Source organism: Copadichromis virginalis, linkage group LG1 (assembly GCF_057382275.1).
Source record: "Copadichromis virginalis isolate Kocher_CV1m ecotype Utaka linkage group LG1, C_Virginalis_male_GT1.1, whole genome shotgun sequence".
In the NCBI taxonomy this organism is placed as follows: domain Eukaryota; kingdom Metazoa; phylum Chordata; class Actinopteri; order Cichliformes; family Cichlidae; genus Copadichromis; species Copadichromis virginalis.
Window position 1 is genome coordinate 23,868,807 of NC_140618.1, and position 288,358 is coordinate 24,157,164.

Sequence of the window (288,358 nt, forward strand, 5' to 3'; positions counted from 1 at the left end):
CAATGTCAGATTCTGATATTGAAACACTGTTGAGCTATGGTGTTGATTTTCCGCCTCTTTCGCACAGTTGCTTTTTATTAAAACAGTTAAATCATGACTGGAAATCTACCTTTCTTTATAGGTATTTTAACCAATACTAAACTACTGCATGTTTCCATCAATACTTCAACCACCTAAACACATAATTGTACTTATTCCTTAAATTGGACACCCTTTATAAAAAAACCCCAAATGTCTCACAATGTATCATGTCAATATTAATATCCTAAAATAAGAAAGCATTGCATGTGATGTAACAGAGAAAAAAAATAAACAAAAAAAGGGTCAATAGGCATGTTTCGTTTGCTAAATACTTTATTAAAAGACAGTTTCTGATTTACGTTTATATGATTCACAGAAGTTTGTAATTTTTTGCATGATGTGCGTCCTGCACCACCCAAACGATCTGGGGCGTATCGGAGCCATTTCTGCACTGCTTGTGCAAAGACTAACTCGGACATAGAGTTTGCCCCTAACTGCTGCGTCAGGCTCCAATCAAGGCAAAGCGTCTCACCTATAGACACATTTTAAGAGATGGAATTAGCGTGTCTCATGTCTTAAATGTGTATGCAAGTGCTTGTGTGTTTAATCAACAGGCCGTTGTTATGTATTTAAATCACATCTGACAGCTATTACACTTTATAGTTACAAAGTGTACATAACCTTTATATACTTACCTTTGCCTTATTTGCCTCTTGTGATTGAAGAGCTGGCTCTGCATTGTTTAGCTCCTCAATGTTGTGCAAGGGCAAATCCAGAGGCAGTACCCCAGCATCTACCGATTCATTGCAGCCGGTATTGCGGATGGCTCTGACCTCCTCACGGAGTTCGTTAACAGCTCTCGTCAGGTCTGACAGAAAAAGAATTTTTTTTTTAAGTATTTAAGAATACAGACAACTTGTCAAACGTTTCCTTGTGTCACACACAGACATGTACAAAGACACTAGACAGTATTTTATTACCTGGTATTTTCACTCGAGGGGCCTGGGGAAACCATTTTTTTTGTGGGCTGCTCATCCTCTGAGTCACTATATGTGTACAGGGGATTTGGTCTAAAGAAAAAAAGTTGAAAACGGTCATAAGTAATTACAAATGTGCTTTTGGAATATTTTTTCCTAAAGTTACAGTTTGATTTATAACAACACACACAGGAAACGGAGATGTGCAAGAAGGTACAGTATACAAGGAATTTTTGAATTGCACAAGTGTACACGGCTTTGCATTTATAAAAAGTTTACAAGCTTCCACTTTTTGGACTATATTATGTGGTGATATTGCAGTATGCAAGCACCACAGATATGTATAAAAGACAAGATCATAAATTCTTAGCAATCAAAGATATGTTTGTGAAATAAAAAAAGTTTTACTTGTGCTTTCTTTTATGACTGGTCTGAGTTTCAGCTTCGGACTGAAGGTCAGACGTATCACAGTGTTCACTTAGATATTTCTGAAGACTGCGTTCTGCTTCGTGAAATGTGTCTGGAAGTACAAACACAATGTATGGCCAGACATAAATTAGGACACGAAAAACTTGTTATTGTTACATTTATACAATACCAATCCAGATGATACCCACCATGGCTTATTAGAAGTCGGACTGGTGCATAGGTGAGCCATGTTGCACCAGGATGAACTCTCCTCTTTACTGCGTCGTGGATCCTGAATGTGTCTCACGGAGGATATGGAGGCCATGACAATTTCTCCCCATTTATCCATGATCTAGGGACTATTTCTGTACCACCAGTGCTAAACTGCACAATGCACCAGTCTTTCATTTTTATCTTTTTTTAAATTTGGAGTCCTTTTTTGCCCTGTCTAGGATAAACAGGAAACAGATAATTACAATATATTTCATAGTCACTACAAAACTTGATCTATTGATTGAACTAAATAATAAATAATAGCTTAAAATGTATATAGGCAACAATTACAAGCAAACCCGTATATGTAAGCATTTAAACACTGAAGATAATAAAATTAACAGTATTTTGTCTAAGTCTGCCATTGTAGGAATTCATGGCACCGAGACAAAAACTTGGCGCACAGTGTGGCGTCAAAATAGGCGCACACCTTTGACGCTGCGTTTTCTCCGTCTTCCTCGTCCACACGTAAATGCTAAACGCAGTTTACGTGCGGACAAAAGGTGCAAACGCAAGTTAGGTGAGCGTGCAGCGTAAAGTTTGAATTGAGTGCGAATCGAAGCGGGTGCTCTCCAATCATTAAAAGTAACAAAGTCATTGAACACATTTATACAGTTACCTTTACGTTTATCAATCACAGATTTACAATTTTTTGTAGTACTATGCTAAAAAGCAACTACAGAGCGAAAGTCTGGGTCAAGCGCCGAGGCGACGGCAAGAACAAAGGAACCCTTGAAGCGTTAAAGCTAGCTTTATAAGGGAATATAACGGAAAAGTATGAAACGAAATGTTTTCTTTGTTGATAGACTTTGTTTGCAGTGCAATTTATTTGTTGCCAGATTGTAAGATGAAAGTAGACACAATTTCGGGCTCCCACATTTTATCCGAAACTTTACATTAACAAGTTTTTTTTTTTTTTTTTTACTGTTATTCAAATGCAACCGTGGAAATAACGAATAGAACAAAAGTCATTCATTCTTACCTTATACTAATCGTGGTGCAGGCCAGTGCAGTGCATGAACTGATGCCTTCTCCGGTCAATTCCGCTGAGAGTAAATCTAATGTCCCGCTCTACTGTACAAGACAATGGTTACCTGGAGGGATGTACCACTGAGAGGGGTGCTGCGGAATAGTCCAAGTGGTAGCAGCTTTAATTTCCCGCTCAACCATAAATCGATGGTTTTTCAACGTGATTGGTTTTGTGTTGACATTTCAATCCTGACGATTCTGATGGTTCAGATGGAAAATCAACATCTGTTCAATGTCTCCTTGCTATCTGGGTAGAGGCCAACTCCAAGCCCATAGCACAAGTCACCATCAAGTGCGGGATCTACCAAGGAGATGCTCTGTCCCCACTGCTGTTCTGCATAGGCCTGAACCCCCTCAGTGAGATCATTAACAAGACTGGCTACGGATACCGACTACGGAACGGAGCAGTTGTCAGCCACCTCCTGTACATGGATGACATCAAGCTGTATGCCAAGAGTGAACGAGACATCAATTCACTGATCCACACTACCAGGCTATACAGCAATGACATTGGAATGTCGTTCGGACTGGAGAAGTGTAGCCGGATGGTAACAAAGAGAGGGAAGGTAGTCAGAACTGAGGGGATTGAACTACCAGAAGGCAACATTGCAGACATAGAGGACAGTTACAAGTACTTGGGGATCCCGCAGGCGAATGGGAACCATGAAGAGGCCGCTAGAAAAGCTGCAACCACCAAGTACCTGCAGAGGGTCAGGCAAGTCCTGAGGAGTCAGCTGAATGGTAAGAACAAGATCCGGGCCATCAACACGTACGCCCTGCCCGTGATCAGGTACCCTGCTGGGGTAATAGGCTGGCCAAAGGAGGAGATAGAAGCCACTGACATAAAGACAAGAAAGCTCCTTACCATGCATGGAGGGTTTCACCCCAAGTCCAGCACCCTGAGGCTGTACGCTAAGCGGAAGGAAGGGGGCCGGGGACTGGTGAGTGTCAGCACCACAGTCCAGGATGAGACAACAAACATCCAAGAATACATTGGGAAGATGGCCCCAACTGACCGAGTGCTCAGTGAATACCTCAGGCAGCAGAAACCCAAGAAAGAGGAGGGAGACGAGGAACCATCATGGAAGGACAGGCCCCTGCACGGTATGTACCACCGGCAGATAGAGGAGGTGGCTGATATCCAGAAATCCTACCAGTGGCTGGACAAAGCTGGACTGAAAGACAGCACAGAGGCACTAATCATGGCAGCACAAGAACAAGCTCTGAGCACAAGATCCATAGAGGCTGGGGTCTATCACACCAGGCAAGACCCCAGGTGCAGGCTGTGTAAAGATACCCCAGAGACAATCCAGCACATAACAGCAGGGTGCAAGATGCTAGCAGGCAAGGCATACATGGAACGCCATAACCAAGTGGCCGGCATAGTGTACAGGAACATCTGTGCCGAGTATAACCTGGAAGTCCTGAGGTCAAAATGGGAGATGCCCCCAAGGGTGGTGGAGAATGACCGAGCTAAGATCCTGTGGGACTTCCAGATACAGACGGACAAAATGGTGGTGGCTAACCAACCGGACATAGTGGTGGTAGACAAACAGAAGAAGACGGCCGTAGTGATCGATGTAGCGGTTCCGAATGACAGCAATATCAGGAAGAAGGAACACGAGAAGCTGGAGAAATACCAAGGGCTCAGAGAAGAGCTCGAGAGGATGTGGAGGGTGAAGGTAACGGTGGTCCCCGTGGTAATCGGAGCACTAGGTGCGGTGACTCCCAAGCTAGGCGAGTGGCTCCAGCAGATCCCGGGAACAACATCGGAAATCTCTGTCCAGAAGAGCGCAGTCCTGGGAACAGCTAAGATACTGCGCAGGACCCTCAAGCTCCCAGGCCTCTGGTAGAGGACCCGAGCTTGAAGGATAAACCGCCCGCAGGGGCGTGCTGGGTGTTTTTTTTTTTTTATATATATATATATATATATATGAATGAATGAATGAATGAATGAATGTCTTTTATTCGAGCAACCAAATAATAAGGTTATTGTAATGTACAATTACACAAAAAAAGAAAAAACAAGTTTAGCTCGAAAAGGAGTGGGATGAAGACAAGCTTTTTAACTCCCACCCCTATATATATATATATATATATATATATATATATATATATATATATATATATATATATATCTGACTTTCAGCTTGTTGTGTTTGTGGATATATGACTGACTTTAATTATTAAACATTCGCACATAAATAAGTGACGTCATATTCAGTACTTTTGACAGTTCACTCTTCGGCCGCTCCATCTTATTAATTCCACATACATAAATGTCAATTTCAAGACTCAACCCCATCATTTAATTTGGTTTTGATTGAAATTGAATATTACTTAAACTCTCTTAAATTAACTTCCAATATAAAAGGTTTATCATTGATTGAAATTCATTCAGAAATGTTTAACGAATGAGCTGTCACAACTTTCAAGTACAAAGTTGTTATGAAGTCTGTCACATCCTCCCCCCCCCTTTTTTTTCTTTTTTCTTTTTTTATCCTTTATTTATTTATCCTTCTTATTTCATTGTACTGTATATTGTTACTCTTATTTGCCTTGTATGTCTACTGTACAAACTGAACTGGAATTATTGACTGTTCGCTTTATAAGTTCAATAAAGTTTGGAGAAAAAAAAACCCTCTTCGGCTGCTCCCTTCTGCCGTATTTTGCGGCAAAATTATCCACACCCACCACCGCGCTATGAATTGTGGGATATATGGGACCACGAAGCGTGCACCGGACCACGCTTGATATTTGGGGAAATCGACGGCGCATTTGGAGTATGCATTTGAAGTATGCATTTGAAGTAGGGGAGACCGGGGATAGTTGTAACGTGGGTCAGTTGTAACACTTCCAATTTCTCCAATCAGGGCTAAGTTTCAAATGATGTGACTCATCCTGTGCATGCCCAACTCAGTTCTGCTATCACATGTGAAAAATCAGCACATTTTGTCAAACACAGACAATTTAACACGAAAAAAAGTAATTTGTATGGCAAAAAGTAAGTTTTTCTACTTTATTTCAATTTCTAATAGCATTATTTGCTTTTCAGTTAAACTCATCAAACTTAAATTGTGTTATTTGTATGTCTGTGGGGATATATTCTGTGTAGGTCTTTAGTGCTAATGTTTTAGCCGTTGCCTGTAATGTTAGCTAGTTCATGGCTATAGGAGTCTGGGTCAGTTGTAACAGCAACAGTATGGGTTAGTTGTAACAATAATGCAGATGTTACAACTTACCGCACTATTACTTTAACTTATATTAAACAAGTTGGGGCAACGACATCAGCAGAGAGAGGTTCACTGGTTTCATTTGTACATGCGGTTAATGCCATTGGCAACACAATTCCTCCACTGTTTGTGTTCCCACACATACATTATGCAGACCACTGTGTCAGAGATGGACCAGTAGGAAGTACTGGTAGTGGAAATAAATCAGGATGGGTGCAAGAAACAGATTTCCTCATCTTTCTGAAGCACTTTGCAAACCACGCCAAGGTAAGCCATGATAAAAAGTAATGGAATTGCGATGCTGGTGAACAACTACATTTTTCCAGCTTCATTGTTATGTTCAAAATTGGTGCAAGAGTTGTAGGTTATAATGCCCACTGAGCCAATGAGGCCAACCTCGAGGAAGACCAACCAAAATTAATGAAATATTCAGTTGCAGAAAATTCCATAACTTGTCTTTTTTGGGGGGTTGGAATATGTTCAAAAGCTAGATTTCTGCATTCTGTCACACACACAAATAGCTACATAAATGGCTCTAAGTGCATTCATGTGTTGAATAAACAAAGATTACATGTTAATGTTTTGTTAGTACCCTTATTTCATTGTGTTACATTTCACCCCAGGATATGTTACAACTAACCCAGACTATGGGGTTAATTGTAACATTTCACTCTTTGTGTTTGAGGCCATACCATGCAATGGGTAATTGTGCTGCAGAGAAAATAGCTGCACTATTTAATAGCCGAGACATGTAGATACTTTGCATTACACTTTGAATCCACTACCTTAAAAGAGCTTCAATTTACAGACAGAAATGTCAAAAATGTTACAACTATCCCCGGTCTCCCCTACACGACAGCCGTCGTCGCGTGGCGGTGACCGCACTTAAAATGCGTACTTCAAGCGTGCAGACCCTGAATTGGGACACAGCCTCAGTTTACCTGCATGCATCCTCCTCCTCCTCACCTGTCAGCTGTTTAACACCTGCTGCTAATTCAAGAAACACGCCCACGTTACCTGGTGATAGTAACAGTTTAACTGGGCAGCCGGTGCTCGATATAACGCAATGTCGGCGCATTTTTCTGCACAAGATAAGTAAATATAGTTTTGTTTTTTTTCCGAGAGCACTTTATAGGCGAACCCACTTTATCAGCAGCTGATGTCCAATCACCGGCACACATCTTTGAAACCTCACCTGAGTTTCAGCTCTCAGTGGTTAAACACTGGCCTTAATTCACTCAGGTTTTGTTTGTCGCTGTTTTATTTACAACTGAGCAAATCGGTTTGGCTGAGGTTAAAGCTACGTTTCATAACTGCATAGTTTTACTGAAGTTTAATAGTTCACTGGCACATGTGTTAGACTGAACCGTTCGCTTTTCTTTATCTGGTGTGTTTTGGATTTAACAGTGAATTTTGAGACTAAACTGACCTTTAAAATGTTTTATACAAAGAGGAAAGAGAAGGCGCATTTCCACCGAGAGGAGCAGAGTTTGCAACAGCGTGTTCATCATGGAGAGTGCTGCACATGTGTCAAGCCAGCCTCCAATTCGAGACTTGCAGTCAAGCCAGCCTCCAGTTTGTTTTACGTTCCCTGTGTATTCAAAGTATTACGGGAATGGATGTGGAAACCGGATTTCAAAATAAAAGCCAACTTCGAGTGAATTAACAGATATGTTAAGAACATAATAACATATAATTTAGGCTTTTTTGAAATATATTTTGAAATCACTGAAAGGTAGGTCAATTGTGGACAATTTGAAAAGGCTTTTACTTTGGAAGGCAAAATCAGAATGACTTGATATTAATATGGTATCACTGTGGGGCTGTATACTGTTGATCTGGAGTGGAATTACCCTGTGGAAACAGGAAATTTCCATTTTAGAGCATTTTGAAATCACTGAAAGTTAGGTCAATTATGGACAATTTGAAAAGTCTTTTATTTTGGAAGGCATAATCAGAATGACTTGATATTGATATGGTATCACTGTGGGGCTGTATACTGTTGATCTAAGGTGGAATTACCCTGTGGAAACAGGAATTTTCCATTTTAGAGCATTTTGAAATTGTTCCAGGAGCAACTCAGATATGGGCAGTTTGAAATTGCTTTTATTTTTTAAAGCAAAATCAGAATGTCTTGATATTGATATGGTATCACTGTGGGGCTGTATACTGTTGAGCTGGAGTGGAATTACCCTGTGGAAACAGGAAATTTCCATTTTAAAACATTTTGAAATCACTGAAAGTTAGGTCAATTATGGACAATTTAAAAAGTCTTTTATTTTGGAAGGCATAATCAGAATGACTTGATATTGATATCGTATCACTGTGAAAAAGACTGTGGTTGGAAAGTGTTGATATAAAGTTCAAATAGTATTTGGAAATACGACTTTGGCTTTTAAGAGCATTATTAAGTCATTGAAAGAGTAGTTCAAAAATGAAGATTCACAGGGCTTTTACTTTGAAATCTAAAATAAGATGGCCTTGATAGTGACAGGGCACAATTAGGGTACAAGGCTGTGTCATATAGATCTAACATTAGAGTTTGTAAAAAAAAATAATAATAAAAAAAAAAAGCCTAAATTATATGTTATTAACATATCTGTTAATTCACTCGAAGTTGGCTTTTATTTTGAAATCCGGTTTCCACATCCATTCCCGTAATACTTTGAATACACAGGGAACGTAAAACAAACTGGAGGCTGGCTTGACTGCAAGTCTCGAATTGGAGGCTGGCTTGACACCAGTGAGACTGCAACCTGGACAGAAATATTATATCATCCGTTTTTTAATAGTTATTCAACTGTATTCTGAGCACCAGCGATCTGTTAGAATTTTTAGAGTTTATTTAAGTAAAAATAAATGCGGTTAACAAATAATTTGTGTGATTTTTTTTTTGGGGGGGGGGGGTTGTTGGTGTTTCGGTCATGTTATGTTTAACTGTCAAAGGCTTGTTAGAAACTATGAAACACATCGTGCAGACTTCTGGATGTTTGAAGAAAACTAATACTGCTCATGAATGACACTAAAGGCAGGAAGGTGTCCTTTAAAACTAAACATGTTAATAGGACCTCCCTATTTATATCATAGTTTATGACAGCACGTGTATTTAAGTAATAGCCTACTGACTTCAGTGCAGTGGTGAACAGTCACACAGCTCACGTGGGTGTTAAGTGTGATACTCTTTAACTATAATTTATCCAAGTTAACGTCAGTTAACCTTCAGACAGTTCTTTTGCAATGACAACCATAAACACTCATGTCGCCGGTAGGTTTCTGCTGTGCCAGCTGTTTAGATTACAGCTGATTATGCAGTAACCATGGTAACCACGGACTCTGAGCGACTGGATCGATGCAGGTCAGACAACAATTTTACATGTATGATCTTAAAACAGGACACAGCCACTATACACCCTGAGCTCATATCAAATGTGAACACAGGCTGAGTCTATGTTTGACGTTGTTTTCTATCTAATCTTCCTCTCAAACATTTAAACAGCAGCGAGTCTGCAGCTGAGGGAACACAAACTCAAACTGTCAGAACAGATTTGCTCGTTTCTTGGATTCATTTGGTGATTTATTAAATGTATAACTGTTATTCTAATCTGCTGCTGAGTCTCTTACGCTGATGAAAACGCAGATGACACAGATCACGAACACCTGTTCAACCAATCACTTTCATTCCACTTTGATCTGCGACAAACGGATGCGTTCATCTCTGTTACAGTGTTGCGTTAGACTGCTATATTTTTTTTGTTCTTTATGCTGTAGATTTTCACGTCTCTGGAATAGTTGGCAGTAATAAGGATGATTTTCTGTAAAATCATTTTTGATATGACCCGTGAATTATACGTAGATGACAGTTAAATTACTCAGCCGGGAAACTGTGTTGACTCAGAGAGCTGAAGATATCGTGGACATGCTGACCTCGCTCCGTGGTGTACAGGTCCGTTTACCCTCATGATTAATATTCACAATTAAAATATTAGCCGAACATCATGAAGTCTGTATGTGTTTCATAGTGTCGAACAACCTTTGTACAGTTAAAGCCAGCAGTTACTACATGACGGAAACACCAACGTTATCTCTTTTCTGCGTTTATACGCAGGTCACGCTGATTACTGAACAAAAACCCAAAGATCAGCTGTTAATCGAATTTATTTGGCGACTGAAACACGTAGGACACATAAGAACATCAGGAAATAAAAAGCCGATAAATATAACGTCAGTAAAAGAAGTCAGTGTCAGCGGGGGTTATTACAGCTGTGTCCCGGGCCTGCGCTTTGTCGGTGGTAATTACAGCTCGATTGCTTGCGAGGCGAGGCGAGCGGGTCTATCGCTTCGCCGTGAGACTGGGCAGACATCTCCGAAATCATCGAAGCACTTTTGCAAAGAGGCTGTATCTTGACAAACCGACCAGACACATGAAGATTAAACCACTACATTCTAAAAAATATTAAAACGGTATTTGGTGACACACAAACAGGGTTTTTCAAAGTTCAGTTCTGTTAGTTTCCACATGCCGGTTGTTGTGTGCTAAAAACAATGGCCATCAGGCCAAAGCAATGGTTTTGACTCGATCAGCGGTAACCCCGCCCCCTGAGTTTGATGGGTGAGTTTGACAGATAAAATTATTTCATGGTGAGACCTGAAGGTGTCAACTGTGCCAAAATGAATTGATTAAATACACCATTAAATAATTATTTAAATGTGGCAATAATTAATTAATTAAATGTGTCAAAAACATTTTTTAATTATTTCCCATTTTAATTAATTATTTAATGGTGTATTTAATTAATTCATTATGGCAGTCCTGGCGTTTCATACCATACTAGAGGGACCGAATAGCTGAAGGCTCTCCCTCCCAATCTGCTTTTAGAAACTCTGCACACAAGCAGGCAGTCTGAGAGTAAAGTACTATTATGTCTTCAAGGTATAATAATGTGGAGAGATGGATTTTAAATTCCGTTCTGGATTCAGCGGTCAGCCAATGAAGAGAAGCTCACAAGGAAGCTCTTAATTTGTCTTAATTTGTTTGTTTTATTATTTATTTATTTATTTATAACTGAACTTTCAAATTCAATCAAGCCAATTTAGTAGTTCTTGTAACCTTTTATCCTTTTATTTATTCCGCATGCTGATGCAAAAAAGACTGCTGTCAAAAGGTTTTGTTGCTCAAAATGTGCACAATAACGATGGAGAATTTTCAATTCAGATTTACTTTTATAGCGGGGAATCACAATAGTAGTTGCCTCAATGCGCTTTAAGATAAAGACCAGACAATAATACAGAGAAAACCCCACCAATTATATGATATGCTCTCTCTTTCTAGCCCCTGTCAGTATACTTGCTGCACCATTTTGGATCATCAAGAATCTATCTGTATTGCTCAAATGCAAGAAAGCAGTCCTACATATTTGTGTAATGTGCACACTACTGGAATCCCAGATTTCTCACAGTGTTAAAGGAGATAATGGTATCTAGAGTAAGCATTTGGTTAGATACAATGTTTCAAAGAAAATTTAAGCCAAATGTAGTAACCTCAGTTTTGTCTAAATTTAGTCATTTTTGTCTTTAAAATAAGCTTTTAGTTTAACTAATTGAATTTTGTTAAATAAAGCCGGGTCCTCTCCAGTTCAAGGGGCTTATTATAGACTCATTGAACAGCATTCATTATAGCTGACACCGACCCAGCGTTCAGTACCAAAAGACAATCTTTATAGTTAATTTCTGAAAAGTCTAAACACACATACACAAAGGACACAAGGAGTTAGACTGGGGCCGTATATGTTACACAGAGGTGTTATTTGGGTTTGGACAGAGACGAATAACAAAAACAGCTGAAGACTAGAAAAATTTGCATTTCCTGCGAAAATGCTGTGTGGATGCCTTAAGGGCTGAAGATATCTGCTGAAAAAAGCTGAAAAAGTTGAAAAAAAAAAAAAAAAAGCAAAAAATGTTGCTCTGAGCAGGATTCAAACCTGGCCCTTCTGGTACTCAAGGCAGGTTCTCATCTCACTTCGCCAACGTCTTTCTGACAAAGAATAGGTGGAGAGACTGACAATTGTGCTGAAATGAGCAGAAGAAGCTGAGAATTGTGCTGATAAGAGGTGAATCAGAAGAATTTCTGCTGAAAAGAGTTTAATCAGCAGAATTTCTGCTGAAAAGAGTTGAATGAGCAGAATTCTGCTGAAAAGAGGTTTTTGCTGAAAGCAGCTGAAAAAGCTGGTATTTGTGCTGAAAACTGGTGAAAAAACTGAAAAATGTGCTGAAAAGGGGTGAAAAAGCTTAAATTTGTGTTGAAAAGAGTTAAAAAAGTTTAAGTGTTAACTGAAAGAAATGTTGCCATAAGCGGGATTTGAACCCGGGCCTCCCAGTCCGAGAACGGATGCTCATCTCACTGAGCTAAAACACAGCTCAACCCGGCAAGGAAAATCAGTGAGGCCACTGATAATATGCAAAAAAGGGCAAAAAATATTGAAAAGAAAAATCAATATCTCAAAAAGTATAGAAGTTATGAGCACCAAAAGTCATAGCCGGAAAGAGCAGAAAGAGCAGAATTTTTTAAGATTTGAACGGTGAAAATAGCACAAAAACTGTGGGAGTAGTTGAGTGCCAAAAAGTGTACGGAAGCAACTAGAATAAAGTATAAAGATTAAAGAGAAACAGGAACTCAATAGTGTGGATGCCTATTAAGGCATCCACACAATTAAGACACTCAAAGGGAAAAGTAAAACACCAATTGAAACCAGTTTTTTTTCTGCTGTCAAGCTTCAACAGTCGTGTGACCCCCTTATGACCAAACAACAAAAGTGGGAAGAAACTCCTTTTTTACCCAAACGAATCCTTCACCAGTTATAGGCTCAGGAAGGGGTGGCCATTTGTTGAGGGTCAGGGGAGGAAGACAGGACAAAGACACACTGCGGAAGAGAGCCAGAGATTAATAAGCTACTGAGCTGCATTTATTATAGCTGGCGCTGTAAACTTACTCAGCACATAGGAGGAGCAAAGAGTAGTCCTGCAATAAAAGGTACTTCGAGGCAGCCTTTGTAGTGATTTGGCACCATATAAACAACTGAAAACAGAAAGAATCTGGAGCGAAAATCTGTAAAGATCCCAACAGACAAAGGACTGAAGGACATTTAAGTAAGAAATCTGCTCAAGGACTAAGATTAAGGTCAAAGAGAGGCTCAGCCACTGCAATTTTTGATTTAGTTATCAGGATAAAACCAGACAAACAAAGAGTAAGACAGGAATCTATTTAGTGCGTTTAAACTTTAGGAAATGCTGCACAGGGTAAATTTGGCTTCATGCTTGGTGCTCTGGATCACTTCCTGCGCCATCACCTTGGCTGTGGATCCCAACGATTACATGGCCAGAGCCTTGCAGTTAATGTCAGAGACGCCACTCATTGATGGGTAAGTGAAATTTTATTTGTTTATTTATTTATTTGTGATTAGTGTGTAAATATCTGCGATTGAAGTCTAATGCTGACCCAATAAAACAAGTTCACTTCTTTCCTGATGTGATCTTTCTCCTGTGCTTTGTTCCAGTCATAATGACTTGCCTTGGCAGCTTCGGTCACAATTCAACAATCAGCTGAACAAAGTGGATCTTAACACACTGGCAAACACTCACACCAACATCCCTAAGATCAAGGATGGACGACTGGGTGCTCAGGTACACACGATGGAAGAATTATTAAAGAAAAAACATAATTTCAGTGTCAATGTGCTCCTTATTCATGGGCTCCCACAACTTATCTACAAACCTTCCTCACTGGAGACATCTCACAAAATAACATAACTGAATCAGACTGATCATTTTAAAAAGTCATGTTACACTCTCATTTTAAATATATTATTAGCAGAGAAGTCAGCCATTTCTTCAAGAGATTAAAAGCATCTCAAAAAATCTATATCTGTCAATACATTTTGTTTTTAATTGCAGTTGTACAGAGTTGTACAAGGAGTGCACAGGAGACGGAGTCCAAAACTAAAAGGCAAATATTGATAGTTAATTTCTAATCTCTAAAAAGTCTACACACAAAACACACACAGGACACCAGGAGGAAAACTGGGGCTGTACATGTTCACATTGATGGCTTTATTTGGGTTTGGACAGAGAAGGGTAACAAAAACAGCTGAACATAATTAAGATACTCACATGGAGAAATAAAACAAAACAATAAAATAATATAATAAAAATAAATCACTAATGGGAACCGTTTTTCGCAAAAGGAACAGAAGATGTTGAAACTACCATAACTGAAACAAATAGACACGAAATATGAAGCTAAAAACTAGTTATTACTTAAGTGATTAAGGAGGGAAACAAAAAACAGAAGGAAGGTGTTACACCATGTGGAGGGGAAGGAAACGGGGAAAACAAAGGGCACTTATATTGATACAGAGTGAAAGAGCTGGCACTCATTCCAAGAAAGCCCAGAAAATAAGAATCTAAATGAAAGATTCAATAATACTCCTTTCAGGCAACTATCACTAGAACGAAAATGAAATCAAGACAGGGATTCAGAAAAGCCAACAGAAGCCGAGCATTTGAAACACTCAAAAAATTAAAATCCCCCAAAACAATAAAAAAGAATTTTTTTGGGGGGGATTTGTTTTTTGTTTTATTTATTTTTTGTCATAGTTAATTTCTATTAAAGTTTCTTGAATGATGTCATGTGCATTGCGCAAGAGGTGTTGGCTACATGGGGCGTGATACAAACAGTCATTGCTAGGAAGACATGCATTCACTGACTGGGTGGTTGTGGTCTCGGGATGTTGCTGACTCAGAACGTACACAAGTCTGTCACTTCCATGCAAACTACAGAGGACCGCAGCAATATCATAGTGACCAAACCAATCACCAGGAAATTTTAACCTACTGGTTAGGATGTGCACACTTTTCCCTAGCAACAGGTGGTTACTGATCTGTAGGCTTGCGTGACTTGGGCTTTAGCAATCAATCACTTTCCCAGTGACAGTCATTAGCTTCCAGCAACCACTCACAATCAATGCCATGAAAAAGAAACACGCAGCCGCCTCCACCCACACCCACAAATTAAAATATGAATTAGCCACACCCTGCTGAATCAGAGAATCATGAGGGGGGCAAATACCTTTTTTACAGCATTGTGCATATGTGTTTGAGAGTATGATTGTATTTTATTCATCTTTGTTTAACTTTGAAAGTTAATTATACATAGTATAATCTTTGCTCTGGTCCTCAGTTCTGGGCAGCATACGTCCCCTGTGACACTCAGTACAAAGATGCTGTCAGACAAACGCTGGAGCAGATAGACGTGATTCACAGGATGTGTCAGAAATACCCTGAAATCTTCATGTTTGCCTCCAGTAGCCAAGGTGAGACACTGACTCCGACAGTTCATAGCTGTCCTTCTCCTGGTTGTATCACACATCAACTGTCATGTCTGCACAGACATCTTGAAGGCCTTTAATATGAATAAGACCGCCAGTCTGATTGGGGTTGAGGGTGGTCACTCACTCGACAGCAGTCTGGGGACCCTGCGCACCATGTACCAGCTGGGGGTGCGCTACCTCACACTCACCCACTCCTGCAACACACCTTGGTAAGAGCCACCACCACATTTTAAGGCATCGGTCAGACCTCAAAGATCAATTAATTTGCTGTTACTTATATAAAGAAATGTGTTTGAATTTTCAGAAGAATACAAACAATGAGTAGGTTATTTTCATGTTTCTATTGATTGACTATAATGCTGCGCAAAAGTCTTGATAAACACATTGTTTCGTTATATTTTGCTAAGAAAATTGAAAATAGCCGTAGTGATTTGCAAGGCATGGATCGAGCCTGGTCACAGACAAAAATCAATCGCAATGACAAATTCAATCAACATCTTCACTGAAAAGTGTTTTTGAGAACTAGTCTGGAAAACTGAGCCTCTATATTTATATGACATGTGTTTTCCAGGCAGAAAATATAGTAGCTATTAGTTCTAGTTCTGTATTTTCAGCTGAGTTAAATATGCTCAGTCACATGCCTTCACTTCCCCATTCAGATGAATGTTTATCCAAATTACAACTACACAACATTAAACAGAAAATGCAGAGTTAGGGGCTGTGTCACTGTGTGACAGTTTCAATAATAAATTCATGTGAAAAAGAATCAAGAGACGTCTTATGTGAAGAATAACTTCCTCTGGATCGTGTTTGCACTGTTTCCATTCATTAACTGAGCCGACAGTAAGGTTCAGATGTTGCATTGGAGCTGTGGAGAGCACGGGGGATTCCTGCAGGCCCACTCAGGCAGCAGTATCACATTCACTGGCAGGTGAATCTGTACTGATATGCTTTACCTCAACAGTGACCCAACCAGGTGCAACCAGCAGCTGGTTAAATTTAGGAAACAGAAAGAGAATAGAATGCCTTTTGTGTCACGATACATGTGTACAGAGAATTTAGAATAGCCTTTATTGTCATTGTACAGAGTACAACGAAATTGGAGTGCCACTCCCTTGGTGCAAGTTTCAATAATAAATATAAATGTAAAATATAAAAAGTACAAAAAAACAATCGTAAGTACTCAAACAATAGTATGTACAATATATACAGGATAGCAGCATTAATATAATGACAGTATGAATAACAGCATAATATAATGACAGTGACGGTATGGAATAGGTTCAATTGTTTTTGTGCTTATTTACTATGGTGATAGCTCTGGGAAAGAAGCTATCCCTGAATCTGTTTGTCCTGGTTTTATGTGACCTATAACCGTCAGCCTGACGGTAATAGTTCAAACAGTTGGTTGCTGGGGTGAGAGTGGTCCTTGATGATATTGCCAGCTCTGCTGAGGTACCGAGAGTTTGCAGAGCATCTCCTACTCAGTGCAGCTCAGGATCCAGGATCCCCATGCTAAACAAATCAAGCTCTGGAATGGCGCGGTTATGTCTGCAGCTCGGACACAAGGATTTCACTACATGTTGTACTCTGTATGATTGTGTATGTGACAAATAAAGTTTGTTTGTTTGTTTGTTTTTGTAAAGGTTTTGTGCAGACATGCATGAAAGAAAGGGAGGTCTGCACCTCACCATGTGAACATCGGCCTCCAGGAAGATGTTAAACTATATTACTAAATTCTTTTACCAATTCTTTTATTTTTGTTTTTGTTTTTAGAATTGGGAAAACGGTGAACTTTATATAATCTGCTACGTCTGAAATCATGGAGAAAGACCTTAAAATATCTCTGTACATCTTCGCCTCTGTCAGTGCGCCACAGGGTGGCTGTGGCCACAATGTAGCTTGCCATCACCAGTGTGTGAATGTGTGTGTGAATGGGTGGATGACTGGATGTGTAAAGCGCTTTGGGGTCCTTAGGGACTAGTAAAGCTATACAAATACAGGCCATTTACCATCTTTCTCAATGTTTCATTAAATGTTAATGAACACTTCAGTTTACTTTAAATGAGTTCCAGATTGTTCGTTGTCTTAAGTTTTGCATGTTTACTAACACTTGCTTTTTCATTCACAGGGTAGATAACTGGCTCGTGGACACTGGATCAGAGCCATCGGAGCATAACGGCCTCTCTTCTTTTGGCAAAGTGAGTGATGCAAACGTGGGAAATCATTATTTCTGGGAGTACTATGTTACACATTAACATCTTTTGTGTAGCTTTATTCCTATTCCTCTTTTTTCATTTAACCTCCTAGGACCCTGTGTCCATATGTAGACATCACATTTTGGGTTATTTAGACTAAAATACTCAATTTTGCTCTACATGGGCCTGATATCCACTTACGAGGACATTATACTGCTACTGTTCTATCAAACTTTTAAACAAATATCCTCATATGTGGCTCTTATTTTTCTTAAAAACAAAAATAAGGTTAAAAAAAATCTGGTAATTCTTTGTTTTTTCATTCATCAGGCCCCAATATGCCCAAATATCAAAGAGAAATTAAAAATGCATGTCGTGAAAGAGTTCAGGTCTTAGGAGGTTAAAGCTGACCTTCTTGTGTATATGGTAAATCACTACTTTTCAAATGTTTAAGAATCTCTTTATGTTAACTATTTAAGAGGCCTTTTACACAAGAACTGGACTGAAAATAAGTGACAGCAGGCCTGAAGGAGAGATTTGAAGTTAAAATTGTTGTTTTATATGCAAGTGATCAGGAGAGAGCTACAACTCAGACTGCTGACAGCCATTTGTAAAAACCATGACCTCATTAACTCGGAAAAGAAGCATCAGAAAACACTGACAGAGCATCAATAAAAAAGTATTCCGTTATTATGTTTTATAGCTTAACGACATTAGCCCAAAGTTTCTTCTGAGGCACTTCAAAGAAAATAACATTTATTGCCAGAGGTTATATTGGTGGAATTGGTGTAAAAAAACTCTGCTGTTGATAACACGCACATGAGCTTAGTGAGGTGAGGTGGAGGGAGTGTTGGAGCTGTTTGTGATGGAGTTAGATAACGGCAGACTAATAAAAAAAAATTGCTGATGCATGATTACATAAACAAATTAATGTGTTGTTGAATTTTTAAAAAAAAAAAGCCTGAGAAAAGCTTTACAGATTTTCTTAAATCTTACCTCTTAGCATGTGTGCTACATAAAATAATACTTAAAAAGATCAAAGCTGAAACACTGGGCACATCCTCCCAACCCTCACTGAAACTAACTGAAACTAATATATAAATAAGGAGCAATCAGAAAATATAAAAACAATAACAACCACAGTGGTAACCAAAGTGCATTCACATTACAGCAAGTAATTGCGGAAATGAACCGCCTGGGGATGCTGATCGACCTGGCTCATGTTTCTGAGGAGGTGATGAACCAGGTGCTGACCCTGTCTAAAGCTCCGGTCATCTTCAGCCACTCCTCCGCATACGCCGTCTGTCCACATAAGAGGAACGTCCCAGATGACGTCCTGAGACGAGTGGTGAGTTCACGAGACACAACCGAAAGAAACAGCAGGTCAACCTAAAGGCTGAGGACCTCGTGAAGATCAGCAGTATATGAATAGTTCACATGGTTATTGTTTGATTCTCTCTCTTATTGCATCATCTTTGGTGTTTGCTCCTCAAATAGTTGAAACCATCTGAAAAGTGGGAGTAAAAGCAAGGAGTCACAATGCAAATAGAGGGTTTAAATTATAACAATATATTGTACTTTAACAAGTTAGCATCCACAACCTTTTGCCTGAAACTTTCACATCAAATTAATGGAGTGGAATAGGAATAATATTTAGCTCTTTCCAGCTCTTAGAAATAACACAAAACTGGGCCCAAGTGCACCACAGATGTTGTAAGTGATCTGGATGTGGGGGAGCAAAATGCATCAACAGATCACCTGATCACAGTAAAACACGCAGCCAGCTGATATTGAACTGCTGCTTGGGGTCTTAGATAACGCATCCATAAAAACTCTTTATGCAACAGATGAGCTGCAAATGGCTGTAAATGGATCAAGTTAAATGATGCGTAATGACAACTTCCCTCCTAAAGTCAATAAAATAAGATAAAAGCAAGAAAGTTATTGTACAGCACTGTAAAATGATACACGTAAAGTTATAACCAGGAAACGTAGCAGAGGTCAGTGCACTCATGCGAATCATTGGGACGTGCATTTTGTGGCCCGGTTGATGCTTTTCTTGACTTTCTGTCATTCTCTGCAGTAGATCAGAGCCATTTAACACTAGTCTGTCTCTCCAGAATGAAACTAAAGGAATTGTGATGGTCAACTTCTACAATGACTATGTGACCTGCAGCAATACGGCTAAATTGTCTGATGTCGCAGGTAAATTACTGCTGTGACCATGACATCTGCTGTAAACCAGTCAAACATTAACATTTATCTTTTCATTCTCAAAGCTATCTTCTGTCCATTCACTTCATTCTCAAGTTTGTTGCTTTCATTATAGATCATTTCGACCATATAAAGAAAGTGGCCGGGGCAGACATCATCGGCTTTGGTGGAGATTATGATGGCGTTCCCAGGTGTGTTCCCACATAAACTCGCTGAAATGTGAAGACATTGGCACACCGTGGAGAGATGCACCAAAGTTTTTTTTTGCTAATAGCTCTTTGGGAATCACCTTGTTGGTGCAAAAACACTTTCTTCTCCTGTCAAACTATTATCTTGGGTATTTTTCAGAGATTCGTCTAAAGAAATTGGAACAAATGATGTGTTTTTGTGCTACTAACAAAGTCTTGTTTTTAAGTGTCTATACTGGTTCATCCTTTTACGTGCCTTTTATTCTTGAATGATTGAAAGGTCTGTGTTATACATGGCTTTTAAAAAAAAGCAAAGAATATTCATCTGAAAATGGTTAGGTACAAGGACTGGACTGAAGATGCATGGAAAAGCAGCCAGTGTCCAAAGAAACACTTTGAAAAACATTCACAAAGCCTGGAGAACTACTGGTCAAGACCACTTTAAAATATTGCAAGAAAGTGTGAGTTGTTGGAAGGAAAATATGATGAAATGAGGAGTGGTTCAGGATTTTTCCCACAGTACTGTAACTTTGCCCGTTGGGTAGTTAGACTCGTGTCATATTCAAAATTGTCTTGATGAAGAAAAAAAACCCACCAACACTTTTCTTTACATTTTGCTTCCAATGAGCTGGATTTTCTTGTAATTTTTCTTGATAAAAAAAAAATTGTGTTTGTTTGTTTTAAATATAGTACTGCTTTTTGGAAGTGCTGTATAAAAAAAAATCCACTCAATTTTACATCACATGTAACTCGCTGGTTGTAAATTTGTCCTTTTAGAGTACCTGAGGGTTTGGAGGATGTGTCCAAGGTCCCCAATTTGGTGGCTGAACTGCTCAGGAGAGGATGGACTGATGAGGAAGTCAAAGCTGCTCTTGGAAATAACCTGCTCCGTGTCATGAGTGAGGTTGAGAAGGTAAGGAATAAATGCATGCACACAAACACACACAAGTAACCTAAACCTCGATGCACTTCATGGGTTCATGTATCATTTGGAGAGCTGTGTGAAGAAGCTTGGTCAAGTTGGTTGCACACGTTTGATTGATTGGCTTGTTCAGTGGTAAACATATTTACCTTAGATGCAAAAGATCTTCAGTTTGAAAGTAGAGGACAAAGCTAGCGTACTCCCAGTGCTGATCCCAAGCCTGGATAAATGTGAGGAGGAAGGGCACCTGGCCAAATCAAACATGCAGATCTGTTTCCCCTTGGGAAATTAGAGAGAGCAACCAAAAGTACCTGTTAAGACGTTTCCTCACTCCATCCATTTAAACCAGCGTGACAGAGATATCAGCCTCCTTATCTGAGGATCTGCAACGATAAGAAAGAATTAGATACTCAGCACACCTTAAAGCAATAAAATCTGATATAGCAGTTGTTTCCGGATTGTAATTCTGAGCTGGTTGATGAAGTGACTCTAGTAGATCTGTTATTCCATTAAAAACCACCAAATGAGTGTTTCCCACCTAACCCCTCAAAGTCAGGTTTTTATTCTCCACCAACTGTGAAATCATGGACATTTTCTTTGTTACAGGACCAAAAGTGCACAAGGTTGGGCTGAAATTTGGGTCCTTTTAAGTCACAGATTTTTCCACTATTTTTGAGCACCACAGAGACCAGCTGCATGACATCGTCAAGGCTGAAGAGAAAAAATCATTTCAACTAAATCAATTTTATACCAGCTGCAAATGTCTTAAAAACCAAAATCCATGATATCAAACTCTGACCATCAATATCGTGGGATATATCATCAACTCAAGAGCAACACTCCTCCAAGTTAATGCCTGCAACAAAAGCTAGACTGGATGTTTATCTGTAACAACTTAAAACGGTGCATTACTGTGCACATTCAAGGGAAGTTGATCAGGAGTGAGTGAGTTCTTTGCATGTGTGAGGCCACTCAAAGACCTGCTGTGGGGATCCGAGTCATCATGTTGGTTTCCTCTAAAATGGCTCTGAATGCAAGGTGTTTAATAATAATTCCTCCAATCACATCCATCACAAAATGTTTTGCACTAGCTGGTTTCTGCAGGTTGTCTTGTGACAAATGTCCTTTGCGACAAGTAGCAATTCACAAAGTCATTACCTAACCGAAAACTTAGATGTTTACGGTTAGGTAATGACTTGTCGAATTATATCTGCATCTCAGCTGACTTTACAGCACCAGATAAGCATCTGCATAATGATGGGGGGGGGGGGGGGGTTTATAACATTTAACTATTGTGAGTCATTGCTCCTCATCCCCAGAAACCACACCTTCTACCAGTTTCTCTGCATTATTATCGTTTTTCTTTGATCAAGTAGACTTAAATTTAACAGCACTATAGATAAACAGATGAACCCTCACGTGGATCACTGGGACAAATGCGTGAATACAATCTCTAAGCTATCAATGATCATCTAAAGACCACTGAGCTTTTTTAAAATGTGTGTGTATAAGTAATGTTGGTGTTGACAGCTACTCCGTGGCTACATCAGGTTTTAAACAATGTCTTTGAATAGCAGATGGGCTCACAGTGAATACACCCCATTAGTGTTTTTGTCTCCTGCCTGACGATGTCATCTTTGTGTGTCAGGTCCGCGACAGCATGAGCAACGAGATCCCGGATGATGTTCCCATTCCAAACGAAGATGTGCAGAACCCGTGCAGAACAAGCTTCGGATACCCCAGCACTACCGGCTCCAACGGATCAGCCCAGTCGCTCAGTACACTGGCGCTTCTGATTACACTGGTTCTCCAGGCTTGGATTACATCAACTGTTTAATGGGTGACTGTAGAACCTACAGTATGTAAGTCCTGAGTTACATCCTGAACTGTAATGCTATACCGCTGAGAGAAACTACTGCACAACTTTCTCCCCTCATGCAGTTTTTAAAGCTTTAAGACTCAATTATATTAACTAAAATGGTATAAAAGATGGACAAACAAATTATGTTATTAAAGTTTATTTAAACCTGAGTCAGAGTTTCAATTCATCCATTTTATCTCATTTAAAACAAAAACAGTAGTAAAGGTGCCTTTTTATGGGCAGGACTGTAAACAGGGTTTTTTTTTCCCTAGTTGAATAATGAAGTCACACAACTATAATCTGAGTAACACACCTGAACATTTTCACTCCAAGCAGTACATTTCTTTGTTTTGTAAAGTGAACAGGGCCATCTAGTGTTCAGAGAGAGAAACACCATCACTGAACATTTTTAAAACAAGTTTTGTCGATTTGAGTTTGCTTTACAGAGAAGTAAAAAAAGATTTAGATTATTTTCCTTAAAAAGTTAACACTCAGCTTTTGCACATTTTACTTTACAAAGAAACAATAAAACATTAGGTTTTAAAAGCTTACATCACCAACTGTAGTTCCAACACAAGCACCTTTGTTTGCTCACTGAAGGTAAAGTTATGTATTCACAAACAGTAAACTATCACACAACGACACTGACGGCTGAAGACATGATCTCATCTCACAGTTCGAACTAAAGGCTTTAAACACGTAAAACATCCGCACTAGTAAACATAAAAGAACATTAAACAAACCATTTTTTTAAAAAGAATGTAAATATATATGTCTACTGGTTCCACAACGTTGTTGCGTTTTAGCTGAAGCATTCCAGACACAGACGCACTTTTCGCTCAGCAGCTGCTGTGGTTAGTGCATCTTGAAATTTAGCCACTTCCAGTTTTTAAGTAGAAAACAACAAGACAGTTTTTAATGCAATAGTTGGTAATAGATGTGGTTTATAGAAGGAGCATGAAGACAGAAAAACGTAATGGTAAAGAAATGGTTGTGTTTATCCACACTGATCACATCCTAACATCAGAAAAAGGACAAATGAAGCTTGTTAGTTGCACAGGAAACAAAAAGCCTTAAAAAAAAAAAAAAAAAAAAACTAATTGATCATTTTTAGTACATCATCAGCGCCCCCTGCTGTGCTTCACGAGTATAGTCTTGGGTGTTCTGGTGATCTGTAGCTCACTCAGCGCTGCTATCTGCTGGTGAGTCAGGCAGACAGACTTAATGAAGAACTGTGTTACTGAGAAACGCAATCAAAGAGCTTTACATGACAGAGCTCCTCTGGTAACACTGGAGTGTGCCAGTTTGCTTTGAATGCCTTCCACAGACATGAGCAGTGTGACCCCAGCTGCACTGGGAATGTACCAACATATTCCTACATCTCAGAAAAGGCTGACAAAACACAGCAATAGGAGGAGGCCATCGTCCCACAGCGGTGGACCGGATCCATGCGTGAAGACGCCACTGCATAGTAACAAAATGTAAAGAGACCAGATGGAAATATTGATGAAAACTGACAAAGTTGGAGCCATTGCTCTAAAGTGCATCCAGCTCTCCAGATGAGTTATGAAGAGCTAGTCACTGACCCTTGCACTGAAGGCTTATCATAGCCTGTCAGAGGTAACATTTCGGCTCCTCCCCTCAAGCTAGAGTGTAAAGAGGAGGAGAAGGGTTAAATTTAAGACACATCTCTCAGAGTTTCTGGTTCCTGTGTTTCATTGTTTGACAGCAGAGGGGGATGAGCAGGAACACCGATCCTGTAAGGCAAAGAATCTTTAGTCAACATCTTCCTGGTGGCAGACACCAGGAGGGAGTAGTTATCCGGGTTGTACTCCGACAAAGGGGCACGCGCATGCAGTAGAGGGAGGCTGTCTCTGGTGGGCTGCGACAGGAAGAGGGGTGGTCGCCTCTGGTTCTCGCCGTCCTTCATGGAATCTGGGAGCGGTTTCCGTTTGCTTTCAGGTAGGAGCATTATGCAGAGGACGGAGAGGACAGCGAAGGAAGCGAAGACAACATGATGGAGGAAATAGCCACCATTGTTCTGGAGCTCCATCAGGGAGGAGGCGGCCCTGCCAACACAACCCAATGCCAGCACCAGGCCAAGGCAGCCACCTCTGGACGAGAGAGAGGAAGCACAGGAAAAGGAGAATAAATCACCAAGGTGAAAAGATCGCACGGTACTTTGTTTCAACCCATTTTTTTTTCTTTGTACTTTAAAACTTCCTTTTGACTTTGCAGCAAATGGGATCAATACGTCCCATTTTCAGTTTAATCAAGAACAAAGAGACATTTACCGAACTACAGTTGGCATCACCTCACAGGTGAAGAATGCACTGAGCATGGCGAGAGCCTGAGAGAACAACAAACCCACAACGGAGAGCACCAGCACCAGGCCACCCTGCGGGTCTGTCAAACACAAACGTCAATAAAAGAGTCATTAAAACCAGAGAGTGAAAAACTTTCTGGGATGTGATCCAAAACTTTTTCAAGGAAACTCTGAAGGGAATTTACAGTAGATCTTATGGGCCTGTGTGGATGTTACATACATGGTGTAAGGGCCAGCAGCAGGAGTGAAGACAGTCCAGTGATGATGGCAGAGAGGAGAAGCATGCCACGTCGGCCAAAGTGATTGATGGACAAACACAGGAAGATGCAGGCGAGCGCTCCAGTTACCACCCGGAGGAAGTAGCTGAAGTAGAACTTATTGGAGAAAGTGTGCAGGTTTTTGGTGAAGCAGTACTGGATGCCTGTTCCAATGAATCTGGATGGCAAAGGAAAAAATAAAATAATCAGGTTGAAAGCGGGTACCTCAAATCCTAAAAATTACCCGTTAGGGAATATCTCAGTCTATCTAGCTCTGGACCTGTCGTGGCACTTGGTAATCAGTTTTGTGGTTTAAGCGCAGCAGATATTGAAAGCATGTTGTACATTTCCTGCCCTCATGGTTGATGCCATAGCAACACAAACAAAAACAAATGAATTGTTTCCCCTTTAATTTGACCTCTTCTGTAACAAAGTAACAAACCACTGATGTGTACAGCTGATGACAAAGTATTTCCCCCCTTCCTCATTTTTTACTTTGACATATTTCCAGGATTTCAAATTTTCAGGTCAAATTTTTTTTTATATTAGACGAAGACAACCCAACAAGGAGGAAAAAGCTAACAAAACATGCCTTTCCTGTGTGGAGAGTAGATGCCCTCCTTGCTAAATCATGAACTAACTCATACTTTGTTTTGGTTTAGAAAGCTTAGTTCAATTTCACCAGCCACACTCAGGTCTGATTACTGCCAGTTGGATCTCGACATCACTTAAACAGGAACTCGAGTCCTCATTTGAAGTTCAGAGTTCATGATTCAACAATAAGAAAGACTGGGCAAAACATGGCACCATGGGAGCGATCCAAGGAAAAAACCCACTACTGAACAAAAACACCACAAAAAGGTTTTTTCTCACTTCTCCTCAGTGTTAAGAAAAACTCAGTATCAGTTATCAAACACTCGCCTGCAGTTCTTGTTCGTTTTTGTTCAACCCACTGAATTAAAGCTGAACGTCTGCACTTCAACTCCATCTGAGTTGTTTCATTTAAAATGAATTCTGGTGATGCACAGAACCAAAACTGTCCAAATATTTATGGACTTCATTGTAGCGCCCCTGACTCGGGACCGCTGATTTCATGAAGAGAGGAAACTCACAAGGTGAAGCCGAGTATGAGGCAGTTCTTCCAGATGACGTGAGTCCGACGCAGCTCCAGAGCAGAGTGGTATCGTGGCTGACTGTCCTCGCCGTACACTGAATCAATCTCTGTAACCACAAACAGGGAAATCATTTAAACTGATGTCCCAACAAAGTTAAACCCCACTGAGTTTGATTTGGAAATACGTGTTGCTTCTACCAAGGAAATACCAGGGTTTAGAAATTGGTGAGGTCCAGATTTTTCTTCTCTTAATGCATCACGTTTAAGGTTTAGCGCCTGTGCTCCAACAACCAGGAGAAAACTGTACACGCCTACAGAGAAATCCTAGAGGTGTGTGTGTGTGTACCTGACAGCAGGGTTTCGCCAGGGTAGAGGTCGTCTTGTAGAAAAACACAATTTCTTTTAGAGAAATCCTGAAGGCTCCTCTTCGCTTGAGGAATCTGAACTGTGGCCAGCAGCCAGCGAGGAGACTCTGGAAATACCGATGCACAGCTGAAGAAAAAACAAACAAAAACAAACTGTTATTATCCATCACAAATATCAATAGCAAGTCAAAAGGCTTTGACATCTCAAACAGCAACATCATAAGTGCTTTAGTCACCATGTTATGGCCAAGTAAGTGAAAATCTGTATTAAAGTGTTTTTTTAAACTTGATCTTATGAGTGGGTAAAAATGAGAAATCATACGGTAGGCATACTCTGCTTTATAGACAAAATATAGACATTGGGGTCATTTTTCTTCCCCATTGACTTCTAAGCAGTGTACAAGGTAGGAGTTGCCCCCTGCTCGGCATTAGAGAAAAATGCATGTTTAAAGTTTTTTGCATTGGCTTCACTTTCCAGCCTGAAAGCTCCATCCATCTTTAAAATACAGTACACTGTTTACAGCTGGGAATTACAGACACGTTTATATACAGTTCCCCCCTCCACCTGAGGTTGGAGTGTAATTAGACAGATTTCAAGGACGTGTGCGGTCTACATCATGTGCTCAGAAATTCAATAAGACTTGAGATGATTCAATTATTGTATTTGTAGTTGGAAGCTGTTGCTGTGACAACAACATGGTGGAAGTGAAATAGTCTCCCTCTTCTGGGAGGAAATTTTTTTAAAATAATTAAAGAGCAGAAACAAGATCTAAACAATTTTGATGCCGTGTCTAAAATACTTTAATTTGCCTGCAGCATTTTGTATTGCTTGGAGTACTGACAGTTCCCCCCCCCCCCCCAAATCTAAGCTGGTAAATATGGCATTTCAGCCATCTAGCCACGATGACACAAATGCATGAACAATTTTTAGCCCAGAGCATACCATGTTAGTTTTGTAGATTCCCCATGCAAAATAAAAATGACACAGCCTCTCCTGAGGCCTTTAAGCTGTTACCTGGCAATTTTTCAGAGCATCTGAGTGAATGATAACACTTGTTGTTATAGGGTCTCATGTAAAGACCGTTTGAGTGAGGACTGGGTGTTATCTACTAAAATATCCCAGATAACAATTAAACAAACATGGAGATTCTTGTGAACTCGGGTGTGGCTTGCTTGAAGAGGCCTGAGACAGGAACGAAGATCGCATTATGTTATGGCGTGAGGACGGCACATAGAGAACCGCTGGGGAAAAACAAACAGCGTGTTTACCTGTGCGCCTCCAAAAACACTACCAGCTGACTCACCACCAATAGGACAGCAGAAGAACTAAAGGCAAAGTGGCCACCGCCTGGAGGACGGGCCAATCACGGGACAGAACCGCAATGCCTGGCAACAGCAGTTCTGCCAGCACGCCGAAGAAACCACTGACCATAGCAACCATCAGACGATGGGGAGGGTCGCAAAGCTCCAACCCTAAGGGGATAAGAAGAAGAAAAAAAGAAAGCATCAGAGCACAGCTGAAGGAAAGCAAACCTATTCATCCCGTTGCTATGGCAGCCACCTCGTGCCTAAAGCACACTGTAGCACATCCTCAAACTTCATGTCAGCACAGGTCATGTAGCATGTAAGGGTGAAAGCCCCGCCTACCTTCACCTCCTGTTTGGTTTAAGAGAAAAGGAAATGCCAAATGGAACAGCCAGGAAATTTAAAAGTCCCATTTTAGGTGATTTCAATAAGAATCAGTCTTGTTTTTCTAATTTAAAGTTAATTCCTCAACATCTGTCCTTTATTTAGTTTTTATTTACACTTATCACTTTCTAAATCTTTGATAGAGTCACCCACTCATCCAGGGTTCAATCGGTTTAACTTCTGTACCACCATTAAGACTGCTTTTAAACCCTCATAGGCAGAAAAGGAAGTGGCTTATCTCAAGTGACTCCTGCCATCAAAGACCTGACCTCCCAATAGGGGAGACCTGAAGTCCACCCTCGTGCAAAAACATGAAAACCAGCATTAAAACATAGAATCTGCTCTCAAATTGTCAAAATAAAATTTCAACATATTAAGTTTATAATTTTTTTTTTTTTTTTTTTTAAAGAAAGAAGGATGAAGTGGAACGGTTTTCAGTGTGGACGTGGTCGTTAGGGTAGTGAGGAGCTCACTTCCTGGTTGCCCTGCCTTCAGTCCTGTCCTGCTATTATATCCTCCTGCCTATAGCACCCCCCACAAAAAAAAAAAAACCCCCAAACAAAAACAAAACATTTTCCCCTCTCAGCCTAACCCCACACAGCAACATAATTGGACAGTCCAAGAAAAGAAAAACAAACAAACAAACAAACCCTGGAGTGAATTTCGACCTGACCTTGCAGGAATGTGGGAGTACGCCTCCCACATTCCTCCCATTTCTCATATGCATCTACAATCTCCACCTTCGCTCACTGCGAATCACTACCAAGCAGAGAGGTTTTGCTGAATCTCCTGCTGAAGACTGAAAGCTGAGGACTTTTCATAGTGGGGTGGCTCACTTGTGCCGTTTGCCCCACAGAGAGAGGACAGCTGAAGTATGACCGACCTTCACACCTCTTAGCTCAGCTCCAGTCACCTGCCTGCTGTCAGTCACAGCCTGGTTTCTTTAGTTACCAATATAATATCCATCTCCAGTGTGCCTGCTACAAACAACTGAAGCTATAATTCTAATAACAGAAAAAATTCCTGCTCCCCCCCAATAGTCTTGAATGGTAGCATATTTGTACACCTACCAGTCACTGGGTAAGCCTGTGACTGGTACTAGGGTTGCGCCCACTTTTGCCTTCAGGACTGTTTTAAGGCTTCATGACAGATTCAACAAGATGCTGGAAATATTTCTCAGAGACTTCGGTCCAGGCTGACATGATGGCATCACAGATACTGCAGATCCACCACATCCCAAAGGTACTCTGAGGCCATCCGAGTTCAGTGAACTCAGTCATGTTAAAGAACTGTAGTGACTGGACCAAGTGGACCACGGTCACTGCTCAGGTATTTATTACATATCGACATGTCTCTGTGCATTATCCCTTACACTGTCAACAAATCAACTTCGCTCATTCTGATTAATGACAGTCTCCTGCCACAGCCTGTGAGCAGGAGAAAGTCCACAACTAGCTGGTGAACACAGTAACATTTAACAACAAAAGAATCAACTAGATATGTAGGCAGGAGGAAAAGAGGAAGACCTCAAGAGGAGATTCATGAATGTAGTGAAGGAGGACATGCAGCAGCAGATCTGCTGTCGGCGACCTGAATGGAGCAGCCAAAAGAGGAAAAAAGAAAGGGAATTATGACCACAATACGTAATGTCTCTGCACGACTTGTATATTTTAGTCTCCTAATAAAATTATATGACCAGACAAATGTGGAAGTTTGTCTGACGGATGATGTGATTTCATGAAAGTTATTTAATTATTCCTCATGTTATCAGAGGCTTCATGATGGAAGCTGAACTGATTAGAGACACTTGGTGGTTATATTTATCTACAGCCTCTCTTTGCAAACTACACAGTTTAATGAATACGGATAATAGAAATGAGCAGTGATGCAAATGCTCCAAACAACTTTCACAATAAAATGCTGTCAAGTTTAGCATAGAGTTTGAAGCATGAACGCATCTTAACTAATTTGTCTGGAGAATCAAACATGAAGCACTGCAAACGGTGATCTATCAAAGATACTGCTTTAGACTGAAGGTGAGGAGATTTAGTTTAATGCAATGCTGCAGTATATCCTTTAATGCATGAATTTCAGACTTTACTATGAAGGTATCAAGTCTCATTTCAGGACTCTCCACAAATAAAGATAAGATGGGCAAGATTGACCTGCTTCTGTGGGGACAACAAGGGCTTCTATCTTTTCCACTGATAAGATTAGTTCAGCACAGCACGGTGTACAGATAATTAGCTGGGCAAATACATTAACATTATTTAACTTTTACACGACATCAGATTTTTCTCAATAGAAAGATATAGTATCAGGTATCATTGCAATCTCTTGTTCAATGATTTAAGAAGGAAAACAAAATAAAAGAGAGACAGCAAGCTGATGAGCACGCTTTAAAGTTGAAACCATAACCCCGGAGAGCATGTCAGGCTGAGGGATTTTCCCCTCAATGACACGGCACGCCATGACAGATGCACAGTAACGATCATGTGCCACTTGTTATTTACCCTCTGGCCTCTTATGTGTGTAAGTAAAATGTGAACATGTGACCAGTCCATAAAACCTTTTTCTACTTCAGTGAGAAAGCTCGACTGCCAGACATCAGCTTTAAAATGTGGATACAGATTACTTACGGGCGATGTAGGAGGACACAAACAGCCCAGCGAGTGAGGCGCCTTGAGACAGACGCAGCAGCAGAAACACCACCACACTCCTGGACAAACACAGAGCTACACCCGACAGACTGGACAGACCGACGGACAGGAGGAAACCTCGCCGACGACCCAACCTGAAGACACAGACGTAAAACATGCACGAGTGAAACTTCACAGCCTAAACAGTCAACACACACACAGAAATGATGATCTAATGCAACCGTTTTAAACACATTTATTCTGGTGTTTATGTTCTTCATATCTTATTTAGAGTTACATATCAACTGAGGTTATTACTCACCAGTCACACAGGGTGCCTAGAAATATGTATCCCAGAATCCATCCAGTCATGAAACAGATATGCTGCACGGGGATTTTCCAGTAGTCACTGCAGACCAGGTTCCACTGCAGGGGAGGAAAAAGCAGCACAAACACTGATGAATGTCATGAGTTTAAAAGGAAATGTGAGACAATAATTCAATATTTCAGTGCTCTAATGTCAGAGTTCTTGAACAACACTGTAGGTATACACGAAGACTTTTAGGTACACAAGTTTAACTGCTTGTTAGCACAAATATCTAAATCAGCCAATCACATGGCAGCAATCCATTGCATAGTCAAGTTCAGACTGAGCATCAGAATGAGAAAGGTAATTTAAGCAACTCTGAGCGTCCGATGGTCATTCCTGCCAGACAGGCTGGTCTGAGTGTTTTAGAAACGACTGATCTACTGGGATTGTTCCCACAATCATGTCTATGGTTTACAGAAAATAGTAAAAAAATAAAAATGTTCTGAGGCTGTGATGAGTCTTGATTTCTGTTGCAATATGATGGTAGGGTTTTTTTAAAGCATGAAAGCAAGGATCCGTCCAGCCCCTACGAGTTCAGACTGGTGATGGTGATGAAATGGTGTGGGGCACATTTGAGCTCTTATAATCAAGTGATCATGGTTTAAACGGCACAGCCTAAGTGAGTACTGTCGTTTACGTCCATCCGATAATGCACCATGCCACAAAAGTCAAATCGTCTCAAACTGGTTTCTTGTACATGACAGCGAGTTCACCGTGCTCAAAAGGCCTCCACAGTCACCAGATCTCAATCTGATGGAGGTTTTTGGGATGTGGTGGAACAGCAGATTCACATCATGGATGTGCAGCCATCACTTCACCTTGGACTAAAATCTCAAGGAGTGTTTCCACCACCTTGTCGAGGAGAGATCAAGGCTAAAGGGGCCCAACGTGGTACTATGCATGATTATAAAGGTGCTCATGGGTCCTGACAGCGAGCCATTTTCTGGCTAACCGGGTCCATCTACTGTTTGTAGTGTTGGTGCCTTTTGAAAAGTTTGGTAATGATATTTAATGTGTAGTTAATTCTAGCAGCAGTCCTTCCAACATGTTTATGCTCCAGTTCTGATGAGCATTTGCAAGCCAGTTTTCCAGAGGTACTCCACATCCAGCTCCAAAATGGTGAGATTTTAAAAAATAAAAAGTCAATTTCTTCATTTTAAATTGCAATTGGATGAAAAACAAGTGACCAACTAAAAAGGTAAGAAATCAAGCTAAACGCCTACACTGCAGAACCTCAGCACGAAAGGTTTCAGTCATACCAATGCAATTATACTTTATGTATAAAACATTCTATCAAAGACTTAAAAGGCACAAATTAGAGCTGCTCCCAACATGCTGCATACATCATAACCTGACTATGTAACATGCCGAGAATAGCAGTTGAGTCAAACGCACAGAGAGCCGTCTGTGGGGGAATCAGGAATGTAGATCATGTTGTTTGTAATCGAGTTAAGATGCCTGCTGACAGTGTTATTACATTAGAATAAAGTGCCAGCAGCTTTACGCCTGGTTAGTACCAGTCCCTGCCTGTAAGAAAGATTCTCATCTACTTTCCCTCCAGCCTCATCTCCTCTACTTTCCTACAGACACCAGTCATGTTTTCTGTATTTTACAGATTGATCCAGCCGCACAGTGTAAAGTCAAAGCATCAAAGGAAACAGTGAAGAAAGTGAGAAGAGCTCAGAAAGGAGCTAAATGAAAACGACTGACTACGTGAGGTCACTTTCCAATGTGCCGAGCACATTTTAGGGTTTGCCTAGGAGGTTCCTGGGGGGATCAAAATTGTAAATACGGCTGAGAGACTGGTAAGTGGCATCAAATTGCTAATACTTAAAGCTAATACAGATACGATGCCTTCTGTCCCATCTCCTGGGACAGACTTCAGACCCCCACCCACACTTAACAAGTAGTTAAGAAATCTGATCATCTTGAGTATTTTTTCACTTAAATCAACAAGCCAACAAATATTGGTTCTTCTGATCAGTGCGTTTGTTGTTATTTTGAAAATAATGCAGTTTAGAAGTGGTACAAAGATGCGCTCAGGTGTGACCGGATCGCTTGACCAGCATCATGTGGAGTGAATCACATTTAAAACAGAGGCCAGGAGGGTCATTCAACTGAAGGTGATGGGACATTTGATCATTAACAGCTGTTCATTTTTGTTAATCTGTCAGCTGAGTAAGTGATACGGTTTTGTTGTAAACCAGTTTAATCAGGTTCCATGATTCATGGTTCCAGTTCAACGTTTCTTGCTCTTTAACAATAAGATCTTTAGGTGTGATCAAGTTTTTTGTAAATATTTGGTAAGGATTTACAAATTTCATGCAATGTCAGTGGTGTCCAATTGCACCTGGCCTTAGACTCATATGAGTAATTCTATGCAGACCCGCGATAAAGTGCACCCGTACCCCTTCCATAGAAATGAAGAGTCTACATAGCAACCAGGTGCTGATAATCAAATGCACTTGATTAACTGATCATCAGTAAGTGAGAGTTGTAGCAGTTGCAGGTCTGAAGCGTCAAAGTGTGCGTTAATATGATGCAACAATCTTCCCAGGAATGGACGTCCCAGCAAATTCACCAGAAGGTCTGACCATTCAATATTCAGAGAGACTGAAAAACAAAACAGAAAAGCCCAAGAGCTACATCTGAGACTCTACAGGCCTCAGTTAACATGTTAATGTTAAATTTCATGACAGTACAGTTAGAAAAAGACTGAACAAGCGTGGTTTGTTTGGAAGTGTTACCAGAAGAAAGTCTCTTTCGTCTAAAACAATCAGCGCTGCACAGGTACCGCACAGGACGGGCACACGGCAGTCGACCATGAATTCCTCTGTGCACCAAAGTATTCTAGAGTCAAATGTGAGGCCATCAGTGCAAAAGCTAAAGCTTGAAGGAAACTGGGTCACGCAACAGGACAACTGAATGACTAAGACAAAAAAAAAAAAAAAAAAAAAAAAGAATCAAGATCCAGTCAGAGTACAGACGTCAACTGTAAGAGAGCTGTGCATAACTGAACACCTACAAACCTCAATGAGCCAAAGTAACTCTGTAAGGAAGAGTGGGCCAAAATTCCCCCACAGTGATACGAGAGGCTGATGAAGTAATGCCTTTTTTGTATTACTTTGAGTTAAAGGTGGTTCCTCAAGCTACTGAATTATGAGGCACACATAGTTTTTCCTCTTCTGTTCTTTTTCACATGACTGTGTGAAATAGTAGTAGTGAAAACAGTGTACCAAATAAGATAAGATAGAACTTTATTAATCCCTCGGGTGGGTTCCTCTGGGAAATTCGGTTTCCAAAAGCACAGCACTGACAGAAGTTACAGCATGTTGTTTGTTTGTGTTTTGTTTTTTTTTTATATATGTGTATATCTCTATATCCACACACACACACACACACACACATAAAATTTGCTTAGGCTTTACTTGATCTTACGATTTACTTTTTAGCAATTTTAGATGAGCTTTATCTTGCCAAGTTAAAAAGAGGACTCTTCTATTAAAAGTAAAGCCATTATGTCAATATATGTGCTGAAACTAAGGTAATCGCAGCGGCACAAGCATTTTTTTCCCCCCCCAAAGGAGGAATCCACAACACAGATAATTTCTATCAAGGTTTCAACCCTCTCCTGGAGTTTTTCAGTCAAAATAAAATTACATTTTGAGGGTATACGGGACACAATTGTCTCTCTTTGCTAATGTTTTTATTCCCACTGGGTCTTGTCGTTAGGATTTCCTACACAGACTTATTTTCCAATTGAACTTACCGTCACTTATTTCAAGCAATGACGACTGACGGCACATGAGAAGACAAAGAAGGAACAGTGATGTGAATTAGACATCTGATCCGATTTACTTAATCCAGGTTACTGGAGCAAACATGAACTGCTTGAACCTTTTGATCAGTCGGGTCTCCTCACCAACTTCCAGCTGCCTACAGAAGGTAAAAACTAAACTCCTCTCTGTGCATTATTTTATATAGGAATATCATCTGGTGCCATATTTGCTGCATGGTCATTTGAACAAACGCAAACTCAATTCAAAATATGCACTAAATAATCAGTGTGATTGCAAAAAAGTTGCATACAAATTAAGGGCCCTTTGGAAGCCTGGACCCTGCAGGGTAAGCTCCTCAAACATTAGTGGCCACAAACGTGAACATCCGTCTCTAAACTTGATAAAGTTGGTTTATAGAGGAGAGTGCTGGACAGCTATGGTTAGTGACTGTTATTCCACCCAGCGCCCGTGTTGTACTCTGCTCAGTTTTTCCGTTACTGGAGTGGTCCTTTGTCTTAGCGAATGACGACATGAGTGGAGGAAGCCGTTGTGTTCAGGGTCTCAGGAAGGAACTGGAGGGGGGGGGGGAGAGAACTTCTAATTTCCCCACTGCCACAGTTTGTCATAGAGGCCTCATGATAAGGCACGATACACAGATGATAATCTGAGAACAAGCTCAGGGGCAATTACCCATAATGACTGTGTCCTGCTCGTATTACCCCCCCACATCAGCTGCTAACAGCCACAACTGTCCACATTTTGATATTTGTTTTAAGATACTACAGCACAAAACAGATGTAGTGTGATTGTGTAGGGGTGTAGCACAGAACTCTGTGGGCCCCTTTTCCTTCCCAGATCCATATCTGTCACGCATATGAGTGTTTTTTAACAAATGATTGAGCTGTAAACAACAATCTGTTCATTAGGATGCTAATAGTGAACTGTCCATGAACCACAGTTAGCTAAAACATCTATGACGTGTCCATACGTCTGCGCAGTTTGAAATCTCCCATGTCAACCCAGATGTCTTAACATATGGAAATCTGCAATTAAAATGAGTTTTTCCTTGGAGTACCAAGCTCTAGAGTGTGTTGTTTTCTTATTTTTTTATTAAAGTATTTATAGTTCCCAGGACAAAAGAAAAAAAAATGCAGTCCTAGTTTTGTAACACTTTTCTAAAATGCTATGTCTTCCCATCACCCTCGGGGTAACCTTCATTATCCTCTCTCCCTTTACTTCCTCATCACATCCTCTTGCTCACACAGGACTGACGTGAGCCTCACACAGTTTTCAACCTGCCTGTTGATAAGGCACCTCAGAGGTCAAGCCAGATCACCAAGATCGTACAGTAATACATTCTGTCAGAGGTGTCCTAAAATACAAACCACGTGTGCTGGGAATTTACCCAGTGGGCTTCACGCTAACACAGAAACAAATTATAGGGCTTTGGCATCTCTCCGAGCTAGGAGAGCTAGGTGAATTGCACCATACTGGAAGGGCATGTTTGCTCATTCTATGAAGCAGTGGATAAAGGGACTTGGTGCTGGTCTGGAAAGACTAACGCACACAGCTAAAAGGAAAGAAGTTTGTGCACCTGCACTCATCTGTAAATTAATCAGTTTGTGCAATTCTATTTTGAAATAATGTATTTGATTGGTACGTCATTTGTTCAACGTTAATGAGTCTCTGTGCACCTGAATGATTTTTCGTTGATTTAGGACGCATTACTGTGGTCCAGGTGTTCATTTAAGTTGTTTTGCATTTGTTTTAATGAAATTGTGCCTGTATATTATCATCATATCATTATGTAACACGAGGTTTGTTGGTGTTCCTCTGGTGAAGTTATACAGCAGGACATACAGCAGACAAGTCTGGATGATTTACAACAGATGAAAACATTTGAGAGTCATGCCAAAACATGGGTGTTGGCAGCCTGCCTCACAGTGCTTCAGCAGAAGTAGCAAAAGCTAAATGAATGTGTCCATTGTCATCCACCTACCTGCAAGCTTACGTTTAATTATTTTATTTAAAGCAGTGTCACTGTGGGATTTTAAGATGCCACGTCATCAGCTTGAAACAACGTAGCTTCCTCAAAGTGTCCTGCTTACCTCGTGGCACCCTGGTTAAGAACCACTCGTCCAACATACAAAGCTTCAAGCTGCTTCACATTAGTGTTGCTGAGCTCTATGAGCCATATGAGCTCAGCTTGTATTACATGATTTGTAAAAAGCACCGCCTGCTGCTGATGTGCTCTCTCCAGCTGTTTCTGAAATTAAGTAGTGCACGTTTCATGCTGTTAAATTGTGCTAGGACTCAATGGTGGTAAAGGAAGAAACTGGGACTGCTGTGGAGATCCACAGCAACATGTTTATAAAGAGGTCAAATTAATAATGAGCAGAAGTGAGTTCAGCTTCTAGTCCTCCACAACAGTCCCAGTTTCTCATGCGTGGGTCGTTCTGATAGATTTAGGATCACATTTGACATTAAGCTCAACGCCTTTAACAGAGGCTTACGAATTCTCCTTGGAAAAAACAAAACACCTTGACAGATAACCTTCTGTGCTGAGAAGGCCAGTCCCACTGTGGGGTGGACTAAAACTGTTTTGCAGCATTTCTAAGGGGGCGACAGTGCCATCTATAATCAAAGTTCAGTCATCCAACTGTTGAAAAATATTTATGTCGGAAATTACCCAGAAGTTACAGAAAAGGTAGGAAACTAATGCAGATGTTTATTTCAGGCTTGCAAGGACCCTGGGTTTTCCCATGTAGAAGGCCCCTTGTTCATGGTTTAGGGGTTTGTGAGGTCATGATGGGATTTTTATTTTTTATCTTTTGGGATGACTCCAAAAGCAGGAGAAAAGCTTAACCTCCTAGGACCTGGTATCCACATGTGTGGACATCACATTTTGGGTTGTCTAGACCAAAATACTAAATTTTGCTCTACAAGGGCCGGATATCCACTTATGAGGACATTATACTGCCACTGTTCCATCGAAATTTAAAACCAATGTCCTCATGTGGATCTCATTTTTCTCAGAAACAAAAATCGGGTTAAAACAAAAAACAAAAAAATCTGGTAATTCTTTGTTTTTACATTAATCAGGTCCCAATCAGCCCAATTAGCAAAGAGAAACTAAAAATGCATGCCATGAAAAAGTTCGGGTGTTAGGAGGTCAAAGTCAGAGTTCACGCGCTGGGTTAAAAGACAGTTAAACCCTGCTTAAAAGCAAAAGTGCATGTAGGACTGCATATTTGAGTGCCAACCTGCTTTCTTGGAGGCAAATTATCATTATACACTTCTTATATGAACTATGAAGCATTTGTTCCCTGGCTGGCTGGCCTCTCATCTTCGTTCCCGAGAAGCCACGGCAGATAAACGACAGTCAGTAAGATTCAAGCCAACAAGAAAGTGTTAACTGCTCAACTTGAGTCAATATTGACTGAAAGCTGCCCAACAGTCGTGTTCGTGACACAGCGTGCCTTTAAGCAGACAGAGCAGCTCAACGAAACAAGGCCAGAAACGAGCACGTGAAAGGAAACTGCTTCACCGGGTAAGAAAATGTAACCCAAACCCACAACCTGTTGTATCTCTGCCTCCTAACTCCCCCACAGATCTGTATATTAACACCAGGGCTAAACGTGCGTCTTACCTCAGTGACAAAGTTGCTCTGGAGGCCCGCTACATGAGAGTACTCCCACCCTGTGGTGCAGGGCACCCTCTCTCTGGGCGCGTTCTCGGAGAGGTCCGAGGAGTTGGGGGGGTACTTATAAAGTTCACAGTGGCTCCGACCGGAGCCGTTCACCCAGGGGATGGTGAGGTTGAGGTACCCTTGTGTGGAGAAGTTGCTTAGGAGGAACGCGGAGGGCAGCAGCGTCGGGTCTGGCTTGCAGTGGTACGAGTCCGGGATGAGTGTGTAAAACACGTCGCTGAACAGATTCAGCGTGACGGCGAAACTGGGGAACCAGCTGAACACGACCACGATTCGGTTATAGCGCCCATAGCCCCCGGTGTGAGGGAAAACCTTAGTTTCATAATCCATTTGAAGTCGACAGCTCGTGGTAACAGACGGTCCGAAGACTTTTACGCAGTGAGAGCGCACAGCCGCACGACGCTGAAGCAGGCAGGCAGGGGGCGGATCTTAGGGTCACACAGCCCCGGGGATCGACTTTTATGACACACCTGCTACTTGGAGACTGAGTGACTAATTTCAGGGTAATCCCCAGACAGCGGGAGTCCAGGGAGCTGTCAGTAACAGTCGATGCTTTTGATGTCTCCATGTGACTCACAGCTGGACTTGACATGAAGACAGCTACCCTGGTGGAAAGCTCACATTAATTTTCAAATTTAAACCTCTGTAATTTCATCGAAACGCTTAACTCACAGCTATTTTCAGGAATTTACTGTTTAATTTTACAGAGGTACATTTTACTCCACTTTGAAAATCTTGTTAAAACACATCAATATTTGTGCTATTTATACAACTTTACACAATATGGCTCCTCAACCACTTAGTGTATTATTATTACAAGTTAGACAGGACTGCATTGGAAGCGGGCTTATTTTTTCAGCCTGAACTTGCTGTGCAACAGTAGAACAGAATATATGTAATACTTTCAAACCTCAGTTAAAAAGATTGATAATTAGTTTTGCCAGCATTGGCTTTATTCTGCTGTTGCCATGTTGTTTCCCTGTTGTACAGGTTTTCTGGTAGTTTTTGAATGTATTTTTTTTCTGTTTTTATTTATTTATTTTTAAATAATATTGATATTATATATATTGTTTTGTTTTTAAAATCAGTTCTGAGATTTAAATTGACATATGGCTAAGTCAACTGCATTTACAGCAGTGCTTATTAATGTACACTTTCCCTGTTAAAAAGATTTATTTTTTTAAATAAAGAATATTTTATCTCTTATACAACAAGCAGTGTTTGTGACATCAAAGGAAAATGATTTGTTCTTACACAAAAACATAAGATTATGCTGGGTTACACAATGAACTGATTTAAAGTTTGTACGATCTGAAATGTTAATATTTCTTTGAACCCATAAAACACAAAACTGCACTTTGATGCCTGCAGTGTGAGGCACATTTAGAAATGCCTTGCACTTCTTAGATGGGATAAATTAACACAAACGTCATTGATCCTATAGTTGGGAAATTCTTCTTTTGTTACTTCAGTTGTTTACTGTTATCTGAACAGCAGGAGTAACATGTGGGAGAAACATCTGTATTGCTTTAGTCTGGTGACTCATAAGACAAACAGGCTTCTTTTGCCTTGTGACTGTGCAGCTCACCTTATCAGCTGCAATGAAATCCATAAATAGGTGAGGCAGTGTTATGTAATCTGTTAGCAGACAGAAGTCCTCTGGGCATGAGTTAAAGGAGGGCTGGTAATTAAGGTAAAAAATCTGATTTACACAGAAATATTAAAGTTGACTCAGTGGACTCTTCCAGACTATGAGTTTAACTAAAGCACGAAATCCACCACTAGATAATTCAGACATTTAGATTGTGAAACGCTACAAAGATTGGACACCAAACACGTCATCCTGCTATCAATAGAAACACATCTTTGGAGTGAAGACGAGTGGCGTAACCAGGCCTTTTGGGTTGTTTGTGCAACTGCTCTGCCTTAAAGAAAACAGACATGCTTGTTACCTTAAACACTTTCCTGTTAAAATTTTTTTAATGGAAATTTAAAAACTGCCATTTTTTATATTTTTAAAAAACCTTTGTGATAATTTTAGTGTGCCATTATGCAAATATTATTCTGTACTTAGGAGGAGCTATTCAAATATGAAAGGATATTATTTCAGTATATTTCAATGTAAATGTTAAAAACTAGATGTGACAAACTATTTTAGTTAAATGAAAGCTAATAAGTAAAAACTAAAAATTTTGTGATCTTGGAAATGTCATTATAATAAAAATGATATTATAGATATTATTTGACTTTAGCATTTGTTAATTTAGTAAAGATGAGGCTGATAAAGATGCAATCTGCCTGATGAAGCTTTGATGGACATATTTGACATTTTGCATGTCTCCAAGTCTGTGAGTGAACCGCACAGATTTTCCAAAATCCTGCCTCTGACATCCTCCACAGAATAATTAAATATATGAATTCAAATAATAATTAAAAGAACAATCTAACACTGAAAAATACTAAACTGACACTCATTGTTTTCAAAAAATAAAAACATGAACTGAAATAGTCCAAAATGAAACAAAAATACAAAAACAACAACACAAAACTACAATATCTCTGGGCAACTCTATGAAAACACAAAAACCAAAATGCAGAGAACGGCTGGTAATATTTCAAAATTTTATTAACGAACATAATCTCTGAGGAACAACAGCAGTTCTCGCGCTCTCTGTACATGCAACTGTAGAAAATAACAATTTAGAATTTTTACTTTTCAGTTTTAGTCTCCCCCCCGTCCATACTCACTTTCAGTTTCTCTCTTTTTTGTTTTTGCTTTTTTATTAAATTTTTTGTGTCTTTTTTTTCCACGTTTAATTTTTTTTGTCACTTTTTTCTTTTTTGCAGGAAATCAACAACAGCTAGAGGTGAAAGTACTGGATTTCTGTTACAGCACTGACGATAGCATCAACAAACCCATCGTGAACCAACCCTCCCCCCTTTAGCTGCTCCATCAATATGTACACAAATAAACTACATTGTACAAATAAAAAAAAGAAAAAAGAAAAAGAAAAAAAAAAGTTACATTGTTACATCATAATCACCTGCAGCGAGCGCGACACGGCCCGTTGCTGTTAGAACCCCACATTCTACGCAATTTTTCAGACTAGTACAAAGAGGAGGGTGCAAAACGTCCTGGGAGGTTTTATTTACAGAGCTATGTACAGTATGTCTCTTTCACGCATTACAAGGAGGAAAATTTACACAGCGGAGACCAACTTCAACTCAAAACATACCACAGGTGCCAGAAAAAAAAAAAAAAACGAAAACAAAATAAATGATAATAAATAGGTTATTTCCCACCATTTAAAAGAGTAGTTCTCCATGCTTTTTATTAGTCATAATCCATTCTAAAAAATAAAATAAAAAGGAACAAAGAATTTAAAAAAACAAAAACAAAAAGGCTTGAAATCGTGATTCTACATAATGAAACTAAATCATGTATATTTTTATGTCCAGTAAGAAAACACAACAAGTCTAAAAACAAACATTATGAGCGAATGTGAGTAGAGTAGAGGTAATATGTTGCTGACTGAGGTGGTGTCAGGCTAGCATCTGTATCACCACGGCCAAGAGCTCTACTATGCATCTGCTGTGTGTCTCTGTATCTTAGCCAAATATTCACGCCGGATGATCAAAGTGAATGGATGTGTGTTTGGTCTATTGCTCTGGGGAACGGAAGGGGGGAGGGAGATCACCTGTCGGCTGTGTCGACCATCACCATTTCAAGCCTTTGTAGGTTGTTAAACATACGAACGATGGCAGAAGTACGAACAAAGGCAGGGCTATGAAACTGTTTTTATGTTTTGTTTTCAAAAAAAAAAAGAAAAAGAAAAAAAAAAAAAGAAAGGTGCCACTCAAAACGGAAACGCTCTCGATGTGTTGTAAACAATAGTGAGAGGGTGTCGGTCAGGGCATTGTAGCGGTATACATTCTGCTCAATAAGCAACGTGATTGACATGCCACTGGTTTTTATACAGAACAGAACCCCTCCCCCTCCCTCCCCCAAAGATAAAACACAACAACATTCAAAGCTACATACACTTTTTGCTAAAAAACACACAAGGATTCTTGAACAAAAGACACCCGCGACCCTCGTCCCCAAAACTGTAAGAAACCAACAGTAAAATAAAAACATGAGTTTTAAAAAACAATTTTTCCAGACTTTTTGTTTCCAAACATATACCAAACCAGGGTGTGTGTGTGTCTCAAAATTAAAAGAAAAAAAATAATACCCAGGACAATACATCTAGCCACCTTGTCTGCACAGTGTAATAGCAACAACCATTGCACTTGACTAGACATACCATACACAGCTATGCTGACTGACAGTGTGTAAATAACTTAAAAGTTTAGGATCAGAATATTGCCATCAGGATACGTGAGCAGCTTTCACACACAGGACCGTGTGCGTGGGGCAGGTCGGGAAAGCTTTTCAAAACCCACTAAAAACAGAGAACCAATACAAGTCATCACAAATCAACGGTTCAATGGGATCCTTTAGTTTTTAAAAGTCAGTCTATTCAGCATTAACCTATTTCTTCCCCCCTCCACTGCTTCTGTTGACGTCTGTTCACTTTTTGGTTTGTTCTGAGAAGATTTGAGTCTGGTAACCTGTCTCCTCGGGCCTGACACAAGACACCACACAACTGAATAATAACAGGAAGTAACCGAAACATTTAAAATCCCTGACCACACTAGCCCCAGCCCCTTGTAGGATAAAAAATAAAAAAGGAGGACAACGTGACTTGGTTGTTGAGCCTATTCCCGTGATTTTAAGTGGGTGTTGTACTGGAGTCCTAACATGGAAATTAACACCTTTAAAATCTACTTTAAAAACACCCGTCTAAGTGGAAGGCCTCAGGTCTGCTGAGCCATGAATAAGTGTTTTTCTTTCTGACACACTGGCACCACCTAGTGAGTAAAAGTTGTAACAGCACCATGAAAATAAGCTGCTCACCAGTACTGTGACATAAGGGGCTGACAGACTGACAGTGTTTTTAGGAGTCTGTGAGGAATGAAAATGTCTCTGTGCCTGTTACAACTCTTCAGTCAGTTCAATGTGAAGTCAGACACTGGGAGGACAGGACGAGTAGTGAAGCGCTGAAAGACCCGTGTCTTGTTGGTTTTAGACGGTGACGTTGTGCGATGATTCATAAAAAAAAAAGTCAAATTGTTTTCTTTAAATTAAAAACAAGCGAAATAATAATTTCAAACAGTTCTACACTCATATGGTTTTGCTTGTGAATGACATCTCTCTTCCATCCCACCCATATATATATATATATTTATTTATATACTTCTGTGTGACTTTGCCCAACAATGAGTACATTTTTTTTTTCACTGAAAAAGGCATTTTCTTGGTTCGAAAATTTTCAGATATAATTGTGTAGTAAAGCAATGAATAATAATCCTCTGTCTATTCTTTAAATAAATCCTCAACAACTATTCTGCTACATCTGAGGGGGCTGTATGGTTGTCGGCCCGTGAGAGGCCCATTTGAATGCAGAAGTGTTCTCTGTCAGCTGCTTGTGTTGCGGTGACTCGGGTCCAGGCGAGCCGCCTCACCTAACCCCGGATCGAGTCAAAAAATGGGATTATACAACTGTGCACTGGAGTCTTTCAATACTGACAGAATCGTGTACATGTTTTGGCCCATGGATATGAAGGGGGAAAGTGCTGCCCAAAAGTGAACTGTACATAAAAAGATAATTTTTATTTCTTTTATGTTTTTTTTTCTTTACACTTAACTGAGTGATATTACAGTACATAGGTTATTTACAACTGTGCAGTAATGTGTGGCAAAATAAATTATCTAGAAGGCAGCAAGAATACATTGGTTAACGAATATAAAAACTGTACATAATTTACGGAATACAACTTTTTTTCAGTTTTCTTTTGTTTGTTTTTTCCATTAAACTAATATTGGCTCTGTAGTGTTTCAAGTCACTTCCTCAGAAACAATGAAATGCCCAAGTAAAGAAATAGACAAAAACAATATTTCTCTCCTGCCAAAAACCACAATTTCTCAAATAGTCTCTTTGAATCTCAACATTCGTTGTGTTTGTTTCTTCTGGTTGTCCTGTCCTGTGTGTGTGTGGTTTCTTTTTTTTTTTTTTTTTTTTCCTTTTTTTGCAGTCCATGGCGGTCTGATGTGTTTTGTGGTGGAACGAGCGGGATCACTGAGGAACACTCCGGTCTGTCCTCAGAGATCCGTTCATGTCCTCTTTTGTTAAGCCAGGCTGAGAGGCTGCACGAACGGTCTCTTCCTCTCAGACACTGGGCCCTGACGTGCACACACATCGTGACCCCCACCCTCTCTTGCTTTGTTCCAACCTGCTGCAGCCTTTGTTTCACTACTGTTTAGCCAAGCTCGGTGCAGTGTGAACAGAGAGGGCGTCCTCTGGGTATCTGGGTCTCATAGCCCTGAAAGTGGCTGCTTCTGACCTCCTGGATCAATTTAAGGATCCACACAATTCACCACGGCTCCACTGACTGCATCTGGGTCAGCGCTGGACTCTGTCAAGATCTCCTGGCCCATGTGGAGACTCGTGTCAAAAAGAAGGAGGCGTCTCCTCAGTCCTCCCCCAGGACAGGCACCACTCTGTTGGGAGAGCTCTTCTCTGGTAGATCCCACAGTAGCAGCGGTGGTGGTGGGTACTGAAGCAGGAACCACAAACGAATGCAGAAAATAAATCTGTCCTCCGTCTCACCAAAACTAAGCGATGAGGAGGTGTGTCCCAGTGCCAGAGCCTCAAAGCAAAAACTGTTTCTGCTTCTCTCGCTCTGATCAAACAAACGCATAAAAACTTTGAGGATGAAAGTGCAAGTTGTGTATTTTCTTTTCCCCCATTAAAAACATTTTTTTCTTTCTTCACGGAAGGGAATCGAGAGCAAGTTTTTCAGCTTTATTCTTTTTCTAGAGAATAAATTTTTTCCCCCTCTATGGTCCTCTCTCAAACTTGCTAGCCCTTTCCATTCGTTCGGTTCAACGAAGTCTCCTTGATAAGAAGTGATTGAGACTAAGTTTTCTCTCTGTGGGAAGCGGTATGTCACGCGGGCAGCAGGACAAAGTCGTCGTTGACATCGACCATTGGCACGTAGAAGGACGGCACTTCGTTGACGCACAGGGATTTGTGCCCCGCTGGGTCCAGTTCTTGGACTTTCAGCTGCCACTCCATTCTTTGCACCGCATTGAGAGCTGCTGCCTCGTGCTGCTGTCGCATCAACAAACACGTCTGGGGAAGGAAAAGCATAGCATGAATATAGTGACTATGCACACAGGTCATGGTTCTCATATGTAGAGATGTACCATTAAATATGTAATATCGGCATCAAGATGGCATTTAGCAAAGTCAGTGGTTGTTACTTTGTGCTTCTATTATCAGTTATTTTGTGCAAAGTGCCAGTATTTACCTTCATGCGGTCGTATTTATCATCCACGTCCTGGATCCAGGAAATGAACTGCCGCGCATTGAAGCGATCTCTCACAGATTTGTTCTCATCACCCTAAGAATGCAGAAAAAGTAAGAATGTGGACTAAGTAATGGACATAGAAATACTTAACACTTGTTTTTTTGAGATACTGATACATTTCCCACCTGGCTCTCCGATGGCATATTGTACACTTCAGAGTCCAACAGCATGGTGCAGGCGCTGAACGGCACAGCCTGATTGGCTATTGTCCTGGCTGCCCTGCAGTGGACCCTTAAAACCTCCTGTTCACATGAAACAATCAGCTTCTCCTGTGAACAGCAAGCACAACACAGAAAGAAATAAACATTGATGATATGAAGAGGAACATCATTGCGTCAAACAAATGGCTGTCATTCAAGTAAGTGAGATATATGAAACAGATTTGTTCACTTTGGCTTCACCAAGGCGTGGGGACTATGCCGATTTCACTTGCATTTCCATTTAAAAAAGGCTTTGATCTTTTATCAAAGAAGTGCTCCCAGCGTTTGGTGCACATGTGTATTGTTGATTGTATAAAAAGCAGGGAAGGAGTGAGGAATGAGTGAATTTAGGACAGTGAATGATCCTGAAGTATAAATGACACTTTCTTACCCGTTCTATGCTGTGTTGCAACCTAAGCTTGCCCCTTACTGCCTCTTGTTGCCTAAAGAGCTCCTTCAGAGGTTCTGACAGTGATGGAGGTGGAGCAATCTGATAAGCAAAACACAGCACAGCATTAATACCATTACATTGCAGGATAAGATTATTTTGAAATGGTGCAAAGACACCAGAACTTACCACAGGGATGTGCAACTTGCTGAGAGGCTTGCCATCGAGCAGGTAGGAGCCAGTGTAGGTTACATATTCAGCGTAACACTGTGGAGCCTGAGGCGTGATGTAGCAGAGAATCTTCCTCTTTTCCTCAATCTTCTTCCTAATCTGCAGATAGTCAAAGTACGGGTTGGAACGTTCGCTGCGGTAGGGTTCAATGTCGTCTAGCTTGATGGCATTGACCACTACAGCTAAAGTCTGCTGTATCATCTCCCTGGTCTGCTGCATGGCTGTATTTACCAGCTGAACCTGGACTTGCTGCCCTGTAGAACGTGGAAACTTCCTCTTCCGTGGGTGCTGGGTTTGAGATTCCTCTTCGTCGACAGGAAGAGGACGACCTTTTGTTGTCTTGCTGAGAACCACCGTAGAAGTCGTCACAGATACTGCTGGGGTCAAATTAGAAGCAGTAGACGGGACACTAAGCCCAGAGTCTTTCTCTTTCTTCAGAGCTGTAAAGGAAGATGCTGAGGTGGGTGTTGGGGTTCTAGTAGGAACTGGGTTAATGCTCACCACCGGACTGGTTGTCACTGAGGTGGCAGCGGTAGATGAGGTTATTATGCTAGAGGTAGGAGGGGTGGCAACGGCAAAAGCAGCAGCTGGATTGTTCTTGGCGCGATTTCGGGTCATCCTTTGCGGGATTTCATCCACCTTCTTGGGAACATCTACAGGGGTGGACACTGTGGTCAAGGTCACCAATGTTTGCTTGGATGTGTCCTGAGTGTCCTGTGGCTCCACGGAGGTGGAGAGGGTGACCACTTCTGGGATCTGAGGAAGAGGACTGCAGGACACAGGCTCTGGTACAGCCTCAGGCATCTCCTCCTGTCTCGTGTCCGGCTTGACAGCAGGCACAGAGTCCAGGGTTATATGCAATGACTCAGAGTGCGAATGCATCTGTATATGTGGTTGCTGACTGGCATCTGATTTTACAGATGTATACAACATGCTGGGATCAGACTCATCCGATCCCCCATAAGGTAGTTTTCTTTCCAAAATGCTGCTCTGTTGTTGGTTAAGTCCCACTGAGCTGTTGACAGGCACACTTTGAGGCTCGGGGTCCAATTCCTGCTGGAAAGGGGCACGTGGTGATGGCACAACAAAGTCCTGTCTAGCAGATTCCCCTAAGCCTAAGTCTCCAGCAGAGCGTGAGGTCTTTGCTAGGGTTGGCAGGTCTACTTCCATGATGTCCAGATCCTCTCTGTCTGTAATAGTGTGTCTAATGTGGGTCGACACACTCTTGTTGTGATCAGCAAGTTCAGGTTCCCCAGACTCAGCTTCTTCTGACTTGTCTGGCAGTGGAAGGTCAGGCAAGGAGAAAGGTCCCAGGTCGTCTTCATCAGCTGAAAATGGATCTTCCCAGGGAACCACAGGCTCAGGGCCCACAGCTGGAGCCATGTGAGTTTCAGCGGCAGCACTGAAACTGTGTGTGCTCTGTCTGCTGTCTGGTTCCACACATGTTGTCTCTGTCTCCACCTGGTGTCCCTCTTCGATGCTCGGCTTGTTGCAGTCTGGAAAGAAGGACTCCAGCCTATTGGAGGAAGAAGAGTTGTTTAAATAGTTGGGGTCCTCATCCATAGCAGTGTCTGGCCTCTCTGGAGAGGGTATATCAGCCACAGCCTCCTTCTGCTCATCAAAGTCCTCTGGGTCATCTTTGTGCCACCTGCTCCAGGTAGCATAAGGGGAAGTGACAGAGGGGTGTCCAGACAAGGGCTGCATGTCATTATCAGAATGGGAGTAAGGGCTGGTTATTTTGGAGACAGCAGCCTCTATTTCTCCATATGTCCTGTGGGGAGATTTCATATCCATGTCATTGTTCCAACCCATGTTGTGATCGAAACAGTTCTCTCCGTGGTCAGCTGCAGGATGTGTGGGGGACAGTTGGTGGACTTCTGGCTCATGCTGGTCTGGAGACTCTGCAGGCCAGCTCTTCTGCAAAGGATCCTCAACTTGAGGAGAAAACGAGCATGGCTCCCTTGTTTGGTCCGGCTCATCCACTGCACAGTGCTCTCCATCAAGTCTCTCATCCATGTCGCCCTCTTCCTCCTCCTCTTCCTCCTCCTCCTCCTCTTCTTCTTCTTCCTCTTCTTGTTCTTCTGTGACAGATGGAAGATTTGAGACGACCAGATTAGGCTCGCTGTGGTGGTGCTCCGTGATATCGTCGATATCCAAGGGTGGCAAGGCAGCTGGAGCTGGAGTTGGTGGTGCTGCAATGTCAAAGCATGGCTCCTGGGGGTCTGGCCTGTGAACTGGTGTCGACGGTTTGGGCAAGAAATTGTTGTACACACTTTCAGGAAGGTGTTCATTACCGTCGTTGCCAGCAAGAGTTGGTGTTGCTGCATCTGGTGTTTGATAGGATGGCTCTCGCCGAGGTGACGGTACCCTTATTGGAGGAAAATACGTAGACATCAACTCCAATCTATCCAGAGTTGCAGATTTGTCCTCGAGAGGCTGACAGGCAGACGTCTGATCAAATTCCGCCCCTGGATCATTCTGCTGTCGAAGAAACTTGTTTGCCTCTGCCTTGAACTCATCTTCTAGAGGGCGGCGGACATCAGAGGATGCAGAACGACTGACAAGGGGGAGCTGGAGGTTCTTCGCAGGGGTAGGACATGTGCCCTCCGGAAAAGTCTGGGGGTTAGAGTACCTGCTAGTGGACAAAGAGAAAAACAAAACATTAAGCCTCAGTCCAAAACAATCAAACTATAACATTAGTAACATGCAGTGTGTCTGAGTATTAAAATACCTTTCAAAGAAGGATGGGGAGCAGGCATTCATTGACATAGTCATTGCAGACGAGTTCTGACAGTCCAGCGGATCCAGCATAATGTCAGGGTAATCCTCTGCACTACAGGATGGTGTACGTGGAGTTTGCATTACGTCCTCGAAGCTGGGGCATGACATGACAGGTGTAGGTGTGGGAACACCAGTTGGCCTGCTTTGATCTGGCCTGGGAGAAGCAGGGAGGTTGTCCTTGATTTGGTGGCCAGGGAGCCAATCCTTTGAGTTCTGATTATCAGTAGGCTGGAACTTTCTGCCTGGAGACATCATTTGGGCCGGGAGACCAACATCCTTCAGCTTCTTCTCTTTAAGACCAGACTCAAGGCTGTTAGATTTCTTGGATGATAGCTCACTGCGGCTTTTCCGTATTTCCTCTGTAGACTTGGTTTTGTCTTTTAGTTTTGGGTCGCCAGACTTGGGTCTAAGCTTCTCCATCTGCTTCATTTTTTCTCTGTATTTCTTGAGCCGCTCTTCATTCTCTTGGTCTTTCTGACTCAACATCTGACCAAAACTTGTCATCTGAGAATCCCCATCAACCAACAGTTTTTCACGTGGTCGATTATCTTTCCTTGCATTGTCTTTGGGCTGAGAGAGCTTTTCATTTTCATCCTTAGCCTTAGATTTATTGTGGTCCAGTCTGTTGTCTTTGTCTAGCGTATCCCGATTTCTGTCTTTTTTCATATCAAATTTAGGACTGTCTTCCTTTGACCGGTCCTTCAGAACAGTGACCTGTGGGCTGTCTTTCAACCCTGACTTTGCGTCATCTTTGGAGTGTTTAAATGACCCAAAGCCATCGATATATTTATTCTTCTCTTCCTTAATTTTTTCTTTATGCTTTTCCTTTTTCTTTTTGTCTTTCATTCTGTCACTTATGACGCCAGTTCCTTTGTCTTTGTCCTTTTTGGACATCTCCTTCTCAAATTCTAATGTCTTATCGAAGTCGTCCTCTCCGTCTCCCTTACCTCCGTATGGGAATGTGTAAGGGTCTGCCTCTAGAGGCATAGGCTCTTTCTCAAAAGGCAGGCTCTCTCTGCGGCCGTAGGACTCTCTAATTTCTTCTGTTTTGTCACGTTTGTCTCCTTTGTCTTTTTTTGTCTTTTCCTTCTCCTTGTCATGGCTTTTCTTGGATGAGGACGAAGAGGAGTGCCGATGCCTCTCTTTCTCTCTGAACTTGTCTTGTGGCGTAGATATGGACAGGGAGTCTCTTCTGTCCTCGGCCATATCAGGCAGGCTGATTGAGTCATAGTAACTGGTGAGGACCGGATCGTGACCTCTGTCAGTGAAACTGTCGGAGGAGATTTCACTGTTCTTGTCATTGGAGTCATCCTTGTAGTCATTCATAGCCTCCTCCTCCAGTTTTTCTAAGAGAGACTTCTCATTCTCCCCGCTTCCTTTCGAGGGCTTTCTTTCCTTGGAATGGTCCTGCTTGTCTTTATATTTGCTCTTGGTTTTTTCCTCGCTCATGTCCCTTTTGTCCAGAAGCTTCTGCTTGTTTTTCTTCTCTTGGTTTGAGTCCACTGACATCCTGTCTTTCCTCTCCTTATGTTTTGTATCTACCGGGTCTTTCCTGTCCTTGCCGTGTTTCTCCTGGGAGCCTTTCCTCTCTCTACCTGTGTCAAATGTGGCCTTATCCTTCTTCTTATCTTTGTGCTCTTTGTCTTTTGCCTTTTCTGTGTTATGTTTACTATCTGCAGAAGATTTTCTTTTTTCTGAAGGGAAGTGATCCAGCTCATCTTGATCGGGTGTCGAATCTTTTCTGATGGAATCAGACACCAGTACCCCACCGCTGTAGCTGTCGTCGTCATCATCGCTTTCATCAGTGAATATGTCGGCTATTTTGTACCACGTTTTCTCCCGGATCTTCTCAGTTTTTCTTTCCTCTTTCTTTACCTCCAAGAAATCTTTCTCCCGATCTGAATGTTTGTCTTGAGAGGCCTTCTCCTTCTTTTCCTTTGTCTGTTCTGAAGACATCTTTCGATCTTTGTCTTTGCCATGAGAGTCTTTATGTTTGTCTTTGGCCCCCTCCTTCTTGTCTTTGGTACTCCGGTCAGCATCTTTATCCTTGACAGTTTTTTCTGTGGAGCTTTTATCACTCTTGTCCTTCTCCTGATCAGCTCCTCTGTCTTTTGTTTTCTCTTTGTGCTTGTCAGCTTTTGTCTTTTCCCGTTTCTCCATTCCCTCACCCTTCTTTTCTTTCTCCTTCCCAGAGTGGTTCCTTTCTCTGATATCACACGATTTACTGACAGGATCAATGTCTTTGAAGAAAGTATCATTGCCATATTCATCTCTTATCGATTCCTGCTTGATTTTGATATCCTTTCTTTCTTTCATGAACTCATACGAGTCTTTACGGTCTCGACTGCTGTCCAGAGAATCCTTGTCTTTTTTGTCCTTGGCTGCCTCTGTGGACTCTTTCCTCTTCTTTTCTTTCTCAACTGAGTGGCTGGAGTTTAATTTTTGTTTTTCTGACCAGTCTTTCTTCTTTTCGTTTGTCTTTTCCGAAGGGTCCTTGTCTTTTTTCTTAGAAGTAGCCTCCTTTTCTGATCTCTTCTCATTGTGGTCTGATTTCTTGTCCTTGACTTTGTTTTCTTTCCTCCTCGTCTCCTCCTTAACAGTCTCAACAATAAGTTTAACAGAATTATTGGCTTTGTAGTCCTTGTACTCTTTGACAGGAGCATCCCAGCTGTCGTCACCATAGAGGGAGGAGTCAGAGGACATCTCAGAGCCCCATCTGTCATGATGGTCATCGGAGGCACTGAGTTTTGTGTCCTCCAAGTTGAGGAAACGATTAACGTCATAACTTTCGTACTCAGACTCCTCTTTCTGTACTTTGTCTTTTTTACACTTCTCCTTATCCTCCTTGGCATTTTTGTCCTTTTCCGCCTTCAGATGTTTTTCCTCTTTCTGCTCACTTTTCCTGTCTGTCTTTGAGGAGGACTTCTCCTTAGACTTTTTCTTTTTCTCCTCTTTGTGAGCTTTTTGTTTATCTTCCTTGGGTTTCTCCTTCTCTTTGACGTTCCTCTCCTTGTCAGATTTTATAGGCTTTTCCCTCTCCTCCTTATTTAACTTGTCCTTGCTGGAGTCCTTTGTTTTCTTGTTTTTCTCCTCTTTTGTTGTTCTGTGCAGGTCTTTTCCCGAGGACCAATCCTTATCCTCAGACTTTGTTTTCGAAAACCTGTCCTCCTTTTTCGAATGGTCTTTTTCATGTTTGGATAATTTGACTTTGCTCTCAGCTGGTGATTCTGACTCAACAATTAGGGACTTTTGCCTCGAATCATCAAAATCAAAAGAATAGCTCTTAACAAATTTCTCATTCATATCTTGATTAAGCACTAGACTAGGAGCTTTGTCCTTCTCCTTATTTTTGTGCTTGTGCTTCACTTTATGCTTTTTCACCACTTTGCCATCCACGTCAGTTTTGGAGATGGTGCTCTCTGTATTTTTGTAGAGCTCTGAGTTTTTCTTTTCCACAGTGTTACTGTGCACGTTGTTATTCTTCTTTTTGTTTTCCTGCGCTTTCCTCTTTACTTGTTTTATCGACTCCACGCAGGAATCTTCAGCTTCAGAGGAGTAGTCAGACCCACTGGACAGTCTAGTTCTGACCGAATCTGAGAGCGAACTGACGTCTGACCATGTGGGAGACGAGACGGTCTTCCAGTTATCCGTCCTCCACTGCTTTGGATGCTGTTCTGCTAAAGACGGCGTCTGTTTCTGAGAGTTCAAGTTTCCATGGGAGGAGGAGGAGGAGGAGGAGGAAGCATTAAAGCCTGGAGAGTCTTTCAGGTTTGCTGTAGAAGAGTCTTTTATGCTATTTGAGCCCTTATCGTCCTCACTCTCCAAATCCGCGCAATCGGAGTCAGACGTACAGAATTTGTCGTTGACTTTACCAAACCGGACTTCTTTACTGACACTATTTTTACTGTCCTTCTTTCGCTTCTTCTTGACTTTATTCTTGTCTTTTTGTTGTTTAGAGCTCATGCTGCCAGAGTCTCTAGTCTTAGTATTTGTTTGCTGGGCTTGTTGCCGTGGCGTAGGCGCTGGCGTGAAACACAACGTCCTATCATCCTCGTCTGAACTATTACTGTCAGAGATGATCCGCCTGCCAGGTTTCTTTGGTGTGAGCGAGTTGCTTTTGGAATAGGTTTTAACCTCCATCTTGGGTATAGAGATGAAGCTGTTGGTCTTGCTTACTGAGTCCTTGCGGAAGTCTTTTTTCAAGAGGTGTTTATCGTCTACGGGAGGGACGCGTTCCTCCTCGTCATCCTCATCAAATTCGTATTCATCTTTGACAGGTGTGACGGCAGATTTAGGAGGGTCTGCGGTTTTCCCTTTTAACTTCGGGCCCTTCTCAACATCTGAGTCTGTGTTATTGCCATCAACAGAGCTGGACGGGGCAAACGAGGGGGCGTCTTCCTCCTCTGAAGATTCTGTAGAACATAAAGAGCACAAAGAGGACACAATTAATTTACTACTTATAGCCTCATGTATTTGAATAACTTTTGTAACAGTTGTGCAATTAGGTGACTCAAAGATTTAAGATTGAAAATGATACCTGATGAACTTTCTTCACTTGAGGTGTAAGTGCCTTTCCCCAGCAACAGATTGAGCATAGTTGGAGAGTTGGCAACCTTCAGTGGGGTTTCCCCTCTCCTGTTGCTTTGACGCGGGTCCCCTCCATACCGTAAAAGTAGCTTAACCACCTGAAAAGGATAAAACTTTAATGATTTTTTGCAATTTTAAAGGTAATATTAGCAACTTCTCAAGTGGTTCAAAGCTTAATAGGATAAAGAGTACAGAATTAATCTTCCACTTCAAAGTTGTTATTTAGTTACGACGAAGCTAGAGCGGGATTTTTGATGGACAGAACTTTTCCACACCAAAACCTCCAGACTTTACTGACAGCAGACTGGGTGATGTGGCGTCTCTGCAACCAATTTTAGTAAAATGCCAAAAGCCGTGTAGAGGTGAGAAAGTATGATGGTCTGAAGCTGCTTTCAGGCCAGGAGAATCAGAGTGAGACAAATTCTAACATCTGCAAAATAGCACCAAGTAAGGGGTGGTCTTCAAAATGTTTTCTCAGTGGGGTTGTCTAAAAAAGATTCTCAGATACTAATCAATACTAAATGTTTAATTGGATCAATTTGCGACAGCATTGATACCAACAGTGCCATCTTAACCTCACACAACACTGCTGCAGACAGGCAGGAACACTTTATTGACACTGGTGGTGATTAGTCTTGGATGTCAAAGATCAGCAGCAAAATTAATTTGATTATAAATCTGATTACACCATTACTTCCAGATGCTCCCTGTGGACACCTTTGTGGCCAAAAATGTCTCATTGACTTCTATTAAAACAACATCAACATCTCATTTCAATGCCATTACAGTATAAAACCATGCACGGCCAGCATTTGATTTTGAAGAAAAGTAGTGAGATTTGACATTTTTACTGTATTCCACTGGTGCGTGTACCTTTTTGCAATGAAGGTGTTGAAAGGGTAGAAAATTTGAGGACAGTTCAAGAAAAAAAGACTAGTGGTACGATTCAATTTAACCTGGTATTTAAACAAAACCACATCTAAACTCACTCTGTAGCCATCTTCTCACTTTTAAAACTCAGATTTTAATCTGACAAACTTGTTTTGATGGATCACAAATGGGCCACTGATCATTAATATTTTCATTCTTCTGAAGCCTGAAAACCTATTTTGTTCTTTACTATTAGCAACAATGACACACGACACCTTTGGCGGATTTATTTTTTACCTTGAAATGTCCATTATTCGATGCATCATGTAGAGGGGTGTCATCATCCAGCCCCTTGGTGTTGACCTCTGCTCCGGCTGCCAGCAGCTGTTTCGCCACATCATAATACCCCCTGTTGCATGCTTCATGCAATGCAGTCCAGCCTGAACACAAGAAGAATTATAGTCAGAGAAGTGTAAACTCTAAATGAATCAATGGTACACTGCTACACACACAAAGCAAAGGCAAGCATAAAACAAAGATGCCCTTACCTGCAAAGTCTTTTACATTCACATCAGCTCCCTCGCTGATGAGCTCCTTGATGCGGCGTACCTCTCCACGGATTGCTGCTCTGTGCAGTCGAGTCTCTCCTCTCTCATTCCGTTTATTCACTTTGTCTTTGGTTTTAGATGCAGAGTTTGGCGTTCCCTTCTGACCCAGACTGGACTGTGACTGATGCTTTGGTGTTGTATCTGTAGGTAAGACATGCATATTTCACTTCAGTGCTGCAAGAGTCAGTCACACTCTTCTGGGAGAATTTACTCTAACTGTTTTTGTTTTGTTTACTACTTCTACTGTGAACAACAAGGTGCTATAACTGCTTACAGCCAGAAGGGGGCAATCCAACTCTAGCAATAAACAGCACAATTGCTGAACCTACTTTACTTGAGCTTATTTCATCACATTTACAAGATTAAATCCAATCCTTAATCACATTTACATTATTGAGTTTGTACAGCTATTGTCCCAAATGATATTTGAAACACACTCGCTTAATCTATGTCCATGCCCACAGGCAGGCAACAAAGAAATTAACATACAAATAAAAGCAGTTATAAGGTAGGATCAAACTAATTCAGTCTCAAATGTCAACAATGAGGGGAAAAAGTACAAACTTGTAACAATAGTTATATTTCACAAGTCTGAAAAACTTCCAGCTAAATTACTGTCGATCAAAAATAAAGTACAATTTTTGCAGAAATGGGAAGGTAGTAAACTTATAATAAGAAAAATAATCATCTAACACCAGAAAGGATAACTCAACACTTTCTCTGTTGTCATTTAGCCCAAATAGTGAGATTACGCCATCAGCTCCAGACGCAGTACAAACAGAAAAGCTGGTTTCATTTCCTTATGTACGGAATTTTATAAAAACAACTCCACTACTGTGGCGGCACGAATATGCAACCATTAAAGCAGCTAAAACAAAACACATATCACTGACATCAGAGGTTTAGATTCCAGCTAAGATGTGAAATAATGGTTCTGTTTAGAGGGACAGTATGACTGAGAAAATGCACAAAAACAATCAGCCCCAGCCTACAGCCCACCCTCACTGGTCTGCCATGCATGGATTCTACATATAAAGCTCCCTCCGATCCTTTTTTTCCCCAATGTCGGCTGTCCGTCCACAGAAGACGTGGCCTAAATGATAAACACGCACCTGGACTGTTGACGGACTCCTCAGCTGTCATTTGCATGAGCAAGGCCACCTGCTGCCGCTCGGAGAGGGGGTACCCGGCCCGGATCCCTGGCATCCCCATTCCAAACGGCAAGCTTGCCTTCCGGGTGTTGGTGGGCTCTTTTTTAATGCGTTTCCGCTCTGGACCTGGTTTCTCTGTAACGAGAGAGGAGAGAAGCAAGGTTAATATCGCTGCATGTGCAAAAAGCTGCATGATCATTCATACACAGACACACACAAATCTAATCTACTGATCCATGTGGTCAGGGAGAGTAACGGGAGCCTTATTAGTGCTACAACAGTAGAAGACATTAACTGTTATGAATTGGCAATTTTTAAAAGAACACTAAAGGCTCACAGCAGTAACACCACTTTCAAATGTTTCTAAAAGACAGATTATTAAAGTTCATAAATCAATAAATAACTAGTAAACATTCACTATGACACATCTCCAAAGGTGTTTTATGACTTTCCAGATCAAGTATAGAGTACTGTAGATCAGCACTGAGTCCAAACAGCTTCTTTACTGTTGGCATCAATCAAGTAAGTGTCATGTATATGTGAGAACAGCTGCTTTCATAAATGAAATTCAGACAATGTCAACATAATCTGACCGAGGGAATCAGATGTGGGCATTATCTGAAGTTGTCCTTTGTGACATGGTCAAACTGGAAATACCCTGCTTAGTTTTGGCAAGGACTGGCACCAGTGTACAGAAAGCAGGAGGCGGCACACACGACGCCCACACACTCCCATTGAATTCACTCTTTTAAAAAAAAGAAAAACTACCTGATCTATTCTCACAAGCACTAGACTGGTCAAGACTGGCTGCCAGGTAATTCTGAGGAAAGTTCAGGGCTGCACTGCTACGTGTGAATAGAGATTTACAGAGCGATAGAAGGTACTTTATTCTTCCCACAGGGAGGCATTTCTATATACCAGGGGCAATCTTTCAGTCACCAAATGAGCAACAACAACAAAAGCATTTTGTCAAACCAAAAAACAAAACCAAAAAGTATTCATTTTTATCAATAATCAATGGGTTTCTCCCTATTTATTTCACACATTTTATCCTCTTTTTGAATTTCCATAGCAAACCCTTTGCTACTTTCCATGACCTAAACGGGCCTCTGTGAAACAAAAACAAAAAGAAAACAAAGACTTGCTCGCTTACTGCATTCTGTAAATGCAGCCGTATGTGTGAGAGGTTTGTTGGCACCAGTGGGCGACTTTTGTGTTATTACCCAGCTGCCCTTAAAGAAGGGAGGGGCCAACAGGCAGTGTGTTTATGTCTGTCTGTCTCCAAGCCAATCAGCCAGAATGGACGAAAAAAGGAAAGAGGGTGTGACTTGGCACAACCATAGTTATTACGAAATAGCTGGTGTACATTTCAATTCAACATGGCCTTGCCAAGGTCACCACATGCCTGCCTGCCTGCCTGCCAGGATTACTGGAGACACAGTGCTACTGGACAAAAGCAGCTGCTCCACAAAGACACACCCAGCAATTATTTTCAGTGGCAACATACCATCTGATGACCCATACAGAGGGTAACGCTACACATGACTGCAGCGCTTCATTACCGAGGGGGTATCAAACCTCACAGTTATAATTCAAGCAACAATACAGGCCTCCGGTCATAGGGAGGAAGAAGCAAATTCAGACGTGCGTGTACAAAGACGCTGTGGACCAGTAGAAGGGTCTGAGTCTGATTTCTGAGCAACTTCTCTCACTCCCAGACTGGAAGCACTGCAGGCCACAAACACAAGTAAATAAGGCAAGAAGGAAGCATGGCAGCGCAGCCTTCCGGTGTCTAAAAACTTTCCAGGAAAATATTTTTCCACTCGCAAGTACAGGGCTGATGAACTTTCACTAACATCTGTGAATACTTAAAGCTAATGTACCCTCCACCCCTCTTTGATACAGTCTCACGTTCCCCAAAGCATTTGCCATTTAGACACATTCCTTCTGCTAAGCCTTTAACAGCAGGGACCACAGAAACAGCCCAAACATGTTTTTTTCAGCAGCAGAACAGAGAAAGAGCTAAGCTAGCTTTTCCAAGCTATGTTTATTAGACTGAGAAGCAGGAAGGCAGTTATTACCCAGCTGCACTTAAAGAGATCTGCTGCTAAACATACAAGACCCAAGTCTCTAATACAACCTTCATCACCAGTGGCAAAAAAACTGTCCTTCTGCGATACAGATCAGACTCTAGGCGACCACTCTAAACAGAAAAGAAGCACTTTCTATAAATCCATGCTGCATAATTATAATCAAATACAGCAGTTGCAGGAGGTATGATCACCATGTTAAAGGGAAAACTACAAAAGAAACACTAGCAAAGCAGCAATAATTATATTGTGAGAAATATGAGCATAAAAAAATATGCTCTTTCCATTCATGAAGGAAGGAATGTGACTTTGCTTTCACTACATTTTTGTCTGGTTAATCATCGTGGGAATTTTAAGGAAAGATACGGATCAAAATATTTGAAGAAAAAAGCTCGGTAAAATGCAACTGTGTTAAATTATCACCACACAAATCAAATTAACATGTCACATGTGGATTTCTGAATTAAAGAAATTAAACACAGTATGTCTGTCTGCTGGATGTCTATTTAGGCAAAACTGCAGGGCTTTTATGTGGCTTAGTAAAATGATATTACTCAGCTTAAAGACAGGGTTGAAACCTTACTCTCCTCACTGCCTGAAACTTGACTAACAAGATAAAGGAGGAGGAGACTGAAAAAGGAAGGAAAGCTGGGTAGGGACTATCACCCCATGACTAGCCTGCCTACCTGAGCCAGGAGGGAGGGAACCACATCAAACACAAATGTCGGGATATAATGGGGGCAGATTCTGATATGGTAGACAGACAATATGACAGTGTGAGCTAACGCCAAAACAAAGAGACTGTCTGCTTCACTTAGCCAACAGACACCATGACAAGAAGAACCGCTCCAACCAGCCAGACCAAGTCTGACCGTAACGCGGGAGCATCGAGCAATGTTCTGTTTAACGACCCAAAAAGTCGCATAAACAGGAAGCTAAGGGAGAAGAGGCAGGAAGTGGCCAACAGGATGTTTTCTCAATGATTCGCACTGAGCAAGAGAAAGTCAGAAATGTATAGAAAGAACATCATGTGGTGCAGGACGCTCTGTTTGTCAAACAGATGCAGTCAGTGAGTGCGCCTTCTGTCTTTTGTTTTTACTCATAAACATCGTGAATCTGGGAAGATAATCTATGCGTTATAACCAATTAGCGAGAATACATGTGTGCACTGAGGATCCTTGCACACCACTATCTGTTTTTATGACCTGTCTCAGCCAAAGCTTCTCAGACATGGCAATAATTAATATCTTAGAATGCTGCCAAAGAGGACAAAATGACTCAGTTTGAAAAGAGTAAGGTGAGCTGAAATTTCAAAAACACAAACAGAACAGCTGATTGAGATAATGCCAACCACCCAGTCACATATCTGCGTCCTTTAAGTCTGCCCCTTTTTACATCCCCATCCCCAAAAAGGTAGTTGCTCCTTTTTTGCATCTGCCAGTAGCTGCGTATACTAATATCCCTTTTTCATTAAGACCTACTTGGCTTGACGTGACACAACTCAAGTCATGTAACTGATGCGCGTGGGGTAATTATAGCAACTCAGCCAAAAGTTGTTATTCTTATGTGACACAACACAACACAACACTGTAGGGCGTCGAGGTGATGGTATACCTGCCGCTCTGCCTACAGCTTTTTTCCCCCCAGACTCTGAGACCATGGTGTTGGGCTTAGTGCTGCCAATTCCCTCGTTGGGTTTAAAAAAAAAATTGCAGTTTTAATTTTTGTGAAGGAGTCGCTCTCATGTCATATTTTCACCTCAACTCAGATCGCCTGGAACCTGGGCTTAGTGCCTGGTACCAGACACTACCACCTAATGGAGCCAAGCCCAGCAGAGTAGGTACTAATTGAAAAGGGTTATAACTCAATGCCCAGACACAACCGTGTCAAGCACTTTTGTTGGTTACATCGTGGACTCTACAGAGGTTTACAGCAGAAGAAGAAATTAAACATCAGAAGATACAAATTGTTTTCCAGTAAAAAGAGCAGCAGCAGGAAGAAATTTGGTATTTTCCTGCCTGCCCGTTACAATCCACGAGAGACGTGTGCGGACTAACTGAAAGACGTAGGCGTAGCTGCAGCATTGTGCCCCCAAAACACACTGACAGACCCTGTGCTTAGTGGGTGTATTCACAAGAGCTCCACCCCCAAATGATGTCATATTTCAAATTGTTTGGAATAGAAGGTCTGTGTATTTACACAACGCTGAAAATGCCTGCAGTGAAAAGATATTCAACAGCAGCTGAGCCGTGAGGAAAGTTGATGTAAAACTGGGCTAACTGACAGAATGCCATCACACAGTATACTATCGAATGATATTAGCCAGATGGTAATGGTCAATACTGATGATTATAAAAGCAAAGAAGGGATGGGATACACATAAGACACACCGTGCCTGAATAAAAAAATAAACAAAGACACAAAAAAGACCCATACTGGGTGATATAATTTTGATTGGAATATAATAGAAGGGTATACTGTACGAATTTTAAAAAACGTATTAATCGTGCTCTCTAAACAGCTATATTTATCCGTCACCAGTGTGCAAGCCACAAAGGAAATGAGCATTGGAAGAGAGGCACAGATTAAGAAGGGTGGGGGGGGCTGTGACGTGTTCGAGGTGTAAAACTTTGCAGAGAGGTTAAAAACAGTCCCAGTAGGGTCAATTGAAAGGCCACAGACTAATAACAAAACACACATATGTAGAAACGCCAATTTTCATGCAGGTGGAAGTCCAGGTTAACAACACACATTTTACTGCCCCCATATACTACCTGGGTAGCTACCGCTAACAAAAATAGGTCTGTCGCTATGACACAATGCAACCTAATAAACTTCTCACGTGACTGGAAAGCGTGCAATGCCAGGAGCCAGCTAATCTTCAAAGCTTGTACAGTGTGTAAATCTTAGAAACTAACACAATATAGCTCAGATCAGAGACAAAGAAAGGCAAGGCGCTGGAAGACAACATGAAACTATTAGTATACTAAAAGAATTTCCAGCTAATGTTCCCGTCTTTAGATTTCGCATCTCGTGTGATTGAGGTAGGGTGAAGATTATCTCAAGATAAAAAAAACTAATGGATAAATAAAATGAATTCAGCAGAAGAGATTAGAATATTAATGCACAACAAGTAAACATTTGTGAAGAAGAACATGAAATAATCTTGCAACTTAAATGGAAGTGAAGAACACGCATACACAAATGTCCAGAGATTTAAGACATATTACAGCCTCTCAAACTTTTTAATTTATTTATAATTTGCTTAAGTTGAGGAGTAATCACATACAACATTATGTGTTTACAAAATACTTGTCCAATCTTGCTAAACACATCCTCATGCCCTAACAGTCATCTGTTGCATACTTGTAGTTTTCCTCTTGTGTGTGGAGAGGAAAGGTTTTTTCCCCAAGTGTAAACACTGAACATGAACCAATTTAGCAACTCACCCAGTGCTGATGAAGACTGTTACCAAAGCCTCTAAGCTGGACCATTATCAACAAACTAAATCCTGAACCCTTAAAGCCCAAAGTCAAACAAGCGTGAGGACTAGTCCTTCTCTCCCTAATTAAAAGAAAACAGCTGGAGCCTTACCAAACCCAGGCCTGGTCAGGCTTGTATGTTGCCCAAATCCCCACTTAATTGGATCATGATTTTGTGTGGTCTTCCTCTCCTTTTAGACTATGATTGTAGGTACAAACTCCTTGATTCTCAAACAACCAGCTAATTCAAAGTTGGGAGCACTTTCACTTCACATAGGTCAAGCCCTGTTCGCACACCAGTGCTAACTACTCTCCGTTCTCTTTGATTTCCGCACTGAGTGCTCAGGTAGAGTAGAAAAGCGCTATATAAGAACCAGTTGAGTCTATACAAAGTCACAAGGTGATCGAGATGCAGAAACATGAGCGTAAACACACAGCAATACAGCCTTACCTGAGTCAGAATCTTTCTGGTCTCCATTTGCTCCAGCAGTGAAGGGCAGCTTCCTTTTAGAGGCCTTTTCTTTCATCTCTTTGACCCCATCATTGCGATCCAATTTGGGAGTCTTGTTTGATAACACCTTATCCTGTGAAAGCAACAAAACACTGGGGTGAGCAAGTGTCTTCATCAGAGCAGTGCACTTTATTTGTCTACCTTACTTTAAAGTCCTAGAAGCAATTCCTGACTCAGCTGCCACCTTGAAAACACCCTCAGGCACATTTTGAAGCATTAATTAAATTAACTTTAATTTCAATGGTCACCAGGAAATAACATCTGATAAAAGACTGCACAAGTTTGCTGACCGCAAACTCCGTTTATAAAAAGCTTTTCCCCCCTGGAGGTTATACATCTACCACCATATTTTTAAGTCGCCGTGTCCCTCTTTCATAATGTCTCTGGCTATACCTTCCTACTGAATTCACTGGCCTGACTCTTCTAGCTATTAAGAGCTTCTCAAAGCAAAAGTTTTTCCAGAGTTTCCTCCTAGATTCCTGGCCACAGTAAAAGAGCCAGGCACAGGGAGAGGAGGCTAAGCTGACGCCGGCTTGGCTCTGTGGTCTACAGCTGCTGGAAACAATCACAAACCCCTGTGTATCTGCTATCAACAGATGTAAATACTTATGTGTTTGCCCAGCTTAACTTAACGGTTGTTCTGTGTTTGGGTGCTCATGCAAACTAATTTATCCAGAATACCTTTTTTAAAAACAAACAAAAAGACCCCCACAGACCACAAACAGTGGAAGATGTCTACAAGTTGTTTATGATGTCATCTTCATAATAGTTTCTTGTGTGGTAGCAGTAAATAATTATTCATTATTAAAGCTACTTTATGTTGGTCCCTTTCTTTAGGAGTCGCCACAGCTGATGGATGCACATATGTGATTTGGCACAGATTTTACGCTGGATGCCCTTCCTAATGCAGCCGTTTCATTTATCCAGGCTTGGGAATGGAACTGAAGCTGGGTTTGTATCTCTTACAACGAGCTACTAACAATTATTCATTATTAATTTATATACATTTTTAACTAGAATACACAGAATTCAACACAGAATTATTTTTAAAGAGGAAAGCAGTAGCTTCTCACTGAGCAAATATATGAAGTCAAAGCCATACGCTGCATTCCTAATTGCAATACATTAGGAATCAATTCAAAGTGGACACTTAGAGATATTTGTAGATGACAAAAACACAATATTAAAAGACAAGTGTTGCATCTGTGTAACAAAAAATGTTTTTAACGTGTCCCCCAGTAATGGACCTATTATGCTTGATATTTTGCGTGCTGATTTTGACATCACATAGTGTGTTGTGTGACACTTTGCAGCGCTTTGGCCATTTGTGCACCTCAAGATCTTTGTAACCTGGCACGTTGTGCCGTGGCTGCCGCAGCTGGGTTGAAGACACGAGTGTACGATTGTGTGGAAAAACCTTTGCAAAACAACACCCGACAAAGTCTTTGCTTCCGTGTTTTGACTTCTTCTTCTGTGGCGATATTGTCTGAGTGGTGACACCTATCGCTCAGGAGAATACTGCAGTGGTTTCCTGCGCCTTAACGGTGGGTATAAATGTGAGTGACTGTGAGACAAGATTGGGGCCGTGATCATTGCGACCACTGTGGTGGGTTTATCAGGGATTTAAGTCATGACTCATGTATTTAGGTTTCTATATTTAATGTACTACATGCTTATGCTAAGGAGGTAGAGGAAGTCAGCTGCTGATTGGAAGGTTGGTGGTTCGATCCCTGGCTCCCCCAGTATGCATGCCAAATATCCTTGGGCAAGATACTAACCCCGACTTGCTCTCCAATGCATCCATCGGAGTATGAACACGTATGAAGGACAGTAATGCACTGACAGTATAGATTACAGTGCTTGGGTGAAAGGGTGTGTATGGGTGAATGCAGCGTGTTGTACAGAGCACTTTGAGTACTCCAGGAGAGTAGAAAACCGCTATAAGAATCAGTCCATAAACAACAACAAAAATAAAATGAAACAAAAGAGAGCTGATACTGTTTATATGCTAAAAATGGGACATTGTTGTGGCATTAAAAGGATACCATGCTTTTAAAGGATCTTTTTTTTTTTTAAATAAATGATATTACCTAAAAAGAAAAGTGTTTTTCATAATTACATTATTTGTCATGTAAGGTTCTGGTCGGTATCGTGAAAGTCTAAATGTACTCTCTTACAATACAGTAGTCAATACTGGAATTTCAGCAATGACTCCATGTATGATTCAGACGACACCATCATCATTTGACGACTCCGTTAACTACACAGGTTTAAGGACTCATAACGTAAGATGCAAGACAGAGGTGAGATAACGTACAAACAGACGCTTTAATTCACCTAATTTCTCTGTCCTATCTTCAGTACCCTGCTCATCTATCTCTATCCTGAGGGCAGGTTTTCTATTATGTATCAACTCTTTGAACTCCTCCCCCTGCCCTGCCCCAGTCATAAGACCATGATGTCATGGTACAGTAGAGACAAACAGTGTAGCTACAATGAGCTGATCTTTCTGTCTGCCCGTCTGCATCCCCGCTCACTCCCACAAAGAGAGAACACACCATTTGAGCGAAATTATGATGCATACGTTTAAAGCTACAGTACATCTTAAGCATGGAAAACACTATGTGAATTATTTCTTAAAGCAAACAAACAAACAAAAGAACCATCATATAGCTCTGGTTAACTGGACTGGGGAAAAATGGTCAATTCACCAACTCAAATCTCTAAAGTTCAACCGGGTTGATTTTGGAGAATTAAGCGTAAGCAAAGCTTTGACAACTCAAGACTTTCCTCTGATCTGCCTTCACACGACACCCTGTTTGGTGGTCTCCTAGCAATGCGTGCTCTCTTCGTCTCACTCAGTTTTCCACCCACCCCTGTTCGCTTCTTTCCCTCCCTCCCTCCATACCAGAGTCTGATGCAATCCTTTGCAGAGGGTTGTAAATCCATGCCTGCATAAGCTGTACCTCTGCTTTCTACACCTCTCAGAGCTGCTGCTGGTAGCTGAACAGTTAGTACACACATGACATCATCAAGCTGCGCCCAAAACTTTGTTCCAACACAAACAGTGACGACAGTATCTGTGTCAAATTCAAGGTAGTGAATACGTCATAACTGGGCAATAAGGTGACACCAATTCAAAAGCACTTCAGACATGTGACTTAGGGCTTTTTAAGACAACAAACACTGAACCCAAGTCTATTATGCAATAGTCCATTATTTAATTAAGCATTTGTGCTGAAGTCAAATGCAAGAACTATAGTTTAATTAAAAGGAATCTCCGTCGAGCTGTTTATCAATCATTAATAACTACAAGATACAACTGAGAGTAAGAAGATTACGCAAGTACAAAGACCTGCGCAGGTATGTTGTATTAAATAATAGCTCAGTCGAAGATGTGGCAAGAAGAAAACAAAATATAGCAAATATGCAGGACTGGTGGAATAAAGTATTCATACCACAATATATTGTATCATTTGTCTTGCAATACAGTACACATACCAAATGCAAATTTTTTATTAAAGTAAGCATGCAGTCTATATAGATTCCCCTACTAAATCACAACTTTACACCACTTATTGTGGCGACACTTATAAAATCTGTACAAGTCAAGTAAAGAGACTGTTAAGATATTCATTGTGTGTACTCATGTTGTACAGTGTTTAACTGCATTATGGTTACTGTGGTTTAACAGAGACAGTATTTTAGTTGCCACCACAAGGAGGCACTGTTTCATTGTAAGAGCACGGATGCTGCGTCATCACGCCCCTAAGAAAAAAAAAAAAAAGTATACCACAACGAAAATGGCACCCATGAGAAAAGTTTTGCCGCGTGTTAATGAGGAATAAAGTTCCCAAAATATTAAGGACATTTTTGCCTCCGTCGTCATTTTCCTTCGAGTTGATCGCTGTCGATGCTGCAATACTCAACAGGTTATGGCCCCAGGGCCGACTCGAAGAAGAGTTTTTTTCTCATGAAGATCCGGAGCCACAACGGATAGCGGGCTAACGGCTAAATAGCAACATGGATCAACGAGGAGCAAGCAGGCTGCCTCGACTCATGTTTGACGGAGATGAGACCAGATATGAACTTTGGGAAACTAAGGTGCTAGGATATTTGCACTTGTTGGGATTAAAAGCCACTGTTCTGAAGGAACCGAACAGTGAGGCTGAAGTAGCAGCAGACGGTAAGAAGAACGCTGACGCTTACGCTGAGTTAATCCAATTTTTGGACGATAAAAGCCTCTCACTGATTATGAGAGATGCCCCTGATAATGGGAGAAGAGCATTAGAAATATTGAGGGACTACTACGCTGGAAAGGGGAAGCCCCGAATCATCAACCTGTACACCACGCTATCATCGCTTCAGAAAAAGAGGGAAGAGACTGTCACAGACTATGTCATCAGAGCAGAGGCCGCCATTACAGCACTGCGCAATGCGGGTGAGACTTTAGGTGATGGATTATTGATTGCTATGGTTTTAAAAGGTCTACCTGAAAGTTTTAAGCCATTTGCAATACACGTTACTCACGATAAAGACGATATGACATTTGCTGAGTTCAAAACAAAGCTACGGAGTTTCGAAGACACTGAAAAGTCAAGCGCATCCGAGTGTAGCGACAACGTAATGAAAACAGGAGGAAGAACCGGGCGTGAGCACACGAGATCCAGCGCACAATGCAGATACAAGAGCGATGTGGACATTGTGTGTTTCAAGTGTGGACTAAAAGGCCACCGAGCAAAAGTGTGCAGACGGAGGACGTGGTGCAGTCATTGCAAAAGCAGCACACACAGTGATACCACATGTAGACATAAAGACAAACAAGATGGCGCGCGGAAGGTCGCAGATGAGAGCGGCAACGGATCCAAAGCAGAAACGCCAGATTATGCCTTCAGGATTAAGGGCGTAGACATCAAAGTCCAGCAGTCAGCGTACAGCATTGAGGAGAAAGGCCTGTTGGTGGACACTGGGGCTACCTCACACATCATTAACAGCATCGCCAAGTTCAAGAGCTTCGACGACGCGTTCAGACCGGAGTCACACAGCGTAGAACTGGCAGACGGTACCCAGTGCAGAGGCGTCGCCCGACAGAGGGGGGACGCAGAGGTGTTCCTGATTGACAATACAGGCCAGCGACGCAAAGCAACGCTGAAAGATGCGCTGTTTATTCCATCATACCCCCAGAACATATTCTCTGTAAAGTCAGCCACTGCATTAGGAGCAACAGTCACCTTTAAACAAGGGCAGGACACGTTGACCCACAAAGACGGTACTAACTTTAACATTCATGTGTATGGCAAGTTGTACTATTTGCAGACTGAAGTTGAGGGTAATGATAAGTGTAACACCTGTCATGACATACAGGCATGGCATGAGATATTAGGTCATTGCAACTATGAAGATGTAGTAAGATTGCAAGGTGTGGTTAACGGTATGCAGATTAAGGGGAGAACCGATAGACCTGAAAAGGAATGTGAAGTGTGTATCCAGGGAAAGTTTGCACAAACCCGAAACAGAGATCCGGATACAAGAGCAAAGGCTCCTTTACAAATGGTACACACAGATTTAGCAGGTCCGATAGCCACTGAATCTATTGATGGGTACAAATATGTGCAGTCATTCACTGATGATTATTCAAACTCAGTGTTTGTATATTTCCTGAAGACGAAAACTGATACAGTGCAGGCAGCAGAGAAATTTCTAGCGGATGTTGCACCATATGGCAACGTAAAATGCATTAGATCAGACAATGGGACAGAGTTCACATGCAGAGATTTCCAAACCCTGTTAAGGAAAAATGGCATTAAGCATGAGACATCAGCCCCGTACTCACCCCATCAGAACGGTACAGCCGAGAGGGGGTGGCGTACTCTTTTCGAGATGGGCAAGTGCATGCTAATTGAGAGTCAGCTACCGAAATGCCTATGGAACTATGCCATTCAAACTGCTGCTGTAACACGGAACAGATGCTTTAATAAGCGAACAGGGAAAACACCCTACCAAATGCTGACAGGTAAAAAGCCAGACTTGTCAAAAATGCAGAAATTTGGGTCTGTGTGCTATGCATACAAACAGGACAAGGGGAAACTTGATTCAAAATGTGACCAAGGTTTCTTTGTAGGTTATGATAAGAACAGTCCCGCCTACTTAGTTTACCACCCTGAAACTGAGAAAGTTCAGAAACATAGACTTGTTAAGTTTGTGAGCAAAGTAAATGTAGAAAGACAAACACAGACAGATGAGGGAGAACTAAATGATGACTGTAGCAGAGTAAGACAGCCTATGGCTAACAGACCTTCAGAGAAAGGTGACAAGGACAATGAGGTTCCAGAACCTATTGTGACAGACACAAGTCCACAAAGTGGTATACCTGATGAGCGTGAACGAAAAGAGACAAATGTGACAAGTGATGGATTTGTCAACAAAAGGTATCCTCTTAGGGAGAGAAGAAAACCGGGACATTTAAATGACTTTGTAGCTGCCAACAGTGGCGGCGATGAGATCCACACCACCATAGACTACTGCTACAGGGCAGTGTGTGGTGTCCCAAACACATTTAAGGAAGCCATAGAATCAGCTAACTCAAAGAACTGGATCAAAGCCATGGATGAAGAAATTCACTCGTTACGGGAAAATGACACTTTTACCCTAACCACTTTGCCAAAGGGAAAGAAAACAGTGGGGGGGAAGTGGGTTTATTCCGTTAAGAGTGACATTGAGGGAAACGACCGATACAAGGCAAGGTTCGTAGCCAAAGGTTACAGCCAACAGTTGGGGATAGATTATGGAGAGACATTCTCACCAACAGCCAACTTAACCAGCATAAGAGTTTTGTTACAGAAAGCAGCGCAGGAGAGCCTGTTACTCCATCAAATGGATGTGAAGACAGCATATTTACACGCTCCCATTGATTATGAAATCTACATTGATCAGCCAGAAGGTTATGAAGAGGGAGAAGGGCTAGTCTGTAGATTACAAAAATCCTTGTATGGGTTAAAACAATCTGGTCGTAACTGGAATAGGATCTTGCATGAATACCTAACAGCGAACAGTTTCAGGCAAAACCCAGCAGACCACTGTGTTTATACCAAAGAGACAAAAGATGGTAAGGTGATTATGATCATCTGGGTGGACGACCTGATAATTGCTGCTGGCAATGAAAAGGTAATGAAGGATGCGAAAGAAATGCTTTCAGTCAAATTTAAGATGAAAGACTTGGGCAGACTTAAGCATTTTCTGGGTATTGATTTCACTCAGTCTGATGGATGTGTAACAATGTCACAAGAAACCTATGTCAACAAGATACTGATGAGGTTTAACATGCAGAACTGTAAACCCAGAGGAACTCCCTGTGATCAGAAGTTGTGTTACACAGAAGGTGCTACTAAGATAAGAGATGTGAGGATGTATAGAGAGGCTGTAGGCAGTCTTATATACCTTGCATCAGGTACCCGTCCTGACCTGAGTTTTGTGGTAAGCAAGTTATCGCAACATTTCCATGAGCCTACAGAAGAACAGTGGGGAACTGTGAAACATGTGTTGAGATATCTCAAAGGGTCCAAAGATAAGAAGTTGTGTTTTAGAAGAAACACAGATGAAAATTTGGGTCTAGTGGCCTACAGTGATGCTGACTGGGCAGGTGACACTGCCGACAGACGCAGCACTACTGGTTACTGTGTACGTCTATGTAACAACAGTTCTTTAGTTTCATGGAAGACCAAGAAACAGCCCACTGTGGCGCTCTCTACCTGTGAAGCAGAGTATATGGCTCTGGCTTCCACAATGCAAGAGTGTATATATTTAGAACAGCTTTTGAAAGGTATAGATGACTACAGCTACACTCAAACAATAGTGTACGAGGACAACCAGGGAACAATTGCCCTGGCTAAAAACCCTGTGAGCCGACAGAGGTGCAAACATGTGGACATTAAATATCATTTTGTAAGGTCCATTGTAAATGAAGAGAAAATGTGTCTGTTATATTGCACCACTGAAGAAATGGTTGCAGATGTTATGACCAAACCTGTTTCTAAGCTAAAACTTGCTAAGTTTGCTAACGTTATGTTTGGTGCTTAAAAGAAAAAAAAAGAGAGAGAGAAAAAAAAAAAGGAAGTGTGGTAGAGATTGTACAACTGTTTATCGTTTATTGTACAACTTTTCTTTGATTCCAGCAACCTGAGTACAAGAGGGGGTGTTAAGATATTCATTGTGTGTACTCATGTTGTACAGTGTTTAACTGCATTATGGTTACTGTGGTTTAACAGAGACAGTATTTTAGTTGCCACCACAAGGAGGCACTGTTTCATTGTAAGAGCACGGATGCTGCGTCATCACGCCCCTAAGAAAAAAAAAAGTATACCACAACGAAAATGGCACCCATGAGAAAAGTTTTGCCGCGTGTTAATGAGGAATAAAGTTCCCAAAATATTAAGGACATTTTTGCCTCCGTCGTCATTTTCCTTCGAGTTGATCGCTGTCGATGCTGCAATACTCAACAGAGACATTAACCAACATCAAGAAGAAAAAAGTCAGGGAGGGGGAATCGCAACCTATCATGAGTTGATGACTAGTACATGCTGGTGCCCAAGCTACAGTATGGTTTGGTCTGTGATTTTAGTCTGTTGTTTGGTTGCCAAACCAAGTAACATGAGTGTAATGCTTTGTGGCTATAAATTAGATGTTACCGTTATGAAATTAAAAATAATGGGATACTTTTATTAGGTGTTACATATGATCTTAAAAAGGGTTGTTTTAGCCTGTTGGTAAGTGGTTACTAGGTAGCATGTTAATGTCATAATATGCAATAAAGAAATAACCACTGGCAGGGACCTGAGATAAACCATTTTCAACTTCAAGGCAAGTGAGTCAAGCAACTACTAATGAGAGTAAAACAAACTGGTGTTTAACATATGACCTGGTAGTAAAAACATATAGGGTTATCAAGGGAACTAAGCACCAATTTCAAAGTTTTAGTGAACAGTGTGGATGCAGATTAACGTTCATCTGTGTTGCAGGTTTCGTTGCTGAACTCCTGATTGTGCAAAAAAAAGACAGACAGAGATTTGATGCCTTATAGTAAGCTTCCTACGCCTGATATATAGTAACACTTAAACATTTTAGGCAGTAAGCTAAAGTGAGTTTGAGAAAGAAATTTTATTTAATTGTATTTTTGTATTTTAAAAGGTACTCGTCAGGGAGGTTTTTCTTGAAAAACCTGCAACTGTTCCTCAGTGGATTTAGGACATCCCATTTATGTCATCCCAGACTGACTTTAATGTTCTAACAAGCTCAAGATGTAAAACACTGCACTGATGGGAAAAGCCCAACCTAAAGAGCATCACCTTATTAACATACATTATAATGTATGCACAGAAAGGTTAGAGAGAAGTCTGAAGTCCAGAACTGCATCACATGCACACATGAACTTCTCAAATTAAAAAAAAAAAAATCTGCTTCATTCCCATTTTTCTGTTTGATTTAACTTTTGCACATACCAGTACTTATGCATTCATGTGATTTGAACATACCTATTTTGATAGCCCATGTTGTCAGAGAGGGGACAGTGCATAACTATGCACAGGTTTCACTTTTGCCCCATTTCCATGTCATGGAGTCAAATGACATTTGCAAAAAACAGAATAAAAACCAATCAGATATCTTACGTTCTTCTACAGTACCCTGGCTTTGGGTATCTGCTGATACCTAGTAGCGATCCAGTGAGTGTGTTGAATTATTACACTGTATTTTTATACTTGGGAAACAACTGGGGATCTATATGTGTAAGGCAACATCAGTCTTGAGTCAACGCTATCTTTTCCGACTTAGAAAAATTAAATGCAACAAATAAATACATCCGCAACTATAAATTAGCTGAATTGGCTGTTTTTAGTGAAATAACAAACAACAACAGTAAAACAGCAAAGAGATACAGTGGGGCAAAAAAGTATTTAGTCAGCCACCGATTGTGCAAGTTCCCCCACTTAAAATGATGACAGAGGTCAGTAATTTGCACCAGAGGTACACTTCAACTGTGAGAGACAGAATGTGAAAAAAAAATCCATGAATTCACATGGTAGGATTTGTAAAGAATTTATTCGTAAATCAGGGTGGAAAATAAGTATTTGGTCACCTCAAACAAGGAAAATCTCTGGCTCTCACAGACCTGTAACGTCTTCTGTAAGAAGCTTTTCTGTCCCCCACTCGTTACCTGTATGAATGGCACCTGTTTGAACTCATCATCTGTATAAAAGACACCTGTCCACAGCCTCAAACAGTCAGACTCCAAACTCCGCCATGGCCAAGACCAAAGAGCTTTCGAAGGACACCAGGAAAAGTATTGTAGACCTGCACCAGACTGGGAAGAGTGAATCTACAATAGGCAAGCAGCTTGGTGTGAAAAAATCAACTGTGGGAGCAATCATCAGAAAATGGAAGACATACAAGACCACTGATAATCTCCCTCGATCTGGGGCTCCACGCAAGATCACATCCCGTGGGGTCAAAATGATCATGAGAACGGTGAGCAAAGATCCCAGAACCACACGGGGGGACCTGGTGAATGACCTGCAGAGAGCTGGGACCAAAGTAACAAAGGTCACCATCAGTAACACACTACAACGGCAGGGAATCAAATCCCGCAGTGCCAGACGTGTTCCGCTGCTGAAGCCAGTGCATGTCCAGGCCCATCTGAAGTTTGCCAGAGAGCACATGGATGATACAGCAGAGGATTGGGAGAATGTCATGTGGTCAGATGAAACCAAAGTAGAACTTTTGGTATAAACTCAACTCGTCGTGTTTGGAGGAAGAAGAATACTGAGTTGCATCCCAAGAACACCATACCTACTGTGAAGCATGGGGGTGGAAACATCATGCTATGGGGCTGTTTTTCTGCCAAGGGGACAGGACGACTGATCCGTGTTAAGGACAGAATGAATGGGGCCATGTATCGTGAGATTTTGAGCCAAAACCTCCTTCCATCAGTGAGAACTTTGAAGATGAAACGAGGCTGGGTCTTCCAACATGACAATGATCCAAAACACACCGCCCGGGCAACAAAGGAGTGGCTCCGTAAGAAGCATTTGAAAGTCCTGGAGTGGCCTAGCCAGTCTCCAGACCTCAACCCCATAGAAAATCTGTGGCGGGAGTTGAAAGTCCGTGTTGCTCGGCGACAGCCCCAAAACATCACTGCTCTCGAGAAGATCTGCATGGAGGAATGGGCCAAAATACCAGCTACTGTGTGTGCAAACCTGGTAAAGACCTATAGTAAACGTTTGACCTCTGTTATTGCCAACAAAGGTTATGTTACAAAGTATTGAGTTGTATTTTTGTTATTGACCAAATACTTATTTTCCACCCTGATTTACGAATAAATTCTTTACAAATCCTACCATGTGGATTCATGGATTTTTTTTTCACATTCTGTCTCTCACAGTTGAAGTGTACCTCTGGTGCAAATTACTGACCTCTGTCATCATTTTAGGTGGGGGAACTTGCACAATCGGTGGCTGACTAAATACTTTTTTGCCCCACTGTAAATCAAATGAAAAATAAAAATGTATTTGGATCGTTCTTTTAAATTTTTTGCACTAATCTCATTAGGTTGCTGCATAATGCTCTTACAGCTGCACTGGTTGCTCGTCTTCCTGCACATACATGCGCTTACCATGAGGCTGACAGGATACGGCTTAAATGAAGCAATTTTTATGATGTCTCTTTGATTGAACTAAAGACAAGTTTTTAGCTGTATCAACTCACTTGACCCGTTTGTGGTTAACTAAAAAACTTTTGCAAACATTTATAAAAAACAAACAAACCCCAAAACAACAACAACTATTGGTGTAGCAAGTGTAAAATACTTCTAAACCATATTGCTTTGCTTTTAAATTCACTCTGGCTAGCAACCAACACGCTACAGCTGAGGTGTGGCAAAGCAAAGCCTGAACAAGACCACCAAAGATCACCAAAAACCAGTCTGAAATATGGGAACAGCACACCCCTAGAAACATACATCAATATTTATATTTCCATGGAATGAGCTGGGACAGAGCTTACCATACAATCAAATGTGCAAAGAAGAATCTTACTCTTTTTAATTATTTCATTTACACACTACATTCTACTCATTACTTTGGTTGTTAAACTAAAAGTAAATACCTATAAATTGCAGAGTGATGCAACACATACATTGCTCTACTCCACAGTACATTTGAGATGAGCTCTGTAAGCTGACAAGTCAGAACCTGCCTCCAGCTGGTCCACAGAGCCAATGCAAAGCATGGTGTGACTGGTAAACAACAACATTAGTTTGGGACAGAAATCTTTTTGATGTTGCGTAAGGAACTGTCAAGCTTACGGAGATAAACTGGTAATTACTAAATAACTAAACTGATGTGAGCGTCTCAGGTTTATGACCAAAAGGTCAGAAAGTGCTGTTTAAAGGGAGTAAATGATTTCTGCTGAAGACCACGTGTCTTTGTCATTCAGTTCAATGATGATCTAAACCCCAATCTAAAACTAATTTTGTCATTACTTTAACTCATGTTTCTCCAAGTGAAACAGGCTTTGTTGCTGTGCACTGTGTTTACTGTATGCTTTTCAATCTTACCTTTTTCCCACCTTGCTTTTCCACCATGTCGGTGTTGAGTGGGAAGTGGTCCAGCTGGGGGGTTTTAGAACCCCCACCTTTGGGCATCGTTCAGCTCTCCCCACGCCAAGCTTCATTCACGCTGCCATTGCATCGTCATCAACCGTCTGGAACAAAGAGAAAAACAAAATGGTGTGTGGATGGAGGGGAGGGGGAGTTTAGCACCTGACGTTTCATTGAAAACACATTTACACACTGCCAGACGATGCAGCCATTAGTGGTACATCAAGCACTCCACTTTCAACCATTACACCCCTGGCTCTGGAGGAAGAGCATTTAAAGAGGGAGGAGAGCTGCAGCTGTGGCAGGCAAAGGGCTTATCTGTTCACCAGGCAGAACCCAAAGAGCAGTAAGAGCCGCCTGAATACTTAAAAAAAGTTGTTAGAAATCTCTGTTAAGTGTAAACCCAATCAAAGTACAATTACTTTTAACAGAGGCATGCTATTCATATCAGCTACATCTTAAGTGCTGACATACTAGAATTTGGGAATGACAACAGGGCAGACTATGTCCAAGATATTGCATAATGCACATGTTGTGGGCCTTGGAACAGCTGAGGAATGTCTTTAGAAATTTAACCGGCACGTCTCAACAAAAACCCAAACAGCTACTTACCGCCAAAGCTAGCCAGCCCTTGTAATTGTGGGCTTTACCCTGTACTAATTTATGGCATCCTTGCCATAGTGACTAAGGAAGGTGATCCATTGTATTACAGCAACAACAACAAAAACAATCATCTCTGGTATAAGTGGTTTTATTGTAAATTCACAATAAACCATGAGAGTTCTGTACAGTTTATTGTCCTCTGTGTTCTTAGTGTCTACTTTGCCTTACGTGCAAGTACACAACAATATGTACATTACTATCTACTGCCTTTCCTTCATGGCCGCCTGCTTCACAGGGCCATGAATTAATCATACATTCCTTTCCTCAATTCTCTCCTCTGTAATGTACTTTCTCTAAAGAGTGCGTCCAAATGTGATCATCCCTGTGACTGACTGAGTGAGTGAACAGATGAGGCCATGGCTGCATTATTTTTTCCCTCTACTTTGAGACACTGGCACTCCTATCTTCCCTGGCGCCACTTCCATCTCCACTCCACTCCCCTCCCCCCACCCTTCTTCCCTTCGCTCTGCAGTTATCCTATTCAAAGACTGCTATTTATATCCTTCCAGGCAAGTCAGTCAAGTCAAGACAGCCAGCCAGCCAACCAGATAGGCACACAACTGCAGTGGACGTGCTGACCCCCTTTACAGCTGTAAAGAATAAGACATGAGAAACACAGCAAACCACAGGCACCTTCCTCACTCGCACAGTTCATTGTTAGTCCCTCTTTGCTACTGGTAGGCACTTGCTGCAATCTCCCTCAACTCCCACCTCTCACCACACCAAACAAAGTGACAGGAAGGTCGACCGCTCTCAGAAATAAACAAACACTGCAGCCACGCACAGACACACACATTAAACTGGGTCAGCGAGGCTTCTAGAACAATAATCTGCACTATTTTGGGACTACTATGATAGATGATAATAGCAACCGAGCATTTCGCTGATATGTGAAACACAAGAAAATGCTGTTTGCAAGCTTGCAGTCACACAAAGGCACACATGGAGAGGAAACCCTGTTCAAAACCAAGGGGCATCATTTCCTGTGTAATTTCATGCCAATAACAAGACACCCAATATCTGCTGACAGTGTGTCTGTGTTTCGCCGCTGAACAGTTGATTAATTTCATATGTCCATTTATGAGTGTACATACAAGATTTCTACAAAATGTCACTTTGGGATGTTTTACAACCAACAGACAAAGTCATTTTCTCCAAGAACAAACTGCAAATTCATTCAACATTACTAAAGAAAATGAGTGTTTGATTAACATTACACTATTTAGTTTAATTTCAGCCTTTATAAGATGATGTGTAATGGAAACCAGACATTACTAACTTGGCAACCACTGCAAAAACTACTCCCACTCAATTACTTGGTGGGTTTTATCTACATATTCAGAAATGTAAGTGATCATGAGCTTGCATATAGTGGGAGTGCGTTAAAGTGGTGCTGAATAGTAATCTAGGCCAGCGAACAAAACAACTTTCAGGTGTTTTGAGGTTGAAAAGAAGTTTAAGCATTTGCTATCTTTAAGGTGCCAGAAACATTGGTGACCCATAAGGAATGATCAGGATTTCTACATTGATTAGTCATAAAACGCGGCCTTCAAACCGGAGACAAATGCAATATGATAAAACACACTGAGAAATTCCACACGGTACACTTTTGTGCCACTGACTTTGCCTAAACCTACTTGGTGTCAGGTGTTCCAATTAAGGAGATGAGATTGTAAGTGTGGCTTAAGAGGTGTCACTCCCTATAAATAAAGGCATACAAAGTCTGATTACTGTCAAAGCCGTGTCTTTTCGAGAGAGATCAGTTGATGTGAACCATGGCAAGATTGCTACTACATTTTCAGGCTAGAAGCATTTACAAATGGCTAGAATTCGGGTCCACTACCTGGGAATGGGCGTCCTGTAAAGAGCACACCAAAAATAATCCCAAATTAGGTGAAAAAAGACCAAAAGGTAACAGCAGAACAACTGCACAAATCTCGACAACTTGTCCACAATAAGAAGAAACACTGAATAAGAATGGTGTTCATATCAGGACATCGCAGCACATCTGAAAAGACTCTCCAGATATTTCACAAGACTTGCTGGATAATGTTGCTAGATAATATTCTGTGGACATGTGAGATCAAAGTTAAACTTTCTGGCAAAAACCTAAGGGACTTCCAAACTGGAAGAAGAATTTTTTTTTTTTTCAATGGAATGTCACGACACAAGACCATGACCTGAGTTTAAGGCAACGAAAGACAGGGTTACAGAGCACACAAGAAAGTTAATAATAAATTAAAAGGATAATTTTAGAACAAATCCCTTAGCTACTTGTGACATAACACGAAGAGGGCTGTTCAACCAAAACATCCCAGAATTATTAATTAACGCACTCGATTTGTAGTGAGGAACCGTCCTCACGTCTTCCTCATCTCTGTCCTGTTACTCATAAGTAGCTGCAGGATAATCTGAGGGTTTTTGTTGTGGCTGTATGAGTTACTAAATTCAACAGTTCATTTACATTTTCCAGCCTAGCTTTTGTTTGTGTTTTACAAAGTTTTGTCAAATGTGTTTGTTGTAACGGTGTCCTATTTCAATTCTCTTCTCTTCACAACTTTTGGGTTTGCAAAGTAGATATATAAAATATGCATTTCAGAGACAAATCATCTGTAGTTACATTTTTAATCAACGGGGCAATACATTTTAAGTTTATAAGCAACCAATTAACTGTTGCCTGCTGACTCGCTCCCTGACATCAGGGGTAGGGAGAAAGAAACAAAAAAAACACGCACTGCACTGTTGAGTTTTAATGTATTATGCATGACGTCAGCCAAGTTAGACGTGGCCATGGAGATAACTGCAGAAAGGAGTGGTGAGTGTTGAGCCAGAGAAGCAATCTCTTCTAAATGAAGGACCGGACCTGCCAGTACTACTCTCCAAGCTTCTCTCACCCCTGAATAAACACACACACCATTCTTTCTATGCCCCCTGTCCCTCTCTCTCTTCATCCTCCTGTAGCATCCTCTCTATCCCGAGCCACTCCCTCTGCGGTCAGATGGAGGCCAACACTTCAGCATATTGCAGCATACCATGTGCATACTTGCAGAAGCACTGGGACACATCACAAGCACACTTGCACTGGCATGAGGTCAACTTCAAGAGTTAGTTTACAATGGTTTCAAAGCCTACAAGGCAGATAAAATAGAAGAATGGACATAAATGCAGTAGCATTTAATAAAAGGGCACACAGCTGTGAATTTATTTCTTTTAAAGCACAAGGGACATTAGTGTGCCCGCTCATACAAAATTAATGTTCTATTTAAAGATAATGTGTACAGTGACGCACATGGAGTTTTCTTATCAAGCATATAAGAAGTGCTGTTATATAAATGAAAATGCTATTGCATATATCTGCTGCAATAAAACTGCAAAACACCTCAACCTCAAAGGCTCACAGACCAAACTCTACCATAGCCAGCACAACCAAGCAGCTGCTCTAATACAGACAGACAATTTTGATTATGTATGGGGAAAACGGAGACATAAAGACACAAACAACTATAGCAGAGGTACAGGTGCAGATTTGAAAAGCAATTGTTTGCCCCAGCCCCGCGCCACTCCCAACTCTCAATGTACACACAAAAACACACCTCAAATTTTCCACTCTGACAGCTGAACAGTGCAGCAGCTGCACACAGGGATGGGCATGTTGCTGTGTCTGCCTGTGCTCGTGTTTGTGTGCGTCGTGCGTGTATCGACCTCGCTGCATATTGCACAATCAGATACGAATCAGCACCGCGCACACAAACACACAAACTGCCAAGCAGTCAACTCGTATCTTGATGTTGGCTAACAGATGTGCCATGACTTCTCCATTGTATCATAAATGGTGAAACAAGTGTTATGCAGGTCAAATGTCCTCATAGCAGAGATGCTCAGGAGTTTCAGTTGTGATTCTTTGCATTCTGGATCTAGAGCTCTAGTAAGATCAAGGCCTTTCAAGTGTACTCAACCAAAGACACCAGTTCAAAATAATGCCTAAGAACAGATACTGACACAGCCTTGATTTAGCATGACTCACCCCTAAATACTGTGATACGTTAGAGGATTACACAAACTGGTAAAGCAATACAAACTCCCTTTGGCAGAAATGTAATGGTGAAAAACATCTTTTAGCATCTATATTTAAAAGATAATAAAGATCTTAGTTGGGAGCACAAATCCTCATATCTCCTGCTAGGTTATCCATTTGACAATTCATGGTGAATTTACCAGTTACAATTCCACATAAAAAGTGCTGATGCAAAATACATTTTCAGCCCCAACCTATTTACCTCAAATACAGTTTTCTCACCAGTAAAAAAGCCACAGAGTTTTTCCACACTTGGTAGTTAATGGAAAAAGCAGACCACTTAATTTTGAGTACAAGGAGAAAGCATCTATGTTTGTTTATAATGAAGAACTTTATTTTCTTATTAATTTTGAGGGTGCAATAGGAATTTAAGTTAAAATTTAACACCAAATAATCATATTTATTCTGCCTCGCTTCCCATTATTTAGATTTGATATATATTATTGTATTATTTATATATATATATATATATATATATATATATATATATATATATATATAATATTATTGATTATTGATTATAAAGCATTATAAAATCAAGCAAAAAAAACACCCCCCCCCTAAAAAAAACAAAACAAAACTGTACCAAATCATTGTGCCCTAGTTTATGTATGTGCTTACCCTGCAGTCTATTGACATGCTATGCAGCAGATAAATCTACAGAAAGACAGCAACAGCAGCAGCTAGCTAGCCTGTTTGGTGTGCAAATAAAACCAGCCTGGCTCGGCTGCTGTATCCTGGCAACCAAAGCCCAGCTTGGCTGCTCAGTCCCTGACCTGGGCCCATTCACTTCATTATAAACGTGTGTAGAGAAGAAGAGAATGACACATGAACACGCACACACGCGCACAATCGGGCGATCGTGGCTCAAGAGTTGGGAGTTCGTCTTGTAATCGGAAGGTTGCCGGTTCGAGCCCCGGCTTGGACAGTCTCGGTCGTTGTGTCCTTGGGCAAGACACTTCACCCGTTGCCTACTGGTGGTGGTCAGAGGGCCCGGTGGCGCCAGTGTCCGGCAGCCTCGCCTCTGTCAGTGCACCCCAGGGTGGCTGTGGCTACAATGTAGCTTGCCATCACCAGTGTGTGAATGTGTGTGTGAATGGGTGGATGACTGGATATGTAAAGCGCTTTGGGGTCCTTAGGGACTAGTAAAGCGCTATATAAATACAGGCCATTTACCATATGTGCTAATGCAAAAACAAGCACAGAGAGAAGATGCATTATGCAAAAAAAGAAAATACATGCCTACAAAAGACGCAGAATTACTTTGTGCATAGTGCTGTATTAAAGAACTGTGATTATCTCTGCTTCTGCGGGTGGAGGCCAAGCTTCTACAGTTTTATTAAAAAAGAAAAATAGAAAATCACACATGAGATATGCTAACTACTTTGCATTTTCAGCAAAAAAAAAAGTTTCTGGTAAAATACGACGTTATGAGATGTGAATCTTTTGTGCCTTCTCTACTTTAAAGTCAATGTTATGCTTAAATGCTGATTTGAGGATGACCACATCTGGATATGACAAAATATATCTGAAATGTGAGTGGGAGTGGTCCTATTATCTAGGAGGAGAGAGAGCCAGGGAGCAAGAGAGGAGTGAGATGTGGGGAGGAATCCAATCACTGTCTGATTTTCTATTCTGAGCACGTCCACTCTCCCTTACACCTCTCTGTTCCATCCAATAACAGCTCAGGGCTTGCTGCCTGCCTGCCAGTCTGGTAAATCACGCTGTCTTTGCCAGTGACCTCGCTAAGATAGTGGCAGGCCTGTATATATATGCAGCTCGGCTGCAGGAAAGGCCAGCGACAATCTAGTGCATTTTGGCTCTCTCCTCTCCAGTCCCTCAGCTTCATCAGTGCTCTGACTCATTCTCATTTCTTTCCTCTCACCTCTCTGAGTACTTCTCTCTCATCTGCCTTTCTCTCTATTTTCAACATCTCCCTTTCTCCCCCCCCCCCTCTCTAAAGCCTGACATTGCCACAGCAACGTGTGAGCACACATGCACACGCGCACACACACAGAAGGCCTGTTGCCTAGCAACTAACAAATGAGACAGATGCAGGCCTATCAGAAGCCAGTGAAAGAGCTGTGGACCGAGAGAGGAAGCCTATTGATAGAAGAGTGCCTCTGCATATCAACCTCAAGCAACGAGGTTTCAATCCCTCCCTGACCTTTGGATCCTCATTTGATCAAAAATAGATGTTTCACTCAGACTGATATGTGCTAACCAATGCCTCTTCTAGCAATTACTTGTATATATTAGATATTAAATTAGATATTGTATATTACATTGACATTTGAACTAGGGCTGCAATGATTCGGCGCCATAATCCATGACGTGGACTATAAAAATTAGTTGACGCCGAATTTCATCGTCAACGCGTCATACTCTAAAACCACGTAAATGGATTTTTGTAACTGCAGTACACTACGGGAAACTATAGGGGGAGGATCGCCTTTGTCGTCTGCCAAGACTGCACTCAATAGTAACGAAGAAGAACGTAGCACGAACAGCAAACCGAGAGGATGTAAGAAAATTGAGATTAAAAAAAAAAAACGCGAAAGCATTTCACAGAAAACAAACAAAGCTAAATGCAGACAATGAAAGCAGAGCTTTGCGTCCATGACAGCTCTACTGCAGTCCACGAGCATTTAAAACGCCGGCACCTTGGAGCTGTGATGTTGACTCTGAATGGATCCGTTTTAGAGAGTTAAGTTCGTGTGTGGCCTTGATATCTTTTTCATCTTCATGTTTGTACAGTAATATTTATGTTAGCTCACTTGTCGGAAGCTTCTCAGGATGCTTGCTAAGCAGTTCAGCATTTCAGTTTTGTTAGCTAATGATTGAAATGCGATAGTTAAACAGGAGTAGCTACACTGCCTCCTGTTTTTTTTGTTGTCCACATGTCCTCTGCAATTGTGAATTCATCTGTAAACTTTGTTGACTTGTAATTTTGGACTGGAAAATAAAATCTTTTCGATTTAATTTGAAGCTTTATTTGAAATAATGGACATAAGCCATAAGCCATTTAGTTTCCCATTTCCACATTATTTTTGTGTCTAGATACTACTAGCAATTTAATTTGTATAACCTAACATTTTAATTAATTTCATTTTTATTCTGACAGTCCTATGGAGTAATGTTAAAAATACATTTGATTATTTTCAAATTCATACGTTTCCTAGGTCTTTATTCGTAATTTGCTGTGGGACAGAGCAGCAGGGTAATATTCACAAGTGGGCAGGCTTGAGCAGGTGATATACTGGACCCTAGAACAGGAGGTATGCGTGCAGGAAGATGAGATAAGAGTTACTGAAATAAGCATTGAATAATTGACCAATCAAAGAAAAATTAGGCCGATTAGCTGACTATCAAAATAATCGGTAGCTGCAGCCCTAGTTTGAACACTGCAAAATAGTCAGGAGAATAAAAGGGGGAGAAATAGGGAAAACATTAATGCATTACCTATCAATATACATTTGCAGATCTATCACAACAATGACAAACACCCACAAAAGTGGCACAAAATTATCAATATAGCATGGCATTATTTATTTTCACATGTCAAACCTCTGACTGAGAGGTTGTTAAGCAGGATGGATGGAAATACCAGTATGTTTGGGAATCCCATGCTCCCATTAAATGAGGCCAAAACAACAACAATCCATATTAAAGTCCTCCTACTTATCAAACTACTTACACTATGAAGACAATTTCACACACAACCAATATGAAGCAGCAAAATATTTACCACTTCAAGGTATATGTATATGGATGTCTGCTTGTGTGGAAGGGATTTTGTCTCCAGAGCGTAAACACTAGCCTCCGCATTGGGCATCCACACGCCATCTACACAGCTACATGCGTCCTCCAAGTGGGGTTGAAACCCCCCGCCAATGACAACAACAACAACAAAAAAAACCCAACTAGACAATGCCCCACAGTCGTCTGTGTGTAAATAAAATCACAGTCTGATGCTACAACCATAGTGTAACAGTTCATTGAACTTAAAACTCAAGACAGCAGTGCTCAAATGTCAGATTTACAGTCCCGCATTGAAGTCTGTTTGCGTAGTACTCAGTCTATGGATAAAGAGGTGTTATGTAAATTCAACCAATGCAGAGGCTACCAAGAGTTTAGTGTGGAGCCCTGGAAAAAGCCAATGGTGTGTTGCTAAAAACCAATGATGGCATGTGTAGGTTTGGTCTGAATAGTTTTCTTGAACAAGACAGGGAAAGACCATAGATTGTACCACAAACGTTTATTTTGATAGTCGACTAGTCACCGATTTTTTTTGCGATTAGTCGACTAATCAGATCATCATCCATTGGACGTAAAACGTACAGCTTATTGCACCAGCATGCATCTGCTCTTATATAACTATCATTAGCTTACAGCTTTAAGTGTTTAAGGTATGTGCTAACTAAAAATAAAGACAAGATGATAGTTTATTAAATTTTAATGAAATTTGCAGATTGTTTTGGTGGAGTTTAAAAAACTCAGCCGTCTGCTCCTTGCTTTCTAAAATATAACGGGACACCGGAGGATATTCCCGAGCATCTCACACTTCTGATAATCAGTTGTCTGCTTGATGTTTATTCAGCTGTGTAAAAACTATAACTTTAATCTCAGCCAAACCGATTTACTCAGGAACAAATAAAAAAACTGAAAAAAGCCAAACAATAACATTTTAAGTTATCTAAGTGACTTATATATGTTTAACCTGAGTAGGGTTTGAAAACGATTTGCCGGGAGTCCGGTGTTCTCACCAGCTCCAGTGAGCTTTGAACCCCAGCTAGCTATCGAGCTGATGGGTAACAGACGTCTCCGAAAACGTCGGAGCGCTTTTGAAAATATGTGGTGGCAGATATTTGAAGTTTAAACAGCTACATTCTCGCTTGAAAATATGTTAAAAGTTTATTTTGTGACCCAGAAAGAGTAATATTAAAACTAACTAGCTGCCGCCATTCTTGGAAACTGAGCAGGGCCGCGCTATGAATTCTGGGATAGGTTGGGCCACGAAGTATACACCTGACCCATCTTTCAAATCTGGGGAAATAAAGGACGCATTTGTCGGAGACTTCGAATTTGGACAATCTTCATTGTGTCGCTGTAACATAATTGGCCTACAAATGCGGGCACAGGAGGATGCGGTTCCTGAATTTGGACACATCTACCATCTTCTGTTTCAGTCTGTTATTACACTCTGAAATCCTACTACTTATTCCTGCATCTTTTGGGATCTTACAAAGCTTCAAACGATGCGTCGACTACTAAATTAGTTGTTGACGATTTTGATAGTCGACGTAATCGTGGCAGCCCTACCATAGAGTACGCTACAAACTGGAAGAAATCACAATGGCTGTTTTAATTATATTATTTTGATATTACTTCTGTCAACTCCACTTTGTGAGAAAGATAGCAGAAACACAAGCAAGAGTAGCCCAGTATACCTGCTATTCCATGTTTTTGACGTTGAACATTTTAGATGTAGTCTTTGAGAAAGGTCTGTGAATTACCCATCAATGCCTGGACAATTGCACACACACAGACATACACGAGCCAACACAAGTGCTAAATATTTTACAATGTAAGCTTTCCCAGTTAACAATAATTCATGCAACACAGTCTGTCTTTCAAAACCAAATACAAACCCATTTATCTGCAGGGTTTGATTACTGGTCAAAAATGGGCCCTAATAAGAAAACCAAAAAAACCAAAACAAATTTACAACATTAAAGTATCAAGAAACACCTTTAATCTTTCAGAAATTCTGCTCCTGTATTGAATTCATACAACAGACTGACAGTATGCCAACTATACTGTCAGTTTGATTTCTATCAAATCTTTAATCTACTGGTGACCGCAACAAAGTTCACAGCAAAGTCAAGCTACGTCAGCTAGCAGTGTATGTACAGTATTCCTTGAATGAAGGTCACCCTATTCCTGAGCATGGAAATGAGGCAATGTTTCAGTTACAAACAAAGTAATGAGCAGCACAAGATTCAATAAAAACAGCATCTGATAAGCAGAAGTGTGTAGGCAGAATTAAAACAATATGTTAAGTGAAACTACTGTGCAACATATCACATGTAAACAAAAAAATCCTCACTGTGCTACGCAGAGCTATAGTAACATGAACACTGACTGAAAATAACACAAGAGATGCCAGTAAAACAGGAAACTATGACCAAGCAACTCCAAAGTCATATTCACGAGTGTAGTTTCTTTAGATTTAATTTAAAGCATCACAGCAAGCACCGGGGGTTAAGACCACATGCTGAAGTGCAGCCCCTCCCTCATACATAATGCACAGCGTTTTGCATTCCCTTCATCAGTTTAAAACTGCATGGGTTTAATGTACATTGCTTAGGGTGGTTACTTCATGTTAGGGATGCTCAATTTCTTTCTTTCTTTTTTTTTTTTTAAGCACATGGAATGGTTTTCCTACACCACAGCATCAATAATAAATTGGCAACGTTGGTTGCGCGCGTTTCTCAAAGGAAACAACTTCTGCAAGTATCGTTTGAAGTATATGATTCCTGTTAAACTTATCATAAAACCACTAAAACCGAAGATTTGCTGCAGATGTGCTATAATGACGTGTAAATGCCAGCTTGGTTTAAAGTCAGATGAATTTAATGAAGTCTGCTTTCTAATGGATTTCCTGAGTATCCGTGTAGAAAAATGTTAATTAATCTTCTCTTACTCAAAGCAGTTTTACTACTAAATAACAAAAGGGCCAGGTCACATAACCTAGACTGCAAGGGAAAAAGAATAGTGACATTTTTATTCCAGCATTGATAAGATCAATGCAGACTTATTCTACGGTTCTCAATTTGTGTCCACGAAAAGCCACGACGGTACCACATAAAGTGTCCGCTGTTGATTATTTGTTAGCTTGGGCCATCTGGAAAATGAGGAAGGTGATGAGTGAGGTGTCCCAAGCCAGATTGGAACCCATGACATGATGGCTGTGCGATATAAAATTTAGCTCTAAGAGAAATGCAGCCACCAGGATTTATTCTTATAAAACGCGCAGCACATTAAGATGTGCGTGACTGAATTTATGTCTGCCGTGTGCCTGCGTGAGAGCACATGAATGAATGAGTGTATATGTACACAAGTAAGAGTGTACGATAGTAAAATGTGAGGCACGGTGACTGGATCTACATTAATTAAGGATTACGTGAGGAGGTAAAAATAAATGCAGAGGAGAGGGAGTGAGCCTGGATAGATAATGAACAGAGTGGGAGAAAGGAAAGGGAGGAGAGGCACAGAGGGGGGATATGACCTTTCCACAGATGAGCATCATTATGTCTCACACACACACACAAATGTATAAACTGTCATCTGAAAAGTGTTCCCAATTTAAAGCGGTCTGAATGCCGCAATGCAACTGTGATAAAATTATTGAAGAAGCAGCTACGGGGCAGATTACACAGACATGTGACTGTGTTTTTGGCAGCTACTGGATCTGCCTGCTGTAGGACTGTAGATGATTACAACAGTAACAGTTTCACTGCGCGTTCTTTATTTTGTGCACTTGAGACGGTTTTTTGTTTGTTTTTTCCAAGTGTGCCTTTTTACATCACAACTTCACTGTTTCGTGTTTTCTTAACATAAAGTGCCAAAAGGAATCAATCTTCATTGATTTAAGTGAAATTAATTTTGTTTTCTACACTTGAACTGGACACCAGGGTTAAAATGTGTTTCTGTCACATGTAAAAATACTCCAACAAGCCTCTGTCAGCCGAGCAACAAACAACTGCAGAGTTCTCCCTCTAAACATGCATGCGCACATGCTTGTTTGTTCCAAAACGAATACAAAACCTCCTATTTGGCTTAATTTCTTTTTAAACCAAGCTGATGAAGGCTACAGCCTGAAACATGTAATTTTCATTCTGCTGCAATGCAATTTCTGAAGCATTATATACATTTGAGAGAGCTGACAATCTAATTAATATTTTTGGAGTATTTAGTGCGTCAGCACCCATTAGACTGTTTACTAATTTATTTTTAAAACCTAAAATAAGCTCCTACATGAAAAAAAAGCTGTGAATTGCTATTTAACTATCAAGTTACCAGAGTACACAGCCTGTATCGTGAGCTGCTAAAAAACTAATAAATCAAATATAGCTGGACAGCTTTTTTAATCTTACAAATTACTTTGGCACAAGAATTGAGGCTTTTCTTAGACATGGTTTGTTCCACAACATTTAACATCAACCATTCAATGCCAGGTCTCCACAGCATTAAATTCACAAGGTAATCATTTATCAAGATGTTCTCAAGCTGTGCACTGAAATAATCAGATGTTATGCTTTAGCTGCATATATTAGCAATTGAATGCAGCATTTTTCAGACCTACTCTTTAAAATATTAGCTTGTTAAAATAATGATCACTACCTCAACATGTCAGTTAAACTGTAAATTAGCTGCTTTGCTCTTCGGTGTATGTGGTGTATGCGTCCTTTCAGTTTTGGCACGCAGCAAGACAAGCAAACCTAAGCTTAAGAGCCAAAAGCTTAACTGCTACAGTACAGCTACCCCCGGTAAGTTTACATTATAGCCACCTGAAAAACACTAAAAAGATGCAGAGAATGGATTCTATGAGAAGTACATTTCTAATGGAACCAGAGCTTCTTGTGAAATAGGGTAACTGGGAGCGATGTTGACGCATTAATAGGCTTGTCTAAAATTCATCGGTGACTTGTCGTGCTTTGGTTTTGTGGTAAAGGTATGAGAGGTTATATAGTACTGGGATAAAAACCTTCTGACACAAAACGACTAATATATATCATAACTGTTTTTTTAACCAATGAGCTGTACTGTTTTCTACAGCGATCAGAAGGTGGACCACCATCCGACTTAGTACTCCATTTCCTCTGTCTTCATACGTACTAATAGAAAAGAGCAGAGACAGACAGCCCAACTTGATTCCCACAATGACAGAGGACAGTAGCAAAGCCGCAGACAAACAAGCACATACAGCTACAATAATAGCCGTTCCAAGTACAGCCCCACTGGCTAGGCCTAAGAATCATTCCTCAGATTCATAACACACACGTGGGTGCAGCGTAGCTGGGGACCAAACAGAATGCTAATGCTGTCCTGGTGCAGAGTGTTGGAGGGAGGCAGGATCCCAGATGAATTATAAATCACTGGGCAGGGCCGGATAGAGGGATGGAAGGATGGAGGGATGAAAGGCCTGCTACTGCAGAGCACAGCCAGCTGAGGGGTGGGGCGGTGCCTGCTTAAAGAGTGGGGAAGGAAACTGATGCCACAGTGAAGCAGTGGTGAGGGCATGTGCATATTCTTCATGAGTATGCTCAAAATCACAGCTTCTTATTATGCACATGCAGATTTTGCTGTGCAGCTTTGTACATCTGTTTACATTTGGATGAGAGTACTAGAACTGAAAAGTGTGGCCTATGCCACTTAAAACAATCTTTCATGGTACCCTACACTGTCATCATTCAGAGTTTTTCAAATAATGTAGTTAAGATAATATTTAAGAAGACATTTAAATTAAAAACTGTAGAACACATTCTCTGGCTTCACATTTCAGTGTAAGCTTTTCTGTATTTTTCCCCCCACTCTCATCCAAATACCTAATTGTTCTGACAAAGCAAGACATAGTAGACGTCGTGAGTTTTCCTGTGATTTTATATGTAGGGAACTTAACATTTCGCAGGTTGTATTGACTTGTACACTTGTAACAGTAACAGCAGTGCAACTAAGGCATAGCCAATTGCAGTGTTCACTACAATGATAACATACTCTCTAAATAATTTACTTAATCCATGTAGGGCTGCTCGATTATGGCAAAAATGATAATCACGATTATTTTCACTGAAATTGAGATCACGATTATTTGACGATATTTATTTAACCCTTTAAGACCTACCATAGAACCAAGTCCGCCAGAGCTTATATTATTTTTTTTACATGTTGTAGTGCCATTTGTGGGAGCATTTCAAGTTGCTATACATCAATACAACTGTTATAGCCCATATTTTAATAATATGTATGTATTAAGTCCATAGTAACTACATTAATTGCAAAAAAGTGCAATAAACTAGAAAAAAATTGAAAATCGTTTTTGTTTTGTGTTTTTACATATATTTCTACTTGGAGAAATTTAAGAGGCTTATCCCTCAAAACTTTAAATACAAAAAAAGTTGCAAAAAATAGTTTACAACAACAGGAAATTTATTTTGAGTGTCTTCATAGTTTTATTTTGGAGATACAGCAATTTTTATATACTGCAGGAAAAAACAAAAAAAACAAAAACAATCCTATGATGCAAATTTGCAAAGAAAACAGCAGGTGCATCAAAATAAACTATTCCCAGCAGGGCAATTCGAGTTCTAAGCATCACAGAAACTATTCAGAAAAGTCAAACATGACTTATAAAAACACCAGTATAGGCTTTTAAGGCCTACAAGTAAAAAAAACCTACATTTTCCGCGAAAATGACGTCACTTCCGGTTTCGGGCAGGAAATGCGATAGTTCGCGTTGACGTCTTTTTCAATGTGGGAAGTGTTACGAACAGCTGATCGGATCGGCAAAGCGTGTTTCTGGAATATTATGTTTTTGTTCCTGCAAGCGCTTTTTATGCAATTTTTGCAAAGCTTTATGTGGAAGGAAACCGTGACCGAGGACAAGCTGATGGCAAAAGATGTAAGTACAACTCCTCCGGTTTCATATGGAAAAAAATTTATTGCGCTAGCTTAGCGGTTCAGGTTCTACAGGGATTTAAAAATAGTTACACAAAACAGAGCGTGCTGCTCTGACCGGCTTTAAAGGGTTAACAATAACAATGTATTGAACAATGACTTTAAAAAATAATATAAAACAGTGTGCAAATACTGATAACAGTGCAAATGTTTGCAATATAAGAAATAAATGAAAAATGTAAACATCTATGTTTAGTGAACTTTGCAGTGTTGCTCTGTGGTGCAGCTACGACACCGTAGCAAAGTTTACACACTGTGTCTACTTGATCCACGTCTGACTCCGCGAACCCATAATGTTTCCACACTAGGGCTGCCACAAACGATTATTTTGATAGTCGACTAGTCACCGATTATTTTTGCGATTAGTCGACTAATCAGATCATCATCCATTGGACGTAAAGCGTACAGCTTATTGCACCAGCAGCATCTGGTCTTATATAACTATCATTAGCTTACAGCTTGAAGTGTTTGTGCTAACTAAAAATAAAGACAAGATGGTAGTTTATTAATTTTTAATGAAATTTGCAGATTGTTTCGGTGAAGTTTAATAAACTCCTTGCTTTCTAAAATATAACAGGACACCGGAGTATATTCTCCAGCGTCTCACACTTCTGATAATCAGCTGTCTGCTTGACAGTTTTAGCTGTGCAAAAACTATAACTTTAATCTCAGCCAAACCGATTTACTCAGGAACAAATAAAATACTAAAGAAAGCCAAACAATAACATTTTTAAGTTATCTAAGTGACTTATATATATGTTTAACCTGACTAGCGAAAGACGGCGGTGGGTTTGAAAACGATTTGCCGGGAGTCCGGTGTTCTCACGGCTCTAGTTAGCCTTGCCCCCGCCTAGCTAACGAGCTAGTGGGTAACAGACGTCTCCGAAAACGTCGGAGCGCTTTTGAAAATATGTGGTGTCCTGATAAACTGAGCAGATATTTGAGGTTTACACAGCTACATTCTCGCCTGAAAATATGTTAAACGTTTATTTTGTGACCCAGAAAGAATAATAAGAGTAAAGTTAAAACTAACTAGCTGCCGCCATTGTTGACAACTGCGCTGGGCTGCGCTATGAATTCTGGGACAGAGCTACTTCTTCTTCGGGGTTTAACGGCAGCTGGCATCCTTGTACATGCAGTGCTGCCATCTTCTGTTTCAGTCCGTTATTACACTCTTAAATCCTACTACTCATTCCTGCGTCCTTTGTGATCTTACAAAGCTTCAAACGATGTGTCGACTATTAAATTAGTCGTCGACAATTTTAATAGTCGACATAATCGTGACTAGTCGACTAATCGTGGCAGCCCTATTCCACACCACCGAAGTTTTTTTTTTATATCTCTTTTCAACCAACGGCAGTCACTCTTCTCTCCAAATAACTTCTGCTTAGCTTTCCGAGCTTTCCGAGCTTCCCTCGGGTCCTCTTAATTGTTGTGACGCGTGTTCGAAATGCAGAGCGGTGCGCTCGATTTGCCACACGGAGCAGCGCGAGAGTAAAGCATGAGGGAGGGGCTAATAATTGGCTCAGTCATTTTTAATGATCGTTGAAAACCCAGATCGTAATCGTGATTAAAATTCGATTAATTGAGCAGCCCTAAATCCATGTTTAGTAAAGTTAGACAAAGAGGAAGCAAAAGCATCAATATACACACACATCCGTACAGCCTACTTATCAGCTCTTCAAACACTTTAAAAATACCTAAATGTCTCATTTTAAACAGCCTACGGACACATGGGAACACTGCAAGTACTATTTGCTATACATCTTCAAGCCTCAAGGCAGCACTGCATTAAAAACAGACAATTCAATAATAGGAATGGGCAGAACGTGGACTTCGAAGTAACTCTGAGACTTACAGTCAGTGAACAGAGTTTATGTTTTATCCATAGAAACAAGTTAAAGCCCTGACAAATCAAAAATCTGAAATTATTTTCAAAAATTGGTGCATGTCGTGCCCATAGCACGAAAGAGAAGAGGGACCATCTGTCTCATTATCCATGCAAAGTTCAAAAGCCAGAATTCGTGATGGCATGGGGTGCACTAACGCACATGGCATGGGTAACTTGCACATCTGTAAAGGCTATATTAATGCTGAACAATACACACAAGGGTTAAACCGACATATGCTGCCATCCAGATGAAATCTCTTTCAGGGAAAGCTTTGCGAGAACACATTCAGCTACATTCCTCACGCCACAACCATTTATGCTTGTATACCATTAATTCTTGTTGTGGAACGTGAATGATTTCAATTCATTAGTTATAGAGCTGTTCATTTTAATAACACAGCTGTATGTATGTAATGCTGACTGATTGTGACTGCAGTACTGTCTAAATGCTTTATTTATTTATTATGTAAGTTTTTGTTTTTCATGAAGACCACCTTTTCATATTTTGTCTGCATCTTTTCTTTAACTGTTCAATCCTTTTCATCAACATTCGCTTTTGCATCAGTGTTAAATCCTTTTTTAACATAGAGGAAATGCAATCTATGTGCGAAGAGCAGTACAGATTTATCTGAAATAAGGTAATAGAGCAGGACGATATGACCAAAAATATTTATCACGATATACATTTGAAAATTTGCAATAATGATATAACTGACAATATAATTGAAACTAGATAATACTTTACAACTCCACAACTTTATTAGTGCAAACCCCCCCCCCCCCCCCCCCCCCGCTCCAAAAAAACATCAATGTATTTTCACTTAAACGAGCAGCTGTTTTTTATCTGCATTAAAGTTATATAAAAATTTAACAGCACAAATGCAAATTCCTTGCTGACAGTTTAACCAAAAGGCATTTCCAGTGGAAATTGGCCGACATATCCTCCGCATAACCATGTATAATATCCATAAAACTTAAAAAGAGGTTATACACACACAATACGGTAATATTATGTTGAAGCACAGTACGTATCACTCCGCGAGGCTCCTGCCTACAATAGCCGTAATGCTACGACAATCCATCAAGCGGTTTGGGTTTCCGACAGATTTCCGAGCGCCGTGTACCACATAAAATCGTTTCGAGGTCAGTAAACACAACCAGAATTCATACATAAGGCACACGGGATTATAAGGGGCACTGTCGGTTTCAGAAAAATCAAAGGATTGATTTTAAGTGTGCCATATTTTCCAGAAAACACGGTAATAACGACGGCCCGCTAGCATACGCTACCAAAAATAGTGCTTTGTTGTGTATCTGACGGACGAAAGCTAAACCAGTTCCACACCACTGAAGTTGCAGCATTTTTACAAACCAAGTGTGGGTCATCTGTTTCATTCAAAGATCCACTTTCGCCCTTCTCATTCTCCGCCGCCAGCACGCTTTCTCCGCCATGTGCGTATGAAAACAAAGGCACTGCGCATGTGCGTTTTACCCATATTCTATCGTGATATTTCATTTTCTTATCATTGCCCAGCATCATACCAGTATTACAGTGAACAGTACGATATGGCCCAGCACTATAAGGTAATACTGATTAACTGTCTTTATTGATCTTGCTTATTGGCAAGTGTAGTCACACTCCTAAGGACTTAAACTATGGATACAATGACTGAATTACTTCAGTTGGCTCCTTTTCTTGATGGCAAAAAGTAGCAGCTCTACGATGTGGGGAGTGCCTGCTGGTTGGCAACTCTCATGTTTTAGTACTGGAGTTTGGTGCTCCATCAATAACTGAGTCACAAAATACCTTTACTACAAGACAACTGCCATAACACTATTAACATAACTACCCCTCCCCTTTTTGTTGCATTTTTAAATGTATTAATAGAAGATGTTTGACAATCAATTTTTTCGCCCTCCACTTGTGATGACACATCACAAGGTTCCTCCAGTCAAATACTCAATCCTATGATTCTCTTCTGTAATATTTATGTAGTACCAGTTCATGTAAGTGGTCTTGAGGTACTTTGTATTATTTAAAAAAAAAAACAAAGAAAACAAAACACTACAACAATAGGATGTTACCCTACAAGTAAGCACTCAATGTGCAGAACAGCACCTTGGCTAGGTAACTACAGCTCCTATTTACTAAAAAACTAGACCTTACTATTAAGCCAAAGAGCAAAAACACAACCAGCCGGATGCAGTTTTGAATCAGCATCTGTTTAGATCTTAGGGTAAGTGTGTGTGTGTGTGTGTGTGTGTGTGTGTGTGTGTGTGTGTGTGTGTGTGTGTGTGTGTATACATACGGGATCTCCATCTTTGGCCAGAACAGAAACTACAATAATTGAAAGAAGCACGCCTGGGGGAATTGTTCTTCCGGTGTTCACAAGGTATCACTTCTTCTCATCTAAGCTTGCACACAGATGCGCTCAAACACACGCGCACACACACTCTTCCAGAAAATAGTTATCAACATATGTATGCAATTTAGCCAATTATAGTTTTAGCTTAAAACCCTCTGGAGCGCTACCACAGCAGTAACACAAACTGCTTTCATATGAGAAGAGAAAAGACAATGAATAAAAAAAAACAAAAAAAACAGAAACCACACAGACACACACACACAGACACACACACAGGTGAGGCATATATCATTAGAAAACAGCAGTGGTTTTCACTTCTTGGGCCATTTCCCTTTTCAATTCCCCATTTCATGAGGCCAAGTACGTACACATAACTTTGATAGAAATTTAAGCACCAATGTCATCCTTTAATGGTAATGTCACATGGTGTCAGCGCCTACTGTTTGCTCAGTGACGTGTTCTTTGTGCCGTTATATGAAATTTATGATACCCCAGTTTTTAAAACCAATGCATATCATGCAGATTATGTGAAGGACATACCTGTATTTTATTGTGAAATTTCCCAAAAATTAATGGCACAAAAAAGGTACTGTATCTGTCAGGAATTTCATTAATTAGTCAATAAAACAACCTAGGTATTTCTTGTAGTAAAGTGTAATATCCATTTATTTCACCGCTCCCATATGAACAGATTATGTAATGCACTTGATTGCAAACAGAGTAATATCATGGAAATTCCAGATGGAGAGCAAACAAAATGCAACTCAGGTTAACTAGCGGTGCTCAAGCTCATGCTCTACTACTAACTCCAACATCAAAGAATGCACTGCAGCAAGTGTAACAGTCATCTTAGCTGTACAGAAATGTGGAAAATATGCTGAAAATAGCAATTGTTCACACTGGGGAGCAGGTTTCACCAACTCAAAAAGAAACTGCTTACAAACTAGCCACAAGGTTCATTTCTTCACGTAGATGGGGGAATGAAAGAGGTTTAATAACTGTTTTTTGGGCTGGATGTTACCCATGTCATCATTTTCACAGCACTTTTCATATACAGTACTTTTGCTAGGATATAAAACACACTTGAAGGCAATGCTTTTGGACAAATGTTTATGCTGGAATTTGGAAGATAACAGATAAAAAGTTAATAAGTTCAGTTTTTTCCCCTCTAATAGCTGTAGAGTATTCTGAGCCAAATAACTTAAGGTGCAGTCGACACGTGTGGCTGTAATCTAGTGTATGTCTGTTAAATGTGACAGCATTACAGACAGTATAGAAGATGGATCTCTGAAACATGCTAATGTGTTAAGCAAAGTAATATCTTCCCACCACGGTTTACCTCCTCTAATGTGTCAATCAGTGAAGCTTACAGAATATAGTACACAAAAGGTTTATCTGTTAAACGTTGTATGTCCATTTACATTACTTTGGCTAATTACTTCATAGTCTAGGCCGTTTACTTTTATTATTATCAAAGCATCCAACTGTCCTGAGCTGTTCTGCAAAATATCTCATTAATTTTTAACAGATTTTTATTGAGGAAATATAGAATGATTAATGATTAAAGATGATTAGTAATTGTTAACATGGTCCTTAACTGATTCAGTAAATGACTTACAGAGATAAAAGCAATTTAAAAAAAAACTCTGGGAAATACAGCTATCTGAACAAATTATCTGGAGAAAAGTATTTAGAAACTTAAGCGCAGTAGTGGGTGATGAAAGTTTGTCCTCTCTGTAGCAGTGATGAAGCTAAACAAGGAATATGACCACAAACAACACAAGGATGTTCTGTGGAAAATAAGGAGGCCAAGTGTAGAATGAGCGCTGAGGTTAAACTGGTTGGCACCCCCCCCAAAAAAACCTCCCAGTGTGAAGAAAGGTTTGAGCAGTCATTTGATGGAAAAAATAGTATTGAAGACTGGACTGGCATTTAAATAACACTTTGCTGGTCTTTACGGACCACTGAAAACACTTTACACCTCAAGCCATATTATACCTTTTCCCCCACACACAAACAGACACACACACACACATCATTTAACCTGGAATCACAACATGGCCAATTCAGGATAACCAATTCATGGTTATGTCATTGGACTGTGAGAAGAAGCTGGAGTACCCAGATGTAAAACACGCAGCTATTAGAGTATAGTAGTGTTTTGTGTTTTTAACTCAATGGGCCAGAGGGAGCTCATATACAAACCAAACCAGTCAGAAGCTGTTGGGTGCTCTCATAAAGCTGGCAACAGAATCCTGATCTTCCTCACTTCACTCTCAGCCATCCCCCTACCCCCACGCTCCGAGGCTGGAATTTCCTGTTGATGGCCCAGTGCAAACGCCCACTCTCTTATGGAAAACTTACTTTGAAGATGAACAGGAGAGACAAATGAACGCAAAAAGTAAAGAATAGAAAACTGTGTTATAATAGTGCCTTCTGGGGGAAAAAAAGAAGAAAAAAAGCAGCTGGCGCACTTTTTATTTATCCATGTCAGAGAGTCAGGCTACTGCTAAAAATCACACATGAACACTGGTAAAGAACATACAAATAAAAGAAAATCAGAATCTGGTGACCATGTCATAGATGATACTGGCCAGAAAGTCTAAAGGTGGGCTGCAGAACAGAGGATTAAACCAACCTAAAAGCTAAAAGTTGTCCTAGTCTCGTCAAGTTTTCTGGTAATACTCATACAAGACGGGCTGCATGGAGGTCCTTGTGGTTGGGCAGTTCGTAAGACAAGGGGTGCATTGAGGTTAGGGAAAAAGGATAGATGATACAGGCTTGTGAATGTACAGCCCCAAAACCAAGCCGGGTTTCCTCCACAAAGCTTCCATTTTACCATGGCACCCCTCCCCCCCCATCTTGCAAACAGATGCACATCCCTCCTCTGCCCTTTCCTTATTGTATATCCCTGCCAATTTAAACTGTCGCTCAGCTTAGTAATTTATGTTAAGGCATAACGCAGCAAACAACAGATGACTACTTTAAGAACCAGTATGTACACTAATAACTGCCAATCCTCCATGCATGTGATGTAATATTGTAGTGTTTTCAGGGAGCACTGCGGGGGGGAACCAGGGTTGCAGAGCATTGTATTTTTTTCCCCCTTCACCCCTCCTCCTGGTTTTGTTCGGTTGAGTGACTCATCAAAAAAAAGCTCCTGTACGCTCTTTTCCTCCCTCCAAGGTCTAGCCAATATGAAAGCACCACTGGAGATTGGAGGACAAAGGACACACATGTGACACACTAAGGCCTTTCGAGATCTGGGTCAGGAGCGTGAGTAGTCATCAAAGCCAAGCTCTCACTCTCTCACACACACACACACACACACACACACACACACACACACACACACACGGGCTGTTAGTTAACGCCTGTGAACTATGATGACTTCTGTACTGATACCTCATAAAACATTGTCTGATTTTTTCTAATCATTGCTCTCTACATTCTGTCATATAAAGACACAATGTGACTACACTATTAACACACGCAGATGTATTTTGCGTGTCATTATTTAACACACTGCTTAAGTATTCAGGGTAGATGTGCAGGTGCTGTTTTGAATTTAGTAACCTGTAGAAACTCCAATGCAGCAGCAACCTCAAGACGTTTCCTGTAGCTGCTTATGAGACTTGCACAACATTGAGTGATTACAAATGTGATTTAGATGACGATCAGACCATATTTTTACCAGTATTTAATACACAAATCCAAGTAATTCCATAAATTTCAGCAACTAAACCTTAATCTCTCCTGCCACCTACAACTGAAAATGTTAAAGAGTACATTTTGGATGAAGCACACATATGAATGCATGAGTGCACACACATGTGCGCATGCACGTCGAAGGACCCCTGTGCTTAACATGGAGGGTTCTTCGGTGTCAGAGCATCGAAGCAGAAGGCAGCATTCATATGCAGATATCCTGCCATGTGTGCAAGGAGCACAGAAGAAAGGGCTTCCCTCCTTACCATAACGAGGCTGAACAATCCCTCATAAGGACAAGTAACATAGGCTCACACAAACAGTAAGCTTTCCAGCCAACAGGTAGCAGGACAGAGGACAAGCAAAAGCAATCAGCCACAAACAGATGTGCATTGTGCACTGGCCTAGATTTGACCCTAATGGATTGTTAACATAGTCACGCATGTCCTCAACGGGTCTGGGATTTAACAAAAAAAAAAAAAAAAAAAAAAAGGAGTAAGGATATGCAATATTAATATAATACAGTATGCCCTGAAGGTGGCTAGATGGTTAAATAGTATAAATTTAAAAAATAAAATGGTGAAACTTGGCCAATAGCATGAAAGAATACAAAGAAAGACAAGACAATGTCAACCTATCACTTTGACAGCTAACTTAAATCTGGAAATAGGCCTAAGCATTTTAATTCTGACGCAATACTAAATCTGCTTGCTGCAGCTGATGGATTCTGCATCTAGGTCACAGTCAATGCATTATACAGACAAGAACCGAGGCAAGCAGGATTGGGTGTTTTAATATGTACTTGCATAGACTTCTCTCTAGAAATCACTACCGTGCTGGCAACCCCCCCCCAATAAACAAACAAAAAAAAAACGCAACAAAAAAGCTAGAATGCTAACAGAGAAAACAACAAAACAAGATCATCACCAATGATAACACTACGGAGATTTAAAAAAAAAAAAAAGAGAGAGAGAGAGAGAGGGAGAGGGAGAGAAAAACAATGTCAAACTTAGAACGGCCATCTGCAACTCGCCTGCCTGCACACTCTGTCAAACACACTTCTCTTACACAACCATGAACGTGAGAGGGCTCAAGATAGAGCTGAACTGAGCAGGGATTCGGCTTTTGAAGCATAAAGGAGTGAGTCATGATGACCTACATAGGCTGTGAGGAGAGTGAGAGAGAAAGAGAAGGAGGTGGGGGTGGGGGTGGGGGTGGGAGAGATTCCTTCCGCATATCAAAGTGTTTACTTGGTTCTGTATGCGCCTCTCTCTGGGAGGGAGGGAAGGGAAAAAAGAAAAGCAAGAGGGGGGTAGATAACGCTAGGATGGAAAAGAAAATGAGAGGACAGGAAAGACGGGGTTAAATAATACAATGGCTGCCACAATGTTATTGTCTCCCTTCATCTGTGCAACACACGACTTTGTTTTGGAAAGCCCAGAGAAGATATTTTTCCTAAATTTACCATTGAAGAGAAATATACAGAAAGCTGGACAAGCAAACACACAAATTTCATGCTGTACATCTTTATGGTGTGAATACACAGGGGAAAAAAATATATCAAATGACAACCCAGCATGTATCTAATGCATGCTGGGACACAAGCGTTGTCTTACATGAAACTGATAAGCACCGAGATTTAGGGAAGTGCAGCTTCTTCATGATATCTCAGCTAGAAATTCACTACAACACCAAGGAGACCAGCCACATTCCTGGCTGATCAATAAGCACTGCAGAGAGATCCAGTTCCCTTTGAAGGCAAGCCATGGATCTGGTTTCCTAATCACCTCCACCACTGGACCCTGTTCCTCCTCCTCTTTTGTCCCTCCCACAGATTTTCCAATACAATGGAGCAGTTTTCACACTGCATGTGGGCCCGAGCTGGGTCAGGCTGTTTGGGAGAAGAGAAGGGGGAGCAGGCGCTTTACGGAGAGGCACAGAGGGAAGGCAAAGGAGAACAAGGAAAAATGGTAAGCACAGAGGCGAGGGCTATCACAGTCTGCATTATGTGTAGCCGATATATCTTTAAGATGATATATTATATGTCTGAGCCCCTTACTTCAAACTAGGTAGAATAAGCCTTTGGAGGTCTTAAAGCAGCTACACAATTATTACGCAATAATCATGCCTTAAAGTAACTTATTTTATATCTTAATAATAATATTATATATTGGAAGTAGTTAGTGAATTTAAGCAGCAGATATTTTAGTAAGTTTGGTTGTAAAATATTATAATTCATGGTTTGGGGAAACAAGATTAACTAGCTTTTAAATAAATACTTTGCTAGAGATTCATACAGACAAAGTACAATTTCAAGAACTCAATTACTGAAAGTGAAGGGAACAGTAGGTCTCCTCTCCCTCCGACATCTTTCTCCTTTCCCTTTCTGTTTTGTGCTGCATCACTGTTAAATGCGGCCATGGGAGCTCTGCCAAAGAGCTGTAAGACTGCCATCCGCAAGAGAATGGTTGCAACCAAAACAACCAGCTACGTCATCTGTCTGAACACATTTCCGTCCACTAGCCCTTTCTTTTTCTCTCTCTCTCTCTCTCTCACACACACACACACACACGCACAACTGTTAATTATCTTGGGATATGTCTCTATTATGAATCCTGATAATATAAACTACAGAAATGTCTGCAAGTATGGAGATGGACAATAGCCTATCTTGGCTGGGGATGCTGTAAAACGGGTTGAAAACAGGGAGGAATGAAGAATGAGGTGTGTGTGCTTTCAGGGGGTGTCTTGGAGACGAGGAAGGGGGAGATGAGGTTAAGGAAAAGACAAGAGGACAGAAGGGGTAAATGGGAGGTGATGTAAGGAGGCGGGGAGACGCACTAAAAGGACTGGTGAATTATTGATGAGAGCCAGAAGGCTGGCCCTTAGTACTAATGTGCGCACACACACACACACACACACACACACACACGCGCGCGCATTTACACAGAGCACGGATATTGTTTCACATTACATCAGCCATGCCTCCTCCCATCTCTTCCTCCTTTCTCCAGCCATCACAGACAACCTCATCCTCAATTTAGCCCTCTGTCCTCTTGTCCCTTTCCCTTAGCCTCTCTCCTGTCCTCCATCACACCACCCCCATTACAAACCCCTCCCCCACATACTGAATGCTATTGGACTTTATCTAAGCGATTACTTCTATTACGAAAATCATAAACCAAGCAAATGGTGTCTATCAATTAAAAATAATTCACACATGTGTGTCGATATCCACGGTACACACTTTGCAACGTGCAGACCTCAAGATCTGAGTTCATGTAGAGGCTAGGAGCCATGCAGAGTCCCCCCCTTAACAACTCTTACAGGCCAAGCACAATACAATGCTGCTGGACAAATCCATTCCTCACAGACACAAAGGGGGGGGGGGAGGACTGAACCAATCTGAGCACCACCCCTACTCCCAGCTCTCTGTGTCTCTGTGTACGTGAGAGAATTGAAAGAGAGGGAGAGTGTGTCATGAGGCCTGCAGGAAATGTTGTGTCTGTGACTGGAAAGCGAAGGAAGGCGTAAGGCCATTTAAAGAGGTAAGGAGAAATGAAGAAAACAGGGGAAAATAAGGCGTGAGAAATGATAAGCCTTGTTTAGTCAGCTCCATTTTCTGTACTTGTCATAAAATGAAGGCAGTAGCCCCCCCCACCGCGCGATGTAGTCGGAATATTAAAACTAGATCCCAGGAGAGCCGCAGTAATCGGCTCAGTCATTTAAGAGACCCCTCTATCTCAGTCTGCAAAGTACAAGACAAGAACATTTGTCATGTATGAATCATACTCTGCCAATAGTACAGAGGTACCAAAAAAGCAACAATTGCATTCACAATCTTGGAAAATCTGTATCCATGCAAAATGATGAGGTTAGGCACTTCAAAATATTAACTTTTAAACTGATAATGGCAGCTCTTACATTTATTATCATAATTTAATGACAGGAGTATTTTTATAAATAAAGAAAAAAAGGCAAATCCTAAATCATGTTAAAGTCCTGTCTTACAGAAATTTCTCAAAATTCTTCACGATGATTAATGTTATTGTTGTCAATATGCAAGCTAATGTAAGGCAGACAGGCAGTCTTTACTGCCTGTAAACATTCACAGCTGATACTGGCGCACAGGCATATATTTTAGGGTTTTGTATATGCACATGCAAATACAGCAGTGCATGCTGAACCAAAGAGAGCAAAGCTGAGCTGCATACAGAGCTGCCTAGCTCTGCTTCAATGTTGTTGTTGCCTGTGGAGCTCTGGTCTGCCCTTCCCCCACCCCACTGTCTCTTACTGCTTGCTCTCTCTCTCTCTCCGTCTCTTTCTTTCCCCTCCCCCTGACTGCGGCAGGCAGGCAAGCGGGGCAGATGGTATCCTAGCAAGCAGAATGACCCTGGTGTTCCTGCCCCTTGTTTTGATCCTGCAGTCCTGATTGTCCAAGCCTAATCCCACACTAGCCAGAACTGCTGGACCGATGCCAGCACTCTTATTAAGGACACAAAAGCTTTTCATTTCAGCTTGGGTGCTAGCTAGCTCATCAGCCTAGACCAGGGGTAGGCAACCTTTCTGATGATGAGTGCCATCTAAAATTTCCTCAGAAGTCAATGTGCCATATGATTGCATTAGCAATAAATTTAATAACGCTCTATATTAACAGTTACGCACTATATAGAACAACTTTATAGAATTATATTTGTTCGCAGATGTTGGCAGCTATCAGCGAATAGTTATCAGCTATTTTGAAACACTTTTTATCCATAACAAGAACTCCATAACAGCAAATGAACTGTACAACAGAAAATGCAAATGCTATTTATGGTCTCCTCCCAACAATGATAAGAAAAATAAACTGGGCCAATATGGCATGTTTGTGAATACAGAGATACACATGTTAATGTGATCTCTGGTCTCCCACTCAGAGACGCAGGTCTCCGAGCGTCCAGCGTTCAGACGGCTACCTGAGGACACTCGTGAGAGAAAACCTGCTCACACAGATATGTAGAGCCAAATACTGTCAATAAGGCCTCTGCAATGTTCTGAAGACAGTTAAACATGTCAGGTAGTAATGTCCAGCAGGTGAAAATGCAAGCTCCATGAACACGCACAGCTGTGGATTCCAGCTGCGTCTCTAGTTCTAGCAAACTTTGACCCCCACTGAGTCGAGGTTTTCAGTTCAATCGGCTGCATTTCGATGTCCTCTGTGTCCAGCCAGTTAATGCGAGACCAACCCAGCTGCTCATTTAACCTTTCTGGTTTGATCAGAAAAGAAAACATTGGTCCATACACCTGAAAGCCCTGAAAACGCATTGTGAATTCTGTCTCGAGTCTACGGATGTATCCGTGTATTTCCGTGGTGCTGATGCTGTGCTGAGCGGAAAGCTCCTGAAGCATTTGAAGTGTTGGAATGTGGAAATTTCAACATCGCTTGAAAAAACTGCCAACTAGCAACCTAAACGAAAATAAACAACACCTAAACTTGGTTTATATATGACCCAGACGCACAGTACCTCTGTGTCGTCACTCAGCTACTTCCCCAACCTTATTACCCCCAACTTGTCTCTTGTATTGCTCACTGATGTATGCTTTAATTGGAAAAAGCCCATTTTGGTCTCAATGCCTTGTATCTTTCCGCATTTATGTTTGGCTTGCTTCAAGCCAAACCTTCATATCCATCTCACTGCTTCTCAAGTTTGTTTTCCTACGCATTTAGATAAGCATGCGAAAAAGCAATTCAATCGTAGACATTAGGGCCTGTGATAAATATTAGTATAATAGTTACAAACTATGACAGATAACACATTTGAACTCTGAGAAAGTGAATCTGAATAGCATTAGGTATTGAATGTAGTGTGACCATAATGCTTTAAGCATAAGTGTATCAAGGTACAAAACAAACCAGTGTAAACAAGGCAGAATAATGCTGTGATGATATGGAGTGAGAGCAAATATTTCATGGAAATATTTAATCAAAATGTGTGACTGGGACCAACCTGACATGTGATGTAGGAGGAGACTTTGTGATCTATTTGAGTGCAGGGTTTATGATGGGGGCAAAGTCATACTACAAGATAAATCATCTGTATCCACTGAGTTAAACAACTTCAAAGTCACCTTTTTAGCATGGCTCCTTTGACCAAAGGCAAAAAACTCCTTTCTACCACTTAATGTAAATGCCAAGCCCAGAATGAGTTTGCTTCATTTCTTCATACTGCAGTCTCTCTCTGTAGTACACCCAGTGACAGTCACAACAAATTGCTTGAATACTGTTTATGTGCTTGATGAACATTCCCATTTCAAATTCCATAAAACGGAATGACTGGTTTTCTTCACATAAGCAGCAGGCAGACAGCCAAATTCAACACTGTTACACTCCTCTGTACACTTTGCATTCATGACTAAAAATAAGTGTGAGAGAGAGAGCGAGAGAGAGAGAGAACAACAACACACAAGCAGAACTAAGTCACAAGTATGGGATACAAAACTGCTTTTGCAAAAAAACAAAACAAATGAAAGTGTGAAGATAATAAAAGCAGCCATTAATTCAGTGCAGCTTCGGTGACAGTACTGCAGCTTGTTAAGGACCCGAATGTTTTTTTGCAGAGGGCTTAGCCGTGCACTGTGAAACACTTGCTCATTCTTGCTTCCTCCTCCACTCTCTCCTTTCCGTCTCTCTGAGCTAAAAATCAAAGATTATGACTGAGAATCCTACTGCACGTTGCCTAGCAACCTATACAAGAAAGCCACACTACATCAGATCACATGAGGGGCATGTGTATGTGCACGCACACCCACGTACGCAACAATATGGGGCTGATGCTTCCCTGGAGCAAGATAGAAAAACGACTGAAAAAAGAAGAAACACTTGAATATTTTCTATTTTGATAACAGAGTAAAAAGATAATTATATCTAGGTCAAGGGCAAAGATAATGCTTATTTTGGACTCTTCCAAATCTGCCTATGAAAAGTGGCAACCGCAGTTTTCAAGGCTGAGCTATTGTAAGTCCTTAGAAAATGCTGTTATTTGGCCCGGATAACTGTTGTACTAAAGCATGTTGCTAGGTGAACGACAACAGAGAGATATGGTGAGAACAGCACTGAGGAAGGCAGACCCTCATTAGTTTAAAGACGGGTCATAAAGAGGGGCAGCTTTACACTTTTACAGCTGGCATGTTTACCAACACAAAAAGGTTCAGTGCATAGTCCAGTTCAGCCATGCTCAGCTTCACCACATGTCATTTACATCCTTTCAATTTCAACTGTACACTTTCACACATAACCTTTCGGCTACAGTTTTTTTTTTTCTTTCTCCCCCTCATCGCCTGCTGCCGGCAGACTTGCATTAGTGATTCTCTGAAAGCACGAGCAGGTTGACTCAATGCAGATGATGTCAGACAGCTCCAACTAGGCTAGCCAACCTTCTGTACTTAAGAATCCATCAGGCTAAGCGATCAATAGGAATAGGCCCCGGCTTTGTGCTGCAGCTGCCGCATTGCAATAAAACCCTCACCTGGCAAAAGCTAACACTGATAAAGAGGCCGTGTTGGATTACTGGAAAACCCTTTCCTCTATTCCCCTCACTTAGCTCACCTTAACTGTAAATTTCAGTCACCTGCTGCTCACCTATCTTGTACACACCACTTATCTACAATATACTACAGTCGTAGCAGAGAAAGAAGAAGCAGAGTTGTATTTGTGCATGCACTACATCTAAATTTCTTTTAACATTTCCTCATATTCCTCTTGATAAAGAGCTGAGAAAAATCACATATTAGCACTGTGCAACAAAAATAAGCTTCCTGATAATACAAATCAGGAGTGTGTGCATGTGTGTGTGAGTGTAACTGTCACCATCTATGTAAGCGTCATCTTTATTACCAGCTATGATAGCACAGCGGATATTGTTTTCACCTTGTGAGTCTGTGGCTGAGAGAGATGAGGGCCTATAGACACATGCTATAGCGAGAACTACCACAAAGAAGGTTTGGTGTAGATTTCGTCAACAGATGCAGCCAAAAACAATTTACAAGCGCGCAGTTACGATCAAAAGGAAGGCAGAATATGAGTGTGGTCTGACCCGGTAATCGTTCTTACTTTATCACATGAGCACTAGGTACTCATGAGTCTGCAAAGATGGCCTCTAGTTTGCTTTTATCATTATTTATAAGTATTCTTGCTTTTAGCCAGCTTAAAGACCAATAGAAATTGAAATCTCTTTTTCAAGAATTACTTTGCCACGGGGGGAAATATTACTGCAATAAACAAACAACACAGACAGACAAATGCAACACACTACAAACACACACATTCATTTCATATGCACTGAAAGATCAAAGTCAAAAACTATTTAAGCGCAAATTTTTAGAGCAACCACATCACCAAAAGCAATTTTCTCTACGCCTTAACACAGACTTCGACTGCCCTATAATAACCAGCTTGAACAGTTTCAGGTCCTTATGTAAATTATTTAAAAGCTTTTTCGCATTTCATCCTGCTGTGCAAGACGACCAAGCAGGACAGTTCAGTCAAGCAATTTATCAGCGTCTGTTTTTATGAAGATTACCAAAGCAACAAAATTATGATAAATTTGAGTGAATGAAAAGTCAACATGACACACAGAATTAGTTTTTCCCTGCATACATTCAAGAATTAGAAAAAAAAAAATCAAGGTACCTGTCATCTCAACACTGACAGGAAGGCCACTAAAGTCATTTCAAAGAAATTATTTTAAATTTTGGTTCAGTATAATTCTATAATAGCCTCAAAAGGAAGACAGCTACATTATCTATAGCTAGAGAAATATCTAAACAGAGCTCTTTGCATTAGTCTTTAGTTGAATTGTGGGAGAGCCAGGCCATGGCTATCAAACCAGTACTGAGTGCTGTCTCTCTAAGCCTTGCAGTTTTACCTTTTCCCTGTTTTCCTCTATTTGATTCCACGGCCTGTGACATCATCACCGCTCCAAAGAGCCGCTCTATATTTAGCTGCTCACACCCCTGCTGTGCCTCACTACTCTGTCAATGCCTCGGCCGAGCTTAAGCTCCCTCCCCTCTATGCCTGAAATCTTCCCTGTTAGCTGGAGAGGCTTGGTGCTTATTTTTCTCTAAAAGGGAATGGGGGTGGGGACAAGACTAGAGATGTGGAGAAAGGGCTAGAACGGGAGTGAAAGAAGATAAAGAGGAAGATGCTCACTGAGAAAGACAGAGGGGATGGGTTTAGAGGTACAAGCAGAATAGTGTGAATAGCCGTGCTGTAAATCAGCCCCTCCATAAAATCTCTGTGTGAGAACAGCTCACGTGTTGCCTCGTTCTGCCACGCTCTCACAATTGTGTGCTGGCACACTCACACACTTTATAAAAAAAGAAAAAGAAAACAAAAACAAAGCAACAACAACAAAAAGCCACACTGAGCTCTGCAATACTAGACTGCACTCTTCCACTCATTCTCAACAGTACACTGAAAGAGACAGTGTGTTTGAAAGGAGATGGGGGAGGTTGCAGTGAGGCTGTGACTGGCATTTCAAACATCCTCCCAGCACAAAATAACATCCTGGGAAGATAATCTGTGAGCGTGTGACAATTTATTCAGGCTCACGTTTCTGCAGAGTGTGAAAGCCACCGAGCGATACAGGGGAAGTGCAAGAGACCAATGACTGCTCGTTACGTCTGCCAAGCAACACCCAGCCAGTGGCTTCAGCAACCACACAGAAAGAGGACGACACTGCTTCATCTCATTTATTCTTCGATATTCGGCACCTCACTCAATAGCTTCAGCGCTGTGCAATTTTCAGCTCACTGCTTGTTTTGTTACACACATTGCTGCTCAATTCCTTGCTCTTTAGGCAGGGACTATACCCTGCTGCGGATGTAGACATGGACAGCTGCGGACACCGCGGACGAGTAGTCATTCCTGTTACACATTTTTCAAATCCCGGTAGAGGACGTATGTGGAGTTGGTGCATTGTAGTGTGGTGTCTTAAAGACCAAAAATGAATAAAGGCAAGCAAGCAGATACCACGTACAGCACTGCACATGACAACTGATGGGAAAAGTCACACCTGGACATAAGTGCACTGTCAAACGCTTGCGGGCCGGAAGTTTAATACTAACTGACAACAACCCTATTGAGAACGTTTTCAAGAACAGAAAATATTGGTACTCTTATATGGAGGGAAATCAGCTGGTCAGCAAGCATAGTCTACGCTCAAAACCTGTCAGCCATCCTTACTGACCACCATGATGATTCATTTATACAACTGCTGTGGGTCTGGGAGTGTTCAAACCCTGCCAATAAGGCTACGTTCACACTGCAGGTCTTAATGCTCAATTCAGATTTTTTGATCAAATCCGATTTTTTTGTCTCCTCGTTCACACTACAAATAAAATGCGACAGCAAACGCGCTCTAGTGTGAACGCTCAAAGCGGCCCGCATGCGCAAAAGAAGACGTCACACACAACGCGCTCTGTTTAGACCCAGAGCAAACAATATTGTTTGACTGATGGCCCTTAATATAAAGACTTCGGACTTCACGTTTCCCAATTTTTGCTTTAAGTTATTTTGTTATTTACATAATAATGTAAATAACCTAATAATTATCCTTATTGCTGTTTTAGAGGAGCGGTGCTTCAAAGGATAGTTGCAGATTTCTGTCAGAGTCTGCAGATTATACAGTACAAATAAAATGTTCACGTTTCTCCAGCGTTGTCTTCCCAGCAGTTTCACCGGATGGCCAGGAAGCGTTCGCGATGTCTTCTCGGGCGCTTCTCCGGAGCTGATAATTGGCGTCCGTCTTGTGTCAGTGACGTAAAAGACGGATTTAATGCGACTTGACCGTTCAAACAGCAGTCGCTTTCTGAAACATCGGATATGTATCGGATTCAGTACCACATACGAAAGTGACCCAGATCGGATTTGAAAATATCGGATTTGTGCCGTTCACACTGTCATACCATGATCGGATATGGGTCGCATAGGGTCAAAAAAATCGTATTTGATGCGCTTTCGCCTGCAGTGTGAACGTAGCCTAAGAGTAAAATATCCTAGGTGGTATTAAGAAAATTCTTTTTGTGGATAAAAAGAGTGACTGGTTAAGTAATAGTAAATATGAGGTTTGACTCCCTAACACAAACATATCTTTTAGAGTGCAATACGACAAACTTCTGAATGCAATCAGCAATGCACACACGTATCATTTAATTGTTGTCCTGTCCAGTAACCCGTTAGCTGCTTTACATTCCTAGAATCACACTCATCCGCACATACACACACTATTCACCTCCTCAGTAATGTGGTAGTGATTGAAGTGGGAACGAGAGGCTGTACTAACAGGTGGGCACACATGCTGCTAGGGAGATTCATCAGATTATCCGACCAGCACTCAGAGCAGGCTTGCCTTGATACACTGTGTGTGTGTGTGTGTGTGTGTGTGTGTGTGTGTGTGTGTGTGTGTGTGTGTGTGTGTGTGTGTGTGTGTGTGTGTGTGTGTGTGTGTGTGTGTGTCCGTCCCCTCTCTACAGGACAGGTGAGGAGCAGATCTGCCTCATCTCATTCCTGCTCACGTACACATCTAGCTCCATTAAGACCCCACTCCCCCCTCAATCCATCCATCCGCCCACCCACTCGCTTACTCACATATACACAAACACATCTATACTCCTACTAGCTTTGTGAGGACCCTCATTCACATAATGCATTCCCTAGGCCCTTTTGCTAACCTTAGCCATCACAGATAAACCCATTTCTAACATCACCCCTCAAATCAAGTCTTATTTCTTATGTAGTCCTTCACAGCTGTGTTAAACAGGGAGGGTCATCCAAAATGTCTTCACTTTCCATAAATGTACTCACTCCCAAGTTATAAAACTCCCTCTCACAAAGACAGATGTGCAAGTACAGCCTCCCACTCCAATACAAGGCAGGTGGTTTTCACTTTGTTTCCTTCCAAGTGCACTAGTGTAAAGTTTTGCTTTTATACTACCTGTCTGTACACAAAGTGAATTTTCCTGTCTTTAAGGAAACCTGTGAACACTTTTCACCTGAATTTTCTCAAACAGTTTTATATTTTTATGTTACGTTTAGGGCATTATGAAATTAGTCACCTGCTCATTTTGCGCTGTGCATTGTAGACAATTTTTTGTGCCTGAACATGCACAAAACCCACACTATGACAAAGTGGAAATTTTTTGTCAAATTTATCAAATATTTAGATTAAAATAAAGTTGCTATGGTACTCGAGATTGTAGTCAGGTGCATCCTGCTAGCCTCAATTATCTCTGAAATGGAACATGATTGTAGTCCACTTGTGCCAAACTGAAATAATCCAAAATAGAATAAAAAGTGACATCCTTGCAAATAAAATACAGGTCGCACAACCCACACAGCAAGTCACAAATGATCTATGATGTCCAAAAATTCTCTACAGGCCAACAAAATTATGGAAAGGCCTCTATCAGGGCACAGGTATCAAACTACTTCTATGTATTTGAGGGTTACCAAAAGCACAGTAGTTTCAATACTTCTGACTTGGAACCAGAAGATCTTTTCCTTGGAGTTGGCTGTCAGTGACATGACCAGGATCAGAATGTGTAAATAATATTTCTGCATCTACAACAGATTACACAACACTAGAAAAACACGAGACTAGAGAATTGGGTAAAGAGTGCTCCTACATCAGTAGTGGTTTTCGATAGCCAAGGACCAAAAATATAAATAACTATTATTCATACACAGGATGGGGATGTCTGTCATCTTCTCTGCTTCTAAACAAATGGTTTGCACTTAACTTTCAAATCCTTTCACAAAGTTGATAATTTCTCTATCCTTGACACAACAATGTTTGTGCATGTGTTGAGTCACATCTCTCAACGCATAAACCTCTATCTTGGGGAGAAAGGTTGTTTTTTTTCCTCTCTAAGAGGAAGATTATTTCTCTGAACTTCTCAACAAACAGTAAAAAAGATGATCACTTGAGCTAATAAATAAAGGCACAAACTTGTCTAGCTATATTAGGAATGGCAACAATCCAGAACCCTGTAGAGACATTTTGCAGGTATTGATATTATCTATAGCAGCTGCAGCTCAGGTCCAACTTGGAGTAATGTCAGTTTAATCCTACCAAAACAACAACAACACTTTGGCTTTGATTTGTAAGATTGCTTTTGTAATAGATTCATTTACCTGAACTTAAAATACACTTTTCTTAATCAACCAACCAATCAAAGGGCCAAAGAACAACAAAAAAAAAAATCCACACTGTATGCAGATCAGTCCTCTTTAAATGTATGGTCAGCCAAATCCCAAATGCTCATTCTGAGTCAGGATAACTCCTAACTGTGGAGTTAAAAACCACATTATCAAAACCTGGGTAAATTGTGCAGCTCTGCCTGCTAAATAAAAGAATACACACGATACATGATACACAATTAACCAGAGATGCATGTAGAGAAAACACTGCTGGTAAAGCATTGTCCTCTTTTGTCACTCAGGCATCTGTGACAGGTGCTGAGGATTTTTTCCAACACTATACAGGACCTCATTTGTCTGTAGCGTCAATATTGGCTGTGTGAGGCCCAGCCCTGGAAAGTTGGCAAAACCAGTGCCAACTGGGGCACAGGTGAACTGAGCATGAGGTCATAAACATTTGTGCAGGAAAAAAGAATCAAATAAAATGGCAGACCAATGATGAAACTTAACTGGTCTGAAAGAAAAACAATAGCCTGGTGTAACTGTGTAATACCTGCACCTTGGCTGAACTCAACTGTGTGGGAGGAAATGCACAGACAAACATAAGACTAGCAGCTTTCCCTTGTTAATTAATGACACAGTGTTGGCAACTATGTTACAAATGCCAAAACTTTGCATTTCACCTTGCTCTGAGCAAAAGATGAAACAATGTAACTCGGGGAGAGAAAGAAAGAAGAAAACGCACTTCTTATTTCAGCCTTTTTAGGTCCAGCCATATCACCCAATACTACAGGGGCAGACAAAATATGTTCATGTAATATACAACAGCGTGTGATCTACTTTACAGTTTCAGATATATACTTTAATTTGAAGTCTGCTTAATATTTTATATTTCCAGTTTAGCTGTTGGGAGTAACATTTTGATTTAGATGCTAGCCATCAACCCACTGCACTCAGTGTCACAGCCTTGGTAATCAAACATGAAGGTAAATCAAACACACTGAGTGAACGAACTTTAGACATAACGAAACAAACACAAAACTCATAATGGAAGCGTACACTTAACATTTAGGCAATCCTCTGACACGATAATCCTGGAACTTCCCTTCCCTTACACACCCTCTTTAGGACGTTACAATATGAATGGGAACTGGAGATTACTAAAGACAAGTAGGTGTTTGTACTGTTTGTTTATGCAGGGTATTCCCATGGTTCAGTGCTCAGTAACATTATGGCTGTTGTTAAAAGCAACAAACACAAAGGAAAATAATATGAAACATGCGGCCACTTCGCATAAACTTACACTGACTAAATTTGTACCAGAAGATCAGCTGGAATTACAAAAATACATCATGATAAGTTTAATGTGTTGTGCTGTGAACAAATTCAGATAAGAGGAGGTATACAATCAACACAGACACCAATGATTATTGTTAACTTTGGTACCTGAAAATGTAAAATATGGTTAGAAATTTATTTGTTATAGCGATGTTATGGACTTATGGCATTAAACCACGGCCATGATCATTTTACCTTTTGCTTAATTCATTATATTTGTTTAAAGACATTTGTGTAAAATGTTGTTAGTGTATGAATGACTGACCTGCAGTCAAAAACTATTTTGTGATGTCACAGTGACCTAAAACCAATCAGTTTGTCATTAAACCTGAGAGGATATTCCTGCCTCCAGTCCCTCCAGGTGTTCACGAAACATGTGACAGACAAAAAAGAGCAATGAGCCTGATGTTTGTCGACCAAAATCCAACTAGTTAATCTTCCAGTGAACGCTGTACCAAACTTGAAGCGAATAAGACCGAAGTATGGTAGTGAAACACACAAGGCTATGGACGAAAAATGCCAACAGATGCCAATATCAAGGATAAGGTGTCCCGATTGAACATAAAAGGGCTTTAAAGGGTTGATTTAATCTTATCATAATTTAAAACAAAAAAGTGACAGAGCACCCAGCTATGCTCAATACACAAATTCAGCAGCACCTGGGAAACATGGCGAATCACGTCAATAAAATAAACTGCTAGACACAAAGCAAAAGAAAGCAACATAAATAAGAGTGCCAAGTGGGGCAAAAAAGCAGCAGCAAGAACATACGATTCAGTAAATATCGATTTCTTTTATACACCAATCAGTTCTAAGTAGGTCTACTTATTCTTAGACCAAGAATGTGACAGCAAAGCTTTTGAAGGAGGGAAGATTGTAGTGGGAGCAGTGTGGTGTCAGGTGTGACTGTGTGGCAATGGCAAATGTTTTACATGGCTCACAGGTCAGACAGGAGGGCCTCTAAGCAGAATTTTGCTTAGGGGTCCTAGGAAGTCCGGGGCTGGCTCTGGGTCAAACATGTTATTGGTAAAATAATAGACTTGACTATAAGTAGAATAAGTATTCCCAGCGTTCTTTACCAAATACGGCAAGGGTAATAAAAACAATGTGGGAAGAAAACTTAAAAATAACTTAAAATCTCCTTAAAATAGTTTCAAACCCAGTGAACCCAGACAGCAGAAATATTTTCCATTATAAGAACAAGGTGCAGCCCTAATGGTTAAAAAATAAATTCTGTCTTTATCGTTTTCTGGAAATTGAGCACAGATCCATCCATTTCCACATCTGTCAAGTCACTTGTTTATTTATGTGAGAGCATACATTTCCTTCCAGGCTTTTTACTGTGTGTGACAGGCATGAGCAGAATAATTTACTGTTCCAGTTCTGGTATTCAGCCACATCAGGGGACACTGTGAGCAGCATCGATAACTACTGGATTCTGACAGAAAAGCAGCATAAATCCATACTTCAAATTGAAATGTCTATATCAGGCTGGAGTTGCGTGTCATTAGAGGCTTGAACTATAAAACACATCTGTTAAAAAAAAAAAAAAAAAAAAAAAAAAAAAAAGAGGAAATCTGAAGGACTTCTTAAAAAAAACTGCAATAGGTACCAAACAAAGCTGATGTGATGACTTCCCCAAATATGATTAATAATCTAAAAATAAAATGAAAATAAAAACACTGCGTTTACGACACACTCACACACTCATGCTTCTATGACCAATCCAGTAGCATACAAACAGTTGTAATTCACCATTGTAAGAGGAAGGAACACTTGAACCCTTTTCACTAAATGAAACACAGAAAGAGAAAATAAAATGCAACATTTAATCAACTACTGACCAATCAAACTACAGACACCAACGCTCTGTTCATAATCATTCCCATTTATTTATACCGTGATGTTATTAATTACACAAATAATACATAAAAAGTTCTGTACCAGCAATACCAATTCAGAGCGAATCAGTGCATCATTATTTTTTGACACAAGAGCTCACTTTAAAAACAAAGCCTCTTCATGCTTCTTTGGCAAGATTATTCTACATTTACAACTAAATGCCCTTAGTCCTGTGTGACAAAGGAATATCTTTTCTTTCTTTATTTTTTTACATTTCTGTCAGTGAAAAACAAAACTTCAGGACCACAAAGGAGCACTTCAAAGTCACCATAGATCTGAATCAACTCCTGTGAGACACAGTCATAACAGAAGTGCACGTCATAAGCTTTGCAATGTTGGCACTTTGTTGCTTTCAGCGCCAACACACAGATACAAACTACTGCACCAAGTGCGAAATTGGAGCTTTTACATTAGTATTTCCATACAACGGCATACAGGTTTCATATGAACATTAAAGTGCTACCTACAAAAAAGAAGCCATCTGAAATCAACATTATAGTCTGCAATGCAGTAGACTATACTATATTTATTTTCTTAGATACTTATATTATATACTATATTTTACATGGAGGGCACTATAGTCAAGATCACCGAGTACTAAAAATGATACCATGACATCAGCTAGAAAAACTACAGATTCAAACGCAGTTTCACCTTATTTAGACTTTGGTGACTCAGATGACATCCATGTATGGCAGTAGCTGGTGTGTCGTTTCAATTCTGCAGGGACTGAACATTTAAAGATATTTCAGCTCTTCATCGCACTTAAAACTGCTGTTACTTTTAGAATCAAGACATCCTTGTTTCCCCTGACACAAACAGGTTAAGTAATTAACAAAAATAAAACCAACCAAGCAAACAAAAACACTCGTATCGGTCATTTGTTATTCAAAACATCTGGATTGTTTCAGAATTTCATAACTGACACATTCACAAAAATTTGTGACAGTGTTCTTGTACACAAAAACCCCAAACAACTTCAAGTATGGTTTTCAAAACACTCCATGATGAGGTCATTTTAGCCCATTGGTAAGTGGCTTGCCAGGCAACACAATAGTGGTATAATGTATCATGCGTAATTCAACTTTCATGGACCAAAATGCTTTTATAAAGTGTAGGTGTACAAATGCAAACAATGGCTCATTTTATTCCATTACTATATGTCTGCTAGGCAACACTACAATATATCTAATATAGGTAAAAATGGTCAGGGGATAAGCTGAACCTGTGCATCAACTATGCTTGCTCAACTCTTCGTGGTCCAAGAGGAGGGGACACACAGACACACACAGCAGTTTTGTGCATGGGACTAAGAGATATAAAATAGCTATTGTTGTTGTGATTTTGTGCATATAATTCAACACTTGCCAGTCTACAAACACTGTGGTTAAAATGCAATGATTTTTTGCCATTTCAATGTCAATATCCATATAGCAGACTGTAGAATGCATGGTATTTAATTCTGGACCTGGAACAGCACAGCCATCTTCTGTGGTAAATTTCTAAGAATTAATACAATAGGCTTTGCAAATACATATGTAAATTTAGCTCAACTATTACTCAATTCACAATCTCAACTTTCCAGTTTCTGCTATGCAAAGGAGTTCAAAGAACAGTCCTCTGACATTACACATCTGTCAGTCATCCTCATCAGGTTTTGACAAGCTCATCTTCCTCTTTTCTTTTTTCAGCAGCAAAGACCTTTGTTTGTAAAAACTTGAATACTGCACAACTGGCTAAATTCACTAAGCGTCACCAGCTCTTTGCAATGGCATAATGGTACCTGGAAAAAACATTAAAAAAAATGTGTACAGAGGTAGCAGCTTGGACTGTTCGTTATTTACATTATTTTATCATTTTCCTTCTCACTTAGGATTTAAGGGTACACAGCAGGTTATAGCTGACTGACAAAACCTTACATGTTCTGTGGCTGAGTAAGTTCTGTGATGTGGCCAGGAGCAACAGATAAAGGTGGAGGACAGAAAATAGACAGTAACCACACCTCTGATGTCTTATCTGAACACATCACTGTCACACGTATACACACACACACACACACACACACACACACGGCACTAGCTCCTCATAAGCACACAAACCCTCTCAATGTGAGGGTGGATGAAGTGAGTCACTCTCCCTTCTGGCCATGGGGGGGGGAAAACAAAACAAAAATCAAACAAAACGGCAATCTGTGGCTCAGACAAGGTTTTAACAAGTTTGCTTTCAATAGATACAAAATGTAAAATGTACTTCAAGAGCAAAGATAGGTCAATTTGTAGCTTTTGTAAATGTAACATCTGTTAAGTCGTGTTAATCAGCCTAAAGCTTTCTCATCAGACTAATCACTCTCAATTTCACATGTTCTATGATATTCAGCCCCAACTTTGCCTTTGACTGGCTAATCCTCATAGCTTGGTGAGGTTAGGGCTGAATAGATAGAGTGAGACAAAAATGTCAGGGTAAGAGCCAATCACAGGTAAAGTACGGGGATTTGGGAATATGAGCAGGAAATAAACAAATGAAAGTAATTGTGTTCGCTGTACGTAACACCAAAATGGATAAAGACACGACAAAGCCTATAATTGGAAGGTCTTTTGATCTTTCTGTCTTTTGACTCACCGTATTTTTAGTGTTTCATCATTTAAGGCACAATATTTTATAAACGCTAATCAAATTAATTCATTAAAAACAGAAGACTGAACAAAACTGTGTTTACATTGATTTACTAGCTTCACAAGATGGGTGCATTTAGCGGTTGAAGACAAGGAAGTATTAATGAGGTAACACATAATCACAGTCTTAGGGAAAAGGTGGCAGGACCAGAGGGATTATGTCCACGGGTTTGTGTAAATAATTTTTTAGTTGCCCTGAGCTGCAGTTCATCAAAACCAAAGGAATAGGCCATCGACTATCTTTGATAAACAGAGTGTTGGTTTCCCCAACAACACTTCTAAATATAACCCTCACAACTGGAGCAAATGTTGAATAATGAAGTGGAAAAGGAATACATTGCCGGGAAAAAAAAAAAAATCAAACCCACAAATTTAAATGAAATAATTCACTTTTTCCCCTTTCAAGGGTCCCAGCCAAACACATGGAAACCTTAATATGCCATGTGACACACCTAAGATTCCCATGTTCTCCTTCTTTATTCATCCTTATACATCTGAAGTCTTGCTGTCAGACCTCAGAATTCAGGTTGGTAGGCAAACACACACACACGCACACATACGACATAACATAAAGAAGAAAAAAAGAAATGGTGCCAAATAGCAAAAGTATAAATCATACTGGTCCTCTACGTCTCTAAAACACCTGATACATCAACATACACTACTTAATATTCTCCAACTCAAAGGGCATGGAGGCAAATGAAAAGAGGCACTCTCAAAGTTGGTAAATACTATCCAAAACAAGCAGTGTACCACACATACAGACACAAACTGACATAACTGGAAGGTCATCTTTGGAGGACCTACGCAAAAAAAACACGTCTAATTAATCAGATGGCATTTCTATTAAAAAAAAAGAAAGGGAAAACATACACATATTCAAACCTACATATATATGCGCTTACACTACTACGAAAATAAATAAAACACTGAACAAAAGCAATACTAAGGCCCAACTGACTCTGACAGAGATTTAAAAAAAAATATCAGTAGTGTCACAAGATGAAAGAGGTACAAAATAACTTGCATGAACAGAAGAGTTTTGATGGCTGCTAAATAAAGAGATCAGTACACAACCCTTCTTTGGGTGAAACAAGTAAAATAGTATAAAAAGAAATATAAAGCACAGCTAGCAGTCTTGCAAAAGTCCTGAATATATCTTTTAGATCAGAGGTCAGGGCCTTAAAGACCATCCTTCCCAACCCCCACCACTCATGACCCCATTAAAAAAAAAAAAAAAAAAAAAAAAAAAAACACTATAGACTTGATAGCTTTCAAACAAAAACCTCAGTGCTCCACCCCTTTTTCTAGTTGACCATGGGTCTCCTGCTCTCCTTCTGTTATGGTTATCTACATCTCTGAGAACAATAACATTGACTCAGTGAAGCCCAGAGAGAGCTGAAGAGGAAGGACCACAGATGTCTGTCCCGCCACCCACCCCCATGCCACACTCAGCTCTCGCTTCTATTGGTAGATGACAAAGGGGAGGAGAAAGGGGGAGGACACAGTGTAGCTTAACAAAGGTTGTTGTGGTGGCAAAAGGTGCGTAGTTGGTAGGCCTGCTAAAGGGGTACCAAAGCTATTGTTAACAAATGTGTTCCTTTAGAGAAAAAAAATGACACTATGTTACAGAGAAGCCAAGATAATACTTAAGACAACTGTGTGTTGTCCTTCAAAACCTGTGGCACAGCTTGACAGGCAAAAAGACAAAGTCAACCAACCTGCCCAACCTGCCCAACCACTCCAACGTGACAAAAAGTGTTGGTGGCATGTTTTTAGATTCAATATGATACACACATGATACACACACACACACACACACACTCTACAAGAAAAAACATCTCTTTCACAGAGTGAGCTTCCCTCCTTATCAACAGGCAGATGTGGTATTGATCCTCCCCTGGGGTTTTCTATTTACAGTCCGCTGGTTAACACAGAGAGCAGGAAGGGAGTCTTCCAGAAACTTTACTCAGCAACCATCGATTTGCCATTAAACCAGGACCTCACATTCCTTCATCAAATTTGTGAGTCCAAAACAACTAAAACAGAGGGCATGTAGTCCCATATTTTGACATGACTTTACACCCTAAACACAATGGAGAGGGCAAAGTGAAAGGAAGTGTTTCCTGTTTTATCAAAACAACCTAAGGAACATTTTTAGTAACATGCTGCTGTTGGGAGTGTTTCTGGAACTAAAAGAAAATGAAAATGCTTTCAAAAACAATGTTTATTCTTCAGTTGACGTCACACACAGTGTAGTAAACAAAGCTTAAAATTTAAATCATATCGCAGTGTATGGATGTGTACAATAACAAATTACCAGTCTAAAGAGCAATAGTGAGTCTGATGGAACTGATAGTCTTTTCTGAATGTTTAATCTATGACCAACAACTGTCTATTTGCTTGGGTGTTACTACACAGGCAGAAAAAGCATTACATTGCTTGGTGCATATCAGTAGAAGTCTGCTTTTTTTAAATGACTATTTTGAGAGTATTTGTATTGATAGCTTATAATAAATTTTGGACATTTGCTGTAGATTTTGGAATAACTGTGGGAAAGTCGACAAAAACTCAGGTCACATGCAAACCCTCTATGGTTATGCTTGTAGACAAATTGGACAGGCCAATGCAGTATGGTCACACTGAAACCACTTTAAGGACATACTCCTGCTTACAAGTGCTGAACAAGTCAAGCTTACAGGAGATGGGTTTTTATACACAAGTGTCAGAAATTATATATTTGCAGGTGAAATCGCCATCAATGAAAGATGGCCTGAGCAATAACACAGACTAAAACAGTTGGAAGAGAGCCGAGGGATCTCACAAGTTATGATGACTTTATATCCCAGAAAAAGCAAAATAGTCCCAGGACAAACAAGCTAAGTGCTGGTTTGGCTGAGAAAGCAGACAGCAAAGTGCACCAGGGAGGGGAAAGAGCTGGAGGGAGACAGCAGTGGACCAACATGGAGGCAGGAGCCATGTGTTAGCACAGTTCATGACACACAAACTGTGTAACTAAAAGTCTGCAAAGGCACAGTCTCTCTTTTCGCTCTGATTTGTGTCCATCTTCTTTGCTTGCTGGTATTAGCATCAGTGTGCATCCCATCCCCCAGAACTCCATGCACACCCACAGTCAGCTACTCCGCTCCCTTCCTTCTGCTCTGCAGAGAGACGTGCAGGTTTGGCGAGGCCCAGAGGATGAAGTGGCGTGGGAAGGGTTAAGTCCAAACAGATCCATCTGCTTCCTCGTCTGTCCTCCTGGCTGGCTGCTGGCCCCAGCCCAGCTTTTACACAGTCTGAAGCCTGACGCAAAGCATACACAAACAGACACAACTGGACTGCACACATCAAAAGCCACCATGCTGACAGGTATGAGTATTTTTGCAAAGCACTTTGTGATTTACAGGGGGAAATGTTTTCCAGATAGCAATAAACAAGATACTAATGCTCTTTTTTCTGTCCCTTTTTATTCAACATTTGAGAATATCTTTAGTTTCACTAAATTCACTTAGAACATACGAAAAGACAGCTACAAGAAAAACTCCAGACCTATTTACTATATTTTTATAACTATATTTTAAAAATGTTTAATGTTTAGAACAGTAAAGTTAGCCTGTCACAGAATGTTCATCGTTATTAAATGGGCATTTTTGCCCATTTTGGTTGGACTCAAACCTGGTGCCCCCTGCATTTCAGCCATATAGCATTTGTCTTCCGCTCAATCACTGAACTAAACTAGTGGCCTGAATTTTTATCTAAGAAGTGATTCTGAGGACCATGTTTGATATCTGTCCTTGGCTGAGAAGTTAGTTATAAAGGCCAGCATTTTATTTTTTCTTTCACGGTGCTGTCAGTAAAGTATCTACAATGATACACCCACTCAGAAGCCTTGAAGCTAAAGAAGCCTTTCTAAAACATCTCCAACAATATTCAAAACACAGCACAGTGAAGCTAAGGACGTTAATGTGAACTAGATGAATGGTCAGTCACACAGAGCTCATGATTATAATCACAATTAGAGTGCACGTAAACGCTGACCCCCATTTTTTTGTAACCACAAGTGAAAACTAGGGGGTGTTTAGTGTCAACAATAACACTAAACACCAAAAGCACAGAAAGAGTCAATATAAAGCAAGAAGGCTGAAGTAGAGAAATAAGCTTAGTAGAGAAGCATAAAAAAAATCTCCACCTATAAAAACTCTTTCAGTTGTGTTCATGTTCGGACCCGTCCATGCCACATACACAGCCGAACAGCTGCAGGAAATCAAAGGCAGAGACAGAAAGGAAGGGGACACCCGTGTGCACTGCTGCACGCACCCTTATAAAAAGGATGCGTTGTCACTGAGAGGGACAGGCTGTCTGATGAAGGAACACCTGGCTAGGGAGAGGCCCAAACCTGCAGAACCTTCGCAGTCTTGCTGCATTTGCACTGAAACAACACAACAATAGAGGGCTACTCCTGTGCAGTATACTATTCTGCATTTGCAAAGGTGAAGTTAACACAGAAGGACTCTGTTTAGGCTGTTGACACTGAGGTGTGGGAGAGTGAATAGGAGAAAAGACAAGAGAGAGATAGAGAGAGGGGCGTGCAGACTTACACTGTGTCAGACAACAAGGTCAGCCCATCCCCGGAGAGGTGTTGGCTTTCTAACAGAGCATAGCTACTTGAAACCAAGGTCACTGCTCTGTGGCTGTGAGAGGGACTGGAGAGAGTGGGGCCAGACAGGGACAGCTTTGCCACATATGTTGTGCGGACTCAGTGAGTGAGTAACTGGGATTTCGTAGGTCTGTTTGTGTGTGAGCATGGCTTGAATGGATGAAATTCAGATCAGTGGCAGAAAATAAATAAATAAAAGAACAAATAACATATCTACACCCACTCAGGGCTAAATTTCCTGAAACCAGATGCTTTTCTGACATAAACAAATCAGAACACAGTCCATTATCGGTGCTATTATGGCTAGAAACTGTAGAGTACGGATCTTAGCCGCTCTCTGCACTCATTCAACATTTAATGGCCCTTTGCTTGCCTTTTTTTTTTTTTAAACTGCTGTTCTAGGAGGAGATTTACCGAGTAGCACAGATTCTAAACACAGTAAAACATATGGTTAAGTTTTGCAATTTATACCAACTCTTAATCCAGGTTAAGCCATTACAACTGACACAGAAGCATGAAACTGAAAACAAGACAACATGAATCGCTTTGTTATCTTTCCACTGTCCTCACTTTCAATAATAAATAATAAGGGTTATTTCTGCTCACAATGGGCGTTTGGAGGGTGACCATGCATATCTGCATGATTAGTCCACGCCATTAAGGAAATGTGTCTGTGTTACCCGACATGAAAGCAGTTGATGCTTTTTCCTGTTCTGCCATTTAGTAAGTACTTTTTAAGTATATTAAATCCCACTTACAAAAAGCTTCCTTTTGGTGGAAAACCAAAAACCTCTTTTTTAGCACCAATTTTGAAGTTCGCTTAACCAATTATACAAACAATGTTGGCACGCGACAGCATGTGTCATTGCTTGTGCTCTTGTCAGTAAGATCTAAGACAACATTTGAGAGCTTGAAAATATGAATACGATTTAGGCTTGCACACACTATCACCACCACCCAGCATTTCTATTTATGCACAACAGCCACAGGGGCTGAAAGAGGGTTATTGGATGGACAAACAAAACCAAACTGTGTAGGGAAGGGAGGACTACTTCAATGTTATCTTATCCTCCCCCACCTTGGACAACGGCCTAGCAGCTCTAAAATTAGCCGTCACATCTAAACACAGTCTTTGGTGTAGCAGCTACTCTTTGATGGGAACTTGGCTCATGGCTGACACACTGAAAGCGCACTCAAGCCTGTCTCAAAATGTAGAGATGAAGCCGAGATAGTACACAAATACAAACCAGACGAGCATAGCCCTCTCAATTTTTACAAATAATCTAGAAGAATATGGAGGAAGTTATTATTTTAACTGATTTCCCCTTAAAGAAAGGATGTAATGTAACAATTGTAATTTTACAAAATGACAAGCATCTTCTAACAATAAATAAATCCAACAATAATTATACTGCCACATGACAAAAATGAAAGTGAGCTGCTATGATGTGATGTTTAAGATCAGTTCGAAAAACAAGAAGTGAAAGAAGAAAATGTGACTCAGCAAGGAGACTTTGTTTTTTTAAATACAGGGTTCCGGCTGATGATAGAATAAGTAGCTGGCAATTCATAGACCACCAACATCATGAAGCAGCAGTGAGCCTAAATCAGTCTAACCATCAGGTACACTTCCTCTTTGTGTGTGCGTGTATTAACATGTACTTTAGCTTGAGGAAAACACTGCCTGAGAAACAACCATGACCTCCCAGCAAGAGCAGATTTAAGTTTTTTTTTGTTTTTTTAAATAGATGAAAGCAGACCAACATCCTGTGTTCATAGCTATGCAGTGATACCACTATTTTGTGTGTTTTTAAGCAAATATAGGAGCGGGATTAGATATAAATGCTATGTTTACAGTATTGAATGCGTTGGCCACTCACACTCTCTCTCGGTGTATAACATTTTGTATACGCATGCATTCTTTAACAAATATATACAATAAAAAGACAGAGAGAAAACCCTAAAGAACAATAAATTAGAGAAATGTCCAATCTGATTGCACACAAATGCAGTATGAAATATACCAGCATGCAGTGATGAGGGGCCAAGCAGTTCAGCAGGTTACAGTCACCATGGCAACCAGATCTGAATTGTGTTAAAAGCGCTGAAAAGAAAAAAGTATTTATTTCCCCTTTTTGCAGTACCCCTTGGTCATTCCTAATGGAAGGGTGTTTTTGTTTTGTTTTTTTTTTGGGGGGGGGGGCAGGGTGCCTGTGGTCTGTGAAAATAACCCAATCACCCAATTGTAAAGTCAAGGTGGCATGTTATCAAACATAAGACCACATTGCTCTTGTAGCTTCCAACAGAGTTCAAATACAGAGTTGTAGAATTTCATTTTAACAAAAAAAAAAAAAAACAACTGTGTCAATTTTTCTGTGAGTATTGAAAAAGAAAAAACAAAACAAAAACAAAAACTGGACTACATGTTGATTTAATACCTTCCAAAATGGCTGAAATTGGTGCCACGAGCTGATGTGAATTCTGCTTTCCTAGGAATTCATAAGAGTCCTTTTTTGATAACCAAGTGTAATTGCACGTGGTTTGAAAAATCACACGCATAAATGAACACAAAATAAAAACCTACTGGCATAGCTAGACTGCTTGATATAGTGACACAAAAATTAAGTTAGAAATTATGAAAAAAAAACAAGAAAACAAAAACGATGATCTATGAAAAGAAGTAGTAACAGTTGAACTTCTTCACCCCCAATTATGTGTTGGTTCGCAAATATGGTGTCAACTGTCTCTAAAGACATGCTATTAAATTCTTACAAACAGAATAAATGGATTTGCAATGTCCATGGCTTCTAAGAGTCAATCATGTTCTGCCAAATTACTTAAACCACTTTTCACCACTGAAACAATCTGTTAACTATCCCAAATTCATGGCAGAAAAAACAGCAGTAATAAGGAGCAAGCTCAATGCTGCAAGATGTGTTTATGTGCCTTCCGCCATGCGATGCTTTGTATTCTTTTCACTCTCACGCCTACGAGTTACTTCCACTCACTCATAGTGCTAAATGGTCTGAACCTTCGTTACACGGAGAAGACTGGCCTCCCACTCACTACCCACTAGAAATGGCATTCTGCCACATGGGGAAGAGGGTGTCTGTGTGAGTGTGCTAAAAAAGCACAGGACAATGACACAAAAACAATAAGGGAGTAGTTAAACTCTCTCACAGCCTGTCATCCTTGAAATATTTCACATCAAATGCAAGTCAAAGTCCAACACACTGATATGGAGCCGCTGGGTAGGAAGCTAAGCTTAGTACTGCATTCCCCCTCTTCCCATTTTCCTGAATCTCAACAATCTATAGCGGACCTCAATTTCCTATGCCTAAGATGTGAGCTCTCTGCCATTCAGTGTGGCTATTAGTGTATTTCTCCAAACTCTATACCACAGTGCTTTGCCTGTTCCCTGTAAACAGGCTCCTTCTATACAGCATCAGTATGCAGTTTGCTTCAGGGGGAGGAGGAGCAGTAGCACAGGAGAGGAAAAGGGAAGGCTGGGAAAACAAAGCCTCTATGGTCCTCTCTCCAGCCGGGCCATGCCGAGCCGCAGCAGCGGGGGCGAGTTATGTAATGTGACTGGCAGGGCCCACTTCCCTGTTCAGAGCTGCCGCTCACACTAATCCCCACTGAGGAACAAGCCCTGCTTTGGAGAAGGAAGAGGAGATAGAAGGGGAGTTGTGAGGGAGCCAGTGGAGGAGGTGTGATTACAAGAATTTTTCCCTTTCATCTGCACCAAATCGAACACCCAGACATCTCCCCTCTCAGCTCCTCTTTTGAAAGATAAAAGAATTATATCAGCACTGCTGATGGCTGGCTACAGCATAGACTGAGACAGAAGCCATGCAGTAAAGACACGTTCCCATCACTTAGGAATCTTTCTGATGACTAATTTATCAGTTGTTTAAAGCAGAGAAAGACTAAAAACAAGAAAACATTTGAAACAGGATACAATCATGTGCTACATGTGAATTTAGAATCTTTCGATAGTCAAATCATATTTTAAATGCTGCAGATCTGTGTGGTTCTTCCTGTCCACACAGAACGTGGTTAATGGCAACATACTGGCCAGAGACCATAAAGTCAAACCTGACTTCAGGCAACAAAAGGCATATCAAAGAATGCCTCTGATAATGGTTAATCAGTAATCAAATCTGGAACTGCCACTGGATAGACATGACAAGTCTATCACTTCATATGTGGGTGGGGCTTCAGCTACACCACTTCGGATTAATTTATCTAGTGTGCCAGCAGCCTTTCGTTGTTACAGGTTAGTGTCCACACTGCCTGTGCAGAATACTGCTACGCATGTGTCAGTTTACTCGGACACAGCCAATATACAACCGCTCATTTTCTACAACAAAGTGCTGCAGAACTGGCTGCTTCACTCAGCTGTCATCTGCTTACTTTTCACCTTGCTTGTTTACAATTTCCAGACATAGAAGGAAAGAGGGGCGCAGCCGTCTGTTGAGGCTGCTAGTGGTGGGTGGCATCAACCAACAGAAAACTGGAATTGCATATAATAAAAACAAACAAACAAACAAACAGAAAATTGGATTAACTAGCTGGTATTTCTGGTGGTTACTAGTGAGGACAGACAAATGGTGGTCATAGTTCATACGCTCATAAACGTAGTTCTACAAACATATTAGTTAAACATTTCTGTCAAAACACAGTATGGATGCTGATTAATAAAGAAGTCAGCGCAGGGGCTTTGGTGCACCGTAGTAGAACCTCTTCTTTCAGTCATGATATGAAAAATCTGTGCTCGCTATGCAACCCATTCAGCTACACAATCTTGATCAGGAATCTCTACTTCAGGCCGAGAAAAATGAATGTGAGAAAAGATAACGCTAAAATGATGTCTGTACCATTTGTACGAGCAGATCACTGTTAACCCCACATAAAACTCACGCAGACAACTCATGCAGACATGACACCAAAACAGTCATGTTGGTAATAATAAACACACAGGGCAGAGAAAAGAACAAGTAATCACCAGGAACCTCAGTCAATTCTGCTAACCACGGAGACCAGGTGGAGGATTTAAAGCGGTTAAAAATAAAAGTCTGATTCTGATTTACTGAGCTGCTTGCCTGGAAACCATGTGACCAGCATCACATGAGGAGAGGGAGGAGGAGAGTGGCAACACACACACACACACACACACACACACACACACACACACACACACACAGCTCCACTCCTGGTACGATAATAAGCTTTGTGATCAGTTTCCTTGGTTTCCACTGACAGTAAGCAGATATAGGCAGCTCGGAGAGGTAAACAGAAGCTGCTCTTGCTAGTGCACGGCCACAGGCGCAGGGACGCGAGAGAGGCGGATGGGGAGGAAACAGAGAGAGATGAATTTGTGCAGAAGAGGTGCATAGGCAGCCTCGCAGCTGTTGGGTGTCGGGCAGTGCAGACAGTCCAGACGCTGAACCTTCAGCAGCTGAGTTAAAAAAACAAAACCAACTATTTTTTGCCCTTTCATTTCAATCTCATCTGTGAATTATATTTAACTGCTACCAACTTTACTGCATTTCCTGCCACAAGGCAGTGCGTGTTTGTTGATAGAAGTACAGTAAAATGGGTTGTGCTCTCAGCTACTCGCATTAATCAAACATAAAGATGTGTTTGTGCGTGTGCAATGCATGTGTGAGTGAGACAGATAGAGGGTAACGGAGGGCTTTTGTTGGACACATGCTAGTTCTGCACTACATGAGCTGTGACCTACTTTTTTACAGTCTCACACACACACACACACAGCCTTTGACAATGGGACAGGAAAGCAGAGGTTAGGCTTGCACTAAGCCCTATTCTTAATACATGCATTCCAATGGATAGAGCTCAGGGGCTGCTGAGCTTTCAGCCTGCCTGTTGGTACAAGCATCTCCTGCACAGTCTCATGCATGCCTAACAATACAGAGTAAATCCAACTACTTGTAGCATTTAGGCACATATGTGCATGTAAAGGGTCTAATGATAAGTAGAAAAAAAGAGCATTTTATAACTGATATATATTTGCAGCCAAAGTGAAAATTCTGAATAACAAAGTTTGCTTTCTAAAAATAAAACAAACCATTGGTAAGTATATAAGCTGCACTGCAACAAAACATGTTTGCCCTCATAGAAACACTTAACACAATTGTGATGTTTATTTCAATTTAGTCAGTAACGCATTAAAACATACCATATGATGATGCCATAGCACCAGTGGAGCTTTGATAGGCTTCAGGGGAAATAAAAAACTGCAAATCCCATGAAAATGACATCTTTTCCTATTTTTGTAGTTAGCGGTGAGCATGAAACCACATGGAGGTTCATGCTAGGGCTGCTCGATTATGGCAAAAATGATAATCACGATTATTTTCACTGAAATTGAGATCACGATTATTTGACGATATTTATTTAACCCTTTAAGACCTACTATAGAACCGAGTCCACCAGAGCTTATATTATTTTTTTTACATGCTGTAGTGCCATTTGTGGGAGCATTTCAAGTTGCTATACATCAATACAACTGTTATAGCCCATATTTTAATAATATGTATGCATTAAGTCCATAGTAATTACATAAATTGCAAAAAAGTGCAATAAACTACAAAAAAAATTGAAAATCGCTTTTGTTTTGTTTACATATATTTCTACTTGGAGAAATTTAAGAGGCTTATCTCTCAAAACTTTAAATACAATAAAGTTGCAAAAAATTGTTTCCCACCACAGGAAATTTATTTTGAGTGTCTTCATAGTTTTATTTTGGAGATACAGCAATTTTTATATACTGCAGGAAAAACAAAAAACAATCCTATGATGCAAATTTGCAAAGAAAACAGCATGTGCATCATTTCAATGTGGGAAGTGTTACGAACAGCTGATGGATCGGCAAAGCGTGTTTCTGGAATATTATGTCTTTGTTCCTGCAAGCGCTTTTTATGCAATTTTTGCAAAGCTATATGTGGAAGGAAACCGTGACCGAGGACAAGCTGATGGCATCAGATGTAAGTACAACTCCTCCGGTTTCATATGCAAAACAAATTATTGCGCTAGCTTACACGGCTCAGGTTCTACAGGGATTTAAAAATAGTTACGCAAAACGGAGCGTGCTGCTCTGACCGGCTTTAAAGGGTTAACAATGACTTTAAAAAATAATATAAAATAGTGTGCAACACCACTGAAGTTTTTTTTTTTAAACTCTCTTTTCAACCAACGGCAGTCACTCTCCAAATAACTTCTGCTTAGCTTTCCGGGCTTCCCTCGGGTCCTCTTAATCAGCGGTCTCCAACCTTTTTTGCGCCACGGACGGTTTATGCCCGACAATATTTTCACGGACCGGCCTTTAAGGTGTCGCGGATAAATTAGGGAGGGGCTAATAATCGGCTCAGTCATTTTTAATGATTGTTGAAAGCCCAGATCGTAATCGTGATTAAAATTCGATTAATTGAGCAGCCCTAGTTCATGCTGACAACTTGATGCCGTATATGCCAATGTAGGAGGTGCTCTGAACAGCTGATCAGATCGATAAACTGTTTGGATTATGTTTTTGTTGTTCCATGCACTTTTTATGCGATTTTTGCAAACCCAAATTAGGAGGGCGATATGACCAAAAATATTTATCACGATATACATTTGAAAATTTGCGATAACGATATAACTGACGATATAATTGACACTAGACAAGATACTTTACAACTCCACAACTTTATTCGTGCAAAACAAATATTAAAAAAAAATCGAGGTGTTTTCACTTAAACGAGCAGCTGTTTTTATCTGCATTAAAGTTATATAAAAATTTAACAGCACAAATGCAAATTCCTTGCTGACAGTTTAACCAAAAGGCATTTCCAGTGGAAATTGGAGGACATATCCTCAGCATAACCATGTATAATATCCACAAAACTTAAAAAGAGGTTATACACACACAATACCGTAATACTATGCTGAAGCACAGTACGTATCACTCCGCGAGGCTCCTGCCGATGATAGCCGCAACACTCCGACAATCCATCAAGCGGTGCGGCTTCGTAGCTTAGCAAAGTTCTACTAAAACATTTGACAGATTTCCGAGCGCCGTGTACCACATAAAATCGTTTCGAGGTCAGTAAACACAACCAGAACTCATACATAGGGCACACGGGATTATAAGGGGCACTGTCGATTTTCAGAAAAATCAAAGGATTGATTTTAAGTGTGCTGTATTTTCCAAACAACACGGTAATAACGACGGCCCGCTAGCATGCTCTACCAAAAATAGTGCTTTGTTGTGTATCTGATGGACAAAAGCTAAACCAGTTCCACACCACTGAAGTTGCAGCATTTTTACAAACCAAGTGTGGGTCATCCGTTTCATTCAACAATCCGCTTTCGCCCTTCTTATTCCCTGTCGCCGGCACGCTTTTTCCGCCATGTGCGTATGAAAACAAAGGCACTGCGCATGCGTGTTTTACCCATATTCTATCGTGATATTTCATTTTCCTATCATTGCCCGACATTAGACCAGTATTACCGTGAACGGTATGATATGGCCCAGCCCTACCCCCAAATGGAAGAAAACAGTGGTCTGGGACATGTTAAATCCGGTATATCCAAGTCCAATTCGTCTGGTTTTAGATGCCAAAAGAATTATTACTCTAGCTTATTTGGTTATACCTGGATTTCAAAATGGATGTTTGATAGTAAAGGGCATGTTGGGAATAACACGGAGAGACTGTCACACCGCACCAGAGCTGGAGTTATCCATTTTTTCATTTTTCTTTAATAGAAACTGGTTTTACACAAGATCATATCAAACAAGTTTACTTGCAAAATATCCAAATCTAATTCTTGGGGGGCTCTACAAATATATCACAATGAAATTAGTCAAGAACTTCAGGAGAACAAGCTATGAATATAGGGTCACCTAAACTAAAGAGAGGTCAATTCAGAGCTAACTCTTCAATCCATAGCAAACACCTGAAAACTTCTCCATGTGAATATCATTTGATTCCTGTGCTCTCCTCGTAAAGAATGTCTTTGCACACAACATGCATCCCAATCCCAAAAAGCCCTCAAAAGAAACAAACAGCCATAAAACATCTTTTTAAGAAGAAACTTCTCGCTAGTAGAGGTTCAGTGAAAGAGGCCTAAAAAGACCAAGTAAAAAATTATTTGTGTCAACATACCGATTCCATGGCTGTAGGAGAATGTCAGTGGGCTAAAATCCAAATAGAAAATACACCTGCTGCTGCAGAATCCACGAATTCTGAAAAAGGATAAAAAAAATATATATATATATATAATATATATAAAATTATTGAACAGAAAAACACAAACAGTCTCACATTTTTATGCAACACATTCAGATGGACGGAGAGGGTAAAATTTATCCTCAAAGGATCTCTTAGTTATTTAACTGAGAAAAGCAGTGAAGCATTTTGTCCCCACATTTGCTCCTCCAACTAAACACTAGATACTCCCATCTTTGTCTTATCAAAAACATGTTACCTCATGTACTTCAAAGTGATTTCAATATGTTACAAAGATAAACTTTTCCTTATCCTTAACCTTCCGCGCCTGGACATGTCATGTCCACGCAATTTGAATTTCCATGCACCAGTATCCTTTTTATGACTGTATGGTTTGCAAGTCTGGAAAAAAAAAATTCAACCTCTGAACAACAAGTGACTATATGAAATACGTCAGAGACAGGTCAACGAGTAATGGCATAAAGAGAAATCCTGAAGTCAGTGTACTGCTGTTGGCCCTGCCCCCAGTCCAACCACACAATGAGGACAAGGGTTTATCAGGATTTAGGCAGCGGGACATGGGAGGGTATTTAACAGGGGCCCAGTGTTGGGTTTGGCATTCCGGTGATTTTGGGACAAAACTCCAATCTGAACCCACACGTATTACATCATTTCATATGCTTTAATGCATTATAACAGGGCTAAAGGGAAAAATTCAATAGCATCTTGTTTTCAGTTTTAGCAGGGTGGCAAGTGTGAATGCAAGACAGGATTAAGGTCAGACCTCCCTAGGAGGGCCTGAGTGGTAAGGAGGATGATGGTTAGATGTGCATTTGTGTTTGTACTGGAGTGGAACCTGTGGGGGCTTTCCCAGTGGGAAGTACAGGATTGATGGATTGTTACAATCCAGACAGGGAGTACAACACCACCCTCCCAGAGTTTGTAATACAGGATAAGGACAATCCATTTTATTGATCCCAAAAAAACAAAACAAAACAAAAAAAACAACCCGCCAACAAAAAACCAACTGACAAAGACCATAACGATGAAACCAAAGCCAACTTTGGTAGATAAGGTTAATCGGTCGAGTCACATTATAGTGCTTAACACACCATATTACTAAGAGTAAAAGTGTTTGAAATTTAACAACTGTTATCTGTACAATATAGTAAAACACTGCATTGTGTCACTCCAGAGACAATGAAAATATGTTCCCTTATTGTTAAAAAATAAATTAAAAAATAAAAATAATATCCCCATTCCTTTCCCCTTCAGCATGACAACTCAGACCAGCTATTTGTACTGTTTGACCAAGTCAGACAACGTGTTGCACAAACAACTTGTTTTGAGCGTGATTCAACCACTACTACCTTCTCCAGAGACCTTTGTAAGATTTGAGATTTTTTTGTCAGCTTTCTACAAAATGCTTCTGGACATGCATATTTTATTCTGCTTAGCCTGTATTGCAGAGTATGTCAAAGAGAGCAGTGTTTTATATTTTAATTATACTCTGTTAAACAGAAAAAAAAAGACAGCCGACCTGTCCCTTTGCACAAATTCTTTTAGAAGAAACTGCTAAGGAAATACGAGTGACATAAGAAGTTCAACTACGGTGCAGAACAGACAACAGATATCCATCTTCAGGGAGATAGTCAAACAGGTGCCAATGAAATATGCAAGAAAGAAAAATGGATCATCATCTTTGTGCACAGCCTATGAAATCAGCTCACATGAAATCTGCGGTGAGAATCACAAAATATGTGTGCATTGCTCAGGGAACAAAAGCCAACTAACACCAAGGTGGAACGGTTGTTTACCTACTGGAACTGACAAACTTCTTACTGATGCTTTCGTCTTAGATAAAGAGCGTTGACTAAGCTACACCAGGAGAGCATGAGAGAGTGACGCATATGTGCTGCACACGCACAAAATCTACTGAACAGGCAAATTTAGACAAAACATTAACCCGACTGACATGAGTCCCATAAAAGCCTAACTTTTGACTGTAGAAGTCTCCAAACGCTGACACGTTTCTATGTTTTCTATACAACTGTGTAAGATTTGTTTCTATACTAATACAGGTCAACAGGTTGAAACACCTGCTTAAAGTGTGGCTCCACTTAACTCCTCTTCGTAAAAAGCCTCGCCTTCAAACTATGCAGAGCTGACTTCAAACATTTAACATGATCATGCATAATTAGAAGACATTTCTAGCTCTGCATCACCATGACAACAGGTCTGCATATTCACTTCTGCATCTTCACTGTCACCATTATCAAGCTGCTGAAATATCAGCAGTGTTTTTCAGATTGCTTCACCAACTTTATTGCAGCACTGCAGGTCACATGTCAGCGAGGAACAGAAGAATATGTGAGGCACGGTGCAATAAGCTACAACATGTGTGCACTTCTACAAGCCTTTCTAAATCCTGCTCCAAGGTGAGCGAGCTAGTGAGACCAGCCCTGGTTTTAATGGTGACCTTCAACAAGAATCAGAGCCCGTCTTTGATGCTGACAGACTATGACTGATGAAAGAGATAAATCTCTTCACTGGAGCTTGGAGAATAGAACTGCGCCTAGACTGACTCAAACATTTGGTTGCAGCAAAATAAAGAAAGAAAAAAAGACAGAGGTATAGTTTAGAGAGCTTTACTTACCTAACCATCTCATCAGCTGTATCAACACTGCAAATGTCCTGCCGTTTAAACTTAAGACTAGACTCACTGTGTGCAGTGAGGACAGAGACCAACAGTTCCATGTGAATGACCACTAATGGCACCTGAAGTGCGTGTTCTCTTTGTGTAAAGAGAAAGGCCTTCTCTGGATGTTTTGGGATTATGGAGGACAGGCAAGATTTAACACAGGTTTCAGGGCACAGATATCTTTTTGCTTCACTTTCTGCAAACCTGAATCACTACTTGTTTTCCATCAGAAGTCTGGACCATAAAACACAAACTCAACAGTGCTCCCCAAGGCTATAACGCACCTCTTCAGTCAGCTCTGTGTCTGGCTGTCCTATCATAGAGCAGATCAGAGGCAGCTGAAAGTCAACCTGGAACAACAGCTCAGGCCCTTGTCTGATTTCATAAAGAGTGTCACAGGCCACATAGGCATCGTGCAAGGGCATTCAGACCAGAAATACTGCAGGACTTTACCGAGGTAAGAGACTGAAACAAAAAGTTGTGTTTTTCTTTGATATCACAGATGCTGTACTGCAAAAACTAGAAATAATGAACACATGGAATGGGGTGAACCAATGCTAGTGCATCTGACAAAAAAAACAGACATCTCAAGAGCTATGTATGGAGACTTAGATCATCAGAGACAAAGAAATAACCAAAAAGCAGTATGCAAATTAGGGCTGGGCCATATTATACCGTTCACGGTAATACCGGTATAATGTTAGGCAACGATAGGAAAATGAAATATCGCGATAGAATGGGAGTAAAACGCGCATGCGCAGTGCCTTTGTTTTCATACGCACATGGCCGATTGTTGAGTGAAACAGATGAACCAGAATTGGTTTGTAAAAATGGTGCAACTTCCGTGATGTGGAACTGGTTTGGTGTTTGTCCGTCAGATACACAACAAAGCACATTTTTTTGCAGAACATGCAAGCGGCCGTTGTCATTGTCATATTTGTCGGACTAAGATGCTCTTAAATCTGGGAGTAATCTGGGTCCTAAACTCCGTATGCTTCAGGTCAAACAACACTGCAGCATCACTGAGAGTTAAAAACTGTCTAAATTCTTTCATCTTTAATAAAACGATCAGCATTGCTGCTTTACCAGGTGTAACTATAAAGTTTAACTTCCAGGCATCCATGAAAACAAAAGTTATTACATTTAACGGAGTTAGAAGTTAGCAGGAAGCTAGCGGAAGTTAGCTCGCTAGTTTCGCTAGTTACCTAAGCATGATATTGCATGTTCTGACTGAGAGATTTCTGAAAAAAATCAAACGTACAGCTCTGCTATCACTTCCAACATAAATGAAGACAGGAAACTAAACAGCAGTGACGTTTGTAGGGTTACTGAAGTTGGGCTAGCTGGTATATAATGATGTGCTACGTGATCGCTAGCGACACAGCTATGTTAGCATAACATAAACAGTGAAGCTGGAGGACGAACACTAACACTTTTCCACTTATAAAAGTTAACGTTAAGGTTCCTGATAGTTAGAGACAAATGCAATCGCATGGCAGGATGCTGTAAACGGACCAAACTTCAGTCAGGAGAACAACTGAGATAATCCATCCACAATACGAGGTTAGTCATTAATATACTGCAACAACATGGGAATAGAACAGCTGCCAGAGAATTCAACATTAATGAATCAATGGTACAGAAGTGGAGGAAGCAAGAAGAATGAGTTTAATAAAGTTTGATTTATCTGACTGCTTTGTTTCGCTTAATGTGCCTTATAATCCCGTGCACCTTATGGTCCGAAAAATGCGTACTGCACACTGCAGTTTAATGTTGCAAAGCACCTATTTTTAACTTCAGTGGATATTATATATGGTTATGCTCAGGATATGTCAGCCCATTTCTACTGGAAATGCCTTTTGGTTAAACTTTCAGCAAGGAATTTGCATTTGCACTGTTACATTTTTATAAAGCTTTAATGTACATAAAAACCAGCTTCTTGTTTAAGTGAAAATAAATGGAAGGTTGTCTTTTTGCGCTAGTAATGTTGTGGAGTTGTATTTTGTCTCGCATCAATTATATCGTCGGTTATATCGTTATCGCAAATTTTCAAATGTATATCGTGATAAATATTTTTGGCCATATCGCCCTGCTCTAATGCAAATAGTATTGCACCTCAAATGCACAGAAGCAGCTCAAATTCAGGCATCGAGATCTGGATTTTAAAAAAAAACCCCAAAAAAACCAATGAATTTCTCAACTTTATATTAACAACATATCGTTAAAATGTTCTAATGTGAACAATTTGGGAACATATCATTTATGGAAGTGGTATAGACTGGGGGTGCACATAAGTGGTCCACAGGTGCGCATTTGCTGTCAAAATAAAAGACGCGCACCAAATAAGAAGTTGCAACGCGCGTTTGCATACATATAAAAGGCACTGTTTTTGTCCACTAAAGTGGGATTTTCACGGCATATTCTGCACCACATCTCTGTGTGTTCATCATTGGTTTGAAGCCAGCTCACCTCCTGCAACCATACACGCTTCTTTTGCAGAATGGACTCCTTCTGACATTTCTTTGGAGGTGGAGGAACACCAAAGTAATTGCTTAAAGGAGCTTGCTTCTTTGACATCTTTAAGAGTTCTAAACAAATGTCTGTCCTCTAGGGCTGCCACAAACGATTATTTTGATAGTCGACTAGTCACCGATTATTTATGCGATTAGTCGACTAATCAGATCATCATCCACTGGACGTAAAACTACAGCTTATTGCACCAGCAGCATCTGCTCTTATATAACTATCGTTAGCTTACAGCTTTAAGCTTTTAAGGTGCTAACTAAAAATAAAGACAAGATGATAGTTTATTCAATTTTAATGAAATTTGCAGATTGTTTCGGTAAAGTTTAATAAACTCCTTGCTATCTAAAATATAACAGGACACCGGAGTATATTCTCCAGCATCTCACACTTCTGATAATCAGCTGTCTGCTTGACGTTTATTCAGCTGTGTAAAAACTATAACTTTAATCTCAGCCAAACCGATTTACTCAGGAACAAATAAAATACAAAAAAAAAAAAAAAAAAAAAAAAAAAAAAAAGCCAAACAACAACATTTTTAATTTATCTAAGTGACTCATATATATTTAACCTGAGTCGCGAAAGACGGCGGTGAGTTTGAAAACAATTTGCCGGGAGTCCGGTGTTCTCACGGCGCTAGTGACCTAGCCCCCGGCTAGCTATCGAGCTAGTGGGTAACAGACGTCTCCGAAAACGTCGGAGCGCTTTTGAAAATATGTGGTGTCCTGATAAACTGAGCCGATATTTGAGGTTTACACAGCTACATTCTCGCCTGAAAATATGTTAAACGTTTATTTTGTGACCCAGAAAGAATAATAAGAGTAATATTAAAACTAACTAGCTACCGCCATTGTTGGAAACTAAGCTGGGCCGCGCTATGAATTCTGGGACACGGCTGCTTCTTCTTCTTCGGGGTTTAACGGCAGCTGGCATCCTTGTACATGCTGTGCTGCCATCTTCTGTTTCAGTCCGTTATTACACTCTTAAATCCTGCTATTATTCCTGCGTCTTTTGCGATCTTACAAAGCTTCAAACGACACGTCGACTATTAAATCAGTCGTCGACGATTTTGATAGTCGACGTAATCGTGACTAGTCGACAAATCGTGGCAGCCCTACTGTCCTCCTCCAGAAAATCTTATGTACGCAAATATACGTTGCAACTTCTTATCTGGTGCGCGTCTTTAATTTTGACAGCGAATGCGCACCTGCTGACCACTTATGTGCATCCCTGGGTATAGAGACCTGCACATCAAAACAACTCCAGCACAATGGCCAACAAACAACAGGTCAGTTCGTCCATCTGTCATTTCATGTCTCAAAAAAAGAGAACTCTACGAACAATTTTTGGATATATGCGATCAATATTTCAATCACTAAAAACAGCAAGGTCCTTCCAGAGTAGAGCAGGGCGATATGACCAAAAATATTTATCACGATATGCATTTGAAAATTTGCGATAATGATATAACTGACGATATAATTGACACTAGACAAAATACTTTACAACTCCACAACTTTATTAGTGTAAAGCCCCCCACCATCAATGTATTTTCACTTAAACGAGCAGCTGTTTTTATCTGCATTAAAGTTATATAAAAATTTAACAGCACAAATGCAAATTCCTTGCTGACAGTTTAACCAAAAGGCATTTCCAGTGGAAACTGGCCGACATATCCTCAGCATAACCATGTATAATATCCACAAAACTTAAAAAAAGGTTATACACACACACACACACACACAATACGGTAATATTATCACTCCCCCAGGCTCCTGCCTACGATAGCCGTAATGCTCCGACAATCCATCAAGCGGTGCGGCTTTGTAGCTTAGCAAAGTCGTACTAAAACATTTGACAGATTTTCGAGCGCCGTGTACCACATAAAATCGTTTCGAGGTCAGTAAACACAACCAGAACTCATACATAGGGCACACGGGATTATAAGGGGCACTGTCGATTTTCAGAAAAATCAAAGGATTGATTTTAAGTGTGCTGTATTTTCCAAAAAACACGGTAATAACGACGGCCCGCTAGCATGCGCTACCAAAAATAGTGCTTTGTTGTGTATCTGACGGACAAACGCTAAACCAGTTCCACACCACTGAAGTTGCAGCATTTTTACAAACCAATTCTGGTTCATCCATTTCATTCACCGATCCGCTTTCGCCCTTCTCATTCTCCGTCGCCGGCACGCTTTTTCCACCATGTGCATATGAAAACAAAGGCACTGCACATGTGCGTTTTACCCATATTCTATCGCGATATTTCATTTTCTTATCGTTGCCCAACATTATACCGGTATTACCATGAACGGCCTCTGGAATATGGCCCAGCACTATTCCAGAGGGCCACTTATTTACATACGTCTTGTGGATAATCACTCCACTTACACTAGAACCGTTATGGCTAAGCCAACATTAGGTAGGTACTTTACATAGATTCATGTGAGGTTATTTTCAGGATCACTGCAGAGAGAATAGCAGAGCAGTAGAGACAAATGGTAAATGGTCTGTATATAAGCAGTAATATTAGACTAACTACCCTATGTTGTAAATCTAATTAAACCTTATTTTCAGTTGTCCCCAAAATATTCTTGCAGCTTTAGATGATCCACCATTCACGAAGAAGGAGGGTTCATAAGGGTGGGTTAGCTTTTAGCTGCAATACTGCAGGGAGCTGTGATCAAACTAAATGGCAAGTCATTAGTACATTTAACTGAAAGTACTAAGTACTATGATTAAGCATCATGTATATAAATATTTTTTAAATCAAAGCCACAATTAGATGAGCCTCTTCACTTAGTAACCTAATATAGTTTTACCTGTTCAACAGACATCTGCTCACGTACATCCACAAATTCCACACTGTACAAAGTTCAGGAAAAGGGTAAAAAAAACCCCAACAAACTCTGTCACCCTCTCACCCACTGTGTCTGCTGTTTCGTCTGTGGCACATAGGGCTGCCACGATTAGTCGACTAGTCACGATTACGTCGACTATCAAAATCGTCGACGACTAATTTAATAGTCGACGCGTCGTTTGAAGCTTTGTAAGATCCCAAAAGACGCAGGAATTAGTAGGATTTAAGAGTGTAATAACGGACTGAAACAGAAGATGGCAGCACTGCATGTACAAGGATGCCAACTGCCGTTAAACCCCGAAGAAGAAGAAGCTCTGTCCCAGAATTCATAGCGCGGCCCAGCCCAGTTTCCAACAATGGCGGCAGCTAGTTAGTTTTAATGTTACTCTTATTATTCTTTCTGGGTCACAAAATAAACGTTTAACATATTTTCAGGCGAGAATGTAGCTGTGTAAACCTCAAATATCTGCTCAGTTTATCAAGACACCACATATTTTCAAAAGCGCTCCGACGTTTTCGGAGACATCTGTTACCCACTAGCTCGATAGCGAGCCGGGGGCGAGGCTCACTAGCGCCGTGAGAACACCGGACTCCCGGCAGATCGTTTTCAAACCCACTGCCGTCTTTCGCTACTCAGGTTAAATATATATAAGTCACTTAGATAACTTAAAATGTTATTGTTTGGCTTTTTTTAGTATTTTATTTGTTCTTGAGTAAATCGGTTTGGCTGAGATTAAAGTTATAGTTCTTACACAGCTGAATAAACATCAAGCAGACAGCTGATTATCAGAAGTGTGAGATGCTGGAAAATTTACTCCGGTGTCCCGTTATATTTTAGATAGCAAGGAGTTGATTAAACTTCACCGAAACAATCTGCAGATTTCATTAAAATTTAATAAACTATCATCTTGTCTTTATTTTTAGTTAGCACAGACCTTAAACACTTAAAGCTGTAAGCTAATGATAGTTATATAAGAGCAGATGCTGCTGGTGCAATAAGCTGTAGTTTTACGTCCAATGGATGATGATCTGATTAGTCGACTAATCGCAAAAATAATCGGTGACTAGTCGACTATCAAAATAATCGTTTGTGGCAGCCCTAGTGGCACACAATTACTGTTTCACGGGTGGATAAAGCCACAGTAATTGAATGTTACATTAAATTGCAACCCACCCTACCCTGATTCCCAGTCACAGCCACCAATCCTTAATGACTTTTCTGGTGGAAACCCTGGAATAACTATCTGCAACCACCATTTTGCCGAAACACACCTGATAAAATAAAAAAAAAAACAATTAAAAAAAAAATTGGCTCGTACTGAAATAAAGTCTTGCTTTGCCCTTGAGGTGGGGGTCCCCATATGGACGTAACATCACATGTAAACCATTAATAGCATCTGAAGGGTGCCTGGTGTTGATGATAAACCCGTGGTTATATCGAGTTTGAGATAAACAATATGAAGCAACAGCAGCTCAGCAGAACAGCCCGGGTTCAGCCTGCAGTATGTCAAAGGATCAGGTATCAGGCCTTATTGTAATATTTTAACTAATTAGATTCAGTCATCTGCTCCTCTATGCGCAAACACTGGAGGGGAAACCTGATACTGGAGGGTGTGGGTAGACAGCTGTGGGGAGGGAGGATGGGCCAAGGGGAGGAGAGAGAAAAAGAGATGCACACCGCACATCTCCTCTTCAAAAACATCTACATTATTGATAAAGGCTGGTTTCTGCAGGGAGGGACCAGAGCACAGCGATCCTACACATCTCCAGCACGAGCCACCAATGCATACACCATCATTTGAAGCTTTATTTAAAAAATAAATGAATAAATAAAAAAATATAAACACCACATACACTCATGCTTCAGCATGGAAGAACGGAGGAAAAATAAACAGAATAAGTGGGTGAATAAGGAAGCAGGGAGTTGGGACAAACTGCTTCTTTAGAAAACATAAGAAGGAGAGTCTGTTGGAGGGCTGTGAAGGGTGGATACCAGCTGAACAACAAACCAGCTATATAAAAGCCTGATTTCAAAAGAAAGAAGAGGAGTGAGGGGAGGGGGAGAAGGGCTGCAATGAGAAGGCAGCAGCAGCAGCAGCACTCGTGACACAGTTAGCGACAGCGCTTGTTTGTTCGGCACAGCCATGCCGCGGCAAGCTCAGCTCACACGCTCGCACGCTCAGCTCCCTTCACTACGGCTCCACTGCTGTTGTCAAGGTAACAAGCTCTCTGGACTGAGGGAAAAAAATCCTCACATTCAAAATACATCTTTTCAAATGCTGGACTCGAGATGTGTTGCATGTGTTCTCAATATACAGCTAGGGCATATACAGGGTGGTCTTCAGAAAAAGAATGCTTCTCGTTTTACTGTAAAAACCGATCATTTCCAGTGAGCCTTTTATCTAATATAGACAGAATTAAAATGAAGGACCGCAATGAAAGCACTATAGCTGTGAAATTCATATTTCAGAGGTGCTTTTTAAAAATTAAAATAGAATCCAAGGTCTCATCACGAGAGCAAAGATTACGGCAGAGGACAATCTTATCTCACTAGGTGAAACATCCACGGGATTTCAACTGGTTAATCATCACAGGGATCCATATAAACAAAGGAGAAAAATAAAAGAGCATGCAACTTGTGCTCATATGTTACAAGTGTGGGTGTGAGAAAAGTAGACTGAGCAAGATTTGTCCAATCTAAAGCTAAAAATAGCCACTTTTTGCAGTCAGAATGAATACTAAACATTATTAGAGTTCAGTAGTTAAAGACATGAAAATGAGGAGCAAGGAAAGTCTTATGTTCCTAATAATTTCTTAATATACAGCTGCCAAAATCATAACAACATTGCAAACAGGTGCTGTAGGGAGTCATGGTCACATACATCCATTTCACACAGTGACGGATTTCAAATACGTTAAATCCAAAACACGTTTTCTTCTAAGAACCCTTGCTATATTTTGCAATATAAACCTGCACATCGGTGTCAACATGGTGTAGGCTGGAGTGGGTGGATTTGCTGGCCTGCCACTGTCCTATTTTACAGCAGAGGCACTGGTTGATGCTCCAGAAAAAACTGCCAAAAACAGCAGTGCCTTTCAGACCCATTCTCTCCATCAGTACATTCCAACTACGCTACACTTGTTTCTTCTCTTCCTTTCTTCATATCATGTGATTGATATGGAATGCCATTTAAAAGGGGGTTTTCAAAGGACCAACTTCCTTAAGCTTAAAATTTCAGACACACACACACACACACACACACACACACACACACACACACACACACACACACACACACACACAGGATCCTTCTATTGCAAACACATACAATAAGATCACATTACACATCACACTAAATCTATAGTCTGTAATATGAAAACCAGCATTTTACTATTTGTTCATCTGAAATATTTTTGTTCCATTTATTAGAAATGGCTTTTCCTCACTTAAAGCTATAGGCTAGTTTAACACAAATATTTCCTGCTCGCCTTTTTCAAAAGACGCACAAAGCCGAAAATTGCACTGCAATGTCTGATGGACTACACACACTGCTGTCTGCAAACATACTAAACTAAAAGAGCTAAGATATGCAAAATGAAAAATGTATTTATTGTGCCGCTCGTGTTAAACAATAGGATTGTAGAGTAGGAAAAGGCCAGCCATGGTGTTCACTGATGCAGTTTACACAAAAAAAAAAAAAAAAAAAAAAATGTTTAAACCGAGAAAGCTTGCTCAGCCATTAAGCCTCGCACACAACCTGAGCATTTCCACAGTTCTGCCATTTGTCATTTTCTGTTGCCATGGTTTCAGTGAAAGACAGAGCTCTATGAATATTGGAAATGGAGGAGTAGCAGCACATGGTACATAAACACCCGCACATGCTCTAACACCACAGAACGAGTCAACTGTGCTGGTTCTAAAAGCCTGCAGCCATCCGCTCACCCACACATTTCTTAGCCAGTAAAAAAGCAGGCATTTAATAAATATCTCCAGCTGACACACATTGTCTCAACACATACACTAAATCAAATATCCAGCTACAAAGCCAGCTTGCCAGTTCTACACACGGTTATTAAATGGATTTCTTTAAACGCACAGTCTGTTCTCCATAAAACAGCATGCCTCTCTAGAAGATGCAGATAACATGATAAGAACAATTATTGGACAGTACAGAACTGCAGCATTGATTGCAGCATTGATGTGTGATAGAATTATTATTATTATCCACATAGCTGACATGAGCCATTGTCAAATGCACTAAAACCTACACATTAACTGACAACAGAGTAGGGCTGGGCGATATGACCCAAAATTCATATCTCGATATTTTTTAGCTGGGTGGCGATTTAAGATATATATCTCGATATTTTTTTAAAGCCATAAGTTAAGAACAAAAAGAGTTCTTAGTCACCCTGTGTCCCAGATGTCACACAGGCATTTTTATTTACATACAGCATAGATTTACATGAAGAAATTACTCAAAAATAAATTATCAGCATTTATTAAATAATCATGGTCCATAAATAAAAGAAAACAATGTTGTTTTTGTGCATAACAAAAAGCTCATAATTGTGCAGTCAAAATGTAAACTAACAGATGCTGAGCATAATAACAAAGACAGATTTCACAGCTGCTCTGTTCCCAACGTCTACTGCGTGACTGACACCCTTGAGTTTGAAATCCGCTTCGTAACCATGTCTCTTAACAGGTGCCATTTATGGTCCTTATACACACAATACGGTAATATTACGTCGAAGCACAGTACGTATCACTCTGCGAGGCTCCAGACTACGGTAGCCGTAATGCTCCGACAATCAATGAAGCGCTGCAGGTCCGTAGCTTACCAAAGTCGTAAAACATTTTTTTGACAGATTGCTGAGCGCCGTGTACCACCTAAGATCGGTTCGCGGTCAGTAAGCACAACCAGAATTCATGCATAAGGCGCGCTGTCAACTTTTGAGAAAATGAAAGGATTTTAGGCCGTGCAGCCCCTGTGGGCTGCATGTCGTTAGCGTGGTTAGCTCGTTAGCGCGGTTAGCTCGCTAACACGTTGACGCCATCCAGCCCCACAACTCGCTAACGGAGATTTGCCGTGTCCATCTGGTCGCTGCCTGCAGGTGAAGCTATGGGGGAGGGGGAGTTGTATTCAGTGAAGGAGACGCGAGGCCGAGTAACGTTGCGTAGAGACAAAAGTGGACGAAAGAGAGGCAAACTTGTGGCTCCACAAGTATAATTATAACGTAACATAGACTATATCGATATAAAGGATATTGTCATATCTTATATCTCGTATGAAAATATATTGATATTTTTAAAAAAACTCGATATATCGCCCAGCCCTACAACAGAGCATGTAAAAATGCCAATGTCCATAGAGGTTTTATATCGGGATATGAGATTTTGGTCATATTGCACAGCCCTAGATGGCCGCATCCTATGTGAAAGTGCCTTAAGATAACATCAGGCTTGACTTAAACGCAAAAGCCTGTAGCAAATAAAGACATCCAAAAAATACGCAAGAACTAAATTTGTATTTATTAGAAAAATAATACATCAGAACACAGTCAAAAGTCAAAACAACTCTACAAGTCATAGTCATCAAGTACTTACACAGACACACAAACAAAATTGTGGAGCTAAAATACTGCAATAGTGAGATTAAGGGGTGTATCAAAAAGAATCATCCCATTTAGAAGTGCTTTAATTCTGCAGCCTTTCATCAGATATATGTGCTAGTAGAAAGAAGGGATTTCTGAGTTTGACAGTATGTAGCATAACAGCATTGGCTACATAGACTCCAAACATGCTTGAAAATGTAGTAAAAGAGTCTGAATATCGTATGGACATACCGAGTACATACAAAGGGCCACAGCATATGTGAATGCTGTAAGTTTTGTAAGTTAAACTTTATAATTAGACATGTATTTTAAAATGTACAGCAATTCTCTACATCTTTTACTTAACAAACAAAACATACACATTATATTAAAACTATACTATTAATAAAAGCTTCCCAATTAGTACTAAAAGCATCTGCCTATTAAAATATCTGACTGAAGAGACTAAGAGAAGCCAAGGCATCATCGCTGGAGCTTTTTATTCATGACCCCTTTGACGTTCCCACAGTTTGCAGTTAACTAAAAAACTTTTGCAAACATAGAAATAAAAGTTGGTGAAGCAGGAACGAAATATCTCTAATCTGCTGCCTCTTTGCTGTTAGCTTCCTCTATGCTTCATTAGCCCTCCCATGAGCTGCATCTGACATGTGACGAAGTAAACAAGGAACGACATAGAACTTGAGTCAACAGACTGGCCCACATTACTGGCAATACCCAGTCAGATTTTTGAATCAGGATTAGACCAACCAACATGCATTTCAATGAATGCCTAGTAACCCAGGTTATTGTAAGTTAGAAGATGAACACTCATCATGGAGCATTTTCAGTATTAGATATCAGATTAGGTCTGATAGGAAGCATCTCCTGTTGTGTGCTACATGTGAGTGAAACAAGAATCATGAGTGAAAACAGGTATGAAGACACGTCCTAGTTTATATACTGGTAAGAGTAACCGCACAAAACCACACAATTCACAAGAAGCCATTTCAGACTTTCAACATGTTCTGATGAGTTTACTGGCAGCATCCCTATGCAGCCACACACAAACACTGTGTTTCTCTTAGATTTCCCATTTTGTTCCCATTAGGAAGCTGTCTAAGCACCAACACACAGTGTGTATGTGTTAAAGCAGGGAAACTACTGGAAAGCGTGGAAGAAACAGCTACATTAGTCTCTGGCTATATATGCTTCTGTTAAGCAAATACTACCCTCTAAAGATCTGTCACTGAAGCTAAAAATGCTATGACAACACGCAGTATCCCGATAAAGGATATAGATCATGAACACATACACCCCACGAGCATTGTGTATTTTTTTTCCTTCTCTTACTCCTAAGACGCAAGAAGACAAATTGCACATGAGGTTGCTGCAGAGCACTTTAATCTCATGGATGAAAACCAAGCTACTAACTCTCTCCACTCTTTCTGTGGAGGTATGACTGCCATGCACTCACTAGAGCAGAAAAACACAGCAGTTTGGATAGTGGCCATTTAATACTCAAAAAAAATACTATTAATACATCACCAAGAGAACAGCAACGGCAGTATTACAACACAGCATTTTATTTATCAAGGTGCACTTGTACGCGAGTGAAAATTGTTCCCCTCACTTCACACAAATCTTTCTACCTAAAGCTCCCTATATGAAGCAAAGGTAATTGATTTTAAGAAAACAAGACACATACTCATCCTGTAGAAATATAAAAGTCAAGAAATGCAGAAACCTTTAACTGCTCTTGGGCAACTCTTTATACTTACATTCTGATTATATTATGCTCAGTAAAAATGAAACAGTCAGCTTTACCCTAAGTTTTATATAGTGCCTATGCTTCGACATCGAAATCCACCAGCCTTTTGACTTGCATTCCTGTAAATTAATCCTGTTGGTGTGTGCTTATAATTTACTATCGACTGTTGTCATGGTAGGAAACAAGGCAAACAGTTAGGTTCAACGCCCTTAGCCTCCTGCACACAGTGCTTCCTGAGGAACCAAGGCTACTGCATAGAGGTGGAGATGGGGGAGGAGACTGTCAGAGAGAGGGTAGATGAGCATGTGAGGATGCAGTGTGCAAGCATATTTCTGGGCTCTGAAATGCGAAGGAAATGGTGGCTGAGGCAAAGTGGAAGCTGGAGAGAGGGGAGAGAACAGAGGGCTGGGATGTGGAAAGCAAGAGGACATGAGTGGAGTCGAGCCAAATGTGTGAGAGAGCAGCATAACAGCGCACAGCGGGGCTGAGTTCAGCAGACAATATCATCTATCCAGGAATCACAGAGGGCAATATGATGAAATTAAACAGATATGTTGCACGTGAGTATGACAAGCATGCATTTGTGGCAAATGGCTACATGAAGAGCATATCCATACAAGTACAAATCAACAATCGAATTGAGGAAAATTACATTACGCTGGCATGGCAAAGGAGGCAAGCAAGACATTAAACCTTTATTTATTCTGAAGGACCAAAACCCCAGAGAAGCGACCATAAAAAAGAAAAAAAAAAGAAAACACTCACTAGCTTTAAAATGAATTTACTATGCTTTTCATTATTTTCTGTCATTATTTACATGCAATTAAATTGCCATTGTCAAATAGTAAGGTGTGTGTATGTACAAGTTATAAATAATAAATCTCATGGTTTAGACTAATCTAAACCCTTACTTTCAGAGTTTCTCTTTCTACTCTTTGATTTAATACCAGTAAGACAGGATATCCCTAATGACAAAAGCACACAGCTCTCTCTAAGCACAGCAGCTCCATCCATTCACTGTTCAAACCTTTTGTTTGCAAGGTGCAACCAATCAGAAGATAGACAGCTTAAAGGAAGCTAATATGTTTTGTTTCAGACAAAGGATGAACAGAGGACCTCTACCTTTAAGCATGATTTTGAACAACGAAGTATGCAAAGCTAGATTCCAAAAATAAAAATATGCCGCAGGATATTGATATTGATAAGTTTATTTTTTATATCCTTCTGCAAACACTCTTTTAACATATATAACAACGTCTAATGATCCCAAAAGCTTACCGGTTATAATGACACTCTGAAGTATCAATAGTTTCTGACAAAAATTGCAGGAAATTAAACAGGCACTTTAAAATAGAAGCACATTAGAAGTTCTGGAGATTTAAAGATTTAAGATTTAAAAACAATTAAGGGTTTGGCATCAATATCAAAGCCTTGAGAGCTCGCTTGCTAAATAAAAAAACAAACAAAAAAAACAAACATATTTTGCTACATGTCTTAGAGGTGCTTGTTGGAGGATGAATGTAATTTGGGGGGGGGGGGGGGGGGGGGTTGCAGTTCAAAATCCCACAAAACTGTGCTGTGCTCACAAAACAAATGTAAACAGAATCCTGCAAGATAATTATGCATTGGAAAATGAGGCAATAGGTTTTAGAATTATATTAAAGGGAGAAGCAACACGATCGCACACATGCACAATTTCTAGTACAAGTGCTGAAACTTTAAAGCACTAATGTGGTCCTCCTCCAACACCTTTCTCTAAAAAAAAAAAAAAAAACTGTACATTCAAAACAGACTAAGCTCTGATTGTGGGTGAAAACTGGCTTTGCATAAGTAATGAGGAGGAATAAAAGACTGCCCTACATCCACACCAGAGATTACACTGCTAGCTGCCGTTTCTATAAAAAGATTCAATGCAGGGAGTATGAGTGACACAGTCTCACACACACACACACACACACACACACACACACACACACACACACACACACACACACACACACACACGGTAGTATATTTATAGGACAGAAGGTTTTAGCATAAAAAAAAAAAAAAGGATCAGTCTCTGGTTAACTGCAGTCATCCAATCACAGATCTGCGACTGTTTCAGGCTTTGGAAGACAAACACAGCGAATGCTGGAAAGATTAATGGCTGCTCCAGACCAACTTCAAATGCCTTATACATTTCCTGTTCTCCTGTTTTCCACTTCTCATTTAGACTGCTTCCTTTTTGGGCAAAAAACAAACATCTATGAAGTATCACAGTGTGTGACACAGAAATACAATGCGGACGTACAAGCCCAGTCTGAGAGCCAAACACATGTTAGCCTGTAGCTTTAAGAAACTGCTCTGAGCTGCCACATATTCAGCAGGGAAAGTCCCTGTTGCAGGCTGACTGAGATGATGTGATTTTCCATTGCTTGATGACAGCTGGGTTAAACACATTAGCTACTGGTTTCAGGGAATTTTTTTGTTAGCCCCAAAAGATAATTCCCTCTACACTTAAAATGTTGAAATAAAAAAATGAATCAGATTTGTTATGTACTTCAGTATAATTGACTTTTGTTTAGAATATGTTAAAAATGTAAACCCCCTAAAAGTGCACAGCTTTATGTCAATCAGGTTACAAATATATGTTCCATAATATTTTTGTGCTCTGTGTCTGCAGCATAATAGGCAATCATATTAACTACAGTAACCAGTCACCCCTTCCCCCCAAAGGGACATTTTAAGGCGGGAAAACCCCTTGCTACTTAATTCACTACTGGAGAATGAGCAACAGTTTCAGTTTTTTGGCCAAACTGCAGGGCATTAATGTCAGGATTGGCTGATAACAGAGAAATGGGATTTGGGGGAATTTGAGTTTATGTTAAATGAAACTCAGTACATAAGCAACTATATCACGTGGATTAAAATTTGCTCTTTGTTGTGACCATTACGGTGCATCCTACTTTTGCAAATAGGACTTGAGATACTTCTACAACTTGAGTGGACTGTGTTTGACTAAAATACTCTGGAAAGGTTGTCTAGATATCTAGAGTTTATGGCATATGTCAGGCTAAGAATGAAGCCATGAGGTTGAGAGAAATGTTCCTGTGAGACTGGGTGGTCTCAACATACAGATCTCAGGAAGGATTAAAATATATTCTGCAGCACTTGAAGAGCGGTGCGCAGCAGCCTCAATCATTTTCAAATGGAAGCAGTTTTGAACCACCTACAGTCACCCTAAATCTGCCCTACAGACCAAATAATTAATCAAGGACAAAAGGCCTTTGTCAAACATTTAAAAAAAAAAAGGCTATGTCTGCCCAGCACATTATGTCCTAATTATAATGAAAGTAATCTGGATCCTTACCACGGTTTAATGGGGTTCTTTTATTTCTCATGTTTAACCTCTACACTAGGTTACGTATCAATGGGTCTGCTAGCTTTTCCATTTATCCAGAAACTAACAGAGACAAACCAACAAACCTCAACAAAAAAATTTCCCTCTATGGAGGAACTGCCTCCTTGTGAATGTCAATACTGACAAAAATAACTTGCATTTCTGGTATATTTTAGAATTAAGTCATCATAAAAAGTGACTTTGTCTACAGCAGCAGCTTTGTCCTTTTTCCTTCTCGCCAGCCTGTGTGTCATGTATGGTTTACAAACCCTGTGGGTGCACCTTCAGCTGCAAACACGTGGACAATAGAAATGTGGTTATGTGAGATTGCACAAAACAGAAAGTGACAAAGTTGTGTTATCGTTCTACCTCCCCAAACTTTCATGATAAGCTCCAGACATATGTAGTTTATGTACTGTCCCGTACACGTGACCTCTTCTCACTTGTCCTAGCTGTTAACTGTTAAGAGCTTCACTAACAGCCTTCATGTACCAGTTCAACAAAGTCACAATAAAGGTTTTACCGAACAGGAAATGTCCACAAAATGTTCTAAATTTGGTCTCGGGTGTAAAATTAGCAGAGTACCTTAAATAGGGATAAGTAACTCTTTTGTAAATAACAGAACCATTGTACAAATGCATATAATTTATTCATTTGAATAATCGTGAGTAGGTCTCTCCCCAATAAATGTGCAGTTAAACATATATGAAAGGCCAATGATGTATATTTATTAGAGGATGTTACAGTGCGCTGTGAGAAAGAGTTCAGGCTTTCATCTGTGTTTTTTTCATGCTTCAGACTGAAAAGCCTGCAGTTTTTGATGCAATGCTACGGCCAGTCTAAGCATGGCTTTAACACATTCCCCCAATATCCTTCAACAGTGTCACATGCACAACTACGAGGACATCCAAGTTATCCTGGAAAGCTAGAGGAACTGACACAGTGTTGACACAGTGGCCTCATTTGTCTGAACTACAGTTTATGTCTGAAGCCCCTAATGAATAATGGACCAGGCCTCTTCTACCAATAGAGCAATGACCTCCATTACAGCAAGCCAGAAACAAGAACTTGAAACTTCATGGCCCATGCAGGATCCATAAATAAGCTTTGACAAAGTATGTCACACAACTGAAGGCAATTACCAAAAAAAAACCCAAAACAAAACATGAAGAAGGCAAAGTACAACAACATTAACAATAGGTGAAGACAAGAGTAACATGTAACATGGACAGTGTCGAGAATCACAAGCTCTTTATAGAAACCAGCCTGATTGTAAAGACAGAAAACAGCAGAGTTGTGAAAATGCTTGTACTAGTCAAAAAGGGTGCTCAGACCCTTTGTGTTACATATACTACCCCGCAGCATTGGGGGTAGGGGCGGGGGATAATGGATGCATGTATACGAGCAGATCTTGTCTCTCTGGTATTTAGGTTTGCCTTTACTTTTCATTCACATCCCACCGGCACAGCCGCAGAGGCCCATCTCCCTGCAGCCATCCCCTCCCCCCTTCCTGTTGTTGCATTTCAATGTAAATGGGCGCATGAATGGCTGCAGCTGGCCCATCAAAAGGCCAGCACTGCTCCTGCGAAAGGGTCTCTGTGATTGAGATTCAGCCAGGCCACCCCACTCTACCCTCCCCCACTCAGCACATTGTCCTAACCCCCTTACCCAAGTCTAAGCTTATAGCTTAGTCCCAAAATAAAGAGGGCACTACAGGACAGCAGAAAGCTGATATAGCTGTGGGCCTCTGAGCATAATTGTTGTCAGAATGAAACCATTTCTCAACTCGGCAATAAAACCAAAACATATTTTATTTTATCAGAAGATGACAAAGGTAAGTAACAGACAAAAAACAAGATCACTGCAGAGAACAGAAAGGAACAGACCCAAAATATCTTTCATATAGAGTGCTTACAATCAGTGTGGCATGATTCTTCTATTAATATGTCATGTAGAAAGAGAAGGCTGTCAACACAACTTTGAACACTGATGGGAATTTGCACAGCAAATCCAAATAGTTTCTCTCCTCTTCTCTGTTCCACTGTGCTTACACTGGTATATTGCAAGCTCAGCAGTACAGTGGTGTATTATACGTTTCTAAGTATGAAAGGTTCCACTTTGGTCTGGGTAACATAACTCTTGAGAAGGTCCACATTAGGCTTCGTGCAGACGGCTGCATGCCTGCCAATTTGCTATGACCACACTGGCTTGTCTATGCAGAAGCCACCAACTTCCAAGTGTACATCTGTACAGAAGAACCACATTACAGGCAGCACCAACGGCTCTGACAAATCATCTTTAAAACAGTGATTTACACAAAAGCCATTTAAAGAGCTAATGGCATTCACAAAAGCCTCTGACTGAGAAAACACAGCTTTTCAGAGGGTTTAAAACCACAAATGCATCATTTAAGCTCTGGAAGGACATGGAAAAGCCATTTAAAATAATCTGTAAATTAGAAGGGAGAAACATAGAAGGTGAGAGATCAGATAAGCACCCTGTCATGTCTTTTCCCCATGTGTCAGAGACAATCTGAACAGACCAGGACGCATCACACAGACTGTCTGCGCCATTAGCTTAGAGACCTGGCCGACTAACCTCAGGACAATTCCAACCCCACATATGGATAATACATCATTCCATGCAGTCTACTGCTCATCCGTACACTCAAACACCAACTGTTGTCTCCAGATTTACAACACCCCTAATTCATGCCTTCCCAGATTGAAGAATGCAGCCATTTGCCTAATAGTGTTACCAATTCAGACACTTTCAGTTTGAATGGACAAATGAGATGAAGCTTTTTATAGCCAAGACTTTCAACTATTAATTATTCCTTAAGACACACGTGGAGTCATATGAAGAATGTGAACAGTAGCATATCTAGAAAAACATAAAAATGAAACTATGAAGACATGCTCGTACAAACATTAGGTTTACTTTGTACCTGAGCCTCTTTGGAGTCAATCAGAATGGAACTAAAAGTGTGACTAAACATTGGCCTACGCACCTACAGATATCTTAGCTAGAAGGCAAACTATCCAAGGGCATAGGTCAGCTCACGCCATACGGCATTTATGACCTCTAAATAAATCGAACCCTGGAGTATACTACTGTGTGATAAAAGTTTTGACATTTTCTGCATGTCTAAAAATTATAATTTAGCATATCAATAGGTTTCCCTGGAAAATAAGAGTGAAAAATATTCCATTTTCAAGCTTCGATCAGAAAGATCAAAAGCCAAGTCTGTGGGGGAAAAAAAAAAAACATTTCTGGAGAAGTAGTAGCATGCCAGAGTAGAAAACCTTTCCCCTTTGATGTGCAGAGACTCAGGGAAGAGAAAATATTATCAAAAGTGCTGCAGCGGAAGGCTAGCAAGTAAGCAGAATCTAACACGAGTTAAAGACTCCATCAACCATCAGGACCTTCTAAAACCTGAAACGAGGCTCTACAGTCCCTGAGGGAAACAGCAGCATTGGGGCCCGCCATTTTGTTCCATTTCGCTTCGAGGACAGAGGAGGGGGCAAAGGACTAGACTGAATTTCAAAGGGCTTCCAATGCCATTTGAGTATCCACTGAGATTGTACTGTTAGAACAGAGCAGCTATAAAAGATTTACACAACTCAAACAGGGAGGAAGAGAAAAAAACTAAACATGAAGAAAGGGGGGGGCAGACAGGCAGATGCAAGAAATAGGAGTAGCCATGCTTGTTTACCTAAAAGGACCACACTCTCAGTACAAGAGGGGGAGGGGAGACGCTGCATTGACAGAAGGCAGGCAGAGTGAGTGCTCGAGTTGCAGCTAAAGGCTTCTTTTCTCTCTTACGACCAACACAACTGTTTTATCCTTCCATTTCAGCTAAAGATGGATCTGCAAAGAGTACTGCAACACTGCGCCAGGCACCTTTGAATTGCATTATTATATAACACATGAGAGCAGAAAACACACGACCACTCTTTTTTTTCCCCTCAATGCTGCACACATAAATGTTGGCAACGGTGTAAATATCACAACATTTTTTTAAGACAACCCCTTACATAAACAAATGTGAAATTTAGCCATATATTCTATTGAAATAACAGTCATACACCACTTTCTACAAAAAATAGAATCAGCGCCACAAACTTATACTGCTGTACACAACATAATCCTATAAATTTAAAGTGTACTATAATCACTCTACCCAAAACTATAGGTCAAATTTTGTCAAATGTTCAAAAAAATAAAAATAAAACACAACACACACACACAAAACCCCCTACAACCCCCCCCCCCCCCCAAAACAAAAAACCCAAAACAAAAAACCCAATAAAAAAATTAAAAAAAAAGCACGGTATACACACACAATTAATTTCAATAAGTACATGTTCAGTACAGCTTCTCTAAAAAGACAAAACTGAAATTGAGCAGTTAAATAGATTTGCAGGGTCAATTAGTAAACACGCACAATAACAACCTGCAAACCACCGCAGTCATTTAAAGGAATATAGTAAAGCATGTTGCTGAATAGTTATTAGTACTCAGTCATATTTTTAAGCATAAGGGCTACTGAACAACTGTCGCTGCATTTTACCTTTACTTAGCTTGAGTTTTCTTGATAACTAAGCATAATTCATTATTCTGTACTTCTGACGGGTTATCACTTGATTTGCTAACAATAATAGCCTGGTTGTCTGTCCTGTGCAACAGCTACTGTCAAGCCAGCCAAACAGAGCAATCAAGCAGGTCTTGTTCTCTTCCTTGCCATTCTGTTGTTTGTGCATAATACATCGACTTGTTCACCTTCATACCAGCTTTTCATCATTAACAAAAAACAACAAAAAACAAAACAAAACAAAGGTAGTCCATCTTTGAATGAGACAGAAGACTGAAGAGGAAAAACAGAGCACTAAGGTTTACAACATGCTTAACAGCTGGCCGATATCCGTACACCTCAGAGGTTGAGTAAGGTTGCATCGACACTAATCTCTGTCCAGACAAGTGTTTAAGCAAAGTTTCAGATAATCTCTGTCTACACAAACTGCCCGTGAACACACAACACACGATTAATCGCAAACACTGTGCATGAGTGTTTTTATAAATCAGGTAACACACAAATTTAAGGCAATCGTGCTGTCAGAACACAACATGAGCTTCCAAAGCAACTAGGGACGTAGTAATTTGGAGCAGGTATTGGTCAAAACCAGACCAAAAAAGCTGAGATAGATATTCATGTTCATGCAACATTCTTGTCAGCAGTGGTGGATAAGCTGCTAGCATGGGGGAAGGTAAAAGCTTTGTCACTTTCAAGATGGTATGCCAGCAGCAACTCTTTATGTTTGCATTGTTGTTTGATATAACCGCACTATTCAAGTGCGCTGCAATGACTGAAAAGTGAAGATGATGTTGATGTATAGGCTGTTGGCATCTCTCACTCATTATGCTCTTTGTGTGATACTTGTTAAAAAAGATGTTTTTACAATTATGATAAAATAACATGGAATTAATTCACTTCACTCTTCTCCTGCCAACATGCATCCTGAGTATGTTGTGCAAGTTTGTGTTACATTATTGTGCGAGGTGCATTCACAGAAACTCACTAACAGAACTATAAAAAGCACAATATCCTAAATACACACTCGTCTTAAATGTTAGATACTGTAGGTTTTGTTTTTGCTTTTGTCAGTGTTATTTATTATTTTACAAATAAATACCAAATGAATAAATGTATTCTTGGATGTATTTATCTGGTACATTTTATACTGATACCCTGTGAAACATAAAAGATCAATTACCAGTCTGTTCCCCACAATGAAGACCACGGCTTACTATTTAACTCTTCAAATCAGCAGATGCTCTAAGCCAATGTTTTAGTGTCATACTGGAAAGAAAGAAGTTGAACTGGTGCATGCCTAATGGAAATAATGGTAGTGACAGTATTATTATTAACAATGTGAAAAGTAACCACACCAAGAAGATAAAGCTATTAAATGTGTATGTATGAGATGGCTTAAGTTTAAATGGCCTGTATTTATATAGCGCTTTACTAGTCCCTAAGGACCCCAAAGCGCTTTACACATCCAGTCATCCACCCATTCACACACACATTCGCACACTGGTGATGGCAAGCTACATTGTAGCCACAGCCACCCTGAGGTGCACTGACAGAGGCGAGGCTGCCGGACACTGGCGCCACCGGGCCCTCTGACCACCACCAGTAGGCAACAGGTGAAGTGTTTTGCCCAAGGACACAACGACCGAGACTGTCCAAGCCGGGGCTCGAACTGGCAACCTTCCGATTACAAGGCGAACTCCTAACTCTTGAGCCACGATCGCCCGGTTAACTTAAATTTGTAATTGACAGTAGTGCTGCACAATTTTGCATAAAATGAGAATCACGATTTTTTGGCTTAGAATTGAGATCACGATTCTCTCACGATTTTCTTTTCTAGTATAAATATTTATTGCACTTATTAACTCCACATCAACTTCGTAACAGTTGAGACTGAACATAAAAACGATAAATAAACCTAAAAACAACAAATGTCTCACGTTTTGTTGTTGTACTGCTTGAAATTCCGTCTCCACCGTTGCTCGACACTGTGTGTATAGAGCAGGTAGTGCAACAATAGAAAAATAGTTGCGGGACGGCACAGTGTAGCATTTGTCGAGGGTGTTGATCATTTTCCTAAATCCCTGGTTTTGCACAGTGTTGATGGGAGCCATATGTTTGGTCAGGTGATAAGTGATAGCCTCCGTAATTTCTTTGTGCCTGCGGGAGTTCGACGTGTATAGGGAAGCGCTGTAAGGTTCCCGTTATTGATGTTTGGGTGGTTGACCGGGACGGATTTTCTCCTGTCACTTTCTCGTCATCCCTGACGTGCTCTCCGTTGTTTTTTCCCCTGCTAATTTTAGCATCACACGGCACAGCTTCTGTATCACGTGGTATAAGGCTCCGCCCTTGTCATTTGTTGAGCAGGAAGAGTGAGCGCTTGTTTTCATGCAGATTACGTCCCGGATCAAAATGCGGTACAATCATCGTCGTCGTCTTTTTTAAAAAAATTTTATCGTTGTCATTTGGAAATGAGATCGCACATAAGTATGAATCGAGATTTTCTAATAATTAATCGTGCAGCCCTAATTGACAGGATCAGAGACATGGCACGCAAACGTTCATGACTCTATAGGAGAATTCTGTAACAGGAAAAGAGCCAATCAGCATCCAAGCTGGAAATCACATGAGCCAATTCCAGTTGATAAACTTGCAGTTACGCACAGCAGATTTACAAGTGTCAGCTATGTGTTGGAGGCCACATCTACTCATCGTAAAGATATAACAGAGTGCCCTTATCACTTGATCAATTAAATCTGTAACCAGAAAGAATCAAGGCATGTGGTTCAAGTGTTCTAATGGGATTAGCCAGAGATGCTGACTGAGAAACTGCATACAGTCAGCATCACAACATACACATACAAGTACATGCATATCTTACGCGAGGGGGAAAAAAGGAACAGCTCTTCAATTCTTATTTTAGAGTGAATTGAAATCTGTATGAGCAGGGGATTCTGTACATTCTGATTTTGTTCCAGTGACTACTGAAAATAAGAGCTCAGACTTGTTCTACAATTATAAAAAGGGGCATCAAAATAACTGCCCAAATTTGTTAACAAGATGGCTGTTGAGTGGCGAGAATTGCTTCTAGGATGACTTTGATAAATCGCTGTCAGAAGGGAAGGTGCTCATCTGTGGTGGCCTTTTCACAAGTTTAAGTATCTGTCTGTCCAGACCAAAACACAAGCCCAGAGTTTTAAAACTGGGTCAGCAGAAAGCTCCATTTTATTGGTCCCAAAACGCCACAGTAATGAGAATGCTAGTGGAAAACAAGCAACAACCTAGGGCTTAAAATGAAAATGGATTAGTGGGGATGGACACACAGGCAAAATTATTTTCTACATTTTGGGGGACCCTTGAGATTATTCTCAGACATGAAAACTACTCTTGGGCAGCAGAAGAGCAAAATCACAGAAGTCAGCCTGCCTGAATCCAGGCTCATAACTTATCAAAGCCCAGCAAAACTCCACTTCCTGTTACAGTGAGAGTATATGTCTTGTTTCCTTGGTAGCAATTTTAGAAACAGAGGCATCAGTAAGGGGAACCAGACGGGACATGCAATTCAGCTGAATTCAACCAGGATGGCAGTTATCACTAATATCTTTGAACAAAAAATTCAAATACAAATCAAATGTACAAATCAAAGTTCACAAGGAAACAAAGGAGAACATACACAAAACTGACAAAGTCACTGAATGATGGTCTGCCTATGCTCCAAGGCAAAAACATATACACATACATTTCTTAAAGGCACGAGAAGTGCAATAGTGTCTCAATGAAATGGGCAGTGAGGCTCATACATGGATCAGACGTGCAACTAGAGCTGGGCGATAGAACGATAACGATATGTATCGCGATATAACTTTTACTCGATAGAGAAATTAAACTATCGCGATAGACCTCGCCGCTCTTGTCCTCTTAAAAAAAAAAAAAAAAAAAAAGGTCAGCCAATCCAAATTAAGTAGCGCAGAGCCAAACCAATCACAGTCGCAGCGTCACGTCGTGTGACTTGTTACGTACAGCACAAGTGCCAAGCCGCACATGTGTATTTGTTTGGGAAGCAGCCAGCCACCGTACAGCCCGGGTAATGGAGGAAATGAGTGTGCCGACTAGGGAAATCAACCGAGCGTGACCGAAGGTTACCGAAGAGAAAACAGATGATGGTTCCAATGCCGGAGAGATTGTCGAACGGAAGAGCCATAGAAGTTCCGTAGTGTGAAGGTATTTCGGCTATTTCAAGTCTGACAAAAAACAGAGTAGCGTGCACTGTAAATTGTGCCGAAAGCAAGTCTGGAAATACAATAAACTGGTGCATGCGTCACACTGTGCGCCACGTTATTGTTTCGGTGAAATGAATTTCTACAATACTGTTACTGTTAATTCTACTCTCTGCAGTGTTTAAATGCTTACATATACACACAGTTACTGTCCCTCCACACATACGACTCGGTTCTGCTTCTATGCCCCAGCTTTGTTTACTTTTTCCCACCGAGGCTTCTAGACTTCTGATTGGCCAACATTTCTGCACGGTTAGGAATCTAGCGCCACCTGCTGCTTTGGCATGTTCATAGCAGCGTTTTCCTTCATTTCTGCCTTTATGTGTGGACGGGATTCTTTTTTAAAACGAAAACGGAAAATCTCCGTTTTAAAAAATACCCGTGTACGTGTGAACGTAGCCTCAGTCTCTGACTGGAAGCGCTAATTCGTCATTCGGCTTTTGTCAGACTAAAGTAACTGTTAAAACTGTTTGAAAAGCTCAGCTATACAACAAGGAGAGATTGAGAATTTCCTTTTAGTTCTCAGTTTATTTGATTTTGACAAAAGTTAGTCAGTTTTGTCTGTTCTTCTGTAAAACAAACTAAGATTTATTTTTAGAATTAATATTTTGTTTCTAAGTGGAATTGACAATTTAGTCTGTTTCGTTTGTTCTATTTTGAAACTTAAACGCTTTAGCGGCTGCCTTTTGTGTAGTTTGCAATATTTGCCTTTATTTATCTGAAAAAGTCTCATGTTCCTTAAGTACATCTACCCTGCTGAACTTCATCCATCCATTCGCGGCCGCTTAATGGATGAACTTATTATGGGAAATAAATATTTAAATAAAAACAAGCTGCTGATTATTTCACATTTTACTTGTGAGCAACGGCACATTTAAATCTTACAAATATAGTTATTTGGCTTATATCGTGATAGATATCGTTATCGCCTGAAATGAAAAAAACATATCGTGATATGAAAAAATCTTATATCGCCCAGCTCTACGTGCAACGTGACCAAAAATCCAACATGTTAGCAAAGTATGACTCATTCAACATTCACTTTACCAGCTCTGCACTCCGTGTAGAGCTGGTAAAGTGCTGCTCAAGAGAAATGTTAACTAGGGTTAGTTAATTGAATCAGCTACTTAAATCCAACATTTTCAACTGCACTTTCTGTCATTGCGTCTTTTACAATAAAGTAAGCATTCATGATATGACAGAAATGGTATGGAAGAAATAGTCTGGAGTGTATTGTGCGTACTCTGAAGGATGGCAATGCTTCAGAGGGTAAAAGCAATCGCTTGTGTTAACTGCCTTTGTCGAAACAACGCAGCTGGCAGTTTGTTCTAACTCTTCTTTTCAATCGTACCCTCATCTTTTGACCCTTAGTCTATGTCCATTGGGGTGCCACTTCAGTAACACTGTTAACTGGATTTTCATTAACAGTTTTCTGTAATAATTTTGCATTTTATCTCGCCAAGCGCTCCTAATGTGCTAGTGTGTATAGTTGCAGTAGCCCAAACAATAGCACATGAGTTGCTGCTCGCTGCACATCCTATGCTCTGTGTGTCAACCTAACCTGATGTGGACGTAACTCTATTTCAGCCACATGACTGGTTCAGCATTGTCCCTGGCTTTTCATGTTGTCCGTGATTTCTATTGCTCGTATTTCAATGATCTTTATCGCCCAGATCTACTGGAGACCAAATTTGTTTACATTTCTGCTAAGGCACAAATTTCACACATAAATCCTGCACATCACCATCTTCATGTGGACATGAACAGTCTGTGCTGTAACAGCAAAGGAACTGAGGCTTTAACTATAGCACAGACAAACAGAACCTACGCAAGCTCAAGGGAGACAGAGATATGCATCACTGCCTCTGCAGTGTAGTCAACATGAACGCCCCAACAAGCTTCAACACTCAGTATCTTGGTATAAAACACCACCAACGGCACTGCAGTGTTTTCCTCAGCACTGGTACTGCACCAAAGTGGCAAGCTTCTCCTCCATATTCAATTTCCTCAAACCCCACCATGTTGTGTCTTTCCTTCATATTTTTTAAAGGAGGTGGGAAGGGGGGTGTTCCACTGAACCGACACTGCCAATTTAGATAGTTATCCATTCATACAGTTAGGCTCCAAACTGTATGCAAGCACGTAGTGATAAAATCCGGGCAGCCTGTGGACCCGCAATGCATAAACAAATCCTCTTCACTGGTTTCAGCTTTGACTATGTCTTTCATTGCTTTGTTTACACACAGGGTTGTACAAATCCAAAGCATATCCAAATGCATAAGAGCTAGAGAATTAAGACGCTAACCTAACTGGAAAAGCTGGAAGACCAGTATTGCGTTAGGTCACCAGCTAAACGAGCAATGCTACTGTGCCTTTTGAAAATAGGTCAACATTTGGATGTTACTGGTGCACTCTCTTGAGTAATGTCATGTTAATTATTGTCTGGGATATAAAGGTGCCCCTTAGTCTTAAAGCATAAATATACAAATAAGCCAATTATTAGCCTAAAGACCGCGGACAGTTTACATCAAACCACCTTTGCTTGCAAAAACCTTTCAAAAACACACGCACAGCGCTACTCTGTTAGTAATGCCACACGTGGGCATGGGGTACCAATGTTTGCAGTATTGGCTGCTGACTAAGATATTTAGACTTAATTTTAAAGAGTCAACACATTGACAATCACATCAAGCTCAAAAAATGATTCACCACAACTAAATAAATTTTGCTTCAGAGTGTAGACGATTTCTCAATGTGTATCTAAGAGAAGGGATTCCTTCTTTCAAACTCGGATCACTTGGGAGGGGGGATGAAGAGGATAACCCCTCAATAAAGCTGCACTTGAGAAGTAATTCTTAATATTTTAAGAGGAAAAAAACAAAAGTACATGTAGTTCAATGGCGATACAATGTCAAAGCGCTGGTTAAAAAGAGTAAATGCACGAAAACATTGCACATTCACACCATAATAACGGGTTAATCTCGGGGACAGCAGGAGTCAGTTTGTTGTTGTTGCCATGTTAGCTTTGCAGGGAGAGTAAAAGCACACCTACCTCTGTCTGATTCCCACAATTTCAACCAGTTACTGAATCTTTAACGTTTAGTCTACGCCGTGGTGTTTTCCGCCGATGCTGGATGGTCCCATTTGTCGCCGTCGGTTCACTATACACTGCTCCGGAGACATCCGCATAAATTTGCGACGACCATCGCAGCTCATTCGAGTCGAGGCTAGCGCTAGCTTGTTAAAATCGTGTAGACCAACAAACAGACGTCCACAGAAAAAACACTAAAATATCCACGAGAATTCGTTTACAGCGTTGCTATTTCATCTTCTCCAAAAACTACGGACCTTTAACGGTCCACCTATGTAGCTCGAGGCTAGCTTGGGTAAATATAAGCCATCAAAAGATGTTATTTTTGTTTCGCTTTAATCCTCTCCGCCAAACCATTCGAGCGGTTTTCGAGCGGCCTTAGCATACAGTGTGCGGGGACGCAAGGCACGGAAACGAGTCGCGGATGAAACGCGAGCTCTGATTGGCTACGATGCTGTAGGCGGATACCTTTGCAGTGCACTTTGAAAACGACGCCATTTTGGATCAGCCCAACCACCCTATCCACCTTTCTGTCCAAGCTTGAGACGTGCCCCAACGTGGCGGCCCATGTGTCACAGTTTCAAACGCCTGAGACAACGCTCCATTATATAGTTGGAGGACCACGAAAAGGAAATGGAGTACGGGCGTTGGGTGCACTCGTTTTTCTGTCTTTATAAAAACGCATTGCCAGCTCGCGTGGTACATGTTCCTAGACACGTTTACGCCGGTTGGCTCGCATCAGTAAGTGGAAGCACTTGTTTATGACAAAATAGTTCAGACAGACTTTGTCGCGCAGGCGCACAGACATTCGCGAGTTCGTGTTGTCTGACCCTGATGTGAGCTATTTTGCGACACTTATTGAGAGGGGGGGGGGGGAATCCCTGTGATAATTAAACACCTGCAGCTTCACATAATTACCTACAGGACCTCGGTGTGTGCCTCTATGCACACTGCTATTCTATAACCAATCCGTTTAAGTCCATTTACCACTCATTTAGTACGAGAGCAGTAGTTATCCCCTCTAAGTCTTTTTAGCTTAGCTATACTGACCTTCCTGATACCATTGGGCCTGGTAACCCGCAAGAAAAAATTCTGTATCATCATAAGTCATAGTAGTTATACATACATCATACTCGCTGGCATGTTTTTTAGTATTTAAGAATTTATTAATGAATGTAAAATAATTTAAACAACACTATCGGCGGTTTGGGGTTGATACTTTGAAATTGTAAATGATTATCCTTGTGAAAAACGCTCTGGAAAACTTTTTATTATAATTCTTAAGATATGCATGTTTCACGGCCTTTTATATGTCTAATGACGTGATCTAAGTGCAGCTTTCGGCTGATGAGTCTGTGAAGAAACCGGAGCGTGCTGGTGAACAAACCTGACAGACCCGTGGTTAAACTGATACGTGAACGGATGATACGAATGCTCCTATTGGCCGAAAGGAAAACTCCAAACTCTCATTGGGTCACTTTTATGCCATTCAATCAGACCTGTACATACAGTTCCATACAGTCTGCGTTTCTACGACATTGTTTTCATTATCCACAAAGCCTTTCTTCTTTCTTCTTACTTGACTGAAGCTTATTCACATTAATAATACCGGGTATTATTATTATTATTATTATTATTATTATTATTATTAAACTGGACCCTGCTCTCAATCTAACCCCACGTAACCAACATTGTCTGTTTTCATATGCATTCATTTTGCTAAATCGCACCGTACCAAAACAGCTCAATCATCTTAACCAACAGCGCTCTCTGGTGGACCAGTGATACATCTTTGACTGAAAAATCAAGTAAACAAACACCCACAACGCTTTACTGCAGGCTTCACGGGAAGCAGTAAATTTGCTAATTTAAACCGTTTACATACATTACACACATTTTTCTTTTTTTAATTCTTTGAAAATTGCGGTTAATTTCGCAACAATAAAGAGGGGGGTAAAGGTAACTGTACTCTCTGATGTGTCGTAAATGTGCTGCTTTAAAGCTGTTTTGCGTAAATCCTGCGCAAACATATGCGCAGCTTGCAGGTCCTTAAAGATCGACAAAGAAAGGTTAAAGTTCAAAGTTCGTTTTCCGAGATGCGTTTAACTGTATTATTTAGCATTCTGCACATACTGAACACACAATGTATCTCTAACGAGGATTATTAAATAATGAAATCCGATTTTTTTTTAAAATTAAATAGTCTTTGTGAGTTTCTCGCGCCGAAGTAGGTCCCCGCAGGGCTGCCGTCTTTGCCCGGCTGAGCGGTTGAATAACAACGAGCTCGAGCTCCAAACCGAGCTCTAAACCTCCGAGGAGACGGAGACAGCTATGTCGGTGCATTAGCTCCGTTAAATGTTCGCTTTCGACTAACGACAGCCACTATGTCAGCTTTGTTGTTGCAGCAAAGTGCTGGTGTTTGTCGCAAATACAGCAGAGGTTTATTGTGGACGCTGCTGAAGCGAAACTGTTATGTATTGGAGAGCAAGCCATTATCCAGCCGCGGTGTTCAAAATGTCCCATCTAGGTGTGATCACGTGAGGAAGACGCTTCTTACAAAGTCAGAGCGGACTCTTACAGATCAGCAGCAACAGAAACTCATACAGGTAAGAGTGAAGTAACTAATAGGATGAGTGGCCATGGATGGCCACTTCATTCGGAGGAAAGGTGGTTTAAATGACTGACGGTTGTTGATGCCAGACAGGAGTATTTCAGAAAATGCTGTTCTGCAGGGGGGTTTCTTCTTGTTTACCGAGAATGGTCCAAAAAAGAGGAAATATCCGGTGACCTATGGTTCTCTGGATTAAAATGCCTTGTTGATGCGAGAGGTCAGAGGAGAATTCCCAGATTGCTTTGAGCAGAAGAGCATCTCTGAGCAGCTGAACTTTGAAACAGATGGGCTATAGCAGCAGAAGACCACTCCTGTCAGATAAGAACAGAAAACTGAGTCTAAATTTCACACAGGTTCATCAAAATTGGACAATAGAAGATTGGAAAAACATTGCGTGGTCTGTTGAGTTGATTTCTTCTGTCACATTCAGATGGCATGGCCAGAATTTGGCATAAACAACACGAGAGCATGAATCCATCCTGATCCGTCCATGACTCAGCTGTGTTGCTATCATGTCGATCTGGACCAAAATCTCAGAGAAATTTGTCCAGCACCTTATTGGATCGATGTCACAAAGGATTAAGGCAGGTCTGAGGACGAGGTGTACCTAAAGAAATGGCCAAGAAATATCTTTTTAGCAGAAGGCTCAACATGATTGATTTTTCAACACTTGATCTATAAGTAATTTTATCTCCCAAAACAGTGCTAATAGCTTTTTTGGCATCAACTGAGGTTGATATCTAATAATAAAATAATCAGAAGTATCCATGGCTCTAGTCAAATTTCCTTCTCACATGTCATTCTAACTTCATGTAAGAAAATATTAATCTCTCTGCACTGTTGTTACTGAGATTTACTTCACATATATGGTATAGTTTTATTATAATGATTTAACTTGTTAAATTTGAAAGTGTCAAATATGATCGCCTTAATCACTTGTCTAGCGTGGAAAGAAAAGCGTCTGGAATTTTTCAAGTTTCTTCAAGGAAACTTAAAAAAAGTCCAGAGGCTTTTCTCCTTAGACTATGATGACCCGGATGACTGAGAACCGTCACAGATGCCTTAATAACTTATTTTTATTCTACTCTGGAAAGTCTTCAGTTTGAGATTGTGACATTGTCTGTTGTTTTTCCTTAAGTTGTAAACACATTTGTTGATAATAAATTTACACACTTTTGATTTAACTAGGTTTTCTAGTTCTGATTTTGATTCTGATTTCTTTCCACCTTTTTTCTCCAATATTCCCATAACAGAGTCTTCTCCACAGACCTTTGGGGCCTAGCTTGGTGGGACTTAGAAAAGAGCTAATTAGGAACAACCTGCTCAGGAACCCTGTTGGTTTGGCAAATTTACTCGGTAAATACTTAGTTTACCTTCATAAGTTGTTTAAAAATTCACTTATAGCTGCTTTAAATTAAACTGTTTGATTTCAGGGGCAACAAATCTCTTCAGTACATCTCAGTCTAATCAAAACAAAGATAAAAAGAATGGGCCAAAGGGGAAGACGCCAGAGGAAGATGAAGGTAAGCGATGCATATTTTTTTGCTACTTGATGCAACTGATAAATACCTGCACCACACCTGGTTTCTTTGTCACGTCATTTACTTTATTTTATTTTTTATTTTCGGCCTCACCTTTCAGAGGAGAAGAAACGTCGTGAACAGGAGGATCAGATGTACCGGGAACGCCTGCGAACCCTCTTCATCATAGCGCTCATCATGAGCCTGCTGAACTCCATTAACACCAGTGGCGGTAACATCTCTTGGAACGACTTTGTGAACGAGATGCTTGCCAAGGGGGAGGTGTCACGTGTGCAGGTCGTTCCCGAGAGTGACATTGTGGAAATATACCTTCATCCCGGAGCAGTCATCTTCGGAAGGCCTGTATGTTGTACATGATTTTCTGCACACACACACACACACACAGTTAACACACTCAAAGTAGTGCAGGAGACCCTCATGCTTAATTCTAATTTCCTGCTACGTCTCATGCTTTGCAGAGGCTGGCGCTTATGTACAGAATGCAGGTTGCCAACATTGACAAGTTCGAGGAGAAGCTGAGAGCTGCCGAGGAGGAGCTGAATATTGACAGCAAGGACAGAATACCAGTGTCCTACAAGCGCACTGGATTTTTTGGGAAGTAAGAAAACAACTCTTATCAGAGCAGACATTCTAAGAAATCGTTTATGAGGTGCCTTCCTAATCTTTTCTGAGGATTAAGAAATAATTCAAGGCACTGCTAAAATCATACAGAGCAGATACGACAACAAAAACAAAATTATGGCTTATTTTGCTTTTCATAAAAACATAAGTTCAGCAGTATTCATTTATTTATTTATTTATTTTCTCCTCATGAATGCCTGTGTGCCAGAAACATGTTGGGAGTTTTTTGTTGTGAAAATAAATTTTAAATTTAAATTTTATTTTGAAAAGAAAATGCCTTGGAGTTTTTTTTTCGTTTTTTTTCTTTTTCATATTTTATGCTACGTGTATCCCTGCCAAACAGCACTTCCAGTAGAAGTTGTTTGAATCCAAGAAGCGCTTCTTTTCAAATCCATTTGAACTTCATTATTGTTTCTTAGACTATGGGCGTATGCATGCAATCAATGTGGTCATAAATGTTAATATTTGAACTACAGGTTTGTCGTAATTTCAAGTTAAAAACAGCCTTTTTCCTCCCTCTATTCTTGTTTCAGTGCAGTCTATGCTCTGGGCATGGCTGCGATCGGTGTGGCGATTCTCTGGTATATCTTTCGACTTGCTGGCATGGGTGGCAGAGATGGCGGCTTCAGTGCTTTTGTAAATGAAACACATTTTAGCAAACTGACATCTATGTTGTTTGTTCTGTGGACTAACTCCACATTCCAACTTGCCTAACAGAATCAGCTGAAGATGGCCAAGTTCACCATCGTGGATGGGAAGTCGGGTAAAGGTGTGAGCTTCAAAGATGTGGCAGGCATGCATGAGGCTAAATTGGAAGTAAAGGAATTTGTTGACTACCTCAAGGTAAGAAACGTACTCAAAAGTTAAAATATGTTCATTTTGCACAAGTGAAGCACATTAAATATTTGAGATTTAATTAAGAAAGCCTTGATCAACTGAATCCTCAAACCTCCTCCTCTGCGGCTTAATACTCACAGCACTAGCTTTACCTTTTCATAGAGTCCTGAACGATACCTCCAGCTTGGCGCCAAGGTGCCCAAGGGTGCATTGTTGCTTGGCCCTCCAGGATGTGGGAAGACCCTGCTTGCTAAGGCTGTAGCTACGGAAGCCCAGGTGCCGTTTCTGGCTATGGCTGGCTCTGAGTTTGTGGAGGTCATTGGAGGTATGGACACACAGCATGAGCATCAACATGATGCTAATATTCACTGTGTGAGTTGATGATGTTGTTTATGATCATCATATAGATATAGTATTGGGTTTTACTGTAGTGAAAGCTATCTGATTTACTTGAGCCTGTAAGAGCGAGTGCCCTATTTTTTATATGTATATGCGCTGTAACAGTGATACATAAAAAATCCCAACAATCACATGACCAGCTGTGAACAAGCACTTTGCGACAGTCCCCTTTTTCAGGAGGAAACCTCCAGCAGAACCAGATCATGTACAGCGATGTGTTTGTTTGTAGGCCTGGGTGCTGCTCGGGTCAGGAGTTTATTCAAGGAGGCTCGCACTCGAGCACCCTGCATCGTCTACATCGATGAGATCGATGCTGTGGGAAAGAAGCGCTCCACCAACATGTCAGGTTTCTCCAACACTGAGGAGGAGCAGACTCTCAACCAGCTGCTAGTAGAGATGGATGGTGAGTAAAACATCTGGTTTTAGAGCAGCCCATTCGCTTTTCAGGCAGAATACTAACCTCCTCTTCTTTTGCAGGCATGGGAACAACAGACCATGTCATTGTTCTTGCTTCCACTAACAGAGCAGATATTTTGGATAATGCTCTAATGAGACCAGGCAGACTGGACAGACACATCTTTATAGATCTGCCAACACTGCAGGTATCATTGGGTATCTTCCAAATGGGTATCCTTGTCATTTGTTGCTGAGCATTTAATAACAACTTAACCTTGCTGCTGTGCAGGAGATTTGGATTGGTTTGTTTCATTTCGATTGTTTTCCAGGAGAGGAAGGAGATCTTTGAGCAGCATCTGAAGATCTTGAAGCTGACTCAGCCAGCGAATTTCTACTCCCTGCGTCTGGCAGAGCTCACCCCAGGCTTCAGTGGTACGTGCACATTTATGGTTCTCCTTAGGGATGGGGATCAAGAACCAAAAAACTGTCCAGTCAATCGTAATCATCAAGCTTGTTAGCTTATCTTCTGTGCAGGCTTGCTCAGACAAGAAATCAGGAATCAATAAAATAATCAGTATTGGTTTAATAAGTAGACTCCCTCTTGGCATTGGTATCATTTAAAGAGCATCATTCCTAGTCCTAACTGAAGTCTATGAACATCTTTGGGCATACTAAAGTACTGGTCTATCTGCCTCCATGAAGAAAGAGAAGTTCTAAATCAAAAAGGATAAAACATCTCAACACTGCTGATGTTGAAGTGTTATTCTAACGTTTGTTATCTCATGGTGTCTCTGCAGGTGCAGACATTGCAAACATTTGTAACGAAGCTGCTCTGCATGCTGCCAGAGAAGGGTACAAATCCATCGATACCTTTAACTTTGAGTATGCGGTGGAGAGAGTTATAGCAGGTACAATAATGCACACGCTAAGTTCTGGGAAATAAATATTTCTCATGTGTCGGTGGCAAAATCTGACAAATGTGTGTCATCAGGAAGCGTAAAGAAGAGTAAGATCCTGTCTAAAGAGGAGCAGAGGGTCATTGCCTTCCATGAGTCTGGACATGCCTTAGTGGGATGGCTCCTTGAGCACACAGAAGCAGTTATGAAGGTACTTGAAATGTGACGCATTCTATATAAGTAAATCTTTCCAGATCTAATTGTCATGTTTAGCTTTAATCAGATAAGTCCAAAGTGTTCCACAGAGCGTGTTGAGAGTAGGGTTTCATTTCAGAGGAGCACTTGTTTCTCCACTTCACCACTGATAAGTGTTTTGGCAGTTTATACAGATGCCTGGATTATTCATAATCCTGGGTCTCTCTTCAGTTGCTCCTTTTCTGCCTCTTATACCATTTGCTGTATTAGACTTTCACACATCTGTGTATAAAAACCCAAATGGATATGCCGCATGTCCCACACAAGACACAACTATGAACAAGGACTGTGGAGGTTATATGTTGATCTAGAAAAGCATACAGTTTAATAGGCTATGATACAAATGTAAATACTCTAAAAAGGCAACAGTGCAATTGGTTAACCCTTAATCTGTACAATTCACCTTTTTATAAACCTTTCATAAACTGACAGATCATGTGATGTGTTTCAGGTTTCCATTGCTCCACGTACAAACGCAGCTCTAGGATTTGCCCAGATCTTACCCCGTGACCAGTATCTCTTCACCAAGGAGCAGCTGTTTGAGCGGATGTGTATGGCTCTAGGAGGAAGAGCTGCTGAAGCAATCACCTTTAACAAGGTTACTACAGGTACCCTGCAACTAATCTTCACACGAATCAGCTGCAATGTTAAAACCACCTGCTTGATATCGTTAAGGTTCTCTTTTTCTGACACTAAACCAGCTCTGGCCTGTTGGAGCTTACAGTCAGGCCTTCTTTGCAGGTGTCCTGTGGGGTCTGCTCCAGGGTAATTTTAGAGGATCTTTTGGGTCTTGTGGGAGGCTAACCCAGCTATCATAGGCTACGTTCACACTGCAGGTCTTAATGCTCAATTCCGATTTTTTTGATCAAATCCGATTTTTTTTGGTCTGCTCGTTCACACTACAAATAAAATGCGACAGCAAACGCGCTCTAGTGTGAACGCTTAAAGCGGCCCGCATGCGCAAAAGAAGACGTCACACACAACGCGCTCTGTTTAGACCCAGACCAAACAGTATTGTTTGACTGATGGCCCTTAATATAAAGACTTCGGACTTTACATTTCCCAATTTTTGCTTTAAGTTATTTTGTTATTCACATAATAATGTAAATAACCTAATAATTATCCTTATTGCTGTTTTAGAGAGGAGCGGTGCTTCAAAGGGTAGTTGCAGATTTCTGTCAGAATCTGCAGATTATACAGTACAAATAAAATGTTCACATTTCTCCAACGTTGTCTTCCCAACAGTTTCACTGACATCTACACTGGATGGCCAGGAAGCGTTCGCGATGTCTTCTCTGGAGCTGATAATTGGCGTCTGTCTTGTTTCAGTGACGTAAAAGACGGATTTAATGCGACATGACCGATCAAACAGCAGTCGCTTTCTGAAACATCAGACATGTATCGGATTCAGTACCACATACGAAAGTGACCCAGATCGGATTTGAAAATATCGGATTTGTGCCGTTCACACTGTCACACCATGATCGCATATGGGTCGCATAGGGTCAAAAAAATTTAGATTTGATGCGCTTTCGCCTGCAGTGTGAACGTAGCCATAGGGTGAAACTGGTTGGCACTCTGTTGTAGGATCTGTGTTTCAAGGTTGTTCCTGTACACCTGGATATTCTTACCAAGCAGTTTTTGTGGTGTAGAGAGGTCCATTGTCCTCCTGGAGTAGACTGTTATCATCAGGGGGAAATGTTGCTATTGGTGTTTAGTGTGATTAGTCTCCAACTGTGACAAACTAACACACAGAAGAAAGCCAGGATCCAAGGTCAGAGAGCAAATTGTTACATTAACATGACTGATGATTTACACCCATGTTTATGGTTTCTATTTCCTGTAATCACAACCTACCAGTGAACACTTCTCTTTTTTTTTTTGGTCATACTGCTTACTTTAAATACATTTTCTATTATCAGTCAAATATCTAATTGCTGGGCAGCCAAATAAATATTCTCCCTTTTGGCAAGTTTGGTTAAACCTGAAAGATGTGGGAGTGGGCTTTAATTAAATTTAAACATTAAGCGTCTTTTTTTCTGTGTCCCCAGGAGCTCAAGATGACTTGCGCAAGGTGACGCGTGTGGCCTACTCCATGGTGAAGCAGTACGGCATGTGCGACAGTGTCGGGCAGGTCTCGTTCCCAGAAACAGAAGAGCAAGGTGCCATTGGGCGCCGTCCTTTCAGCCAGGGCCTGCAGCAGCAGATGGACCATGTGGGTTCAAAAATCGGATTAGTCCTCTGTTCTCAGATTAGCACTGTGAATGTTGAAGTAATAAGCTAATATTATTATGCTAAAGTATACATTTGTAGCTCTTGCAGCTGTTAGAGTATGTACGGGACATTTTCTGAAAATTTGGACGCTTTGCTACAAGCATCCTATTAAAAATAATATTTTTTTTATAATCATAATATTTCTCAGTTTTAATGTTATTTGTATTCATTCAAATGTAATCTTAAAAGCAGTTGCAAATCATTGACATTTGTTTTAAAAGTGAATTGGTAAATTTGAATAAATCTTTCTGTATTTGCAGGAGGCTAAGATAATGATAGCTCGTGCATACAGACAAACGGAGAAGCTGCTCCTGGACAACAGAGACAAACTAACACTGGTCGGTTGTTTTCTTCTTTATGCGTTTTAATCATGTGAGGCCAATTCTTCTGTATTGCCTTTAAAAACTCGCTGGGTCTGTCTTTCCAGTTGGCCAATGCGCTGCTTGAGCGTGAAGTCGTGAACTACGATGACATTGAAGCCTTGCTGGGTCCACCACCCCATGGGCCCAAGAAGATGATCCTCCCACAGAGCTGGGTGGAGGCAGAGAGGGACAAACAAGACACAGGAGAAGACGAGCCTCAGCCGCCTCCACCCCACAAGCAGACAGACGAGGACATGAACCCTCAGCTGGTGTGATCTTCGAAATGTACAGCGTATTTAGTCCCTTCTTTAGTGCTTTATATTTCTAACAGTGAAAGTTTATAAAAAACTCTGCAGTCCGTGCAAACTTTCGTGCAAATGAACATTTGCAGTTGTCTCCACTTAGCTAATGTGTGTGATAATCTGCAACTTTCAGAATGAATATTTTTGGGGAATTCCATCATTTCTCTCGTGTGCTTGCTGCCGAGACATATGATTATGCAATGGTGACAATAAAAACAAGTGTTTTTAAACAGGTTTACAAACAAATACAAGTGCTAACAGTTGAGAAAAAGCCTCTGAACAGTATTTACTTTGTGCACTTAGCAGGTTTATGCCAACATAGGTGTTGATGGCTCCAGTAGATGTGATCTTTTTAATTTAAAAAATATAATAAATCATTTTCAGGGTTAGCTTCAGATATTTCTTTGGAAAATCTGTGTTATTTTAGATGGCAGAAGTGAAGCTGCTTGAGCATTTGTAACTGGAGTTTTTCTTTACTGAAATAATCTGTACTGTTAGGTCACATGCACAAAATATATTGGCACTGATGTTTGTGACTGGGGTTTTAAAAACTCATCAAGGTGTGCATTAGTCTGTAGTGAGCTGCAGTTAGACCGCTTAGACCTGAAACAGAGGCGGTGAGGAATGACTGTTCTGAGGAAACCACATTCTGCATTTTGTAAAACACCTTTAAAGCTGAGATTTCAAAATGTATGTCATGCTGGTGATGAAGCAGCAGATTTTCCACCACACACTTTGGTCTTTCTCTCATCTTGAATCAGTAATTAAGTAGGAACAGATTAGAAGGTGTTTCTTTTTTGAGAAACGATGTTTGTCAGGGACTGCACGTTGGTTTTATTGCTAGAAGTGAATATAAAGCTCCAAAGAATGGTTTTGCCAAATATTTAAATAAAGTTTTATTTAAACATTGTGTTGTTCTTTGTGGAACATCTAATATTAATGGTATGTATTGATGATGATAATGATAATAATAATAATGATGATAATAATGACAAGAAACACAGTAAAAAGGTTCTGGTTTATTCATTAGACACGGGTAGAATCGTGCATATATGTAAAAAAAAATCTTCACTTCCAAAAAGAGTAATTACAGAATATTTTATGGTTCAGTATGTTTGTTGACATGGCTTCCAAAAAGATTAACAGATGCTGGAATGAAGGATCAGTCACCAAAAAAGGCAAATTTAATATGCAAGAAAATTAGTCTTATAAAATAATCATGTATACAAAAACAAGAACATATTTAAAATCTCAGGCTTGTATGAGTCATTACTGAGCCATCCAAGAATGAGAGCAAACAACGCCAGACATGAACGCACATTTTAACACATTTTTTGCCCTGTAGCATGCACACCTCGTTTCCTCGTGACTGATCCTTTCAACTCAAATTTCTCACTGTCTCACTTTCTTTTCCTGAGCTAACCACAAAACTTAGCAGTGAGCCCTTTTGTCAGTGTGTCCACTAAAACACGAGGCACATTAGATCTAAGGCCTGTGCTTTTACAGCATTCGTTTTACCTGGACACACTTTAAATCTTGCTCTGGACATTTCAAATGTGCCCAGAAAGAAAAAAACAAACAAACCTCCAAAGGCATGATCTGTGTCCTGAACTGCTTGTCAATCACACAGGCATCCTTTCTGTGGCATACTGTTCACCCTAACGCGGGTCATACATGTTGGCAAGTTTCTTAAAGCGTGGTCCCCAGTCATTAAGGTAGTCGTAATCCTGATCTCCATCAGAGCTACCCGAAGCAATAGAGCTGAGGCTTCCTGCAAGAGAGCCATCTCCTTCATAGTCATATATGAGGGCGGTGTCGTATGGAGGCACATTTGGATCATGGTCAGCAGCTTCCAGGCCCTGAGGAAAGAAAATGTTTCTTAGCTGATTAGGTTAAATAAAAAAAGGCTATGGGAATGCTGTTTAACCTGTAAATGGGAGATGTATATAGCTGGGCATCATCTGCATAGAAGTGCAGTGTTTTCTAATAATAGTGCCTAAACGTAAAATATAAATAGTATTGGTGCTATTACAGAACCCTGTGTGACAAAGACTTCCCCTTTACGTGCTCAAATTGGAATCTATTAGATGGATACAGCTCAAACCACTGCAGGACATTTCATTTAATACCAACAGTGTGTTCTAATCTCTGCTGTAAATGATCGTGTCAACAGTGTAAAATGATGCACTGAGGTCTAACGAAACAAGCACAGAAATGGGGCCAATGTCAGAGTCCATAAGATCATTTGTCACCTTCAGTAGTGATGCACTGTAAATCCTGGTTTAAACTCTTTAAATAAACCATTCCTCTGCAGATGATCATGTAGTCGTTTTACAACTACGCTTTCAAGAATGTTTGAAATAGCAGCATAGTTGGAGATTAGTTGGTTTATAATCAGCTACTATAGTTAGGCCAAGTAAAGGCTTTTAAAGTAGTGGTTTATTTACAGACACTTTAAAGCCTGCAGATTTCAATTCAGTTTTATGTATATAGCACCAATTGAGTACGACAGTTACCTCAAGACACTTTATATTGTTTGATAAAGACCCTACAATAATAGACAAAACCCCCAACAATCAGACGACCCCCTATAAGCAAGCCCTTGGCAATTAGTGACAAAAAAGTAAGACGTCCTAGCTAACCCTGTCAAACCTCTCGAATTTGTTGTTTTCTCTTTCAGATGAGCAGCAATATCCAGCGTCTGCATTGTGTTGGCACATGACAGTGAAGAAAACAATAAAGAAGGAAGCACTTAAAATTTCATTACAGCACTTTCAGACAGATATCTGCTGTACTGAAATTGTTTTTCCAGTGTAATCCATTAGTGTAAAATTAAATGTTATTAAGAAATGGTCAGACAATAAAGGGTTTTGGGGGAAAAGCATTAGCCTTAAGCAGAGATGAGAAGCAGGAACACTCTCAAAGAAAAAAACATAACTATAAAGTAGATAATAATCATCTACTTTAAACTTGAAACTTACTTTAAAACTCATGAAATTCACCCTTGAGTGTATGAGTCTTTCTGTGCTATGGGCATGCCTTTATGATTACACATGTAAACATAAGAAAACACAATCCAGATTTAGTTGTGCTGTGTTTGGTTGTCGTTTAGAATACCTGTTAGTAACTTCATTAGTAAGAGTTTTGAAATCTAATGATGCATGTTTTATTTTATGTAGATTTGGATTGAGTTTTTGCTTCAAGAGCAAGTTTTTCTTTTATTTATTGTGTTAAAGAAATAAATGGTAGGAGCCTCTCACGTCATTAATGTAGTCCTCGATGTCAGTAGGATCTGCAGGAGGCCTCCGTGGGTAGGTGGGCGATGGAAGGTTATGTGGGGCGTCCTTTCTAAGGGGCTGCTTCCCTCGAGGAGGAATTCCAGACCCTGGGTAAAAGGACCCCGGGGTGGGGGGTGCATCATGGGGATTCCACAGCAGGTCAATATTAAAGGCGTTCTGCATTGTGAGAGAAAGAAGTCAGACACACTCAAACCATCAGTTACAATGAAATATTATTAACATTCATTACATTACAAAGAGTAAGACTGTCTTCTGTACACGTGCCACTGTTTACATGGTCTCCCAACCTGTGTTTTAGCCTTACCTCATCCTCCTCGCCTCCACCTTGCTCATCATAGTTGAAGACATTGTCACGTATGTCGTCTTCAGATTCCCCGATGAGCAGTCCTGTTCCTTTCTTGATGTGGTGGCGTCTTCCACAGGCGGTCACAGCAACAGCCAGGAGGAGAAGCACTGCAAAAATGAATGTATTAATGTTTATCTGATTATTCATTATCGGTGTTTTTTGTATCTACTTTTTTTCTTACATTTTGCTTCAAACATAAATGGTCAGTTAACTAATCTAATTATTGCAGCTTTATTTTGTTAATGCATGCTGGGATTTGGATACATGTTTTGCCTGTTATTCTCATGGCTGGATCATAAGTCTTTGCGATTATGTGTGCACTAAACTGCATGCAAAGCAAGTCACTTATTGCAGGTTTTAACCTATTGTGGCAAACTTTTTCACTAAAGCAGCAATATGGATATGGATTATTTTGCACGAATAACCCATCCATCTTGCTAAATCTTTTTGCTTTAAACATTAATTGAAAGGCTGAAATTACTTACACAGCAGGAGTGCAGTGCTCGCCGCAATGATAATGAGTGCGATGAAGTTGATTCCCACACTGGAGCCTAAGATTGCCCCTGCCTCAGACTTGCAGTCTCTGAAGGAGTCACAGAGACAAACAGTGACATTGACCTGAGCCTCAGCACTCAGAGCTGGGCTGCCGGAGTCCGATACCTGCACCATGACAGCATAGTCTCTGAACTCCAGGTCTACAAGCGGCTGAAGCATGGCATGAGTATCTAAAAAAAAAAAGAAAATTTAAAAAGAAAATGAGAGGAAATAATATTTGCAAGCTCCTAAGTGAACGACCATTAATTCTGCTTCTTGTTGCTCTTTACCATTTACTTGAGTGATGGTCCAGTTGGCTGACAGATCGTCAGGTATTTGAAAGAGGAAGGGTGCAGCTTGCGGAGGAAGGTCTTCATCTACAGCAGTCAGAAGCAAACCTTTACGTGACCTGCTGCCGCCTCTGCATACAAAGCCAGTCAGGGGGAAAACCTGAGGAGGGAAGTCATTCGTCTCTTTGAGTGTAATCGCCACTGTAGCAGTGGCTGAAACACCACCAGCATCTATGCAAGAAAAGATAAATACACAATGTGTAAATCAATAGCAAAACAACAAAATGAATCAGCTTTGAATGTACATTGATTTTTTTTTATGCTAAAAGTCTAGAATGAGTAGACGTGCTGACCTATAACCTTCACAGCAGCAGTGTAGATACTGTTTTTCACATGTGGAGATCTCATGTTAAACTTCCTCTTTGCTGTAATGTCTCCTGTATCTCTGTTGATGTCCAGCCAACTCTCAGGATCTCTGCTAATCTCATACCTATCATACAGACAGCAGAGGAAATTACCCCGTGGTCGCATATTTATTTATTTATTTTAGGAAATAGGAAAACATCTCTTGTTTCACTGCCATATCATACCTCAGATCAGAATTATCAGGGTCAAAGGCAATATTGTTTTTCAGTAATGTGCCAGGTTTCACAGACTCGAGGACCTCAATCTGTATGGGCTCCTCTCTGAAACGTGGGGCTTCATTCTCATTCACAACGATGACCGTAACTGTGGCAGAGCTCAAAGTCAGCCTGGAAGCCTTGCTGCTCGGAGGATTAAGATTTTCCACGCTCAAAAGAAGGCGGTATTCGCTCTGCGCTTCATAATCCAGGGGCTGCAATACAGAACAGGAGAGACTTAAAGTATAAATGAACTAAAACAACAAATTCAGTCATCTCATGTAATCTGAAACAGGATTTAACATCTGATTGGAAACACAGGCCTATATTTACAAAGTATGTTTTTTTAAGAAAAATGAAAAACACACAAATGTACGTGAATGTAGCAAATTCAAATTAAAACTCATATGTGGAAAATTAATATGAATTTTTCCTTTAATTTGTCAGAAGGTTCAGCAAATATATTAAATTTTCTGGAAATTATTTCATGATTCAGGCTTTAAAGCAGGGGTGTCAACATAAGGCCCAGGGGCCAGAATCAGTCTGGCAACACTCCAGTCTGACCCACTGAAAGGCTTCAGAAAATGTGGAGGAATGCATAGATTTTCAATTTTTTCCCCTGTAGACCTCTCCATCACCATTCACAGCATAGGAAAGTAAACTAAAAGATAAACAATTAAATGACGGAAAAGTTCCTGTTTTAAACCATCAACTGGAATTACATCTCTGCTTTAAAGTGGATCTGAGCACAATGTAGTTTGAATACAATCCACTAGATGGTGGTGTTTGATAGAGTATGACGGTCTCAATGGCCATGTAGATTTAAAGGGTGATGTCAGTTGTTTATGTCAGTATTTTTGAGCATGCGATTTACATTACCTGGAGCAATGCAAATAGATCTCTACAATCCAGAATTGATTTATGGTTAATATCTTCTCCATGTTTACATTTTGTTTCAGAATCTTCTCATGATTTTGCTCCATTAACTGATCACAAATTGATCACAATTCACTTAGTTGGCAATAAACAAAGTCAAAGTAAACGACGTGGTTTTTGGAAGCTAAATAATAATTTATTGAATGATGATACATTTTGTAGTATAGTGGAAAAAACGGCAGATCAGATATTCGGGGATACCAATATGAATCACACACTAAAATGGGAATTTTTCAAATTCAAGGTAACGGAAGCGGCAATAAGGCGAAGCAAAGAAATTAAAAAAAGACATGACACTAAAGAAATCAGTATTATGAATGAATTAAACATATTAATGAAGAAAGATGCTCTATCAGATGATGAAGAAATTAAATTGAAAAGACTAAAGGAATAAATAGATAATGCATATATTAACATGGCTAAAGGGGCTTTTATAAGGTCCAAAGCAAAATGGCTAGAACTAGGTGAAAGAAATTCTAGTTACTTTTTTGCTCTTGAGAAACGAAACCAAAGAAGAAACAATATATCTGCTCTTAAGATTGATAATAGCATAACCACTAATTATTTAGATATCTCAAAACATGTTGGTTCATTCTACAAATATATATACAAATCAAATTGTAATATCAATGATTGTGATAGATTTATCGAGTCAGTTAAAAATTTTGCACCAACTATCTCAGAAATAAAATCAGAAATTTCAGAGGCAATTCGATCAATGAAAAAGGGCAAATTTCCAGGTAATGATGGTTTGTCAGTGGAATTTTATTTATAGTTCTGGGATATCATTGTTGATCCTTTATTAGAATTATTTAAGGAATGCCTTGATGGAAAAGAAATGTCCACAAGCATGAAACAGGGTATTATAACTTTAATTCCTAAACCTGATAAAGATCTTCTTGTTATAGAAAATTGGAGACCTATCACTCTTTTGAACATAGATTATAAGATTATCTCATTGGTCTATGCCAAAAAATTAAAGAAAAATCTTGATGAGATCATAGCTGAAACGCAAACCGGATTTATGACCAACCGCCATATCAGTTCAAACATAAGGCTTATTTTTGACCTATTAGACTACTCTGACAATATAGATGATGATTCCCTTATTGTGTTTCTTGATTTTTATAAAGCTTTCGATATGGTAGAGCATTATTTCTTATTTAAAGCACTCAAAACCTTTGGTTTTGGTCCAAACTTTGTGTCAACTATCGAAATGTTTTATAAAAATATTGACAGTTGTGTTATACTATATCCAAATACTACTAAAAGATTTCCAGTCATGAGATCTGTTCGCCAGGGTTGCCCAATTTCACTCTTTTTATTTTTGATTGCGGCTGAACCACTTTCATTACACATTTTAAATATCCCAGTCATTAAAGGTTTATCTATTTTTGGTAAAGAAATCAGAGTGACCCAACTAGCAGACGACACCGTTTTATTCTTAAAAAACAAAGATCAGATTGAAAATGCTATTTCATTAATAAATGATTTCTCAATTGCCTCTGGTTTAAAACTAAATAAATCTAAATGTGAAATTTTAAGTTTGTACCAATCAAATGTCAAATCCTTATACAATATTCCTGTCAAAAACTGTGTTAGATACCTTGGTATTCATGTCTGTAAGAATGACACAGAGCGTCAACAACTCAACTTTTCTCCCAGGATGGAAAAAACTAAAACTATACTGAACTGATGGCTCCAGAGAGACCTATCAATTTTTGGTAGAATCCTTTTGACTTAAGCTGAAGGTGTTTCCAGATTTGTGTATCCAGCCCTTTCCCTTAATGTGTATGATTCCACATGTAAAAATGTTAATAACTTATTTGTTAACTTTGTATGGAAGAATAAGCACCATCATCTAAAACAATCGTTGCTTTGTGGACCTAAAGATAAAGGTGGTTTTGACCTTCTGGACTTCATGGATCTGAACTATACATTTAAGGTGAAATGGGTAAAAGAATGCTTAAAATCTCCTGGATCATTATGGCATTTCATTCCACATAACATTTTTAGAAATGTTGGAGGTTTACACTTCCTATTGTCTTGTAATTACAGTATATCAAAGTTACCAGTTAAAATGTCTGCATTTTATCAACAGGCATTGTTGGCTTGGAAATTATGTTATTCACATAACTTTTCTCCACAATGATCTATTATCTGGAATAATGAATGTATTACTAAGAGGAACAAATCACTATATTTGCAGAATTGGATTGATAAAAATATAATATATTTAAAAGACTTATTTGACTCTGAAGGCCAGCTACTTAGTTACAATGACTTTATTACAGAAAAAACATTCCCTATCAAATTTAAAGATTTTAGCTCTGTAATAAAGTCCGTTCCCAGCGGACTGACTGAGTTGATGAAAAGCTACAAAAAACAGAACACACCACATGCATCCGTTAACAGTCTTTATATAAATGGTATTGATTTCTTAAGCAAGAAATGCACCAATAAACATATTAGAGAATGTTTGTATAATGCGAAGAAAATAACTCCAAGAGGGAAGTTTTTTTGGAATGCTAGTTTTGATAATATCAACTGGGATAAAGCGTGGCTTGTTCCTTTTAGATTTTGTATTACAAACAAAGTTAGAGAATTACATTTGAAAATATTACATAACATATATTCATCCAACACGTATGTTTCAAGATTCTGTGACATTGATAGAAAATGTACCTTTTGTAAAACTGAACTTGAAAGTGTTACTCATTTGTTTTATGGCTGTTCATATAGTGCTACATTTTGGAGAGAGCTTGAAAATTATATACTGTGCAAGACAACATACGAAATCAAAATTGAAGGGAAGAACATTATCACTTATTTTGAAACTAAAGGGAAAAAAAATGTGCCATTGTCAATCTTTATATCTTATTAGGGAAATTCCATATACATAAATGTCAATTTCAAGACTCAACCCCATCATTTAATTTGTTTTTGATTGAAATTGAATATTACTTAAACTCTCTTAAATTAACTTCCAATAAAAAAGGTTTATCATTGATTGAAATTCATTCAGAAATGTTTAACGAATGAGCTGTCACAACTTTCAAGTACAAAGTTGTTATGAAGTCTGTCACATCCCCCCCCCTTTTTTTTCTTTTCTTTTTTTCTCCTTTACTTATTTATCCTTCTTATTTCATTGTACTGTATATTGTTACTCTTATTTGCCTTGTATGTCTACTGTACAAACTGAACTGGAATGACTGACTGTTCGCTTTATAATTTCAATAAAGTTTGAAAAAAAAAGCATGCGATTTACAACAATCCTGGACACCAGAAAGATCTTCTTGTCTTGTCATGTCATTTTTTTCTATTATTGCTATTTTTCTATTCTATTACAGCTATTGCTGTATAAATTATTAATGATTAAATTATCAAATTTATGTAAGTCCCCAACTTTTACCTGTTTAATAATGTTCAATATTTAATAAAGAACCACATTGTTGTCCCTGTTTCTGTGAATGCTTTGGAAACATTCCCTCCCCCTCCCCGGCTTTACCTTCACCACTGTGAGGACCCCCTGGTTGGTGATGGGATCAGTATGGACAGCAAAGTTTCCTCTGTAGTCATTTGAAATGAAGTATCTGGCCTTCCAGTTTTTCGTTCCAGTATCGTCTCTGTCTGTCACATTCACTCGTCCGAGCTCGTAGTCGTTCCTGTTCTCCACCGCTGTCATGTTGTACTACACGCGCCACAAACAGAAAAGAAATCACCGATCGTGATAACAAATTGAAGTGACAGGTTAGATCCTAAAATTACGGAAAGTATTTTCCTGAGACTTCTGAGACTTACTGAGTCAGGGCTGAACTGCGGTGCGTGGTTGTTGATGTCAGAAACATGTATGATTGCCACACCTTCACTTGTTAGTCCCATGCCCCCCATATCAGCCACCTGTAGTTTTAACCTGAATTCTTTCACCACCTACGGGACGCAATACAGCACGTTAGTGAAATAAAAGCATTATGATGCTCTGCAAAAGCCCTCCTCCTGTTTACCTCTCTGTCCAGGCCTACATCTCTTGTGTAGATGGCACCTGTCTTGTTGTTGATGCCAAACATGATCTTGGTAATGGCGTTGGGAGGAATGCTCTCCTGGTCAATGATGGAGTAGCTCAGAACAGCGTTTTCTGTCATTGGGTCGTCTACATCTGTGGCTGTCACTGTCATTACCGATGTGCCTGTCGTGAATGATTGAGAGCTCAGGTCAGCGGGACAGATCTCATAAAGTCCCTCAAAAGATCCATCAGAGTGGATCACGGATGTGTGGCGTTGGTGCTGAGACTGCAGGACTTCATTGAGAAAATGTCCAACGTTACAAAACGCCGTGCCTTTAAAATGGACTATTAGGTGAAAAAAATAGTTTGCTTGTTATTATCTAAATGGGTCATATATGTGTGTACCTGGGACTGAGAACTCAGAGACAGTGCCCACAAACGGGCTGTGAGGGAAGACAGGTCTATTGTCATTCTGATCCAGCACTAATATCTCTATGGTGGTCGGATTCTCCAGTCGCTCTCCACTGGGGGACAACGCGAAGGCTTTAAGCTACACACACACACACACACACACAATACAAATACAACAGAAAATGTGTTAGAATCAAATATCACTGTGCTTGCCACAAACATCCAACTATGGAAGCATGATCGGCAGAGCTAAGTTGAAAATTGAACTTGAATTGAACTTATTTTCTCAGAAGTTTTAAATTTTGACTTATACATGGTTGGTTTTTTTTCCAGTGGCAGAAACAATCTTCCATATCCAGCAATCCCCTCAAGGTGTCTTTAGACTTTTACATTATCTGAACACAACATGTGTTGGCAGAAAGAAAAGAGCAGGATATTTGGGTCAGGGTTACATCACAAGTCATATGATCTCAAACATTCAGAAGTCCTTCCCGAGATGCTCATAAAGATCCCTGGAAAGCTGACCTCTGGCTTTGCTTTGTTTTGCTTTTTCCTGTCTGCTTTAAGGCAGAAACATGCTCTGGAACACACGGGAGCTCTTAAACAGCACGTTGTAGCTTGTGTAAGTTAGCACTTCTGGCGACCTGTGCTTTAAAACTTAACTCCCATAAACGCAGTCTTACCGTGAAGTTGCTGTACTTCTCTCTGTCCAGTGGCTGCTTGCTCCTGATCACCCCTGTCTTGTCATCAATCTCAAACAGGTTCTTGGGCTCCTGGTCAACCCCCTGTCCCTCTAACTTGTAGATTACCTCACCGGTGAAGATTTTGTCAGATTTGATCTGGACAGAAAGATTAGAGAAAGCTGATGATCATCAAAAACTTCAAATGAGTCACTTTGTGGACAATTAGGGCTGTGAGACTAATCAATACAACAAGTTTGTATTTTTTTTATGTAATAATTTTTCTATAAAATGGCTATTTCTCAGTGTAAGGTATGATTTGTACATTTAGGTCATGGGAAGTCTGCAACAACGGCTCTATGTTGTGTGTAATATGTTTGAATGAAATTTACAGTCAGTGTTGTTCAATATTAAAGAAATCAACTTAATAGGATTCAGTCCTCACTAATTAACACAATTAGCGTGGACTTAGTCTTTAGAAGGAAGTCACCAAACTCTTTATTTACTGCACCTGCAAAAGTTAGCACCTTGTTGGGAAATCTGTACAAAGCCTATGAGTGTGCAGTGCCCCTCAGTTTCTCAGATGTCATTATGCCTGGTTTCAAAACAATAAGCAAATGTCTTCATGAATGAAGCTTATATATAAATTCAGTCAAGAAGCTCTGTATTCCCTCATCTGCATTGCATTGCTGGATGTGGTGGGGGCTCCTAGTCTCTTTTTTACTCCCCCCCTGCTTTTCCCACGGTGTCGTCATCACCCTGGCCCAATCATTTTCTTGTCTGCCTTTTGCAAGCCAGTCAGCCTCAGTCCCATGTGCTTTAAACCTCACTCTCATCCGTGCAACCCCCATCCTCCCCCAATCCACCGCTTCCGTGCCAGATAGAGATTCTTGTTCAAATCTCCACCTGCTTCGCCTCTGCTAACACCAGTGTCTGGACTCTGGAGGGTTCTGGTCTACTTCCTAACACGGCACTGCTTTGCTATGTTCACTTCTGATCATCAAAAAGTTTATTACTCAGACTTTATATTTCAATAAATCACAAATCATGTTCAGTTCTTCAAATGCTCTCTCCTTATTGAACTGGACTTTACCACCCAATGCGTGATGCCACCATGGTTACTACCTGGATGTTTTATATTCAGTGTATAATTAGTAAAAATAGATTTTTTTATATGGAATATGGATTTATATTTATTAATGACCATGCCAAATAGGCCTGTAACAAAAACCTGAAAAGCGGTCCGGTGCTTGATTTTGCATGAAAACCACAGACCTGGCGACCCATGAGAGAAGATGAAGAAGAAAAAGAAGAAGACGAATGCAGTGATGAATCGATGTGAAAAGTTTTAATTTGGCATTTACCTGGACAAGGTCTTCAGGAATCTGCTTGCTATTCTCTGACACTCTGATTGGAGGAATGATCCAGTCCCTCTTTACTCTGATCAGCCCTTTGCCTCTACTTCTCCATGGGTGAAGGACCTGAGGATGCAACTCTTTCTCACTATGGTGAGGTTCTGCAGAGCTCCACACCTGGAGGAGGGAAAAAAAATTACAGCATGAAACTCACTGGAAAATGAAGTTAGACATTAACCACACACACACACACACACACACACACACACACACACACACACACACACACACTGCTTCCTACTACTGAGCTGTAATGGAGTTATAATGTGCAGCAGTCAGATCACATGTAAGTCACCTTCATGGAATACACACATTATATCATTACATTTGCAGCTGTTTAAATCAATGTTGAGAGTCTTCCTCAGAGCTCTAACGCTCCCTGTGGCCTGATGGAATGGCAGCGTAGAGCCGAGGCCATCTGTGATGTGGAGTTTGTGGGATTGTCTGGGGGCTGAAGGGGAGCAGGGCCGCAGATTCAGGTTACACCCACTAACATGTCATCATCCTTTGATCTGGGTGCAAATTCATCTCAGGACGAGGAAACAAAAACAGTCCTGCTCATTTCACAGGCTCTCCTTCAGCACATTGCTCGTCCTGATTGTGTACGCCCCAAAACACCCACACACACATTACATGCGAGCAGCCCACTCACACAACAGCTGTCGACTATGGATTTAGATCCTGTGCTTTCCCACCCGCATTCCTGCTCACACTCACAAATACCCCTTTATGCTCAGCTCTGCACCTGACTGGGAGTTTGGGGTCACCTTACGGATCTGTTCGGCTGTAGGAATTCCACAGACACGCTCATATACATGATTTCCCCCCCACTCATATATGCACACACATAGAGACTGACATACATGCATGTGCAGAGACCAAACACCCACCCCCGCATAAGCTTATTTACACATTTCCGTAAGTTGCTTCCTGCTTCTCTTTGGGATTTGACTGTTCTCAGGATTACTCCTCATATGTTTAAGAGCTCAGAGGCTCGACCCACAAGACCAGAAATAAAGGCAGATCTATCAGCTATGCAAAAGGCTTTCTCATATATCTCTCTTTGCATTTACACACATGCAGTACATGTCTAACTATTAATTGTTAACCTATTTCATGAAAGTTTTATAGGGTGCGTAAATATGCTGAGTAATGGATAAAGAAAATTGTGAATATTTTTTAAACGGGCTGTGAGCCCATCCTGTCTCTAGGGTGAGTGATCTGCTATACTGATCCTCTGGTATGCTGCTGGGACAGTGAATGGAGGAATGGCAGCCACTGCTGGCATCTGCAGGTCGAGTCAGAGGGCAGGCTAATCTTAGACCGTTCTATATTCCCAACGCCTGGATACCTATTTAACTTTTTGTAGCCATCAACATCTACACACTGGCAAAGATGTTTACATTCAGATTCCAGCAGTGCGTGTCACCCACACCAAATCGCTTTGATAGTTATCTCCTTTCATACTAAAGACTTCCGATATATGAACTCACAAACTTCTACAGGCATAGCACACATACTGCATTGTTGGTTAATCTTAAAATCAACAACAGCTGCATCACAGTTGCTCCCCTCCTCTCCAAATACAGAACTTTCTAATTTTGTCTGAATTGGTCACATTTAAGAATGCACACACGGCCAGCTGCAGTGAAGTCAGTAACAATGCAAGTTCATGCAACTGAAAAACTTTGCAGAGCTCATCTCGTCTGCTTTATTTAAAAGACTGAAAACAGGTTTGTTGGACAAAGAAACGATTTTTGTAGCTTTTCCTCTGTCAGGAACCTGCTTACTTTTCTCTAACACTCCACTATGGTGGTGGTCTGCGTGCAAACCCAGTATATTTTAAATAAAGCAAGAAATATGTGATTGAAGTGGAGACTTCCAGCTTTGATTCAAGGGGTTTAAATTTATTCATCAACCATCCACTTTCTTCCGCTTAAATGCAAAAACTGAAGAGAATGCACTCTCAGGAAGAGCATGCAAACGGCACAAAGAAAAGCCTTGACCAGATGAATGAACTTAGTAACTGTGTAGGAGAGGGTTATCAAAGATAAGGCCTAAGGGCCAAAATTGTCCTGCCAAAGACTCCAATCTGGCCTGCTGGATAGTAGTGGAAAATGTGAAGGAGGACTTTTAACTGTACTTTTAACAAGTTTTACAACTTTTCCAGCTGATAAAAATCTTCTCCATGGCCTTTTACACTAAACCAAAGTAATTAAGGTAAACTTTTTAGTTACTTAAATACCTATAGTATTAGAAGTACAGTTAGTATGTTAGTTAAGCTTCTTGACTGACAGAAAGGGGCGTGTCAGTGGGCCGACCCACTGAAGATCTAAGTTGGCTGTAGGTGGCCCATGATGTAAATGAGTAGGACTTACAGCCATTTTAATACCGTATCTTCCATTTCTCTATCAGAGGCTTGAAATTTTTAAATATGAGGCCCATAGATGAGATGTGTAAGTAACGCATGTCATAGGCTAAAAAAAAACAACCCCAACAACAACAAAAAACCCCCAAAAACAAATCTATAGAAAAAGCGACTGATTCATTCTTTTAAAAAAATGAATGCACTCAGAAGCTCAGCAACACAAAAACGCCGGACAAATCAGAGAAGACAGTTAAAGTGGATGATGATGGGGTTATTTCCATGGTGAAGAAAACACCATCACAACATCAGCAACAAGAGGTTTTCAAACATGAACCCCTGATAACAAATCGACATTTAACTTTTTCTTTCTTTGTTTCTCTTTTTAAACACTCTGAATCACTGACTTGTCCCATTGCTTCAACTTAAGATGAGGCTGTGTTTTGGAAGACAGTGTCTCCATCAGCACTGTTAAAATGCTTTTACCAGACCGAAATGCGGCAGCACCAAAGTGTCGTGTTACCAATTAGACCGGCGAGTGCCTCTCCTGACAGGCTGAGCGACGACACCACACACAGATTAACTGTTTTTAGAGGCTTTTCCCAGATACTTTTACAGTTTGGCCTTTCACCTCGGACCCTCACAGGACCACGGACGCCTCGTTTGGGGACGACGTGCCTTCACAGCAAGAACCATTAAGCACTCTAAGGAGTCTTTAACAGGTTCGAGAAAGTTTGACTCTAACTCACTGATGCCGGCTTCGGAGAAAAAAGCATACCATCACACTGTGAAGAGTACTGAAATACTGTGAAGCAAGAGATGGATATGTGTTATGTTGCATGTGGTAAGTTCCACTGGGGGAAAATCTATTAGGTTTTCTGTTGCACATAATGTTTTCTAAGTGATGTAATTTGCAGTAAAAACGAACTTTCTTAAATTACTTTAATACTTACTTAGTATTAAAAGAAAAGATACGCAGACACATATCTGTTCCATCCAAACACAATGTCAGGCATGCATACCAGCAATTCATCATGAGGCGATTACTGTAAAACTACTGCCACTATTGTCAACCCTGCAAATGCACTCAATCTGAGACATTCCGTCACAGAGCCCTCTGAGCTGTCCACCTTCCAAGTACTGTTACTGTTACAAATGCATTATTTGTTGGACATGAACCACTGTTACAAAAAAGGCAATGGAAATGTATGCCACAGGTTGCAAAACAATGTTTTTTCACACAATATGGGAGTCATCTGAAATATTCTGTAAAGTAGAGACACAAGTTACAAGGTGTAAAATAGTGAAGGATAACAGGGAGAGATTAAAAGCAAAAGTAAGGCTTTGTAGTATTTAAAATGACATTATATTGATGAAGTCTTGTCCCTGACAATTCACCATGTCTGTAGTGAAGTCAGCACCTCTGTTTATCCTTGCACCAAATCTCTATCAGCCTGAGTATCTTCTTTCTGCATGCATTTGTGTAACAGTCGCACAAATAGCTCAAGAAAACACTGAGTGTTTGAGAAGCCATGCCTGCAGCATACCAGGGAGTCCCCCCGGCTGCAGGCTAGAGGTCACACAGGTGTCCCTCAGGTCACTTCTGTTACCGGACCTCAAGCACAGACTCTCGACCGCTCAGCCACCAGCAGTACTGATCCCACAGCTCCACTCTTTGCTAAGTCATGATTGCCTGACATGGGCATATATACCCTATTTATGGTGGCACAACAAGTGTGCCTCCCCCTTAGAACAGATGTCTGAGCTTTAGGAATGCAATGCAAGGCTGTAAAATTCAGCTAAAAGTAGATTTGTTAGGGGCAAAAATAAGCATGGAGTTACTAAATAATAAAATTAAACAACGTGATCTGTGAAGTGTTGGGTTATATTAAAGTGGCCAGTACAATTATTGTACTGGCCACTTTACAATCATCCACACAGAACTTCACACTCAGACTGCAGGCTTACTTGTGGTTCCTAAGATAAAAGTAGAATAGGAGGCAGCGCTTTCAGCCGTGGACCCAGCTCCCAGGTTGGATTCAGGAGATTCAGGAAACAGACACCCTCTCTACTTTTAAGATTAGACTTAAAACTTTCCACTCTGATAAAGCTTATAGTTAAGGCTCGATCAGATGACCAAGAATCCTCCCTGAGTTATGCTGCATCAGGTCCAGGCTGCTAGGAACCACTCTGCATTTAATCATTAGTTATTAATAATCTCAGGCTCGACCACAGCATGTCTTTGTCCCGTGATCCTCCTCTCATCCCCAAAAAATCATGGCAGATGGCTGCCCCTCCCTGAGCCTGGTTCTGCAGGAGGTTATTCCTGTTAAAAGGGAGTTTTTCCTTCCCACTGTTGCCAATCCTTGCTCATAGGGGGTTGCGTGATCACAGTCTTTACCTTTAATATAAAGCACCTTGAGTAAAGAAAATGCATTGTACAAATCCTATTAACTGGAATATATAAAACAACAAAAACAGTCTATTCATCCTCAAGACCTCTTAGACTCATTGGAGGTGGAAGCATCACTGTAAGCTTATACTGTTGGGAAATATGTGATTAAAACCTACTTAGTGGAAATTTAAAGTTTCCAGGAATAAAAAAACATTATGCAAGATAAAAGTCTTGGGCTTGAATTATTCACAATATAACAGCCACTAAATTCAGGAACATCAAAACAAGGAAACTCAAAGTAATAATTCTCATGAAAAAGAAGTTATGACAGTATTTAACAAACTACTCAGCAGTTTTCAAGAAATGCTGCATGTGTCCAAGTCATTTGGATGTCCTTTTAACATCTCTGTATGTGTTAATTTACGATTTCACCAGGGATACAAATGGTCCATGGTAGAAACCCATCATAGCACTGCTGCTGAGTTATTCTTGAGGGTGCGTGAGTATATGTATGACCTCTAAATTACCAACTGTCACCACACGGCTTTCCACGTCTCAGTCTGTAAGAAAGAGGCAACACAAAGAAAAGGAAATTGACTTTACTGCTTAGCTGAATCTTTTTTTTATGAAATTGAAGTTGTATTTTGTACCCTTTGCTCTTTCTGAAACTCTAGCTAGCGCAAACAGCCTGCAGGTATCCACACCCAGCAGGACCTGTGATTCAGACCCTCTGACTGATTGTTTCCGATGAGTGAGACCTCAGCGCCAGCTGGCCAGCCGCTCCACACTCTTGATTTGTACCCGATTTCATGGTCCAGATGCGACGCACTCCTCTTTCCGCAAGGGGGGATTACAGAGCGGGACAAATGGCATCACATATGCATCTGGGAACAGCTGTGGCTGTTGCCCTCTCTTCGCCACAGCGTACCCAAAGCAGGCACCAACACTCGAGTTCAAACAGCTTACTGAAAAATTAAAACACAACTGAAAGCTATCAGGTGACACTAGTGAAAGCCTTTGGAGTGGCCTGACAACCGCTGATGGTTCAATTAATTTTACTCTGATTATTTATGTAGCAGAGACCTTGACAAATTTCTTTCACTTGTGAAGTGTACACAGAAGAGAAACAATGCCCAAAATGTTTGTGCATTTGCCCAGCGTGTCCATCTGTAACGTCTTAGGACCGCTGGCTGGGATTACTTTGAACACATTTCTTTTTCATTCAGATTGAAGATTTGGGGTAAGTTGTTTATATGCTATGTGTGTTAATTCGGTCTGTTGTGTACACGTGGTGAGTTGCTAAAATAGAACCGTTTGGCATGAGCAAAAATAATGAATACAAGATGCATTTGTCCTCCTTCCTTCCTTTTATTTTACACCTTTGACTCATTCATCCTAGAAGATGGATGTCTGTTCAGCTCAATCGCTGCTGTAAGATTTGTATTAAAAGATTTTGTATTAAAAACAAGCTGTCTCCGGAAAACTGCCTAAACTTTGAAGCAGGTATTTGTGGAAAGGGCAGAAGTGTGTGTCCAATTACACATTTGCATTTTTACAGCCCTTTTTATAGGTTTTATGCACAGACAGGCAGACATACTCAGGGAGAACGCAGCTAAAGAGTAATCAGTTTGATTTGTTTACGTACTTCTCTTCTGATTGGTTTATGGAACGGTTTACTCCACACATGGGCTTTGCATCAGTTTCATCTTGTTTGCTTTGGTTGAAGGGTTCATGCGGTACATTTCTATTGTGTTTGGGCATTTAAACCAATCTCAATCAAAAATCAGTCATTACAGCAGTGCAGAAGAATAATATACTTAGAGTTTCTAGACTCCAAGCTCATCGCTCCCCAAAAGTATGATACAAATACAAATTAGGGATTGATGAGGAAACAACTCCCTAGAGTATTGAAGTGGATGCTGGGCTGGTGTAGAGGTCTACACAGGAAGCGGCAGCCAGAACAGAAATCTGTATCTGCAATCTTCTTAAACGTTTTACTGAACTGGATTGGTGACATGAGGAGATTGTGACACGTATGAAGGCTTTGGTCCAGCGTTGGAAGCTGCATGGCAAACCACAACATATATCAAATCCGAAATAAGGCAACAGGTATTTGGGAAGTTCTCATATGTGAACAACAATTGCTTACGTTGTAATTGGACCAATACTTATATAGCACCTTTCTACTTAACTCAAAGGAAATTCTACCAAAAGTCGAATTCACTCACTCACACAGTACAGTCCAAAGTCATGAGGTTAGGGCTACTGGTCATTCTAAATTGGCCATTGGTGCGAATGTGTCTCTGTGTTAGCCCTGCGTCATACTGGCAACCAGTCCAGGGTGTACCCTGCCTCTGGGCTATGGTAGATAGGACAGGCTCCAGCCCCCCCGTGACCATGGTAAGGATAAGCTGAAGACCATGAAAGAATGATTTTAGCATTGGACACCGACCACTGTACCTACCATAAATCTGCTGCTCCATGTGTGCTAATAGACAGTTTTCAGAAGAGCCATAAATGATTGCTTTTTTTTTAGGTTATATTGTATTATATGGATGTTTTACTCTCACTCTGGGACTTGTAACACCTCCAGCGTTTGAAGGAGCAATGTGATCCCCTATCACCCTCTACACTCAGAGCCTAAGCAGCTGTCTGATATCAGACCTGAGGACTGGGATCCTGAACTGTAAAGGTCACTTCAGTGTTTACTGAGCTTTCAAATCATTTACAGGATTATTTATGTGCATATGAAGAGTTATAAATAAAATGGTTACTGATGTCCTGTGACAAAATAGCTTCCTCTGTAGCCGGTGTCAGTGATTTATCACACGCGTGACCAAAAGAGACAATGTATATTATCTCATTATTATTAGTTACCGAATACCCAAATGATCCGAGCAGCAGATCAGAGAAACCGGCGGAAAACATGCGAACCGTTCATTTTGATAGCTTTATAGGATCAGCCACATTTATAGTGAATTATAAAACATCATGGCAAGACTTCCCTCACGAAACCTGGGCTGCATTACTACTCCAAACAGAGAAGAGGACTGATGGTGGTTGGAAGGGCTGTGGGCAATAAGTCAGTTTACATTGTCCTCCATTATAGATTTCATAATGGTGTCTGCTGACAGGGGCTACTAATGATGCCATGAGCCCTCTGTACACATCTGGAGTCTCCTGTTCCTCAAAACACTCCATCATCCTCCTCAGACTTGGATGTAATGTTTATATCAGGCCCGATCTCTGATTGCAGAGCCGGTGAATGGAGCGTCTATTGATGAAAATGAGTTACTGCTTGGCCAAGGACACGTTTCAGGTAAAAACATAAACTGTATATTTAAAGAGCAGAGCAGCTAAAGGTCGTCCTCTAAACAAGAGCACGAGCAGGAAGCAGAGAGGTTCTTGGAAGCTGGCCCAGTGTAGATCCGTACAGATTCACATGGTCACAGCCAGTCTGATACATGCGTTCAGTTACTTCTCGCTGATATTTTTATAGCATGCAGAAAGTGGAGCACATGTACTCCCTCCAATAGCTCAGGCACCTGTGCACTGAGTTTAATATTCACCTCTCAGCATCTGCTACAAAACTGCTATAAGTCAGTGCGACCAGTTTGGATGTTTTAAAAACTGGCTGCCTTTTTAATCAACTACACACACACACACACACACACACACACGCACGCACGCACGCACGCACGCACGCACGCACGCACGCACGCACACACACACACGTAGCCTAAAGCTCCAATAAATCATGAAAGTTTGTTCATCTCAGTCAACAGGTGGTATGAGGAGACAAAGATTTTTTCTTACCCGACAAACCAACGTAGCGAGCGCGCACACCATCAACATCCGGACCGCCATCCTCAATTCCTACACTCTCAAACTCAGCACAGACAGATCTCTGATGACTGAAAAATCTGAGGGTCCACACAAAGAACCGGGCTGCTGAGCGGCTCCCCTGAACAAAACAGGCCTGACTCTCCAACCCTGAAACCCGTCCCTCTCTTCCCTTCTCTCCAACCGCTCTCAGACTGTCTCTCTCTCCCCCTTTTCCTCTCACAGCATCTGTCTCTCACAGCTCCACCCTGTCCATAGCTGGGGTATGTCTCACAGTCATGGAGTTAGAATTTCAGAAGCAGGCCTCCCATGTATCCCAGCACATGTGCTGTCACTCACAAGTCCAGTGAGAGAGAGAGGGGGAGAGGGAGAGAGAGCCAGGGCAGCTGTTAGCGGTGCAGACAGACACTGTGTCTTCACCAGTGAATGAGTTTTAAACACTTCAGAGACACAAAGCAAAAGAAGTGAATGAAAGAAAGACCAGACGGGATGTAAAACAATTAAAAATGCATTATTAGTTCTGTTGCATTAAACTGCAGAACTAATCGCTATGTTGATTCTTTTTAAGCTGATTTCTCCTCTAAAAGTCTTTTTAGTGATTACAGCTTGGAAAAGAGTGAGTCTATAGGAGAGAGAAAGTTGAACCATTTCCAGTTAATCAATCTAATGTAATACCTGCAAATCCACACCTCAATTTTATAAAGCAAGGGTGTCAAACATAAGGCTCGGGGGCCAGAATCAGCATGCCAAAGACTCCAATCTGGCCCACTGGAAGGTTTTGGAAAACGTGAAGGAGGGCTGAGATTTTTAACTATAGCTTTTCCTACTGATGAAGACCTCCTCCACTGCCATTCACGCAACACCAGTGTAATTAAGCAATAGATAAACAATTAAATGGCAAATGTTTTTCCATGAACTACCATAGAAATGTCTCCACAGTAAAAAACAAACAAATAAATAAATCTATTAAAAAAACAATTTTATAATTAAAATAACCGAGGCACACTGTTAAAAGTGCACTCCTTTTTCTTATGCTCAGATATTTCAGGGATTAAATGAGACCTTAAGCTTCTTTACACTGACAGGATAGAGGAGTTTCATTAGTCTTGCACACTTCAGGTCAAAGTGGGCCGGATGTGGCCCACAGTGTAAAATAAAACCGCTATAAAGGGCAAGTGAAAAGATGACTTTAGTGGAAGATTTCTTCAGAATGTAAAAAGTGTTGTCATATGTGTGCAGTGATATAGCATCTGGAAAAACTGTGATGGACACTGCGGAGCTATGACAGCACCAGCGCTGCGTGCGGGCAGACCGCACCTTAATGAGCTCATGAGGAGGCATTACATGGATGATGATGCCGTAAAGATTTCAGGCTCTCAACTGCTCAACAGCTCCGACTCAAATATTGTTTCAACACCAGTATTGCTCCACTTACAAATACGTCAAAAAACAAACTCTGCATGTCCTCCTTCACTTCCTGTCTTCCTCTTTTCCTTCTGCCTGGCAGCTGTCCGATATATCCACCATCCCTCCTCTGTACATGTCAAAACCATCTCAGCCTTGCCTCTAACTTCATCCCCTAATTGCTCTACCTGAGTTGTCCCTCTGATATACCCATTAATCTTGTCCACCCACTAACGCTTAAAAATATCACATAACTCTTAAAAGCTTGGCTCATTTTTCAAAAAAGTATCTCACAGGGCAGATTGAGCAATTTATATATTGCTTTCCAGAGCCAGGTTTTGGCAATAATAAACACACACGCACAAATGTTGCATTCATAAACATTTATAACTATTTATGTTAGAAGATGAGCTGTTTAAAACTGAAGACAATTCGCTGCTTTGCGGTTCAGTACAAAGATCGCGTCTGATATGTGCAGCGTTTTTTGTGGAACTTCTTCAGCTGAAGAGGTTTCGATTGTGGATAAAATGAAATACTTTCGCAGTTTGTCGGGCTTCAAACTCTAAACTGGTGCTACAGCATCACATGTCTCATGCCAGCAAGCAAGGATCACTCCATTGTAACAGTCAGACAGTATTACTGCATTAACTCATACACTTGTTACATCAGGACATCTCTAAAGACAAACTGCTGAAGAAATCCCAGAGAGCTGAATAAAGCCCATTATTTAGATGGTGTGTAACACATGTCTCAGCACCCACGATACGCATTTTACTGTTAATCTGTAGTACTGAAATATAAAATTGCGCTTTTAAATAACTGCAGATTCAAGCTGTTTAGAATTGTAACTACCTTCAGGCAGAGCAGGTGAGCTACTTTCAACCTTTAACTGGTTGTATTGACTTTAGCCTTAAAGCGAGCAGCAAGATAGCAATGTCGTATTAACCTGATATAAATCACTACATGAAAACAAAGAGGTGTTATTCTAAATATTCTACACACATATATTCTTTCAGACTGTTTTCTTTACATTCACAGCAAATAGTTACACCAAAGAAAATGTCTTAAGTACAAAAAAGCCTGGATGATCTCTAATTTCCATATCAATCTAATAGAGCTCTTCACTCTCAGACTGCGGGCTTACTTGTGAATCCTAGAGTATTTAAAAGTAGAATGGGAGGCAGAGCCTTCAGCTTCAGCTCCCAGTTTGGACTCAGGAGACAGACACCCTCTCTACTTGTGAGATCAGGCTTTAAACATTCCTTTCTTCTACAGCTTGTAGTTAAATGCTTGCTCCAAGGGGCTTGTTTGATTGTTGGGGTTTTCGTTCATATTATTGTAGCGTCTTTATCTTACAATATAAAGCACCTTGAGGTGACTGTTGTTATGATTCAGTGCTTTATAAATAAAACTGAACTGAATTGATGATTTGGATAAAAATATGCATAATCACACACCCATGGTGGTAAATTATATCAGCAGGTTACTATCATTTTTCCTGTGTAAAAGTAAATACACAAAAACCAGCAGTTCATCTAAATGCTCTCCATGCTTGATGGTAAACCCTTGATGACTTCACTGACTGCTGCATAAACAGAGGTAAATATTTTAGCAGCGTCTCCACTGACAGCACCACACGTCTCTTTCATTCTTCTCTAAGCCTCTCTTTCTATCAAAGCAGAAGACAAAAAAACTGCGAGGCTCTCTGGGTGATATCGTTTCTGTCATTTTAAGTGCGACTGAAAGGCTGCAAAGTGTGTTCCAGCCGACCGTGTTGGCCTTAAGAAGGGGCTATTGTCGTTCAGGGTGGAGGCGTGGAGGGAGAATTGAGAGTGAGAAAGTTTATGGGATGGCTCAATGGGGATAATGGAGTATTTGCAACCCTCTCAGCAAGTTTGTTCACAGGTCAAAGGTCGACACGGATCTTTGGAAAGCAAACAGCTTCGGACCACAACGACTGCTCCTTCGACACAAAGACTGCTTTACTCAAAATCGAAATTGAAGACAAACTCGGACATCGAGCGTGGGTAAAATGAAAAAACGGGTTATGAATGCAGAGCCACACTTGCGACAGAGATACTGTTGATACCACAGCCATGAAACTCTCATGCTAGAAAGTAGAGCAGTGAAATAACCGAGTGAATTGGCAGGCTGTGTGTGCTGAGTGGGTGTCTGCATGCTTTCATGTGTCACTGTGTTCATGAATATGTGTGTGTGAGAGAGGGGTCTTGTATAAAGGGGCGATTTTACAGCACCTGTCTCTGTCATTTCATCCAGAGGCAGTTGGCAGGAGCCACCCTGATGTTTCACTTCCTTCACTTCCCCTGCCCCCCACACACGCTTACAGCAAGCGTTCATAAGAGAAATTTCAGGTATAGAAGACAAACGCTCATCTCTCAGGTAGCTTAGATCGATGTTTTGTGTACAAGAGTGATTCTTATGAATGAGAGCAGAAGTGGTGCTAAAGTTTAAGAGTTGAACCAATTGTAGCAATTTTCAGATTCAGATACAGTTTGCTGCTGCTGCCCACTGTTGGCACAAATAACTGTTCACATTGAAATGCAAAGATCAGTAACTTATTAGTATTTTTTATTTTTTTAAAGTTGTACCATTTTTACACATCATAATCTGTTATAAAATAATACTTTACCTTGAATGGAAAGGCTTTGGAGAAATTACAAGGTACTTAATTTTCTGAGTTTAGGCGCTCAGTTAACAAATTAAAAGCAGACATTCTATGAAATCATTTATTCGGGACTCAAAGGAATGGACAAGTTGTTCATGGTGATGGCGTCTTTGCCTTTGTGAAGTGATGTCAAAATAAATCAATATAAATATATATCAGACCAAGCAGAAGACATTATTAGCTTCAAAGGCTTGTTCGCAAAGAAGACCTGTGGTGCTCTTAAAGCTGGAGTCAGGTCACGATACAATATTCTTGTGAGCACGCAGGTGGCTAGGAGCCCCACTGATCAGGAAATAAGAACCCAACCTGGTACTGCTTGGCTCACCTGGCAGACAGTAACACCATTAATAATGAATATTGGAAGGAGGCATATGAAGCCTGTTCTTGGTTTTCACACTACATCGTGAATGTCAGTGACATGTATTGTAGCGAAACATTTGCACAGTTTGATGGTTTCTGGTCTTCTGTAGTTGCCATAGAGATATTGTTTCAGTTGTGTGTTTTCATTTTGAGCTTTTTAAGGTGAAAATCTTTAACTTTGAATTTCATTTTTGTGGCTTTGGAAGACTGGCTGCTTTTTTCTTTGTTTTAAGTCTCGTCTGAATTATTTAGGCATAAAAAAAGCAACTAACTTAAGGGATGAAACAGTGATGTGTACACAGATAACAGACAATGTAGCAAAGAACCAGTTTTATCTTTAGACATTCTTTTACTTGCAGCCTGTTGCAAACTCAACATTTGTTCCCATTTTTTCAGTCAAATCTAAGAAAAATGCCAAAGGTGGCACAGTTTGACAAACACAAAATAATATTTTTTTCCACCAAAAAGATGATTTTCAAAGAGGAATGTTGGCAAATATTTGAGGAAACTGGACAAATAGAGGATAAAAAAACAAACAAGCATAAACACACTGGCTGGAACACACAAAAGTACCGTCAGATTACCGTCCACTAACACTATCTGGAAAACAGGCTTCATTTTTCACCATGACTATGATCACAAACCATCAAGAAACCTGGAAAACTATTCCTGAAGACTACTCAAAGGAAATGACAAGAAAGCTTGCCTGAGAGAGTTTCTGCCCTATCTATTCCCATGTGTGTCAACAAACTGCTGCATCTATTTTTCATTTTTCAAGGAAAATATAAAGAAGGGTGCCTCAAAACTTTTGCACAGCACTGTAAACCCAGCACTGATAATCCACTGGTCAATTTTAGTTTCCTAATTTTGTTCAACCATGACAAAAATGTGAACACTCCCTCTACAGAGAAGCTAAGTACTTGTTACTATAATGTGGGGGCTTGTATTATAATCAGGATCATCTGGCTTCTTTGCCTTCTCGACGGGAAATCAATTCCAAAGCCAAGAAAGCCTCTAAGTAAGCAGCCAATTAAGCCAAAAGCCCTAACACTTTTAAAATTGCCTTGCAAAGCACTAATATAATTTCTGCATGTATAATGTAGAAGTGCCACCTTCACTGTGAGTCACTGATCAGCCAACAAAACATTTACAAAGATTGCAGTTTTTCAAAAAAGTTGGAGATTAGATTAAAAAAAAAAAACTTATGGCACATTTTACCCATTAGAATAATTTTAAAGCAAAACAAAAAAACAAAAAAAACAACAACAACCCCAGAAGCATATTATATTTCTGCACTTACAAAAATACATACTCTTCCTACTGACAAATGACAAGTTAAATGGCAAACAAAGATCAAATGTATCAGTAAGGTTTTGGACCACCATGAGCCACAGCTTCAGTGTGCCTTTACCCTGATCTTCAGGTCCTTACAACAACACTGCAGAGAAGTTATTTGTTACTGTGTCTTTTTTAAAATCTTTATACAGCACGTTGGCCAACATTTTGTTGTATTAAATGTGCTATATAAATAAAGTAAAGTAAAGTAAAGTAAAGATATTTCACAATTTACACTGCCATAGGAGCTCTGCTGCCCTAATATTGACCTGCTTGTGCTCTATGGATGGAGACATTGTCATCTTGGCAGTGACCGCCCCTCTGAGGATGCAAATGGTTCATCCTCAGATAAAAATGATCTTTTTGAATACCTTTAAACTGATTCACAGTGACCCTTCCCTTTGAGGGGACAAGTGGACCCAAACCATGCAAGTAAAATGAGTCCCTACAGCATAAGAGAGCAACCAGAGTGTAGTGTGAAGGCCACGCAGGTGAAAAAAAAAAGCCAAAAAAAAAGTGGAAAATCATATATTCATATAAAAACGCCAATCTGTAAATAAGTGCCTGTTGAGCTCTCTAAATTTCTCCACCTTTGTCATCCATCTACATATCGTGCTTGACCAGCTAAATATGTCTTATTTCGCTTTATGGGCTTATTTTCTCCTTTGTGCATAAGTGTTTTGACTCTGCACGCCTGTAGAGGGCAGTGTTGCATCACATAATCAGTGAACTGGAGAGACGAGGTAGGAAACTTGAGATAGTTAAGATCTGTCTGAAAAACAGAACAAATAACGACCCTGGGGATGGAGAGCAAACTATAAAGCTGAAAAAACCCCAGCAGCCTCACATTGTGCAGCTTGAATGCAAAGTGCAGTCTACTAATCAAAATAACACAATCACGGGCACAAAAGCCTTGTAAGATGCGCATCTGTACACTAAAATAATAACGGCATTAAAGTGGGCTCGTCACCTTGCTTGCTGCTCTGAAAATACATCTGCATCCAAACTCTTTATAAATCTGTAAATTCTCCATCAGTGCAGACAATATGTGTGACTCAAAAGCTTCAAACGGCACAATATATAACATCTGCAAAGGCAGCAGTGAAAGAGGAGAGCGCATGAGAGCATTAGGTGTTTGGGTTACTGCAGCTCTGCCTTCGCACCAGTCAACCTCCACCAGGGCAGGTTGCCAATTAGAGGCAACATATATGACACACTTGACTCCCCCGCTTGAACCATGGCTGGAGATAATAGGCCTCTTCCTGCAGCTCAATCGATGACATACTGTCCCAGGGTGGATGTCTGCCTCACTGTACACATATTACAGCCAACACATATGTGCTCGCTGTCTTCCTCACCTCTTCTCCTCTTACGTGCTAGAGAGTAAAATGTCAGCTTTGTGTTTCCTACACAGAAAAATACAAGCAGCACACAGACAAAGGCTATCCTGTCCTATGCTTTTTTTTTTTTTTTACCAATGACTTCCAACTAGAAAAACGGACCCTTATTATCCATTTCTTGTCTAGTTTACTCCACACGACAGATCCTGGCTTAAAAACATCACGGCAGTGGATATCTGTTGTGCAGATTTGTGCGAGTTTGATCTCAGTAGCTGTGTCTCAACATTATAGTTTCTGACTTGAATCTTGGTTTGTTTTTTAGACTTTTTTTTCACTACAGAGCTGGCCAAACAAAAGCATAAACACTGCATCGCTCTGTAGCGATATTATTATTACCATTATTATTATTTGGGGGGTAGTCCTCTGTAATTTTGCATGTATGCACTAACAGGACTAATGGGGATGGGGGTGTCTGAGATTCAATGCTGCTTTCAGTGCTGCCAGGGGGAGGAAGGATGGGGAGAAGCAGTTGAGGAGTGGAGGGGGAGAGGAAAAAGGCTTCTGCATGGTATTTTGGATGGAGGGGTAGAAGCAAGGAGAGGGGGTGGATGTGTATGGATGCGAGGGTGGGAAGTGGCTGGCAGTTGTGTGTGTGTGTGTGTGTGTGTGAGAGCCTAGTCTGCCTCCATCAACTGTCAAGAGTTCTGGATGTCAGGCCTACTCGAGGCTTCTGGTCCTCCCTCTCTCTCTCTCTGTCCCTCCCTCTCTTCCCTGGCAATGTCATTTTGTCAGCACACATATGCTTGTCTGCAGTAGAGTGGGGGTTGTTGGGTTGGGTGGAGGAGACATAGGCACATGGGCAGCCTCCGTCTTTTTCCTGTCGCCGTTGACACTTGACTTCTTGCTTGTGTGCCGCTGCTGACGGTGTTCCCTTTAACCCCTTCAGCTCCCTCCCGTCCTCGCTCCCCTCTCTGGGCTGCTGAATTCAGATTTACTCTCAGGGGGCTTTTACTTAAGCACGACTTCCTGTCCCTGCTGGTCTCTTTTTACTTAATGTTACAATGCACTTTGTGGCCTCTGTAATTTGGGCAGCAGGGTAATGGTTTGAGGACGGAGACTTCAGAGAATTTATATCCAACAGTGATACTGTTCTGCAGAAGTGTTGTTAACTCAGTTTTTTTAGACTGCTCACTGTTCAGTGCTTTTAACTTCCCAAGCAAAACTCACCTGGCTTCAGTATTTTTTTTATTTTTTTCAAATCATGATGGAGACAAAAAAATCTGGACAAAGGATTTTTTTGGCGTCCGCAAGGAGCGTTTTTGAGTAAACGCTCCTTGACTTTTCAAAGCAAATAATCCAAAAGGCACCGCTGAGAGTTAAAAGGGCTCGATGTTCTTTTAACTAAAGAAAAAAGACAAAAAAATCAGTGTAGTTGTTCTCCCACGTGTTGCACTCAAGTGTAGTTCCAAGGATCCATTAAAAAAACACATAAATGAAGATGAAATACCAGTGAGAAATGCTGGTGAAGTTAAGCTAACTGACATTTAACAGTCACTCTGTGGCTAAGCTGTCTGTAATGTTAGTGCTAGGGTTAATACATTTTACAATAAAATAATGTCAGTAAGTGAACTCCAGCACCCGCAATGCCTGATGGCAGTACTTACTGTAGGAGTCATCATAATGCAGGTAGGAGAAGGTGAGTATGTCTGCGGTGACCCCATCCAAAACATGAGACCAGTAATGGTAAGCAACACATGTGTTAAACAGTCATAATGTTGAGCTTAATTCCATTAATGAATCTTGGCTGGTTTAGCATTTCTGAAGCATTAAAACAGTGATTGTCTGAAGACTCCAGTGTACACAGCGATGTTTTAAATGCTGATCCTAACGGTGTGCTGTCCCTGATTATTGCTAATAATGGCTGAAACTGTATCATAGTATCGCAGGGCCTTTACGTTATCAGCTAACAATTGGGAGCACTGTCCATCTTTCCGGATAGCAAGAGTTGGGATGGAGGAGTTTTTGATGCAATGAGGCTAAGCTACTTCTTTAAGAAGTTTATGTTAGCATTGCTCTGAGAGGTTGGTCCACTGAATGCCCATTATCAGGTGTTGTGAGTCCATGGTACAGGGTTTAGAGAAGATCATCTTTACTAAGCTTTAACTGATAGCTTACCACCATCACTTCTTCACAGTTCCACCGGGGGTCTCCTTCCTGACCGTGACGAATAGCTGTGACCACCCTCTGTAGCACGTACTGGACACGCAGCTGAACACTTTATCCAACATCTTTGCTATAGGCTCAGCTGCTTTTTATTGTAGCCCACATGTGTCTGTACTCTGCATTCTTATTATTGCTTTGATTTTTAACATAACTGCACAGTTTTGTATAATTTTGCAGCTTTGACGAATGAGTTTTGTGTCTGTGGAGCCTTTTAACATCCAAGCAAAGACAACAGATGAGAAACAGTTACAATTTCTGCACTGATCAATCTGAACTGTCCCTGAAAATATAATACTGTAATAAAGCAGCCTCTCTTCTCTTTTGAATTCTGTCAGCTTTAAAAAAAAGAATTTTTTAAAATTTCTTTATTCCTTTTTCAGATCAGAAACCACTGGGAATGTGTACCGAGGAGCAAGCGAGGCATATGAAAACAGCAGTCAGGCGTTTAAATCTATATGGGTAACAGTGCTCTCGCCCCAGTGACCTGGCCTTGGCACCTGCCACAAGGGGCTTTGAGACTACCTGTCAATCAAATCCAGCCTCTCCCTCCTCCCCCTTTCTTAGGAGTCATGGCGCACATCTTAGCTAACTCATTACATCGCATCCCTCCATCTCTGACCCCCAGTTTACCACACAAAGATGATATCTTTATACGAGCCCACTGGAGCACACTGCCTCCTCGTCTCAGCATGCATGTTGCATGTTAACCATAAATGCCATGTACCATATGCCTGCAAGATATGATTATTATGCTGTAGAGCATTCAGCTGCAGTTTGTAGCCGTGGTTCCTGAGATGCAGCCCCATCTGAAGATGTCTAGTCTGTAGGATAATGACTTAGAACGCTTCAATCAGGTAGAGGTCAAGTCTGACATTAAAGACGTGCAGACGGCTTTTGAAAAGAGTGATTCGTATAAATTTTTTTAAAATTAGAGCGCTGTGGTTCCTTAAGTGCTTCTAGAAACCAGAAAAATGTCAGCCAGAGAGACATTTTCTAATTAATGTTAATATTTTGCCTTAGCAATAATATGTATGATTCATGAAATGTGATCAATGGCATGAAGCTTTCATGAGCAGCTCTTGCGTGCATCAACATTAAACTTTCACTCTCACACCTGCACACGAGCAAAGAAAACACAAATGTGCTGAACGAAACCCATCTCTGCCAGCACTGACACAAACACACGAGCTGACTGCATGTGCTCTCCCTCTCTCTCTCTCACACACACACACACACACACACACACACACACACACACACACACACACACACACACACACACACACACACACACACACACACACACACACCCCCCTCCTGGCTATGAGTACCCTTGCCCCAAGTGCTCCCTTGTTGCAGTCTCCATAGCAGGCAGGGAGACTGTCTGAGTGCTTTATGTTTGCTGTAACACAGAATCATCACCGACAGAGCCATTGATTTGTCAACAACATAGTGAGACACTGTAGATGGATAATGGCCCATCTTGTGCTGCACTTTTCTGGACAGCTAAGAAGCATCTGTTGTTGTATTTTTTTTTCTTCCTCCTCCCTGTTAAATCTCCCTCTGTCCGCCCACACTAACACAAACACAGACACATCCGTGCAGTTTGAAAACAATAAAAGAAAAGCGATGTGTCTTGCTCAGCTACTAAATAGCTGTCTGGTTTGTGTCTCCTGAGGTGGCTGCACATCAGTGGCTGGCCCATCTATCAGGCCAATGCACGGCCCTCAAACCTCCAGGTATAAAGATGATAAATACCCCCACCTCTGGAAAAGGGCAGGGGGTGGGGGGGTGGGGGAGACGGACGGATGGATGTGGAAAGAGAGAGGCGGTTACAGATATCGAAATGGAGTGACTGAGGGAGGAGTTAGAGAGCTATTTGGTGCAGCTCACGACACTAACACTGACTCTGTTAAACAACAGGAAGCAACTGACCTGACAAAATGCTGCTGATTACACATGTAAACTGGGAAGAATTTCAAATAAAATTTCAAAATAAATTAAGTGAAATTACACATCAGAATTGTGTAAAACATAGTGTAGTGTCTCAGCAATGTAAAGTGCTTTGAGTACAGCTACAACCAAAGCATATTTATTCAACTACAGACAAAAAGAACACATACAGTTATACTGCCATATCACATCATTCACACTACCACTGGTATAAATTTTTATGGGATATAAAACGGTTACATCACCATAACATTGCTATAGCAATGTCATCCATTCAAGTTCCCTAGTGAACACAATGAGAGGAGCCTGGGCATGTCTGAGAGCGAGAGCCGTGTGTCAGCCTACAAATACTGGTATCGATCGGATATCAAGAAAATGCAGGGGCAGATACCAGTACTGGTACTTTTAACCTATAAAGGCAACTCATGTATTGGGAGCAATGTGTCATGACTGATTAACAATCATTAATTTGCAAGTTCTGACCACATTTAAATGATCATTGTGATTTCTATTTTCCACAATAACTGGTTAATACAACATAGTGCATGTTTGAATTAGAATTTTTTCGTTACAAAATAATATAAATTTAACAGAATTCAGAGCTACAGGATAGACCCGCAGGATCGCACTAGTTTTGATTTAATAACAATACCAGCGTTGGTATTGATACTATGAATAATTCCATTGGTCCACCCAACAAAGACAACCAACATAGCACAGCACTCACATGCTTATTTTATCACTTGATCTAAATATAAACACAGTTAAGTAGAACCAGGCTGTGAAGGAGGAAATACTAGCAGCTGGCAACCCAAACGTGAACAAATGACCCCCACCGAACATCGATGGAGGACTTGCTAGCTGAGCTCCAATGAAGGAAGAGCAAATGGATGGATGGTGGTAAAGGTGGGCCATAAGGAGATGGTTAGAAAGCTGTTCAAGATAAAACATCCCAGATGGAAAATGTTTGTGACAAGTTTGTGCAGGCTGCTGAAGACTTACATATCTACGTTAGTATCACCTTAGAGTTTTAATCATTTATGTTATACTTTTACTTAAATTTTAGGGAACACTGCCCATTCCTATTCATTTTGTGCTTTGTCACTGAATATAATGCTGTGTCATTACTATTACTATTACTATTACTGCAATCCGATATTACTTATCGGTATCGGTCCGATACTGACGTAAATTACTGGATCAGATATCGGAGGGAAATAAAAAATGTAATCCGATCCATTAAATATCAAAAAAGCACCTCACAAAACTCGGCTCATAACGGTAGCACGTCAGCAGTATGCATCATGTGATAGAGTGGCTGTGCGTATTTGTAGCCTCGCTAGCAATCCGGCATTTCATCTCCGAGGAAGTTATCCCAGAGAGAAGTAAAGCAAGTGTGTAAGTCCATCTCTGAATGTTTGTAAAGCATTCCCACGTTAAGCTTTGAAGAAAGCTTAATGTGAAACTGATGAAAATGAAACTGATCAATGATCAGCTGATCGGCTTTTCTGTCGCGAGTCCGTTTCTCTTGTTTGTTTATCGCCCACTTCGCGCCAGAAAGAGGAAACCAGCGGCTGAACAACAGCAGCACGTTTAAGCTTGATAAGCTGTTGTTAGAATGTATTTATTATTACTTTCTACACCAGGATCTTTTTCTACGTAGCTGAGTTTAGCCAGGGGGGCCGATAGGGCATTAACAGGGGAAAGGGGGCACAAAGACATACTTTTCTTTCTTATTCTCATTTAAAATGTCTCGCTTTTAATAAATATTTATTTGAATCTTACACCCAAAGTTTTAATCTGATGTAAAATGTATAGAAGTCCATTACTGTATATAGTAACTATTAAGTCTAATATACCCTAGTAAGCTATAGTACGTTTTCCTTTGGGAAGATACCATCTGTGCAGTCTGTAATTCTGTTGAAGAAAGATGTTGAATCTGTTTAATTATTCTTCGAAATTAATTGATTTCTGTGCATTTTTTTCCACACTGCATCAAATTAAAGTTGATTACGTCGGTGGTTCCCACACTTTTTTTTGCTGGGAGTTTTAGAACCCTATTAGTTAGGTTGCTTACTCTTTAAAATACCAGAATAGGGAGGATGGAGTAGGTTTAAGTTTATTAGAACGATCAGTTTTGCTGAACTATGAAATATTTTGGGTGCAGTGTATTTTTTGCATACAGGTATAACAGAATAGCTTTAGTGTTTTGTTTTGTTTTTTAACTTGAGTATGAACTTATACAAAAAGCAGCAAGATATTAAAAGTTTAATTGATTAAAAAACACACTATATCGGATTCATATCGGTATCGGCAGATATCGAAATTTATGATATCGGTATCGGACATAAAAAAGTGGTATCGTGCCATCTCTACTTGTTACAGGAGATTTAGACTTCAAATTAGGAAGTGTTACATCTGTGACAGCAGCTCATTAGAGAAGAAGGATGGAAAACGCTCATCGTTTACTTATATTTATAAATAATGCTGCCTGCAAGCTGCAAGCATCAGTGAAACATCAAGTATTTTTAAAGTATACAGGCAGAAATATCTTTATCACAAATTTTCTTGAAATATCTTACACTATATTGCTCACCCATAATAATATATTTAGCAGTTACAGCCTGTGACTCAGTAGTAACTTCCTGTTTTTAGAGCTGACTTTGTTTTTACTCTCTTCAACAGAGCAGTGCCACAAATACTTGAACCAGTGAACATTTAAGGTTGGTTTTCATTTAGTCAATCACTAGTTTGAAGCTAGCTGGTAGTTTGCAAGAACTTAAGAAAGCCTTTGCAAACAAACCTAGTGGTGGATTTATGAATATATGGTACAAACCTTCCAGGCTCCCTACGCTCATTCTCCATTCCCTCCACTGTTTGATTAAACAGTACTAACCCCCCCCCCCCCTTATCTGAGCTGTCGCTGCATGAAGGAGCTATCTGCTGTGTGACTGGCAGACTGCTGCCTGCTGCCTCTGATAGCATTCCACTTTGGTTAGGTAAATAGGAACTTAACTGAACTGAGACAGTTTAAACAGTCTAAATGTAAGGAGATTAAAACTGGTCAAACAGTGGTTGAGCATGGGGATGCATCACAGCTAGTAATGCAGTGCCGCGAGAATGGGAAACACACGTGCGGGCTTGCGTGTGGCACACACACACAGACACACACACACACACGCGTATTTCAAAAAGTCAAAGAGAAAGACACAAGCACCAGAGACGGTCAGGCAAAGGCACACAAAGCAAGAGGCCACACAGAAGCAGCCCGTAGTTGTTTTTCGATGCCTTGGTGCCCTCTGACCTACAAAATCACGCTCCATGCTTGCAAATTCTTGCACACAAACAGATACAAATGGCACGAGGCAGGCAAAGCCGGATAGACCTGGGGACAAGTTTCCGCCTGAGTGCCCTCATTTCCAAGCCCTGCCCTGCCCTGCTCTGCCCATAGGCCTTTCCAGACTGGCCAGTGGAGTGAGCGACCTACCCTGAGCCTAACACTGTGTGGCAGGGGGGACCTAAAGACAGATGTTCCCTGCCACTGGCATGGTGCTGAAAAGGGGACAGCATCCCATGGGGACACAGTATATATGTGTGTCTTTGATAGCAGAGGGAGAGGAAGATGGAGAAAGAAACTGAATGGTTGGATGGCGATGTCGGGAGGAAGAAGGAGGAGCAGCGCTGGGTGGGTTGCGAAGGTGTCGAGGGGGGGGGAGGGGGGTAGGGTGCTTGTAAAAGGAGAAATAAATCAACTCAAAGCCATTGGTGGCAAACGGCTGCTGCAGTGTCATTAGGAATCCTGTCACGCAGCAGCTCCTCTGAGCAGTCAGCAGACGCAGGTTGACAGCAGGCCAAAGAGGAATTTTAATTTTACCCCCTGTCTCACAACTCCAGCCTCACATACATTTTCTAACTATTGACCCACCCTGTCAATAGTACCCTTCAAACTCATCAACCACTTGCATCCTTGCATTAAATGTGCTCGCAATATTACAATTGCAGCCTGTACATTTCAGTTACAGATCAAACTTGATTCACACAAAACTTCAGGATCGATATTTGTCAGATATTGACACACGCACACATAATTTACCTGATTAGTTCTACCTAATCTAGTATTTCTGGTGGGCATGACACCTGACACAGAACTTGTGTTAGTTTATTGTTTTTCTCACTTTGCCTCAGCCATTTATCTATGGCCGTTCAACACTTCTCAAAAACGACCCTGACATGGTGCACGTTTCTTTCTTCAGATTTGAAATGTAAGAGTTAACCGAGTAACATAATGAAACTGTCAGCAATGTGATGCTGTAGCAACTGAAGAAAGCACATTTTTAAACTAGAAAAAACTGAAACAATGAGCCCTTTCACCAAAAACATTCTCACACAAATAATTCAAAGTATTAAGACTGAGGTGAAATGTTACATTACGTTACAGTTACATCATACACCAATGAGGTGCGACCACTTACCTACCCATATGGAAAAGATATATATAAATCTTATAAAGTTTGTATCTGTCTTGTGTGAAACTTGTATGAAAAGCATATAAGAGTGAAAACAGATATAAGATCCCTTGGAAAATTATATAATGAAACTTGTATGTTTTGGACACTTACTAAAACAATGTATGAAAGTAATGCGAAAGTGGCCACTTTCATGAGTAATCACATATAAGTTTTTACTATTTCTTTTCCATATGGGTAGTATTGTGTTGGTCACCCTTTTGCTTGGACTTCACTAGACCCCCAAGGTGTGCTGTGGTATCTGGCACAAAAGACCTTTGCAACAGATCCTTTAAGTCCTCTATGACGTCTAGCGCATCCCACAGATGCTCGATTTGATTGAGATCGGGGGAATTTGGAGGCCAGGTCAAGATCTCAAACTTGCTGTTGTGCTCCTCAAACCACTTATGAACCATTTTGGTTTTGTGGCAGGACACATTATCATACTGAAAGAGACCCCAGCCATTAGGGAATACTGTTTCCATGAAAGGGTCTGCATGTTCTGCAACAACACTTAGGTAGGTGGTATGTGGCGAAGCAACATCCACGTGGATAGCAAGACTCAAACAGAATATTTGATGGATGTCAAACTCACGTTACATCACGAGCCGTGTTACGCCCACTTTGATGTTAAGTGAACTGTATCAAAGAAACTCCCCTTTCTGTCAGTCTAAGGAAGTTAAAAGTCCAAAATTCATGCCCTCTTTCATATTTACCATCTGATTAGAATCCTTGCCGGGCCAATTCTGACCCCCGGGACTTGTGTTTGACATCCCTGCTATAGTGCATCCTGGTGCCAGGTGTTCCACAGGTAAGCGCTACACCTGCACCAAGCAGGCCATCCCCGTGATGTAAAAGAAAACATGATCTATCAGATCAGGCCACCTTCTTCCATTGCTCCGTGGTGCAGTTCTGACGCTCACCTGCCCATTACTGGCAATTTCGCAACAATGGGCTGAAGCCTGACTAGTCTGCAGCCATGTAGCACCAGACCTGACATTTGCTATGCACTCAGTATTCTGACACCGTTCAATCACAACCGGCAAAATTCACCTTAAGGTTTTCTGCAGTTTGAGCTACAGCAGCTAGTCTTTTGGATCAGACCACACAAGTCAGCCTTCACTCCCCACGTGCATCAGTGAGAAATTCGTGGGTCGCGAACGAAACGGCTCTTAGAGCCGGATCTTTGAAGTGAACGACGCGAGCCGGCTCCTTATCGCGAGCCGTGGGGTTTTTTTTTTTCTTTCTCTCACCCTCTCTCTCGCACTTTTTTCCCACTTCACTCCGCATGCGAGCCTTGTGCTTTGCACTGGGAAGAGGGTGGAGAGGCGGTAGTTACAGTCACAGTAGCACAGGAACAGAGCGGGAGGGAGAGACAGAGAAAGAGAGCCAGGGACAACAACGTCACATTAGAAAGGTATAGTAATCATCCACAACTATTTTCAGTTGCAGATGATAAAGGATTCAGAAAGTTTATTCATGCAGGTCCATTTGACAGAGAATATGCATGTTCTTTTTGTTTTCATATTTTAATTTATATTTAATTTTGGTTTGCAGTGTTTTGTGTTGTTTCACTTTAAATTTGTTTAAAAGGAAAAAGCTGAAAATGTAAATATTTAAAAGTTGAAATGTTGGTTTTTGTATTATATGATTTATTTATTACAGTTTCTGTGGAGTGAATAAATAAAAGTATATTTACGGTACCCTAGAGACAAAGCACGTAAAAACTCCAAAACACGTAAAAACTCCAAAACACGTAAAAACTCCAAAACACTATTTTGTTTTAGGCTAGGCGCAGTGTTGAGCTTTTGTTACCTAGGGGCCCACAAGCCAGCAAGTACCAAGTTTGTACGTGCTTTGTCTCTTGGGGCCACCGCATATATTTATATATAAACATATATAAATAAAACCACTTTTTGTTTTACATTAGTAATTCCTTTTGTGCATAATTTTAAATCATTGTTAATAATAAATTAATTAAAGCAACAAAACAACCTGAAGAGCCGGTTCAAACCCGAAAGAGCCGGCTCTTTTTAGTGAGCCGAGCCGAAAGAGCCGGTTCTCTAAAAAGAGCCGGCAATCCCATCACTAGTGAGAAATATATCCCACCCACAAGCAGGTGCCATGACTAAGAGATCATTAGCGTTATTCACTTCACCTGTCAGTGGTCATAATGTCGTGCCTGATTGGTGTATTATGCCATTCAGCTATTCATCAACTTTTTTCCGCATACACATGGAGAAAAAAAACATCCCAAAGAAACAGTATATGACATAAGTAGAACAGACCCATTAGTGATATGATACAAATCAGTGTTAGGAGAAGACAAGCGGCACAAACACACAGAGATGTTGTGTTTCTAGCGACGTGCAGATATCAGGAAGTAGTAATAATGCTACTGGAGCAGAGCAGGGCAGAGTAATGCTGCACATTTCTCCTCTTCTCCCATCTCAGCTGCCACTTTAATGAGCAGACAAAATGGCCTCTGCTGAATAATTAATATGTGGGTCCATTAACACGACATTAGAATGCATTCTATCTCTTATTGATTTTCTCCTGTCTTTTTTTTTTGGAAAACTTTTACTCCATCCGTAGACCACTCTGCGTCCAGCACTGGCGAGAGTGAAATATTGCTGCTGCTGTTTAAATGTCAGCTTTGTAATTACACATGGAGCCACGAGCTGGGCAATCCCACCGCCTGAGGGCCGCTGATTTATAGTCAGGCGCTGATGGCAACAACACAGACAAAATGCATTCACATCCTTACACACATCAAACGTAACTCGTCTCACACGCCTTTTTTATTTACCGTACAGAGTTAATCTGTTATAGTAAAAATGTAGTGAGTGCAGACCGTGCACTGCTCTGTTTTTAGGGGAAAAATTAACAAACCTAAACTGTTAATCTAGAAATTTTGCTCCAACAATGTGAACAAACACTGACTGCATCAATCTACCAATTATGTAAAACCTACAGTTATTACAAATGCCATATTTTCCGCACTATAAGCCGCACTTAAAATCCTTAAATTTTCTCAAAAATTGACAGTGTGCCTTATAATCCAGTGCACCTTATGTATGAATTCTGGTTGTACTGACCTCAAACCGATTTTATGTTGTACACGGTGCTCAAAGATCCGTCAAAAAATGTTTTAGTTCGACTTTGGTAAGCTACGAAGCTGCACCGCTTGATGGATTGTCGGAGCATTGCAGCTACTGTAGTCAGGAGCCTCGCGGAGTAATCTGGGTCCAAAACTCTGTCAAACGAACACTGAGGCATCACTGAGAGTTAAAAACTGTCTAAATTCTTTCATCTTTAATAAAATGATCAGGGTTGATGATTTACCAGGTGTAACAATTAAGTTTAACATCCAGGCATCCATGAAAACAGAATTTATTACATTTAACAAAGTTAGAAGTTAGCAGGAAGTTAGCTTGCTAGTTTCCACCTAAATATATATAGCATGTTCTGACTGAGAGATTTCTGAAAAATTCAAACGTACAGCTCTGCTATCACTTCCAACATAAATGAAGACAGAAAACTAAACAGCAGTGAAAGTTAACGTGAGGGTTCCCGATGGTTGGGGACAAATGCAATTGCATGGCAGGATGCTGTGAATGGACCAAACTTCAGTCAGGAGAACAACTGAGATAATCCATCTACAATACGAGGTTAGTCATTCATATACTGCAACAACATGGGAATAGAGCAGCTGCCAGAGAATTCAACATTAATGAATCAATGGTACAGAAGTGGAGGAAGCAAGAAGAATGAGTTGAGTAAAATTGGACTTACCTGACTGTTTTGTTTCGCTTAATGTGCCTTGTAATCAGTATACGGTAATAAAAATATAGCCTACACTTCATGGACAAAAAGCCATATCTTTGAATTCAGGTCTTTATTCAGTCCAGAAAAAGGTGAAAAAATGGGCTCACTGAATTTAAGTGCAGTACTATAAAAGGATGCCACTATTCCTACAAGTCACTTAGTGAAATTTCTCCCCTCCTAGTTATTCCACGGTCACCTGTAAGTGGTACTATTGCAGTGTGGAAGCGACATAATCACCAGGAGTCCATAAAAGTCACCAAACTTTTCACACTCCCAGAAGGATAACTGTTGCCATTAAGTTTGACTTGACAAAATAATGAAGAACATTTGCAAGGGGAGTAAGTGGAGACAGGAGGGGGCCCCTCAAGGAAGTTAAGTCTCTTCTACAATAGTTTACAATAGTTTGTCAGGCCTCAGGGGGCTTCAGACTGGCCCGGGGCCCCAAACAGTTGCCTGCCTTGCCTGGTGCCAAGTGGCTCAGCCTGTAGGTGTAGTGTCTGAGCGCCTCAGTGCTCAGCGCTGTATGGAACTGTGTTACTTCATCTCATTTATAAACAACAACCTTGAAACTAAAACAATCTTTAACAGAACATTTGAGTTTGAACGGCAAAAAACAAGAAAAGAAAGTAATAAGTAATGTCTGGTTGTTGCTCCAAAGTCTGTATATACTCTATGGCAGTATTCAGAATCAGAATACTTTGTTATTAATAATAGTTAGAATTATATAATTGTTAACATATAGGGAATTTCACTTACAATATAGACATGAAAGGTAGAAAATGTAAACTCTCTATTTAAAAAAAAAGTAAAACCAAGGCAATCAAAGTGAAATGTTAAATTAAAGTTAAATATACCAAAGTTAAATCTATGTACTGTACAGACAAGATATTACAGGTGATAATGATGCCTTTACAAGTGCACAAACTGTCACTGCTAATCATTTATTTTGTCGAGTTATGTTGTTATTGACACACAGGAAAACAGCCCAGTGTTATTTCTATTTAAGGTACATTTCACCTGAGCTGTGTGTCATGGAAATGTGTGAGGAAACACCAGAGCAAATGCTCGTTAAAAAAATGCCTGCCCGCATTGTGTTTACACACCATTAGTGCTGAGACAATAAATCAATCAATTGATCCACTAATCAAGAGAAAATGAGCTCACATCTTACGTCAATGATTAGTGTTTAAAATCCTCCACGAAGCACTAAATTTATTGATTTGCTGTTTGCTATTTTGGATTTAATCCTATGGAATTTCCACTGTGGCTAAAGGGGAAAAAGAGCAATGTGCAAAGGAAAGCTTGTGATAAAAAGCCTTAATATGAGGAATTTTATAGAATGAAAAGTTAATAAATCTAGAAGCAATCAAGAGTGTAACTGATAATAAAAATGATCGTTGCAGGCCTGCACACTTTAATCTTTACCACTACATCGATTCACAAACTGATAAGAGCGTCACTTCTCTGCTCAGTGTCTTCTGGGAACGGGCGTCTGCTCTTTTTGCTCAGTGGCCTAACACACTCTAGTGGCACACGGGACACCCTGGTTCAATACACCCTCCCTTATGCACTCCGCCCATCAGTCAGATTCTAGGCACAGATACCTGCTGGGAAAACCAATCTATATCTGGATGAATGGAGGAGGAGAGGCAAGGCCAGATCAATGTACAGATATTGATAAACGCAGCCATGCAAGGAGACTATACTCCTTCTGAACTCATTCACTCTCTCTCTCGCTCTCTCCCTGTGAAAAGATTAGGAATCGAGATGAACTGCTGAGTAAGGTTTGCGGGTGTATTTGTGTGTGTAGATGACAAAAGAGACACTGTAGCGTGCTGGCAGATACTACAGATAGAGCAGGGAGGGAGAGGATAGGAGAGAAAGGGAGTCGAGATACATAGAAGAGACACAGATTACCACCACAGAGCTCAGTAATGGTGTGTAAGGGCAGCACGTCAATAAAAAAATACCTCCCGTTGCAGCGCGGTGGACTGCTGCCGCAGCCTGTACGGCACGACACCTGCTGACTCCCTGATCTACCTCAAATTACAATGATGCTCTCACACTGAGCTTCTGTGAACTACAGCATCCACTGGCTGTATCAAACACACAGATAGATACCCAACATTCATATCCACGGACACATGCATAAAATCCCACATGCGGCTGCAATGCTGATTTCATTCAGAGGTTCAGCATCAGGGTTTGATCCCCCTCCTGCGATGCCCTGTTGGGGTGGTGATTTTTATATATATATATTTTTCCAAATCTCCTTCCCCTCCCTCTCTTCAAAGAGACGAGGCTTGACATCCAGGTGTTTTATAGTATTTGTGGCTCTGATCATCCATCAAGGCGATCGATCACTCTCCCAGCAGCTTTTATTAATGATCTTGTCAGCCAGCCCGCTCTCGGGTGCAGCCGCTTGTCCAGAATGATAGATCATTAGCTAGTCTGCCTGCTATTTATTCTCTCATGACCTTGTCTCTCTCCATTGTTGAGTGGGCCGAGTTATGAGCGCCAGAACATAATTCACTATTGATTCTGTATTTTTTTCTTTTTTCTTTTTTTTTTTTAACCAAAAAAAGTTTTTTTGTTTAAAGCAAAAAAGTGGTGAAGCAATCTACACACAAATATTCACTCCAAAACAAGCTGCTAATATCTACATGCTAACACATTACTGGTAAAGTTAAGATGTGTCAAAATGTGTTTAGTTAACTAAGCTAGCTGGGCACATAGAGTACAAATACTGTAAGGCTGAAGTTAGTTGATTGGATAAATCATTTTTTGGGGTACTGCGTTTGGAATTTGTTTCAATAAATAAAAAAAAAACAATTTCTGAATTGTGTTGTTTTTTCTTCCTTTTGTTGTCTTGACTTTAGAAACATACAAAGACAATGACAGAGATTCTGATCGTGTATGAGCAAAAAGTTTTACAGGACTCTATGCAAGACTGTGAAAAACTGAGTTCATCTCATGAACTTGTAGAACCACCTTTAGCAGCAATAACAAGAAGTATATGTAACTGTATGTGTATGAGTCTTTACAATGTTTCTTTTTTTATCATTGAGGTTTGTTTATCCACATCATTTGAATCACACTGAGGTCATTGCATTGACCTTGACCATGCTGTTAGAGATTTGCTGCTGTGCTTGGGATATTTGTCCTGTTGTATGACCCAGGTTAGGCCAAGCTTAGGTTTTCTCCAAAACGTGGCATTGTGCATCACGACCGACTATCTCCACTACCAGAAGTCTTGTGGTCTGGTCAAATGTAACATTATAAACCTAAGCTATACTGCTATTGTTGATTGTTGATTCAATGACTGCAAGGTGCCCAGTTCTGGAGGCTGCAAAACACATCATACTTGTTTAGTTATTTTCTAATTGCACCATCATTAACTTTTATATTTAGCATGCTAACTAAAGTCTGCAGAGACTGAGTTATAGCTCTTTTTTGCAGTTTCTCTGAGCATTGCGTAGTCTGACTTTAGGGTATGTTTGGTGGGATGTTCACTCCTTGGAAGATTGGCATCTATCTTGACTGTTTTCTACTTATAGAATGACAGAATTCAAATTGTTTGGAAATTGCCTAAAAACCTTTACCAGAAGGATGAGCAGCAACAACTGTTTCGCTAAGATCATTGCTCATCACACACCTTCCATCCATCCATTCCCTTCTGCTTATCCTTTTCAGGGATGCGGGGGGCGCTGGAGCCTATCCCAGCTGTCATAGGGCGAGAGGCAGGGTACACCCTGGACAGGTCGCCAGTCTGTTGCAGGACTAACACAGAGACAGACAACCATTTGCACTCACATTCACTCCCGCATTCACACCTATGGGCAATTTAGATTAATCAATTAACCTATCCCCACAAACTGCATGTTTTTGGACGGTGGGAGGAAGCCGGGGTACCCGGAGGGAACCCACGCAAGCACAGGGAGAACATGCAAACTCCACACAGAAAGACCCCGGCCTGATGGTGGAATGGAACTCAGGACCTTCTTGCTGGCCTAAAAACCTTTACCAGACGGATGAGCAGCAACAACTGTTTCGCTAAGATCATTGCTCATCACACACCTGACCAGCAAAAATCCCCAAACTTCTAGTTTTATAGAGGTGCTCACACTTGGTAATGATAATTTAATCAAGTGTATTTGATTAGCAGCACCTGACTGCTGCTTACCCTCTTAATTCATATGGAAGTTGTAAAGATGTACTTAGTTTTTCTACTTATACATTAGTAAATATAGTGCAGTGGAGATCTGGCACTGTATAGGCGGTGTTAATTAGACAACTGTGTTGTGGAGCCCATGCTAGGTAAGCTAGCTGACCTTCACATGCACCTCAACATTACTGGTTTGTTACCCTGACCATTTATTACAGTTATCCCTACCTGTTTGTTTATGTAGAGAAGAGTTCACTTGGCTTTTCATATTTATGTGGTATAAATAATTCAAAACAGGTGGTTTTGTGTTCATTTAACCAGAAGAGTGTGAGCTTGAGGGAGCTGTGCACATGGGCTATCGCTACACCTGACTATTGCTGGTGGTTGGAGGTGGCCAGCTGGAACATTAACATATTTCTCTTCATCTGGAAAGAATGAGTTTGTGGACATAACTTGATGGAAATCCTTCTTTTGAGGAGTAAGGCCTGTTTCAGAGGAGGGGATTTGTCTTGATGGTGGGAGAATCAGAAAATCAGCTCCCCTGGTTCTTCACAAATTACAGTCTACTAAATAGTTGTTGGGATAATTCAGTCAATGACGTGATGGGCAGACAATCCCTTGAGTCACGCTGCCAGTATGGCTGAAAACATGTTGTGGAACATCACAGTGAGACTTAAGATAATTAACAGATAGTAACGAGGGGCAGAGAAGAATAGAAAGGAAGTGACTGTAACGGAATAAGAAAGAGGGGGGGAAAGGGCAGCAGAGAAAAGGGCAAAGAGAAAACAGCAAGTTGGCAGGAGTTTCACAGGAGCAAAGCCCGAGGCCGAGCCAGTGAGGTGTAAGTAGCTTCAGAATAAACATGAGCTCCATGTAAACAACAACCTGCCACTACAAGCGTCGGATACGCACCCACACAGGCCTGGTGGGGTTCTGGATTCACTGATGTGTGTTTTCATGTGTGTGTAGCGAACACTTGGGTGTCCCTGGGGCTGAAAGCCTTGCCTGTCATCCTCCCATCACTCGTCTCTCTACCCACTTACATCCATAAGCCTGTCATGTTGATCAAGTAGCCGCAGGCCCAGAGCCTTTTGTGACTGTCAAAAGTGTGCACGTGAATGTTTGACTGTATAATTATAACCCGATTTTCAGTCTGTGTCTGCAGCGTACAGAACAGAAGAGCAGCGAATTAAACAAAAAAAAAAAAAAAAAACACTTTACCTTGAATTCAGAGGCTATTGTGTTTGTGTGACTCACTGCTTCAGTCTGACCTGTTTATTATGCAGTCAGAGTTGAGAGAGAAGAAGGAGGAACTTCTTTCTCCTCCAGATTTATTCATGATGAATGGCTTTCATGTTCAGAGCAGCATGGCGGCTGAGACTTCTATGGAGTCGGAGTGAGAGAGGATATGTGTCAAAGTAGGATACCATGTGCACAATCCTCAAAGTACACAGAGCGCATACGGTGTTGACCAATGTGCAAATGCTGCGTTGCGTCAGAAAGAGCAAATATCCATTGCTTATTGTAAAAATCTGGCATGCCAACGCTCTGATTCAGACTATCAACACAATTAATAAAGTTAAGCTATATATATATATATATATATATATATATATATATATATATATATATCCAGCTGCATCTACGCTATCCAGCTATCCAACTTGAACTACCAGAAGGCAACATTGCAGACATAGAGGACAGTTACAAGTACTTGGGGGATCCCGCAGGCGAATGGGAACCATGAAGAGGCCGCTAGAAAAGCTGCAACCACCAAGTACCTGCAGAGGGTCAGGCAAGTCCTGAGGAGTCAGCTGAATGGTAAGAACAAGATCCGGGCCATCAACACGTACGCCCTGCCCGTGATCAGGTACCCTGCTGGGGTAATAGGCTGGCCAAAGGAGGAGATAGAAGCCACTGACATAAAGACAAGAAAGCTCCTTACCATGCATGGAGGGTTTCACCCCAAGTCCAGCACCCTGAGGCTGTACGCTAAGCGGAAGGAAGGGGGCCGGGGACTGGTGAGTGTCAGCACCACAGTCCAGGATGAGACAACGAACATCCAAGAATACATTGGGAAGATGGCCCCAACTGACCGAGTGCTCAGTGAATACCTCAGGCAGCAGAAACCCAAGAAAGAGGAGGGAGACGAGGAACCATCATGGAAGGACAGAGCCCTGCACGGTATGTACCACCGGCAGATAGAGGAGGTGGCTGATATCCAGAAATCCTACCAGTGGCTGGACAAAGCTGGACTGAAAGACAGCACAGAGGCACTAATCATGGCAGCACAAGAACAAGCTCTGAGCACAAGATCCATAGAGGGGTCTATCACACCAGGCAAGACCCCAGGTGCAGGCTGTGTAAAGATGCCCCAGAGACAATCCAGCACATAACAGCAGGGTGCAAGATGCTAGCAGGCAAGGCATACATGGAACGCCATAACCAAGTGGCCGGCATAGTGTACAGGAACATCTGTGCGGAGTATAACCTGGAAGTCCCGAGGTCAAAATGGGAGATGCCCCCAAGGGTGGTGGAGAATGACCGAGCTAAGATCCTGTGGGACTTCCAGATACAGACGGACAAAATGGTGGTGGCTAACCAACCGGACATAGTGGTGGTAGACAAACAGAAGAAGACGGCCGTAGTGATCGATGTAGCGGTTCCGAATGACAGCAATATCAGGAAGAAGGAACACGAGAAGCTGGAGAAATACCAAGGGCTCAGAGAAGAGCTCGAGAGGATGTGGAGGGTGAAGGTAACGGTGGTCCCCGTGGTAATCGGAGCACTAGGTGCGGTGACTCCCAAGATAGGCGAGTGGCTCCAGCAGATCCCGGGAACAACATCGGAGATCTCTGTCCAGAAGAGCGCAGTCCTGGGAACAGCTAAGATACTGCACAGGACCCTCAAGCTCCCAGGCCTCTGGTAGAAGACCCGAGCTTGAAGGATAAACCGCCCGCAGGGGCGTGCTGGGTGTTTTTATATATTAGGGCTGGGCGATATGACCCAAAATTCATATCTCGATATTTTTTAGCTGGATGGCGATATAAGATATATATCTCGATTTTTTTTTTAAAGCCATAAGTTAACAAAAAGAGAGTTCTTAGTCACACTGTGTCCCAGATGTCACACGGGCACTTTTATTTACATACAGCGTAGATGTACATGAAGAAATTACTCAAAAATAAATTATCAGCATTTATTAAATAATCATGGTCCATAAATAAAAGAAAACAATGTTGTTTTTGTGCATAACAAAAAGCTCACAATTGTGCAGTCAAAATGTAAACTAATAGACGCTGAGCATAATAACAAAGAGACAGATTTCACAGCTGCACCACGTCTCTGAACAGGTGCCATTTGTGGTCCTTATACACACACAGTACGGTAATATTACGTTGAAGCACAGTACGTATCACTCCGCGAGGCTCCTCCTCGGTAGCCGTAATCCTCCGACAATCCATCAAGTGGTGCAGCTCCGTAGCTTAGCAAAGTCATATTAAAACATTTTTTGACAGATTGCCGAGCGCTGTGTACCACATAAAATCGGTTCGCGGTCAGTAAGCACAACCAGAATTCATACATAAGGCGCACTGTCGATTTTTGAGAAAATGAAAGGATTTTAGGCCGTGCAGCCCCTCCTGGCTGCATGTCGTTAGCGCGGTTAGCTCGTTAGCGCGGTTAGCTCGCTAACACGTTGACGCCGTCCAGCCCCACGCACGGTAACTCGCTAACGGAGATTTTCCGCTTTCATCTTGTCATTGCCTGCAGGTGAAGCTATGGGGGAGGGGGAGTTGTGTTCAGTGAAGGAGAGGCGAGGCCGAGTAACGTTGCGTAGAGACAAAAGTGGACGAAAGAGAGGCAAACCTGCGGCTCCACAAGTATAATTATAACGTAACATAGACTATATCGATATAAACGATATTGTCACATCTTATATCTCGTATGAAAATATATCGATATTTTTAAAAAACTCGATATATCGCCCAGCCCTAATATATATATATTTATTATAGTACAGGGTGGGCCATTTATATGGATACACCGTAATAACATGGGAATGGTTGGTGATATTAAAGTCCTGTTAGTATATGTGAGGGGGCAAACTCCTCAAGATGGGTGATGACCATGGTGGCCATTTAGAAGTCGGCCATCTTGGATACAACTTTTGTTTTTTCAATAGGAAGAGGGCCATGTGACACAAACAAAACCACCGCTAATGGTCTGACACTAACCCACATTGGATGGATCCCTCCAAGACTGTTGGAACAACAAAAGTGATGGTTTGGTGTGGTATATGGGGAACAACGATAGTGGGTCCATTCTTCATCAATGGAAACATCAAGGCCACTGGATATTTGAAATTGCTACATGATGATGTGTTTCCCTCTTTATGCACTGAAGTTGGCACGTTCCCTCAAGATGGTGCACCACCACATTATGGGTGCCAGGTCCGAGCATTCCTAGATGAACAGTTTCCTGGAAAGTGGATTGGTCGTCGTGGGCCAGTTGAATGGCCCCCAAGGTCTCCCGATCTGACCCCCTTAGACTTTTATCTTTGGGGTCATCTGAAGGCAATTGTCTATGGTGTGAAGATACGAGATGTGCAGCACCTGAAACTACGGATACTGGATGCCTGTGCTGGCATTTCTCCTGCGGTGTTGCTATCAGTGTGTGAAGAGTGGGAGAAGAGGGTTGCATTGACAATCCAACACAATGGGCAGCACATTGAACACATTTTATAAGTGTAAATAACTCATGAAAGAATAAAGTTACGTTGAAACCAAGGAAAGGAAATGTCTAGAGATCGTGACTTAAATAACAAAAAGACTGGAGGTGGCAGAGTTGAAGATGTTAAGACTTTCATAACAAGTGGACAAGATTGGCAAGACTAGAAATGAATACATCAGAGGGACAAAGTTTGAGAGGTAAGGCTGAGATGGTTTGGACATGTGTAAATAAGGGATAGTGGATATACTGGACAATATATTGCTGGTAGAAGAGAAGACCAAAGGGTTTGTGGATGCTGTGAAGCAGGACATGCAGAGAGTTGGTGTGACGGAGGACGACGCTCAAGATAGGGTGAGATGAAGGCAGATCTGCTGTTTCTAACAAATTACAGTGGAGTAAATCAGCAGTGATGTGCTGGAGCTGCACTCTGTTTTGATAAAAACTAACTTAGCACCTCTATGAATGAAAACAGTTTAATTCCCTCTTAAAAGGTGAGATGATGGAGAGCAGTTGATGTTGACCTGCTATAGCATAGTATGGCTTTAATTCTGGAAAAAGAAAAGCTTTGTCACTTTTAATTTGAAAGTCTCAATATACATGATTATGTTTTTTGATTTGGTTTAGAAGACACAGCTGATTGCTTAAAGGTCTCCATCCACCCTGAAGTGAAGCTAACACTGTCTGCCATCAACGAGACCCATGCTGGGATAGGTTTCTGAAAGGCAAGCACAGAAAATGACGCAGTGATTCAATCATTTGGCATTTGATTAGCGTACCTGATGCAATAAGAAAAGTTCATATTAATAGGAAAAGGAAGCTAAATATGCAGATAAGTTTACATAAAAAAGTCAAACTGTGAAAAAAAAGGGTACAATCAGCATAACATGAACTCTGTGTTAGCTTCTTTGTACCATCACCTTTGCCACAAACACTGTTTGTATCTCAAATACACAAACGGTCTCATTGGTGTCCCCCATAACCCACCCTCCAGGACCCTGGGGCCCAATAAGCAGCCATCTGCAGACAACCTCTTCCACCACGCTCTGGCAAACATGGGCGAGTGCGTGCGTGTTTGTGTGTGTGAGAGAGAGAGGCAAAAAGGGGAGGTAGAGACAGTTCAAGGGCACGAGTACTCCATCAAGTTGAGTCCAGGGAATAGCCACCACCTTCCCTGGCCCCTCCCGTGTGTGCACCAGGTGAGCACCGAGACCTGTCCTTGGTGCTCGCCTGAATACACACAGTACGGCGCACTGATTACTTCACACCACACGCGCTCTTCAGTTTGAATTTGACCCTCTGCTGCTTCGCTGCAGCCTCCGTGTGGCAGCCCCAGTCTTCTTGCCCGTGGCCCCAGCTGACTCCCGGCTCTGGCGTGGGTGGTTGGGTGGGGTGGCGTGGGGATTTGGGGGCACTGAAGCTGTCCTCTGGTGCTCTTGCAGCCCTGCCTGCTCATCCATCCTAGCCTGCCAGCCCACAGATCGATAGCTCTGCTCTCTTAATCAGGTCTCTGGTGACTGTGGGCGGACGAGTGCGTGTGTGCGTGTGTTTCTGTGTGTGGACAGGTGGTTGTATCAGCTGGGGGCTGCACTTGTATTTCTTTCTATCTTCAGTCCTCTGACTCTTCACCATGACTGTTTATCTCAACCGTATCGCCTTGGCTTATTCTCCTCGTTGCTTATTGCCCCGGCCGTATCACTTACTTCATGCCCTTTGCTGACTTTATTTTTTGCATATTAATTTCTTTCACCCTCATTTTCACAGCTGTTGTTAGAAATCCAATCACTGTGACAGTCCTGCATCGTATTTTTGTCTTCTTTCCCTGGCTTTACTTACATCTCTTCACACGCTCTCTGCACACTCTGGCGGCACGCCAGGGTTCATCCGAGAAGAGTCTCACAGTCGAGTCGGTCCCGGTACCACTGCAATTTGTCGTAACTCGTGATGAAGACAGAAGAGGTTAGACATTGTAGGAATGGAGATGAGAACCGATGAGAGGTGAGAAGAGCGAGCGGAGCGAGAGGGTTAGTCAGATGGAGTGCGGGGCATCCAGCTGTGGTGTTGTGCCTTGCTAGAGAATCCGCCTTCAGGCTCTCATTGCACCTGCATAGCCACAGCTGCACAGACACAGTGTAACACTCTTTGGGGGGAAAAAAACTTCCAAAACACTTTTTAATTAAAAATTTCCAAAACTTTTTAATTTTCATATGAAAACTGTTATTCCAAGTGCATCAGTGTGTTTACAAAACTAAATCAACCCAACAGTGTTCATCGTCTTTCTCCTGATTTACCACCGCACCGGATTTCATTTTGTTTAGTGCAGGTTTAATTAACCATGATCCTTGATTCTGGTTACACCACTCTACCACAAAAAGCTGTCATTGTGCATTCTCTGATCACACCATTTTCACTAATCAAACATCAGAATATTTCAATAAGAGCACATTTACCAAACGCTGCTTCTGGGTTTGAGCATTTTTTTAGTGGAGCATTTGAAAATCCTGGTCATCACGATCCACGCACACCACAGCTAGCTGTTCCCCTCTCATTAATGCAGATTGAAGAGCGGACCCCTCAGTTTCGCTGGGTGCAAAACACTTCACAAAGTGTTTGAAATTTCATATTTATTTTTTGTTTTCCAAGAGCTGCCACAAACATTTGCAACCGATTCCCTTTTTTTTTTTAGCTCTAAAAAGGTCCTCTACGAACCTTTCATTGTGGGAAAGTAGCATAATTTGAAAGCACACTCACAATGGAAGTGTTTGGTTTTTTTATATGATAAGTACTTCAGTAGAAGACAAAGGGTCTTCTTTTTGATTCCTGAAGACAAGAAGTTCCCTCAAGTTTGAATCAAATCTTTTGGACCTAAGTCATGACCTGGAAAACAGCAAACATGTACAGAAACACTGTTTATACCACACCTTTTTGAAGCTAATATGGCTAATTTTGTGTCACTAACACTGTGTCTCCTTGCAGAGGTTCTGTTCAATACTGCCCTAAACAAATATCAGACTGATGATTTCCACAGTTTTCCAATGTCACAGAAGAGTAAAAAGTGGTAGACAGTAAACATGTTTGCCCAGTGACTGAACGATGGTACTACTTGCTCACTGCAACTACTTGCATTTAGTTAGTTACAGATTGCAATGTGACTCCACAGGCGACCTCCTAATGGGAGGAAACCTGTCTCCCAGCAATCATAGACTGACTACACTCACTCTCAGAGAGATTGGCAAATAATTAATAACAGGGTGAAAACGTATTGCAATCAATCTGCATCAGTTTCCACCAATGGGCACAAACTCTTTGTACTGGGGACTTGAGTCACCTGGTTGCGAGCTGGCTGTATTCTGGTTACATAGTTAAATCACCGTAGCAACAACTACTTTGTGGAGGAATTTCTGTTTCAAACCTGCGAGGTTCTGCTTGGACTGAACGTAAGAAGTTAATGTGAATTTCTGTGATCTGGCTTTCTGTGTTTGAAGACAGCAATGTATTTACCATTTTTCCTGATACATCTGATTTTTGCATTTATTTGCCAACTTGACCCCATTCACTCGCAAACTGTGAAACTGGCTGTCTCCTTTTTATTTGCCATTTTATCAGTCTTGATGCACCAATGTTGTTTTGAAGATGGCAGCTGATCGCAAGTGGTTACATACCTGTTCAAGGTCACGAGGTCACAAGTTCATTGCACACAGTCGCAAAACCTTTGATTATGATGTGCCCTCCGCTGTGTATTACATTTTACATATAAATTATATTTATAGTGTATTTATAGTTGCGAATAAGTTTCCTCAAATGTTAGCTTCCACGATGTTCCATGATGTCTTCATCTACTTTTCTTCCTCCTCTCTGTCTACCTGTGTGCAGAGAAACAGCCGTGTTTCTCTCTGCTGATGTACACCTGCAGTTCTTTATCCAGGCACCTGTATGTTGTCATGCAACTTTTCCAGTCATGAAAAGAATAGTCGCAGGAGGTCCTTCTTGTTGACCTTGCCCATCTGATTCCTCGGCATCTCCTCTACCACCACCAGGCCTGTAGGTATGGTGTAGGGTGCCATGTGCTCCCTGCAATAAACACCACTGTTAATATGGATGCACACACAAATACGCAACAACAACAACAACAAAAAAAGAAAAAAGAAAAAACAGCAAACAACTGCAAAACAAAGGCTAGGCCTGTGGCGGAGTAGTCGAGATAAGGAAACGTCCTTCATACGTTCATACACTCTGCTGTTCTTCTCCCTTAATATCCCCAATTCGCCTTCCAGACACAGACAATCCCCCTTCATACAAAAACAATATAATCACTGCAAGATGAAATAAAAAAATAAAAATAAACAAATAATAAAAAGGGAAAACAGAAGGCTGTGATAATTAAAAGTGTTTTATTTTTTTCCGTTTTGAATGCCTGGTTGTTACGTCAAGTCTTGAAGCCCGGAGCTTTTTTTATTATCTTCTAACCTAGTTTGTTTGTTTGTGCGGACGTGCGCGTGCTTTGGTGTGCAATCCAGTTGTGCGTGTGTGCGAGCATAATGACTGATATGACCGCCATCAAACACTCCTTTCAGCAGATGTCCGCGTGTTTCTGACTGAGTGAGTGAAGTGTGAATATATTCGCATACGTACACGTCTCTGTAACGGGGGCTTGCGTGCTTGTGTCGCCGATTTCTCCAGGGCAATGTGTTCCTGTGTGTCTGCGTGCACGGGTGCGCGCGCACAAGCCTGAGCGTTCGAGGCGGTGTGAGGCAGTGAGGGTGAGACAGAGATTCAGACTGACAGCTGAAGCCAGGGCACTGAAGAGTGAGCATCCATCTACTTGTTTATGTCTCATTTTATCTCTTTCTCGCTCTCCCCTACACCCAGGCCTCAGCAGAGGGCTGTGTGCTGGAACTGTCTGTCTCCTGGGAGGACCCCTGGCTGCAAACACTGTGTGTGTGTGTGTGTGTGTGTGTGTGTGTGTGTGTGTGTGTGTTAACCTGAGTCACAGGCAGTAGTTGTAATCTACCATACTGGACCAGCAGGCGATAGCAGTGGGATCTAACATCCATACACCATATGGAGCTCACAGCAGTACACACACTCACACACACACTGCGCTCTACAAGAATTCAGTGATGTAAATAAATGACACTGGTGGGTTGTAGAAAGTGTGGAGGACAAAAACAGATGGTTGGAAAGTGAAGAAAAGGGTGTAAAAGAGAGTGAGAGCAGATTTTTTATGAAAACAGACTGGAGGAGTTAAAAAAAAAGACTGTTTGTGTCACTGCAATGTGGAGGGTGAATGTCACCAGTAACCGTCTCTAGCAGACAAAATAAACTCAGCTGACATTTAGGAAGCGAGGTGAAAAAAAACAAACTGTTAGGTAGCAGGACAAAGTCCTCTGTAATAATCATTTGTTTGCTTCCCCCACATCTTCTTCTTCTTTTTCATCTCCCTCATTAGTCCATCTATGGCCTTTCTTTCTCTCACATCCTTTGCTATTGATCTGGGGACTTGAAGGCCAGTCACTGGGGATGTGTGTGCTGCTCAGAGACCCACACAGTCTGAATTAGGTGCCTCCATTTGGTCCACTAAACTACATAAAATTGAACTAGTAGTTTAGCTTTCAGTTCTAAAGGCTTACAAGTCAAGACATAACGAAAAAAAATCCAGCCCTTTCCAGGTCCTGAAATTAGGCAATGACAATGTCAGATGAAGAACAAAACATGACATATTACACCATGTCATTATTTATTTAGCAAAAACAAAGTGCAATAACCTGAAGCAATGGTTTTCTGTATGAATTTATCAGCCTCTCACATTATTGTGGGAGAACTCATAGCCCTCATCTTTACAATGCTGCTTCAGTTTATTGAGGTCAGTGAGCGTTCATTCATGCACAGCTCTCTTAAGTTCCCACCCCAGTATTTAAACCAGGGCGAAGCATAGACGTTGGACCATTGCAATGCTTTCTTTGATCTTTTCAGTCATTCTGTTGCAGATTTGCTGCTGAGCCCGGATCCCTGTCCTGTTGCATGACTCAGGATGGGCCAAGCTGTCAGACAGATGGCCTCACATTTGACTCTAGCAGACTTTCATGGTTGACTCAGTGCCATACTTGTTGAGTTTGCTCCTAATTGTACTGTCATGAACGTTAACATTTAACATGCTAACCGTTCTTCTTTTTTTAGTTTAGGAGTGATTCAAGCAGCTCAATTCTTTTCTCTATTTAAATGAAGGATTTTTTACCTTTACTGCCACACAAATGCATAACACTGACTACCTCAGCTGAGAAGGCCTGATTAGGAGGATTTTATTGCTACAATGTTACTTTTTGTTTTATATTTTATATATTTTTTATTTGAACTATTTCTTCAAAGCAGCTTTATAAAACTAGATTTATTCAGTGGGTAGTTTTATTTTAGATCAATTACTTCTAGTATGAAGTAATAGGTTAATTGCAAAGCTATGCCTTCAAAGTAGTTTCCCCAGCACTGAGCAGAACTGACAAAGAGCTGTGAAGATTGTCCTTTTAAATCAGCTTAAGAAGACTTAACAAAAACATGGTCCTGTAATAATAATGGGATACGATGCTCTTTTTGGAGTTTGTTTTTGTGGATTCAGGATGATGGATTAGTTGTAAGTTATTCAGGTCACAATCTCCACTGGTGGTATGAGCTTGGAGTCCCCCTGGGCTGCAAAGCACTTTTAAAGGTGGCAGGTGGTCCAGTGGCTAGTGGTGTTACATCTCTGTTTTTTCAAAAGCAACACTTTGCTTAAAGAAAAATCAAAGCTTTGCTGTTTAAAGTCCAACACCAGTTGAAACACCAGTTTAAAGCAATAAATCCATGTTTTTTCTCATATGACTGGGGTTCTCTCTGTAATACTGCAGTGTCTTTGTGTTACAATATCATTCACAATGCAAAGTCCCTGTTTTAATAAAGTCTGCTTCCACTTGGACGTGTTTATCTGGTGAACAGAGTCCATTCCTGCAAAAGCAGAGCCACCTTAAACTTTTCTGACAGTTCACATATTTGCCTGAAAGAAAATACAGCATGCATTTTCACGCAGTGTGGATGTTAATATCAGCATAGCCTGATAGAATAGTACAGGTTCATGCAAAAATGTGGAAAATATCCCTATATTTAGCCTGTCAACAGCAATGTATTTGCTGGATATCAAAATAAAAGCAGGTATACACACAGTGACGTTCACCCTGTGACAGCTGAGATAGGCTCCAGTCCCCCCCCCCGTGACCTGAATTGAATAAGTGGGTAAGAGAGTGGATGGATTTTATGCACATAATGCTTACTTTTGTCTGCCTAACATGTTTGATTTGGCCGACTTTTTAAACCGGATGCCTTCTTGACTCAAGCTCAAAGGTGTCAGTATCTCCTCACCGGAGCTTGCTCACTTGCTAGGTGAATAAACCACAACACCAGTTGGTATGTGCATAATAAGAGACAAAATTAATTAGAAAGCTCCAAAAACAGTGCACAAAGCAAAGGTTATTCAGCTGAAAGTCACAGTACCTTGCCCAGGTCTTCAATTCTGGCAAAGTCATGCTCTTGCCCCTCTTCAGCTGCACTACAGCAGTGACTTTTTGACCCCACGTGGCATCTGGGGCTCCAATCACAGCAACATCTACAAGGTTAAATATGACAAAAAATCAGACAAGCTGCAGGTAAAATTCAGCTACTCCTTTATTTTTGTCTTTCTCTACAGCAAAAGGACACCAAACTCATTTTTGATGAGTTACCTTCAGCACATAACTGCTGGATATTAACAGTGATCAAATGGTTGAGGTGCTGGTTCAGGGCTTTAATTACATGTGTCTTACAGCGGTGACATTACTTCATTCCACTTACCCGTGATGTCTGGATGAGCCAGAAGGTGACGCTCCACATCGAGTGCGCTGATCTTGTAGCCACCACTCTTGATGATGTCGACACTGGTGCGACCCATGATCCAATATACGCCGTCTTTATACACAGCGGTGTCTCCTAGAATACAGACAGGCCCATACAAGAAAGACAATGTGATGTAAGGGGGAAACAGGGAAAAATACAGTCATAATTTTCTGGAACACCATTTTTATAACAAGAAGTTATTAAGCCCAATTACAATATATATACCTAAAAACAAGGCTGATAATGAACTCAATTAAAAAAATTAAGTAATATTTTTTTATAGCTAAGAATAGGGAATGTAGGGTATGTAAACTTGTATCTGTGTGTAAGAGAGCGTGTGTGTTTGAGACACAAAGTCAGATAACAGTGGATGGATGAGTGTTTAAGTTGCCCCATCCTCCAAACATACATCCTCCACAGACCCACGCACACTCATGCATAAGTTTCTGGGGGACAGGTGTGGGGGAAGGCGAGTACAGTATGTGGGATGAGGGGCGCAGCTGCGCTCGTGTATGACGAGCTGGGGAAATGGGTCAGTATGGATCAGTGGGGAGAGATTAGGGAGAGAAAAATGGACGGAGGAGGGAAGGAGAGGAAGCCTGAAAATAAGGATCAGGAATATATTCTTTAGCAGAATTACATTGGGGCTGTCCACAGCTGAAACAGAGAGTGGACGCAAGTGTGTGAGACACTGTGATGAAGTGATGCATAGCAGTTAAGTTTGGATGAATAGGTTAAAAGGTCAGCGAAGGTCAGGGACTGTTCAAATATGCAAAGTGAACCTTTACGTCTTAAAGCCAGCTGTGATGTTAGAAAATCTGACTCTTTTTCACACATTTACTATGACAACTTTTCACATCTTCCAGTTATCATCATGCTCAGCTGGGTTTTTTCTCTATCCAGGAAGTTGGTAGGTGGAGTTGGGAAGCTTGTTTGCATGAACCAGCAAGATCTGGGCTGAGCAGAGAGCAAAGTGCATACAGGACTGCCATCTGGGTTATTTCTCTCTCTCCTTGGGCTCCTGGCCTCTTTTCCTCGTCTGTCTTTGGTTTGCTCTTCCAAACCAAAGACACAAAGACCCATGTATACACTCAGCCCTCCATTAAACACACTACTGGCTGACGTGACTACTTGAATATCTCATAATTTCAAAACTGCCCCTGTGGAGTTTCTAAGCAAACAGAAACTCTGGGAATTTTCTACTTTCTGCCAAGAAACAGTCCTCTCAGTAAATGCTCTGTAAAAATGCTACACTCTTGATTTTATTCGTATTTTTTCTATTAGCATATTCATTAGTGTGTTTTAGAGGTGCTTATAAACAGATTTAGCACTTTGTCCTGAGGATGTCATGAGCTCAGATTTTCACTACATAATTATTATGACCAAAAGAATTCTCTATAAGGACATTATTATGATGGCCATAGAAATCTTTAATTTACTTTTCATGTGTTTAGTGTCCTAGTCACACTTGGCTGGGAACACCTTGGCAACTACCAGGGTTGGTATGGAAAAAACTATAGTTTCCATCTGGTTGGCAAGTGGTTGCTGGCAGTTGTTGTGAAACCAATTTCAAACGCCTCAGTCACACAGGGCTTGGTCAGCGAACCCTCCAACATCCACAGGTTGTTAGGGAAGAATCTACAGGTACATTTGATCACAAAGAGGTAATACAGCCATGCCTTGAAAACCTGCATGTGATTGCTTTTTTGCATATACTACAATATACCCGCTACACATGTGTCTTTCCGGTGTACTCTGCACCCGAGACTTAGGAAAAACACAACTTGGACACCAGTCATTCAGTCTCCACAGCATCTGTGTACACAGCTTGCAAGTTAGTATAAACCTATCCTTAAGATGCCACACAAATTACATATGATGTTACTGCACATGATATCACACGTTAGCCTTTCCTTTTGTTCCTGTTAAAGTAACTGGTTGCTGGCTGGAGCTTCATATTGATTAAAATTGTGTCAGCAGTTTAACTCTCAGTAAAAAAGTGCACAAAGCAAAATCCTTAAAGGCATGGTTGGACGTTTATTCCCCAAAATGCTGAACAATTCTGAGGGACATAGTTGCACTTGTAAGCTTTACACAGCACCCCTCAGCATTGCAAAAAACCTCAGTGTTGCTCAGTTAAGAACATTTAAGGTAAAGCTGTGCGTGTTTGCAGACTGTAGCTGAAAAATATGGAGTCAATAAAAGAAAGCAACTGCACCTGCCTCACCTGGAATCAGCAGCATTGTAGGAGAGGGATTACATTTTGATGGTGGTCTGTTTTTACTGCCATCTTCCACCTGTCCTCTATTCCATCATTTAGTCTGTACTGCTAACCCCATATCCCTCCATCCGTCTTACCTATACGTCCATGTTTTCAGCTTCTCCAGCTCCAGTGCCACACAAACACAAACAAACTATGTTTTCTTACGTTTTCAATTCTATTTTTATGCTTCATTTTTTTTCCAACTACCTCTCAAACATCTCTCATCACATCTTCTGTTTCCTTCTCTCCACCTCTCTTCCTGTCTCCTCTTCCCCCCTCTTGCCTCTCCACCTCAGCATCAATAGAGGGCCCATCTGTTCCCATACATCATGCACTTCATTTCAGTTTATTAGCTGGGATAAATCATAAATATTTCATTATACATCACGGGCGGCTGTCGCCTGCACACCGACAATTTATCACCGCTGCCCTCTCTGCCGGCTTGCCACGGCGGCTATAAGCTTTCCAGTCTATTAAACAAGATTGATACAGTGTGTAAATTTAGATATTGGGAATTTCTTCACAGACCACTGCTCCGCACTGATAGGCCAGGGTAACAGGAGGGAGGAAAGGGAGGATGGAGGGAGAGGGGGAGAAAGTAGAGAGGCGAGCAGAGGAGCTGGTTTGGTGTTAACACCACTATCAGGGTAGTTACAGTTCCCCCTCTTTAAGATGAGGGGCAAAAGAAGAAGAAAAAAATGATTTGGTTTCAGCCATGTAGCTCTCTCATCTTATGCAAACAGATATGGAGAAATGAGCAGTTTACGTGCACACTGATAAACTGTTTGTGTATCCTGCGTGGGCGTGTGTGTGCGCGCAAATTGAAACAGATAAAAACATACAATAAAATCAGTACATCTAGCTGTAGCGTCAAGGAAGAAAAGCTGCATTAACGAAGCAAACGCTGACAAAAGGGTTTGAAAAGGAACGCTCAGACAACATAGTTGAATTGAGTTTGAAGTACTTATACAGGACTCTTTGACCTTGTCTCTTTGAGGGGAAGGAAGTAACGAGGGATAGAACAACATGTTTGGAGAGACGCACAAGTGGGAATAGCGATTGGAGAACACAGACTGATAAAAGAGGAAAGAAGGGCGGGAGCGGGATTGTTGGGAACTGTGTTACTAGGACGTACATTTACACACACAAATATACACACATGCGTACTGTATGTACTCACACACAACACATGCGTACGCACACACACGCACACAATCACTACTTCAGGCATCAGAGACTCTCCGCCATTATGTGTTATGGCGTCTGAGGCAGATATGGCCGAATGGCTTTCCTAATTAAAACGATAAGAAGCCTAATTGCACTGGGCTTTCATCTCATTCTGAGGCATTAAAGAAAGTGAAGGCACACAGTGTGAAAAAAAGAAATAAAAATAGATCAAGAATTTAACTGAGGATGGAGGGTCAGAGGAAACTTCCACAGTGTCTTTCAGAAAACCAGGAAAATGACATTAGAGGGGTTCGCAGAAGCAGAAAAGAAAACATCAAATTATTTCAAACCAATAACAAGAAAAACAGCATCGTGAGGAGAGGTGAGCTACGAGCAGCTGCAATATTTCCAACTATTTAACCAAGATTACAGTAAAGCAGAAATTGCCTTTGGAAGGTGACTCATTTATTTTAACAAAAATGAATCGCTTTCACTCTTGCTGTGATATTTTTGCAGAATAAAAAATAAGCTTTTGTCGGTGATATCCTTGACGCAGGAAAACCAAACATATTATACTGAACAAACTGTAGGAAAAAAAGTGGAGAAATGAAGGGAAACTGTATAGTTAAAACAAAAGCTGGTGTATGTTTTTGATGGTATGATACAGTTGACAGAGCTGATATACACTGTATGGACAGGCTGGGGTTGGTCGGGGCCCCTTAGTTCAGTCACACAGGCCTGCAGTTGCTAGGGAAAAATGTGTAATCTGAGATTGGCTGGCAAGTGTTTCCTGGAGACTGCTCGCTGTTCCCAGGTGATTGGCTGCAAAGTGGGTATTACACCAAAAACAGAGAAAGTTTTTGTCTTCAGAGTAAAAGTTGTGCCTCACCACTACAACCAACACATGCCAAAAGCTGCAACTTTCACTTTGAAGGCAAGCATTCTCACACTTTTCAGACTCTCACTACCACGCACGATGTGGTAATGAAACTGAGACCAGTTGGTATCTTCCATGCAAACTGCAGGTGATCATGTGCTACCGAACAAAGCAGTTTCAAAGCACAGTTTCACTAATAAACCGCAGTAATCAGAGATTCACTGACATCTGTTTAGACCTTTATGAATGATCTCACAGAGCTGCCACTTACAAACCTGTTAGGGAATTCACATTTTTCTGTTGTGGTCGCCAACAGGTCTTACCTGACGCCTTACCACGATATTCGAAACAATTCTGTGTATCTAACGTCATGAGAACAGTTTACCCTTCTCTGTCTCAGTATGACTGTTGGTGTGTTCCTAAAAAAGCTGGAAGTTGGAATTTCTGAGTTCTCAGTCAGAGCTGAAATCTGGAATTCCCCTTCGACTCGGATTTCCCACCAGGAAAGTCGGAAAAGACCCAGCAACCCCGAGTTAACAATCCAAGATGGCGGCACTGAACAGCCATAAAACTATAAAACTGCTCATCTGCACTGCCAGCGTTGTGTATTTATGACTGCCTAAATAAGCAATAAACAGCGCACTGACCAGCCTCCATCCATAATGTGCTGCAGCAGTTTTTAAATTAAAAGTATAAAAAGAAACAAGTATTATGATCCTATTTTTATATAGGATTATATAATCCTACTTTTACTTCTTTTTTCTGGAACATGCTAAATTGGGAGTGGTGTCACTCCCGAGTTATTTGGAATTTGGAACACAGTGTGTGCCCCAGTGCACAAAGCAAAATCCTTAAAGGCATGGTTGGATGAGTGTGGTGGTGAAGATGAACTTTACTGCCCCACACAGACTCTTGTGCAACTGCACCGAACATCTTTGGAAGGGGCTAGAATGGCGAATGCAAGCCAGGCCATCGTGAAAATTTCAAAAAAATCCAGCAGGATGGTGTCCCAGAATTGCGAAGCTGTTACAGATCGAAGAGGAGGAGGGGGGTCACATCCAAATTTGCCTATGAATGTAGATTGGGATGCCATAAAAGCTGCTGTAGGTGGCTAAATATTTTTTGTATGTTGTTATAGTTCAAGAAAGACAAAGGGCACATTCACGAGGACATGTAGTTATGTTTCACTAAAAATGAAGTTAATGCAGTTTACTCAGCCTGGAGCTTAAATTTTGGTCCAGGAAGGACAGGAAAGGCCCTCCTGCACAGGGTTGTTGTCTCAACCCATCGAACAAACTGTTTGCCTCTCTTGCAGAGTACCCACTCAACAAACACTCAGTGATGACAGGGAAGCAGAAAAGGGGCTCCACACTCATCTTCCTTACATCAGGAAATGTGACAAGATTCAACAGTCTCTTCTATTTTTAAAACTTGTCCTAAATTATTATTAATCCCCCTCATCGATGCTGCCTGTGCCTTAAAAATGATGCACTTGTATTACGCCCATTTTTTCCACACAACAATCCAGAACGACACAAAGACACACAGACAAAGTCTAGACGTGTTACTTTTCTAAGACAAAAAACGTGCAAAAGAAAAGGTCAGAGTGTGACATATGACAAAGGCCAACACTGCAGAAACAGTTCAGTCTGCTGCCACTAGCTTCACTGCGAGAGGTGCCGGGGAATGAAAGAATGAAAGAGAGAGACAACTAAAATTTCACAAAAACAGTTTCTGTAGAGGTGACAGAAGTCATCTCTTAGCTTGCCAGCACCTTCTAGCACCATAAGAGATTTCTGCTGCTACGGGAACACACAGAAATAAGTGTTTGCAATTCAGTGTGGTTTGAGTGCGACCTTGATCTAAGTACCATGCACTTGTGTTTGTGTGCATGCCCCACTCAACCCTGGAGATGTGGCTGGCATTTCACTTCCTGTAAAGTGTACACTTTCAGTGATAAGATGAAAATGTGTTCACATTCACATTTGAGCCCATTCTGGCTTGTAGTTTATGCTTTAAAAAAAGTATAAAAACACAACAACAACAGAACGTGAACCTTGGGAAGGGTATGGGATAAATAAATAAATCTTATAGACATTCACACTCTCAAACAGCCTGAGCTTCTGGCTGATAGGGGCTTACTTGTAAACATAATACTGACTTCAACATTAAAAACTTTAGTCATGTTAAATATGAACATCCAAGTCATAAATGGATGGACACGGTCAGCAGCGATACTCAGGCACACTGTGGCATTTAAATGACGCTCAAATGCCGAGCCTATCATCTGAATGTCAAAGCAGACAGACTCATCAGAAAAAGGAAAATCTTTTCCAGTCTTCTGTTGTCCAATTATTGGTTTCTTTGTGCAAATTGTACTCTTAGTTTCCTGTTTTTCTGCTGCTCTGTTTTAAGGTTCAGAGGTGCTCTTCTTCATACCTTGGCAGCAACAACTCGTTATTTGAGTTATGGTTTTGTTCCTATCAGCTTGAAGAAATCTTGGCAGTAATTCCAGATTTAAGCAAAATATAGAAGTGAACCGTTGGGATAGTTAATGCTGTAAGTGATATGAACTCAGATTCAAGTCTGATGTTTAAGGTGATAAGAATACTTACATTTCACCTCGATGTCCTCATGGCTGAAAATTCCACATGCTGTAGAGGTGACGTCTTTAGCTGCCCTCTCTTTGACCTTCTATCTTCACTATTTACAGCCACCAATAGCCACTAGACAGGCTGCTCTGTAGGTGTTACACCTAATTAATTTTAATTGAGTGCCTTCAATCTACAGCATAGTCCCATCCTCTGTATATCTTCTGAATACACCAATGTAGGTGGATGCAAACTTAAAAAACAAAACAAAACAAAAAACAGATATAAAATTTCAAAAAAAGACTCCAAAACTCAGAAGTGTTTTTCCTTCTGACATTTTTTTGTAGAGCTGTTATTTGACAGACATAGAGTGTTTATACATGCCTCTACATGAGCATCGCTGAAGTGCTGAACATGAGCCTGACGAGGAGACGCTTCTCCTCTGCGGGAAGGTACAAGTGGAGTCAGGGTCTTTCAACCCATTCAGCACAACCTAAACTCTCACACTGCGGGTCAAAACTAAGCGCCCTCCATCACCGTGGAGAGGAGAGCCTTATCTGCACAAGATGAGACAGGTCTAAATGTGTCATGCCTCTTCAGAGAGTGACTGTAAACACTTAGCATATATGAATATTAATGTTCCACATTAAAGCCCCAATGCCTAGATGGAAGTCTTAATGAGGATAAATAACAGACAGCCAAGCACCGAAATCTCAGCTCTGACATTATTTATCATCCTTAACTTTTGTCACAGCTCCTTTTTTAGTAATTAATATCATACAAGAAAGCACTTTGCACTTGGATGAGTGATCTAATTTGTTTAATATAATGCAATTAAAAGAGCTTGAATTGCTTTATGTTAATGTTACTGATTATATTCCTGGCTGGACTGCCTTTCTCAAAGAAGATAACAGGCTGAAGCTGAGGATTGATGTCTGTCTCAGATCTGCCACGTTCATCAAGGAAATTTAACCGCTGTTTACAAGCATCCACACTCCACAGAGTCACACAAATCTAGTCTCATTCAAGACACAGTTTTGCCTTTGCCACTTTGGATTCATACCAACTCTTGCCTTTTTGCCTTTCCCTGGAACAGACAGGTGAACGAGGTAAGAAAAAGAATCAGGAGGGAACTTTAAAAATATTTTATGCATCTTCAGTTTACCAAAAACCCCAGAAAAAAACCCATCCTGTACACGATATGGTGTTTATTTACCTGCAACTAGTATTAATAAAACAATGGCCAACATGCGTCGACGTCTCAGCTGTAAAGCTGCACGGATGGCTGTTTGATCGAAGTGCTGCGGGGAGCGGGGCGTTGGATGAATCCCGTAGGGAGCACTGACATTGGAGTTAGGAGGACACGATGTAACTTGGGGTGAAATATGACATTGGGAACACAGAGAGGGATGGAGGCATGGAAGAGGAGAGAACAGCTGGAAGCAAAAGACCAATGCACAAATGACTAGTGAAGGCTCTGCAGGATATGAGCCACACTCCTGTTTGTCTGTCTGCTGAAAATTTCCCCCGCAGATCTAAAGCTCACCTTTAAAGCTGAGGTTACATCTCTCTTGGTTGCACACAAGCACACACAAGCACACACAAACACACACGCACACCCATACTCAATCAAATGTGTCCTAACACTCATGTTTGGTGAAATGAGATTCTGAAAAACGAAGCCCTGCATCATAATACAAATATGGTAGATGCCAAAAAAAACCCAACCAAGTCCAAATTCATATTTTAACCACATTTGCAGCTTTTAAAAGAGCCATTTACCTCACATTAAAACCATACTTCAAGCAATTTCGCATTAATGTTGCCAAATGAAAGACCAGACATCATGAAAGGATTGAGAGGCAGTAACACAACAGGACCATCATGAAAGACAGCCTCTCTCAAACCCTCCCCCCCGATGTTTCTGCAGTTATTCTTCAGCTGCTAATTTTGAGGTGGAAAATCTTTGCTGCAAAAAGTGGAACCTGCTGATGGCAGACTTGGAAAATCTCCAAGTAATCCAGTCTTGTGAACAAAAACAGCTTTGATAAACTGAATGTTTCAGCTCCTCAGAAATCACAGTGAAATAAACAAAGACGTGCTGGACTGAATGATCAGCTTGCTATATGGTGGGTCAAAGTCACTAAAACATATCAATAACAGAATAGACTGATTTATTCATTCAACCATTCATCTCTTCATGCCTGTCTTTAAGGGGGACACCAAGGTGTTCCCAAGCCAGCTGAGAGATACAATCTTTGCAGCATGTCCTGGGACTGCCCCGGGATTTCTTCCCAGCAGGATATGCCTGAAATACCTCACCTACAAAGCATCCTAGTCAGATACCTGAGACACCTTAATTGTCTCCTTTCCTTTTGTGGAGGCGCTACACTGAGTCCCTCCCGCATGACAAAGCTCCTGACCCAATCTATAAGGGAGAGCCCAGACACCTTTTAGATTAAATTCCTTTCCACCGTTTGTATCTGCGGTCTTGTTCTTTTGGTCACTACTCAGAGCTCGTATCCAGATCACCGCAGCAGGCTGGTACATCACCCATGTTACTACAGATGCCACACCAATCTGTCAGTTAAATTCTTGCTTCGTGGATGTCTCACTTGTCAACAAGACCCTATGACGCTCTTCCACTGAGGCATCAACTCATCCCCAACCCCGAGTGGGCATGCCACACTTTTCCAGTGTGTCAGCCAAGACAGCCCCACAGCATCCAGAGCCTGAAGAAACCTAAATCTCATCCAGCCCAGGGGCTCAGTCAACAGGTTATTTTTTTTTAATTTGATGTTTTTATTTTACTACTTGGGTTAGATATGGCAGCTGACTAGTTTGCGTGTTTGTTTTCTGTCACAATGTTTAAAACGATTCATACAAAAATCTGTTTTTGTATCTCTGAAAAGCTGCTGGGAGCTCATGAAAGTTGCCCTAATAAACACCTTTCACACAGTTATGTAATTAAATAATTTAACCTCTCTGGGGCTAATAGTCAGATTCCAGGCTCAGTTTTATCCCAACTGCTCTCTGCAGCACAGCCAAACTTCTTATTAGTGAAATAAAAAATTCAAAAACAGCTAATGCTTAAGCTTCTCTTTCTTCCCATGAGTTCTGACTAATTTATGCATTCATAAATTACTCTTGGAGGAGTTCTGGGTTTTGTTTGTTGGCATCAACTAACGACTAACGAGCAAATCTGAAGCAACGCCTTCAGTCTCTCTTCTCACTGCTTCCATTGCCTTGCTGTATCTATATGTGTACAATAAATGGAACAACAAACGCTCTTACAGGCTTACTGGGTCAAGATGAGCTTTCTTTTTAGCTCTGGACAGCAGACAGACTGTATTGTAGAGCACAAAAGGAGGGCTAAAAAAAAGTGAGAAGGGATCAATGTGCTCAGAGATGTTTGTGAAGATGAGTGGAAAGAGAGAACGCTTAGGTGACAGCTTCCCTATCGAGCTGTCAATCACGCTACACAGCACCTGTTAACTCTGGAGAAGACACCTTTGGCCAGCTGAGAACCTATTGATCTAAACTCCCACTCGTTCTCTGCTTCTCAGATTTCACATTTCTTTTCCCATCTCTCTTTGCTTTTGTCAGTCTCCCCTGTTAGCATTGTTTTTGCAAAGTTCAAACAGAATTTTTTTAAAGACATTTTCTCCTCTTGCACAAAGCAATTGTGGCTAATCTAAAAAGTGCATTTTTTCATTATGAATATTGAGGGCTGGTGTGCATATTTTTCCTAACAGTCTTCCTAATGAGATACATTTAATCTAAAAATAATGAACCCAACAAAACACTGTACATTAACTCTATTGCCTTTCGACCTACACGACGTCTAATGCAAAGTTATTATCATTTTCTATTTTCTTATTCATTTTTATTACATTTTCAGTTCAGGTTCAGTTAGCTGCCAGAGTGGATTTTCGTTTTTGTTTGAAAAATATTGAATTTTTTACAAGTTTTTATTAGTTTAGGCATGAAGGCTTTCACACACCGGACGTGTAAAAGTAGCGTGCACATTTCATTTGCAAGAAAATTTCACAGGATGAAATAAAACATCTGGATTTCTGTTCCTGTTTTTGTCTGCAGCAGATTATTCAGATCGCGTCTTCTAAAATTTGCCATTTGCAATCCACTTTAAAAGTTTGTACATCCACGTTTTTACAGCCCAACTCCATAAAGAAAATCTTGGTAAGAAATTTCGGTTAGCAGCCACCTTTTCCCCCAACCAGGCAGTTAAATCCCAGAGCATATAGAAAAAGTGAGATACAGAAGACCGCAAGAGATCAGCCCACTGTTAGCAAGCGAAAGATGGAGCGTGAGATTGAAACTGTGAAAGAAAAAAGTTGCTGTGTGAAACGTGGAGCAGGTGTAAGAGTAAAAAAGGAGACAGTGTGAGAAATTAGTTAAGAAGCTGGGAAGGAAGATGAAGTGCACAAGGTCTTCATCAAATTTTTGGACTTTGTCTTTCCCCCTTCTCCCTGCCTGCATGTGTATGACCTCATACCTGCTCAGTAAACCCACATCTTGGATATAGTTTTACTTACTAAAAATTCATATTTCAAAGTTTTCTATTATTGATATTTCAAATGTTCCAAAAGAAAACAAATAAACACAAGACAGAGTAACACTAATATAAGTTTATGTTTTTATGTCACTTTGGTGTGTTAAATAAATTCCTCAGTACTAAAGAGAAGAACAGAAAAGAAGCAATCATTTCGATGTAAACAGACAAAATGTTACTGTCCAACATTTTAAATGCACATCTCTTAATGACTGATGAGGGGATTCATATCGATTCAATAAATATTCACCTAAGTCGAGCAGGCACCAGGATAAAATGGCAAGCCTGTTTCAATCTAAAGCTCATAATAAACCTACCAGTATTTAATTCCCAGTAATAAACACAAATCTATAATGTTTTAATTGTTTGACTTGTTTTAATATTGCAGATTTCAATCAGCTCTGGAACCACAAAATGCTTCAAAGGCATTTGTCATGCATGCAGGAGGGCTGCCAAATAGGGCTGGGCCATATCGTACCGTTCACGGTAATACTGGTATAATGTTGGGCAACGATAAGAAAATGAAATATCGCGATAGAATATGGGTAAAACGCACATGCGCAGTGCCTTTGTTTTCATACGCACATGGCGAAAAAGCATGACAGTGACGGAGAATGAGAAGGGCGAAAGCGGATCTTTGAATGAAACGGATGAACCAGAATTGGTTTGTAAAAATGCTGCAACTTCAGTGGTGTGGAACTGGTTTAGCTTTCGTCCGTCAGATACACAACAAAGCACTATTTTTGGTAGCGCATGCTAGCGGGCCGTCGTTATTACCGTGTTTTCTGGAAAATACGGCACACTTAAAATCAATCCTTTGATTTTTCTGAAACCGACAGTGCCCCTTATAATCCCGTGTGCCTTATGTATGAATTCTGGTTGTGTTTACTGACCTCGAAACGATTTTATGTGGTACACGGCGCTCGAAAATCTGTCAAATTTTTTAGTACGACTTTGCTAAGCTACGAAGCCGCACCGCTCGATGGATTGTCGGAGCATTACGACTACTGTAGGCAGGAGCCTCGCGGAGTGATACGTACTGTGCTTCAACATAATATTACTGTATTGTGTGTGTGTATAACCTCTTTTTAAGTTTTGTGGATGTTATACATGGTTATACTGAGGATATGTCAGCCAGTTTCCACTGGAAATGCCTTTTGGTTAAACTGTCAGCAAGGAATTTGCATTTGTGCTGTTAAATTTTTATATAACTTTAATGCAGATAAAAAACAGCTGCTCGTTTAAGTGAAAATAGGTTGATTTTTTTTTTTTTTGCATTAATAAAGTTGTGGAGTTTTAAAGTATTTTGTCTAGTCTCAATTATATCGTCAGTTATATCGTTATTGCAAATTTTCAAATGCATATCATGATAAATATTTTGGTCATATTGCCCTGCTCTACTGCCTAAGACCTGTGAACACACTGATTGGTAAAATCTGGATTTTTTTTTTTAAAATGTACTTGAGTTTATTCTCGAGCTGAGTTAAAACACAAAGAAAGCAAAACAATGTGAATTTCCGACACAGTTGCTCCTGTTTGAATCATCGATTCACCGGAGAATTGAAGAAAATCTGAATTTGAAATTTGAAGGAAAAAAAGCTGCATGTGTGTTGAAACTGGCATCAGCGAACACAGGCAGGGCAGGTAAGGTGTTTGATAGCTTCCAACAGAGTAGTCCACAGTGTGTGTGTGGCTTGAGGGACTGGTCTGTGGGGAGCTGATTGCACAGGCTCTCATTATGTGGCCAGTGGCTGTAATGGAGTGTGACAGCAACGTGCTGTGCTCTGGATCTCTGTCCTTCCAGCCTGCAAAGCCAATTAAACACACTCTGCCTTGCCCTGCTTCGTTCTCCATCACTCACTCCTTCCTTGCTGTTCCCCACTCCCGCCTCCACCACCATCGGCAGCTCCCGATCGCTACCTTCTTGGTCCCCAGAGTCAGCTTTGCAGCTGACTCTTTCTAACCCCCTCCAACACATCTCCAAGCTCAATACTTCAAGCTCCTTCCCAAATCTTTTGCTTCCTCCTCTTATTTCCTGTGGTCTACATGACAATTCAAAGCTCTGATTGCTTCTGCCCTTCTTCCTGCACTCCTCAGCCCCCCCCCTCAAAACTAACCGAATGCCTGCCTCTCCCGCTGGTAAAGTATGGGTCTGTTTGGGGGGGGGGCACAAGGGGAGAAGTGCTGGGCTAGAGAGAGGAACATCCTCTGATGACAGCTTCCCTCTATGCTACCACACACACACACACACACACACACACACACACACACACACACACACACACACACACACACACACACACACACACACAGAGCAATAGTTGGTTCTTCAGGACCTGGAGCAGTCACAACCACTTAGGAGGAAAAATGCCCTGCAGCACCAAAAACACACATAGTCCATTTATCACTCCCTCATAGTTCCCCAAAATGTGCGCGCGCACACACACACTGTCTGAATGTGTGACTATGTGTGTGCTTCCAGCATTGGACTCCTGGTTTTTAAGTGTTTAAAATCATGTCATCGTGCCCCGAAAGTACAGTGTGCAACACTGATGAAAAAATCTTATGACATCTTTCATCTCCTGTGAATCCCTCTGACAGTACAAACCATAAATGGTAGTGAAATGCACTCGCTATGCATGCATACTGCTGAGGAAGATGAGGGTTTGGTACCTGTCTTGAACCAGCCATCCTCAGTGAAAGACTCTCTGGTCTCCTGAGGTTTGTTAAAGTACTCTTTAAAAACAGATGGCCCTCGAACCAGAAGCTCCCCCTCTTTCCCCTCCAGACCAGGTCGTACCTGATGCATATACATGGAAAGAAAGGAAGAAATAAATAAATACATCACCGTGCTTAACAGCTGGTATGAGATGTTAGTCCTGATATACTGTGTTCGTTTTATATACTATCATTAAAAATCTACACTGATTTTGTTTATCCAAAGGACATTTTCCCAGAAGTCTTATGATTTTCTTGGATATAACATAAGCTGTGCCGCCATGTTCTTTTTAAAGAAAAGTGGCTTTCTCCTGGCAATCCTTCCAAGCAAACGACACTTGTTCAGTCTTTTCCTAATATTACTGACATGAACTTTAACATTTAACATGCTAAGTCAGGCCTGCAAAGTCTGAGATGTACTTTTTCTTTATCCGTCATACAGTCTGACCTTGGGGTCTCACACTTGTTGGTCACCAGTTATTCAAGTGCATTTCATTAGCAACAGGAACAGGATTGCATTGAGTCTGATGCTAAACCTTTGTTTTCACATGAAAACCTGATGACACCTATATATATTGAACTTATGGATTACCTGAGTCTCTTTGTGAGTGCCTTCCACAATGGTTGTATTAATTGTGTTATTCATAACAATCCGAACTTCCACACCAGGCAGCGGCAACCCAACAGCTCCTGTCAAACACAAAGAAAGCCCATGAACACAGAGAGAAGAGAATACACTTTGTCGAAGCAGAATGTGGAACACATATTCTGGCAATAATCAGTGAAAAAGCCATCAAAAGCATTCAGTGAGAGATTTTTAACACAAGAGTCATCTTCTCCAAGACAGCATTAGCCTCCATCTGCAGGCCAAAACTGGCCACTGGCTTGCTGAGCTTGTAAAACACTAAACTGAAAGCCATTCGTCTCAGTCACCACAAACCAGCTTACACGGACAGTAATGGGGATTTCTGGGCAATGCCTGATGCAGCCGTTTGCACAAACTTCAAGTAAACGTCAAGTAATAGAACTGTTTTTAGGTGTTTGTTTGCACTTTCAACCTGTTTCTGAAGCCTCCAAAAAAACAAACAAAGAAGAAACAAGGACTCAAGGGTACAGCAGGATTCAGTCCTTCAGTCTAATTTACTGCTGAGCACTTGACATGTTTTATTAATAAAGCACAGCAGCATGAAATGTTATAACTGAGCTGACAAGTATTAAAATACAGTAAGAAGTCTGTGTTAAAAAATCCAGTGTTCATAACTGTGAGGTGCAGTAACGTTTTAGAGAAAACTTACTAAAAAAAGGATTTCCACATTTCCTGACATCACCTGCTGTCTCCACAAACTGTGTGCAAGTGACACCTGGCGAGTTAAATAATTAAAGCACAAAAAAAATTCTCATTGGTCTTCTGTGTGCATTAATATTTGCACCTATATTTTATTTTATAGCCTGGTTTAGCTGGAGGTTTCTTCCTGCTAAAAGGGAGTTTTTCCTTCCCACTGTGGCCAAGTACTTGGGTGTTGTGTGATTTTTGTGGTTTCTCTGGATTATTGTCGGGTCTTCGCCTTACAAAAGGAAGTTCCTTGAGGCAACTGTTGTTGTGATTTAGTGTTACATAAATAAATGAAATAAACTGAATATTTTATATCATTTTGCAGACTAACATTTGCCCAATAAAAAGACCGTCAGGTTTTGAAGGATTCTATCAATTTTTATACAAACGGGCTTTTAATTAATTTTAACTTGTATGTCTGATCTTATTGTAAAGCACTTTGTGATTTTTATCTGTGAAATGTGCTATATAAATAAATTTTACTTACTTACTTACTATCAATTCAAACTGTATGAACTTTGGCTTGGAAAAAGTCACACCAACCCACACTTTGCAATCCGTCTCCCACCAAGGGCAATTATAACACTGAAAAAGTACACCATTTGAACCTATTAAATGTAATCACATTACTGCAGCGGTATCTAATAATAGCATCTAAATGTTGGGCATCAGGAGAAAAATCCTGTAAAAATTAATTCCTTATCTCAAGATCCTTTTTGTCCTTGAAAATGCAAGTGAAGTAACTCTGTACTTCTTACACAGGTAGAATGAGAATCCTACTACATCCTATTTATCATCACTTCATTCATTTTCTAACTACTTATCCGATTTATGGTCATCGGGAATAGTGTATTAAAATAACAGTTTTCAGATGCTAGCACGATTACCCTTAATTCACTAAAACTGAAAATGGATCCTTTTGATTGATAAAAAAGGCTGGGGTGTGAGAGCTTTTGTTTTGGCTTTTTAAGGTGGGGAAAAAGCTATGAACAACTGCTTTTATAAGACTGCCGTATCTACACTTTCTCTGTGAAAATACAGGGAAAAAAAGCCTGAAAAGTGGGACAAAAAAGAATCAAAGAGATGAAAGGGGCAGCAGCGTGAGATAATAATAAGATGGGGGGAAAAAATGAGGATGATCTCATATGTTTACATCTCAGGACGGGCAATATGACCTAGAAAGACACTCAGCTTTGTTAATATGAAGAGCTGCAAAAGTGTAAGCACCACAGCAAAATCAGGATAGTTACATGGCCTAAATACAGGAGAGAATTACTAATGAAACTGCTGCCAATAAGTTGTATTAAGAGCTGAAATGTCATCTGTTTAGCTGCTGTGGGGCGGGGGGGTGAGAAAGAGAAGAAGGTGAGAGTGAAAGAGAGATACCACTCCACTGCTCTTCTGAGAGTGTTTCCTGTGGTTGCTATTGATCCATTTTAACCTACTTAAAAGGCAAGATAGGAACACGCCGACTCAAACAGGCGCAGCCTCGTGCCTACATGTGCTCACACCGTCATACACACACACACACACACACACACACACATACACTTACACAAATGCTGAGAGGAAACATCAATAAAAACGCAGGCCTCTTGAAGCCATTCTTAATAATCACCTGAGAGGAGTCGAACGCAGCCTGCTCGGTTCATGCCAAACATTCAGTGAGCAACAAACAAAACAATACCCTGACAAAACAGGCAGGCAGAGGATTACCAAATCCACTTGCAAGCTAATTAGCTCTCCCTTTAAGAGGAAGTGTTGTCTGGGGAACAGGAAAGGAAGAAGACGGTGGAAGAGAAAGAGAGGGAAAGAGAGAGAGAGAGAGACAGAGGAAGAGGGGATGACAGGAGAAGATGGCAACCGCCACTACTCTGACCTCATTTCCAGACCTTGCTTTTGTTTTTGCGTGTGTGAGGGAGGTGTAGTTGGGATCATGGGGTTTTACCTGACATCACGCCAGAGACAACTACCTTTGATTAAAGCACAACGCGTGAAGTTGAAGTACTCACTCAAACTGATGAGGGAGGGTCGAGCAACATCAGAGGTTTTTGGATTATATGTGAAGTAGAACAAAATTTTTGAGAGCATTTTCAAAGTGTAGTATAAACCGGGAACACTGGCTCAATTAAGCAAGGTTTGCTTTTTAAATTATTATTATTTTATGTCGTTCTGTTAAACCACACTGCCTTTCTATGTTTCCAGGATAAAGATTTCTAATATATATGTGTATACTTTTAACATAGAGTGGCAGAAATCAGTGATTGCAAGTTTGTTGATTGATAATCATACGTTACCAAATTGTAAACAGCAATGTCAACTCAATGTAGAGCTTAATTACTACACACAGGGAAAAAAAGATAATTACCCTCTTTCCTACAAATCTGAGACATTCGTTTTAGAAGAGAACAACATCCACAGTCACAAAGGCAACCTTGGTTGACTGCCAACCAATCAAATATTCATCATCAATGAAACTGTGACTGACAGACACACTGATGGCAGTATGCTTGGCTAGTTGTGCTGTGCAGTATCTCAGTATTTGGTACCAAAAGATAAATGCACCAAATGACAAACTGATCGAGGGTTGGCCTGATTTAAAAAGAGAGCAGAAAACGCTGCCATTGGTTTGTCATTAAGGGTTTTCAAGAAAGATGCTGATAATCAGATGCCAAACCGATCTTTAAGAGGTTATCTGTATGGCCTCATTTCCTGCCATTGCTTCAGCAGCTGGTTTGTAACCTGACCATATTCTGCTTGGAAGAGCACCAAGACATGCATTTTATTATCAAGTTAGTATTTTGACACCTGAGGTTTCACAACTTTATCGTTATGCAAAGGGATAAAGGAGTTTAAAAAAAAAAAACATACGCAGCTGGCGCCCAAACTATACATGTATCCGGTACTGACTTTGACATTCTAGACAGGTTTTTAGAAGATAATTGAGAATACAGATTTTTGGATGAAGCTAAAATTGTGTAATGCAAGTTTATCTAGCTGAGTGGCTCCAACCATTGTTTACAGGACTCTGCAACAGTGACACGTGGCAGATAAGAAGATAGTGGTGCAAAGTTAAGCAACGTGCAACGAGTTGCTGACTTGTTTGTGAAATACTTTGCCGGAAAGTTAACTAATGATCCCATGACTTCCCTTTTTAAGATAAGTCACGCACATACACATGTAAAAAAAAAATTTCTTTCTTTACTCATATGTGTGTAAGGTGTGAGAGTACAAGTGCATCCACTTAGTTCAACCTGGGACGCGTGGGCCCTTGAGAGGGTTGGACAGCGCCATGCCGATCTCAGTCATGCCGTAGCGTTCGAGGAGTGTGTGCCCGGTAATCTCCTCCCAGCGCTGCAGAGTGGGAAGCGGGAGAGCAGCCGAGCCTGAAACCATCAGCCTGGAGAGAAAGGGACAGGCATGAGGGACACACGCCAAAAAACACATCTGCAGTTTATATTTTGCCTGAAAAACCTGTGTGAAACATGTAAATTATCTAATTGTTTGCTAAATAGAAACATCAATTTTTGTGCATCTTCTTACACGTCTCCAAGGACCTGATTTGTGAGAGTCAGTAAGCATAGGGTTGTGCCTTACAGTATTCTAGAAACTGCAGACTGTTTATGAAAAATATACAGAATGCAGCATGAGAGAGATGATTGGCAGCACAAAGGAAGCAAAATAAAAACACAGATGCCACACACACTTGTAAAAGAAACTGTGGCAGTGAAAATTATTAAGAAGCAAAACATGTACTGGAAATGTGGTGTGACATTAATACACCATCCACAAAGGTCAAAAGATTATCAAGTAGCAAGAAAACATAATAATGTAATAATAATGCATGCCACGAGTGCATACACACAGAAAGGTGACAAACAAATTACAAATGAAAAGAACTACAAGTGTCTCAGGGCCAAAATAAACTTTTAAAAACAGGCTTAATGCTTCTTGGGACTGACTTTGCTTCAGGTTTGAACACTTCAACACTTCTGGGGAGGAGCGCAGTCTGACACGCACGTCAACCACACCTTCATGTGGTTTTCAGCTCGGTAAAAGGAGCAAAGATGGCAAGAGAGGTGAGTTGGACAGGTACATGTTGTTGCTCCAAAAGCAGCTGAAATTGTTAACTGTGGTTTGATGCATAGATCATGTTTAGACACCTCCGCGGTCAACAGCTGCAGCTGCATCAGTCATTGTTACACAGAACTTGCTGAGGTAGTTGAAGCACTGAAAAACTTCAATTTGTCTCACAAATGAACTTTATTTTCCAATTTTGCTTTTTTGTCTTCTTTGAATGTGAACCGAAAACACTGCTAGGATAGGGTGATGGTTAATGGGCCCAATTGCTAATCACTAACGCATCTGTCAGTTAGCTGAGCTACTAACATACAGATGTTTGGAGCCCAGAGACTGGCTTACAGCCAAACTCAAACGTTTGTGCTGTCATATCCTGCTCTGTCAGGTAAAGTCAAGGCTTCAAGTTGAAGGAGTTTCACCAAAAATACTCTCCATCGAAGTCATCTGGACATAAATAAATACTAACAGGAATGATGAAGAGCCCAAAATGAATGAACTCCATAGCAACATTAAATTTCCTCTTTAAATTGCCTAAAGCATCCAACTATTGGGTGATTAAAAAAGATGATAATCTCCCAACTGATGACAAAATGCATTAATATTAACTTTAATTAAGCTCTATACATCCCTGTGAAAAGGACATTTAGGAAACACTGCATAAAAACCCTGCATTAAACCATTCAGTGCTACATTATAGTTGCTCTGTTCTTAACCATTTTGCCACCAATCAATATGTACTCATACATACATGGAAGTATTCACAAATACAGCTACTTGTGAGTAAAATCTTGTGGCACAGATTCCACAACCAGTACCTTATTCTCTCTTTGCAGACTGCTTTGACAAAGTCCTTCACATGAGGCTGTGTGAAGTGCTGATCATAGTACTGGATCAGCTTAGAGTAAATAGTTGGCACGGCCATGAACACATTAACCATGGGAGCCTTGGAGCTCAACAGCATCTCCCACACCTGTGGGGGGAGAGAGGGAGAGAGATAAGCACAACACATAACTGAAGAAGGAAGGAGGAGGAGGAGAGATAAGGAAAATAAAAGCAGTATATCTAACAGTGGGGCATTGCAGACTAAATTATTAAATCCAGATTCATTCCATTAGTTTTAGAGGGGAAAAAAAGTGACATTTTTTCATTTATTTGATGTAAATGGCAGAATAAAGTCCAGACAGCAGCCTCATATTAAACCTGTCAACATAATGCAGGAAAAAGACAAGCAAAAAATGCCCAGATTTCTAAAAGGTCAGGAGGAAGAAAATAGCCGGCTGCCCCGGACTGGAGCGGTATTGCCGGTCAATTAAAAGACCTCGTGTGCAGCTACTTTTGACAAATGTGCTTTTCGACTGCCACAAAAGGAGCCACTCCCATCCTCAGCTGCGTCAGACGTGCCGCCTTCAACAGCGGCGGGCACTAATGGACGCAAACATGCGTCGCCAACTACATGCACATCTAAACATACTGTATGAAAATCACATAAACTCACCTGTTCAAGGACAAAGTCATTTTACACACCCGGCCCCGCCCACACTCAACCTCATTCCTCACACACGCTCACACATTGCAGTAGACGGCAGAAGGATAGGACGACAGCATGAATTAAATGAAGGTGAACGACGGCTTCTCTAAGTCACTCCCCCCGCACCACAGCCCACCACCAGTGCCCCCCTCCAAGCTGTCTCCTCTCAGGCTACTCGATCTCACTTCTTCTTCATTCATTCTGCCTCTATTTTCCAAGTGCTCCGCTTTCACTCTACTTTCATCTCTGACCCCACATCCTCCCTTCATCCCCCCCCCCCCCCCCTCGTCTCTCACCCCCCTATCTCACATTCACTTACCTTCTCTCTCCATTTCGTAATTTCCTGCTTCACTGCCTCTGCAGTCTCTCTCTCTCTCAGACACATACACACCTAGACACATACTCACACACAGAAAAATGCACTCTGTCCCATCATTGCGCTCACCTGAAGTAACACCACATCCTTCTTAATGTGCCAGCAATTTCTAAACTCTTCCTTCCACTTCTCTTTTGTGTGACCCTCACATCACAGACTCACCCAATCTATTATCTACTAAACTATCTTCCAATCACTTCCTCTGGCTCTAATAAAAACACAAGTCAAACACACAGACAAATACAGCTAAGATGATTAAGATATGCCAACAGTACAATTTAATCAAATCCCAATCCAGTCTCCCAGAGTAGTGTTACAGGCCGATCTAAAAATTGCAAGTAACCTGCGGTTCACGCGAAGAGATACAGAATAAAAGTTTGAAGAGAGAAAAGGATGATTAGCTGAGCGTGCCCTGACCATACTGGGTGGTGTCTATCAAGTGCAGTGAAGCGCTCCCACCAAGCCCACTCTAGGCGGGAGAGGAAGGCAATTTATGTCCGTCAAAGAGCTGGCCTCCACCTAGGGGACAGGATGCGGTGAGAACCGAGAGCTATGGCCTGCATCCTAAACAACTTCATGTGCCCTGCACTCAACGTAAGACCCGAAAACAGTTCTTCCCGAGAAGGCCCGATTGTTGAATGTCAATGTGCCAGCAGTGCTGATTCCTAAAAACTGTCAGGTAAGTTCACTCAGCTCGTCTGTCTCAGTAAAGAACATGTCTTTCAGTTTTAAAGTTTTACGTACTGGGAAAACATTTAAAATAATCTGGTCCTTAGTGGATCTAAAAATTGGGTAAATAAAACCTCAGATGAGCAACAATATGTGATCTTCCACTGTTTCATTTAATAATAAAAAAAAAAAAACGAAACCAAACAGCAGAATCAGTGTGTGAAAAACTAAGCACAGCCTTACAAAACCACAGGAATTAAGAGCGTAAGTAGCAGCCAGATGCTGCTAATCAAATGCACTTGATTAAGCAGAAATTTTGGTAGCTTGCTGGTCTGGAGCATTCAGGTGTGTGTTAACACAATGCCAAGGTGGGAAGACATCAGCAGTGATCTTAGAGAAGCAACTGCATCGTGTTTTAATGTTCGAGCATTTCACTGACCTTACAGTGGAATAGACCTTGTTTTAATAGTCAAGTCATTAACATAGTAGTATCAGCTATGTAGTTAGCTAAGGTTTTAATTAGTGTTTGCAGGTTCCTACAAACAGACAGCTTTTTTATATTCCTCGTGGATAATAGCTTCAGCTGTAGGCAGATTACCACAGTCCTTGACAGCAGTGTCACATTATCGGTGTCGTAAATGCTTCATGTGAAGCAGAGGTGAAAAACATCAGTGTTCAGGTTGCCAGTGTGTCTGAATTAGCAGATAATAAAAGTTCCTGCTATTGACGTTGATAAGTAGTATCAGTTCTTATATAAGACTTATCCTAATAGTTGACTCTTCCTAGAGAAGGCTGACTGTAACAGAGAGCAACCAGCTATACAGAGTGGCATATGGATTCTTACAGCCAAACACTTTCAAAATGCTTTATCTGTCTGAACTAGACAACTGGTGTATGAAACATTATTTTTAAAATGTCAATTTCACTTTGAATTACAGAACAGGCAGTTGTGAGTATTTCCAAGCAGCATTCCCATCAATCAGGCTACTTAAAAAAATGCCCTTGCCTGTTAGAATTTAAAAATTGATGCCTTAGCCATCCCTCTTGAGGAAAAACAATGACAGTAATATTACATTTGAGTAGTTGCTGTGATGAAGCAGTCAATAAGAAATCAAATAAATTAAAAAAAGAAAAAAAATCCGAGCAACGCTGTTTGAAACCCAGGAACGCTATCTGCTCCCGTCAGTCTAATACAGTACACTTGAAAAAGACTTATCTGTGATTTACTTGATCACAATTCCTGCACTGAAAATTCCCGACACTATCTCCAGGCAAAATCAGAAGAAAAAGAAATCAATGCTGGCCTCTGCTGCCTAGGGTACCCTTCAGAGATCTTAGGGGATAGAAGACGATCGATCACTTCATCAATGTACTGTAACTTCAGGAGGAGGAGTATAAAGGCTCTTTTTTTTCTCTGAAGATGAGAGAAGGGGTTTTGTGGTTTGGCACACAAGGTCAGGGATAACAGTTGAATACTGATAGCTATATTCGTCTAGCAATACCCATGTTGACAGATACACATTTTCTTTAAGGTCGTTTCTTTTTCATTCACCTTAAGTGTCATGAAGTGGTAGACTTCCTGACGTACAAACAAAGAGAGCAAAAAACAGAAAGGCACACACACACATACATTAAAAATTGTGCATTTACACTTCAATACAGCTACACTTATATACACACACTTAGCACCCCATCTTCCCCTCCCTTCTCAGGGCCAAACAAGCACTATCATCCTTCAATGTCAGCTCATCGATTGATCTGCTGCTTAAGTCCCTGCCGTGTGTCGGCATTGGTCAGATACAAAGCCACACAGGGCAATTCATCACTGAGCCCCAAACACTTAGTTTTGACAGTGTGAGAGGGGGAAAGAGAGGGAGATGCAGACGGAGAGGAGATGAAGCGAGAAGAGAGGAGCAAGAACAAAAGAGCAAAGGGAAAGGGAAGCACCAACTGAGAAAGAGGGATTCATGTGGAAAGAGGTAATGGTCTTTTTTAATCCATCAGGGTTGTCTGCAGAAGACCTCTCAATCTGAAAACTGTCTTTGCCTTATGATTAAGTTAGATGGAACCCTAAAAAAGCCACTTTTGTTCACGGGGGATAATAAAAGACACTGTGTACTGTGCCGAGAGACAGAAGAAGAAGAAGAGTGCATCTCTGACCTTCTGAGGATGGAATTCGGGAAGCATGACACAGGTGGCGCCCACCCAGAGTGGGCACAGCAGCTTGTTAACGACGCCATGAACGTGGTGGAGAGGCAAGGTGTGCAGGATGACATCATCTCTGGACCACGCCCATTCTGAAACCAGACACTGGACCTGAGGGGTGGGCCGGAGTGGGTTGTTAAGATGTCATATTGCCTTTACAATAAATTACCTCAGTCAGCTTTCACTGCTACAGACATTTGTTACAATGATCTCCCCTAAGCTGTCGTTTGGTGCACTTCCAGATGGCAAAATTGATTTTTGTAACTTATTTGAATTCTTCCCCATTGTCACAGTGCGCTATATGAGAGGAGACCAACAACAGCGAGGTTCAAATGAAAGGTTTTATCCTCAGCATACATGTTGCTGTTAGTAACAGGAGTATCAGGATCCCTGTTTTAACAACCTTGATCTTGATCCCTTTTATTGTATTTGTTTTGTTTACTGCATTAAAATTGGGAAAAATAACTTTTAAAAAGGCATTTTATTAAAAATAACATATAATTACGTGTCTGATTTACTGTATTTTTTGTGATGTTGTTTACTTGCTGAACTTTTGGCACCCAGCTAATTTCCACCTGTGCACGTATGAGGTCCGACAAAGTCAAGAGATCCCTGTGAAACTGGTTACAGCCAAAAAGCACAATAATACTAAAAATCATTATAACCTAACCCCACTCCACTCCACTGAGGTGGCTGCTGGTGTAGAAATCTGTAAACACCTCATCAACAGTAATTTCTCCCTCTGTGCTGGGCAAACAAAACACAAAAAAGAAAAACATATTCTAAAGTTTATCATCGATGCTCTGCTGCTCTTAATTAAGGGTAGCTTAAACATCAGTGCAAGTCCAACATATACAGTTAGGTCCATAAGTTCTTTGACACTGACACAATTTTATAATTTTTGTCTATTCACATCGCCACAGATGACCACAAATGAGACTGAAGTGCAGATTTTCATCTTTAAATGTAATGCAATCCCCCATTTTCAGTGACTCAAATATAAGTGGACAAACAGACATAACACCGCTGTTGAGCTTTATTAATATTAAATTCTGAAAAAAGGAAAAGCATCTAGTTTTTTAGTCTATTAACTTTACTATAAAAATGATTAGTACTTTACACTTTCCATAATTCTCTTTTTAGTTTGATTTGCTCAAAAAATTTCATTTGAACAAATCTTTTTCTTATATGATGCTTCAACGCTGAAAGGCAAAAACATTTCCTACAATCACTCTAGTAATGAAACCATCAGACTAAGGACCTGCTTAGCATTACATAGAAATGGCCACGGTCATGTAAACAATACACACACATAATTTTTAAACTATGCCACCAATAAAAGTATTATTATTTATTAATTTTGTTAAAATGTTTCAAGGTCTAAACTTTGTGAAACCAGGACTTAAATATAGGTAAAAAAAAACCCATCTAACTTCATATTCAGCTTATCTATTATTGGTTATATTGACACAAATCTCAGTGAGAACATCACAAAACTAACACATGCAGATCTATAAACTGTATCTATGATTTTCTTCTTAAATTAAAGAACTGTTTAGACACCCCCAGGAGACATATTCCCTGATTAGCATCACCCTCGTTTTTTCCCCACTGTGCTTCCTGAATAATCACTAATTTATGCCATTAAAGATCTCCTGAAGTTTTTCTGTGCAATTTTAAGTGAAACTGACCTACATGCCTGGCAGTGTGGAAAATTAAATCACTCTAAAAGGAGGCAGAACTTCACTTGAATCTGGTCGGTCTGGAAAACTGAGTGAGTGAATAATTAAGTGAGTCTGTCTGGTTTTTTGTTTTTTTATTTTTTGAGAGGTAACGTCAGGTTTTTTTGAAAAAAAAAAATGCCTGCAGTGAATGTGATCACTACGGTGCGCTGTGTCCAACATATTGTGCATAATGGTATTTAAAGAGATGAGCATCATGAACAGTGTCAGAGTACTAAATGTCATCAGGGCAAAAAACAAAAGACGTCTCCTGGTCGTACATGGCTGCTGGCTTGTGTTATGACTCTTTGAATCATTAAATTAATTCTGACATTTGTGTACATGAGCATCACCAACATGCATGTAGAACACTGAATCTGGTTGCCTGTACAAAATAACGTAAACAGAAATTTACCTTCACGTCTCCCCCCCTCACAGGAACTTTAATTTTCTATGAAGTCACATTGATGGCCAAAAACATCAAATGATTTAAACAGATGCACTTCTGTAGTTTAATGCCAAACAAAATTATTCGTCAGGCCTTCCGTCAAATTTATTTTTTTCCCAATAAATGAAGCTTAATTAACCTTTTCTTTGTTTAAAATTTTCAGTTCTATAAATAAAACTGACTTTACAAAAGAAAAAATGTAAACAGAAATCCAGCAAAAACCTTCATTCCTTATAAAAATAATCTTTCCAAGCAACAATTATGAAATCTTACAATAAGATAGGACTTATTTTTTATTGAATACTGTTATTAAGGACTTATACATTAGAAGAACACAAATAAAACCTAAACATTTAATAAATAACTGACATAAACTGATTTTAGTTGTACATTCACATAGCTTACAGCAAACCATGAATGCACTGTTAAAAGGTCTAATTTAAGAGACCCATAACCCTATGATAAAAAAAAGAGAAAAGCTAATAGCTTAATTTACTTTGGCTCCAGTGTAATTAATAGACATAATTTACCATTGCTTGGACGCTGCCGTGTGTATGCAGAACCCCTTTGGGTCGCCCTGTTGTTCCACTGGTGTAGATGATCATAGCTGGTAGATCAGCCCAGTCTGTGATGGCTGTCTCCTTCTCCTGTGCGTCTTCCTCACTTAAAGCATCCAGGTCAGAAGTAGGGGGCAGCTTCAGACACGGCAGCCCGAGCTTCTGTGCCAGAGGTTCGAGGGTTTCAGTGTAGGGGTCCGCTGCCAGCAGCAGCGAAGTCTGGGAATCAGAAATGATGTACTCCAGTTCTGCCGGTGGGTGTTTTCGGTAGAGTGGCACCGCCGTCCCACCACTCATCCAAGTGGCCCACTGTGCTACTGTATAGGAGGCATCATTAGCACACAGGAAGGAGACGCGTTTTCCTTCCAGACCTCCAAAGTCTGAGTTCAGAGCTGTACCGATTCTATTTGCAAGACCTAAACTGCGGCAGTACAGCTGCTTGTAGCTGTGGCTACCACTGCTGTCTATGACTGCAAGCTTTTCTCCATACACTGGAGCTCTGGAAAACACCGGCTTCTGGTTTAGCCTTGATGAAGGTGCTGTAGTCCAGCTATGAGCCTTTCTCAGACCTGCCTGTCTTAAAATCCATTGCCCTGGCTCCAATGGACAATAAGTTAAGGAAAAGGCAGGTTTCCAGTGAGGCAAAGTCCACTTCAAATAGTGGCAAGTAGCGGTTATACATCCTGGCAGCATGTTTGACTTTTAGTTGTTTATACGCTCCACAGTTAGAAGCTCATTACGGCTCCATCATCAGTATCTTACATCTGCTCATAGTGAATATCTGTGGGTTGAAGTGAAAAACATTTGCGCTTAGTTTGATGAAGCAACACACAAAGTCATAAAGCCAATTAACTTTGATCACCAGGGATTCTTTCTGTGACAATTAACCATCTGATTAACCACTAGTTTTGGGTTTTTGTAGATCTGCTGGTTGATGGTTACGAATACAAAACAAGCGCACTGATGTGGTCAGCTTGATAAAATAAATAACTGTTTAATTAAGGAACAAAGAAGATGATCTGGTTCCACCAGTGTTTGAATTTTTCATATATTATTTCCAAAATAATTACAGGAATCACTCAGAGATACAGACAGTCACTGGCTGAATTACATCAGTACTACTGAGCACCGTTTCACTCAGTGCCAAAGTTTGGTAGCAGAACACATCTGGGATAGAGGAAGAAAGGGAGTGAGACCACGTGGCATCACTCAAAAAACACACAGGACTTTAGCACATCTGTCACCAGCGTATAAGAAATTGAACCCGTGAATGATGATAATGAAATTTTTAGTGAGACATCGACATTTTCTTCAGATCATTAATTAGGCAGTTGGATCGGTTGTTGTCAGAGAAACGGGCCTTCTTTCACTGTGTTGGCTGACATTTTAACGTGGCATTTTTACACTGGCTGCACTGAGATTTCTTATCAGCCTGGTATTTACAGTAAACAAGCACGCTGTATTGGATAGTGTGTCTGCAACCTTAGTATCTAAGCATAGACAATGCTATTTAATATTGCAGCGTGCAAGAACTGTGACAGTGACAGCCTCAGACACTATCAGACAGTTTCAAATGGTGTTGGTTTGACGTGTAAAATGTTGTGAATAAATAAAAAAATGCTTTAACTGAGAAGTTTTGACCCATTTTGTGAGATACATTTTTGAATGTATTATTTCAAAATAAGTAGAGTCCTGAAAAACACGCTGTGAAACCGCAGACGCTGGGCAATTTCAAATACCTGAGGCTAGTAACACAACCACTCTTTTAAAAAAGCTCTGAATGACTTTTGACCTGAGGCCTTTAATCCTCAGGGACTTGTACTGGGACACCACTCAGAGCTTTCTGACAGGTTGCTTCACCACATGGTAGAGCAGTAACAGCAGGGACTATAACATCCAAGAAAGGGTGGTGGCAATGCAAAAAATATAACTCATAAAGGATCAATCTCATTCACACAGCAGTCTGAGACAAACACACAATGAACATTAACCTTTGTACTCTATATAGTTAATGGTTTATGGGTCAATCCATGTCAGCTGACCAAATACTTTAAACTACAAGAATATACACTCTGGGATCATGAATGCTGCCTGAACATATGAATTAAACTAATGTTAAACTAAACATATGACTCTTTCTAAAAATTATTTATGGGAAGGGGGGCTGAACACCACCACAAGTTTTAGACTACAAGACAAAAGCCTTTCTAGATTTTTTTAGGTGGTTTTATATTTTTGGAATATCACAATAACTTGTTTTTTTGTCATAAAAACAAGAAAACATGACGAAAAATATATTATTATTAAACAGGCAATACAAAACCAATTCATGTTTTCCTATGAGCCAAGTCAGAGAAATTATGGAACATTCACACACTAAAACGACTTTTTTCTTTTAAGGAATGCAAATAAATAACAACTACAACTGGAATTAAAAATAAAAATATTTTTTTCTATAAAACTATGGTTGAGAATTCATCAACAATAATGACATATTAGCATAAAGAACTGATTTTGATTTGATCTTTAAGAAATTATGATTTGAATAGTTTCATGGTACAGAGTACACCTCATATGTGGAAATCAGTGTTCCCAATTTCAAGGCCTGGGTGTTTTATATTGACCTTTGCTACAGATTTCCCGTCACAGTAGCGGATATTTACCCGAATACTTAAAATTACTCAAGGAATTCTCTAGATGCATCTATTTGAAATGGCTCCAACTGATAGAAAGAAAAAGCTTGAAAATGCCCCTGACTTCAACAGAAATGACTTCTCCAGGCTGGGGATTTTTCTAAAATTCTAAAAATCGGTCAGTTAAGCTTTCACTGTTATAGTAGTTACTTAACATATATTGCGCTATTATTGTAAATTATTATTTAAATTATTATTTTAATCAATGATTAACAACATCGTGACTCTTTAATAGCATTAACATCATTCAGTCACTTGTCGACTTAAACAGCTTTAAACAGCAACACCGTGAAGTTACAGGAGGACGGACGATGACGAGGATGACCACCGACCGAAATAACCTCTTCATCTTAACGCCACTGTGCTCAGTCCAGGTGACTCCGACCGTCTCTGACTTTCACTTTATTCAGCGAGGACAGGTGACCGGACATCAGCCATGACATGAACGGTACACCTCCGCGTTTGACGGCTACAAACACAGCGATATCTCGTAAAATAACACCCAGTTTCACTGTCTACACCTTTCTCTGTTAACTATTTCACTTTCACCTTACCTACAATAATAGTCGGCATTTCTTGGAGTGAAGGACAGTGCCACAACATTAAGCGTCCGGTTTGAAACAATAGTGGTTTAAACAGTTCCCGTCTCGTAAGTACACAGCACAAAGCCAGTTTCTGCAGGGTGGTTGACACTTTAAATACGCAGCTTTAATAACCCTTGAACAATGTTTTAAATGATTTTTAATGATCTTACTTTATTAGTCTACAAAATAAAAACTTACATAAAATAAAATGACAATCACACATTCAAAGCATGTCTGGATATAGCAACGCAAAACCTATGATCTTGTCTCTGCCTATCACTGTACTGCTGCTTTAAAACTCAATTAATTTTCCTATTTTGATGATTAAAGGGGCAAAACAATAATAAGAAATGAGTTAAATATCAGGCCAACAAAAATATAGTTTCAGATAACTAAATCCTTAATTATAAACAAACTAGCATGAGCTGTGTTTTTCTGTCATCCCGTGGTTATTAACTCAGCTTGGCAGTTGTTGGCATAACCTCCACCCACTTTACTGAGGACCTGCAGATCCAGTGGAGAAGCTGCTCGCCAGAGAGGAGGACACGGGAGGGGAGAGCGGGACGTATACGCAGCCGCTCCACACAGTGCTGTGTTTTAGATCACGTGCCAGTCCCACCACGCAGTGTGCCAACTAGCTTGGCTGGCTTCATCATCACAGTGCAAGTGGGCACATTCAGCCGCCAGCTGGCAGTCGCGGGCCTCAGATAAGAGAATGGTACAGACATGGCACACGTTCAAAAAGTTTTCACTTCCCTCCCCAAACCCCCTACACTGCAAACGAGGATGGCATGTTCCTAAAAACTGGAGCCTTTGTTTCTCAGTGCTCCCCTCCACTCTCAGGAATAGTGGCAAAGACCACTCGTTCCCATTCGCAGGGAAAATGCTATTGAAGGGAATGCTATGCTACCCCAGCAACTATGTAATTTCCAGAAAATCCTTTATTTGTAGGGAATTTGGAGTCTTCAGTGTTTTTCTGACGCAGATGGCGCTGCCAGATTTTCGAAGGATTCAACTCAAAAATGACCGAATGTCATCTCTGATGTAACGAAATAAGGCACAGAAGACCCGTGTTTTTGGATTTGTTTCCTGGAAGTTGGCCATGTCTTCGACGTGTGTTATGTGGGGACGGGAATCTGAGCCAGAGATTTATTTACAGCTACTTGTGACATGCAGGGATGGATGAACAGGGGAGGATAATAAAGACACGCTTGTCATGTAAGGACGAGACACGGCTATCGCAAGGAGTTACGGTTTTGGCTACATTGCGAAAAACGAGGGTTAGATGCAGTATATAGTAAGCAGAGGCTGGCATTCTGCTGTGGTGGCCTCCTGCCAGCGCGCCATTCAAAAAAGAACACCTTAAAGGATCTCGCCACTGATGGGCAGGATGGCCGCAAGCAGGCGCCAACTCTCATCTTGGCAAGGGACGGCATCAGAGGAAAAGAGAAAAGAGGGGACCCCCCACAGATCTGTGAGAGTGGCTGAGATGGTAACACAAACCGTGGGGAGTACCCAGGCATGTGTCAGGTTGGCATCAATGTGAGAATGTCTTGGCAAGCGTGCCGTTCTTTCCCCTCCCACCCCAGCTCACACACAAACACACTGTTGCCCTGCTTGGAACACATGGTACATCAGCAGCGGCATCTGGCCACGCTGACTCCTGGCAGCTGCGCTTCGTCTTCGCCAGTTGGGAGTCTTGGCACTGCCACTTCATCAACTACCTGTGGCTCCTCCTGGGTAAAAAAGGCGAGCGATGAATTATTCCGAGGCTGCAGCTGCAAACTTGACTTTCATCCAAGAGATTGGATGTAAACATATGACTGCCTCACGGAGCACATGCCACCCACATGCTAATGCACGGTTGACGACGTTGCTTGTGTCCTGCGCAAAGGGACATGGGTGTCCTTGCGCGATGGTGCGGTTCACTTTAAGGGAAAGTTAAAGGCTTGTGATAGAAGCAGCAGATGCAACTGGAAGCTTTTGCTTGACAAAAACAGATTTGAAAGCTTCAAAATAAGAAAAACCAAATTGAGAAAAAGACACATTTAAGAGGCAGTGACACAGCTTTCTGAAGGACATAGGAATTTGAGCTTAGGGATCTTCATACAGCGGAATCAGCATGTCTTATTGTGTTGGGAAATAGCGTTGAATAGGCAAATCGAAAAGCCAAGGATTACTCTGAAAGGAATCTCACTACCATTTTGATAATGAACAAATGGACCTTTCAACTCTACAATTACCGCCTTACATTCCAGTTCTAATGGAGGTTTTGACAACTGAGGGCATTTATCTGAGGTTTTTTGAATTCATTTCAGCTGTGACATCATGGATTGATGGCAAAGGTTAGGAAGATTACCTCCAAATGGAAGTGGAAATCTTTGGGAGATGTGATCATAAAGCCGATAGACAGTATTCCCTGATGTTAATTTGTTTAAAGCTCTGTAGTTTTTTTTTAACTCTTGTCACAAATCATATCGTCTGCTGTTTCATAGCTGAGCTGCATTTAATGCCAGCTCTTCTCCATCATTCCAGAAAGGTTTGGGGGATTTCCTGAACTCTCAATTGATTTTTCTTGCGCTGAACACCTCGTGGCAAAAACCCAAATGTTTCAGTTTATCCCAAATGTCAGCTCTTCTTCCATCCAAGGCTGTTAGTAGTGATCCAAAAAGAAGAAGAAGAAGAAAAAATTACATTGTGTTTACAACGAGCCTTGTTGAGTTTTAATGACATTATGGGCACCCAGTCAAGTTATCGATCACATATTTTTTGTTTATGTTTATACATTAGGTAAAGTGAAGGCAGGCAGAGAAGGGAAGAGACATTAAGACGGCAAAAGGCCAAATGAAACACGAGGAATTCTTGCTATCCCCTCGCTTTCTGCAGAGTTCATGTTCTTCTCTCGGCTACTCGAGAACTGCCTGACCCAATTTGAATTCAAAACTTGTTGTGTTAGTATTTTTTCATCCTTGTTTCGAGAGCAACGTTGTTGGCAAGCTGTTAAAATCTGTCAAAAGTTGAATAAATCACTCACTAGAACACACACACACACACACACACACACACACACACACACACACACTCTCACTTTTTTTTCTGTGGGTGTTAGTCATCTGACAGTGACCCAGTGGGAGTTTTTTTCTCCATCTGTGTCAGTCTGACCCATTTTTGCCCTCGGCCACATCCAACTGTTCCATGTCCCAAACATATGTGTGGTGGCAGGGGGATAAGCGAACCATCGCCGCGCGGGACCTGCAGACACACTGCAGATATGACACTGGACCCTGCTCTCCTGTCTGTCTGCTTCCCATAGCATATGTCATCACTGCTTCTTCTGCTTCTTTTCCTCCCCTGAGTCAGACGTGTTTCATCAGATTTGATTATCTGATGACGTGAAATTAATTTGTGCCTCCTTCTTTTCTATACTGGCCTCAGTTTGTCATCCTGAGTCTGCATCTGTCTCATTAACTAATTTTTATTGAATGTGCACCTAGGGCTGGGCAATATGGCCTAAAATCCATATCACGGTATAATTTGAAGCATGTGCGGTAACGATATATATCGCGATATATTTTTTTCTTCTGTATAATGTATTTTACACACTGTAAGGCACACTTAAAATCCTTTCATTTTCTCAAAAATCGACAGTGTGCCTTATGTATGAATTCTGGTTGTGCTTACTGACCTCGAACCGATTTTATGTGCTACACAGCGCACAGAAATCTGTCAAAAAATGTTTTAGTTCGACTTTGGTAAGCTATGAAGCCGCACCGCTTGACGGATTGTCGGAGCATTACGGCTGTCAGGAGCCTCGCGGAGTAATCTGGGTCCTAAATTCTTTAATAAAATGATTAACGTTGCTGCTTTACCAGGTGTAACAATTAAGTTTAACATCCAGGCATCCATGAAAACAGAATTTATTACATTTAACAAAGTTAGAAGTTAGCAAGAAGTTAGCTCACTAGTTTCCACCTAAATATATATTGCATGTTCTGACTGAGAGATTTCTGAAAAATTCAAACGTACAGCTCTGCTATCACTTCCAACATAAATGAAGACAGAAAACTAAACAGCAGTGACTTTTGTAGGGTTACTGAAGTTGGGCTAGCTGGTATATAATGATGCTGCGCGATCGCTAGCTACACAGCTATGTTAGCATAACATTAACACAGTGAAGCTGGAGGATGAGCGCTAACTTTTTTCCACTTGATGAAAGTTAATGTGAGAGTTTCTGGTGGTTAGGGGCATATGCAATCACATGGCAGGATGCTGTAAACGGACCGAACTTCAGTCAGGAAAACAACTGAGATAATCCATCCACAATACAAGGTTAGTCATTAATATACTGCAACAGCATGGGAATAGAGCAGCTGCGAGAGAATTCAGCATTAATGAAAAAAAACAAAACAAAAAAACAAAACTCACAAATTTCCAAAATGAGACATCGAAATCTAGCACATGCTTTGATGAGGGGTAGGGAAGTGGAGGAAGCTCAGGTTTCGGCTTTCCTCATTTTCCAAAAGTGCTTCGTCTCTTTGCTATTACTGTCGCCCAGCATAATTTGCAGATGATGTTGTTTGTAGCCGCTGCAATGCTTTCGACCAAAACAGGCGCAGCTTAATGACACCATCAACATACGCTATCGTGGTAGAGCGGTATAAAATTTATATCGTTTCTACTGTATACCGTTTATACCTCCCACCCCTATGTGCACCTTTTATATTTCTTCTGTTTCTGTTTCTTCTGGAGTGGGCCCTTGACTTGGTGGACTGACTTCATTATCTATGCAGATTATAACATTAGCCATTTAAGTTGCCCTTAAATTACCCAAGTAGAAGAGGGATTGTTTTTTTCCTTCAAGTTGTCCATGTTGGCAGATGAGATGGTTTCATTGCACAGAGCCAGGACTCACTGGGGACTAAGGGGTGTGAGGCACATATGGGCAAACAGGCTGCTGATGAGCTGCTTATATGAGCCTCTCATCATGGCCTTAGAGAGTGATATCTCCACCAGAGGATTTAAAGTGGCTGTGTGCGGTGGATGTGCATTGTGTGGTTTGGCACCACAACTTGGACTCATGCCTCATGGAGAGCAGATATGTTTGTCTGCATAGATGTTCTCACTCAAAATATCGAGCTCCATCCAGGGGGTGAACACTGTAGAACAGAAAAGGGAACATAAAAATGCCCGAAACTGGAATTTACACGTTCTCTGAATAACCGAGGGAGACGGTGCGGTCAAATGGACAGAATAAAGTTGATTTAACTGTAGTCTTAAGCTTACTCACCCTCTAAATAAATTCTATCTAACTTCCTGACCTACTGGCTGTAATAGGCTTTAGACTGCTCAAGAATTTTTTGATAGCTTTCCACTAATGCCTTATTGATTCTCCTCTTTCCCTTTTAACTCTCTCATATGGAAATGGAAACTATTCTGCTAGACGGACAATCAGGGCCTCGGCCTGGCTTTCTCATTCACCTCACTCCCTCTGTCCTGCATCGTCAACATTACGCTGCCTGCAAACATTCAAAGTGTTAAATCGTCTCATTCAAACAAGCGTAACATGCTGTTGTGCTGTATTACAACCAGATGTAAACTGAAATCATTTTCTCTTCAGTCACCTTTTTGATTAGAAACATGCTGATAAGGAAACTTGGATAAAAGTAGAGTTCACACCAGGAGGTGGCTGTTCGCATTGTTTCCCAAAGTCTGTAAAATGTTTGCCATGTTGATATCTGTGTGGTTTAAGTGACTGCGCAAGAGAAAGATTTCCAATACATGCTTTCCAATAGGGTTTCTTTGAATTTATTTTTCTACTTGGCAGCCATCTGTCTTGCTCCATCTCCTACAAACATGCCCATAGCACAGCATAAGCAGCTACACACACCCTCACTTGCCCTACACACATAACATAGACACAGGGAGAAACGCACACACGGAGGCTGCCAGGATGCTTGGGTGGTGTGTTGTTCTCTGGGAGACAGTGCCATATGCTGTCTAGCCTCCCAGGGAGGGCAGAGCCTGCCGCTGTACTGTGTGTCCTGACTCTTAGGGAAACCCACTGCAGTGCAACACCTCACCTACTGGTTGTCCTGAAACTCAGCCCATTTATGTGCATTCAATAGATTTTTCAACTTGAAGTCTACACAGAGACTGCAAATGTGAGATATTGAGTTAGTTTATCTCAATGACTAAATTTGTTTTATTTCTTTTAACCAAAGTAAATGTGAAGATTTTTATTTTGTTGTTAATTTTATGGAGTTTACTCAGGGGAAAATGATTTAAAACAACAAATGTACTCTTTTACAAAGTATAATGTTCCTTTTATTTATGTCATTGTGTCTTAGCGTCTCCTTTTATTAGCTGTTATAGCACTTAATGTTATTTATTTTAGTCTTTTTGTGTTCAGTGCTCTGTAACTGTTTGTCTTTGAAAAGTCTACTTGTTTTTGTTACAATCTTTATGAGAAAGAAAAGAAACAACTGACACGATACATACAGAAGAAAGAGATCCACGCAGGGCAGCCTCATTAGCTTTTGTTGAAGTCTGTTTCTGATACCTGTGGAAATAATCAACGCCTTCAGATTTCTTTTATTTTAGTTATTTACTTTATATACTTGCCTTTACTTTTTTTTTTTTACACTTACAAAAACAAAACAAAGCAGGGTAAAAATTAAGAAAACTATATGGTGAGCCCACCAAAAATCTAATGTCAACCAGAATTTTTATTTGTACAATTTTTACAATTTTACAATAAAAAAGGAGTAGGTTCTGTAGAAACACACTACATGTGTGTGTCTCTATCTTGCTGGATGATAAAAAGGGCTACCAGCAGCACAGCAAACACTTCTAGGGGTAAAGAGCTGCTGAGATGGAGTCTAGACAATGACTAACCTTAAAGTGAGAGCACCTGTCAATGCCTCTGCACATCTGCAGATGAGAAGTCTTGAAAATTCATTATAGCTTGAGAGAGTTCAGTTGTGACACACAGGGTCTCTTAAAACCAATGGATTTGTGCTTTCTCCTCTTTCTGAGTGAAGGTGAGACAGATGAAATACAGATGGTAAAATCACAGAGTGCAGCACGGTGGAAAGAGTGTTTGGATACCTTTGGTCAGAAGTGGCGGTGGGTGTGTTTGTTGAAAGGGGATGCAGGAAAGAGTGGGTGTAAGAGTGCGTTTGTGCAATGACTTGAGGGGTAGGGGACGCGTGTTCAGAATTTATCTTATCTGTGTGTTCATTACTAATTTGCATTTTAGGCAGATAGCTTGGGTGCTCCACTAAATCGCAGGAAGGATTGTTAGACACGTGTGTTATTAATTTTTTCAGGGTCCCTGTGGCGTCTGTATGAATCTTAATGCTGCTGACTGGGCTGCAGCTCTATCGACTTTCTTTAAAATATGAAGAAGCTTTGCTGGAAGCGCCTGGGGTCATTAGCTGAAGAGTAGGCGCAAATCCCTCACCGAGCCTGCTCCGGCTTCGCCATGTTAAATGTGCTCTTAAAATATTCATAATCATACTCTTGCCTGCACTCACATACACACACATGCATACACACGTGCGCACACACACACACACATACACACACACACACACGTATGCACACAGACAAAGCACCAGAGACATAAGGGGATCAATATTAAAATGTATTCCTGTTCTGGTGTGCGGTTAATTAGCTGCGGTTCTTTTAAACCATGAAGTTTGAGAACAGATTAACAGTATCTTTTTGTACACAAGATAATATTTACTTGTGCTCCATCTATGCAGGCATATATGAAATGCACATCAGAAGATGTTGACACATAAAAAACAAACACACACACATCTAGGGATTGAGAGTAACGTAGTTTCTATTCTCTGTATGTCCTGTACATGTGGCAGAATTGACAATAAAGCTGACTTTGACTTTGACTTGACTTTGACACAGATTTGATTTTGTGTTCGCACTTCTTTCATGTAATCATATGAGAAATACGCAGTGGCTTCTGTTTCACCGAGATGCTGCTATAATTTCTATATTTGTGTGTTTCTGTATTTCAGGGTGGCTTTGCATGAAATTTGCATTAAATGCTCACAAGCTGCCATTTGATCCACTGTACTTAAACAGCAGTTTCAGTTAGTTTACTGTCTGTTCTTTCTCTTGCTTTTATTTCCATATGTTTTTATGTTAAAATGCTGGTTTGCAATAACTAGACTCAGGTATGGTTTAATTACCTGAATGAGTTTACAAACAAAATCAAAATGTGGACATTTTACAGCTTAAAAAGACTATTTTGATCATTCAGGTACAGACCTTTGAGTGTTGGAAACATACATATTAATAAAACAAAGTGCAGGTTAGAAACTGGTTTACATACCAGCATGAAATAACTGCAGTGCAGCTCTTATTGCTTCGTGTGTTCGTGAAAGTTTAACCTTGAGCTGCAGCATACTTTCCTGGATTTTAGGACAGTATTTTATTACAGTCTATATAATCACTCCATCCACTTTCTGCCTTCTGAGTTGGAAACGTGCAAATATTCATTTAGAAAAAATGAAAATGTATTAACCCGAAGTAACATAGCATGGTCCTGTTTAGGCCGGTAAATAATTCATGTGACAGTTAGTATCAAGGGTGAGCGGCCTTCTCTGTTATGGAACCCACTCTCTGAAACGAGCTCCCCGGGGAGATCAGATCGACAAGTTCCCCGTGATCTTTTATATCTCTCCAAAAGACGTATTTTTAAAAGTCGATTTTCCAGTTTAAGCTACTTTTATGTTGTCTCCTGTTATGTTTCATCATCTCTTCTTACTGATTATTTTGAATTATTTCATGTTGCTTTTAATTTATTTGTTTTTAATTTTAAATGTGTCTATTTATTGCTTGTGCTGCTAGTTTCCCCCTCCCTATGATGTATAATTTTGAAACTTTTATTACAGTCTGTTTCATCACGTCTGTCTTTGAAAGGTGCCTCGAAAAGTTGTTATATAAATAAAACTTATAGATGTTCACATGGCATAAAGAAGAGAGGAGGTTGTTTAACTGTAGTGGTACGAGTTTCTTGAATTAATTGTGTTTTGGTATATTGTGATTTAAATATTGCTGATATTTAAAATCCTCTTTTGCTTTGTCAGCAAAAAAAAGAACATGATATCAGTCGTCAGCAATCTTTTCTCTTCTTCTACACTGAATTTCATTATAACACTTGTTAAACACAGGTCATACAATAGGCGCCTGAAGTAGATGTACTTTTCTGGGACTTGACACATTTACAGGCCAATTTAATGAACACAAATAAAGAGTAAATCTACCTCTGTTAAGATCTACAGAGAAACGGGTTCCTCTGAGGTGTAAAGCAATGACCATGAATTGTAATTTTCTTCTGGTTTGAGTCCTTTTTTCCCCATCCTTTCCTGTCATGTCTCTTCTGGAGGCTCTCTAATAAAGACATAAAGTGTCCTTAAAGTACTGATAAAAGAGAACATTACTACAGGTCAGCCACACATCCTTAAAAAGCCATGACACTAAACCATGTTATTTAAACAGCTTTGACACCATAAAATTAATTCCAGGTTCCCTGCTGTCTAGTAGCTGAAATTACACATGCTAACAGTACACAGACTCTATCATTTGCCACAAAAGAACTGAACTAAGGTAAATTAGCTACTCCCAGTCTTCTATTCGCCAGTCCCCGCATTTCTCTTTCGCTCCATTTCTTGTCTGGCAAATGTTTAAAATGGCAGTAATGATTGATTAGATGATGAATAACAGTGGAATGAGGTCAGATTACTTAAAGGTTCTGTTTTAAAGCTGTGGACATTGACTGGCTTATGTGATAATTATTTTTAGCCTGGTATTAGCTATTGGACATCGAGTATGACCATTAGGGCTGCCACAAACGATTATTTTGATAGTCGACTAGTCACCGATTATTTATGCGATTAGTCGACTAATCAGATCATCATCATCATCCAAAATAAACAAAAAGTCCTTCAAAAATAAAATGCAGCAACCATCACTGGACGTAAAACTACAGCTTATTGCACCAGCAGCATCTGCTCTTATATAACTATCATTAGCTTACAGCTTTAAGCTTTTAAGGTGCTAACTAAAAATAAAGACATGATAGTTTATTCAATTTTAATGAAATTTGCAGATTGTTTCGGTAAAGTTTAATAAACTCCTTGCTATCTAAAATATAACAGGACACCGGGGTATATTCTCCAGCATCTCACACTTCTGATAATCAGTTGTCTGCTTGACGTTTATTCAGCTGTGTAAAAACTATAACTTTAATCTCAGCCAAACCGATTTACTCAGGAACAAATAAAATACAAAAAAAAAAAAAAAAAAAGCCAAACAACAACATTTTTAATTTATCTAAGTGACTCATATATATTTAACCTGAGTCGCGAAAGACGGCGGTGGGTTTGAAAACAATTTGCCGGGAGTCCGGTGTTCTCACGGCGCTAGTGACCTAGCCCCCGGCTAGCTATCGAGCTAGTGGGTAACAGACGTCTCCGAAAACGTCGGAGCGCTTTTGAAAATATGTGGTGTCCTGATAAACTGAGCCGATATTTGAGGTTTACACAGCTACATTCTCGCCTGAAAATATGTTAAACGTTTATTTTGTGACCCAGAAAGAATAATAAGAGTAACATTAAAACTAACTAGCTACCGCCATTGTTGGAAACTAAGCTGGGCCGCGCTATGAATTCTGGGACACAGCTGCTGCTTCTTCTTCTTCTTCGGGGTTTAACGGCAGCTGGAATCCTTGTACATGCAGTGCTGCCATCTTCTGTTTCAGTCCGTTATTACACTCTTAAATCCTGCTATTATTCCTGCGTCTTTTGCGATCTTACAAAGCTTCAAACGACACGTCGACTATTAAATCAGTCGTCGACGATTTTGATAGTCGACGTAATCGTGACTGGTCGACAAATCGTGGCAGCCCTAATGACCATAACATGATAGCTTTCATTAGGCGCCCTGAAACCAGCAGTAATTTATATGTGCAAACAGACATGTATGATGATGTCAATAAAAAAATGGTGCTAGTATTATTTCAGTAATAATTTGTACAGTAAAGAGATATCAGCTGTGCAAGTCATTAGCTGAATGTGACCTGCGTGGCACGTGCTATTTTTAACCCCGTTTGATTTGAACAGGGGTTAAGTTACGGCCCATCAAAGGACTCCAACATGTCCGAGACAGGTGCTGCAATGGAGATGAGATCAAAACAATCATGTTGCTACAGAAAGGCGGCACAGCTTGCTTAATTGAGGCCTGTTTGTGTGGCACGCTTCTGGACAATGGATCAGGACTGGCAGATGTATTGTGGAGAGGGGGGGAGTTGAATGACACGCACAAAGCCACTGAGAACAATACTGCAGAAATAATTGGGGAAGGCAAGTCTATGTGTGTTTGTGTGTGCGTTTGTCTAGGAAGAGACAAAAATCAGGGGACTCATAAGTCTATAAGTTACACACATTCTGTTATTTAGCAAAGTTTGAATACTGCTATTAAAATTAAATCCTATGTTTTTAAAATTACATGAGTGACACCCCTAATTTCCTTACATGTTGTTAACAAAATCCGAAATAAATGCAATGACTTATTGAAACATGTACAAACATGGAAATGCAGAATGTAGGACAAGAGCCAGTTCTAGCAAGCTTAAAAGTCAATATTTGGTATGGTACCTTTTTGGTACCTTTATCCTTCAACACAGTCTGAACTCGCTCATCATTTCTTTAAGCAGTCTTCAGGAATAGTTCTCCAGGGTTCTTGAAGGACATTCAAAGCTCTTCTTTGGATGTTGGCTTCCTTTCTGTCCTGTTCTCTGTCAAGATGATGTCACATTGCTTCAATAATGTTGAGGTCCGGACTCCAGGGAAGCCAACCCAGTACTTCTTGACAGCCACCCTTCCACTGAGACCATTTCAGATGAGACTTCAGTGAGCTGATAGATCAACTGAAGGGCGAGTCTTTTGTCAGGTCTTTGCTGGATTCTTTCTTTTTCATAAGGACATGACTTTCAGGTGCTCTTCATTAGTTTTCAGGCCTGACACTTCTTCTTTTGTCCTCCAGTTCTCCAGTTTCCTCAAATTTTTAAGTACACATTGCATACCATGCTGAGATGTGCCAGAGTTTTGGCTAATAACTCTTTGAGAATCACCTTGTTGGTGTAAAAACAACTTCATGCGCATCAAACTGCATCATCGGCGGCTTTTTTGTAGATTCAACTAAAAACGGGGGAACAAATTATTTTTCGGGACAGGCTTCAAGTAACAAAGTGGAGAAATATACAATTGAAAGTTGTTTCTCAGGTAAGAACACAACAGTGTGCAGCTGTTGTGTAATATGTAGACACAACACTTGTTAAGGTGCGTTTGTCATGCTTGAATGATTCACAGGCCATTGTTAAGTGGCTAAATAATTAAACAAATAAAAAAAATGTTCCTCTGAAAATGGTCTGAACTGAAAATTTACAAGAAAATCTGGCTACTTTGAAGGAAAATGTGAAGAAATGAGGCATGACTCAAGACTTTTTCACTGCACTTTATAGAAGAGTGCATAAAGCCTCTTTTTTAGTTGTTACCTTTATAAAGTGGTTTGATACAAAATGACAGCTACTCACTAGTGGCTGATGTGCATTATTTAGATGTGGCCGCACGTGGATGAAATACACCATTACAATGCTGCTTACACTCAGAATCATTAATATTTAACAACTTGAAAGGAACTGGTCTTTTACATGAGTCATTATAATACATTAGTTAAATTTACAGCTAATGCTTCCTCAATTTTCGTCAAATAAAGTTTGAAAGCAAGAGTTTTTAATGGACTGTTTGTACATTGTGGTGCTGCCACTTTTTCTTAAGTAGCCTGGGATGTGAATGTTTTTTTCCCACCACTTTACAGATGATAAGCATTTGTGGCTAATATATTATGAATTTGCTGTAGACTTGTGGTTTGCATGTAACCCATTAAAGTCTAAACAGATGGTGTAAGTTGCACACAGTCAAAAGTTTCTTGACAAACTGTTTTGTTAGGGTCATTTTGGAACACCCAGGGAATAAAAAAATCTGGCATTTCAATAAAAGAAAATATTAGTAAATAATGTAGCTGTCCTTGTTTTCTTTTTTGTGTCACCTCTTTGGGAGTTTTGACCACTGCTGTAGCAAACATTCGATTCAGGGACGGTGTAGCTAATGTTACACAACATTAACGAAACTCACACAAGAGGCAAATGTGTTAAAAGATTTCTTATAGTGGAATAACATTTAAACTTTCTCCAAGGAAAGGCTTAATCATGGCCTTACTCACGATCTCCCCCTTTCCAGTGGTACGTATTGATCTGTGTGTAGCTTAATGTTGGTCTTTATGGCTACACTGCGGTCAGACAAGCCAGTAGGAAAAACTACTTACTCCAGCCCACTGTTATAACTGAATCAATCCATTAGGTGAATATTGAAACTGTGGTCACTCTCCACAATGTGTAGTGATTATATATGGCTGCAAATTGAATTATTCAATATGCGATTCAGTTATGAGCAGCATGTAAAAAAAACAGATAGAGATGAATGTTTTCCTCAGGCTGCGGCGCATTACATCTATACATAAAATTGAAAATGGGGAACCATGACATTAGGCCATGAGACATAATTACAGGCCGTTCAAGAACAGTAGGGAAAGGAAATAACTGTGTGTGTGTGCTTAACAGACTGAGAAGTGTGTGTGTGCTTCTCTGGGAAAGTGACTGCTGTTTGGCTTGGCCCCCTGTCCCCTCTTCCAAAGGACTGTGAAATCAGAAATTAAACGCCTCGCCATCGTGAACCAATTCAGCCTGATACATCTTCCTCTCTTGTAATTGTTTGTTTATTGGACCTTGTTCAAAAGCAATATTGTGAAGGTCTCTGCAAACTCTAGGGGGGCAGCTTGTGTACTGGAGGGAGGTCACACCATGTCAATTAGCAAGCCTGCCTGGGCATTAAGAAAGAAAGTAACACAAAATACAAAAAGTCGCCAAAAAAACCATCATTTTACATTCAGACATTTAAACATCTATATCTATTCTAACATTTTCCTCATAAGTTGTAAAGCTGCTATGACAGGAGAGGGAGAGATGACCTCACTAGCAATAACAAGCATATGAGGTGGTGGCAGCACAGTCCACATTGATACTAAATGACTACAGAGGTCATGACCAACGCGACCTTTTAACCTTTTACTTCAGTGGTCTATTGTATACTTTCATTCCAGTGCATTTGCTCTTCTTTGCTCTTTCTTTGTTCCAAATATTGAACAATACGGGGAGGGGATGAAGAACCATGGCCAGGCATAACATTTCTTTTTAAAGAGATGACAGGGAAAAGAGACATTAAAGACCTGAGCAAGAAGATACAGCAATTTAATGTTTCAAGGAAAAGAAAGAAAAGGGCTGTTGAGGTCAGAAACAGCAGGACTGTGAAGCAGAGACAGTTGTTACCCAGCACAGGAAAATTCTTCTCATCTACTGAGAATCTAATGAGTTAGATGAAATAGATGTCACAAATTAAGTTATGATTTGTTATCGTGACTGTAACAACATGAATAGATATTAATGTTTCTCCTTTGACCTACTTTATACAATTAACATATTTAAAATGTGCTTACTGACTTGTTTACTTTGAATCATTCTTGACTGTCAGTAAGAGCTGTCTGAACAACATTAGCAGATGTAGCTACTTACTTAACCTTCCAGTGTCTGGCTGTAAAAATCCTGCAAACCTAATATGAATTGAGAAACAACAAAAACACTTTTTAAATTACTAACCTCTTTTATTGCTAATACATTAACATGTAAGACATGTAGGATTATTTTATAAGATTTAAAGGCCTGGACATGTAGAATCCATGCTAATATTTTGTGCGTTAAAAATATTTTTTTTGGACTCTTAGGAATTTGCATGATTTTTTTCAAACCAAGTTCAATTCTTTTGGATCCGAATAAATCGATCTGACCAATCAGACCGCTGCACTTGGCAACAAGTGTGCTATACCTTGAAAGGTACTGAGTATACAATAATAACGGAAATAGTAAAATACTATTTTACCTCAAATACACAGTCATGTGCTGCTGGTCAGTCGGCTCTGAAATTATTTCTCTGCCTCCTCAGATGTGCGATGTGCGCTCACTCCGCAACAACAACGCAAGTTCAAACTGTTCCACTGACATCCTGAAATACGTGATAAAACTTCAACCCCTAGATCAATTCATGAAATTCTCCCTGCTGCTGAGTTCTCTTGAGAATTGCATGAATCCAGAATCTCTGTCTCTTATTTTTCTTGTTCAGAAACATCAGGACAACCTCATCGTGATTTTTTTTTACAGTGCATTTTTTGAGGATACTGCGTTCGGTGTGCATATACGATACACGGCATCTTCGGATCCGACAGATTTGGAATTTCGTTTTTTTTTCCCACAAAGCCAGGTGTTTAATTAAGTTAAACAAACCTTAACTCAGTTAATCTGTAAAGTGACTCAGAATTAAAGCTATCAAACATATAGTACAATAAATAGAGTAATAGTTACTGTAAAACACAGTACCTTAACCTCCTAAGACCCAAACTCTTCCATGGCATGCATTTCTAATTTCTCTTTGCTAATTGGGCTGATTGGGACCTGATGAATGCAAAAACAAAGAATTACCAGATTTTTTTTGTTTTTTGTTTTACCTGATTTTTGTTTCTAAGAAAAATGAGAGCCACATATGAGGATATTCGTTTAAATTTTGATAGGACAGTGGCAGTATAATGTCCTCGTAAGTGGATATCAGGCCCTTGTAGCCACCTCGCAAAGAGCTAAAGGTTTTAGCATTTATAAACCTATAACACGCTGCAAAACAATCTTGTCTTTTTCATGTCACCGCAATAACGTTGCTTTTCTATCCACAAAAGCAAAATTATACATGATTGTATTTGACCTCATTACCCCATTGCTTGGTGGTTGCCACCACATTGCACCAGCTTCAATGATGAATAATCTATGATCGATCACGTCCATTTTCTTTATTTACTTTTTAAAATATGATTAAGTATATCAGTTTTTCAACAGCACAAACAAGCCCAACAACACTGTAGCATAGAGCATGTTCATGTTAATATGAAGTAGAAGAAAACAAAACGTCGTACCTAAAGTGCCTAAAAAAACGAACAAAACAAAACAACAAAAAACAAGTGACGGTAAATAATTTAAGTAACCTTAATTTACATAATCTATACAAACCTCACTGTTACAGTATGTTAACAAGTATTTTAACTTTAACTGCAATGTTTCAATGTTTACCTACATTTGCATTTAAAAAAAAATAGCTGTAATATGTTATATCCCAACAGATAGATGGATTGCATGGTGACAGCTGCAGGGTCTGAGAGCAGGTGAGATGGGATAGAAGAGACTAATTTAGCCATGCACTAGTGGTGCTAACAAGACCTCCACAATGTGAACACACACACCCACACAAACACACACACTCATGACATGGAACCAATCATCTGTTCTCAGCCCGGAGCACTTTCAGCTCTACTTGTATGTGTGTGTATCCAGGCACACATGCCATATGTACTTGTAGACACCTGTCAGTTGAAGGTAGAAAAGAATGGCAACATCTGATGAATAATTCAACCTAAGCAGCAAGTTCACCTGAACTTTCACAGCTTGAGTTCACAGTATGTGACATTTTCTGGACTTTTCTGTATCCTTTCTTTTTGATTCTTTGCCATAATCGTCCTGCAGACAAGATTTCTGCAGACAGTGCATTCGTTGCTTAGATTTAGTCTATTGTGAACGATTAGGTGAGCCTCAGAAAAGAAAATATTTAAAGTACTAAAATCTCTGGTGAAATACATGTGCTGATAATCTTCGTCTGTCATTCAGTGGAACTAGTACATGTGCACTGGACTTTTTTTTTTTTAAATGATGTAACCAAAAATGAAGATTTTATAAATAGAAAGTGGGCTATGATGACTTTACTATTACTAAAATGGAGGTTAATAGGTTTCAGATTGCTTCTGCAAAGCTGCACTTTTGGATGGGGAACATAGTTAGAAAGACTTAATTTGGGGTTATTTGGACATTATTTACCTAGTTAGTTATCACATTATTGAGAGTTATTTATTACTACTAGAGAATTACTACTCTTTTTGGTACTAACCTACTATGTACTGCAAGATCATAACACATGAACAACTTTTTTTACTTTCCAACAATAACTAGCAATTTGGAGGCTAGAAATTTAGTTATTTAAGTATTTATTTATTTGTTAAGCTGTTAAAATACCTCTTGTAAAGAGTAATAGACTACACATAAGTATGATAATAAGTAGCTAAATATTGTTAATCTCTGTAGGCAAATCTGAAGCTTTATTAAAGTTTTAATGCTGAATTAAAATCGCCTAATTTAGCAATGACTAATCAACCTGTTTGGGAATATTAATCATCCTGAAAACTGATAACATACAGCCATTACTTTCAAGTTCATTTAAAAACTATAGAAACGTTTTAATAATTAATACAGAATTCTGAATGCTGAAAATAAATATTAAAAACAAAAAACTAAATATAACAAAAACAGCAATTTATATGGCAACAAATCCACACAGCGAGACTCTGGGTTACTTTTTTTTATCACAAATATTCCACAGTGACACAAACTGTGTGCCAGTCAGCTGTATCATGTGTGTAGCACCCCTCTTATAATATATATTTTATTTATGATTTACAATTTAATGAAGATCATTAAAGTAACTGGTAGAGCTCTGACAGAGCGCAGCTACAGCAAATGAGAATAAAGCAAAAGCCCCTGCACACTGAATCTATATTCATTCTTCATGGCAATCTAATATCACACAATACATGCTAATGAGTTGTCATTGTTTGAAGCCTGAGCCATGGAACCGAGCTCACACTGAGCGGAGATGTGTGAGATGAGTGTGAAATCTTGTAGAGGAAACAGACAGACAGTCAAGAGTCTGAGCCCCAAGGCCTCAAGATCTCACCACAGCAGATATGCTGAACGGTGAGGAAAATGTGTTGCTGCAAACTGTGCTAGTGTGTGTGTGTGTGTGTGTGTGTGTGTGTGTGTGTGTGAAGGGTTAGCCTAGGATGGCAGATGTCAGACCTCTCAGCCCCACCCCGACTATGGGACCACCTGTTGGACTGAGGCCATCTGGAGGGTGGGCCGTCTCTTTCTGGTGTGATCCTGCAAGGGTCTGACCCAGCATGCTGACCAACGATAGATGATCACATGATCACACAGAACTTTCTGCATGTCTGAGTCCTTCTGTCTGTCTGTCTCCTTTATTCTCCTTTATTTCTGTTGTCTCCTTTCAGCTGAATATTTGGTGTTACTATGAAGAAAACTGAGATCAATACAACAATAATACAAATATTTTCAAGTAATTTCTTAGCAGCAAAATCGATAGTCGCCAGCTAGAAATGAAAAGCCAACAAAAGAAACCAAGAACCCATTATGTAAAAAAACAAACAAACAAAATCACAAGAAAATTAAAAGGTAAATCTCCCTCATCGCTGTCACAGGAACAACACCTGACAGGTCAGTGTTACTCATTTTAATAAAAAATAAAATAAAATGCCATATCATTTTTTTTTATCACTGCAAAGATAATAAATGATAATTCCAGAGTTTTAAATTAATTTAATCTGCACATTTTCAAGTCCAGAAAAGCAAATTTCACTAAATGTTTTCAGTGTCAGCAGAGACTAAGAATGATTTCTGCCACATTTTATTATTAAACAAAAGGTTACTTAGCACCCTCTCACACACATACACTAGTTACCTTTCTCCTAATTTCACACACTTGATGTCTCTCTCTCCATCCCTTCCTCCTCACCTGCGACTTCTCCTCACCTTTTCTGTGCTGTTTTTATCTTATTTTCCCTCTGGCTCTGTCAGTTGTCCTGCCAGCCTCACCATGCCTGACACAATTGAGATTTACATTTTAAATGCTGTCCCAGCTTTTCTTTCTTTCTTTCTTTCTTTCTTTCTTTCTTTCTTTTTTAAACTGGGGTATATAACAATATTTTCCCTTTCAGTGCATTTAATGTGAATATTGGCAGGTGGCAGATTGGTGGCCTGTGATGGACCCACTATTCGAAAGGTGCTTAGATGGCTGCACCAGCTTTAAGATCTCCATCTGTTAGCACTTTACCTCTGTTGTAACACACTATAACTGAGAAAACGTTTTTGTCCAGCAAGGAAAAAATCACCAGCATCTTTCAGCATTTAATAAACCAGCTGTGGTGCACAGTAACTCCAATAAAAAGTGTGTTTACAATACATATTCCCAACAGTCAATTTACTGTTAATGCAAGTGGTGGTGTAATTTTCACATTTGTTTTCTCCACCTTCTAGGGGCTCAATTCTTTTTATGTCAAAATTAACGCAGAGAAAATGGAAAGTTGCTCAGCATAATGAAACACCTGTTTGCAATAGTTTCTATTATTTTACCTTGGAGTTTTGACGGTGTTAGTGAGTTCAGAGGCTGAAGTGTTAGTGAATATTTGTCAAAGTTATTTGTCTGATCTCAGAATAGTGTACTGGTGAACAGTGTTGGGAAGGTTACTTATTCCGTTACTCAATGTGAGTAACTTATTCTGAACACTTAATATATTGTCATGCTTTTCACAACTACATGAATGTACTATTGCTGTGTGATTTATTACTATTACTGAACTGAACATGATTATTTGCAGCTAGCAGGTTGCTAATGCTATCCATCAAGTATAACAGTCTGCAGCCTATGAGCTAACCTCAGCTAACGCCAGCTAACAATGTTAGCTCGGTGAAGAGTAGCCTTCATTAATAGCAATAAAACACACAGCAATAGTGCACTGAAGATAGTGAAGTGGCACATAACCCAGGTAGCTACCACAACTAAAACAAGGTAGTTGCAGAAGGCTAATGTTAGATGTTTCTTTAGGTTGGAGGTGGAGTCTTTTGATGCTGAGAGCAGCTTGGTTGCTGGCAAACAGAGTTTGCATTGCACGGTCAGATTTCGCCCATCCCTTTCTTCTTTAAATATAAATTGGTGTTGGAATTTCCAAGTAAGAAATACATTCCTGCCCGTGCACTGCTGGCTCTGTTGTGCTGGCTCCAGGTCCACTGGCAATGCGTGGAATTACCAAAATTAGAGAGGGGATAGCCTAACATATGAAATAGAAAAAGATCACTGTGTAATCCATTTGTTTCAACAAAGTAACTGTATTTTAGTTATCAAATATTTAAGTGGTAACTGTAACAGAATACAGTTACTCATATTTTGTATTTTAAATAAGTAACGCTGGTACATGTATTCTGTTACTCCCCAGCACTGCTGCCGAACAATTAGGTGGTAACCTACACAAACTTCCAGTAGTTTAACATTAACTGATAAAGGAGTTGGCAAGTGGCAAGCTAGCCAATCAACACTTATAATCAGCCCTGCAAGTTGATGTTGCTGCAGGACCAAATTTCGATATTCTGCTTGCAATACTGCATGACAGCTGTGTGTGTGTGTGTGTGCTTTTAATGCATATGTAGTGTTTGTGTTGAAGCCCCTGTTGTAGTTAATGGGTTTTGCTGACATTAAAGACATTTTGTTTTTCAGCTGGTTTTAGTAGAAACATAGAAGTAAAAATAGAAGTAGAAAATGAAGCTCTGAGAAAAGGCACATAGGAATGAAAAAACACCATACCGTACTGTCTTTTACACATTGGTTATTCAAAGACAATTTATAGGCAACCGTTGTAGTTGGAGAAAAGTTCATTTTAACAGTTACAGCTATTCACACATAACATATGGTCGGTAAAATTTAATACAAGAATAATGTTTCATATTTTAGACAAAATTCAAAAGCCAACAACAACTGTTTGCCAAAGGCACTTTACATTGCAAAGTAAGTACCCTTCAATATTATAGAGAAAACCTTAACAATCAGATGACCCCCGGTGAGCAAACAATTGATGACAGTGGGAAGGAAAAACTCCTTTTCAACAGGAAGAAACCTCAGGCAGAAACAGGGTCAGGGAGGGGCAGCCATCTGCTGATGGGGAGTGAGAGAAAAGAGAAGAGAGCAGAGAAAGACAGGACAAAAGACACCAGAGAGCCAGAATTTTAAATTAATTATTAATAATTAAATGCAATAGTGGTGTAAAAAATATATGGAGTCTAAAAGAAAAGATGAGTGAAGAAGAAACGTTCAGTGCATCATGGGAAGCACCAGGAACCTAGTTGCAGGGTAACGAGCAGAGGCGTCACCATCACCTGATCCAGCCCTAACTATAAGTTTTAAGGTAAATCTTACAAGTAGAGAGAGTATCCGTCTACTAAATCCAAACTGGAATCTGGTTCCACAGATGAGGCTCTGCCTCCCATTCTACTTTTAAATACTCTAGAAACCACAAGTAAGCCTGTAGTCTGAGAGCTAAGTGCTCTAATGGGACAATGAGGTCTTTAGGATATAATGTGTTGTTATTCAAGACTTGCGTCTCCTTTTCAGTGTTATCTCCTTGTGCATTTCAGGACTGTCATCATAAACATTTCTTGCAATTTTTGTGATCAGTTGCCGGGTTGTTCACTGTGAATTCATTACCCACTGCACGAAACACAATTTCCCACAACATCTTGAGGCTTCTGCTGCCATTGTACCATATTTGCAGTGTGTGAAAATGTGTGTCTGTGTCAACAACCGTGACAGGCAAAATACTTCCACATAAAAAAACCTAGGTACTAGGTTACCATTTTCCAGAAAGTAAATTTAAAAAAAAAGAAAGTATAATCTGTGCTGACTACCATCTGTTCTGACTGTGGTAGGATACAAAGCGATCTGCTGATTACACTGTGGGCCTAAAAGCATGAATATGATGGCAGTGTAAAGGAGGAGATCAATATAAGTGAATTAACATGCACTGACAATTTTTTTTAAATAAATTCTTACAGGGTGGACCGTTTATATGGATACACTGTAATAAAATGGGAATGGTTGGTGATATTAAAGTCCTTTTTGTGCACATTAGTATATGTGAGGGGGCAAACTCCTCAAGATGGGTGGTGACTAGGGATGGGTATCGTTTAGGTTTTATCCGATACCGGTGCCAAACCGGTACTTTTGAAACGGTGCCGGTGCTTAAACGGTGCTCAAACCGGTGCTTAAAGAATGGAGAACACAAAATTGGTCCAAAAACCTCTCATGTTCAGCTGTTTTTTTGTAAAAAGATAACAATGTTAGCCTTTTCTGCAGCTATGGGGCATATATGGTATCATTCTTGGCTGGAAGCAGTGCTTAAACAATGGAAAAAACACAAACTTTGTCCAAAAACCTCTCATGTTTAACTGTTTTCCACTTTTTCTTTGGTCATTTTAGCCTATTTGGCCAGGGTGAAGGGAGTATCTGCCATCAAACAAGAAGAAAGGCGGCATGTAGCTATGATGATGTTTGCTAGTTCACCTTACATGCATTAATGTAATAACGTGGTTAGCCTACTCAACGTAAATCACACACGAACAACATTAAGCTACTCACGCAGAGAATGGCTGCTGCTGCCATCATCATCCGTCATCATTTCTGCTACACTGGCAGGGCTAGGGGCCAGGACTCTCCTCTTCGGGTTTTTGGGAGATGTTGCAAACTCCGGGTCCGATAACAGGCACCACACCCGCAGTAGATGTGCACAGTGTGAGGTCTCGCAGCAAGCTATCAAATACGGCGCATTTCTCGGCTTTTAAAAAAAACGCTATGTGTCGCCAGGTGTTTCATCGGATTTGAGGTGTTACTTCCTTTGACAGTATCACAGTATCAGCTTAAAGCACTTGTTGCAGGCTGCTGAGTTTGCATATTTTGCTGTGAAGTACAACCAGACTTTTGACCGCTTCGCCTTGGGCATTTTTAATCTGTAGCTCTGCTCTAACAGAATGTACGTACCTGGACCCGCCTACTATCCTCGGAAACGTAAAATGATTGGCTAGAATCTAAAGTGTACAGCTCAGGAAAAAAAAAGCACCGAAATGTGCACTGCTTTTCGGTCTGGTTACTACCGTTTATGACAGAACTCATCACTGAAGAAAATCTTCTGCGTGAACTGAGGGTCCTGCTCCAATTTGTGTTTTGCCCATTCTGCAAATTCTGTGTGCCGATCTGGGTCATCCTCGTTGAGATGCTGCAGTAGCTGGAGTTTGTAAGGGTGCCATTTGTGAGTAGCCAATATCCGCCGAAGGGATGTTCGACTAATGCCACTCTCCAGTGATATGCGGTGAGTGCTATACTGTGGGCTCTTGCTGAATTCAATTCAATTCAATTTGATTTATATAGCGCCAAATCACAACGAAAGCCGCCTCAAGGCGCTTCATAGATACAGAGAAAAACCCAACAATCATATGACCCCTATGAGCAAGAACTTTGGCGACAGTGGGAAGGAAAAACTCCCTTTTAACGAATGAAGCTAGGACAGCCACTGATGTTTCTTCATTAGTGACAGTTTTCTTCCGTCCACATTTTGGCAAATCCAACACTGAACCAGTTTCACGAAACTTAGCAAGCAGTTTGCTAACTGTAGCATGGGAGATGGGTGGTCTCGTAGGGTGTCTTGCATTGAAATCTGCTGCAATGACCCGGTTACTGCGTTCATCAGATATCAACACAATTTCGATCCGCTCCTCACGTGTTAACCTCTTCGACGTGTCAATGGCTGTGAACAAAGAGAAACTTGTAAATAACTCATGAAAGAATAAAGTTACGTTGAAACCAAGCACACCATTGTTTTTCTTGTGACATTACCAATACGTTTGATGTGTCACATGGCCCTCTTCCTATTGAAAAAACAAAAGTTGTATCCAAGATGGCCGACTTCTAAATGGCCACCATGGCCACCACCCATCTTGAGGAGTTTGCCCCCTCACATATACTAATGTGCCACAAATAGTACTTTAATATCACCAACCATTCCCATTTTATTACGGTGTAGCCATATAAATAGCCCACCCTGTATATTAAAAGGGATGGATGTGAATTTTGCTGCATAAATATATTTTGCAGTATATATATTCACCTAGAAAATGATCAAACCAAGCTTCTATTATCCAGCTATTCTCAAAGAATGCTTAAAGAAGCAGTCTGTTAGCTTATCTTAAGCAGATTCAGCATTTCGTTAAAACTGATACCCAGTTTAAATAATAACAGCAACTACTATGAGAGCACTTTATGTTCAAATACAAAACAAATTAAGGCCTTTATTTCAGTTCCTGGACTATTTCTGTCCTTACCTTTGCATCTATTCAGTGACCTATGCCATTTCAAAAGTAAACCCTAAGAAGCATTATAAAACACTGATCTAGCTTATGAGCTGGAAACAATTATGAGCTGATGCGGAAATGCCTAAAACATACATTGTGTTTAAAGGCCACCAGATGGCGATAGCTGTGGTTGCAAAATGACTTAAGCTCCTGTAGATGTCTTTCGGAAAACAGCTGACTGTCTTATCCTCTGTAAACACTTTACTGCTGTATGTTATGAGTTTTTATAAGTTATTATAAATTCATGGGCCCATTCACTTATCTTTTTTCACTTTTCTATTTTGTTAATCTTTGTCATAATGGTCGTGTCCAAATTCATGGGCTGCATCCTCCTGAGGACCCGGCCTTCGTGGTCTACGTGGGCCGGGTCCTCAGAAGGTCGGGTAGGCCGGAAGTAAACGGCTGGGGAAATTGGACGGTCTAGCCTTCTGATTAGCGTCACCGCTGTCTCGGTGGAGTTTAATAAACTCAGCCGTCTGCTCCTTGCAATCTAAAATATAACAGGACACTGGTGTAAATTCTCGACTGTCTCATACTTCTGTTTAATCAGTTTTCTATTTGACGTTTAGTCAGCTGTGTAAAAACCAAGGAGGAACCCACCCGGGGGATTAATACGTTTTATTTTATCTAATCTAATCTAATAACTTTAATCTCAGCCAAACCGATTGACTCACGAACAAACAAAACACTGAAAAAAGCCCAACAATAACATTTTTAGGTTGTCTAAGTGAATTACATATTACGTTTAACCCGAGTAGCGAAAGTCCGCGGTGATCTGAAAATGATGTGCCGGGAGTTGTGCCGTTCTCGGACGCATCAGTGACCCTCGAGCTCCCGGCTAGCTATCAAGCAGGTGGGTAGCAGACGTCTCCGAAAACGTCGAAGCACTTTTGCAAATATGCGATATCTTGATAAACCGAGTAGATATTTGATGTTTACACAGCTACTTTCTCGCCTGAAAATATGTTAAAAGTTTATTTTGTGACCCAGAAAGATTAGTATGAGTAATTTTAAAACTTAGTAGCGGCCGCCATTGTTGGAAACTGGAGTTTGGCTGGGCCGCGCTATGAATTCTGGGATATGGTAGGCCACGAAGGACACACCCGACCCATCCTTCAAATTCGGGGAAAAGGAGGACGCATTTGTCGGCTGCATTCGGAGGAGTCTACGAATTTGGACAGCCTTCGGTGCGTCCTCAGGAGGATGCAGCCCATGAATTTGGACATGACCAATATGTTTGCAAAATGATTACCTGCAGTATGACACTCCACACTTATTGGCTAATGACTTCCTAGTCACAAGTTATCAGCCAATGGGCGGGCGGATCCACAGTCAGACCCTTACATGTGTTTTTTGCAAGATGGCAGAAATGTTCACCACAAGGCTTCAGAACCTAGCGAAAGCAATGGGTGGCGTCCCGATAGCTACATTTATCTTTTACGCTGTCTGTGGATTTTAATGGCACATTTTGCATACTCCAGACCTGCACCTAGTTCTATTAAACTTTTTGAAAATATATTTTATTACTGGCTGATTGACTGAAGTGATTTAGAAAATGGAATAATATAATGACTGTAATGATTTTAAATGATTGTAGCGAGGCTGAGGCTTTTTCAACTTTGATAATACTATAGTCTATATATTTTTTTTTTAATCCAAAAAAAGCTATATGCAGGCCTACGTACTCATATGTTCAGTTTTATATCTTCAGCTGTATCTTTAATTGTTTAAATATTAGGATTGATTTTTAGTTTTCCCTCCTTATGAGTATAATTCCCCACTTTGTTTACCTTCTCAAGGAACTCAATGAAATTTTAACGTAACTTTAATTTAGCTAATGTTGGCACCCTTGTGGGGACTCTGTTGAGTTAAAAGCCCTTTTGGTCAAGAGGGCTTTTAATTCAGAGCCCCTGCAGTGTATGTTTGAATATCATTCACACTACTGTCAAAAATAAAACCAGATGTTAGGCTACATGAATACCTTCTGAACAATAGCAAGCCATTTGAATGAATGTTGAAAACTGCCACGGCTCTACTCTTTTTTCTCTTTCTTTTTTTTAACAGCTAATGTTTTGTAGAGTAGGTTTCAATAAGAAGTGGTGCATCCATTAGTCACATGTAAAGAGAGTTTTATTATGTGATAGGCTTGTAATTATGTGGCATACGTATTTTGATTCATTACAGGAGAGGTGACAAGCACAGCGATAACAGTCTGCATCTCTGGGCTCTGCTTTATTTATCAAAACAGTAAATCATGCCCACGTCGGATCACTCTGCAATGACAGACTATAATGTGTCACAGATATAATATGGCTGAATATGCTGATCGGGGTGAGACAGGATGTTATACGACTGAAAAAGGTTTCATATATTTTGATTCACACTGAATACTGAATCTAAGCGGGAACATTAACAGA

The 288,358-nt window shown here is 40.6% G+C and overlaps 6 protein-coding genes and 1 long non-coding RNA gene across 14 annotated transcripts; 2 read left to right on the plus strand and 5 right to left on the minus strand.

Annotated features, from left to right (window-relative positions):
* Positions 1 to 342: 342 nt before the first annotated feature.
* On the minus strand, positions 343 to 2,869 carry LOC146718785 (uncharacterized). Of its 2 annotated transcripts, XR_014920345.1 has the most exons (5): positions 2,662 to 2,869; positions 1,616 to 1,854; positions 1,407 to 1,518; positions 1,002 to 1,091; positions 346 to 889 (listed from the first exon to the last, which is right to left on the minus strand). It is a non-coding gene; the product is annotated as an uncharacterized LOC146718785 (long non-coding RNA). The 2 variants fall into 2 exon arrangements; XR_014920344.1 differs by lacking the exon at positions 2,662 to 2,869 and having other exon boundaries at positions 343 to 889; positions 1,616 to 2,308.
* A 6,397-nt stretch (positions 2,870 to 9,266) lies between these two features.
* On the plus strand, positions 9,267 to 22,871 carry dpep1 (dipeptidase 1). 2 transcript variants are annotated; one of them, XM_085455572.1, is made up of 10 exons: positions 11,960 to 13,356; positions 13,492 to 13,618; positions 15,174 to 15,306; positions 15,383 to 15,533; positions 17,456 to 17,525; positions 18,694 to 18,870; positions 19,643 to 19,727; positions 19,852 to 19,927; positions 20,702 to 20,837; positions 22,495 to 22,871. In XM_085455572.1, exons 1-10 carry the CDS (start codon positions 13,223 to 13,225, stop codon positions 22,681 to 22,683), a joined length of 1,278 nt encoding a protein of 425 aa, XP_085311698.1. In that variant the 5' UTR covers positions 11,960 to 13,222; the 3' UTR covers positions 22,684 to 22,871. The 2 variants fall into 2 exon arrangements, with proteins under 2 accessions (XP_085311705.1, XP_085311698.1); XM_085455579.1 differs by lacking the exons at positions 11,960 to 13,356; positions 13,492 to 13,618 and adding an exon at positions 9,267 to 9,296.
* On the minus strand, positions 22,849 to 39,362 carry slc22a31 (solute carrier family 22 member 31). The gene is made up of 9 exons (XM_085455562.1): positions 38,896 to 39,362; positions 31,420 to 31,523; positions 31,098 to 31,252; positions 28,074 to 28,242; positions 26,751 to 26,896; positions 26,403 to 26,511; positions 25,254 to 25,468; positions 25,002 to 25,113; positions 22,849 to 24,821 (listed from the first exon to the last, which is right to left on the minus strand). Exons 1-9 carry the CDS (start codon positions 39,283 to 39,285, stop codon positions 24,386 to 24,388), a joined length of 1,836 nt encoding a protein of 611 aa, XP_085311688.1. The 5' UTR covers positions 39,286 to 39,362; the 3' UTR covers positions 22,849 to 24,385.
* A 5,694-nt stretch (positions 39,363 to 45,056) lies between these two features.
* ankrd11 (ankyrin repeat domain 11) lies at positions 45,057 to 163,611 on the minus strand. Of its 4 annotated transcripts, XM_085455608.1 has the most exons (15): positions 163,156 to 163,611; positions 132,339 to 132,418; positions 75,935 to 76,080; positions 63,271 to 63,403; positions 57,209 to 57,382; positions 56,037 to 56,237; positions 55,786 to 55,928; positions 54,569 to 54,716; positions 49,982 to 54,443; positions 47,482 to 49,885; positions 47,209 to 47,349; positions 47,023 to 47,121; positions 46,557 to 46,700; positions 46,372 to 46,464; positions 45,057 to 46,193 (listed from the first exon to the last, which is right to left on the minus strand). In XM_085455608.1, the coding sequence occupies exons 3-15, from the start codon at positions 76,019 to 76,021 to the stop codon at positions 46,008 to 46,010; spliced, it is 8,415 nt and encodes a 2,804-aa protein (XP_085311734.1). In that variant the 5' UTR covers positions 76,022 to 76,080; positions 132,339 to 132,418; positions 163,156 to 163,611; the 3' UTR covers positions 45,057 to 46,007. The 4 variants fall into 4 exon arrangements, with proteins under 4 accessions (XP_085311734.1, XP_085311728.1, XP_085311714.1 ...); XM_085455602.1 differs by having other exon boundaries at positions 47,209 to 49,882; XM_085455588.1 differs by having other exon boundaries at positions 47,209 to 49,885.
* A 1,641-nt stretch (positions 163,612 to 165,252) lies between these two features.
* spg7 (SPG7 matrix AAA peptidase subunit, paraplegin) lies at positions 165,253 to 174,593 on the plus strand. Its single transcript, XM_085455620.1, has 17 exons — positions 165,253 to 165,800; positions 167,059 to 167,161; positions 167,239 to 167,328; positions 167,447 to 167,688; positions 167,805 to 167,944; positions 168,501 to 168,603; positions 168,685 to 168,810; positions 168,967 to 169,129; positions 169,433 to 169,606; positions 169,681 to 169,805; positions 169,929 to 170,031; positions 170,397 to 170,507; positions 170,591 to 170,706; positions 171,202 to 171,358; positions 172,802 to 172,965; positions 173,285 to 173,362; positions 173,452 to 174,593. The coding sequence occupies exons 1-17, from the start codon at positions 165,579 to 165,581 to the stop codon at positions 173,659 to 173,661; spliced, it is 2,427 nt and encodes an 808-aa protein (XP_085311746.1). The 5' UTR covers positions 165,253 to 165,578; the 3' UTR covers positions 173,662 to 174,593.
* Positions 174,594 to 174,697: 104 nt separating this feature from the next.
* On the minus strand, positions 174,698 to 195,014 carry cdh15 (cadherin 15, type 1, M-cadherin (myotubule)). The gene is made up of 14 exons (XM_085455632.1): positions 194,799 to 195,014; positions 186,172 to 186,339; positions 184,811 to 184,966; positions 184,122 to 184,266; positions 183,718 to 183,899; positions 183,515 to 183,643; positions 183,222 to 183,404; positions 178,748 to 178,992; positions 178,511 to 178,647; positions 178,158 to 178,388; positions 177,819 to 178,058; positions 177,292 to 177,440; positions 176,949 to 177,143; positions 174,698 to 175,547 (listed from the first exon to the last, which is right to left on the minus strand). The coding sequence occupies exons 1-14, from the start codon at positions 194,847 to 194,849 to the stop codon at positions 175,347 to 175,349; spliced, it is 2,412 nt and encodes an 803-aa protein (XP_085311758.1). The 5' UTR covers positions 194,850 to 195,014; the 3' UTR covers positions 174,698 to 175,346.
* Positions 195,015 to 225,311: 30,297 nt separating this feature from the next.
* acsf3 (acyl-CoA synthetase family member 3) lies at positions 225,312 to 261,660 on the minus strand. Of its 3 annotated transcripts, none has more exons than XM_085455654.1 (10): positions 261,606 to 261,660; positions 258,328 to 259,135; positions 255,584 to 255,739; positions 251,666 to 251,820; positions 250,025 to 250,170; positions 246,030 to 246,127; positions 245,393 to 245,519; positions 231,207 to 231,341; positions 230,871 to 230,982; positions 225,312 to 227,423 (listed from the first exon to the last, which is right to left on the minus strand). In XM_085455654.1, exons 2-10 carry the CDS (start codon positions 259,045 to 259,047, stop codon positions 227,309 to 227,311), a joined length of 1,764 nt encoding a protein of 587 aa, XP_085311780.1. In that variant the 5' UTR covers positions 259,048 to 259,135; positions 261,606 to 261,660; the 3' UTR covers positions 225,312 to 227,308. The 3 variants fall into 3 exon arrangements, with proteins under 3 accessions (XP_085311780.1, XP_085311771.1, XP_085311786.1); XM_085455645.1 differs by having other exon boundaries at positions 261,602 to 261,660; XM_085455660.1 differs by lacking the exon at positions 261,606 to 261,660 and adding an exon at positions 261,380 to 261,590.
* Positions 261,661 to 288,358: the final 26,698 nt, after the last annotated feature.

What these genes read in the sequence shown, in the direction of transcription:
- dpep1 (XM_085455572.1), top strand. Translation starts at nt 13,223, where the DNA reads ATGCTGCACAGGGTAAATTTGGCTTCATGCTTGGTGCTCTGGATCACT. An exon ending in ATGACGTCCTGAGACGAGTG is followed by an intron (nt 18,871 to 19,642) that starts GTGAGTTCACGA and finishes CTGTCTCTCCAG; the next exon opens with AATGAAACTAAAGGAATTGT. An exon ending in TAAATTGTCTGATGTCGCAG is followed by an intron (nt 19,728 to 19,851) that starts GTAAATTACTGC and finishes CTTTCATTATAG; the next exon opens with ATCATTTCGACCATATAAAG.
- slc22a31 (XM_085455562.1), bottom strand. Translation starts at nt 39,285, where the DNA reads ATGGATTATGAAACTAAGGTTTTCCCTCACACCGGGGGCTATGGGCGC. An exon ending in TGGCGAAACCCTGCTGTCAG is followed by an intron (nt 26,512 to 26,750) that starts GTACACACACAC and finishes TTGTGGTTACAG; the next exon opens with AGATTGATTCAGTGTACGGC. An exon ending in GCTGCTGGCCCTTACACCAT is followed by an intron (nt 25,114 to 25,253) that starts GTATGTAACATC and finishes TGTGTTTGACAG; the next exon opens with ACCCGCAGGGTGGCCTGGTG.
- ankrd11 (XM_085455594.1), bottom strand. Translation starts at nt 76,021, where the DNA reads ATGCCCAAAGGTGGGGGTTCTAAAACCCCCCAGCTGGACCACTTCCCA. An exon ending in GGAGTCCGTCAACAGTCCAG is followed by an intron (nt 56,238 to 57,208) that starts GTGCGTGTTTAT and finishes TCTTACCTACAG; the next exon opens with ATACAACACCAAAGCATCAG. An exon ending in TGCAACACAGCATAGAACGG is followed by an intron (nt 46,701 to 47,022) that starts GTAAGAAAGTGT and finishes TGCTGTTCACAG; the next exon opens with GAGAAGCTGATTGTTTCATG.
- spg7 (XM_085455620.1), top strand. Translation starts at nt 165,579, where the DNA reads ATGTCAGCTTTGTTGTTGCAGCAAAGTGCTGGTGTTTGTCGCAAATAC. An exon ending in GCTGCTAGTAGAGATGGATG is followed by an intron (nt 169,607 to 169,680) that starts GTGAGTAAAACA and finishes CTTCTTTTGCAG; the next exon opens with GCATGGGAACAACAGACCAT. An exon ending in CTTTAACAAGGTTACTACAG is followed by an intron (nt 171,359 to 172,801) that starts GTACCCTGCAAC and finishes CTGTGTCCCCAG; the next exon opens with GAGCTCAAGATGACTTGCGC.
- cdh15 (XM_085455632.1), bottom strand. Translation starts at nt 194,849, where the DNA reads ATGGCGGTCCGGATGTTGATGGTGTGCGCGCTCGCTACGTTGGTTTGT. An exon ending in ATGTAGGCCTGGACAGAGAG is followed by an intron (nt 183,644 to 183,717) that starts GTAAACAGGAGG and finishes TGCGTCCCGTAG; the next exon opens with GTGGTGAAAGAATTCAGGTT. An exon ending in TCGAGGACTACATTAATGAC is followed by an intron (nt 175,548 to 176,948) that starts GTGAGAGGCTCC and finishes TTCTTTCCTCAG; the next exon opens with GGCCTGGAAGCTGCTGACCA.
- acsf3 (XM_085455654.1), bottom strand. Translation starts at nt 259,047, where the DNA reads ATGCTGCCAGGATGTATAACCGCTACTTGCCACTATTTGAAGTGGACT. An exon ending in GCACTCACAAAGAGACTCAG is followed by an intron (nt 245,520 to 246,029) that starts GTAATCCATAAG and finishes TATATGCATCAG; the next exon opens with GTACGACCTGGTCTGGAGGG. An exon ending in GGATGGCTGGTTCAAGACAG is followed by an intron (nt 231,342 to 245,392) that starts GTACCAAACCCT and finishes TCTGTATTCTAG; the next exon opens with GAGACACCGCTGTGTATAAA.